This window comes from Gorilla gorilla, chromosome 16 (genome assembly GCF_029281585.2).
Source record: "Gorilla gorilla gorilla isolate KB3781 chromosome 16, NHGRI_mGorGor1-v2.1_pri, whole genome shotgun sequence".
NCBI lineage: Eukaryota > Metazoa > Chordata > Mammalia > Primates > Hominidae > Gorilla > Gorilla gorilla.
Window position 1 is genome coordinate 41,619,652 of NC_073240.2, and position 274,088 is coordinate 41,893,739.

Below are 274,088 nucleotides of genomic sequence, written 5' to 3' on the forward strand. Positions count from 1 at the left end.
CAGAAGACAAATTGGTAACTAACAGGAGGCTCCATCCTGGATCCTGCCCCGTCCGTGAGATTCAGCCTTGATTAACGGTGTTCCCATGCTGGTTGTGAGCAGGGCACCATCCTAGGTCCTTCTTTATACTCGTTTTCCATCTCCAGCCAAAATGGGTTGAACCGAGGAACAAGGACATACTCTGTAAAGAGCAAGTGCAAGTCTCTGCTCTGCCATTACCAGCATCAGGCTAATCAAGCCCTTAGAAACTCAATTTCTTCTCCTGTAAAATGTGAATAACTGTTACAGACCTGGAAAGGCTCTTGTGAGGCTGAAATGAGAGCGGTGCCGCCCATCTGTCAAGGTAGCCCAGGGCCTGGCGCCCAAGCAGCCCCGGGCACTTGCCCCTCTTCCCTTTTACTCTGCACCTCCTTTCTGTAGGCGTAGGACCCTGAGACCTGTCCCAGCTCATCCCTCACAAGGCCCTCTGACTTCTTCAGATATCAGAGTGGAATTGGAAGAAAGAAGCTTGCTTGAGTAGGTTTTTCTGGTTTCTTGAACAATGGCAATTCTAAGGAAAAGAGGTTCAGGATGAGAATGAGAGGAAGCCCACAGGCATGTAGAATATGGCCACAGGTGGGACAAGAGTGCTTCCTTGGGATGGGGGTCCTGGTTCCCTGAAGGAAAGGAGACAGGGCACTACTCCAGCTCCAGGAGTCTCATAGGACAGGCCAAGGGGGCTGGGCAGACACCATGCTGGCCGCTGATCAGGCATGACTCCTCTGCCAGCCTGCCCTCGCAGGCCAGCCCAGAACTTGCACAACAGTCGGCCTGGCTGGCACTCTCCCGGGAGCTTCAGGAAGTCCCCCTTGTCCTCCCCTTGACCTTTGACCCCTTGGGCTTGCTGCCGACCAGAATACCAGGCAGATGTTCTCTCTTTTACCTTTTGTTCCTGGTCTTTCCCTCTAAGGCTGGAACTCAGAGATACCCCAAACCCCCACCTTCCAGCTCATCCTTCCCCATGCTCTCAGTGCGGACCAGCTGAAGCCTCCACTGGGCCACTCTCCACGTGAGCCAGTGTGGATCCTTGGCCACAGCCGGCAGGACACTTGCAAGTGCCCCGACTCCAGACATCCTCCCAGGTGTCCTTCCCGACTAGCTCCGTGTCCCAGGCCCCAGCCGGTGAAGCAGGAACAGCAGACAGAGCCTCCTTCCCTCCCCGGCATCCTCTGAACAGTCAAAGTTGGAAGAACCCTAGATATTGTTCCACATTAAACTATGCACGCCTCGTGGCACTCAGTTTCACAATCAAATAACTCCCTCTGGTTTTCTAGTGGAATTTTTGCTTTTATTTTATAGGGTTTCTTGGCTTCTTTTTTTTTTTCTAAGCAATCAGTCTAAATTTGTCATCACACATCCGCCATTTCCGCCCCTAAGGGCCTCCTTTTCATCCCCTGGAATCTGGAAACCATATGTGTGGGCAGAAACCCCCCAGCATCCCCCACTGCACCCTGGCCCAGCCTGGCCTCCGCAGGGATAACCGTGTTAGCTGGGGAAGAGTCTACACTCCACACTGGGGCTAGAAAGGGAGTTTCTCTTTGGACCTTCCCAGCTGAAGCCATGGAGAAGCCGTGTGGTCTAGTGGTTAGGGCTAGAACAGATGGGTTCTGTTCCCGGCAATCTCTTTGACTAACACCAGAAGCCTGGGAAAGTCCCCTTAACACCTAAGGGACTCAGTTTCCCCACCATCTGAGGTGCTCAGAGTTTCACCAGCTAGCTCATCTCCTACCTGCCTTGGTGGAAAGAGTTTTTGATCCGGAATTTCTGCTATGTCACTTACAAGCTGTTTGACCTTGACAAATTGCTTAACCTTTCTGAACCTCAATTTCCTCATCTATAAATTAGAGACTATTATCGTACCTACCACCTGGCTATTGTTGGGATTAAATAAGAAAACATATTCTCAAGGGCCTCGCACCAGACGTACTGTGAGAACTCAAGAAGCAGGCGTTGTGATTGTTAATAATAAGTAGAAAGGCACAAAGAGGTGGGAGTGTGTTCTCAGCGAGTCTGCCCTGGGCCAGACCTGTCTGCTCCTGCCTCTCCTGCTCCGGCTGCCTTGTCCGGACCTTCCCTGGGCCTCCTCTGCTCTGGAAGGCAAGGATGCGTTACCAGTCATTGTGGATCAAGGCTGAGGCCTGTCTGCTCGTCCCTGTCTCCATGACGACCCCAGCCCCTCCCCTCCTTCCTTCCTCAAGAGCTTTCTGTTTACTGTAAACAGCTGCCCCAGCTCAGCCCTAGCTGATCCCCCCAACACCCAGGGCCAGCCAGACCCTCTCTGAACCCGGCCTGGCCTGGTGTGAAGGTCTGCTCACTGCTTCTCGGGCTCCACAAGGCCTCAAACAAACTCTGTGTTTCCACCTTGCCTGGCTGGGAGGGGAGAGGAGGAGGGGAAGGACCTGTTACCTCAGACCAGGGCAGCCAGGGCCTCAGAGACAAGGAACAGATGGGGCGTAATGGAGGAGGACCACACCAAGAGAGTTGGGTGGAGACATCTCTGGCTTGGCCTTAGACTGACCCGGGTTCAAATCCTGGCCTAGATTTGCTCACCGCATGACCTCAGGCTGGTCACTTAACTTCTCTAAGCTTCATTCAATTTATCGATTTATAAAATGGAGATAATAATACCTCCCTCAGAGGGTTGGCTGCTGGGCAGATTGGTAATAATGCACGTAAAACCCCTGGCTCAGGTCTTGACACATTGCTAGCCTACAATGATGGTGGCTGGACTATTATTTCACTTTTCAGGTCCTCTCCTTCTGCTCAGCAACCTTGCATAAATCCTTGCCTGTTCCTTGACCTGGCATGTCTCAATCACACAGGCCTGCACATACATGTGTACTCAGCAAACATATGAGCTGGGTAATGAAATGAAAAGTCACAAGCGTATCTGAGGCACAGGAGACTCAATAAGAGCAGAGGAAAAGTCTGTTTCCTAAGCCCTTCCACAGGCCTGAGCTGGGACGTCCATGTGTGCCACCATCACCAGGGCACTATGGCTTCTTCCCTCTTCCTCCATTTGGCCTCCAGGATTGCACCCACCCTCCCTGCCCAGCGGAGCGCAGTGCAGGGATACAGGGGATGCTGTATGGGATAGCTCCCCTTTCCTGTGGGCCAAGCTTTCAGGGCAAGATGGTCTGGGATGTGGGGCTCCTGGCTCCCAGCTCCTGATGGGTCCAAGTTGGCTCCCTTGACTCTCCAGCATCCTTGGAAGTGCTGGCTAATTAATGCTGCCTTGTGAGATGAGATTTAGACCTGCCATTTCGCTTACCACCAGGCCCGCCCAGCAGCCCTGGGGCAGAACCTGGGGTTAAGCAGGGGCATTCATCAATTTGAGTCATTCCCCACAAGCCCATGAGTAAGTATGGTGCTGGATTTCCAGACCCCTGTCCCCTCCCTGAGATGCCTGTTGGGGTCTTCCAGGGCTGGGTCTCTGTTGGTTGCAGGTACAGCCCTGGGGTTCTCTTGAGCAGGGCGTGGCAGCTGGAGGCTTTCAGGCCTAGCTAACTCCACTGCCCCCACATGCTCTTGCCCACAACCAGGTCTAACTCCAGCGTTTGTGTGCTCACCCCAGCCTGGCTGCATGAGAAAGGAGAGGAGCCCCCAGTACTGAAGTCAGCCCCACGGGTTGGGCTGGAAATCCCCCACTTCTTACCTTGGCTGCTTGAGGAAACAGCCTCCCGGCAGAGGGCCGCCTCCCGCCAGGGACTTTTCTCCTGGGGATGACATGGAATGCAGGGCAGCTACAAGGACCCTAGCCTCACTGAGCCACACATCAGCCAGCCTGAGGGGCAGGGGAGTGTGTCGGTCACCCAGGACCACTCTCTCCCTTGCAGGGAGCTTGGCAGCTAGGGTCCTAGAACCCCTCTGAGACTTACGCAGGCCTAAAGGGGGAACAGGGAGAAGGAGGCCGTGGGGACCAGTGGTGGCCAGGAATATCCAGACTGCTGCGTGGTCCTGTACCTGGAGCGCATCAGCCCCTCCTCCACACTCCCTTCCCCCACCCCAGCACCCAGCCTGAAACTGGCTTCCAATAGCATGTAAAGCCCTCACTGATCTTCCAGGATGGTGGTCTCCAGACTTTTTTTTTTTTTTTAAACAGATGGGGGTCTCACTATGTTGCCCAGGTTGGTCTTGAACTTGGGGCCTCAAGAGATTCTCCTGCCTTGGCCTGCCAAATTGCTGAGATTACAGGCGCGAGCCACTGTGTCTGGCCTCCCAAACTTTTTTGATTGTGAATATTTATGCATAGATTATACACTACAGTCAAAACACATATTAAATATTATTTATTTTTAAACATTATTTATTATTAAATATTTTATTTATTTATATATTTTTTGGAGATGGAATTTTGCTGTTGTTGCCCAGGCTGGAGTGCAGTGGGGCAGTCTCAGCTCACTGCAACCTCTGCCTCCCAGGTTCAAGCGTTTCTCCTGCCTCAGCCTCCCGAGTAGCTGAGATTACAGGCGCCCGCCACCACGCCCAGCTAATTTTTTGTATTTTTAGTAGAGACTGGGTTTCACCATGTTGGCCAGGCTGGGCAGGCTGGTCTCAAACTTCTGAACTCAGGTGTTCCACCTGCCTCAGCCTCCCAAATAGTTTTTTAACTAAAAAATAAATCAAAATAGAAATCATATTTCCTCCCATCCCCCCAACAAATGCCTCACTGGGCACATATAGGCCACTGTGGAGCCCACCGTGTAGATAGAGGAAGGCAGGAGAGCCTCTCGGAGCAGACCATCACCCTACAAGAGGATCCAGGGCATGAGGGGGCAAATGATTTTCTTAATCCATTGCCAACCACAATCAAGTAACCCACATCTGAAGCCGTTCTATTTGTTGTTGTTAACTTGAAAAGAAACTTGGTGATCTTAGGCAAGGCCCTGTCGCTGTGGTGGCTGCGCTGCCAGTTCCTACCCCAAAGGCCCAGGCAGCCTGTCCCGTCCTAGGACCGCAGCACCCAACGTAGAAAGTGAGAGTTTATCGAGGAAGAACACCCAGCCTGTGTGTGTGTGTGTGTGTGAGAGAGTGTGTGTGTGAGTGTGTGAGTGTGAGTGTGCGACTGTGTGTGTGACTGTGAGTGTGTGACTGTGTGTGTGTGAGTGTGTGACTGTGTGTGTGTGTGAGTGTGTGTGAGACAGAGTGTGTGTGCACATGTGTATGTGTGCATGCACGTGCTGGCCCAGAGTGTGTCATTCTAACAGAACCTGCCCAGTGATGGCCTCTGCTTTCTGGTCTGCTCGTCTTGGAGACCCCACCTGTGTCACATAGGTACTGAGACACCTGCATTAACCCTTCTGACGGAGTCATAAGAACCCCTGACATTGAATTAGAATCTTTCTCTCGTCTACATCCTCACCACATGGCTGTTCAGGTAGGTGAGGCAGGCATCAATTTGTCCATGGTGGCGGGCAGGGGGCGCCCACGGCACAGAGAGGTTCGGGGAATTGCCCAAAGTCACACCATCTAGTGGAGCTGGGTCTCGCGTGTGCTCCCACCCTTCCTAGGTGTCTTTACTCATGTTCTGCCATCCTGGTCCCACAGGGCTGCTTGACCGTTCAGAATTCTGGCCTGGGAAGAATCAGTTCCCAAGGGCCATGGGACCTCTCTCCTGCAGCTGGGGGGCAGCCTGCCCTTCCTGCCCCACTAGAGAGAAAGCAAGCCCAGGACCCTCTCCCTGTCCTTGGACATGTGGGCCCGTGGATAACAATCTTCGCAGGAGCAGGGTCCCTGACGGTAGAGGAGAGAGGCCTGACTTTCCTGCCAAGGCCAGAGTTGCCCCTGGCTCCAGCTCGCCTGGCTGGATCTGGGGCCAGGGCTTCCTCCTTCATTCAAAAGCTCGGCCCTCTGAGGGTGGCAGTGGGGGAGGGGGAAGGGCTCAACCTCCAGCCCCCTCCCCCCGTCACTGACAGCTGTAATCTGCTTGGGAAAATCTCTTTTTTTTTTCTGCACAGGAAAAAATATTAGTTGTCCCGATAACAAGGAAAACAAAATCTAGCGCAGGGCATCAGAGACTTCCTGAGGCGGGAAACAATGTCCAGTGGAGAGCTCAGTGGAGACGGCCCGAGCTGGGAGGCTGAGGGGGAGCTGAGAGAGGACACTGGTCCAGTCCTATCCGGCCAGGGGGGAGGGGGATGACAGATCGAGGAACTTGGAAAAAAGATTTCCCCCCAAAACCTTGAAGTCTGGGCTGTTGAGCTATATCCGGGAAATGATTCAGGACCAGAGCACGTCCCTGCCTGGGGCCAGGCCCCATTGGCTCAGGTGCTCTGGGTCTACCTTTTTTCCCTCCCAGTCCCCTGCCTGCTCTCCCAGGTGCTACCCCAGGCCTGGGGGCCTGGAGAGTGAGACAGTAGGGTCCCTTCGGAGGTGGTGAATGAGGCCACGGGTGCCCCATGGGCAACCCCCGCACTGCCCCCGGGGCATCTTGCCTTATCTGCCCACAGCTGCTTCCCTGAGGAACTTTCCACTAAGGGAGGGGGGTCAAGAAGAGGAGGACCTCTCCAAAGGCCCAGAGACTCTGGTCCCCTCCACCTCTACCAGGAGACTGTGGCAGTGGGCAGCGGCTCCAGGAGCTTGCCATAGGGGGGCTTATGATGGAGGGGCTCCAATCCCAGCTGCCTAGCCATGGGTGCCGGGACACTGGGCTGTTGGGTCCAGTGGGCGTGGCCTCTGAGCACTGTGGGCCTCAGCGACGGGACAGGAGGAGGGACAGGAGGAGGAACAGGAGGCCCTGTGCTTCCAGATAGCAGTATCCCTCAACCCTGGCGGCACACTGCATCACTGGGGAGCTTTTGGAAAATACCAGTGCCTCCAAGGCCTCATCTCAGAACCGTTCTATCAGGGTGCCCACAGGAGCTGCTCAGGTGATCCTTGTGCATGGCCAGGGCGGAGAACTCCTGCTCCATGGCCCTGTAACCCTTCAGTCACTTTCTGGCTGGCCCCCTCCACCTCTGCCAGCAGAACTGGCCCCTCCGTTTCAGATTGGAGCCCCTCAGAGATGCCCACCTAGCCGGTGGCTGCCCGAGGTGCCCACAGAGTTCCCTGCCCCAGCTGGAGGCCAGTTGCCCAACCCAATAGCAGGTTCTGGGTTACCCCCGCTCCCTCCCTCTGCTCCTTCTCTTTCCCCCTGGGCAGTGATGCTGGGGCCTTTGTTCTCGGCCAACAGGAGTGTGACCAGAAACCTACCCGCAGCTTAATTACAGTCCCACTCAGTGGCCATAGGCTGGCCACTGTCCTCACTCAGCCTGTAGCTAGGCCAGCCCAGCGCAGCTCCTCCCCACATCCCAGGGTCATGCCAGCTTTGTTCTCAGGAGGACCCAGTACTCCTTCCCTCACAGTGCCCTCAGCCCTTGCTCTGCCCAAGGCCCTTGGGGAGGTGCAGAGGGAGGCCTGGGCTCTGAACACAGAAGCTGGGACCTTCCCCAAGCACGGGGGACCCTGACAGGGTGCTGACGCTGTTGCTTGCTGAATCGTGGGCTGACACGGTAAAATCCTTGAAGTCAGAGAGGTGATTTCTGGTTCATTTTTGATTGGTTACAAGCATGTACCAGTCACCTACTAAGCACTGGGTCTGTGGGGGGATATGCAGAGAGAGAAAGTCATAGTTCCTGCTCTCCAAGGCCTTTTCAAGGCAGAGGGAAGGACAGTGCTTACAGTAATGGGCTACCACAAGGTAGTACCATTTATATTCCCCGCAACCTCTCCAGGAACTCCCCACTGCCATGGCGGGGGGAATATTGTTAAGTGAAATATGTTAAGTGAATATTTGTTACTTAAGTAGAGCATAGAATGTCCCTTCCCTGGCATTACAGATAGAGGGAGACATCTTAGGGGTCAGGGACAGAATGAGTTTAAATTGCATCAAATGTTGGAGAAGGCCAGGCGTGGTGGCTCACACCTGTAATCCAAGCACTTTGGAATGCCGAGGGGGGCAGATTGCGTGAGCCTGGGAGATCGAGACCAACCTGAGCAACATGGCAAAACCCCATCTCTACTAAAAATACAAAAAATTAGCTGGGTGTGGTGGTGGGCACCTGTAGTCCCAGCTACCTGGGAGGCTGAGGTGGGAAGATCACCTAAGCCTGGGAGGTGGAGGCTACAGTGAGCTACGATTGTGCCACTGCACTCTAGCATGGGTGACAGAATGAGAGCCTGTATAAAAAAAAAAAAAAGCCATGTTGGACGAGAGAGGGGATGGAATGAACCTGGACCTGCAAGCTGGCCATAGAGGAGAGCTCACTAAGATCCCTTTTGGTTCTTGGCCATGCTGTTACTAGCTGAGGGGGCTTGCAAGTCCCTAGGGTCTGTCTAGAGGGCCTGTGGGTTACCACCCCCTCTGCTCAAGTGATCTTGCCCACCTGGAGGTTCACCAAAGCCTGAGAAGCAGGACCACAGAGCAGGCTTTTTTCTCCTCTTGAGGGGGGCTTCTTGCCCTAGGATTCCCAGGGGTCTCCCCTTTCCCCCTAGAGGAGCCCAACACAGCCCTTTCGCCATCACAGTATTTTCCAAACAGGTGGAGGATGCTGTGGCCCAGTAGCCACCTGGCTGCGGAGCGGGGAAGCCCAGTGCACGTCCCTGGGGCTTCTCTCAAGCTGCGGCCGCTCCTTATGAGCTTAGGCTCTGACCCTTGGCCTGGGCAGTGGGCAACAGCTTCAGGAGCTTGGAGTGAGGGGGCTTATGAGGGAGGGGGTCCAGTCCCAGCTGCCTAGCTGTGGGTACTAACAGGCCACGCTGGGGCGGGGTCGGGGGGGCAAATAGATTGGGGGGGGCACCACCACCTGCTTTTCCTTGTTTTGTTTTCAGGGCACTAATTACTGTGCTGAGCTCCGAGCTGCCTAATGAGGCCGTTTGGATTTCCTGTTGTTCTGGCTTCCCAAGACCCTTAAAGGGCCAGCATGGAACTAAGAGTGTGATCTGGGTGGGACACCAACTGCTCTGGTGGGGGTAAGCACAGAGGGGCTATCCCCAGATTTGGCCTGAATGCCGGGGGCAGTGAGCGGATGAGGGGCTGGTCCAGTTCGCTGCTCCCACGCCCTCTATGAGTACCCGCTCAGAAGTGCCCATGCCGGAAGCAGGAGCTTCAGAGCTGCATAGCCTGGCCAGGGCATGGGGTGGGGAGGGGGAGGCAAGGAGGCCAGGGCTGAGGAGGAAAGGCTGGTGATGTCACCAGTGCCCAGACTGTGAGAACCGCTGCAGCACCAGGCAGGAGGGAAACGCTGTGATGTCCTGCCTCCTCACTGGAAAATAAACACTTGTTGTCTGAGCGGCCAGCACCACTTCCAGAGGGGCAGGCTGGCGAGCCTAGGGGCCCAGAAACAGGCTCGGGCCCAATGTTGGGCAGAGATCTTTGCCCAGGCTGGATGCAGGAGGGTCAGGCTGCCCCCAACCTAGCCTTGCTGTTGCACACCACCCAGCAAGGCTCATGGGCTGCGCCGGTCCCCTCTGCACCTTAGGGCTCTTCTGTGCATGCAGAGGAGCTGAGCATGGCTGGGGATGCCAGGAGCCCACTTCCTTAATGGACTGGCCGGGCAGGAGGGCACTCATCTGCCTGCCTGTGTCTGCCTCCTATTTGGGGCAAGCCTCCGCCCCAGGACCTATCCCAAGTGCCCCTCGGGCTGCCTCAGGCTGTGAGTCCCCTGGGCCCCTAGTATGCCTGGCCTGCAGCACCCTCCCCCCCAGACAGGGTGACGACATTGTTGTTCTTATACGGGGCCTTCCGCCTGAAGTTCCGGCTCTGCTAAATGGTGGGAATGAGGGTCCACGGGACAAAGCCAGCCTGGTTCCCGCAGCCACCTCAGAATGGACGGAATCCCCATTGTGTGCGGGCGCCTTGTGCCCACCCTCCCCTTACCCTCGCCGGACGTTGCCAACAAACAGCTCATTGAGCCCAGGGAGGGGCCCAGGAGACAACAATGTCCCCCAGCCGGCCAGAGCAGTGAACTCAGCTAGGGGTGGGAGCTGCCACGGAGGCTGGAGGGTGATGATCTCAGCCTGGGAGACCTGAGTCTGACCTGGGTCTGGTCTCCCTGGTGAGGGTGAGAAGGGCTGACCTGGCGGCCTCACCCTGGCTGCTCCACCCCCAGCTTGAGCTGGAAGGTTCTCGTGGCCCAGCCTAGGGGACCAAGCAGGTACAGCAGGCTGTCCACAGGACCCAGCAGAGCCATCCCAGGCCCAAGGGGCTAGTGGACCCTCCCTCTTGCAGTGCCATTCTGGAATTCCCTCCGCAAGGCCTAGACCAAAGCCCTCTCAAACCATCAGCCCAGTGCCAAGCATGTGTCAGGACTTTCAGATCCACAGGAGGCTGCACTTTCTATAACCAGAACCATCTAAAGAGCATGGGGCAGCCTGGAGAGGGGGTGAGAGTCCTGTCCCCAGAGGTATTCGAGTCATTAGTTATTGAATATGGTGTTGGTCCAAGTGCCCTTCAGAGCTCACCTCACCCTGAACTTCTAGACATAGGGCCCCAAGTCATTCCCCCAAGGTACCTCTGGACTCCCTTTTTGCTTTCCAGGCCCGATCCAACCTTTCTCCTCTTCCAGGCAAGTCTGGGCTGCCAGGAAGGGCCTCGGGCTTCTAAGGGGAAAGAAGGCAGGGGACAGGGCTGGCCAGGAGAGCAAGGAGGCAGGGGAGAGGGCTAGCCAGGAGAGCAAGGAGGCAGGGGAGAGGGCTGGCCAGGAGAGCAAGGAGGCAGGGGAGAGGGCTGGCCAGCACAGCAGCATGGCTGAAGCTGCCTCCACTTTCAGTATGGTTGCCAGGGAAGCCCTGATGCCAGTCTCATGTTTGCAGGGGACTATCTGGAAAGCAGAGGGTGAGAGGAGAGAGAAGCTGCTTTCAGGGAAAATGTGGAGTCTATCTCAGCCAGTCATCAGGCCTCTGGCATTCTCAGGTGCCCCACCATCTACGCATAGGAGCCGCCAACTCAGGGACAGGACTCAGAAATAAGTGCTCACCTGGTCACCAGCCACAGATATAGAAATGTTCCTAGCTGCCTCTGGCCTTCTTTCTGTACCTCCCTGCTCCAGACTACCCTGCATACCACTGCTAGAAAGCATGCAGAGGGCACTCTCCTCTGCTTAAGAACCCACAGGCTCCCTAGTACCTATCAATCAAATCCAAATTCATCTGCCTGGTGGGTTTCCATGCCATAGCTATGTAACTTCATGTCCACCCTCCACAGGTGAAGTCTCTGCCCCAGCCATACTTGGTTCATTTGCACCCAGATCCTTTGCCTCTCTTCATTCCCCCACCAGGAATGCCCTCTCTTGTCCCTTTTTTTTTTTGAGATGGAGTCTCGCTTTCTCACCCAGGCTGGAGTGCAATGGCACGATCTTGGCTCACTGTAACCTCTGCCTCCCAGGTTCAAGCAATTCTCATGCCTCAGCCTCCCAAGTAGCTGGGATTACAGGCGCCCGCCACCACGCCTGGCTAATTTTTGTAGTTTCAGTAAAGACAGGGTTTCACCATGTTGCCCAGGCTGGTCTCCTGAGCTCAGGCAATCGGCCCGCCTTGGCCTCCCAAAGTGCTAGGATTACAGGTGTGAGCCACCGCGCCCGCGCCCCCACCCCCTTCTCTTTATCTAAATTCTGTTCTTTTTCCAGGCCCAGTGTCATCCCTCCTCCCCTACAAAGCCTCCTGTGACCCTCGGGGCCCCAGTTGCTCTCTGAAGCCTGGTTCCACAGGTCATCACACTCCTTTTCATGTGCTTCTATCTAATTTCCAGCTGCTGTGAGCAACAAGGGCTGAATTTTATGTTCCTCTGTGGCCTTACTAACCTGAGCCCAGTGCTAGGCACATGGTAGACCTCATCCACAACTGAGTGGCTGATGGACCCAAACTCTGCACATGCGCACCACACACACACAAGGGTCCTGGGCACACTAACCATGGGGCCTATAGGGCCATGCCCCAGATAGAATGCACCTTTTGCATGCCTTCTCTTCTCTTGGTGATGGTTTTGATAGACTTGTCCCAGGTCTCCCCAGTTTCCTCCTCACCTGGAGAAAGACTATATAGTAAGGGGGTGGGGGTTAAGCCACAGGAGGAGAGGAGGGGAAGCAGGAGAAGCACTGGGAAGCACAGGGATCTCAGCAGCCACAATGGCTCCAACAATAGCAGTGTTCACGCTGCCCAAGCAGGACTCATGAGACTGGGGCAAGCGGGCCCAAGTGTGGATGCCTATTTCTTTTTTTTTCTTTTTGAGACAGAGTCTTGCTCTGTTGCCCAGGCTAGAATGAAATGACACGATCTCGGCTCACTGAAACCTCCGCCTCAATGGTTCAAGGGATTCTCCTGCCTCAGCCTCCCAAGTAGCTGGGATTATAGGTGCCCACCACCATACCCAGCTAAGTTTTTTTAACTATTATTTTTAGTAGACATGGGGTTTTGTCATGTTGGCTAGGCTGGTCTTCAAACCCCTGGGCTCAATGATTTGCCCACCTCGGCCTCCCAAAGTGCTGGGATTACAGGTATGAGCCACCATGCCTGGTTGATGCGTATTTATTTTTTTATTTTTATTTTTATTGTTATTGAGACAGAGTTTCGCTCTTGTCACCCAGGTTAGAGTGCAATGGCTTGATCTCGGCTCACTGCAACCTCTGCCTTCCGGGTTCAAGCGATTGTCCTGCCTCAGCCTCCGGAGCAGCTGGGATTACAGGCGCCTGCCACCACGCCCAGCTAATTTTTGTGTTTTTAGTAGAGATGAGGTTTCGCCATGTTGGCCAGGCTGGTCTTGAAGTCCTGACTTCAGGTGATCCATCTGCCTCGGCCTCCCAAAGTGCTGGGATTACAGGCGTGAGCCACTGCGCCTGATTGATGCCTGTCTATTTCTAAACATACAGAGTTGGTGGAGGCTGTTACTGAAACCCCTGGTGCTAAACACCCTAACTACATTGTCACTTGGGAAATTCTCTATGAGCTCCCAGATCTTAAATCCAGCCTGCCCCTTTGCTGCAGTTTGTGTGGCTGGACAGCCCCACTGGGCTTGATTTTCTGAGAGTGGCACCCAGAGGGGTGGGGGCAGGAGAAACAAAGTGAGCTTGGCTCACAGTGGTCTAAACATTGTCCAGAAAACTCCTTGGGTCTCCCAGGGAGCCTAGCTCCTGGTGCCTCCAGGTCTCTCTGGACTTCTTCCCTGGGGAAAGTCTAGACATGAGGAGAATTCTCTGGCCTGGGGTTTCTTTGCTAATCACAGGCAAGGCAGGTTACTCATTAGCAAGCATCAACGTGCAATTCTCATCAGTTCAGGGGAGAGTTCAACCTGGATTAACAGCTGGGATCCACTGTATAGACACTCAGTCACAGGAAGTTCTCCCATACGTCTAACCTAAATCCTTCCTGCCACAGTTGAAGCCTGTTTCCTCTCATTCTGACTGTGGTGGGAGAAGGAGACAGCCGGTCATCATCCTCTGCTTAAGACCCATCACCTACTTGACCATGGCAGTGGGATTCCTCCCCAGCCTTCTCCAGGGAACAGTGGCCTGCCTGCTCAGGCCGTTGTTCGCAGTTGGCACCTGTCCCCCGACTCTCCCCATTTCTTCCTCTGTGTCTGAGAGTATTTGAAACAGTACTTCCTGGTTCAGGATTGACCCTTCTTTCCAGGGAGTCTGCGGGGGAGCAGGGCCGATCTGAGTACAGCCCACTCCCAGGTTGCCCCAGCGGGAGAGAGTGAGGTGTGGCCCCATCCCGCCTCGTGCTTGCTTCAAGTCCTGGGTGGCAGCTGGGATCAGAGATCAGAGGCTATGTGGAGAAATGAGGAAAGGTCAGGGTTTCTTCCAGGAGATGAATTGTCACTCAGTAGGGGGAAGGCAGAGGACACGCAAGGACCTGGGGACACCAAGGGATTGGGGAAATCATGGGCCTGGATGCTAATGGAAGGCCAGAGCCAGAGGAGGGGTGTGAGGCTGAGGGGGAAGGTGGGGCTGGGAGAGCTTCCCAGCTGGCAAAGGTCACAGAGGAAGTAGGTTTCAGGGATGGGCAGCCAGTATCCTGAGAGGGGGCAAGAGGAGAGGACAGTGAGGTGAGCACGGCCAGGGTGGAGGATGAGCAGGTGAAGCTTTTACAGGGGAAACAAAACCTCAGGGTAGGGAGGCAGGTCCAAGAGGGTGGCTGAACCCCTGCTTTCAGCTCAGGCTCTGCCCCCCCCCCCACCTCACCATGTCCTTTAGTACAAGTTCTCTTTTGCCCCAGTGACTCCCAGCAATGCTTCGCCCTGTGCCCTCCATTCTCTGATCCTACAAGACCTCTTAGAGGCCTCTGAGCCCTATAGGATCCAGGTGCGGAGGCAAGGGCAGGCTCGGGCCAGGCCTCCCACCCGGGGGTCTTCATGAAGAGGCTGCCCTGAGCCTTCCCTCCCTTCCCCTGAGCCTCCCTGCTTGCTGGCTAGGGTAGGGACAGGAAGGAGCTAGGGAAGGGGAAGCCGGGGGCTCTGGGAAAGTTGCTGCGGAGGCTGCCCTAAACCCTGGCCTGCTCCGTGGCTGGAAATACCCACTGCGTGGCTCCTGGCCCTAGCTTTCCAGGCATTCCCTGGGTTTGGCAAATGAAGCTGGGGCAGCTGCCGGGTCACCATAACTCTAGCCCTTGCAGCCAGGCCTATCTAGGCTTCTCCAGCTGGCAGGTCTTCACTCTGCCCCCTCTTCTTTCTCTCCTGCTGACCAGCACCCAGAAGGCCTGGAGAGAATGTCTGCCGGCCACGAGTCATGGTTAGAAGATGCTTCTCATGTGGCGAACCCTCAGCTTCTCTTCTCTTGGGCCCATTGTCTCCGCAGACCCAAGCTGTTCTCCTCCAGAAGAAGAGGGCCCAGTCCATACCAGTTACCCCAGTGCCAGGCATCTCCTGCACTGGGGCTTCTGAGAAAGCAAGGGAGACAGTCTGCAACTAGCCTAGGCCCTCGGGCTCCTGGGGAACCTGGGAAGAGGAGAGGGGAGGCCCTCCTGGTCTTGTGAGAAGCAAGAGCAGGGACTCTGTCTCCTGCCAAGGTTCCCAACCACTTGGACATCCCTTCCTTGGCACATTTGGGTCATCAGTCATGAGCCATCAGCCAGAGGATGGTCCAGCCCGGTCAGTGTGCTGTCTTGGTGACGCAGAGAGGGCTGATCTGCCAGGAGCTTCAAGGACCAGGGCAGAAGATGCCCCTCTTTCCTGCCACAGGTCTCAGCTCTGAACTGCCACCATGAAGGAGGAGGGGTTCCAATTTGAAACCTACACTTGGCCCTGGCAGGAGTGCCGTCTTGGTTTCCGAAGGCCAAGACTGTGAGCAGTTAGTTCCTCCAAACCTTCATATCTTCCCCAAACCCATTCTCAAAGCTCCAGTCTTCTCTCTCCAGTCAAGAACTTTGTCACACCCTCTTGCCACAAAAAGGACCTCCAACAGTTGGCTTTTTCCACAGGGTCCGGGTCCCTTCCAAGCCCCACCTAGCTTTCCTCTCTTTTTTCCCCACCCTCTGCTCCTCATGCCTCATCCCTTATGAGCGTTTGTCTTCGGTTCTCCTTTTTCCTTCATTTCCTTCTGGAACTCATTTGCAGTCAGGGAGCTCCCCTCCACTCTAAGTCTGCCCCTGACTGTCTGGATGTCACCTGGGGGAAAGGAAATGACTGTTTATTGGGTCCCATGAATGCATAATCTGATACAGTCCCTCAGCCACTCTCCCAGGCTCCAAGGTTGTTATTATTATTATTATTATTAGAGACAGAGTCTCATTCTGTCGCCCAGGCTGGTGTGCAGTGGCATGATATCTGCCCACTGCAACCTCCGCCTCCCAGCTTCAAGCAATTCTCCTCCCTCAGCCTCTTGAGTAGCTGGGATTACAGGCAAACACCACCATGCCTGGCTAATTTTTGTATTTTTTTGGTAGAGACAGGGTTTCACCATGTTGGCCAGGCTGGTCTCTAACTCCTGACCTCAAGTGATCTGCCCTCCTCAGCCTCCCAAAATGCTGGGCTTATAGGCATGAGCCACCACACCGGCCATCCCTATTATTATTATCCCATTGCACAGATGAGAAAACTGAGTGTAGAGCTAGAGTTAGGTTACAAGCCCAAGACCACATGGTTAGGAAGTGCCAAGAAGTAGGTCCATGTCAGGCTTATTCACCAGATTCACCTGGAGGGTGGGGAGAGACTAGTTCCTCCTGCCTCCTCCCCATCTCTGCTCAGTCCCCCTGACCAAGATTCTTCAGAGTTCGGTGTCCCTCAGCGCCCATGCCCTACCCCTTCCTTCTCACCGGAGCCCTTCTTATCATCAGTCACTGCATCCTGTTCCTCCCTTGAAGCCCCCAGATGAGTTCTCAAGGCCACCACCAAGTCATCACCTTCCTCACTCCTCTCTCCAGTCTCAGGCCTGTTCTATGGGGAACCCACTCTGTCCCGCGGGAAAAACCCGCAGCAGGCGCTTCCTTGTGGGGGCTGCAGAGAGAGGTGAAGGAGGCCACGCGGGGCACCGCCTGCTGAGCGGGAATCCCGTCCCTAACCGCTGGCGCCCCTGGAGGGGAGGGGCGAGGGCGGAGGTGGTTCTGCTGCGGCATCTGTCCCAGGCGGGCGGGAAGCTGCTGCATTAAATTGTAAAATCGATTTATTGACCGGCAGGTGCGAGCAGCGGCAGATGGAGAGTAGCCCTGCCGGGGCGCATCTGCGGGGAGCGGCGGCATCGATCCCGGCCCCCCTCTGAAACCCGTCGGTCCTGGGCCTTTCTCGCCAGCTCACTCCCAATTGTAGGGCCAAGGTCCTTGAAACTGCGGCGCCTGAGTGGCTAGGGTAGCTTGACTCCCTCCCCCAACACCCTCCTGGCCTCAGGCCCCGGGCTGCGCCCCCACGGCTGCCAGGCTCTGCCAGTCCCACTGCCCCAGTTGGCACGCGGCGGGCCGGGCTGACGCGTGGCAGCGCCCTGCGGCAGATGAGGCACGCGCCGGCCTCATTTCAATGTGAATGGATCGAATGGAGCAGCCATGTGGCAGCAACAGTTTGCAAATCTCCACGCCTTCTGTGCAGCTCCCCGGCCGCCGCTCCCTGCACGTGGCCCCTTCTCCGCAGCGACCGCAGCGGAGCCCCTCAAGGCTTAAGCGCCCCGCCCAAGCCAGGCCTGCTTCCCCGCCCCTGGTCTGCCCAGCAGGCACGGTGGCCGGGCCCCCACCGCGCTCCTACCCGGGTGCAGTGTGCCCCGCGAAGAGTGCCGTCCCCTGGGAGGGGGTTGGGGAGAGGAGAGGCAAAACCGCGCTGAAGGTCTCGGAGCTGCGCCTGCGGCCCTGGGGAGGGCACAGAGGCTACGCTGCGGGGGAGGAGTCCCGAGGCTCTACGAGGCTCCTGTTGCACCCCTATAACCCGGGGTCAGTTTGGGGACACCGCTGGAAGGCGACCTTAGCGCTTCCCGGTCCTCAGTGCCGGTTCTTATGGCTGGAGGACTACGCGCAATGGCCAAGCGTAGGGGGACAGCAGAAGCAGAAGGCCTCTAGGGGCAGAGGTGGTGGGCCTTTCATGAAGCCAGGCCTCGACCCTGCGCCCGCTTCCGACGTTGGGGAGTGTTGAGGGTGCGGGTCGAATTGAGGAACCCTGGGCCTGCGGAGGGTCAGTGGTCTTTCGGACTCTGGGTCTATCTGTGCACCCTTTCCATGCTGTTGTGGAGGGTCTGCGTCGGGGGGGGGGGCAGCCGACTTCGATGGGGGTCCAGCCCCACGGTGATCAGTGGCCTCCCATCCCAGGACCACGCGTGTAGCGTTCTTCCGCCCGCAAGTCCGAAAGTCCCGAGTGGGAGAAGAAGGAAGGCGCAGCCCCAGTTTTGGGCTGACAGAAACACTTGCGGCCTTCGCACTGGGCTCCCTACCGTCAGCATGACCCTCTCCTGCTCAGCAAATGTGGGCAAAGCTCGACCGCAGCGTGTGGGAGCGCTCGTAGGTACCCAGGGCCAAGGGTGGCAGTGTCCTAGCCCGGGAATGAGCTTCTGGGACAGCGCCTCCGCAAATAGGTGTTTCATGAATGTCTTTTGATGCTGAGAATTTAACCCTTTCCTCTTCTGGTCAGAGCATTTCTAGATCTCTGGGATCTCCTGGGTGCTGCCTCTCTGAAGATAATAATCCCAACTTTTGTTTGGTCCTTGATAATTTGCAGAGTACATTTGGGCACATTAGTCTGGGCGTGTATGAGGTTAGAGAGTGTTCCAGATTTTCCAGTATTGGGAGAGATGCCTTGTGTGGGACTAGATGTCTCCCTTGAGGGTCAGGTAAGCAGGACCAGCGCCAGAAAAGGAGGATGTTTTTATTAACTCCTGGGCCAGGATTTGGAGTTGAGAGAGGACAGGGCTAGGTAGGGCTGGATGCCAGCTTGGAGGAGAGCAAGGGGCACCCGCTGGCATCTTAGACAGGCAAGTCCAGGGATCCATAGGGTATAGGCGGAGAGAAGATCTGGGAGCCCACTTGCCAGGATCGCCGGGAGGCACGCCCCGGACTCCCCCTCCCTCGGGCCTGGGACTCCGCCTGCCCATAACCTACATTAACTCCCGAGCGCAGCCTGGGCCCATCTGCCGCCCCGCCCCACCTCGGTTCCCCACGCCAACCCGCTCGCGCCAGATGGTGGCTGGGAGGGGTGGCCGTGCGTGGGGGACCCCGGAGCCCGTCTCCTCACCTCGCCCCTCCCCCAACCCACGCTCCCAACCTCTTGTTTCTCATCCTTCCCCCCGCCCCGCACACCCGTCACCCAGTCCTCCACCACCACCACCCAACTCAAAAAAAAAAATCAGACCATGCTCGGCATTGGCAGCTGTTGGGCTCCTCGCCTCTCCCCCACCCTTACCGCCTCCCCCGGGTTCGCGCCGCGTCCCGGCTCCCCCCCGCGCTGATCTTAACGCCCGACTACAGCCATCACCTCGCGGGCGGGCTGACAGCTGAAGCCACAGGGCCCCTGCTGCCCTCAGCGTCGCAAAGAGAGAGCTCCCCGGCACCCCTGAGACTGGGAGAAGCCGGCCCTCCCCGGTCTGCGGCCTCCGGGGATCACGCCGGGTTCCGAGAAAGCAGCTGCGCTGCTGCCGCTTGGAGGAGTGGGGCCACCCAGGGGACCCTCTCGGGCGAGACTTGTGAAGCCGCCTGAAACTCAAACAGCTCCGCAAGCCTCCAGTTCCACCCCACATCCCGCCTTATGAGGCGAGGACCCGGGCCGACCCGGCCTCAGTCCCTCACCTTGATTTCTCCAGTGGCCTGAGCCAACTCTGGAGTCAGGAGAGTTCCTCCTTGCCCCAGCGGAGCGACAGGGCGCGGCCGGGGGCTTGGGGCTGCTGGGGTGGGGGGCGGCAGTGGGCGCAGGAACTGAAGCTGGACTCAGGTGAGGGGACGCGCTGGAGGCGGGGCCAGAACCTCATTACCATACAGCTGAGGACGCGCCCCCCTCCTACCTCCGGGACCACGCCCCGCCCTCCCCCACCTCAGGGACCGCGCGTCTGGGTCTCTGGCACGCGCCAAGCCCTGGCAGGGGGCAGAAGGGAGAAGGCACGCGCTGGGCACGCCCCCCCTTAGCTAGAGAGGGAGACGCCCAACAGGTGCACAGAGAGGGCCCTGAGCCTTAGCCCCTTAGCCCCTAGCCTTGCTCAGAGTGGCCACAGAGAGGTTAACGCTTCTGCTGGCTTCCCTGCTGCGCTGGGGACGCGTGGTGGGTGGGCACTCATAGGTTGGGGGCCGTTGAGACAAGGGCTCCAGAAGCTCCAGGAAGGAAAAGGAGATCGGATTTCCCTAGCGCTGGTTTTCGCATTTCGGGCTTAAGTTCTTTTTACCTGCTTTGGAACACTAGGTAACTAGCGCCTGCTGCGGATGCACAGCCTACAGGGACTACCTAGTGTCTCCGCCCCCAAGACCATCCCCGAACCACCCAATCACCTCCTGCCCCATTACCGGGCAACCACTCTATCCTCCGGCGGCCAGGGTCTCAGCCCTTAACCCCGCCATCACGGAGGACTGGTCACCTCGGCACGCGCAGAGCTGGGGGACCTAGAGGTTGGGAGCGGCACGGAGGGGCGGGGACCTGCGCCCGACTGGCTGACGGGGAGGGGGGAGCGGCGGGGGCGGAGGCCCCCTCCGGGCGGCGCTGGGACTGTAGCAGCTAGAGGCCGGGAGGGGAGGGGAGAATGACCATGAGTCTGAGTGACAGGCGGCGAGGAGAGGAGCCAATATATATAAGGAAGGCTCCCAGCGCGCAGGTTTCAGTAGCGGCGCTGCGCGCAGGCCGGGAACACGAGGCCAAGAGCCGCAGCCGCAGCCGCAGCCGCCTTGGTGCAGCGTACACCGGCACTAGCCCGCTTGCAGCCCCAGGATTAGACAGAAGACGCGTCCTCGGCGCGGTCGCCGCCCAGCCGTAGTCACCTGGATTACTTACAGCGGCAGCTGCAGCGGAGCTAGCGAGAAGGCCAAAGGGGAGCAGCGTCCCGAGAGGAGCGCCTCTTTTCAAGGACCCCGCCGGCTGGCGGACGCGCGGGAAAGCGGCGTCGCGAACAGAGCCAGATTGAGGGCCCGCGGGTGGAGAGAGCGACGCCCCAGGGGATGGCGGCAGCGTCCCGGAGCGCCTCTGGCTGGGCGCTACTGCTGCTGGTGGCACTTTGGCAGCAGGTAACACGTCCCGCGCCCTCTCCGTCCCCTCTGCCGCGCTCTGGGCCTCAGCCCCGGGCACCAGCTGAGCTGACCGGTCCCCTCCCTCCTTCCCTCGGTCCCTGTGCAATAGCGCGCGGCCGGCTCCGGCGTCTTCCAGCTGCAGCTGCAGGAGTTCATCAACGAGCGCGGCGTACTGGCCAGTGGGCGGCCTTGCGAGCCCGGCTGCCGGACTTTCTTCCGCGTCTGCCTTAAGCACTTCCAGGCGGTCGTCTCGCCCGGACCCTGTACCTTCGGGAGCGTCTCCACGCCAGTATTGGGCACCAACTCCTTCGCTGTCCGGGACGACAGTAGCGGCGGGGGGCGCAACCCTCTCCAACTGCCCTTCAATTTCACCTGGCCGGTGAGCACAGCCTGGGAGCACTGGGAGGTCGCAGAAGCCGAGAGAGGAGGCGCCCTGGGACCAAAGCCCCCTCCCCAGATTTCCTTGTACACACACCCCCACCCCCCAAAAGCCCAGGATGCATTCTCTCCTGGCTCTTCCCGACTCTCTCCTGAGACTGACCCCAGAAAAGGCTCTCACCAGTCTCCGTCTTCCCAGTTTATGTCCTCCCGTCCCCAGCTCTTGGGACACGATTTTCATTACCTACCACTCTGGGGCGGTACCCTACCACCCCCTCCTCCAGTGGCTCTCCCTTACACTCTCCCGTCTCTCAACCCTCCCTCTACCGGGGGTTCTCCTCTCGCCTTCCCTGCTCAAGCGCTACCCTGTGCACAGCCCCGTTATGTTGACCCGGGCGCAGTAACTGAATCCTGCAATTAGATTAATTAAACAGGCTGCCGCAAGGCACCCCCACCTCTCCCCGCTTGCTCATCTCGCCATCTCTCCGTCCCCCCCACCCCCTTTCCCAGGGTACCTTCTCACTCATCATCGAAGCTTGGCACGCGCCAGGAGACGACCTGCGGCCAGGTGAGTAGCTCGCTCCGCCACCACAGGGGGGCGACACGGCGCAGCGCCGAAAGAGTTAATCTGTTCTAGGCGGGGGAAGTGCGGGCTTGGGGGTGGGAGGCAGGACGCTTAGCTTGGCCTGGAGCTGCGCCCCGCGCTGGACGCTCGGATTCCGCTCGCTGCCTGGACTCAGAGCACAATTGCGTTTCCTGCGGGTTATTTTTGGCGTGGGAACGCGGGGAGTACGGCGGTGAGAAAGGCTGAAGCTGCCAGCGCCGCTGACGGGCCCCTTCCTGTATTTTACACCTTTCGCGAATTCCGCTCCTTTGGAAAGGGAATAATGGCTTTGGGATGTTGTTCTGACACAGAGGAAAAGGATATTTCAGCAGCACAACAATTCTCACTTTGAAAAGGAAAAAAGAAAACCATTACCCACCTCTGGAGGCAGAACCCCTGAATGGGCACCAAAGGACCCCCTGCTCCCAGGGTCCTCTCTAGCCTGGGGAGCTTTTCTTTTTCTCTTTTTTCCATTTTGACCTCTTTTCCTCTTTCCCCTCCCTATCTGCCTCCAAGACCCTGGGATATCTTAACATCCTTCTATTGTCCCCCTTTTGAATACTATCAGGCCCCCTGCACATGCACACACATAGGGCAGCTACGTAGCGGGGCTTTGGGTCCCTCTGGCCTGTTCTTGCTGGCAGGCGGGGGTCATCTGGATAACTGGGCTGATTTGTTGGCTGATCACCATCATCACAGCCAAGAAGGACATTGGCCAGCCGTCACTGGCACCCTTGGGGACCGGCGACCCTTCCCTGACCCGACCCTCTGCCCCCTCAGAGGCCTTGCCACCAGATGCACTCATCAGCAAGATCGCCATCCAGGGCTCCCTAGCTGTGGGTCAGAACTGGTTATTGGATGAGCAAACCAGCACCCTCACAAGGCTGCGCTACTCTTACCGGGTCATCTGCAGTGACAACTACTATGGAGACAACTGCTCCCGCCTGTGCAAGAAGCGCAATGACCACTTCGGCCACTATGTGTGCCAGCCAGATGGCAACTTGTCCTGCCTGCCCGGTTGGACTGGGGAATATTGCCAACAGCGTAAGCAGTCAAGCTCCCACCTGTGTGGAAGGGGAGGGTCCCCTGAGGAAACACAGTGGAGCTTCTTGGTCACAGCTTGCCTCCCTTGAAGAGCGGGTCTGGGCCTCCTACTAGCTGGGCCTCAGGGATGCTGAGAGTGGGCTTGGCCTCAGACCTCCTCTCTCTTCCCAGTGCTCCTCCCATCATGCCAAAGCCCACAAGAACCCCATCATGACATTCCATCCAGTTCGGCTTCTCCTTCCCTGTGCCATTATTTCACTTTAAGACACTTGGGGCTCCTCTGGGAGGCTAGGAGTAGGAAGAGGGCCCAGGAGAGCCAGGGGATCCCCAGGGCCAGCAGGTGAGAATGGGGCTTAAGAGTCCTTGGTATCCCAGCCTCACCCAGCTCTGTGTTCTTCCCTTAGCTATCTGTCTTTCGGGCTGTCATGAACAGAATGGCTACTGCAGCAAGCCAGCAGAGTGCCTGTGAGTAGGGGACAGGAAGTGGTGAGTGGGAGCCCTCCCTTGGCCAAGGCCTCTCACCTCACTCTGCCTCTCTCTTGTTCCCCAGCTGCCGCCCAGGCTGGCAGGGCCGGCTGTGTAACGAATGCATCCCCCACAATGGCTGTCGCCACGGCACCTGCAGCACTCCCTGGCAATGTACTTGTGATGAGGGCTGGGGAGGCCTGTTTTGTGACCAAGGTGAGTCAGGGTGAAGAGAGGGTGCAGAGGGTGCGAGAGATATGGGGCTGGGGGGTGGAAATCCGATTCGTCACCTGGATCCTTCTTACTTGGTGACTGAAGACTTGGCTTTCCCATGATCTTCCAAGGATCTTGGGTGTTTTAAGGATCTTTACAACTGGCCCAGAATGAGGCGGTGGGTCCTTCTCCAGGTGCGGAGGCAGGGGGTGGTGGAGCCAGGGTGGCTGAAAAACCCAGGGGGGTGACAAGGTCGGCAGCCTGGAGGTTGCACTCATAAATCCTAGCAAAGCCAAAGAGAGAGGGATGGCAGGCTCAGTTCCTCTTTCTACCCCGTAGTTACCTATTAACCCCCTGAGTGTTTGCTTACCTTCCAGGGCTGTTTGAGCAGCTCTCCCCTAAACAGCTGTCTGGTGGGGTGTGCCCACCGGCCACCTGAGGCTGTGGGTGAGCTGGGCCTCTGGGCGGAGTGGCATCTAACCGACTTTTTGGTGCGGGCACAAACGGCCTCCCCTGCTCTTACCTAGTTACCACCTGCCTGAACCCATGCGGTCTCTACCTGGTGTTTAGGGGTAGTCACTCTCTGGCTATACATGGGCCTTTCAGCCCCAACCCTGGGGGAGGAGGAAGCCTTTTTTCTTGCATCCTGCTAGCCAGCTGCAGCCAGCTGCAGCTCCCATTTTCAGGATCAAATGGGTGCACCTGCTGCCCAGAGACACCGGCGCAGGCCTGGGTAGGGTGGGCGGAGAGCTTGCCAGGGTGGAAAGAAATTGCCTAGGCCCTGACTTGCTGTCAACAAGGGGCTTGGGATCCAGTCCCTGTGTTGTGTGTGTGTGTGTGTGTGTGTGTCTGTCCCTTTACTACCATCCCCGCCCCAACACTCACACACCTGGTTCCTGCTCATTCTCTTCCCTCTCCACCATATTTGCTCCCAGGTGACACAGTCATATACTCATCATATGCAAACACAGCACTTGCAGGCCATATATTTACTCTGTCTGGTTCTCCCTCCCTGTCCTTCCCAAATAAAAAAACAAATACTTATATTTCAAAATACCCTTGTAACACCTCTTCCTTTAAAAAATGCCCGATTACTGCCTATGGTGGCTCTCATCTCTCCTCTACCATTTCTACCTGTTGAAATTTTATCCCTCCTTCCAGGCTTATCTCAGCTGCCCCTCCTCCATGAAGCCTTTTCTGACTTCCTCCCCGACATGTGGCCTTGCCCTCTGCTCTTCTTCCTTATCTTCATCCTACTTGGGTTGGCAGTTTGTGAGTTTCCCTGGCAGGACGTCTTCCAGTTCCAGTTGTGTTGTTTCACTTTTGGTTGACTGCACTGGTCATATGTGATTCAAGGTGCTTTAAGAAACATGATTTTCATCCTGGCTAACACAGTGAAATCCTGTCTCTATTAAAAATACAAAAGTTAGCCGGGTGTGGTGGCAGGCACCTGTAGCCCCAGCTGCTGGGGAGGCTGAGGCAGGAGAATGGCATGAACCCGGGAGGTGGAGCTTGCAGTGAGCCGAGGTCGTGCCACTGCACTCCAGCCTGAGCAACAGAGCGAGACTCCGTCTCAAAAAAAAAAAAAAAAAAAAAAAAAAGGAACATGATTTTAGGCTGGGTGCGATGGCCTGTAATCCCAGCACTTTGGGGGCCGAGGTAGGTGGATCACTTGAAGTCAGGAGTTTGAGACCAGCCTGGCCATCCTGGTGAAACCCCTGTAAAAATACAAATATTAATCGGGCACAGTGGCGCATGCCTGTAATCCCAGCTACTTAGAAGGTTGAGGTATGAGAATCGCTTGAACCCGGAAGGCGAAGGTTGTAGTGAGCCTATATCACATCACTGCACTCCAGCCTGGGCGACAGAGTGAGACTCTGTTAAAAAAAAAAAAAAAGGAAAGAAAGAGAGAGAGAGAGAAAGAAAGAAAGAGAGAAAGAAAAAAGATTTTATTGGTGGGGGAGGAAGGATGTTTGGGCCTGGGAGGCTTTGAGTTGAGGTGTCTTTGAGCCAAACATGGGGGCAAACATGGACTGCAAGGAGCCTGGAGGTGAGTGCATTCCCTGGCCCTGCTCAGCTGCTTGGTTCCTGTTTCTGCAGATCTCAACTACTGCACCCACCACTCCCCATGCAAGAATGGGGCAACGTGCTCCAACAGTGGGCAGCGAAGCTACACCTGCACCTGTCGCCCAGGCTACACTGGTGTGGACTGTGAGCTGGAGCTCAGCGAGTGTGACAGCAACCCCTGTCGCAATGGAGGCAGCTGTAAGGTGAGGCCCAGACCAGCGCAGGAAGACAGAGGTGTCAGGTGGTGTCTGGGCATCCCTAACCTAGGCAGCTAGTGGATGTACAGCCATGGACAGGCATTGTGGGCAGGTGGAGCCCAGCCTTCAGTCACGCATCCCTGCCCCCCAGGGTCTGACTTTGGCCCCTTTATGGTCTCTCTCCAGGACCAGGAGGATGGCTACCACTGCCTGTGTCCTCCGGGCTACTATGGCCTGCATTGTGAACACAGCACCTTGAGCTGCGCCGACTCCCCCTGCTTCAATGGGGGCTCCTGCCGGGAGCGCAACCAGGGGGCCAACTATGCTTGTGAATGTCCCCCCAACTTCACCGGCTCCAACTGCGAGAAGAAAGTGGACAGGTGCACCAGCAACCCGTGTGCCAACGGTGCGTGCTGCTGCCCTGCTAACCTGGTGGACTGGCCCTGGGGCTGAGAGAGACTTCTGGTGAGGGAGGGTCAGGAGAGGAGCGAGGCATTGTCTGCCACTCTGGCCCCCCATCTGCTCTGGAGGGCGAAGAGCTTGCTTGATCAGCTGGGGGGCTGTGGAAGCAGAGCTGGTTAGTTGCACGCAGGCCTTAGGAGCAGGGGTGGTGTGCACCCTGCATAGCTTCCATTCCTATTCCCATGTCAGAACCCCATCCTGGCTGGGGTGGCCTCTGACCCTCCCCAGGAAGTCCTGAGCTGGAGAGAGGGATGTTGGAGGCTTCATGTTTCTCCTCAAAGGAGGCAGTGATTCAGTCAGAGCCCTGCTCCTGGAGGCCTCATCTTGCCTCGTGCCCAGGTAGAGCATGAGGTAGCATGAGGCATCTTGAATGTTTGCACCTTTTGAGGCACAAAGCCTGTTGGTAATCCTTATCTATCTGGCTCCCAGGTGACCCTCTGTGAGGCAGGCAGGCAGGCAGCGCTCAGGAGCTGGAGAGGGGTGGGAAGGGCTGAGAGGGAGTCTGCTCTCTCACTGAAGCCTCTGGCACTGCCATTTCTTCATCACTGAATGGGAAACTATAATACCTGTCCTCTGTCCTTCACGTGGTTGTGAAGATGAAGTAAAACAATCATGACTGTACTTATCCGAGCATTAACTATATACCAAACATGGGCTCTTGCCTTCATGTACCTTCCCTGCTATCCTATGAAGGGGCTAGCATTCTACTCCAGTCTAACAAATGGGGAAACTGAGGCTTAGAGACACGGTTAAGCAGCAAGTGCCAGATCTCAGGCCAGAGAGTGACAGCTGAGGTCCAAACTCAAGCCTATCTGTCTGATTCTACGTTAAAGTTCTATAAGATGCTAGTCATTTTTATACATGAGCCCACTGAGGCCGAGAGAATCAAGGTCATGCTAAACTCCAGGTCTCCTGACTCTGTGCAGTTCTCTTTGTAGTGGGCTCTGCAGGTGGAGGTAGAAGGGCCCGAACGTGTTCCTGGAATGGGGCTCCCACCCCCTGCCCCAGGGAGCTCCCAGGCTATCACTGACTTGTGTCTCGTGCGTCCTCATAGGGGGACAGTGCCTGAACCGAGGTCCAAGCCGCATGTGCCGCTGCCGTCCTGGATTCACGGGCACCTACTGTGAACGCCACGTCAGCGACTGTGCCCGTAACCCTTGCGCCCACGGTGGCACTTGCCATGACCTGGAGAATGGGCTCATGTGCACCTGCCCTGCCGGCTTCTCTGGCCGACGCTGTGAGGTGCGGACATCCATCGATGCCTGTGCCTCGAGTCCCTGCTTCAACAGGGCCACCTGCTACACTGACCTCTCCACAGACACCTTTGTGTGCAACTGCCCTTATGGCTTTGTGGGCAGCCGCTGCGAGTTCCCTGTGGGCTTGCCGCCCAGCTTCCCCTGGGTGGCCGTCTCGCTGGGTGTGGGGCTGGCAGTGCTGCTGGTACTGCTGGGCATGGTGGCAGTGGCTGTGCGGCAGCTGCGGCTTCGACGGCCAGACGACGGCAGCAGGGAGGCCATGAACAACTTGTCGGACTTCCAGAAGGACAACCTGATTCCTGCCGCCCAGCTTAAAAACACAAACCAGAAGAAGGAGCTGGAAGTGGACTGTGGCCTGGACAAGTCCAACTGTGGCAAACAGCAAAACCACACATTGGACTATAATCTGGCCCCAGGGCCCCTGGGGCGGGGGACCATGCCAGGAAAGTTTCCCCACAGTGACAAGAGCTTAGGGGAGAAGGCGCCACTGCGGTTACACAGGTGAGTGGCACCCAGAAGCCCAGGGCCTGGCCACCGGCCCCAACATGGTTCTGCCTAGGCTCCTCTTAGGCCAGGCAGGAAGCAGTTAAGCAGCTGAGGTTTTGTTACTGACAGGAAGATCCTCCAGTAGGATTTCTGTCAGGGGTCCTTTGTCCTTCCCTCCCAGTCATTCATTTGTTCATTCACACATGTCAAGTGTCCCTAGGGTGTCTCTTGTGACTTCCATCTTTCCACAGTGTGGCTTGCCTCTAGTGGCAGCACTGGCTTTATGCAGGGCTCAGACCCTTCTGGTGAGGTTGGGAGGCCTGTGACTCTCTTAGGGGCCTTTTCCTAAGTGCCCCCCTGCAGCAGCCCAGCATTGGGCACGTCCAGACCCTGTGTCTTCCCCAAGAACCACCCTGCAGGTGCCCTTTGGCTCTCCAGGGTCCTCCCTCCCCCCGAGCCTCTCCCCATCCCTCCCTTACACGCCTGTCTTGTGTTCCCTCAGTGAAAAGCCAGAGTGTCGGATATCAGCGATATGCTCCCCCAGGGACTCCATGTACCAGTCTGTGTGTTTGATATCAGAGGAGAGGAATGAATGTGTCATTGCCACGGAGGTGAGTGCTGGGCTCGCCTTTCCTTCTGCCTTTTGTGGGTGGGAAAGTGGCCTTGTCACTCTTGACCCGTGGGCCATTCCTGAAGGGTAGGTCAGAACCCTGCCTTGGCAGGCCAAGTTCAGTGGACTCTTGGGTCCCTGCTGGCCTCATTGCCACTAAGGGTATGAAACAGGAACCATGGCGGCAAGCCTGGTCTGGTCCTTTCCTGCTGTATTGGTGCTGGGTTGGGCAGCCACGGCACTGCTTGCCAGCCTCTGATGGGTGAGGGGGCCCCTCACCCCTTGTGCCCTTCCTGCCCCTTCCCACTGGCTTCCTCCATTGACCTCATGAGCACAAGCTCCCAGGCCCGTGTGTGTGTTGGGCCGAAGACTGGGGAGGACTGCCCCACCTGCCCTTAGCCCCTGCCTGCCCCATCGCTTTCTCCCAGGGAGGCCCAGGGAGGGCCTGGAGGGAGTGTGCATGCCCAGGGTAACCTGTTTCCCTGCCTTCCGCTTGCTCCCAGGTATAAGGCAGGAGCCTACCTGGACATCCCTGCTCAGCCCCACGGCTGGACCTTCCTTCTGCATTGTTTACATTGCATCCTGGATGGGACGTTTTTCATATGCAACGTGCTGCTCTCAGGAGGAGGAGGGAATGGCAGGAACCGGACAGACTGTGAACTTGCCAAGAGATGCAATACCCTTCCACACCTTTGGGTGTCTGTCTGGCATCAGATTGGCAGCTGCACCAGCCAGGGGAACAGAAGAGAAGAGAGATGCCACTGGGCACTGCCCTGCCAGTAGTGGCCTTCAGGGGGCTCCTTCCGGGGCTCTGGCCTGTTTTCCAGAGAGAGTGGCAGTAGCCCCATGGGGCCCGGAGCTGCTGTGGCCTCCACTGGCATCCGTGTTTCCAAAAGTGCCTTTGGCCGAGGCTCCATGGCGACAGTTGGGCCCAAATCAGAAAGGAGAGAGGGGGCCAATGAGGGCAGGGCCTCCTGTGGGCTGGAAAACCACTGGGTGCGTCTCTTGGCGGGGTTTGCCCTGGAGGTGAGGTGAGTGCTCGAGGGAGGGGAGTGCTTTCTGCCCCATGCCTCCAACTACTGTATGCAGGCCTGGCTCTCTGGTCTAGGCCGTTTGGGTAAGAATGTCCGTCTCCCCGGCTTCCACCACCCTCTGGCCCTGGGCTTCTGTAAGCAGACAGGCAGAGGGCCTGCCCCTCCCACCAGCCAAGGGTGCCAGGCCTAACTGGGGCACTCAGGGCAGTATGTTGGAAATTCCACTGAGGGGGAAATCAGGTGCTGCGGCCGCCTGGGCCCTTTCCTCCCTCAAGCCCATCTCCACGACCTCGAGCCTGGGCTCTGGTCCACTACTGCCCCAGACCACCCTCAAAGCTGGTCTTCAGAAATCAATAATATGAGTTTTTATTTTGTTTGTTTTTTTTTTGTAGTTTATTTTGGAGTCTAGTATTTCAATAATTTAAGAATCAGAAGCACTGACCTTTCTACATTTTATAACATTATTTTGTATATAATGTGTATTTATAATATGAAACAGATGTGTACAGGAGTTTATTACTTATTGGGTCCTGTCTTTGTGATGGTACCCCTGCCCTCTCACCCAAAAAACTCTAAACTCCCTTCTACTGCTGCCATGTGCCCCGCTGGAACCCCTGGGACCTGTGCAGACACTTGGATTTGGCATGTCGTACCCCAGGCCCTTGTCTTCTTCCATTCGTTGAGGAGCCGAGCCTCACCCATCTAGTCCCCAGCCTCAGCCAGCCTTCCTTGCCTGCTGACTTTGAGTTGGTACAGTGCCCCCTTCCCTCTTTATGCCGTCACCATTCCTGGGGCATGTTCCTCCTGACCTGAATCACTTCTTCCTTCCTCTCTTCAAGCCTGAAAAAGCTTATGGGGCTCCCTAGTTCTGCCTGTTTTTCTCATATTCAAAACGATTCTCTTGGCCGGGCGTGGTGGCTCACGCCTGTAATCCCAGCACTTTGGGAGGCCGAGGCAGGCAGATCACGAGGTCAAGAGATCGAGACCATCCTGGCTAATAGGGTGAAACCCCGTCTCTACTAAAAATACAAAAAATTAGCCCAGTGTGGTGGCGGGCGCCTGTAGTCCCAGCTACTCGGGAGGCTGAGGCAGGAGAATGGCATGAACCCAGGAGGTGGAGCTTGCAGTGGGCCGAGATAGCGCAACTGCACTCCAGCCTGGGCGACAGAGCGAGACTCCATCTCAAAAAAAAAAAAAAAAAAAAGCATTCTCTTGTCGGTGGATGGGATAGGGCCTCTGCACCCTGGTGACATCTGAGTCCTTCCTCCTGCTGTTGCAGGGTGCCTGGCTCTTAGCCCCAGCAGGGTACAGGTCTCAGGAGACAGGGCAGGAGGGAGGTTTGCCTTGTTTTATCCTCTTTGTAGCAGACAAGAGCGCTGAGAGTCTGAGCACCTTGTCTGCCCAGGGCTGCTAGAATTTATTGAAGACTGCAAAGACAGGGAGAAAGGGGAGGAGGAGGTAGCCTTCCCTGAGTCCAGGTTTCTCTTGCTGAGGCACTAATGAGGGAGTTTCCAGTCTCACTAGGAGTTTCATGCCTAGCTTCCTCTAAGGCACAGGATAGTCCCTAGGGTGCCACAGCCCTCTCTATAGCCGAAAATATGCTCCATGGAGAGCAAATTATGAAAAAATGAGCCACTGACAAAAAGCTGAGCAGATGCTCCCAGCTCTCAGCCTGTCCACAGTAAAGCAAAATAGACCCATTAGATGCCCTGCTCCTAATGGAGTCCAAGGGTTTGGAGTGCTACTTGTCCTCCCTTTTTTCCTCTCTCCTTGACACAGACACACCATGCCCACCCCAGACCTGGGTGCTTAGCGAGAGACACAGGAGCACGCACACGCTCCACGCCTCACTCATCGCTCCCTGTTCCCTTCACTGTACACACAGGGTATCAAACAGGAAAGCATTCAGGGAACCGTTCCCACAGCCTGAGCCGGCAGCAGGGGGAAGAACAACACGACCTCACTCTTCCTGCCCAAAATGAAACAGGAAAGCAGCTCCCAGGCCCTAGGGGGGTACGGGAGGGGGGGGGACTGGGCTGGGACACGAAGGCAAGATGACGAGGCTCCCATGTGGGGGACAGGTAGGACACCCGCAGGCCTGCACGTCCACAACACCAGGCTGTGACGGGCTGCACAGGCTGCCAGACTTGCAGAGAAGAGCCCGGGAGAGGAGTTGGCTGGCAAAGCTCACAGCTGCTCTGATGCACTAGATGGGGAGCTGGAGAGCCCACCAAAAAAGCTGGCTTTCTGGGGAAAGTGGGGACCCGTGGGGAACTTGGTCTGGGCAGCTCCGACCTGCAGCTCATGCCAGGCTCCACCTTTAACAACATCCCACAAGCTGGGCAGGCACTTGGGGTGTAAACAGGCCACAGCGGAGGAAGCCCCTTCTCCCCAGGATTTCCTGAAAGTCCAGCCCCTTCTGATAGGTAAGGCACCCAAGACCCTCATGATCACTTGAGTGTCCTGGGGTACAGGAGATCTCCTAGGCTTGGCAGAAAGGAGGCCAGATAATGGTTCTAGACTCACTGTGAGGTGCCTTCCACAGGTTAGCAAATGCCCACCTTTAATTTGCATGGGTATTTCACCAGGGAATTCGGAGTTTAGTAGTTCCTTAACAGCCTGGAGCCAGTGCCCTGCCTGGAGAATCAATTTGACCCCACGGTGACCTGAGGACAGCTGCTTTTCCAGGGCCCCTCGGCTGGTAGAGTCAGGGAGGGGTTGTGCAGAAGGAGAAATGACTTTATTCTGCTTGCTCAGCCAGGGTTCCCTCTCCTGCCTCAGGGCCAGGGTCAGCCTGGTCAGGGGGTAGGGAAAAAAGGACAGTGGCTCCCACCTCCCCCATCCCAGGCTAGAAAAGGCCACCAGACTAAACCACGGTGGTGTGGATGCTCCATCTCTTGACTGGGACCCACAGAGCTCTCCGTAGCTTCCCTCGCTGCAGCTCTCCCAGCCTCTCCCTCTGGATCCACAGGATCAGCGGCCCCAGCCCTCCGCCCCACGTGGCTTGCTGCATTCCGGGAAGGGGGTGGAAATGATTCACTGGGGGAACTGTGACTGTCCCTTCCTCGGGCGGGGATGCGCCTGCGAGGTCCCAGTGGCCTTCCCTGGGCGGCTGCGCCCTCCCTCGCGCCCAGGGCGCCCTGAGGCCTCCGCGGCGGCGGAAGGGGCAGGTGCGCCTGCCCGCCCGGGTCAGCCCTCCACCTGCCGCCGCCATGCCCCGCAGCTCCCGCGGCTCCCCGCCCCCCGCGCTCTTTGTTACAGCCCGACTTCCTGTTTGCGGCAGCCGACCCGGCTCACTTCCCGGGCCGGGAAGCAGCCGAAGGCCGCGAGCTTCTCGAAGGCTCCCCCGCCCGCTCGGCTCCGCCTCCTGCCTCCCCAGTCTCGCTCCGGCCGCGGCCGCGGGAAGCGGAGCCGCGGGCGGGCAGGCGGGCTGGACCGCGAGGGCCCCGCTGCCCGGCACTAGAGGGCGCTGCGCGGCCGTCGGGGCTGCGCGCGGGAGGGGCCGCCGACCCCGGGAGGCTCTCTGGGGCCGCCCTTTCTCCGTCCGGGGCCGATGGGACGAAGGCGACAGGGGGCGGCCAGACGCCCGAGCTCCCTCCGGGCTCCGAGCCCCTAAGCCGAACGGGCAAAATGGGGAGAACCCAGTGCGGGGCTTTCCCCCAAATATCCTCACAGTGTCCTGGGGAACAGGCCCTTTCCCCTGCCCCCGCCGTCGCAGCAGCCAGTCCCCCTCGCCACCCAACAGGCCTCCGGCCATCCTGGTCCAGAGACATCCTCAAGGGAAGGGAATGGGGTCGAGGAGGGCCGGACACCGGTCTGAGTTATGGGGCTGGAGCTCCCTTCCAGCGCCACCCCTCATTGCCGGGTGCTCTGGGACAAGTCCATCTACTTCATTCCTTCAACACTGATTAGCATTGGAGGCAGGACTTGCCGTCTGCCCAGGGCCGCTAACTATCTAGCTGCTTATCCTTAACCTCTCTGCGGGTAATGCCTGTTAGGCGTTGCTAGGGGGGTTGAACTGAGGATGTATGGAAGCGTTTGTGAGCAGTGTTGTAACCTCTGCTGGTGGGTTAATCCTCCTCACGCATCTCTAAGTGAGCCACTTTCTGGAGCTCCCACTGCCCCGGCCCACATCAGCGGGGTGGGACCTAGGGAGGTTGGGGTCTAGCAGGATAGTCCCAGTGTTAGCAGCAGCCAGTCCGTGGGGGTCTGCGGCAACCTCAGTTCTTGCCTCCTCAGAAGAAAGAATTCCACCAAGGGGCATAAGGCAGAAGGAGAGACTGGGGCAATTTTTAGAGCAGGAGTGAAAGTTTATTACAACGTATTAGAGCAGGAACAAAAGGAAGTAAAGTACACTTGGAAGAGGGTCAAGTGGGCGACTTGAGAGATTCAAGTGCGCGTTTGAACTCTGACTTGGGGTTTTCTATGTTGGCGTGCATCCCCCCTCCCTGATTCTTCCCTGAGGATGGGCGGTCCGCATGCCTGAGGCCTGCCAGCTCTTGGGAGGGGTCGCGTGTGCAGTGTGCTTACTGGAGTTGTGCACATGCTCACCTGAGGCATTTTTCCCTCAATACTCGAGCATTCCTAGAGGAAGGTCAGATACCACTTGAGCTCTGCCATTTTGCCTCCTAGTGTACTCGCTTGAGCCCACTTGCCCACCTCCTGAGATCTTGTCGGGAAGCTGCTGATCAGTTTCAGGTGTTCCTCTCTATTCAGAGACTGCCTTTCCCTGGTGCGGGCTGCAACAATTGTTATTTTAGAGAGGCAGGGTAACAACCACCTGACCATCACCTGATGGTTGCCTGAGATTCCTGACGGGGGTCGAGGGCCCTCTCCTTTGCTGCTTATGCCTGTCTACTACCTACTGTGACACCAGCAGTAGCCCTAGGACCAAGCAAGGCAGCTGAGATCACAGGTTTCCGTCGCCATCACTTCCATGTGCTCGTGCCTTCCAGGAGCATCCCTAATCTACGTCAACCTCCTCTGATGTAGGCAGAGGTAGAAGGGAGGCCCTTGCTGTGGGAAGGGGCAGCAGGACCCCCAAGTCCTTAAGAGTCACCTTCCCTTTGGAGATCTGCCACAAGTGACTTTTTACCACCTTTCTCTGGCCTCTGGGGCATGGTACCCCTTAACACTCTGGTCAGGAGTGGGCTCAGCTTATTTCCTTCATCCCCAAAGTTTCTCTGAGGCCAGGACGCAGGGCCCAAGAAGCCAAGTGAGTCTACAGCCAGACCCTCATGATGGTAACCAGCATCACAGGAATCCGGATTTAGCAACAGGTCGGCTCTGGCCCAGAAGTGCCCTGTGTCATGGCACCCCCTGCAGGGTAGAGCCACAGCCCTGCCAGGCATGGCTAGCCTGCCTGTCTCTAGTGACCCCTCCTCCTGGTGAGGCTTGGGGTTTTGCACACCGGCACTGGCCATTTGACTTGTTGGAGGATTGCTGTCCTTTTCCCACAGTGGCAGGTGTTGGGGCAAGGCTCATGGTACTAAGCCCAGTCTGTTCCATTTCATTCCTATACCAGCAACTGCCTTCCTCAGCACTTCCTCTTCTGTCTCTCTGGTAGAGGAGATCTGAAAGGCCCTGGACATTCTCCATTCTATTAGCAGTGGGCCCTAGGGAAGAAGGGATCCCAGCTGCTCTCATTCATTTAAAGGGCTTCACTGCCTTGGCTCCCTGTGGGCCGCAGAATCTACACCACCACCCAGGCCCCTTGTGAGCACCCTGACTTCTCCACAATGCTGGTTTTCTGAGGCTTCTCTTCTAGAGCCAGGTCCCACCACACCATAGCATTTCCATGAGATCTGAGGCTCACCCCAACCCTGTGGATCTCCTCTCTTTACAGCCCTGTCGCCCCACTGAAATGCTCCCCACTACAGCTTCTCCTCAGCCCTGCAACAGGTTGCTTCCTGTCCCCACAAATTGTACTTTTCTGTCTCCTTGGAATTGGGAGCACCACCCACCAGTCCTCTGTTGGAACCCCAGCTTCTTTCCTTCCAGGTAGACGAGGACTGAGCTCTGGATAACTGGAATACCGGCCACCCCAGAGGTGCCTGGTCAGCCTGACCTCTCCACCTCCTTGGAGGCTAGAAAATGGGCAGAAAGCCAGGTTTTTCCGCCATCCCAGGCACCCTTTTGCTAGGATATGAGTGAATCTTTACAGTCCCTGCTTTCGTGGACCAATGGCCAAGCAGCCTTCCCCCCTTGGCCCTGGGTTTGGCTGGTATGCCCTACAGAACAGCTGCCTGGGACTGTCTCTCCCTCTTCTGAGGTGGACTGTATGCAGGGATCCACTACTCCATCTGCCCCTCCTTTGGCCAGAATGTTGGTGGGACCTAGGTCCTCTTCGCACAAGACCTGAAGACCTGCGGACACACTTACCTCTCAGAGGTCCGTGGGAGGTATGGTTCCTCATAGATGGTGGATTATTTACTAATTTATTTATTTTAGCACCTTCACCCCATGCATACACAGAAAATCTCTCTTGGCTCAAGCAACTGTTTGTTCTGTCAATAGGATGTTTGTTCTGCTAATAGTGTGCTTGGGTAAGACCATTACCCATTCTGTCTCTTAGAAACATGCCTTGGCTGGGCACGATGGCTCACACCTATAATCCCAGCACTTTGGGAGGCCAAGGCAGGTGGATCGCTTGAGCCCAGGAGTTCAAGACCAGCCTGGGCAACATGGGGAGACCCCATCTCTACAAAAATACAAAACAATTAGCCGGGTGTTGTGGGATGCACCTGTAGTCCCAGCTAATCAGCAGGCTGAGGTGAGAGGATTGCTTGAGCCTGGGAGACAGAGGCTGCAGTGAGCTGAGATTGTGCCATTGCACTCCAGCCTGGGTGACAGAGCTAGATCCTGTCTCAAAAACAAACAAAAACAATTAACTGGGCATGGTGGTGCATACCTGCAGGTCTCAGCCACTTGGGAGGCTGAAGTGAGAGGATCGCTTGAACCCAGGAGGTCAAGGCTGCAGTAAGCCATGATCGCGCCACTACACTCCTGCCTGGGGGACAGAGTGAGACCCTGTGTCAAACAAACAAAAAACACAGCCGGATGCAGTAGCTCACACCTGTAATCCCATCACTTTGGAAGGCCAAGGTGGACGGATCACTTGAGCTCAGAAGTTTGAGGCCAGCCTGGGAAACATGACAAAACCCAGTCTCTAACAACAACAACAACAAAAATTAGCTGGATGGTGGCACATGCCTGTAGTCCCAGCTACTCAGGAGGCTGAGATGGGAGAATCACTTGAGCCCGGGAGGTCGAGGCTGCAGTGAGCTGAGATTGAGACACTTCAGTTGCCTGGATGACAGAGCAAGACCCTGTCTCAAAACACTCCACATTTCTTTGGCACCCTACTTGCTAGAACAATCTGAATTGCATGGTGAGGATGGAGAGTGAAATAGCTGGAGATTTCCTCTACTGATCCTAAAATGCTTACCTTGATCACTCCCTCCTGACTTTGTTCTTCTGAGCTATTTCAGAATGAGAGGTTCACTTATGGCTCTGCCCTGAATGAAACGGAAAGTGAAATTGTCTGAAGTAAAGACAATTTAAGAAGTCAACATTTGTTGAGTGTTCCTATGTGACAGGTACTGCCTACGGTATTATTTCTTTCGATCCTTTTCAGACCCTGCAAGGTCAATGCTATTACTTATTCCCTCTTTACAGTTGAGAAAACCAAGAACTAAAGACACCGTGCCTAGGGTCACTCAGCTGGTACGTGGTGGAGCTGAGCTCAAATCTGAGCAAGGTGAACTTAGAGGCAATGTCTGGGAAGGCTTTTCTTTTCTTCTTTTTTTTTATGATCACAGAGAGACCACATTTTTAAAATTGACAACTGAATCTCTACGTATGTACAGTTTTGCCCAAATTATAAGTGGCTCAACAATTATATTAATGATGCAAACTCATGAATGTTTACATAAAACTGCTGCTTTAGGTTTTGGTGCATTTTTTTTCCTCTGGTTTTTTGTTGTTGTTGTTGTTGTTTTTTTGAGATTGAGTCTCGCTCTCTCACCCAGGCTGGAGTGCAATGGCACGATCTTGGCTCACTGCAACCTCTGCCTCCCAGGTTCAAGTGATTCTCCTGCCTCAGCCTCCTGAGTAGCTAGCTGGGATTACAGGCATGTGCAACCATGCCCAGCTAATTTTTGTGTTTTTAGTAGAGATGGGATTTCAACATCTTGGCCAGGCTGGTCTTGAACTCCTGACCTCAGGTGATCCGCCTGCCTCGGCCTCCCAAAGTGCTGAGATTACAGGTGTGAGCCACCATACCCGGCAGTTTTGGTGCATTTTTGTGCCAGCTACTTTAGTAGGTAAAACAAAAATAATGGAACTCAGCTACTTGAATCCATGAGAACCAGCTTTCAAAAAAAGCACGCAGAAAGTGTATGCATAGTAGCGTTTTAAGAAAAGATCCCCATGTTCTCCCTCACAATTAGGACCACATTCCAAAAGCATAATTCTAGGTTGCTACAATGTCTTCTCTGCTACAAACCATTGTTTCAAAGGTTAAAGAAACAAGAAAGTAACTCACATAAAAGGGTTTTAAAATATTTTTCCTCTTCAAAATAAAATAAAAATATATGATCTCCATAAAATTTTATTTATGTGTATATATACATATGTATATGTGTGTACATATATATATATACACACACACACGTATATGTATATATTATTTATTTATTTATTTTGGGATGGAGTCTCACTCTGTTGCCCAGGCTGGAGTACAGTAGAGTGATCTCAGCTCATTGCAACCTCCACCACCATGCCTGGCTAATTTTTGTTTTTTGTATTTTTTAGTAGAGACAGGGTTTCACCATGTTGGCTAGGCTGGTCTCAAACTCCTGGCCTCAAGTGATCCACCCAGAGTGCTGGGATGACAGGCGTGAGCCACTGCACCCAGCTGATCTCCATAAAATTGTAAAGAAATTATATCAAAATGTTGACCAGACAAGCCAGACCATTTGCCTTCAGTGATTGCCTTGGAGGGCAGAGCACATGTGTCATCTACAAGGAAGGGGAGTTGGGGGTAGAGTTCCTGCTCTCCCCGAGCCTGTGGAGTGGGAGCGGACAGGAGCTCTTTGCCTTCCCTGGGGTTTTGCTTCCTTGTGTACAGAATTGAGAGAGGTGGGCTAGGTGGCTTTTAAGAGACCCCTCAACTAAAAGTCAGCTTGAGATCCCATCTTTGAGCAGACATATAGGGTGGCAAAAGAAATGGATTAAAAAACAGATGGATGAAGTCTTTCTCACCTTTTGATACTATCACTCAGAACTATTCTGTACTATAGTTCAAAGAAATCTTTGCCTGGTACTATTAAAGGGTATGCAGTGAGGCATCTGACAATGAAATTTTTGATAAAAAAGAAAAAACAACAACAAAAAGAAAGTTTTGGTAAAAATGTAAACAGACTATGTTAAGTTTGGGTGGAAAAACAAGGCACCACCATGTTACTACCAGCAGTCAGGACGTCCTGTCACTGAATTGTAGGAGTCCCCAATCTGGTTGGGAGAAATGTCGAGAGAGATGCACGTTCAGGCCATCCAACAGAGACCTAATGAGTGCACACTGCTCAGGACATGAACTTTAATGAAACTGGTTCTAAAACAAAGGATGCAAGAGAGTTAAATGGTCCAAAGAGAGTGATGGCTTCTCATTTTCTGTCCCTTACAGAGATTACAAATATCATTTCTTCTGGAATCTAACACATTTCCAAAATGCATCACTTATATTTTCCTCACAAGGCAGGCACACATTAAGCATGTGACAATCATATGATTTATTTGTGAGCCCCAGGGCTTCCAGGAGCTTTCCCAGAGCTTATGGTCAGAGGCGTCCTGAGATGTCAAATAGTAAAGCTTTCTCCACGGCCACATGTTCCTTTGATGTTTGGGTTATTGAACACAAACTCACTGGATAATTTGTCTTCAGCATGGTCTATTTCTGTTCCTAAAAGTGTTAGTTGTGCTTTCTTTTCGATGAACACTCTGACTCCATCTTGAATGACTTCTTCATCAAAATCTCCCTTGTCTTCGTTTATTCTAGACTATAAGAAAGGTCATTACAGGCCCTGGTTCGGACACCAACTTTTACACCTAATACTCAGGCTTATCTTGAAGAAGTTATTTTATCTTGTTTACTGCTGAAGGTGTCAGGCTGCGGGTGGCCCTCGTGGGCTGTAGCTTCCTCTTGCTCACAGTCCAGACAGTCCTCCGGACTAAGGAAGCCGACCTCTTTGTCATCTGGTCCAGGTGCTTCAGGCCGGAGCTCGGCTGCCTCAGCCTCTTTCTTTGGACACAGCAGGCCCATTGATGCCACAAGCTCCGGCACACAGCGCACTCAGGCCTCTGGGAAGGTTTTTCATCCTTCAGAAATCAGCAGCTTTATAAGGCAACTTCATCCTTTAGCATATGAATTAGCATCATTCCCTAGCTCCTAAAACAGCCTTCCACTGTTTCAGATAAACATGCTGACTAACCCCAGGAGGTGATGCCAATCTCTGGTAAGAGAAGAGAGAAGGAACAGATCCTCAGGAGGTGAGAGGTAGCCACCCAGAGGGGAACAACAAGGAAACGTTAATTTGGGAAAGATCTAAAAAAGGAAACCACCACGTGCACATCACGTGCAACTCTGCAAGGTGGAGGTGATGCCTGGGCCCATCGCTGCTCATAAACTGGCACCTCTGTGGGCATGACATCGGCGGCCCCCTCCTGCGGGGCGTTAGAAGGAAAGACGGGAAGGGTTTGCCGTTGAAGTTACAGAGAGGAACCAGCTAAGTGAGTGGTTTGCTGCCTGGGAGTGTCCTGCTGGGAGGAAAAGAGACAGATGTTGTTGGCAAGAATAAGCAAGGAATGGGAACAGGAAAGACATTTTCCCAGGAAGACATTGCAGATCTCCTGGGCCAGCTTCTGTGGAGATTCCTATTTTGAGGGTCGAGGTTGAACTTGTGTTACACAGGACATGGGATATAGCCCTGGCCTTTTCCAAGCAACAGCCTCACGTATTCTACCTATATTTATGGAGGATCTTCCATGTGCCTGGCTTGTGTTGGTTCTCTTGGGCCTTCAACCATGAACCATACTCTCGGGAAATGCTCAGGTGAGTGACAGACAGGACGCAAATGATTCCCAGCAAGGAGGCTCTGGAGCTGACCCAGCTGCCTTCAGATCCAGGCTCCACTACTTTCTGCTACATCACCAACAGGGTTTACCTAGCTTTCCTGCATGCTTATCTGTGAAATGATATTTACCTCACAAAGTAGTGAAGAAATGTATAATTAGAATGGATGATGTAAAGGCGTTTAGTAAATTGCCTGGCACATGTTATACACGTAATAAATGAGTGTTTCTGTTGGAAGGGACAGATACGTAAACTGCAGTGGCGTAAAGTGTTGTGGGAGCGTAGAGGAGGGAGTGTCTGACTCTGCCAGGAGCAAGATCAGGTTATTGAGGACATTGCCAAAAGAGCTATGAAACACTGGGACTTTGGTCAGGGTGGGAGGAGGTCTGAGAACGGGCATCATGAAAATGTTCCCTAAATGTTTCAGGTATGCTATCCATCCCTCCCCCCGCCAGGAAACCACTAATGACTCTTTAAAAGTAACTTTTTTTTTTTTTTTTAAGACAGGATCTTGCTCTGTTGCCCAGGTTAGAGAGCAGTGGCACAATCATGGCTCACTACAGCCTCGACCTCCTGGGCTCAAGCAACCCTCCTGCCTCGGTCTCCTGAGTAGCTGGGACTAGAGGTGCATGTTGCTAAGCCCGGCTAATTTTTAAAAATTTTTTTGTAGAGATGAGGTTTCATTATGTTTCCCAGGCTGGTCTCAAACTCCTGAGCTCAAGTGATCCTCCTGCTTGGCCTCCCAAAGTGCTGAGATTACAGGTGTGAACCACCACGCCCAGCAAAAAAAAACTTATTATTATTTAAAAATTACTTTTCATAAAACTTGGAAAATAGAGGAAAGAATTGCTCACAATCCCAACACACTAGTATTTGCTGCCTCCCTATCTTTATTGTTACTGTTTTTAAGTTTTAATCATAGTACATGTGAAAATTTATATTTTGCATTTTTGCCTTAATATGCAATCATACACATTTTTACTACATTTTTTTTTGTTTGTTTTGTTTGTTTGTTTCCCGAGACAAAGTCGTGCTCTGTTGCCCAGGCTGGACTGCAGTGGTGGGATCTTGGCTCACTGCAACCTCTGCCTCCTGGGTTGAAGCAATTCTCCTGCCTCAGCCTCCCGAGTAACTGGGATTTCAGGCACCTGCCACCATGCCCAGCTAATTTTTTTTGTATTTTTAGAAGGGACGGGGTTTCACCATGTTGCCCAGGCTGGTCTCGAACTCCTGAGCTCAGGTAGTCTGCCCACCTTGGCCTCCCATAGTGCTAAGATTACTGGCGTGAGCCACTGCACCCGGCCCAACATACATATTGTTTCTAATGTCTGCACAAATTTAATGGACTATATCATATTTATGTAACTAATTATCTATTGCTGGGTATTTAGGTTGTTTTCTTTGTGTGTGTGTGTGTGCGCGCGCGCATTTTTCTGTCATGTGAATGATACATTGACGTAATTTCCTTAAACATTTAGCTAATTTTGGATATTTAAGTAGTTTTTCTTCTTTTGTTTTTGCTATAATATGTAATGGTCGGGCGTGGTGGCTCATGCCTGTAATCTCAGCACTTTGGGAGGCCGAGATGGGCGGATCACAAAATCAGGAGTTTGAGATCAGCCTGGCCAATATGGCGAAACCTCATGTCTACTAAAAATACAAAAATTATCCGGGCGTGGTGGCAGGTGCCTGTAGTCCCAGCTACTCGGGAGGCTGAGGCAGGAGAATCGCTTGAAGCTGGGAGGCGGAGGTTGCAGTGAGCCGAGATTGTGCCACTGCACTCCAGCCTGGGCAACAGAGCGAGACTCCACCTCAGAAAAAAAAAAAAAAAAAAAAAAAAAAAAAGTAACAATGCATTGAAAATCTTCAGGCATATGGCTTTTCCCGTATTTTGAATAATTTCCTGAAGGAGTATTGGGTCAAAGGGCAGGGATATTTTATGATTCTTGATTTGTATCACCAAGCTGCTTTCTCAAAGGGTTGTTTGTGCCAATTCAGATACTTCAGCAATATGTGGATACCAGTTTCCCACTTCCCGGACTACAACCCACAGCTGGTGAGTGGAAAAGAGGACATTCTTCTAAGAAGCTACCAACAAAGGAGGTGCTCATATGAACGAAAGGGGACAGGAAAGAAGAGAAGAGGGAGAGTGAATGTGGGAAATGGAGAGAAAGCGAAAAAGAAAGGAATAACCAGAAAGGACCATTTGCTGGTAATTTTTTTTTTTCCTGATTGGAAAAGTAATTCATGCTCCTTGTAAAAATCCAGACTTTTTCATTATTGTTTAAGTTTGATACTGAAAGTCCTCCTCTGGTGCCAGCCTCTGCTGTTTAGGTATATTCTTCCAGATTATTTATTACACGAATACTTTTTGTTTTTAAAGAAATAGCTTTGTACTATACACACTGTTGTGCAACTTTCCCACTTATATCTGCGACACCTTCGGAATGAATATGTGAAGTGTGAAGATCACGTTTACTTTAAATATTGAATTAGAATCGAATGAGAAGCCATGTTGCACATTTCCCCTGCCAGCCATCTCCTGGCCAGTTTAGAGAGAAGGCCTTCAGCTGCCTCTGTTTCCCTTTTACAGTCAGTGACATCCCCTGACGGCAGTCCCTTGCTGAGTATGGGGTCAACCCCCGGCGACCTGTGGACTCGGCTGGGAGGCCAGAAGCCGAGGGAGAAGACCAGTAGCTGGCCATAGTCTTGTGGGGGCCTCACTGGGCCCTCCTTGCCCGCTGCTCCCGGAACCTTGTGCCTATGGATTAATCATTGCTGCAAAATCTCACGTCCAGGAATAACTAAACCCATCGCCTTGGGGGCAAGACTAGCCTGGCTTTTGCATCTTTATAGCCTTTCTCCGCAGGTGCAGCCACCACCTCCAAAGTGACTGCCGGTCGGTCCAAGCGCTCTAACAGGCTCTTCCCCGAGCCTACCTGGGCTCGAGGGGTCCCACACCTGGTCCGGGGCGTAGCCCATGTCAGGCCTGCAAGCTCCGGGCGCCTGGCCTACCTAACTCAGCCCCGCAGTCTCTGCAGAACCCCCTGCAGCCCCCATGGCCCAGTTTCTCCATTTGCTCGCAATGGCCAACGGCGTGAGGCACTTGAGCGGAATGCGGACGGTGCCTCCGACAGCTTTCCCGCAGTGCATGATCTCAGGAGGGGCCCCAGAGACGGAAGTTTACGACGCCCAGAGCGCTCCTTCTGGTCCTGCCCTGGACTCGACTTGGGACTGAGTCTGTGCCGCCTAGGCTGGCAGGGACTCGGCCAGATGCACTAGCGGCAAGGCTGGGCAGACACCTCCTGGGACTCGCTCGCCGTACCTCCAAGGGGCCCAGGCCATGAGGGGGCGGCTGGGGAGACGCCCGCCCGGTGCCCGCCCTGGGCCCGGTGGGTGCCCCCTGCCCGCCGCCTGACGCAATCCGAGGCGCCCTTGCTGCATGCCGGCGCTGGAGAAACCTCCCCTGCCGTTGCATCACTCCTGCCAGGTTTGCCACAGAGGTGGAGCTGAACCAATCAGCGGGCGCGCTGGGCCCGCGGCGCGGTTAAGTGAGAAGCAGAATTCTAAGTTGATTGGCCAAAAGGGGATTTGCCCCACCCCAATCACCGCGGCAGCTGGCCGCGGTGGGCGTGGCCTCCCGGCAAGAGGGTTTAAAGGGCGCCTCCATGGGGGGCGCTCAGCTGGAGCTACCGAGCGGTGCCAGGCCAGGCGTGTGCGTCCGTCGGTCTTTCCGTGCCCACGCCGGAGACCAGCCCCGGAGGCCGCCTGGGCCTATCCCTGTGCCAGGCACCATGAAGCAGGAGTCTGCAGCCCCGAACAGCCCGCCGCCCTCGCAGTCCCCTACGCCGTCCGCTCAGTTCCCCCGAAAGGACGGCGACCCTCAAGCGCTGTGGATTTTCGGGTACGGCTCCCTGGTGTGGAGGCCCGACTTCGCCTACAGCGACAGCCGTGTGGGCTTCGTGCGCGGCTACAGCCGCCGTTTCTGGCAGGGAGACACGTTCCATCGGGGCAGCGACAAGATGGTGAGCATCCAACCGTGCCCAGGGGAGTGAGGGGGTTGGGGGCGGGATACTGGGCGCCAGTGCCCTGGAATGTCCGGGGCTCTCTGGGCCAATAGAAAGAAATGTGTAAACCTATGTCTGGGGTTTGTGGCTTATTTAAATGTATGTGCCCAGTGCATCACTGTGATGGCTGGAGTCTGTGAACCTGTGGATCCCTGTGTTGATCACCAACTGGGACCACTGACATCTGTCAGTGTTTCTGGATGTTTCTCCTACATCCGTGCATCGCTCCCCCACCTTCCCCTGCATGAAATCAGCATGCAGAGCGGGGCACTTGGAGGCCCGGGTCAGCGGGATTGATAAAGGTTTCCTTGCTGATGGCAGAGCTGATTTCTAACTTGTCTATTTCAAAATATTTCTTCCCTTCCTAGCCTGGCCGTGTGGTGACGCTCCTTGAAGATCATGATGTAAGTGCCTGAATCATGAAGGGGAACCCTGGCCCAGTGTGAAGGGGGACCGGCAGATAGAGTTCATAGGCTCTTGGCTGCAGGCTAGCTCTGTCTGATGCTTCTCTGGCAGAGTAGAAAGGTGTTCTAGCTCAGTGCTTCTCACCAAATCACATGAGGATCTTGTTAGAATGCAGATTTTAGTTCAGTAGCATGAGAGTGGGCCCTGAGACACAGCATTCCTAACTAGCTTACAGGTGATGCCACCACATCCTGGACCACACTTTGAGGAGGAATCCTGTCTTCCCTGGTACTAGACCACTTTGTCAACTGTTTTTTGTTGTTGTTGTTGTTGTTGTTGTTGTTTTGTTTGTTTGTTTTTGAGACAGAGTCTTGCTCTGTTGCCCAGGCTGGAGTGCAGTGATGCAATCTTGGCTCACTGCAACCTCTGCCTTCCAGGTTCAAGCGATTCTCCCACCTCAGCCTCCCGAGTAGCTGGGATTACAGGCATGCGCTACCACACTACCACACTCAGCTAATTTTTGTATTTTTAGTAGAGACGGAGTTTCACCATATTGGCCAGGCTGGTCTGGAACTCCTGATCTCAAGTGATCTGCCCATCCTCAGCCTCCCAAAGTGCTGGGATTACAGGCATGAGCTACTGCACCTGGCCTCAACTATTCCTTTTTTTTTTTTTTAAGACGGAGTCTTGCCCTTTTCACCCAGGCTGAAGTCACTGCAACCTCCACCTCCTGGGTTCAAACGATTCTACTGCCTCACCCTCCCGAGTAGCTGGGTTACAGGCGTACGCCACCATGCCTGGCTAATTTTTGTATTTTTAGTAGAGATGGGGTTTCACCATTTTGGCCAGGCCGGTCTCGAACACCTGACCTGAAGTGATCCACCTGCCTTGGCCTCCCAAAGTGTTGGGATTACAAGCATGAGCCACCACACCTGGCCTTTCAACTGTTCTTAACAAAGAGAGTACAAGGGCTTGAGGTACTGCCACCAGATGGCTTATCAGCCGACCACAGCCTCCCCTTATAGAGCACAGTCCTGGGTGGGGGTGGCATGTTAGGATAGGAGAGGGAGCAGCAAGGAGCTGTCATGACTGACCCCGGGTGTCCCTATTTCTTCCCAGGGCTGCACTTGGGGCGTGGCATACCAAGTGCAAGGGGAGCAGGTAAGCAAGGCCCTGAAGTACCTGAATGTGCGAGAGGCAGTGCTTGGTGGCTACGATACCAAGGAGGTCACCTTCTATCCCCAAGATGCTCCTGACCAACCACTGAAGGCATTGGCCTATGTGGCCACCCCACAGAACCCTGGTTACCTGGGCCCTGCGCCTGAAGAGGCCATTGCCACGCAGATCCTGGCCTGCCGGGGCTTCTCCGGCCACAACCTTGAATACTTGCTGCGTCTGGCAGACTTCATGCAGCTCTGTGGGCCTCAGGCGCAGGACGAGCACCTGGCAGCCATCGTGGACGCTGTGGGCACCATGTTGCCCTGCTTCTGCCCCACCGAGCAGGCTCTGGCGCTGGTGTGAGGGGCTGAGACCCTGCGGGGAGTGCTCATGTGGACATCAGGGCCAGACACCCACTCCAGTGCACAAGACAGACTTGCGACCGCCTGAGCCCACTGAGCAGATATGGTGGGTGGCTGGAGGCTTCTCTTTCTCAGTCCCTGCCTGTCTGCCAGCCTGCAGCTCTCCTGCTTGACACTGACTTACTACTTGAAACTTTATTTATTGCACCATGTTGGTGTGGTGGGCAGGCGGAGGGCCTGCCCTGGACACAGGGGCCCTGCTGAGCAGTGGCCTCATCCTGGAACTTGACCAGATTCCCCCCAGTGCTGCTGCTAACCCCACACCACCCAGGCCTCCACCTCCCCAGGGAGTCTCCAAGAGCCTCGATCCTCTGCTCACTCAGCCCAGCCATCCATAGCCCTGAGAATTCCACCTGCCAAGGATCCCAGCAGGCTGGATGAGGGATAGTAGGGCATGAGGAGAAGGAGCCCTGTAAGGACTGAGGCCCCGGCCAGCCCTTCTCCTCCACCAGTTCCCCAGAGCAGAGCTGGAGCTGATGCCTGGACACAGCTGCTGAGCCTGGCCTGGGCCTCTTACCCACTTGGTTGTTTTCTTGTCCCTCTGTCTGTCTGTCTATCTACTTGTCTGTCTGGGCCACTCCTGCCTGTGTGTTGGTCTATTCCTGGGAAGCTCATCACTACAGGCCTTGGCAACCTTCCCAGTCTGTCCCATACTGTTATCCATAAAACTATCTCTTTATCTGTGCTGTGCTGGAATGTGGTTCTTTCTCAGATGGGGGTTTGGGGCAAGCGAGGTGGTGATGCCCTGGAAGGCTTCTAAGAGGGGAAGGGGCTCCCTCTTCCTCTCTTTCCCTCTCTCCCCAGGAGGGGCAACTGGGCAGGCAGAATTAGCAGGTGACATCACTCTCATGGGTACAGTTCATGCCTTACGCATGCAAGTAGTGCCCCCTGAGTTGTGCAGAATTCAGCTCATGCTCTACTTGGCAGCCCTGTGAGCAGCGTCCTTGCCACCAACCTGGACTCTGTCTCATCCTGCCCAGCTGCCCCAAGGAGGCTGGCAGGCTTGGAGCTCAGATCAGCTCTTCCTCCAGCTGCAGGGCCAGCGGCTGCCTCTTCCTAACAGCTAGGCCAGAACCCTGGTGTCCTGCTAAAGGAGCATGTGGGCTAGGGTAGGGTGATGACAACTTCTAAGGCAAGGCTAACGGCAGGGACCTGTAGCCTGGAGGACCTGGTGTCCCTTTTACTTTCAGAGTCTGAGTGCTCACTGTTGCCTCCGGGAGTGTGGTGTTGCCTGTGCCTTCCCCATTGCCATCACCTGCCCTGGTTTACCCACACTGGAATGCGGGCCCCAAGTTTACCCCCTGCCTGTCCCCAGATGTTCTTGTCTAGCCCTTGGGGACAGATCACAGCTCCAGGATCTCAGCCTGGGCCTGAGCTCCTTATCAGGAGTGGCCTCTTAGTGCTACTCAATCCCTGGACTTGCAGAATGGGGCAGAGCCAAAATGACAGGCTCTAGCAGCAGAAGAGCTTGAGGCCAAGGGCTGGGTGTGGTGGCTCACGCCTGTAATCCCAGTACTTTGGGAGGCCAAGGTGGGAGAATCACTTGAGCCCAGGAATTCGAGACCAGCCTGGACAACACAGTGAGACCCCATCTCTATAAAAGATACAAAGGAAATTAAAAAAAAAAAAGTGCCTTGAGAGTCCAACCCAGCCTCCTCCTCATTGCCCAGTCACCTCGGAAAAAGCCTTCAGCCCTCTGGGTACAAGTTCACTGTGAGGGGACGATGCCGTGGGATGATGTATGGGGCAGGCTGGGTGGTATGTGTTGCTGCTGTTCTTGCGGCTGGTGTCCTGGATTGGTCTGGGTGTCTCCAGCAGGGTCAACTCCGATCAGGTTGGGCAGCCGTTGTGGCTGGGGAGGGTGCCATGCCTGGGTCGTGTGCTCATGTCTTGGTGGCCTTGTGTCTTGGCCATTGATGGGAAGAGTGTGGAGTCCAGCCAGCTTCTTCTGGGTGCCTGGTGAGGGCAACACAAAAGGAGGAGGCAGCAGGTGGCAGGGAGCCCTGGGCAGCTGCCTCCTGCGTTTCCTGGGCCTCTTGCCAGACAGCCAGAGCACAGCCCTGCTCCATCCTGGGAGCTGATGGTGGGGAGGGCTGCTTGCCAGCTGCACGTAGGGGGCTTTCACCCATCAAGCCATTCGATCAGCAAGTATTTCCTTAAGCTCCCACTGTGTGCCATGCACCATTGCAGGCACGGGGATACAGCGGTAAAGAACTCCTCCTCCTCAAGGAACTTGGAGTCTAGAAACTGATGGTGACCATTCAGCGTGGAATGGGAGAAGAGGGCCTTTAGCACCCAGAAAGGGCTTCTGACTTGAGCAGGGCAGTCAGGGAAGGCCTTCTTGGCTTTCTTGGAGAGGGAACCTGAGAAGGGGCCTCTGAGGAACAGAGAGTAAGGGAACAACACGTGCCTGAGGGGAGGCAAGCTCAGACCAGCTGGAACAGAGTGGCCTGGACAGGAGACACGAGCCAGACAGGTGGCAGGACTGCTGGCCTGGTGAATTGCGCTGTGCCATGCTGCGGGGTGGCATTCCTCCTGGGTCAGTGGGGGCCTCTGGTGGATTCTGAGAAGGGCAGAGATGTGCTTAAGAGAGAACACTGGCTGAAGTCAGATTGGAGGAGAGAGGCCAGAGGGAGCTGTAGGGTGCCCAAGCCAAGGTGTGCCAGTGGGAATGGACAGTGGAGGGATTGCAGAATCGTTTAGGGGTGAGGTTGACAGCATTTGGTGGCTGGTTTGATGAGCAGAGTGAAAGGAGGGTAGAGACAGTAGGGCTGGGGCTCCTGGGACAGTGGCAGATCTGGAAAGAGTCGGGGGTAGATAGCCTTGCGTTTAAGTTAGGGGTGCCTGTGAGGGGAGGAGTGACTTCCACGGGGGTGTTCAGGGAAGCTGGATATGTCGGTGTGGGAGTCAGGAGAGAAAGCTGGGCTGGAGTTAGAGACTTGGGAACCATACATGTGGAGACAGGGCTTAAAGCCCTTGTAGGGGAGGAGAGGAGAACAGGGCCGGGCCAGGCCCTGAGGACCCCAGCCGCAGTGGTCTGAGCAAAGCAAGAAGAGGTGTTGGGAACAAGCGCTGGAGAGGTAGGCGGAGAACGAGGAGAGGGCAGGGTGAGGAGAGCCAGGGTGGAAGGTGTCTCCAGGAGGTGCACAACATGGTCATGTTGCCAAGATGGCCAAGATGTCAAGAGAAACGAGGACGGAAGAGTGTCCACTGGATGAAATGCCAGGGGGGTCCCTTGTGGCTTCAGTGAGAGCAATTTCAGGAACAGTATGGGAAGCCACAAGGCAGGGCTGAGGAGCTAGTGGGAGGGGAAGCAGCTTTCAGGAAACATGGTTGCTAAGAAGAGAGAGAAACAGGGATAACTGAGGGCACAGGAGTTGCAGGGGTCTCAGGACCCCTTCACAAATGAAAAATTGTGGAGAACCCCAAGAGCTTTTGTTTATGTCGGATATAGTTATTAACATTTACTGTAGTAGTGCGGTGGCTCATGCCTGTAATCCCAGCACTTTGGGAGGCGAAAGGTGGGCAGATCACTTGAGGTCAGGAGTTCAAGATCAGCCTGGACAACATGGTGAAACCCAGTCTCTACTAAAAAATACAAAAATTAGCCAGGCATGGTGGTGGGCACCCGTAGTACCAACTACTTGGGAGGCTGAGGCAGGAGAATCACTTGAACCCAGGAGGTGGAGGTTGCAGTGAGCCAAGATCGCGCCACTGCAGTCCAGCCTAGGTGACAGAGCAAGACTCTGTCTCAAAAAACAAACAAACAAAAAGTTTTCTGATTGTTTCTTTTCCTTTTTAGTTGGGAAAGACTTGAGCAGGGTGATGTTTGGGTTTCCAGCCTTAGGCCGCAGCATTAGGGAATTTCAGAGTTAGCAGGGGCTGCAGAATCATCCTATCTGTGCCTCTAGGGCATGCTCCTGGAGAGCCAGGAGTCGGTGGGAAGGATCAGCCGATTCATTGCTTTTTATTGAATCTACAACAGCCCAGGCCCCTTGGCCTCCCACTGCCGTGGGCAGCAGACAAACACAACCACCCCCGCACCTGGCCTGGGAAGGGTAACGGGAGCTCAGGGGTGGGCAAGGCTGGCTGGCTCTGGGGGCCTTAGAGAAGCGGTAGAAATCCAGTGGGTAGAAGGGGCATTCCGGCAAAGGAGAAAGGGCCACGCTGAGTGGCTGACGCTCTGGGGCGCTGGGGAGGAGGCAGGAAGCTGCTCTGGGGTCCGATGGTGGAGGAAATATTAGACATTCTCTTTTAGAGAAGTTGACTTCTGTAGTGATGCTTGTGTTTTTTTCACGTTTTCCTTCCCACCGCAGGGTCTCTTGTTTGTTTTGTTCTTTTTCTTTGTTTTGTCTGCTTTAAGGTAGACTAGTGTCTTGTTCAGGCTCAGAGGCTTGTGCTTGTAGCCAGAGAAAGATGGGTTGCTGGCGCAAGACGTGGTGGGAGTCTGCTGAGATGTTCCGGGCAGGTGTTGGCGACGCCTGGAGGAAAGGCAGGAGCTGGGACGGTGGTGGATCTGCCTCCTGGCAGCCCACTGGAAATAGAGGCAAGCAGGAGGGAGGAGACGGGGATCCCAGGATTTTGCCAAGAGGGTGGGGTCTCTCATCAGCAGGGGACAGGGACTGTGCAGGAGGATGTGGCTTTCGTGTACCTTTCTAGAGCTGGTGGGGGTCTCTCCAGGTTGTCCCCCACTGGGCTACAGGAAGGACCCCATTCCTCTGGGGGCTGTCATGCCCTTGAAGAGGGAAATGTCAGTTGGAGAAGCAGAAGGTGTGGGAAGAAGGACCACAAATGGGGGAGACCCCCCCGTTCCCCAGGCCTGGATCTGAAGAGGGATCGGATGCTCCAGGGCTGAGGCCAGGAGAGGGGAGGCAATGATCACGGGGCGTGTCCCAGATGGCGGGAGTGTGAGCAGAGGGCCCTGCCGCTCCCTGAGGGTAGGGCGACCGTGGACCCCAGCATGGCCAGGTCAGCCCTAGTTTACTCTGTTGTTCCGGAGTAATTATGACTTTGACTCTCAAAAGTGTCTCAGTTTGGACACTAAATTACATGGTGGCTGTAGAGAACTGGGACACAGCAGGGTCACTTCATTAGTGGAGCTGGTGGCTGTCAGACGGGCTTGGCCAGAGCCTGCAGGAGCCTGTCCTCTACCCTTCACCACCAGCCCAGCGGCTGGGGCCCGGCTTAGGTCACAAAGCCCGGGGTGGCAGCCAGGGAGGGCCACTGTCCTCTATCCTTCCTCTTGCTGCCTGTGGAGAGCCCCTTGCAGGCCTGTCCTTCCTCCTCAGCCTGCCCTGGCCTCACCCTTGCCTCAGGCATTTCCTTGGGCGTGAGGAGAGCTGGACATGCCCTGAAGACTCAGCCAGGTCCTCAGCCCTTCCTGGTGGCACCATCTTTACCCCAGGGAACTCCTGGGGTATTTTCCGCGCCCCTGCCCCGCCCCGCCCCACCGCCCTAGCTGATCCTTCCTGCCTCTCCTCCTTCGCCTGGGACTCTGTGCTGCGCACTCCTGGCTCTAACCCCCTGTGCCTCTGTTCCTCCGCCTGGAACTGCCGTCCCCATTTTGGCTCCATCCTGGGTCCTGCCCCTTGCTAGGCCTCTGCCTGTGAGAGGTGACAGCGTGCTGGCAGTCCTCAGAGCCTTCGCTTGCTCTCGGCACCTCCTCTGCCTGGGCTCCCACTTTGGCAGCATTTGAGGAGCCCTTCAGCCCACCACTGCACTGTGGGAGCCCCTTTCTGGGCTGGCCAAGGCTGGAGCCCACTCCCTCAGCTTGCAGGGAGGTGTGGAGGGAGAGGCGCGAGCGGGAACCGGGGCTGCGTGCGGCGCTTGCGGGCCAGCTGGAGTTCCGGGTGGGCGTGGGCTTGGCAGGCCCTGCACTCGGAGCAGTCGGCCAGCCCTGCTGGCCCCGGGCAATGAGGTACTTAGCACCCGGGCCAGCAGCTGCGGAGGGTGTACTGGGTCCCCCAGCAGTGCCAGCCCACTGGCGCTGTGCTCTATTTCTCACCGAGCCTTAGCTGCCTTCCCGCGAGGCAGGACTCGGGACCTGCAGCCCGCCATGCCTGAGCCTCCCACCGTGGGTTCCTGTGCAACCCGAGCCTCCCCGACGAGCGCCGCCCCCTGCTCCACGGCGCCCAGTCCCATCGACCACCCAAGGGCTGAGGAGTGCAGGCGCACAGCACCGGGACTGGCAGGCAGCTCCACCTGCAGCCCCTGTGCGGGATCCACTAGATGAAGCCAGCTGGGCTGCTGAGTCGTGGGGACGTGGAGAGTCTTTATATCTAGCTCAGGGATTGTAAATACACCAATCAGCACCCTGTGTTTAGCTCAAGGTTTGTGAGTGCACCAATCGACACTTTGTATCTAGCTGCTCTGGTGGGGCCTTGGAGAACCTGTGTGTCAAAACTCTGTATCTAACCAATCTGATGGGGACGTGGAGAACCTTTGTATCTAGCTCAGGGATTGTAAACGCACCAATCAGCTCCCTGACAAAACAGGCCACTCGGCTCTACCAATCAGCAGGATGTGGGTGGGGCCAGATAAGATAATAAAAGCAGGCTGCCCGGGCTAGCATTCGCAATCTGCTTGTGTACCCCTTCCACAGTGTGGGAGGTTTGTGCTTTTGCTCTTTGCAATAAGTGTTGTTGCTGGTCAGTCTTTGGGTCCATGCTGCTTATATGAGCTGTGACATTCACCAGGAAAATCTGCAGCTTCACTCCTGAGCCCAGTAAGCCTACAGCCCACCGGGAGGAAGGAACAACTCCCGACATGCTGCCTTAAGAGCTGTAACACTCACCGTGAAGGTCTGCAGCTTCACTCCTGAGCTAGCGAGACCACGAACTCACCAGAAGGAAGAAACTCTGAACACATCTGAACATCAGAAGGGACAGACTCCAGACGCGCCGCCTTAAGAGCTGTAACACTCGGTGAGGTTCCGCGGCTTCATTGTTGAACTCAGTGAGACCGAGAACCCACTAATTCCGGACACACGTGGACCATCCGTTTCCCAGGAAGCTTCAGCCCTGGGGTGCTCATGCCACAAGCCCACCCCAGCCCTGACACTCGCTTCCCAGCTGAGCCAGGAAGGTGGGGCTGAGCTCCTTCCTCAATCTTCAAAATTTCTGCCAATCTCACCTGCCCCGAGGATTTGCGGTACCTGCCCTACTTCTACCACCCTCATCCCACTCTTTCCTTGGGCTAGCGTCATGATGTCCAAACGCATCTACTATCCCATTCTGTGCCCTGTATATTCGTTTTCCACATAATTTAAAATGCAGGTCTGGTCAGGCCTCCTCCACGTGGACAACCTGGGCCCTGCTCTCCACAGACTCCAGCCACCTGTGACCCCTTGTACCTCATGCTACCTGTGACCACTCAGCCTTTTCTTGTGCCGCTGTCCCGACCGAGATGCCCCTCCAACCAGCTTCTCCACCCTTTCACACTCCTCAGCACCCGCCCTGGCTTCATGCGGCTGCCTGGTACTCTCCCTGCCGCCCCTGCTGCCTCTGCCCAGATCTGTTCTGTGCCCAGCACGTGTTATTGGTTTGATCTACTTGCAGGTCTGTCCTCACTAACTCGAACACTCCCGAGGGCAGGAACGGTTTACCCCAGCATGGAGCACAGTTCCGGGGCCCCAGGAGGAGCTCGGAGGACCTGTGGGAAATGTGGTTCCCATGGGCAATGACTCCCTGAATGCAACGTCGCATGTCACCTTGGAGGGAAAGACCCCATAAAAACCTAATCATATTCAAGGGCAAGTGCCAGCTTGCCTCCCCAGGCTATTATTCATTCTGAAGGTTTATGTGCAAAGCGCAGGAATGTGGGGCTGGAAGCCACATGGGTAAGGGCAGACCAGCCAGGCATGGCGCCCCTGGCGGGTGCCTGATTGCGGCAGCGCAGACCACGCTGCTGGCCCCCACCTCCATTTTGGATGGGTTCTTTTCTTTCTCCGTTGATCTGTCTGTGAGAGGCCAGGGCCCTAAATGCATACTAGGGGAAGGGGCTGCCTCTTGCTAGTTCCCCCACCTGCGGTGCTAAGCTAGAGGGGCGTTTGTGCATCTTTCATGGAGTGGCGCCCCCACATCCACCATCTCTCTCCCTGACCCCACAGGAAAGGAGCTTGGCTTTCTTGGGCACGGCCTAATGGTGTTGGTGACTGGGGTAGGAAGGGGACTCAGGTAAGTAATGTACTCATCTGCAGTTTCCCTCCAGCCAGGCACAGCCCCTCATGGGGCCCAGTCATGTCCTATGCTAGGCATAGAGGGTGGCAGGAGGAGGGAAGGGGCTCTGGCAGGAAGGACGGGGAGCCCGTGGGTGGTGAAAGCTGATGACAAGCTGCCCACGTGGGATGCCTTCCATAGGAGCAGGCTCTCGCCTATGGGCGTTTCCAGAGGGAGACCCAGTTCCTGCTCACAGGCCAGCTGTAGCCCGAGCAACGTGATGTGCACTGACAGGAGCTGGTGGGGCAGAAACCTGGGACCCCCCTGCCACAGGCAGGGACCTTCTCACCTTGGAGCTCGAACCCTCATCCATTCCCTCATCCTAAAATCTCATCCCTACCAGCTCTAGTTTAGCTAATTTGTCACTCAGGCTTCAGGGCTCAGCTGAGATGTCACTTCCTCTGAGAAGCCTTCCCTGAAGCTTCCCTACCCCTGACCACCTAGGTCTGCCTTTGGGGCCCTGCCATGCATCTCTGCCACCCGTGCTGTTTCTCTTGCAGCTTCTATTGCACCATGTCCTCGTCGATTCCTCCTCATTCTGACTGTGAGCCCAAGAGGGCAGGGACCAAGGTCCTAATGTACCCCAGCGGAGCGTACACACAGTAGGTACCTACGCCGTGTTGGTTGATTGAAAGCCCTCTCACCCAGCAAGAGGCAGGCAGTGATGAGAGGACCTCAGAGGGGTGCTCTGGACTGTTACCTCAGAAGAGGAACTATGCAGAGCGGGGCGGGCTAGCTGGGGATGCAGCCGAGGGAGGAGACTGACCTACCATGACCACCCCACACCTCCGCAGGTACCAGGGCTCGCTCCCTGGGTCAGGGCATCGGACTGCTGTTGAGATGCAAAGAAAGAGTCCTGGGCTGGGAGTCTGGAGCTTCCAGTCTCTGTTTTCAGCGGTGTGTTTTAGTCAAGGCATTTTTACTTTCTCTGGACCTCTGTCTCCTCAAATGCAAAATGAAGAGCTGGACCGGAAATTTCTTCTCATCCAGTTCCAATAGCTCCTCTTTTGCACGAAGGACATGGGCTCGGAGTCGGAGGAACTGGGTTCAAGAGCTGGGGCTCCACTTACCAGGTGTAAGTCCTTGGCCAGGTTACTTAATCTCCCAAAGCTGCCATTTTCTCACCTGTAGAGCAGGACTGACAATCATTAGCTACCTCTCAGATTCTTGGGATTAGATATGCTTTCAGGTGAAAACACTCTATACGCTAAGGTACTATGTGAATGTTGGTTGTTGTGTTATTGTTATTTTTTTCTTTTTATTTATTTACTTAATTACTTGGCGACAGGGTCTCCATAGGTTGCCTAGGCTGGTCTCAAAACCCCGGGCTCAAATGATCCTCCCATCTTGGCCTTCTAAAATGCTGGATTTATAGGCAGGAGCCACCCACCCAGCCTGGTTATTATTGCTCTTGATAGCATTATTTTTCACCAGTAGTCAATTAGTTATTGGATGATTTCTCATCTCACTAGAGTTAAGCTCCAGTAAGGCAGGAGCTGGCATGTTCCTGTTTTTTGTTCTTTGTTTTTTGTTTTTTGAGATGGAGTCTCTCTCTGTTGCCCAGGCAGGCTGGAGTGCAGTGACACAATCTCAGCTCACTGCAACCTCCGCCTCCCAGGTTCAAGCGATCCTGCCTCGGCCTCCCAAGTAGCTGGGATTACAGGTGCACACCACCATGCCTAGGTGTTTTGTATTTTTAGTAGGGAGGGGGTTTCACCATGTTGGCCAGGCTGATATCAAACTCCCGGCCTCAGGTGATCCGCCTGTCTCAGCCTCCCAAAGTGTTGGGATTACAGGCGTGAACTATTGCACCTGGCCTAGTGTCGTATTCTTGGTGGCCAGCTCAAAGCCTGGCTTATCTTAGGCCCTTGAAAGATTTATTTGCTCAATAAATAAATGCTAAATGAGTTGAATGGAATGAATGAATGAACTCCACTTACTTAGCAGGGCAAATAAGGTAGACTGGGTTGGAGGGAGAGAGGGAAGTGTGGGAGGAGGCAGGGAGCAGAAATGCCTCCCGGGCTGCCCGGGCTGTGCTGCGTTGGGAGAGGCAGGAGGGAAATAGGGAAAAAAATAACTAAAGGCAGTGAGACAAGGCCACTTCCCAATCCTTCCTGGGTGAGATGCCTTGCAGGGGCCCCTGCATCTGAGCCCTCTTCCTGGTCATGCTCTCCTCCACTTCTCACACCCCCTGCCAGGTCAGCAAGCTGAGGAGAGGGCGGAGGAAAGAGGGCTGGCTGCAGCCAGCCCATTCTGGCTTGTTTACCAACAGCACAATCCTCCTGGGTCATGACACAGTCAGCAGCATCTGACCCAGTTAAATATATCTCCTCTACTGGCCTGGACCACACAGCCAGCCCCTGCAGGCCATGTAGACCAGGGACCACCCACTTATCCTTCTGGCTTGGCGCTGGGCCGCCTCCTGACCCCAGAGCCCTGTGTCCCCAGGGAGCAAATGGCTGATCTGGGTCTGAACTAAACTGCAGTCTCTAGTTGAACTCATGTAGATAGTTTCATCTTAGACAGAATCGGAGAATTTAAGAGGAGAAAACTATTTGTCCAGCAGTAAACAATAAAATGGCTCATCTCCCTTGGACGGCATATTTGAAGTCATTGTGAATGTTTATGAAGAGTATTTGCTAATGTTAAGAAACATTTTAGTCTCTTTACATAACTATTAATGTTATTACTGTAGTGTTAAGTGGGACAAAAAGCATACAAAATTAGATATATAACGTGAGTGTAATCCTGTTTTTTAAAAAGCATATAAATGTGTCTGGAAGGAATCGTAAGAAACTGTCAACATAATTTGCCTCCCAGGAGGGGAACCGGGCTCCAGGGGATGGGATGGGGGAGAGAGACTTTTTCTTCTTATGCCCTTTTGTATGTTTTCAATTTTGAACTGTGCAAGTTTGTTATGTATTCATAAGTAGAGAAGTAAAACAGATCTGACAAAAAGCTTTTATGCACAAAAAGAGAAGGTCCACAAATAACACTCAGAGGTAAAGAGTGCTCATTTTGGTGATGGGCGGCGAAGAGGGGCTCCCTTCTCTACCGAGAGAAAAGCTGGTCCTATGCCTAGATAAACCAAAACATCAGCCTTACAAACCGGTGCAAGTGATTATCAAAGCTCAGCATCTGAGGCATAACAAAGACATACCTGCCTTAAAATACTCCCCCATGGCGCCTGAAATTGCAGCCTTTGGAGTCATTCCTTAGTCTGAAGTACAGCTTCTCCAAAGTCTCCTTGCAAACATTCAGGGGTAGTGGGGGTTACCATGTTATTTTTATGTTTAGTGTTACATTATTTTTTGAGATGGAGTCTTGCTCTCTGGCCCAGGCTGGAGTGCAGTGGCACGATCTCAGCTTACTGCAACCTCTGCCTCCCAGGTTCAAGCTATTCTCCTGCCTCAGCCTCCTGAGTACCTGGGATTACAGGTGCTGCCGCTACGCCCAGCTAACTTTTTGTATTTTTAGTAGAGACGGGATTTCACCATGTTGGGCAGGCTGTTCTGGAACTCCTCACCTCAAGTGATCAGCCTACCTCGGCCTACCAAAGTGTTGGGGTTACAGGCGTGAGCCGCCGTGCCTGGCCATGTTATTTTATCACATGAACTGAATTGAAATAGGGAGACTATAAGAAAGTGTTAACTGGTGTCTCAGTCCTGTAATCCCAGCACTTTGGGAGGCCAAGGTAGGAGGATCACTTGAGCCCGTGAGTTTGAGATCAATTTGAGCAATACAGTGAGACCTTAGCTTTACAAAAAATTTTAAAAAGTTTTGATTGAAGTCATTTCTTGTTTTTGAGTTTATTCTTAATTTTCCGTAAAAATATAAACTTTCTCCTAATAGCACTGATTATAAAATAGCACATGATCAAGTAGCAAATTTGGAAAATACAGAATGTTATAAAGAATATAAAAAATCAGGCATGGTGGCTCATGCCTATAATTCACGTACTTTGGGAGGCAGAGGTAGGAGGATCACATGAGGAGTTCAAGACCAGCCTGGGCAACATGGCAAAACCCTGTCTCTAAAAAAAAAATTAAACTCAGCTGGGCATGGTGGAATGCACCTATAGTCTCAGTTACTCAGAAGTCTGAGGTGGGAGGATCACTTGAGCCTGGGAGGTTGAGGCTGCAGTGAGCCAAGATCACACCACTGTACTCCAGCCTAGGCGACAGAGTGAAACCCTGTCTCAAAAAAAAAAAAAAAAAAAAAAATAGAATTTAAAAACTGAACCATGTGAATCACATCCCTGAGGGAGCACTGAGACTGGCACATTCCAAGAAAAAAAAAAATGAGTTAGATAGCAGTGTCGCAGGCTAAAGTTGCAAGGCCTGAGGATCCCATTAGTTCTGCAGCCTTTGTTGAGCCCAGCAGGAAACCACTAAGGACTTGGAAGCAGAACAGTGACAGAAGTGTTTTTTGTTTGTTTATATGCGGGGTCTTGCTATTGTTGTCCAGGCTCGTCCTGAACTCCTGGCCTCAAGCAATGCTTCCACCTCAGCCCCCCAAGTATCTGAGATTACAGGGAAGAGCCACTGTGCCTGGCTCAGTGACAGGTTTTTAAAAGAACAATTGAGCTGGGCCGGGCACAGTGGCTCACACCTGTAGTTCCAGCACTTTGAGAGGCTGAGGCAGGATGATGGCTTGAGCTCACAAGTTCAAGATCAGCCTCGGCAACACAGTGAGATCCCATCTCTACAGTTTTTTTTTAAAATTAGCCAGGTATGATGGCGCACCCTTGTAGTTCCAGCTACTCAAGAGGCTAAGGTAAGGAGGATCTCTTGAGCCTGGGAGGTCAAGGTTATAGTGAGTGGTGATCATGTCACTGCACTTCAGCCTGGGTGACAGAGTGACACCCCTGTCTCAAAAGACAACACTTGAGCTGTAGATTGTATCACAATAAGAGGTATCCATTATGCTTGGAGAAATTTAAAAATGAGATAAAGGGTATTCTGGAATAGGCTGTTCATATGTACGAGAAATAGGAATATGAGAAGGTAGGATATGCTAGAAATACAGAAATAAAATGACGTAAAAAAAAAGAACTTAGAAATCATTCATAATTCCACCATCCAGGAAAGCTGACTTCCTTCTAGTGCTCCCTCTTTGTGCCCTACTTTTCTCCTAAGTATATTCTGAGCATTTTCCCATGATATCAAATATTCTTGAGAATATGATTTTTAATGACCACCTAATCATTCTATCATATAGATATGCAAGCATTTATTTGACCAGTCCTATGTTGTGAGGCATTTGGGTTGTCTCAATTTTTTGCTAGGTTCAATTATGCTGTCACGGACTTTTCGTCCAAGTTGCATGTAACGGAAAACCGAGTTCAAACAAGCATGAAGCAAACAGGAGTCAGTGGTGAAACCCAACAGTTAAGAGGAAGGGAGCTTTGGGCAAGGCTCAGTCAGGGATCCTGCTCCATTTCCCTGGAGTTTGCCCTTCTCTGTTGGCAGTGGTGCCCTCAGGCTGGCTCCTCTGCAGCCCTTGGGTGATAAACTTTTCTGTTCATGACCATGGGAGTGGCCTGTTTTGCTCTGACTGGGCCACCTGATGAAAGGCTAGGGATGAGGGAGTGAAGCTAGCCCTGACTGCCTTGGGTCTGGGTTCCCTGTCTGTCCTTGAGCGGGCAACTGTGGCAAGACATGTGAGGGTGGCTGTTGCATGATGTCGGGGTGGGGGGAAATTTTGAGGAGATAACCAAAGAACATCCTCCAGCTACTCAAAGAGGGCCTGTAGACAGACCAGCAGCCTCCACATCACCTAGAAACTTACTGGACATGACTCCCAGACCTAGCACATCAGTCTGCATTTTTAATAAGAGTCCCAGGAGACAGTTCTCACATTGAAGTTGAGAGGCCCTGCCCTCTGGCACCCTTGTGTAGGGATCCCTGAAAATAGAATGGCTGGAACAACAGCATGGATGTTTTAAAAATTTTTTTTTTTTGAGATGGAGTTTCTCTCTTGTTGCCCAGGCTGGAGTGCAATGGCGCGATCTCGGCTCACTGCAACCTCCGCCTCCCAGGTTCAAGCGATTCTCCTGCCTCAGCCTCTTGAGTAGCTGGGATTACAGGCATGTGTCACCACACCTGGCTAATTTTGTATTCTTAGTAGAGATGGGGTTTCTCCATGTTGGTCAGGCTGGTCTTAACTCTCGACCTCCCAAAGTGCTGGGATTACAGGCGTGAGCTGCTGCGCCCGGCATAAATTTTTTTTTTTTTTTTTTTGAGATGGAGTCTCGCTCTGATGCCCAGGCTGGAGTGCAGTGGACCAATATCGGCTCACTGCGACCTCCGCCTTCCAGTTCAAGCAATTCTCCTGCCTCAGCCTCCCGAGTAGCTGGGGCTACAGGCACACGCTGCCACGCCCTGCTAATTTTTTGTATTTTTAGTAGAGACGGGGTTTCACCGTGTTAGCCAGGATGGTCTCTATCTCCTGACCTTGTGATCCGCCCGCCTCGGCCTCCCAAAGTGCTGGGATTACCAGCGTGAGCCACTGCGCCTGGCCGGCCTAAAAATTCTTAATACACGTTGTGAAATTGTCCTATAAAAGGTTCTATCTCTTCACATTCCCACCCTGGGATCTGGGTGTTTGAGGCCTAAAACTCATGCAATTTGCGGAAGCCTTTAAGAAAAAGAACAAAGAAATTAAATACAAAAGTACAAAAGTGAATTAAGTACAAAAGTGAATATTTAGAATAATAGAAAATTTAAAGATACCTTGGCCAGGCATGGTGGCTCATGCCTGTAATCTCAGCACTTTCGGAGGGCGAGGTGGGATGATTGCTTGAGCTCAGGAGTTAAGACCAGCCTGGACAACATAGTGAGACCCTGTCTCTACCAAAGTTTAAAAAAAAAAAAATTAACTGTGCATAGTGGTGCACACCTGTAGTCCCAGCTGCTTGAGGGGCTGAGGTAGGAGGATCACTTGAACCCTGAAAGTCAAGGGTGCAGTGAGCCCTGATCACACCACTGCACTACAGCCTGGGTGACACAGCAAGACCCTGTCTCCAGGAAAAAAAAAAAAAAAAGCTTAAAAAATCTTAAAATAACATCATTGGTTTTAATTATCAATAGGTTGAAACATTTGAAACTGCCACATTTGTAAGTAAAAATAGTCATATGGTTAGAGCAATTCCATGTTGTTCAACCTACTTTTTCACTACATTTCTGGCTGCATTTTCTTTTTCTTAGCAACTTTATTGAAATGAAATTACCCTACCATACAAATTACCCATTAAAGTGTACAATTCAACGGCTTTTACTGTATATTCACAGAACTATGCAGCTTTCATCACTATCATTTTTAGGACATTTTCTTTCATCAGACCAAAAAGAAACCCTATTCCCCTTAGCTGATACCACTCAGTCCCCTCATCCCTAGGTAACCATGAATATATTTTCCATTTCTATAGATTTTCCTGTTCTGGACATTTCATAATCATACAATTGTTTATTTCTGAATTCTTTCATTTTTTTTCTGAGATATGGCAGAAATTGTTTTCAAGCTTCATTCATGTCGTAGCATATATCAAGTTCATTCCTTTCTATTGCTAAATAATATTGCATTGTATGGACATATCACATTTTATCCATTCATCAGTTAATAGATATTCAGTTTCTATTTTTTAACTATTGTGAATAATTCTGCTCCGAACATTTGTGTACAGGTTTCTTTTTCTTTTTTTTTTTTTTTTGATACAGAGTCTTGCTCTGTCGCCCAGGCTGGTGTGCAGTGGTGCGATCTCAGCTCAGTGCACTCTCTGCTTCCTGGGTTCAAGCGATTCTCCTGCCTCAGCCTCCCGAGTAGTTGGGATTATAGGTATCTACCACCATGCCTGGCTAGTTTTTGCGTTTTTAGTGCAGACGGGGTTTCACCATGTTGACCAGGCTGGTCTCAAACTCCTGACCTCAGATGATCCACCCGCCTCAGCCTCCCAAAGTGCTGGGATTACAGGCATGAGCCACCGTGCCCGGCCTGTGTACGGGTTTATGTGTGGATGTTTTTTCATTTCTGTTTCTCCTGGGTATGTACCTAGGAATGGAATTCGTGGGTCACATGACAAACTATCTTAATAAAAGTTCTCCAGAGAAACAAAACCAATAGGATGTAGATATGAAGCAGAGATTTCTTATAATGAGCAAGCTGGAGATCCAGGAGAGCTTGATGGTGCGGTTCTAGGCCAGACGCCAGCAGGCTTGAAATCCAGAAAGAGCCAATGTTTCAGTGCAAGTCTGAAGGCGGGAAGAAGCCATCATCTCAGTCATGTAGGAGGAGTTCTCTCTCACTAGGGGAGGGAGGGGCAGGCTTTTTGTTCTATTCAGGCCTTCAACTGATTGGATGAGGCCTGCCCACATTAGGGAGGGCAATCCACTTTACTCGGCCCACAGATGTAAATGTTAATCTTGTCCAAGAACATGCTCACAGACACACCCAGAATGTTTGACCAAATATCTGCACATTGTGTGGCTCAGCCAAGTAGACAAAATCTTAATAACTATATGTTTAACTTTTTGAGGAATTGCAAAACTGTTTCCAAAGTACCTGCACTCTTTTATGTCCCCGCCAGCAATGAATGACTCCAATTTCTCTATATCCTCATCACTTGTTATTTTTTTGTGAAGAGCTATACACATTCTTTGCCTTTTTGAGTGATAATGATATTGCAATATCACTTTCTATAAAAATAATAGGAAGAAAATGTAGTCCTGTGTTTTAGTACATGGATATAAAATGTTTATTGATAGTTTTGGAACGTTTTCCATAGCCATCTCGGTAACTTGCTTGCAGATGTTTGTCCAGGCTGGGCCTCACTCATTGATCTCTGCAGGTGTGGTCCAGCCAGCCAGGTGCTCATTGCTCCTGGCCCTCAGCCCCCATCGTGCCGATTATTGAGGGGTTCATTGGCAATAAAGCTGGGGTTGTGGTGGTCCAGATCATTCTCCTTGAGGTCAACTTTGAGGTCTGGATGTTGGATGAGGCCCACCAGGGGCAGGTGTCACTGGAGGTAAAGGGACAGCCCTAGGACCACCTCTTCCAAGGCGCACAGGGGGTCCCCCAGGCTAGAGCCATGCTTCATGCCACATATGCAGAGGGCGCACACACACACACACAGACTCTTGAAGATTAAGCTACAATGTTTCATTTATTATAGCTTAGCCAACTTTAGCAATTATGTGAAAACAAATTTCACCTAGTGTGACAGGAAATGCTAGGAATCTCCTGGTTTTATTTTGCATTTATTAATGAGGTTGATGTGGTGGTTAATTTTAGGTGTAAACTTCACTGGATTATGGTATGGGGCCCACGTAGAACAAAAAGGCAGAGGAAAGGCAAATTCCCTCTTTTCTAAAGTGGGGACACCCTTCTTCTCCTGCCCCTGGACATCAGGGCTCCGGGTTCTCTGGGATTTGGACTCTGGGACTTGCACCAGAGGCTCCCTAGGCTTTCAGGTCTTCAGGTTCAGACTGAGAGTTAGAGCACTGGCTTCCCTGGTTCTAAGGCTTTCAGACTTAGATGAACCATGCTGCCAGCTTCCCTGGTTCTCCACCTTGCAGACCACCTATCGTGGGACTTTCCAGTCTCTATAATCATGTGAGCCTATTCCCCCAATATATCCCCTCTCATATATCTATATCCTATTGGTTGTCTTTCTGTAGAGCCCTAATATGGCTGAACATTTCCCATAGCTATTACCCATTTGCATGTGTGTATATTTTCTATTTATGTACAGTGCTCGGCACAAAGAAAGTGCTTTAAAAAATAAATCTTTAGTGTTTTAGCCCACTTTCCATTGGAGCGTTGTGTCCGGACTATTAGCTGTCCATTCAAATCTGTTCTCTTCTTCCGTAATTACATGGCAGCCTCCTTTGGAGTTAGATAGGTCCTTAGGTCTAAAGTTCTCTCTGATAGTGTGTGAGCCACTTGAGGGTCTAAAGTCTTAAGACAGTACAGTAGGTGGATCCCCTCCCCAGTCTTCCCCTCCCATAGAACATTTCTTTTTCTTTTTTTTTTTTTTTTTTTGAGATTGAGTCTTGCTGTGTTGCCCAGGCTGGAGTACAGTGGCACAATCTTGGCTCACTGCAACCTCCGCTTTCTGCATTCAACTGATTCTCCTGCCTCAGCCTCCTGAGTAGGTGGGATTACAGGTGCCCGCAACCGCGCCCAGCTAATTTTTGTATTTTTAGTAGAGACGGGGTTTCACCATGTTGGCAAGGCTGGTCTCGAACTCCTGACCTCAAGTGATCCACCTGCCTCAGCCTCCCAAAGTGCTGGGATTACAGGTGTGAGCCACTGTGTCCGGCCCCTTAGGACATTTCTATAAACCAGCAATGACCATGCCGATGAGGACAAAAGCATCAAAATAGCAGAGAAACAAGATGGAAAGAATTTGGGACCTTCAGTGATCGTGTAGAGCAGATCCAAATTCAAACTCTTACGTGCGAGAGATAAGAATTTATATTTTATCTAAGCCATTGCATTTTGGGGTCTGTTACAGCATCATGTGTTACCCTAACCAACATGAACAATGACATTAACTGGTCAGAGGGCTTATGGCCCAACCAGTGGACAGACACTGCAATTACTCCCTAGGGATGACCAGCCTAGTCCAATAAAGATGAGGCATGGGTAGTGGAGATGAATGAAGTGCAAAGACACTGGCTTTTGAGCTTGCCCATTTCATTTTCACGGCTCCTACTAAAATCCGGTGATGGACTATACTGACTTACACTGCCTGCAGATGGAGTCCGAGAGGGAGCATGCACCAGTCTACTACCTAGACCCCTTGGCAGAACTTTTCCTAGATGTGCAAGGTGATCTATACTTTTTTTCTTTTTTCCAAAGAATGAAAAAAGAGTAAAAATCAACAAACTTTATTGAACTGGTTCAAACCGGAACACCCTTATCTAGAACGTTACTTTACTTAACCAGAACTGTGGTACTGCGGCCCAGCAGAGGGCCACAGGCATCCGTGGAAAGCACGCACTGAAGCTCAGTTACTTAATTCCTAGGACATCCTACAATCCTCCTTTGAAGTTCTTTTTGTTAGCTCAGAAGTTCTGATGTTAGTTAAATGATTTCCAAGCCCCCAACAATTTAGAAAAGGTACATTAGAAGAAGGGGTGTTAATATCAGTGTTTGGGGGAAAAGAAAAGATTTTATTTTTATTTTTTTGAGACGGACTCTTGCTCTGTCGCCCAGGCTGGAGTGCAGTGGTGCAATCTCAGCTCACTGCAAGCTCTGCCTCCTGGGTTCATGCCATTCTCCTGCCTCAGCCTCCTGAGTAGCTGGGATTATAGGCGCCCACCACCACGCCTGGCTAATTTTTTATATTTTTAGTAGAGACAGGGTTTTACCATGTTAGCCAGGATGGTCTCAATCTCCTGACCTTGTGATCCACCCGCCTTGGCGTCCCAAAGTGCTGGGATTACAGGTGTGAGCCACCGCGCCCAGCCCAGATTTTTTTATTTTTTAAGAGGAGAAGCTATCTCATCATATAAATACAAAAACACTGAGGCAGCTGGCACTGGTACTATTCAGAACTTAAGAACTGTGGCTGGAACCCCAACACTATGGTAGAGGCTGATTAGGGAGGATTGCTTGAACCTGGGAGGTCGAGGCTGCAGTGAGCTGTCATTGCACCATTGCACTCCAGCCTGGGTGACAGAGCAAAATCCTGTCACACACAATTTGTAGCAGTGTAGCTGTTGGCATGATTTAATCTGGGGGAAACAGTAGTATGTCCCAGTGGGCCTGAGAGCAGCAGATGCCCACATGACCCCAAGCCCTTAGGAAAGGTTAAGGTATGTTCGGTATGTTCTGTTTAGCCATGCAGTGACACAGTATCCTTAAAAGAGAGTTCTAACCAAGCCAAATTCTGGTGCTTAAAATACCGGGTTAAAATGTTAGCCCTCTGAAAGACTTAGCTATTCAGAAAAATTCTAGGTAAGAATTTATGCTGCTCTTCCCAATTCCACCGGGCTGAAGGCAAACTAAGACTGCTGAAGCTGAACTGCACTGACAATCCATTGGACCTGAACTCTCCCCACCGCTCTGCTCAGACATCCCCAGGTAACTGGCACCATCTCTTCAAGGGTAGAAGGCATGGAGCAGCATAGGTCTTCTGGGACCTCTCACCTGGGAAATGGGAGGGGAGCTCCTTTCTTCTTCTCTGGCAGCCAGGAACAGCTTGGGAGGTGGGCCTCTAGTTCAGGGTGGGGTTTGTGGTGATGTGCTGGGGGTGGTAGGAGGGTGGAACATTCTGAGCTGAGGCCGGGCATTCTCTCCCAGAGCTGCTTTAGGGGGGCATCAGCTGAGCAAACTTAGAAAACTCCCCACCTCCTCCAACTTTGAACCTTTGTGCCCCCTTCCTTCTTCCCCTGAGGCTGTTGCCAAGTCAGACCCAGAGGGGCCTCCCCAATCCTTGGGCCACATATTTATCTTTGAGATTTGTGTGCCAGAACAATGAAATCCCAAGTGGCAGGAGAGCAGAGGCCTTGTGGGCACTCACAGATGCACATTCCATATGCCTTTCTGGAAGAAAGAACTCAGCTCTCTAGGAAGGAGGTAAGAGTCCGGGAGCCTCTCCCTCAGGAATCCTTGTTTCTCACCGAAGGTGCCAGGAACTGTAGGCAGGGATTCTGTGAGGACTGTGAAGTATTAAGCTTTGTAATTCTCTGTATACAGTATTGTTTTTGTCTGGTGTCCTTGTTTTGATGAGCAAGAAAATCCTTAATTTAAAAAAAAGAAAAGGCCGGGCGCGGTGGCTCACGCCTGTAATCCCAGCACTTTGGGAGGCCGAGGCGGGCGGATAACGAGGTCAGGAGATCGAGACCATCCTGGCTAACACGGTGAAACCCCGTCTCTACTAAAAATACAAAAAATTAGCCGGGCGTGGTAGTGGGCGCCTGTAGTCCCAGCTACTCGGGAGGCTGAGGCAGGAGAATGGCGTGAACCCGGGAGGTGGAGCTTGCAGTGAGCCGAGATCGCGCCACTGCACTCCAGCCTGGGCGACAAAGCAAGACTCCGTCTCAAAAAAAAAAAAAAAAAAAAAGAAAAGCACGATGCTCACTTCTGGCAGCAGCTAGGAGAGAACCAGGAGTCCATCCCCCAGCAGCTTGCCACGGGGGTGGGGGTGGGGGTTGGGGGAGAAACTGGAGCGAGAGAGTGGGTGGTGGCAGTTTTGAAGAGGAAAGGGAAGCCAGCTAAGTCCCAGGACCTGAAGCAAGAAAGAAATGAGGGCGCAGGAAGAGGCCAGAGGCCAGATAAGGGAGGCACCCAGCTTCCTCAGGGTCCTTTGATGAGGCAGTGGGCCGCCTTAGTACTTGGACACACAATTTCGTGACAACCGGACATCTCTGCTTTCTCTAGAACACAACCTGCCTTCTCCTCCCTACCCCACCATCTAAGTGGTCTGAATGTGCACCATGAGGCTGGCTGAACTGGGCACCCATGGTCAACATGCTGCCTCCCCAGTTGGGGGTTTCGCGACTCTCTGGCAGTCTCAGAGAAGCGTGGGAGAGCAGCCAAACGGTCTCCATGCCCCCTGAGAGGAGCTTAGGAATTAGCTGAGAAAGATGACTGATCCAGGAGTCTGGTGGTCACAATAAAAGGACACAGGCACAGGAAACACTGAGTCCAGGGGTCACAGACTCTTCATGACATATTGCATCTTGGTGGAGGCCACACAGGAGAGGGACAGTAGCAAATCTGAGGCCTTCTCTCATACCTAACATGCCCAACAGAGGTGCTACCCAGGAAGTGATGGAGAAAATTATGAACAGACAGTTTAAAAATGAAAAAACAAAACAAAAATGGAGAAAACATAAGGGATTGAATTTCTCTAGAAATGCTAGGATTTCATTTTCTGTCATCAGGTGTATTAAGCTGGGTAAGAGGAAAAATAAAGTAGTATTTCCTGCACAGGGCTTCCTGGCTGGGGTGCGGGCATATAAGCAAAGAGCAGAGATTTTTCTGCTTGGCAGGGCTGGAAGGCACCCCTAGGGCCTTGTTACTCCAGGGGTAGTCCAAGGACTAGCAAGCAGCATGGCCATCACCTGGGATCTTGTCAAGAAACTCGTCTCAAGCCTCAACCTAGACCTTCAGAAACAGAACTTGCATGTTATGATCTCAAGGTGATGTGTATGCACATTAACACTGGAGAAGCGTTGCCTTAAGGGACAATTCAGGTTTCAAATTTCTTTTCTTATGAAAAATCTTTACATAGCATGTAAAGGTAGAGCTGCTTGGTTCTGATGTTGGTTTATTTTGTGTGAGGCCTTGGTCAAGTTCACCAGCAAGATCAGATCCAGAGTATCTAGTAATGTACTTGATGTCAATGAAGAAAGGCTGATCCCTGTGACTGTGGTGGGCATCAGCTGCCCAGGAGCCAGCCCACCCTGACCAACAGCGTGCAGGGTGAGCAAGGCTAGGGAGGCCACACAGCCAGCATACTTGGGAACCACATGAGCCCTACCCAAAAGTGATACAAGAGCTTATCAGTGTTTCACCCAGTCAGAGAAACGCTGGCTGCCAGGCCAGGCTGGGAACTAGGGCTCTTTTCCCAACTATCGCCAAGCTAAGTCTTCACAGCCTGGATGTCTCTGGCATCCTTAGGAATGTATTTCACCATTTTCTTTCATGATTCTTAAGAGTGCAGCTAACTTTGAGAACACTGTCACTATTAAGATGACCACTACGTAGCTCTGCTTAATGGCGCCCAGGCCAAGCCGCCCACACCTCAGTCCTGGGGTCTAAGTCCTGAGTCATAAAGAGCCCACCATGGAGACAAGGGCCTTGACCACTGCATGTCAGACAGTTGGTCAAGCCTCCTTTCTGATGGCCAGAGGCAAATTCATAAGCCCAATCAATTCTGCTACTGAGGAAACACCCACAGTCACTCCTTGTCCCACCAACCCCTGTCCTCTCTGATCACAGGCGAGGGCTCTGCTTTCCCTGTATCCTGCCACATCAACCAAGGGCTCTAGTTTGCCTCCAAGGAGAGGCAGCTGCAAAGACCACAGACACCTCAATTTACATAAAATTATCTCACTCCATTTTATTTAAGATTTTTTTATCCAGTTAGTAAAAGGAAGATGTGTCTCTCTCTATACATATGTACAAGTTCAGTTATAAAAATAGACAGCACATTCAAAGAGAAAAGGCTTGGCATTTTTCTGATTCCCTCTAAATAGCATCTGTACACAGGAGTCTGGGTTTGAGCAGGGGAATCTTAATGATTTAAATTAAATGATTCCCCTATTCCCCCTACTCCAAAAAAAAAGTTTTAAAAATCAATCTATCGAAACTCAATTCCGCGATTTTCAGGTGTGCAAATCAGAGGCTTGCCCGCCCGGAGGTACCTGCTCCACCAGGGACATCAGGCAGGGGCAGGCAGAAACACCTCCCATGCAAACACTGCCCCTCTGTCTCTACTGGAGGGCAGCAAGCTCAGGCTGGCCGGACTGGGAGGGCTGGTGCCGAGCCTGCCCTCTCTCTGCCCTCTTCACCTCACTCCTGCTGTCCCTTCCTCTCTCAGTGCAATATAGACAGTGCATACAGCCAAGCAGGGGACTGAAGGGCATGAGCGGGGAAACTGTGCATTCAGGATGGGCAAAGGGGACTCTGCAAGAGGGGCAGTGAGGCTGTCCTGCTGATTGAGGTGGCTCCTGGTCTCTTTACTGGCTTCTGGGAGTCCCCTGGGTGGAAGGTGCTACTGTTGCTGGTAGGATCTGAAGGTTCTCTTGGTGTGAACCATGCAGGATGGGAGGAACTGCTGGGAACACAACTGCCTGTGGATAGACTTCCTCTAGCCTCTGCCATGCTTAGCAGCCTCCACCATCTCTCGCAGTCACTGCTCTCTTCAATGATGACACTCTGGCAAATGGGGTTCAGAGACCTGGGGAGCTGCCTGAAGACTGTGGACAACAGGTACACAATCTCCTCCCTTACTAGCCCTATGAGAAATCACAATCTTAAGAGAAATCTCTGCCATGGAAGGCTCTTCACAGCACCTGCAGAGACTTTGCAAGGGACGTGTCAGAGCCGAAGAGTGGAATGGGGATGGAAACAGTATGCCTGAGCATCTAAAGGGGGTCTGTGTCAGGCTTGCCCCGTGAGAGGTTTAAGACTTGGCTATGCAGTTCACTTGAGATGCAGTGGGGCTGATCCCTGCCCTGTGCCTTCCTCCTACAGGCACCCCAGATGCTCCTGATGAGACACAGATGATAAAAGTGCTCACACCATCCACCTGCCTGTCCTTCCCCTGCTGGACATTTCCACTTCTGACTCAGGATGCAAGATGCTGCACGGGGCAAGCCATCCAAAGACCACGGGCAGGTCAGGACTCTAGCCCTGGTTTGGTTGAAGGAAGTCGGAGGGCCCAGATGGTTACCGTCCTCCAGAGGGGTTGGTGCCTTTGCCCTGTTTCCGGACCAGAGAGTCTGGGGCTAGGCTGCTGGTCATGTGGAGGTTCTTGGGATTCCCAGGAACATTATTTCCCTTGCTCAAAGGGGAACTCAAAGGAGAAGAGGCGCTTGAAGGTCCAAAGTCAGCAAGGCCAGCAGGCCGAACAAGGGATGTCTGCAGAGGACTGCTGGCGGAGATTCCTGTGGGGACGGAGAGAGACAAGAACGTAAGCACCAGTCCCGCGTGAGCTTCCTTGGAGCCTGTGGCCTTGGTTACCAGAGTCTGAGCTGGAGAAGAAGTGGTGGGCAATTCCTCCCTGCCACTCCTTGCTAACAACTTCTTGGCATGTTTGCTTGCTCTTCCTGTCAACTGTCTTTTCAGTAAGAGGGATAGATTTTTAAGAGAAAATGATACCTACCCAACCCTCTCTATACTACTTCATCCACAGATGGTAAAATGTTCATCTTGACACTCTAGATAGAGCACACATTTTACAATCTGAGACACCAAAGTTACAGGATGAGAGCTGTAACTTACTAGGCACAAACAGGTTTTTCTTTTCTTCTTTCTTGGGACATCAAGTGTGATAAGATGTTTCCTTTTCAATTTCATGCTCCTGCTACTCTCCAGTAAGTCGGGCCAGAGGGTACAAGGCTGCCCACTCTCTATCCTGTGTCTATATTCATACAGTTCTCCTTGCGCTGGCAATGGCCACCCCTGCTCTCCAAGGCCTGTGTCACTTGAAGGGCATAGCTCAAATCCCCCATCTTCAGTGATGACTCCCTGGGCAACAATGAACTTCCCTTTTTCCTACATGAGCCAAATCCACTTACATGTGATAAACACATTGATTCTTCAATTGTTTCATGTGTACTGGTTTTACTTTCCAAAAAAGAATTCTAAGTGCTTGATGGGCAGACATGTCTCTCTCCTCATCCACAGTGGAACCGCAGGTACTCTCTGAACCACTCCTTTCCCTTGATTTCCATTTCCAGTTGCCAAGTACTGTTGGTTTTTCTTGTGCTGCTCTACCCCCTCTATCTCCCTCACCCTTTCTTCCCTCTGCTCAGTGCAGGTTCTGAGGAGAAGCCCTGATGAGTATATGCAATGCCCCAGCCATGGGTGAGACCCTGCCACGGCAGCCTGGACTACTGGCATGACTGTTGTTTTCCAAGGATGTGATAAGTTGGCAAAGGGCTAAGAAACACTGGGCGAGGCTATTATACTTCATATTTCCTCTATCATACTTCATATTTCCTGGAAGAACCAATAAATGAAAGCTGAGATTCCTGCAGTAGGAGAAAAGGCAAGTAAACTAACAATTACTGAGCAATTACTACACTCCAAGCACTTTCTATACTAGTATGCCTTTACTTGCTACAACTATGAGCTAATACTAAGCCCACGTATTGAATGGGAAGAAAGGTCTGTAAGTGGCTCTCTCTTACCACACTCAAATGTCCTGTACTTTATAGCTACAATCATCCTTCACATATCATGGTCACAACAGCCACTTTTTTCCTCAAACTGTCTGCAGCCCCTTGTCACAAATCTGCTAAGCTCCTGCCCAGCAGGCCTCGCCATGTGTTTCCAACCTTGACTCTACTGCTCCTCTTCAGTGGAACCTAAGCTGCTCAGTGACCCCCAGTATGCCTTGGCCACTGCCAGCTCTCTGTCACCAGTCCAAATCCTTCCTCATTCTTCTCCTCCCTTTTGAATACAGACTGGCAACTTATCAGCAGGTCCATGGTTCCCTCTCCTCCTGACCTACAACCGCCGTGGCTGCCTTTTCATTCCCCTGTATTTTGCCGTGGATTGCTGTTAAGCGTACTGCATGCTTGGCTTCCCCTTCTCATTGCTATTATACACTCAGGAGCAAGGTCCATGTGGAATACTCCTTTTTACATTTTTTAGTTTTTGAGAGAGTCTTGCTCTGTCACCCAGGCTGGAGTGCAGTGACCTGATCTCGGTGCACTGAAACCTGCACCTCCAGGGTCCAGTCAATTCTCGTGCCTCAGCCTCCCAAGTAGCTGGGACTACAGGCGTGCGCCACCACGCCCATCTAATTTTTTGTGTTTTTTGGTAGAGACAGGGTTTCATCATGTTGGCCAGGCTGGTCTCGAACTCCTGGCCTCAAGTGATCTGCCTGCCTCAGTCTCCCAAAGTGTTGGGATTACAGGTGTGAGCCACTGTGCCCAGCCCATGTGGTATACTCCTATGCATGCAGCAGGTGCCTCATATCTAGGTGATAAATCACACAGCTGAATGAATGTTAACTATGCTAATTTGGATTACTAAAATGTAGATCTCAGAAATAAAAGCCTAGGAAGAAAACAAATCCCCAAAGCAAGAAAAATTCAGAATGTTTAAAGTAGTACAGTTCACAATTCAGTTCTCCCTTTTTACAACTACTTCCAATCCACAGACAGCCCTGTACCGTCAGGAGGGCAAGGGGTGAGTCAACAGTGCTTATTACAAAGAAGAAGAACCCCAATTGGGGCTCTAGGAAGAAAGCTCCCGGCTTGAGGGTTTCCTACATGTTCTACCTGACTGACAGAATTTCTAGACTGTCTCTGACCAGAACAAAGTCTGCAGCCACCCTGGGCTTCTGTACCTTTAGACACGTTGTACCCGTATGCGGCATAGGCAGCTGCAGAGGCCGCTGCAGCCCCGGCTTTGGCTCCTGCCATTGCAGCAGCACTGCCTGCAGTGGACTTTCGGCTCCGACCCTTCCCTGCTCCTTTGGCTGTGCTTCCTGAACCTTTGGGGCGGCCTCGGCTTCGGGCTGAGTGACCACGTCCTGCAGCTGGCATTTCCTGAATGGAAATTCCTGTGGGAACAAATGGGCCAAAAGGGAAAGAAAAAAAAAAAAAAAGTCAATCTCTCCAAGATGTTAACATCACCTTCTCCTGACAGGGAAAGCGGGCTCTTAGGGCATTTGTTTTAGGACCCATGAGGAGGTCTATGTCTCCACTTAATAATGGCTAGACCACTGAGTCACACAGAATACTAAGAATTCTAAACAATGAAAACATCCTAACTCCTCAAGCTGCTTTTCATTCTGAAGAGCAGTTACATTACTCCTGAGTTTCCTCTTTAAATTTGTCCATTACAAAGGGAAGCGACTTGCTACCTGGGACTCATCTGCACACTCTAATGTGCTCTTGCCTTGGAGAGTCAAATTTTACCCTCGAGTTTTGAACCCAGAGCTCCCCAAGAAATGGCAGCAACACTAGACCCCACACAGCAAAGTGAGGAAAGGCCCAGAAAAGCTAACATTAATTAAAAATCAGCAAAAATAATGGTGAATCTGAAAGTCGAGGATGACTAGAAAAGTTTTAAATCTTTATAAAGTTCTTATTTTGCTTTCCCTAAACCTCGTTTCTTCATTTCACTTGACAAAGCTATTGAAAGAATAAAAATGCCATTATCCTACAAGGAATCAGGACCTTACCCACAACCAAACCAGTGCTGGGCAGCTGACCAGGCCCAAGCTGTACAAGACAGCAGCAATTACCATTCACGGTATCTGAGACGGAGCCTGTTATGGATGCAGGAGAATTGGTAGCTCGAGACTGAGGGGCTGAGGAGGCTGGGTCATCCACAATGACCAGCATGTCACTGCTGCTCTCGTCCAGGGGAATGGAGCCAGTGTGCAGCTCACTGCTGATGGAGATCTAGAAGAGGAAGGGTTAAGATCATTACGACTCCCTGTGCTCACTGCCCATGGCCTTGCACCCAGCTAGGAACATGCTTCACAGTTGAGGCTGCTTTGGCTTCTGAGAAACCAACCTGTCCTCATTTGTTTTTCTCCTTACAGACCTCATGTGCAACCTACTTCAACAAGGCTGGAGAACTCCAGAAGCAAAGACTGCCCAGCAGTGTGTCCCTGCTACACAGTCAGGACACTCCTTACGGCTGTGATGCAGGCATCTAAAAGGAGCCTCACCTCACTGAAAGGGCTTGGCATGGCCGAGTCCACGCTAATGAAGGAGTCATCTCCGTCAGCAGAGAGGTTGGAGTTATCAGCCGAGGGAACAAATGGGATCACCAGGTTCACACCCTCTTTTCTCCTTTTCCCATCCAATTCATCTTCTTTTTTCTTCTGGGAACACACGGATAAATATGGAAAACGTGTGAGGATGCACCCCAAAAGAAAAGCGGGATTTGGGAAGAAAAGGATAACAGAACTTTTATTCTTTAGTTTATAAACTTCTCAATTAGCATATTTTTAAGGAAGAAAAACTGCATAAGGAAGAAGGGATAGCTTAATAGGAGTTTATGTGTATTTCAGTCGAGTACTGTGGCACATGCCTGTAATTCCAACTACTTAGGAGGCTGAGGTGGGAGGATTGCTTGAGCCCAGAAATTGGACCCCAGCTCAAAAGAAAAAAAAAAAAAAGAGTTTATGAATATCTGCCACAATAATAGAGTTTAAAGTTGGGGCAGTCACACTGAACCAGAGCCACACCAACCCTGACCCTAATGGGCCGAAGAGCCTCACCAGCCGCTGGCACATCCAGCACTTATTGAGGCTGACTGAATGCAGTCCCACAAAAGAGAGGGCCAATGCTTTCAATATATTTTCTACATATCTGTTTTTCTTTTTAAGACAAATTTTTAAGACAGTTCAAATCCTTGGTGTGAACTAGAGAAAAAGAGATGAACAGACATTTAGAAATAAGCCGGGGGTTTATTTTTCTAGTGACAGATAACACTGAGTGGTACACTAGCAGAATTATGGTAGGTTTTGGATCTCATGACCTCTTAGGCCCTTTCTAAGATTCTACGGAGCCTTATAAGTAATGCCGATCTTAGTCACATTTTAGCCTTACACGCTTTGTAACAGCCCTGACAAATGGTTTCCATAATTAAACTGTGACCACTGTAAGGGTGAGTTTGTGTGGAGAGTACAGATCTACCAAGGCCACATTTCTCCTGAGCAAAGCATGAGTCAGCCCAGAAATGTAGCTGATCATACACAGCTGGAGCTTGATAGCAACCAGTAACCAAGGTGAGAAGCCATGTACCCCAAAGCCTTTTTGGTAAGTACCCCAGGCCCCATTAGCCCCTATCCACCATTCCAGGCTGGAGATACCTTCTCTGCATACTTTTCCCGCTTCCGCTTGCGCTCTTTCACTCGGTTGGTTTCCTCCTGTTGCCGTTTCTCTTCCTGCCGCAGCCTCACTATCAAGAAAATAAATTAAGACCTGATGAAGTACCTGTGGTAATCATAATCCTCACTCTCTTAATTAAGGTGGCCATATCCCCTGATGTTTATTTTCCAAGTATCACTTCTATCTGTTTAAGGCAGATAACCAGTGGTTTTCTAACTTGGATTCTCAACTTTGGGTTTAAATCACACTCTATTTAAGCATTATGGGCTGGCTGGGTGTGGTGACTCACGTCTGTAATCCCAGCACTTTGGGAGGCTGGGGCAGGCTGATGGCTCAAGCCCAGGAGCTTGAGACCAGCCGGGCCAACATAGTGAAACCCCATCTCTATAAAAATACAAAAATTAGCCAGGCACAGTGGTACACGCCTGAGTCCCAGCTACCCCAGAGGCTGAGTCAGGAGGACTGCCCGAGCCCAGGAAGTGGAGGTTGTGGTGAGCCAGGATTGTGACACTGCACTCCAGTCTGGGCAACACAGCGAAACTCTGTCTCAAAAAAAAAATTATTATAGGCCTTTCTTCCTCATGTTATTCTTTTTCCCTTTTTCATTTCAGCCTTTTAATCTCTGCTTTGCACACATTAAGCATGGCTGTAGAGTTCTGAAAGGTTTTAGAAGGTGCTGGCAAATGTGAACTTATTTTCTGCTGTAATGCTGTGGAAGGCTTCAGAGGCTCACAGGATGAATCTGAAACCCAATGCTCTCAAAAGCCAGAAAACACATGGGAGGAGGGTTTGTATGGTTACAGCTGCGTGCTTCTCCAACTTTTCCATAAAAACATTTTTCTGGGCAGAAGAGCAAATTCACTACTGCTAAGGAGTCAGGTGCCTGCCTTGTGCAAGCTACATTATTTGAAGCCACATTTACCTTTAAAATACACACAAATTTTGCCTTCTACTCCACAATGCTTTTTTTTTTTTTGAGATGGAGTCTTGCTCTTGTTGTCCAGGCTGGAGTGCAATGGCACGATCTTGGCTCACTGCAACCTCTGCCTCCCAGCTTCAAGGGATTCTCCTGCCTCAGCCTCCCGAGTAGCTGGGATTACACGTGCCCACCACCACACCCGACTAATGTTTGTATTTTTAGTAGAGACGGGGCTTCACCAGGTTGGCCAGGCTAGTCTTGGAACTCCTGACCTCGTGATCCACCTGCCTCGGCCTCCCAAAGTGCTGGGATTACAGGTGTGAGCCGTCTTGCGTTTTTTGTGTGTTTGTTTGTTTGTTTGTTTGTTTTTAAAGATGGAGTTTCACTCTTATTGCCCAGGCTGGAGTGCAATGGCACGATCTCGGCTCACTGCAATCTCCACCTCCTGGGTTCAAGCAATTCTTCTGCCTTGGCTTCCCAAAGTGCTGGAATTACAGGTGCCCGCTACCATGCCCAACTAATTTTTTGTATTTTTAGTAGAGGTGGGGTTTCACAATGTTGGCCAGGCTGGTCTCAAACTCAAACTCCTGACCTCAGGTGATCTGCCCATTTTGGCCTCCCAAAGTGCTGGGATTAGAGGCGTGAGCCACCATGCCTGGCCTACAAACACATTCTTGTTTGGGTTTTTATATAAAATATGAGCACAAAAATACTTTCCCTAAATACAGCCTTTGGCTTTGCCTACCCTTGGCACACAGCCAAGTACCTCTTCCATTCTCAGATACGTGAGGGGAGTGTATAGAGGTTTAGAGTACATACGTTTTTTCTCCAACTCTTCGTCGTCTAGAAGAAGACTAACCACCTCTTTGGGTTTCAAGGTATCTGGTTTGAAGTTCCCACCTGAAATCACCATCCGCTGAATCTACACCAAAGCAGATCAAAATGTCACCTCCAGGCATCCATTCCCTTATGGCAAATATCCAGAAAAAGATACACATTGTTCTCAACCCACTCCTCAGGGGAGGCCTCTGGTTTCCTATTTCTTCTTTTCTCCCTTTTCATTTCAGTTCATCTGATTGGCTCATCCAGATTATTTGTCCGACAGAAGGAAAATGATAACTTCTTTGCTTGGAACTGCTAACTAGAAAATCTAAGGCTACTGAATCAGGATGGAAAAAAACAAAAAATAACTAACAAATTTGGCATACAATTCAGAGGCAGATAAGCTGAGAGTACTAGGATAGGAACTAAAAAATGTCCATCCTTCTTCCACTGAATGCGAGAGGCCATTACTGGTGTCAGTCTCCACATGAACAACAGCTGGATCCAGGCTATGGAAAATCCAGGCTATGGAAACCATTCTAGGGGAAAGAGAATGAGGCATGGCCAGGGAAGTCAAAATTGCTATTGCATGGGACCTGATGTTATTTTCTATTCAGAAGAAATTGTAGTTTCGTCAGGACCAATGAAAGGCAAGAGAGTTTTAAATAGTCTCAATGCAGTCAATGTGGCTGGACTTTCTGATTGCTCCACCAGTGTAGGAATTTCTTTCCCTTGTGCTTACCTCACTCTTCTCCTTGGCTCTTTGCAGAATGCGTTCTTCAATGGTGCCTTTACAGATGAGCCGGTACACGGTAACCTGCTTTGTCTGCCCTAAGCGGTGGGCCCTGTCCATGGCCTGCTGGTCCACAGTGGGGTTCCAGTCGCTATCATAGAAAATCACCTGCACAGAATATAGCAAAAACTGAAGCACTCTTAGGGAAGGACCAGAAATTCTGAGAGCAACCCAGCCAATTGTCTGTTTGCGAGTTTGGCGTCAGTAGGGTCTGATTCGTTTCTATGATATTGAGCTAAGTAAGAGACATCTTAGAAGATACAAAGCCGTTCCTTCACATGCCCTGAGCAAAAGATACATGCTCCTGTTTTATTTTTTTCAGTTTTCACTTAAAAAGAGTGGCAATAATATTAATAGTTAAAATGTAGTGTTTAGTACATTAATAACATTAACGGTTAACACTTATAGTGCATTGTTCTAAGTGCATTAACTCATTTAAATCCCAGAATTATCACTGTTATTTGTGCTGAGAAAAAAAATCCCATAATAGTCATTATTTAAATACTGTTAAGACTCACATATTTTGTAGTTTAGGAGAATGAGGCACAAATGAGCTAGACAATTCATCCAAAATCACATTGCCTAACTAAGCACCACTGCTCCCAACTATTCACAAGGCTGAGGTGGGAGGATTGCTTGAGCCTGGGAGATAGAAGTTGCGGTGAGCTGAGATTGTACCACTGCACTCCAGCCTGGGTGACAGAGCAATACCCTGTCTCAAAAACAAAACAGGTCAGCTGTGGTGGGTCACACCTGTAATCCCAGCACTTTGGGAAGCTGAGGTAGGTGGATCACCTGAGGTCAGGAGTTAGAGACCAGCCTGGCCAACATGGTGAAACCCCATCTCTACTAAAAATACAAAAACTAACCAGGCTTGGTGGCTCACGCCTGTAATCCCATCACTTTGGGAGGCCATCACTTTGGGATTACTTGAGGTCAGGAGTTTGAGACCAGCCTGGCTAACATGGTGAAACCCCATCTCTACTAAAAATACAAAAATTAGCTGGGCGTGGCAGTGCGTGCCTGCAATCCCAGCTATCTGGGAGGCTAAGGCAGGGGAATTGTTTGAACCTGGGAGGCAGAGGTTGCAGTGAGCCGACACTGTACCACTGCAATCCAGCCTGGGCAACACAGTGAGCCTCCGTCTCAAAAAAAAAAAAAAAAAATAGCCAGGTGTGGTGGCAGGCACCTGTGATCCCAGCTACTCAGGAGGCTGAGGCAGGAGAATTGCTTGAACCCAGGAGGCGGAGAGTACAGTGAGCTGAGATCATGCCATTGCACTCCAGCCTGGGCGACGAGAGAAACTCTGTCACAAAACAAAACACTGGGGCTATGTTGGAAACAGGCATGGCTTTCCCTAGAATTCTCAGGCTCTCATCAACAGTCATTTACTAGCCCATGAATTCCCAGGATGGAATGTTTAAAGGGTTCTCTGGAAGTGACTTCTAGTTTGCTGAGCAACAAACAAATTAACAACAAAATGTATCACCACTAAGTGATCCTAAAACTCCTCAGTCCTCAACCCTTGAGGCTACCATCCAACATGGCGGACCAGTTCAAAATGGCCCTCATATCTCACGTGTTGTCCTTTATATCCAATCAAAAGTCACCAAATCCAGCCACTGCTTCAAAAATGAACCTGTCCTTTCTACTGTAACAGTCCCACTGTTACCATTCTAGACTAGGCCCTCACAACCTACATCTGGATTAGCACTCTTACATCAGCAGGACTCTTAGATCTCAGTCTCTTTCCTCTTCAGTCTACCGTGGCTACCACTGTGGGCCACTCCAGCTCTCTGCCAGTTACACACCTGCCTCAGCCTCCTGAGTAGCTGGGATCACAGGTGCCTGCCACCTTGTCCAAACTCTCCTAAATAATCAGGCCCTGCTATAGACAGCCAACTTTTCTATTCTTTCCTAACACAAATATGCCCTTTCCCTTTAGTCAGATGGGTCTCTTCAGTGGTCCTGGCTTATACATTTGTGTACACCTCTTTTTGCTCAAGCTGTTTATCTGAACTAGAATCCCAAAACTCTTCTTTATTGGTCCTTTCAGGTTTAGTTCAAGCTTCTAGGAAGCTCTCCCTGTTTTCTCTTGCCCATAATAATGTCTCCTTTTCTTTTCTTATCCCTATTCCCCCTGGATTCCTATTAGAAATAATAATGGCTAAAATTTGTTGGGTACTTATGAGCCCGGGACTAGTATGCATATATATCTCACTGAATTCTCAAAAAAAAAAAAAAAAAAATCCTATGTCTACCCTCCATCTTACAAGCAAGGAAGAGACTGGTCTGAGATCACAGCAAGGGGCTAGGGTGGGGAGTGACCTAACAGTCTCCCTCCACAACCTACAGTAGTAACAAAACTTGGCATTGCCTACCTACCTTGGTCCAAGTCCCCACTTAATCACTAACTTCTATGGTGTCAATTATTTCATGTGTACTATTTGAAAGAGTGAGTCATCTTTCTTGAAACTGTTTCTCTCTGTCTCTCATTTTCTTTTCTGAGACAGGGTCTTGCTCTGTCATCCAGGCTGAAGTACAGTGGCATGATCTTGGCTCACTGCAGCCCCAAACTCCTGGGCTCAAGCAATCCTACCATCTCAGCTTCCCAAAGTGTTGGAATTACAGGTATGAGCCACTGCACCTGGCCAAAATGGTTTCCCTCCATTTTTAGCACAGGTTAGAATCCTTGGGAAGAACAATGTAAACTGCTGGCGAAAGAAAGTCACCATGAATGCTTATTGTTAATATAGTGTCCTGCAAACCTAAGATTTAGAAGTGCACAATGCTTGTTGCCTCTAGAGGAACTTAACAAACCTGACCACACGACATTTTGGAGTTTCAAAGAGGACATACGAACTTCCAGAAGACCAAGTTTGAACTTTCAGGGAGAACAGAGCTAACAAAAGTGAAGACCTTCAGTTGGACTAGAGGATAACATTACTTGCCCAGTGTACTTTTTTCATCTTTTTTTCTGGTTCATGTTGTCCCATGATGCCCAATGTATTTAAAATGACCACAAATGTGGAATTTGAGGGCTGATGTCACACCCAAAAGACAGTATCTTGAGCTGTCTAAGCTTGAGGCTATGGTTCAGCATGAATTCATAATGTGGGGATGTGGGTGGTGGAGGTGGGTGGAGGGAGAGCCATATTATGAATTGTTTCATAAGTACTGTCTTAACATTCACATTTTTTCCTAGAAGACCCATTGGCAACCAAACCTGATTCAACTTGTGTTCTTTTGAGCTCATGAACAGTAAGATTAATGCCTAAGGAGATGGGTTTACAATCTTAAATTCAAAAATCTCAAAATATGGAAGATACTTATAAAAATCTCAAAATATGGAAGATACTTATCCTTTAAATGGATTCCAAGAGGTGGGGAATTTGGGAGGGAAAGAAAAAAAAATAGGATTGTTTAGAAAAATACTTGTGCAGCGGAAAATATGAAATACGTACAAACTAATAGGTTAAGAACAAGAGTGAGAGAACTAAAAACCAAGACAGATGTATGGTTACCATCTAATCTAACAGTGAATTAACCATGATGTGAACTGGAGGGAGTGGTGAGGGAGACAATGCACCACAGTGGGACAGGGATGATGCCTATATTTGGCAGTTGGGTTTATGGAGCTCAGTGAGACATTCCAGAAAAAAACAAGTAACAATTAAAGGATTAGAACAACTGATTTAACTAGGAAAGATTAAGGCAAGTCAATCCACAAAGCGTGGCCCAGCAATGACTAAGGAGAAATAATAGTCAATGCCTTCATGACACTGTAAACACCAAGCAGGGCAGGCACAAGGGAAGAGAGGTGAGAGTTACCATGCGGTAGAGGGGCCTGGCTGTATAGGTCAATGAGAAGGAGTTTCAGGGGATGAGAGAATGAGATTTAAAACAGGAAAATTTCTTTCTTTTTTTTTTTTTTTTTTGAGATGGAGTCTTGCTAGGTCACCCAGGCTGGAGTGCAGTGGCAAGATCTTGGCTCACTGCAAGCTCCACCTCCCGGGTTCACGCCATTCTCCTGCCTCAGCCTCCCGAGTAGCTGGGAGGGACTACAGGTGCCCGCCACCATGCCCGGCTCATTTTTTGCATTTTTAGAGAGACGGGGTTTCACTGTGTTAGCCAGGATGGTCTCGATCTCCTGACCTCGTGATCCGCCAGCCTCGGCTTCCCAAAGTGCTGCGATTACAGGCGTGAGCCACCGTGCCCTGCTGAAACAGGAAAATTTCTAGAAGAACAAGTGGGAAAAGTTGGACCAACACTTGGAGGGTGGAGCTTTTTCTCCCAAGAGAATAAGCGGAGGTTCGGCCTCTGCAGAGGGCTAAAAGCTGTCCTGTGAGACAGGACTTCTTGAATCTCTGCAAAGGGAGAAAAGCTCTTCATTCTCACTACACATAAGCATTTAAAACAGGTCTGACACAGAAACACAAACAGTGCAGTTTATAACAACCCCTTACTAAACAGAGTCAAATGCAAAGACAACCCTACTTCAGGAAGCATATACAATGACACAGTAAAAGGCAGCTGCCATACATCATTTGCTAAAACCATGTTTTTACTAACCGAGTAGGCCAGATAGAGTCCCACTATTTATAAATACATTTTTACATATGCATTCTCAATCATAAGACATTAGGTTTTTCCTGACATTTTTAGGTTGATTAATCTCTTCCTTGTCCATAAATGGTTCTGGGGAAATCCCAAAGCTAAATAAATCTCAGGGCAAAGGAAAAATGCCAGACAAGCAACTAACCCTACTGTTTTTCTAGCAACACACACACAGTATATCCTCGGAATTAATTTCAATCTTGCTGTCTCATTTTTCTAAGAACTATTCCAGGAGCTTCTGATTTACAAGTGAATCCCCAAGCCCTTCCCCCAAAATTAAAATGAAAATTACTTCAGAATTCAGAAATCAGAGTATTCAGAGCCTTTCTCTTTTTTTCTTGAGGCAGGAGCTCTCTGTGTTGCCCATGTTGGAGTGCAGCGGCACAATCACAGCTCACTGCAGTCTTGACCTTCTGGGCCCAAGCAAACGTCCCACCTCAGCCTCCCGAGTATCTGGGATCACAGGCATGTGCCACCATGCCTGACTAATTTAAAAAACTTTTTTGTACAGATGGGGTCTTGCTGTGTTGCCCAGGCTGGTTTCAAACATCTGCCCTCAAGCAATCCACCCACATCGGCCTTCCAAACTGCAGGGATTACAGGCATGAGCCACCATGCCCAGCCTAGAGCCCCTTTCTGGCCTTCAGGATGAAAAAAATTCCTACTCTTGTTCCTCTACTTATGGATCAGAGGCCTAGGCCTACTTTGCTTCTTTGTGGCTGGCAGGACGCTCTTTACTCCTACAGGGCAAACTGTGAACCTTGGAAGCAAGGTGCAGATCTCTCTTTAAATCTGCTTAGTTTTTTTTTGTTTTTTTTTTTTAAACCATTTAAATGAACAACCAGAGAAACTATTCCTTAAGAAACCATAGACTAAACCTGACATAGGCAAGCTGAGAAGAGAAACATACTTTAATAAAATGAAATTGTGCTAGACCTTCCCAGGTGACCTCATACAGCCTCTTAAATATCATCTACAACCTGATGATTTGAAAATACAGCTTTAAGGCCAGGAGTGGTGGCTCACGCCTGTAATCCCAGCACTTTGGGAGGCGGAGGCAGGCAGATCACCTGAGGTCAGGAGTTTTGAGACCAGCCTGGCCAACGTGGTAAAACCTCGTCTCTACTAAAAATATAAAAATTAACTGGGAATGGTGGTGCCCGCCTGTAGTCCCAGCTACTCGGGAGGCTGAGGTGGGAGAATCACTTGAACCTGAGAGGTGGAGGTTGAAGTGAGCCGAGATCAAGCCACTGCACTCCAGCCTGAATGACAGAGCAAGACTCTGTCTCAAAAAATAAATAAATAAATAAAAATAAAAAGAAAATACAGCTTTAACCCCAATCTTTCCCCTGAACTTCAGACTCTGCTGCCTGGGTGATATTGCCACTTAACCTCTGATACTCCTAACTGATCTTCCTGTTTATGTCTCCTTGTAGCATTTCATTTTTTTCTCCCACTCTAAACAAGCTAGAAGGATGCATTTAAAACTCAAACCAGATCATGTTACTCCTCTGTTCAAATTCTTGCAATTGCTCCCCATCTCAAAGTCCTTACCATGGCTACTAAGCCCTATATGATCTGCTTCTGCAATAGCCATCTCATACTACTCTCCCCATAGTTGATTCTGTTCTACCTGCTCTGGGCTGCCTCCTTTTGCTTGATTATGCCAAGCATGTTCTCACCTTAGGGCTTTGCACTTATCTCCTCTGCCTGGAATGCTCTTCTTTCTGCCAGGTATATGCTTAGGTTGCCGCCTTACTTTCCTCAGATCTTGGCTCAAATGTCACCTTATCAGAGATGCCTTACCAATCCATATAAAACAGCAACCCCTGATCATTCTCATGCTACCACTCCTTACCTGATGAATTTTTCTTCATAGCATTCATATTATCAGTTGTTTGTTTGTTTTTGAGATGGAGTCTCGCTGTGTCACCCAGGCTGGAGTACAGTGGCACAATCTTGGCGCACTGCAACCTCTGCCTCCCGGGTTCAAGCAATTCTCCTGCCTCAGCCTCCCGAGTAGCTGGGACTACAGGCGCCCACCACCAAGCTCAGCTAAATTTTTTTGTATTTTTATTAGAGACACGGTTTCACCATATTGGCCAGGCTGGTGTCGAACTCCTGACCTTGTGATCCGCCCGCCTCTGCCTCCCAAAGTGTTGGGATTACAGGCGTGAGCCACTGCGCCTGGCCCCATATTATCAGTATTTTTTCCATTTCTTTATGCTTTGTCTCCTCTCCTGCCACTGGAAATGTAATTTATAGTAACTATGAAGATAGAAATGGAACTTTGTTTTGTTGCATGCTGAATTCCTAGTGCCTAAAACAACGCTGGGCCCTTGGTGGATGCTCATTAAACATTTGTTGAATGAATCAATGAAGGAATGAACAAATGAACAAACTGTTCCAGGTACTAGAAATAGACTTTTTTTTTTTTTTTAAATGGAGTCTCACTCTATTGCCCAGGCTGGAGTGCAGTGGTACAATCTTAGCTCACTGCAACCTCCGCCTCCTGGGTTCAAGTGATTCTCCTGCCTCAGCCTCCCGAGTAGCTGGGACCACAGGCATGCGCCAGCACATACGGCTAATTTTTGTATATTTAGCAGAGATATGGTTTCACCATGCAGGCCAGGCTGGTCTTGAACTCCTGACTTCAAGCCATCTGCCCACCTCAGCCTCCCAAAGTGCTGGGATTACAAGCGTGAGCCACCGCGTTCAGCCTAGAAATGCAGACTTTTGACTTCCTTCCATTGTTGAGGCCAAAGTCTAGTATGTAAAATAATTACTTACAATGTATTTTGATTAACTTGAATAAAGGGAGGGGCTGGGAAAGGAATATTGACACCTGAATGGGGTTTTAAAGAACAAACAGAAGTTCATCAGGTGGAAGAGGAGACTCATGGGAGGATGACTTAGGCTGAGGGAACAGTTTATCCAACAATGTGATATGCCATGGTGTGTTCAGGGAACTAGAAGTCAATCATTATTTCTGGAATATAAAATTTGGAAGGGAAAGTGGTCTGATAATTAGGCTGTAAAGGTAGATAAAGGACACAAATGAAGAGCCTTATACTTTATTTTATAATTGATGGAGAATTCCTGAAGAGTTTTAATCAAAGGAGTGGCATGATTAATAAAGGGCAGAGAGAAACTAACAGAGTACCAGCATAGCAAAGAATGGATTTGGATCAACAGGTATGAAGCCGGGAACTGAGAGTGGAGTCCAAAAGAGCAGCTGGGACAAAGTGATGAATCTTGTACTCACATTGAGAGTATGACTATGCTGAAATTCTTAAAAGATACAGAGAGCAGGGAACCAAGAGATAACAAGGAGAAAGGCAAGTTTCTACTATCTGATACGGTAGAAACTATGTGATATGGCTCAAGTGAGCCACCACATCAGAGAACCCACAGGAACAACACATGCCACACTGACAGCCCTCCCATAGTATGACAGATGCTGATGATGTACAGCTACCCAGCAATGCCTCCAGTGGCCCTCAGGCGCTGACGTCTTGCCATACCTGGTTAACTGAAAGTTTAGATGCCAAGGAAGGTGCATCCTATAGTTGCTATTACAGAATGTGTAGTATCAGATTAGTGAGAGAGAGAGAGAGAGAGATATTTCCCCCTGCTGCTGTGAATCTACTCAAGCCTCTACACTCTTGCACCTCATTTCTCCACTACCCTCATGAGTTTGCTTTCTCCTCACAGTTGTGGGGATTTTGATGTTCTATATGTCAGAGAGGCACCACGATAGTTACATTAAGTGCCATTTTTAGAGTCATGCCTTTTATAAAATAATTTCCCATTTACGTATTTTTAAATCTCAAAGTTACTAAAATTCTTATTAAATATATTTGAATCTTAGCAATAATTTTGAGATTCAAAAAGAATCCTCTTTTCTTTTTGAGACAGTCTCACTCTGTCACCCAGAGTGGAGTGCAGTGGCATGATCTTGGCTCACTGCAGCCTCTGCCTCCCGGGTTCAAGCGACTCTCCTGCCTCACCTCCCGAGTAGCTGGGACTACAGGCACGTGCCACCACGCCCGGCTATTTTTTTTTTTTTTTTTTTTTTTTTGGTAGAGACGTGGTTTCACCATGTTGGCCAGGATGGTCTTGATCTTCTGACCTGGTGATCCACCCGCCTTGGCCTCCCAAAGTGCTGGGATTACAGGCGTGAGCCACCACGCCCAGCCAGGAATCCTCTTTTCTTCACCCTTTCAAACACAAGCATTCCTGCAAGAAGACTGGGTAGGAAAGAGTGGATAATTTGTTGGAATATTTTTTCTACTTTATTTTTGAAATTAACCTTTTCATTGCTCTCCAACCACCTTTTGAAGGTCAGGATACAAAAAGTGGGTTTTTCCATTAATGGAATAATGCATAAGAGTAACAAAACAATCCTTTCTGATGTGTTCAATTATGGCTCCTAAAACAAATCTGGATGGACTGATTGTTTTTCCAGTCTGTTTTCCCTGATGTACCCTAAATGTCTCGAACAGTATCAGACACATAATAGGCATTAGTGAAACATTTGTCGAATGAATGTGTAAGACACTTATTCAGGCGAGGCGCAGTGGCTCACACCTGTAATCCCAGTACTTTGGGAGGCTGAGGCAGGTGGATCACTTGGGCCTCAGAGTTCAAGACCACCTGGGCAACATGGCGAAACCCCATCTCTACAAAAAATACAAAAATTAGCTGGGCATGGTGGCGCATGCCTATAGTCCCAGCTACTTGGGAGGGTGAGGTGGGAGGATCACCTGAGATTGGGGAGGTTGAAGCTACAGTGACCCATGATCATGCCACTGCACTCCAGCCTGGGCGACAGAGTGAGGCCCCATCTCAAAAAACAAAAACAAAAAAACTTGTTCAAAGAAAATGAATAGCAAAGTCCATAAGGAAAGCTAAAATACTCTAGTTCCAGTCAAAGAGCAACTAGAGTCTTTTAACACAAGAGGCAAAGAAATAAAAAGTTTGCAAGTTTGTGACACAAAAGCAAAGGGTAAAACAAACAATGCCATAGTAGAAAAACCTGCATAGTAGGTTTCATAGTAGAAAACCTGCATATCTAGTTGATTGTGCTCTCATTACTTACTGTGTCTGCAGCAGTGAGATTGATACCCAGTCCTCCAGCTCGTGTGCTTAACAGGAACACAAAGATGTCATTCCTGCAGAAAAGAGATATGTTAAAGGAAAAACTGAAAAGAAAAAATGGCATGTATCAATAGAGAGAGATCTCTGAATACAGAACATAAAGTCTAGGACTAAAAAGAGTTTTGGTGGTTACCTAGGCCTGATTGTATTTCTGTAAAGCATTATACAATGTTGCTCTGTTGTTACAACCAAACATGGAGGTCATCTTCCAATTTGCAGATAAACTTTTGCTGCCCACTAATAGATGACTGATAGGCAACACAAGTATAAACATGTAGCAAATATAACAGAAAAATATTACCATAGATGTACAGACCTCTCTCACTGTCACATTTTTAAATCAAACCATTCCTAGCTTTCTGGTTTTCTCTAAGAATCATGACTTATAATAGTCTGGGGACTAATGTTATTATTCCAAAGCACTATTTTTTTTTTTTTTTAAGACGTGGTCTCGTTCTGTCGCCCAGGCTGGAGTGTAGAGGCACGATCTCAGCTCACTGCAACCTCTGCCTCCTGGGTTCAAGCAATTCTCCTGCCTCAGCCTCCCAAGTAGCTGGGACTACAGGTGCTCGCCACCACACCTGCCTAATTTTTAATATTTTTAGTAGAGACGGGGTTTCACCATATTGGCCAGGCTGGTCTCGAACTCCTGACCTCGTGATCCGCCCGCCTTGGCCTCCCAAAGTGCTGGGATTATAGACGCGAGCCACCATGCGGGACCCCAAAGCATTCATTTTAAGATGAAGAAAGGTGAGTCCCAGAAAAATGACTCAAATAACTAAGACCCAGGCTGTGACTTTTGTGTGCTAACTTGAATTTAGGATCAGTCCATGAAGACAGGCTGGAATTAAATACTTTTGGATGAATGCCAATACACCCCTTACATACAAATGATTAAATGTGGTTTTCTCAGTTTCCTTCTACTTCCTATGTTCTTTCAAAGAAACACTGAATTACAAATAAACCAATAGGTACCACTGTCACTCACTCGAGCAACAAATATTTACGGAATGTCTTCTGGGAACAAGCCCATACCAGATCACAAAGGACAAGTTTTGTTTTTTTTTTTTGGAGATGGAGTCTAGCTCTGTCACTCAGGCTGGAGTGCAGTGGCACGATCTCGGCTCACTGCGACCTCCACCTCCTTGGTTCAAGCAATTCTCCTGCCTCAGCCTCCCGAGTAGCTGGGATTACGGGATTACAGGTGCCCGCCACCATGCCTGGCTAATTTTTGTATTTTTAGTAGAGATGGGATTTCACCATGTTGACCAGGCTGGTCTCCTACCTCAGGTGATGCACGTTTCTCAGCCTCCCAAAGTGCTGGGATTCCAGGCGTGAGCCACTGTGCCCGGCAGAACAGGCTTTTGACTCTAAGATTTATCTACACACACACACACACACACACACACACAAGGGCTCAGTTTGGTGCTTTAGATGGCATTAAGAAATTAATTAAAGAAAGAAAAGAGATTAGAAAATATTCTAATGCATTACAAGTCATAAGGGTAATGTTTTGTGAAGTTTCAAATATAGAATAAAGGTACTAAAATCACAGTGTAAAATTAATTTTATTTTGTGGATTCCAGTAAGGAAAACAAAAAACAAAAAACATCAGAAACAAACATACTGACATCAGGATGCTCGCATCCCTTCAGGCTATTCTTCTTTGGTAAAGTCACTTGACTGCTGACAGTCTGTTTCCTGGACTATAAAATGAAGATGCTATGAATACTGCTGAAGTGACTAACTGATGACGTATCAATGTCAAACATAAGTATCGGTGAAAGAACTATTTTGAAATAAACATCCTGGTTAATCACTATGGTAGGTATGTCCTGTACAATTCTGCCCATTATTTACATTGAATTAAACACAACTTTCCTACAGAGGCATGTATAACAGACCACGGGTGGCGGTCTCTCAGTTAGTGATTCCAAATGCTTCGTGCTCCCATGCAAGTTCTACTAGCTTATCCTTAAATTTTATCACAAAGGTTAATATTTTGTAATTTTATTTATTTAATTCATAAAACGCCATCTTTATGATTAAATTGTGTAGTGTAAACCAAAAAGCTGAAGGGCATCTGCCAGTTTTTAAACACATTTTCCCACAGATATGGGATGATGTAAATAAATGGAAGGAGGCAGGGTATCTCACAGGCCCAAAGAAGAGTATTTAACCACAATAAGGCTTCAAATAAAAACTGATTGAGCTTTTTGGGGCCGTACTAATCTCTGGAAGGCTGAGGTGTGAGGATCACTTGAGCCTAGGAGTTCGAGATCAGCTTGGGCAATACAGAAAGACCCTGCATCTACATAAAATTTTTTTTTAAAAAAATTAGCCAGGCATGGTGGCACACACCTGTAGACCCAGCTACCTGGGAGGCTGAGGCAGGAGGATCATTTGAGCCCGAGTCCAAGGATACAGTGAGCTATATATCATACCAATGCACTCCAGCCTAAGTAACAAAGTGAGATCCCATCTCTTAAAAAGGATAAGTAATCCTTCCCACTTCCGCACTGAGAAGACTGCTCTTGCTCCATACATCTTCCTCTCCTGCTTTGGTGGGTACAAAGGCAAGGAATCAAAGGCTCCTCTCTGATACCTGCGTGAGAGTTGATGGAGTCATCCAATGGCTAGGACTTTTTTTTGTTAATTCTTGAGGAGACCCAAAATATGAGCATGGGGTAGGCGTCAGGGAATGGGTACAGGGTGGGAGTATGGGGGACTGGTGGGAAAAGACAAGGCACTTGAGAAGTACAACAAAATAAAGTATTAGAAGCAAAAAGATAAGAAATTTCTGGCCAGGTGCGGTGGCTCATGCCTGTAATCCCAACACTTTGAGAGGCTGAGGTGGGTAGATCACTTGAGGTCAGGAGTTCAAGACCAGCCTTGGCAACAGGGCGAAACCCTGTCTCTACAAAAATCCAAAAATTAGCTGGGTGTGGTGGTACGAGCCTGTAGTCTCAGCTACTTGGGAGGCTGAGGTAGGAGAGTCACTAGAGCCTGGGAGGTCAAGGATGCAGTGAGTTCTAATTGCTCTACTGTGTTCTACTGCACTCCAGAGCCTGGGTGACAGAGTGACACCCTGTCTCAAAAAAAAAGAGAAAGAAAAAGATGGGTAATTTCCATAGTCTGTACAGCCAGAGATTAGTTCAGATGTAATCACTTACAAATAGGGGCTATATACAAAAGAACACTAGTGAAAGAAATGTAGGTAAAAATAAATTAGTAGAAAAACTTAGAAATACAATGGTTTCTTTTGGATATCAATTATGTATTGAAAAGATGCCTTGTGATGATGAGGTAGATGAATTCAATGTAATTTTATCATATTGTAATAAAAAATAAGAATTGCAGAAACCTTGGGTTCTTATAATCAAAGAAATTAGTTCTTACCGTGGACTACACTGCTGTAAAAAACAAAAGTATCTAAATCAAACTACTAAGAAGTTCCTTTCTACTGAATAACGCTATAATAGTATTGATAATGTGAATTAACGTTTTAGGGGCTCTGACTAAACAGGAGAAAACAAAATCCCAGAAGGCAACATGGTGGTCTGGGTGCCCTCTCTAGGAGGCTGAAAAGGCATCTCAACTCAGGGTCTCTTGGAACAGACCTTAAAGACTAGGCATCTGGCTGGTCTGTAAAGGGGCCTATAAAACCACACAGCAAAGACATGTGTAGGTCTCGCTCTCACTCTTCTTTAATAACCCACTGAGGTGACTTTGCACCAACATACCCAAATAGTGCTAGGCACATAGCTGACTGCGGTAAAGGCTTGTTGAATGACTGAAAAACCACAATGAAAGACAACTGTGAATCTCTACAACACTCACAAAGGAAAAATCCATGCTACAGTCACTTTTTCCTCATGTTTTCCAAAGAGTCACACTGAGTGGTCAGATAATGGGGAGAGGATCCATTTGGTAAAGGTCATGGGTTAGGAGGAAGGGAAGCAAAGGCCAAAGCACCACAGAGCAAAGACCTTGTGAATGGCTTCCAGGATCACGCACTGGTCACATGCCCTGAATGCTGCCCCGTCAGGACATCCTGGCCAAACAGTCTTTAGTCTCAGTCAGACTTTTTCCTGGAAGGATCCTTCATAAATAAATCTTGTATGAAGGGAATGTAAATGGCTTTTTATAGGCGTTGTTGTTTACTCTGGCTGACCTTTGACCACAGGGCTTTCCAGTTGAAACTGCAATTTTTTCTTTTGATGTCCTTCATTAACAGTAATTAAAATATTTGGCAAGGAGTGCTTGTGTCCAAAAACACCTGTCTTTTTCTCTATATCAGGCGACTGCAGTCACTCAAATTTATAAGTTGAGCATTTTCCGCCCTTTGGAGGGGTCAGCATATGCATAGTCCAGATTCTACACATGAGAAATAGATTACTTCTTTGCCATAATCCCAACTCTAAGCAACCAGTTTGTAATGTAGGCAGGGATCAGAAGGAGACTTCAGTCTCTTTTTCCATTTTGCCTAATATTAGACAGAGGGTGTTAAAATGATGGTTACCCAAATGTTGACTCTAAATAACATTCACTGTTACCTAAGTAATTCTAAGTTGTAGAGTCTGAAGGCTCAAGCAAGATTTCCTTAAAAAATCTGTGAAAAATTAACATTTTTACTAAGTAGAGCCAAGTAAAATTTAATGGTGAAAATGCCACTCTTTTAGAGCTAAACTTTTCAAAATCATTGTGCACTACTACTGGGACTGCCCAAGTAATTCTGCTTCCCAAGTTAAGTAAGATATTTCAGAGGTAATAAATTATACACCTCCTGATTTTTTTCCACCACAAAGATACTGCAAAATATACTGAGCCCTGGGTCTCACAGCCCAGTTTTCTAATAATTGGGTAAGCCAGGAGAACGACTGCGGCTCTAAAACTCAGAAGCCCAAATCACTAGAAGTCAACATACTACAGCTCTGGTTGGGGTCTATATTAGCAGAATTTTCTACAAAGAAATACACATAGTCTTAAATGTTCTTATCCTTTCACTCAGTAATTTCCCATGTTTGAATCTATGCTAAGACAGTAATCTAAAATAGTGACAAAGCTTTATACACAAAAATATTCACTCAACATTTCTAGTAGATATTTCTATTCAATAGTAGAAAAGTGGTATATACACCCAGTGTTAACAGAATTGTGATCATTAAAAATGTTGTCGGCAAGGCTGGATGCGGTGGCTCACGCCTGTAATCCCAGCATTCTGGGAGGCTGAGGCGGGTGGATCATGAGGTCAGGAGATTGAGACCATCCTGGCTAACATAGTGAAACCTTGTCTCTACTAAAAATACAAAAAATTAGCCAGGCGTGGTGGCGGGCGCCTGTAGTCCCAGCTACTCGGGAGGCTGAGGCAGGAGAATCGCTTGAACCCGGGGGGTGGAGGTTGCAGTGAGCCAAGATCACGCCACTGCACTCCAGCCTGGGTGACAGAGCGAGACTCTGTCTCAGAAAAAACAAAAACAAAAAGTTGTTGGCAAAGGCTTTTTAATGATATATGAAAATGGTTATGACAGAATATTAAGTAGAAGAAATCAGGATACAAAATCCCACCTATAATATAACAGTATAAATATAACCCTATACATACATTAAAGACTAGAGGATATACCAAAATGTTAAAAGTAGTGGGATTGTGGGTGATTTTTCTTTTCTTTTTTTTTTTTTTTTTTGAGACGGAGTCTCGCTCTGTCACCCAGGCTGGAGTGGAGTGGTGGATCTCTGCTCACTCTAACCTCCAACTCCCGAATTCAAGTGATTCTCCTACCTCAGCCTCCCGAGTAGCTGGGATTACAGGCGCCTACCACCACGCCCGGCTAATTTTTGTATTTTTAGTAGAGACGGGGTTTCACCATGTTGGCTGGGCTGGTCTCGAACTCCTGACCTCAGATGACCCGCCCACCTTGGCCTCCCAAAGTGCTGGGATTACAGGCGTGAGCCACTGTGCCTGGACTTTATTTTCATCTTTAAATATTTTTCAAATTTTTCTCAATAGGCATTTCATTATAATCTATAAAGTCCGCAACTGTTACTGAAGAAAAACAAAACATTACTGCTAAAAAGATCCTTAAATGTACAGTATCAAATATACTAGTGGAAAATAAACAAAAACAGTATCAGGTGAAATACCTATTACTTAATGTCTTTTCTCATAATTCACAAAGCATGCCACCCCACACCAGTAGGCCCACATCACAGATATACTGGCATGACTGGAGAAAATACAGGCAAACTGAGGAAACATATAGTCTATAGCTCGCACATAAGATTCTTGTCAAGTTGCAGCTCTGAGGCTGGAGTAGGTAAGGACATGACATGATAAAATATGTATCACTGATTTCAGAATTAAGAAAAGATGAAGATCACCCAGTAATTTTTTTTCCTCTTTTTGCCAAAACAATGTGGTGGAATAAGGAGGCACAATGCTTATGTTTCAAATAATTGGTTTTAGAATCTAGTGGTAGCTTCCGCTAGGTGAGAAGCTAGGTTAGGCTATCCACACAGCTGCACCAGGGTAACAAATGGAAACGGGTTTGAAGCAGATCTTCTCCTTATTGTTGGTCAAACAGGCACCTGGAATTCTGGTGTGTAGTTTTAACTAAACAGAGGACATTCTATGTTGAATTGTGGATGTGTTTTATGCCAAATTATTTTATGTCTGAATTAAACTATGCTTTAGAACTGAATGGAATTAAAAATTGTAATCTAAATAAAATGGCTATGTGCTTTATCTTCTTCATAATAATTCAGAAGTGAAATATTAAGAGGCCATGCAATTAAAAGCCAAAGTCAAAGCTGTTCTGATTTACTGACATGAAGATCTGCTTTATTCCTTGGGTCTCCAGGTCTAAGGAGGAAAACTGAAGACAAAGTTCAACAGACCCGTCACTAGTGGAGCCTGGCTTTCTCCTTGGAGAAAGCAGTAACCAGACTCTACCTATTACAATGAGAAGCTGCACTCAGGATAATTATGGCTCTGTAAACCATCAGCATTCAGCAGGCAGTAGTTGAAATTTCATAGGCTCATTAGCAGGTGGGAGAGGTACTGTGGCTAAGAGCTGCCAGCTGAGTAGATTGTACAGTATTGCAATTTGTCATAGGGCACTGTACTGCTACTATGTTAAAAGGAAAGCAGGAAAATAAAAGGTACTTTTTCTTATACAAAATGAAACACAGAAACAAACTAATAACTTTAAGTCAATACTCAGAAATTGCTACTGTTAGTGGCTGGGATCACTGGTTCATCCCTATAATCCTAGCACTTTGGGAGGTGGAGGTGGGTGGATCACTTGAGCCCAGGATTTCAAGACCAGTCTGGCCAACATGGTGAAATCCCGTCCCTACTAAAAATACAAAAATTAGCTGGATGTGGTGGCGCATGTCTGTAATCCCAGCTACTTGGGAGGCCGAGGCACAAGAATTGTTTGAACCAGGGAGGCGGAGGCTGCAGTGAGCCGAGATCATGCCACTGCACTCCAGCCTGGGTGACAGGGAGAGACTGTCTCACAAAAAAAAAAAAAAAAAAAAAAAAAAAAGAAATGGCTACTATAAGCAATGAGGAATACAGGCTGGTGGATTTTTTTCTACATACCTATTATCCATTGAGGAGGATCTTGGTTCATACTTAGAAATGATTTCTTTTATTATCCAAAGAAATAGGCACTGGTGTCATAAGAAAGCATACTTCAAACATACAAACTATCAGGTATATTCTCTTTTTCTTTCCCAGACACATAGATCTGAATTATGATAAGCAGATTTAGTAACTTCTTAAAATGGCAGGAATTACATCTTGATTCCTTAACAATCTCAGATGTCCTGGCATTTAAAAAAAAAAAACAACTTACCATTTCAAGCACTAGAGGGAAATTAAAAAGATAATTTTTGTAATTCCCATGAACATTACCTGTTCTGAAAATCAGCAACCATGTCTCGCCTCTCCGAGATCTTGGATGAGCCATCAAGCCTCATGTAGGTATGCTTCCTGTAAACCATGTATTCCTGCCAACCAGGATAAAAGGACACAGTAAATCTGATGCAAATTACTATATTCTGATTTCCACAGGCATCTACCCATCTTCTACCTTGTCCACACTGGAGGCAAGCCATTATAACCAGAATCGGGAGAGAGTAACCCCAAGAGTACAAGAAGTTAATCTGTAAATGAGTTACTGCCAATGTGTGAAAATCCAGGGCAATCTGAAGATTATAATCACTCTCAATTTCAGTTTGGAACCTAATCTTATTCCTGTAAATTCCTGTAGGTTTCATTAAAAAAAAAAAAAATTCCACAAACCAAAATAGTTTTTCAGTCATCAACCAGATATCTTTCACAGCTACGAAAATACCTACTTTTTTTTTCAGTGAATAACATTCATTGAAACGAATGTGTTTCCCCAGAGCAAACCTTTACTGATTAAAATGCTTAAATTTATAGCCTAAGCTTCCTTCTCCCAACAGAGCATGCATCACTGTTATGGGAGGCCTAAGCATCAGAGTAAAACAAAAGACAAGGTAATCTTCTATGGCAGAGAATGTTCTTGACATCATCAAGAGGAATTACAACTTTTAAGAATGAAGAGACGTCAAAAGATACAATAGAGAGACTGCCTCTCCATTCTTAGAAATTGCAATTCTTCTTATAGTTATGTCCAAATGAACATTTATTTCCTCTTTTGTTATTTCTGATTACGCTACAAAAAGTCCACTTGTAGAAGAACTAGTTAGTATCAAAAACTCAACACAGCTGCCTATTTATAAGAAACAGCATAAAATAGTTGTTTCGGTTCTAAAATAACTTCTCTATTGAAAAAGACTAATCATTTCTACATTTGGGAAATGTTTGTGTTAATTAGTTTTCTGTGGTCAAATGTTCTTATACTGCAATATTTTCATATGTAACTCTTATACTTGGTGGGGCATTTTAGCACATCAGGTTGCTGTAGTTTGGAATATCTGGTGCAGCGTATGTGACAGCCTATTCTTAGATGGAGTGAGTGCCAAGAACTTGGCAGAGGTCTCTGGCTAGGGTACATGTGAAGCGAAGCTGGTCAACAAAGTAGACAAGCTCATTGACATATGCAACTTCATTGTGTTTTATATTTGGTTTAATTTTGATTTTTTAATTTTTTACCATTTCTTTCTGTCTTGAAGTGGTTCCTTAAGAGCTCTGATAATCAAAGAGGAGCATAAAATAAAGTGAGCTTCAAGTTCATACTTAGTGGTATTGCTATATTGTAGGACTGAACTAATGGCAGAAGGGTAGGGGGCGTTTTGGATAAAAAGGACTTCAAGAAAGAAGGTATAAAATGATAGCAAGATGATGGTCCTTAGAGGCTTGCTATACCTTTTGCAGCTAATCCAATCACAGAACGTTGCAATCAGAACAACAAAGTAACTAGACAATACCAAGATAGTTTACAGAGACACTCAAAACACAGATTATAATTTTAGCAAAAAGGTAGGCTTCCTGCACAGGCACTCTTTTTTTTTTTTTTTAAAGACACTGTCTTGCTCGTCACCCAAGCTAGAGTGCAGTGGCACAATCGTGGTTCACTGCAACCTCCTCCTCCCAGGTTCAAGAGATTCTCCTGCCTCAGCCTCCCTAGCAGCTGGGATTACAGGCAACTGCCACCACAACCGGCTAATTTTTCTATTTTTAGTAGAGATGGGGTTTCACCATGTTGGCCAGGCTGGTCTTGAACTCCTGACCTCAGGTGATCTGCCCGCCTCAGCCTCCCAAAGTGTTGGGATTACAGGTGTGAGCCACTGAGCCAAGCCTGATTTGCCTTTTAAACTGAACTTCTAGCCTCATAAAAGCATTGATGAATGAATCTTCTAGTAAATTTTGCTGTTTATATATTTATATATCAAGGCCAGCACAACCCCGGGGATATTAATCCTAGACCATAATCAAACCAACCCTGATTATAGAGAGCCTGTTACTGAGGCAACAGAAGTGAATTATTCCCTTCCACTGCTTCAAGTCTTAGCTCTTGAACTAAGACGAGCAGTGGGATTTCAGGCTTTAGTAAATTTAGAGTCTATTTCAGTAAATAGCTTCAAAAAAAAAACAAAAAACAAAAAACAAGAAAATGGACATGGAAAGATCTGTTAAAAGGCTGAATAGAGCAACATCTACATCCTCACACTATAGGAAAACACCTAAAAGACAAAGGTTGGGGCCAGGTGTGGTGGTTGGCTGGACGAAGTGGCTCACGCCTGTAATCCCAGCACTTTGGAAGGTCGAGGTGGGTGGATCACTTGAGGTCAAGAGTTCGAGACCAGCCTGGCCAACATGGCGAAACCCCATCTCTACTGAAAATACAAAAATTAGCTGGGTGTGCTGGTATGTGCCTGTAGTCCCAGCTACTCAGGAGGCTGAGGTGGGAAGATCATCTGAGCCCAGGGAGTTTGAGGCTGCAGTGAGCCAAGATCATGCCACAGCACTGCAGCCTGGGCAACAGGGTGATTGTTTCAAAACAAACAAACAAAACAGGTGAATGGATAAAGAAAATGTGATACACACACACACGAATATTATTCAGCCTTAAAAAGAAGGAAATCAACATGAATAAACCTGATTACGTTAAGTGAAATACGCCAGACATGGAAAGACGAATACTGCATGGTTCAACTTATATGTGCAAGCTTAAAAAGTTAAAACTCATAAAAGTAGAGAGTAGAAGGGTGGTTGCCAGGGGGTAGGGGAAATGGGGAGATGTTGGTCAAGGGGTACAAAGGTTCAGTTATGCAAAATGAAAAAATCCTGGAGATCTAATGTACATCTTGGTGACTAGAGCTAATAATATTGTATCGTATATGTGAACTCTTCTAAGAGAGACAATATCACATGGTCGACCTTAAATATATACAATTTTTATTTATCAAGCATACATCAATAAAGCTGTAGCTGGAAAAAGCTTCAAAGATTATTCTGATAGCCTATATCAGCAGCTGAGAACAACCACTAGAAAGGGAAGGCAAGGCAGTTTCCCTTTGAACCTTGCCATTCAGCATGGCCCTCAGATGGGCAGCACTTGTACCACCTGAGGTCTGTTAGAAATGCAGAACTGAGGGACACATCCCTTACCTAGTAAATCATAATCTGCATTTTATTTTTATTTTTTTGAGATGGAGTCTCACTCTGTTGCCCAGGCTGGAGCGCAATGGTGAGATCTTGGCTCACAGCAACTTCCACTTCCGGGGTTCAAGCGATTCTCCTGCCTCAGTCTCCCAGGTAGCTGGATTATAGGCATGCGCCACCATGCCTGGCTAAGTTTGTATTTTTAGTGGAGATGGGGTTTCACCACGTTGGTTGGGCTGATCTCAAACTCCTGACCTCAGGTGATACATCCGCCTTGGCTTCCCAAAGTGCTGGGACTGCAGGCGTCAGCCACCACACTTGGCGTAACGTGCGTTTTAATAACATTTGATTCGAAAACATTACTTTTGAGAAACACTATTGTAGAACATATGCGGTTTTTGTTTTTAAGTTCCTTATACTGTTCTTTTTTTTTTTTTTAATTATACTTTAAGTTTTAGGGTACATGTGCACAATGTGCAGGTTAGTTACATATGTATACATGTGCCATGCTGGTGCGCTGCACCCACTAACTCGTCATCTAGCATTAGGTATATCTCCCAATGCTATCCCTCCCCCCTCCCCCCACCCCACAACAGTCCCCAGAGTGTGATGTTCCCCTTCCTGTGTCCATGTGTTCTCACTGTTCAATTCCCACCTATGAGTGAGAATATGCGGTGTTTGGTTTTTTGTTCTTGCGATAGTTTACTGAGAATGATCATTTCCAATTTCATCCATGTCCCTACAAAGGACATGAACTCATCATTTTTTATGGCTGACATATGCGTTTTGGTTTTGTTTTTTGAGGCAGGGTCTTGCTCTATTGCACAGGATGAAGTATAGTTTTCTTGGATCACTGCAGCCTCGACCTCCTGGGCTCAAGTGATCCTCTCACCTCAGCCTCCCAAGTAGCTGGAACTATAGGCATGCACTACTATGCCCAGCTAATTTTTAAATTTAAATTTAAATTTTTATAGAGATGGGGGTCTTGCTATGTTGTCCAGGCTGGTCTTGAACTCCTGGGCTCAAGTGATTCTCCTCCCTTGGCCTTCCAAAGTGCTAGGATTACAGGTTTAAGCCACTGTGCCCAGCCAAACATATCTGTTTTAAAAGCATTGGAACACTTTCTTCAAGCAAATTCTTACACAGAACCCCTCTAATATGTAAAATAGATAAAAGCATCGCTATCCTGACTGATAAAGAGTGGCCATCTCCGCTTACTATCTACTGGTCCTCTAACACATCCCATCAGTCTGAAAACCACTGTTTTACTATACAAGTTGAGAAGACAATGCTCTGCTTGCATGCCACTGATTAAAAAGTAGGACTTACAGATCACATCCACACACCACATCAGTGGCATGCAAACAGAGCTGCCAGCATAACTCAAGATAGTTTTACTGAGCATTCACTAACTGCCAGTCACTGTTCTATTTTACCTGGTTATGTTTATCCAATCATTATGGCAACCTTTAAGGTAGGTGCTATTAAATATTTTTTTAATTTCTCTTTTAATTTTTTTCCCCCAGGATCAGAGATCACAATCAAAATCTTCACGATCTGTTCTGTTACAGCTTCCAATCACCTCCTTTAAAAATTTTTTTTTTTTAGATTTTTAATTTTCATGGGTATATAGTAAGGGTAGGTGTTATTATTGTCCCTCCTATCTTACAGATGTTAAGGTCCCTAAAGTGACACAGGCAGTAGGTGGCAGACCTAGGATTGAAACTCAAGCAGATTGGTTCCAGAGTCCTTGGCTTAACCCTCCTACTGTTTCCCAGATGGAAGGGATGATCAGTACTACTAAGATGAAAATAAAAAGGGAGCCCCATTTAACCCTAAGGTTCTTAATATATCCTGTCCATAACCTGATCTACCATCATCATAAAGGATAATTGGACACTTGAAAAAATAAAGGCAAATGTTTATATATCCTATTACCAATCTTTCATTCTGAAACTTCTATTCCAAAGCTGGCTCTGACTTTCATTTTAACCACATTTCATTTTGATAAAACAATTTAGGGGAAGGACTCAATATGGTCCACAAACCTGCAGATCTGATGTAATTTTATTTTCTTGGACATGCTGTTTTCCATCTTTTGGGGTATATCATTAGCAAAGGCTACTCTATTACAATTTTTCTGCAGTCCAAGCAAATTGAACCAAGAGTTAAATATGACAACCGTAATTCCCTTATCTAATACAGAGCCCTTTGGAGCAAGAATAGCAAAAGGCAATCATGGGCCCAAAATAATCTGACTTCAACCTACTCCTGTTATTTCCCTTTCTTCTATGCCATATGTTCCAGTCACAATGGACTACTCTTGTACCTTTCTATCTCTCTTTTTACATCTGGCTTCCTTAGTCTCAAATTCCTTTCTCCCTGATGGTTGAAATTCTATTTGTTCTTAAGTTCAGATGCCACTGTCTTTGTGATGCTTTCCTCAAGAGTGACTCAGTTAGAAATAAACATATCCTTCCTGCTATCCTCAGCTCTGTTCACGCTTCATTTTGACATCAGGGTACCCTGACAGGTATTTGTGTATGTATTTGTCTCCTCCACTAAATAGATTCCTTAAAGTCAAACATCACGTCTAATATTTGCATCTGCCTAGCATTAATGCCTTGCTCAAAGGTAGCATGGAAGGAAAAAGAATTTAAAAAAGATTATACACAGCATGGTTGTAAGCTGACAAATTTCCTTCTACAATTCCTAAGACCTAATAAGAACTCTAGTTAACAGTGGCCCCAATTTTCTTTCTTTTTTTTTTTTTGAAAGGAAGTAAAGTACACTTGGAAGAAGGCCAAGAAGGCAACTTAAGATATCAAGTGTGCCAATCCAATTTGCTTTTCATTCCATGGGGCATTTTCAGAATACCCAGCTTCCCAGTATCTTCAGAATCACAGTTTCCAAAGGTAACCTGCATTTCTAAGAGAGGCCAACTCATAAACGACAGAATGTCTGCTCAGGATAAATCTTCCCCCAGTGAGGCACTGCACTTGGATAGATGACTGAGCAAGTTACACAACCCAGGGTCTCAAATGTCATTATGTATGGATTACCTGGATTTAATTCTATATTGCACTATTATCATATATTGGTACAGTTCAAGATTTGTCTGGATTTCAGTATTTAACAATTACATCACATATAGCATAAGCTGATTAACTCTTTCCAAGTACTCTTTATTGTATAGGAAAGTATCAAGTGGCTTATTTCCTTAAACTACAAACTCAGTTGCTAGATGCAATAGGAATGAAACTCAAAAGAGAAGACTCAGAGATAAGTCATCTGTAATAAGTTAAAAGCTCTTTGCTACTAGAATACGGAGAAGAGTCCCTAACCATGGTAAAACTGGTGGTAGCAGGAAAAGTTCTGCCTGACATCCAGCTGGATACCACCATCCCAAATGCACAGGGATTATGTGTTCCCCTAGTATGCCCAACAGCCAAGATCCTATAGGTGGCCAGGCGTGGTGGCTCACGTCTGTAATCCCAACACTTTGGGAGGCCAAGATGGGAGGATTACTTGAGGTCAGGAGCTTGAGACCAGCCTGGCCAACACGGTGAAACCCCATCTCTACAAAAATACAAAAATTAGCCAGGCGTGGTGATGCGTGCCTGAAATCCCAGCTGCTCTGGAGGCTGAGGAAGAATTGCTTGAACCCGGCAGGTGGAGGTTGCAGTGAGCCGAGATCCCGCCACTGCACTCCAGCCTGGGTGACAGAGCGAGACTCTGTCTTTAAAAAAAAAAAAAAAAAAAGATCCTATAGGCAATTCAGTAAATATAAAATAAACTCATAATGACATTTATTGATCTATGATTTCCTCACCTATTTATGTCCTTGACTTCTGCCCATGGCAAACTAAAAACTCCTGGCTTGGAAATTAAGCAGTCTCCTCTTCACTATTTTTGTTTTTCTTAGTGCCCATTTGTTACAGCAAAAGCACTCTCCTTTTAAAAATCCCCTATCTAGAAATACTACTATTTGGATGCCATGTGAAAGAATACAACATTTCTGAATATAGTCTATTTGGAAGAAGATCTGATATATACACAAGAAATTTAAAGTCAGATTTTTACCCAAGGGAAAAAGGAAGCGATCAATGACTTTAAAAAATACTGTGCAAATAGTAATGTCCAAAACTAGTATTTCTCACAGAATGGAAACCTGGCCATAGAGAAGTATCTGAATTCTTAATGTCTTCTAGTTCTGCCAAGTCTCAGAAACAGACAGCCAGCCATGGCTAAGGCACATAACAACAACAACAACAACAACAACAAAAAAAACCCAAAAAGGCTGTTGGATGAAAGAGAGTTGCTCACATACTCTACAGCAACACAGAGCTTTGATACCCGCAATGTGAGTTTCTAACTCTTACTCTATTGGAAGCATTTCTTTCTCTCTTTGAAGAGGGTATACGATTTCAAGAGAAAAAGGAAAATCCTGAAATAAAAACAAAACAACCAACATTTTGAGACTTAAGTTTGTGTTTTTTCTTAAGATCAAGTATACTCAATGGACAGGATCTATTCAGAAGGTCCCACTGCAAGATCATGTACCAGGTCATGCTTTAATGCTGAAACATGGCTTTAATGAATGTTAATACTCAGAGTTTCTATTATGAAAGTGACTGAAAAACACTCTTTCAAAGATAAAAAAACACAGACCTAGTGCTGCACCATCTCAAGACGTACAATATGTTTATATTTCAATCAATGATTAGATATATGGTGAACACTGTGGGCATTGTAATTCCATGCTCATAAATTAAATTCTATTTCAGTACTAATCTCCTGGAATACAGAATGTGGTTCATTTGAGTGGGTAATATTAAAACAAATTAAAAATGAATAAACTTTAAGAAATTAAAGGAAGAACCATTAGTGTAGTATTAAGGAAACCAGAGAAGAATTTCATTTTAGTTTTTAAAACATACAAATAGTTGCAACATTTTCTGGTTTCAGCATCCAAGATGCATGTTATACATATGGCTAAGCAATGTCAGCAGTTGTGAAATTCAGGCTTTGAATTTGCATTTCCCTAATTTGGAATTCCCCTTAGAAATACATCTATGTTTAGAGAGGTTCTCAAGCTGCTTGTTTGCAAAACCTACCCACTAGGTCCATAACCCAAAAATAACTGTTGGATTATAGATAGAGAGGAAGTGATCCTGGTGGGTAGAGTTTACAGCACTTATCCTGAACAAAGCTTATCATACTCTGAATTACTTATTTTAGTAATATTTAATGAGAACCTAGAAGTGTGCGATACACTGAGGGAAGGACTATAATAAAGGCTGTATCAAACTTAAACCACCTACACTCACCTTCACCTACCGAAGCTAGTTTATTTTTGGATTGCTCATTCACATTCCCTTGGAACTTTCCTTTCATATGAATCAACATGTAAGACTACAGTCTTGGAAAAGAAATACCATTATGTCCCTTACCAGTATCCTTAGCATACTGCTTTTTCTTTAATTGTTAGCAGCTGAAGATCACTACTTTAGCTATACTTTCCCTGTCTCTTGAGGACAAGGAAAGTGCACTTTACCTAAAAAGAGCCCCACTGCAGGAAAAGTTACTCATGTTGTTTTGGCTGTTGGGATCATTTGTTTGAACAGAACACTAGACATGCAGGCAGTCCTTTTATTTTGGATTACTACTGTTAGGATATTTAACATAGTTAATATATACATCAAACACAACAGCTTAATCACCTCTCTTATGGTGACTTACATTCACTCATAAGCACTTCCATCATTTAGGAATAAGTGGCCTACTCATAATACAAACCAGAGAGTTTAGTCTGTCAACAGCATTCAAGGGGCTATGAAACCTAAGACTTGGTGCTGAAACCGACCCCAAAAATCATTTATGTCTCTTGCTAAAAGAAGTTGCCAGATTATTAAAAGAAACCTCCCACTGAATTCAGATAAATTCATTGCAAAATTCAACAAGCCAATCTTGGCTTCCAAAAAGCCTGAAAACCCTCCTTAATGCTAGCCTTCATTCCTTCTGTACTGATATGGTCCCTATTGCTTTATTCCTAGATAAGGATAATAACAGTACAATTTCCACTTACTTATTATGATTCCCTGGTGTAGCAGGGTGAGGGTATGAAGCCTTACACATGTAAAAACATGAGAATATTTATGTACTTCTGACAACCAGGTGCTTCTGCCTCTCAAACTTTATTTATATAAAGACTTATTGTACTAGTTTGTGATTATCTGTTCTCATTTTCACTCTCCTGCTTCTAGGTCTGTGACCTCCTGTCCCTTAAAAAATAAGTCACCACTCAGACAAGAAAAAGAAAAACTTCAACAAAGAAGCAATTAAACAAAAGCTGCCTTGCACAGTTATATCTTTTCCACTAACTTAGTAGCTGTCAAGCCTGGTTGCATATTAGAATCACCCCAGGACCTTTTAAATATCCTGATGCCCAGGCCTCATTTCAAATGTAATAAATAAGAATCTCTGGAAATAGGACTAGAAATCCATATTTTTTTAAAGCTTCTCAGGTGACTGCAATATGTAGTCAAGTTGAGAATCACTATATTAACTCAGGTTGAATAGCTGTTCTCTGCTTTTTTACGCAGAGAACTAATCCTAAATCTTGTTTTCCATACATAATTTTAGATTCCTAGGCTGTGACCTACTTTAAAATTAAGAAATGTCTTCCCTAGTAAAAGGATGTAAGCGGTGTTCTATTTCACTGGTGTAGGGCGGGGGGCAGAAGTCCTTCACATACTCCCCATGCCAGGAGCTAACTCTGCTCCCTTTATAGATTGTAAAATCAAAAAAAGGAGTTTTGGGGGCTGCGTGTGGTGGCTCACGCCTGTAATCCCAACTCTTTGAGAGGCTGAGGTGGGTGGATCACTTGAGGCCAGGAGTTCAAGACCAGCCTGGCTAACATGGGGAAACCCCATCTCCACTTAAAAAAAAAAAAAAAAAAAAAAAAAAAAAAGAGCTGAGTGTGGTGGTGCATGCCTGTAATCCCAGCTACTCGGGAGACTGGAGCAGAAGAATTTCTTGAACCTGGAAGGCAGAGGTTGCAGAGCCGAGATCGCATCACTGCACTCCAGCCTGGGTGATAGAGTGAGACTCTGTCTCAAAAAAAAAAAAAAAAGAAAAAGAAAAAAGAAAAAAGGGAGTTTTGGGGCTCCCATTAAGCAGGACTAACATTAGTCATGGACATCTGATTCCTACAAATTAAATGTCAAGGTATCCTAGGTCCCCAAGATTCCCTCTCCTACCTCCAGCAGGTCTATCATCCTGGTCATCTGGGAGTAGATAAGGACCCTATGCCCTTGAGACTTGAGCCGAGTCAGCAGGACATCAAGGGCATACAGCTTTCCACTGTCAGTGATGAGGCTCTCCTTGCCTGGGGAGAAGAAAAGGGGGTGAGGGGGAACTGTATTTAATTGAAGCGACAAAATCACTCAATGCAAAGCTGTATGCAACCACAATCACTAAAACCAAGATGCTTGTCATCATGAGATCAGAAAAGTGCTCTAAAGGGAGAATGCAATGCCCTGAAAATATCACGACTCCAGGAGTGCCCTGGGAAAAAACATCCCCAAAGGGGGAAGTGCAGATTCCCTGATCACTCCCAATCAGACATGTGCTCTTAAGGCACTTAAAAGCATCCCTGCTCCACATCCTTACTCAGAGGACACCAGGTATACATGGACATCTATGGGTGACATCTGTGTCAATCTGCTGTTAAGTGACCTGAAAATTTTGTTTTTTCTTTGTTCATCCTATCTCTAGATATCTGTTTCTGCTAGTTCTGAAAGCACTGAGAACGTATCCTACCTGCCTTTGGAGAAAAGTAAACAAAGAGATTTATAACCTCTCTCTTTTTTTTCCCTTTTTCAAGACAGGGTTCCACTCTGTCACCCAGGCTGGAATGCAGCAGCACAATGACAGCTCATGGCAGCCTCAACCTCCTGGGCTCAAGTGATCCTCCCATCTCAGCCTCCTGAGTAGCTTGGACTACAAGTGAGCTATCACACCCAGTTAATTTTGTTTCTGTTTTTTTGTAGAAACAGGGTATTGCCATATTGCCTAGGCTGGTCTTGAACTCCTGGGCTCAAGGGATCCTCCCAGCTCAGCCTCCTAAAGTGCTGAGCCATGGTACCCAGCCCCCCTACCCCTTTTTTTTTTAAACCCAAAACTAGCTCTCTTGGAGGACTGCAAATAGGTTGACTGGTAAATGTCGTTAACCCTAGTTGTATGTTAATTCAATAAAGACAGCAGGGCTTTTCAGAAAGACTGACTTTGAGTTTCTCTGCAGTGAAGCTCCTCTCACTCACTAACTTGTGCTTTCTCTTTCCTCTTCTCACAAGAAAAGCATTTCAGCAAAAGATCTTTAAAGAACACTTAACTCACAATTTTTCATCTTATCCAGTTAGTATCATTTAACTCCCATCATATTCAGGAAGTAGAGTTTCCTGTTTGCAGACTGGTCCATAAACATGCCCTGAACAATTGCTGTCATTAAGAGGGGAAGAGTTTAGGTTTAAGGGGTTGGGTAAGAGTATATGTGGAAGTGGCCATAGGACACAAAAAGGGAGAGAGAAAGAATGGAGATATTATATAGACAACTAACAACTAAAAGAGAAAAACTGTTAAGAAAAACACAATGTTCCTCCTCAGTTTCTGGGTTTGAACCTATGGCTTTTCTTCAGAACCACAGTCTGACTGTTGACAGCAATCCAAAAGTTCTCAACAGTCATTCTCTGTTCTTGCCACAATTTGTCAAATGCACGATTATTGTATACAAGGAACAAGAACGGATGTGCTGACAGCACCATAACAAATCATCGGCCATTCTGTTTTTGCTACAAAGCCACAGGTCCTGGCTGTTTACTCCCTCTGCACTGCAGCCTGCCATTTCCCACCTTCAGAATGCTGCCAGGCCATGTCTCCTTCCACCACCTGCTCCCTGAAGCTGTGGCACACACCTTTGTTCAGTCTCTTTGTTTGGTCCTGTTTAGATTATTGAAATGCTCTTCTTTTTGTTGGTCTCCTTACCAACACAATCAAATGACTGCAGCTGGGACAGAATTGACTGCTAAGCCCTCTCCCTGGCACCAGACAAGGAGTACTGTATAAATTCCAAGTCTGAGCAGGCAGCAAAGCTTTCATAACAACTTTTAAGGTTTTATTCTTACCACAATTACCCTTCTCCAGTAATTGAATTCCCTAAGGTCTCTCAATTTTGATAGCTCCTAAACATTCACCACAGAGCTACCAACCAGCTTTAGACATACTTCTTTCTGTTCTCATTAAAAGCACAAGGTGAAAAAAAAAAAAGACCATATATTTTTCAGCCCTTGAGTGAGGGTGGGCAAGCTAAGTTCGTAAGATTTCTGTAGCCTGCTTATCTTCTTTCTCCATTTAGATATACTCTCTTAGCACAAATGTTAATGCATATAAAAATTTGTTTTATGTCTGAATTTTGAGAAACTTCAATTATTTCAAAATCATTATTCAATGGTTTTCAAACAGTCCTGCCTCCCACATCTACTTTACTTTGCTAATCAGAATGAACTGTTCCTAGGATTAGAAAAGCTCAGAAATAAAGATGTGCATATACTTATAAAGACAGAACTCTAACATGACTAAAGGAGGCGAGAAGTGGTACCTGCTGTCAGCTTGTTATCTTGTTATTGTGTAGGTGGGGAAGGGAGAAGTGGATGGACTGGACTTCTTTGTAATGCCCTGAAGGAAAATGACTAAGAAGAAACACTTCAGCAACAGCCTTAAAACACTTCAGCAAAATGAACACTACCTCTGATTTGCTGGTGAGCATGGAGAAAATCAGTCTCTAGTATTTGTCCTTAGTAAGATATGCCGGAAAAACAGGTTTCTTTCTCTGAACACACTAGAGTGACTTCTGGGGCTGGTATTTGTTAGCCAAGTTTTTAGCAGTCACTTAAGTTGCACTGGACAAGAGCTCCACCTGTCGCTAAGCAGGATACAGAGACACAAGGAACACACTTCTCTGGAAATCCAGCTGATTCTGCTAAGTCAAACCTGTGCCCAGACCCTTCTTTAAAACAGGAGCTTTCTGGATCATTGGGTGTTAAAAATAAATAAAATAAAACAGGAACTTAAAAAATGTTTAAATGAACAAACCTATCCTACTCTCTTACAAACTTTCCTACAATCCTATAGTACTTTCATTAGACACAGGTTTTTACCATCCACGGTGTAAGATCCTGTTCAGAGATAAAAAGAATGTAGCCTATGGCAGTAAAATTAGGGCAAAAGATTAAATAATATCTCATTTTTCCAAGGGAAGGGGACTTTTGAAGGGATTGTACATCTTTCTGGTGAAACATGGAGAAGAAAAGGTGTGAAACCCAGAAGATTTTGGTCAGTCTCTCAAGGAATATGGAAGCAACCCTTCTCAGGGAAAGAGAAAATGTAAAAGTATAAAGGAAAGAGAGATGATAAAGGGTTCCAGTGAGACACCCCCAACCCCCGCCCTGTCCCAGCTAGTCTACAGAGCACAATGGGGTGAGGAGCTGGTTGGTTCTCACAGTAAACAGCCAGTGAGGCTGGTGCTTTTTATCGATGCAAAAAGAACTCAGACGCTTCCTGCTATTTAAACAAGGTCCATTTTTCTTTCAAAGAACAGGAAAAGCCACAAGAGATTCCCACAACGCCAGCAATAAGCCATCTACTCCTGTAATGGGAACTTAGGAGCCAGAACCAAGAAGGGAGAAAAAAGAAGTAAGGTGCTATCTTGCTTCTTTCAATAACGGTGCTCATCTCTTGCCTGGGATTCTGCAGTTTCCTTACCAGCCTGCTTTACACTTAGGTTCCCCCCCTGATTTTCAAACAATATATTTCCACTCACTGCATGTGCTTTAAGTCAGCTACAAGGCCATGTGTAATACTGCCTTCAGATACACAGAAAGACGTCTTGGAGTTCTCAAAGCACTAACAGGCTGGGGCAAACCCCTTGACACTTGACAAAGTTAAAATAAAGTGGAAAAACCAGGCCTTACACACTGGAATCCAGTTATCTCTTAGAGACAGAAGAAGACCTCTGTTGAATGCTTAGCTCTAGTTTATTTCCATTACATGCCAGTAAAAGGGATATAGTTGGCCGGGCACGGTGGCTCACGCCTGTAATCCCAGCACTTTGGGAGGCTGAGGCAGGCAGATCACGAGGTCAGGAGATCGAGACCATCCTGGCTAACATAGTGAAACCCCATGTCTACTAAAAATACAAAAAATTAGCCAGGCGTGGTGGTGGGCGCCTGTAGTCCCAGCTACTTGGAAAGCTGAGGCAGGAGAATGGCTTGAACCCAGGAGGCGGGGCTTGCAGTGAGCCGAGATCACGCCACTGCACTCCAGCCTGGGCAACAGAGCGGGACTCCATCTCAAAAAAAAAAAAAAAAAAAAGGAATGTAGTCAAAATGTCAGAGATTTTGGACAACCAAAACTAACACTATAGCTCCAAGCTACCATTCCAGTTTGCCTGCAGGTGTAAGCAAAGAACGTGAGCCTATGAATTATCTGTGTTCAGTTTCCTTAAAAGTAGTCTCACTAAGGCAAAGATGAAAACCTAGTTTCCTTTCAACCCCCGACTTTGACCCTAGGGGATCTGGGAATCTGCTAGTATTTTGGCATAGAATGCACTGTTTTTCCTCTTGTTATCATTCAGATCTCTAGTGCTTCATGTAGGACACTGTTTATGCTATTTAAATGAGACTTTCTGTGAGTGACGACATTCTCATTCATTCCACTGGCAATGGCACAAGACAACAGTGCTCATTCAACCTAGAGCCTTTCTACTAATTTATTTCTACCTTTTTTTAAGAGTGGCATTTCTTTCTCAGCTGTAAGCATGTCAAAGGAGTGTAAGCACAAATCTAAAAACATTTCTCTCTCCACTCATCATAAATTACTAATATTCTTACCTATGAATTACTAAGGCCAAAAAAGGAAGTAGAAACCTCAAGAACAGTAAATTCCAAATATGTGAAAGGACCACATGGAGATAACCCTGGTTCTCCCCTTGCCAAAGTGAGGAACACATTCCAAGAGGATTGAGAACTCACCTGGAATCCTGATGAAAGACCAGCCATTCTGAGGTCTGATGCTCCACAGACCTCCAGCTGGCTCTGGGAAGAACTGTGATCGTCTATTTAGCCAGTCTGCAGCCAGTTCAGGGGCCCCATTCAACAAACACTGCTTGGCTGCCAGACTCCCTCCTTCCTTCACAATGCGCCTTTCATATTCTGCACTTCGGTCATTGCAGTAAGAATCCAATGGCACTGCGGTAACCTGCAGTTAAAGATTCACATGAGATGGCTCTTTCACGTTGTCCATACACACTATGCCTTTTGGGAACCTCAACTTTGAAATCAGACTAATGTGGATAGTTCTTAGACTAGTGGTTTTAAATATCTGTTCTGGCACACTAAGCTGCCCCTAATGAATGACTTAGTGAGCTTTTCCAGATAAAAAGCCAACCTCTTATAAAATGAAACCTGCAAACAAACTAAAGATCCAAAGAGAGCTGGAGTTTGCAGATAAATGAGGATACCAGGTCAGCAATAACTCTATTATATGCATATATATCTGATCATTTTGCCACCTCCCTTCACTGCTAGATATTGTTCTTGGCAAAGTTCTCTTAACCATATGCGTGATGGTGATGCCAGAAAGGGAGCTGCAGCTAGTCAGACTTCATTTAAAAACTAAAGAATATTGGCCTGGCATATTTGAAGTCATCTTTAATGCTTTTGTGGCAAAGCTCCCAAATTTATCAACAGCTTTCTCCTCTTCCCCGACCAGGTTGCTGACAAACCTAATGGAAGAGAAACTTTCTTTCAGGCCATAAACTGGGGAAGGGGGAGTGGGGAGGCAGGGGAGGGTAGGGAAGCAATTGCCAGAGAGTAGCAGATTCGTTTCCTGGCTTGGCCAAAGGCTATATACAAATTCTTATCTCAATACAAGGTATAACCAAACAACACTCAGCTGCTGCTCACTCAATGGAGTAGAGGGGCTCCTGCCAATTCAGAAACACAGATTTTATCCTTCTTTGGCTATCTGGGTTTATTCCTACTCTAATAGGCAGTATTCAGATACCTGTGAAGTCAAGTGGTAAGGAACTTGAAGATGACAAGGCTAGCTTTTGTTAAAATGTGGAGGCTGTGATTATCTGTCAAGCCCAAGCTGACAAATATGCTGAAAGCCCATTTCAGGTTGAATATCCCTAATCTGAAAATCTAAAACTTTGAGTGCCTACATGATGCACTAAGGAAATGCTCATTGGAGCATTTTGAGTTTGGGATTTTTGGATAGGAGATACTCAATCTGCATACGCAGAATTGCTCAGAAGAACCCTAAAGCTAGACTAAGACATGGGGAGAAACAGCGTATGAGAAGCAAAGGCCACAGCACAGGAGAGATCAGAACATAAAACACCGGCTGTATCTAGTTAGGTAGTTCTATCATTTCGTGGAAGTTAGGCACCGAGGGAACTTGATCTTGCTATTAACTTTTCTCTTTTTGTGTTGATCAAGCTTTAGGGAAATGGCTGTCAAGTTTTGGTATGCATAAGGACCTCCTTTGAAGCGGGCCAAAAGTGTAGATTTTGAACCAGAAGAACTGAGGGAGGGGCCAATAGACCTATGTTTTTGACAAGCACCCCAGCGTCCCAAGTTGAACCTTGAGAAATACTGCCTTGAGGCATATAAACAGCTGACCATGGGCTGTAGGTGGCTCTGGAGGGTACCAACGTGACAGAAAGAGGATCATTTACCAATAACCAGAGAATACTCTGGCTTGCAGATGAAGCTGAACTGAGTTTGCTAGGGAGCAGTGCCATCTATGGTCCAGATGCAAAACTACAGAGGGTCACAGCAAACTGCGCCTGGAGTTCCAAAACCAGTTCATAACAAAAATAGTTTATCCAAACAATACTAGAATCTCATATCACCTTTATCCTCTCCAAAAGGAACTTGTTTTCGGCTGAGCATGGTGGCTCACACCTGTAATCCCAGCACTTTGGAAGGCTGAGGTGGCAGATCGCCTAAGGTCAGGAGTTCAAGACTAGCCTGGCCAAGATGGCAAAACCCCATCTCTACAAAAAATACAAAAATTAGCCTGGCATGGTGGCGTTCACCTCTAATCCCAGATAGTTGGGAGGCTGAGGCACAAGAATGGCTTGAACCTAGGAGGCAGATGTTGCAATGAGCCAAAACTGTGCCACCGCACTCCAGCCTGGGCGACAGGGTGACAGACTGTCTCAAAAAAAAAAAAAAAAAAAAGTTGAAAAAAGAAGGAACTTGTTTTCTTGCTTCCAACTTATTCATTTTTCCCACTAATACATGAGCATGGGCAAATAAATATGGACCCAAAGAAAGCAAATAAATACAGGAATACAAAGCAGGTGGATGAAAATTGGGTCTCTCTCCCTCCTATGACTTGACATGGCAGTATCCCAGCAGATCGTGGGTCAGAGCAAACATCTCCCATGTAGGATGTGTGTCGCAGACCTGCAAAATTAATAGCAGCTATACTTCTATAAAAAGTTTAAAAAGTAATAGTCTAGACTATAGAAATATGACCAGTTCTATATGTCTTGAACAGCATGCATACTCTTAGATAAGTAAAGCATATTTAGTCTTCTCTAGTAAGACTAAAGCGCGGTGGCTCACACCTGTAATCCCAGCAGTTTGGGAGGCCGAGGTGGGTGAATCACCTGAGGTCAGGAGTTTGAGACTGGCCTGGCCAACATGGTGAAACCCCGTCTCTACTAAAAATACAAAAATTAGCTGGGCATGGTGGTGCCTGCCTGTAATCTCTGCTACTCTGGAGGCTGAGGTGGGAGAATCACTTGAATCCAAGAGGTGGAGGTTACAGTGAGCTGAGATTGCACCACTGCACTCCAGCCTGGGTGACAGAGTGAGACTCTGTCTCAAAAAAAAAAAAAAAAAAAAAAAAAAAAAGAAAAAACGAAACAAAAAAAAAAAAACAACAAAAAAACCCTCATACAGACCAATTTTTATACTCACAGATAACCGTTTTGATTTAAAAAATTTTATTTATTTATTTATTTTGTAAAAAAGCAGAACTTATATTGGAATTATACATAAAGACTCTGGGCTCATATTCTCGAGATGAAAAGCCAAAAGCTAGAATCTCAGCATGAAAGAACAGAGAAACAGGAAGAATGGTTTTTCTGCCTGGGATTCATTTCTAGGCACTCCTATAGTTTAAAAACAAAACAACTTTTTCCAGTTATAAACTTTCATCTATTTTTCAATTTTCATTTTGATGATACCCTTCCAGGTCTAGGATTGAATGCTTAAGAGGTTTGCAAGACACTGTTCTTAGTGAAATATTTTTCAGTGTTTTGAGAGGCTTCTTTGGCCAGGAGCCCGGGATCAAGATATTAATATATTCAGAATCATACAATGTCATGTTGTAAGTATGTAAGCAATGTACTTATGAGGTCCAAAAGAGGGCAAAAATGTCCAATATACTTAGAGTAAATCCTGCTTTCTAAGTCAGCTGTATCCCAGACAGCCTCCCCCTATTCTGCTAACCCCAAGTGACCTCCTGATTTGATCAGAAGCAGGAGAGATGAAGCATGATGTACCGTTCTTCCCTCCCCACAAAACATGCATACTCTCTCTCGTCCTACAGGAGCTAACCCCTTTCTTGCTTCATTAACCTCTGAAACTACAGTACCTTCAGGGGCTGCCCCCTTAAGCGTTCAGCGCGTCCTTCCTGAGGACATGTATGTTCCTGCTGTAGCTGAAGGAAGCGTAACCGCTCCAAGCGCTGCAGTATTTTGGTAAGAATTCCTAAGGCCTTAATTTATTAACCCTGCAGAATTATTTCCTCAGCTAATGATAAAACAGCTCCTATAATTCCTTCCATAGTGGCACAGTTCTTCCTGAACTGACCCTCAAGTTTTCATAGCATGTGTCAGAGAAATTAATTTGCCTAATTCAAGGCCAGGGTTGGCTTCAAAGGACATCAGTTTCTCTCTCCCCAATACAGACGGGTTAGAAGTCAATATAAGATATAATTAGGGTATCTCATGAAATTTTGCCTTATTCACTGATCTGAATCCCTAGGACTGATCTGAAAGGTAAAAGTTGTAGATCTGTGTATGAAATAGAGATATCTAAACTCTTCTTCCTGTCCTCCTAATCATCACGGTGTAATTACTCCCATTTTCAGGTTTAGCACATACTATGTAAAGAAACTCTACAAACATGGGAGGGGCCAAGTGGGAAAGGAGCACCCTTTCAGCCAAACGATAAAAGCTTTCTCCTGCTCCCTGCTTGCCAACACATGTTCACAGCAATTAGAGTTTTCCTCAAGCTACATTTACTTTTCTTGAGAGAAACAGCAGCAGCAGGCATGGTAGCTGGGATTTCTGGCCCCTCTAAAAACAATACTGAAGTAGTATAGATGGGGCATGCATGTGTGAGAGTGGGACTGTTCTTGAGAGTGGTGGGTTATAGATATTTGGGGAGCTCCAAGTGGTAAAAAATGAAGAACTTTCAGGTCAACAAATAAATACAATTACAGGCCAAGAGAGCTCATCTTTATTGGCTCTTTAAACACTGGGAACAGGCTGGGCACAGTGGCTCAGGCCTGTAATCCCAGCACTTTGGGAGGCTTAGGCAGGAGGATCACATGAGGTCAGGAGTTCGAGCCCAGCCTGGCTAACATGGTGAAACCCTGTCTCTACTAAAAATACAAAAATGAGCTGGGCGTGATGGCATGCACCTGTAATCCCAGCTACTTGGGGGGCTGAGGCACGATAATTGCTTGAACCTGGGAGGCGAAGGCTGCATTCAACCAAGGTTGTGTCACTGCACTCCAGCCTGGGTGAGAGAGCAAGGCTCCATCTCAAAAACAAAAACAAAAACAAAAAAACCCAACAACCAAAAAACAAAACACTGGGAACAGGAGAAGTTAAAAAGACTTGATGTGCCTCTCTCAGAAATCTAAACTTCCTTTTATTAGGTCTCTTGGTATACACCTATCATACTAAGAGAACAAAACCAACCACACAACCATGAAAGACTGAAGCCTGCCTTCTATGGAAGCTCTTGGCTTTAAATGCTTCCTAGAAAAAGTGCATTTCCCTGCATTAACTTAAGCTTCTGAGACCAAGAATACTTTGGAAGAACAGGATATGTACAAAATCCAAATACTTTCTGGATAGCCAGTATAAACCAAACAAAGTTGATAGTGACAAGGGAATTAAACTCATATAGCACAGGAGCAGCAGACAGAAATCTAGGCAGGCAGGAGTCAACAGGATTCATCATCTTTCTAGGGGTCCCCTGTCAGATTCTGTCTTTTCATAAACTGAATAAAGAACGCAAGCTGATAAAAAATAATGGTAGAAAAATATTAACAAGGGAGACAGAAAAGGCTCCTTCTTCTTTGAATAGAACTGTGAAAACAGGCTGGGCACGGTGGCTCACATCTGTGATCCCAGCACTTTGGGAGGCCAAGATAGGCAGATAGCTTGAACTCAGGAGTTGGAGAACAGCCTGGGCGACATGACAAAACCTTGTCTTTACAAAAAATTTAAAAAGTAGCCAGGAGTGGTGGTGCGCACCTGTAGTCCCAGCTACTTGGGAGGCTGAGGTGGGAGGATCACTTGAGCCCAGGAGGTTGAGGTTGCAGTGAGCTGAAATCATGCCACTGCACTCCAGGCTGGGTGACAGAGTGAAACCCTGTCTCAAAAACATTAAAAAAAACAAAAACAAAAAAAACCAACAAACCTGTAAAAACAGTACACTTGCTAAGATGAGTGGAGAAACAAGAGAAAAACATAGAAAGGTAAGAAATGTCAACCTCTTAGAGCTTCCTGGCTAACGGAAAGTTGCCTCTTGGAGTAAAAAGAAACGAACTGGGAAGACAGAAATTCATTCTTGGCTCTAACCACAGAACCTGGCCACAGTTCGATTATTTCCCTTCTTCGTAGATCTTTTCTCTGGCTCTGATCAACATGGATAAAAAAGAGGATGGAAGATGTAGGCAAAGTAAATAACCCCAGTGTGCCAATTAAAGCCTTTCCAGCAATGCTTGTCAGCAATGGCAAGAGGGCTCTATTTTGATAAACAGGATATTAGGAAGGATGCAGACAACTGCTAAAGTTGAAACCACAATAGAAACTAAGCCCAATCTGCAAACAACAGTGGACAAATGGTGAATCGCAAAGAAGATACAACAGTCACTTTTCAGATGGAACAGACATGTGAATGACAGTCCAAGTGAGGCTGCTTTGGAAAGCAAGAAAACACAACACTGAGAAGGTTCTTGATGCTGGAGTGTTATGTTTCCTTTTGTTATTTGGAGACTGTACTGAGGTGATATGACCGGATCAAATCTCCCCCAATCCTTACCAATCTGACGCCCTCTCATGAAAACCCTCAAAAACCTGAACACAGGTGACTAATGGTTCCCTCGCCCCGACCCTGCTATTGGGTGATATATATTCTACCTGACAGATGGTTTACTCCCACTATAGTTTAGAGCCCCTGACTAAATAAAAAGAAGCTATCTACCATACAACTATTCTTAAATCAACAAATGAAGGTGAATATAAGTGTCGTCTGGGGCAGACCAGAATCACAAATGCCCACATTTTAAAATACTAGAATTTATATGTTTCTTAAAGTCCAAATAGTTTAAAACAATTCTGTTTAAGAAATAAATCCCTTAAAAATTGGTTTATTTCTCCTATTGCCATCTATTTCATCTCTTCCCTCCTGGAGCACTTACTCGTGGACTGACCACACACAAAAAAGATGGCAGCTCAGTGAGCAGGCAGCGACGCAGCGAGGAGGTAGCTGATCTCCGCTGATGGACAACCTGGTCTGAGTAGCCACTCACTGCTTTACAGTGGCTGCTGAAAACAAGAGACTGCAAAATAAAAATGCAAATGAATGCCAACTATAATTATGTTTAATGTAAGCAAAATGAAAAAAAAGCCACATATTAAACATCTAACTTTAAGAGTTTCTTCCCTGTAAATACTATTAATTCTAATAAACAACCACTAATTAGAACCAAGTATATAATACAGTTGAAGCCCATGTTAATTTCAAAATGTGGTTTTATTAATATACCTTAAACAACTGTCATTTATAATTCTACCTTTTTCTGGAAGAGATATTGTTAATCAAAAACAGGCACAGCAAAACTTCATTAGACAAATCACTTGTATGGGAATGTCAGGGGAAGTCTGGTTCATCTGTTGCACTGTGGATGCAAACTCATGTCTTGTGTTGAAAACAATGATGACCAACACAATTTCCTTCTAAATTTTTTTTTTTTTTGAGACACAGTCTTGCTCTGTCACCTAGGCTGGAGTACAGTGGCATGACCTTAGCTCACTGCAACCTCCACCTCCCAGATTCAAGCTATTCTCATGCCTCATCCTCCCGAGTAGTTGCGACTACAGGCGTGCACCACCACACCTGGCAAATTGTCGCATTTTTGGTAGAGACAGGGTTTCACCATGTTGGCCAGGCTGGTCTCGAACTCCTGACCTCAGGTGATCCGCCCGCCTTGGCCTCCCAAAGTGCTGGGATTACAGGCATGAGCCACTGCACCTGGCAATTTCCTTCTAAATTTTTCTTTAAGGCAGTTTAGCACCATTTGTTTTCTTATTAATTTATTCAGAGTAATCAATACAAGGGGTCAGTAACAGGAAATTCTATCTCTTTAGTGCCTCTGACAACCATTTAAAATATATTTATTGTTCACTTATGTTGCTGTATCAAAAATGTATTTTAGGCCGGGATCACCTTTAGGTGATCACCTGAGGTCAGGGGTTTGAGACTAGCCTGGCCAACATGGTGAAACTCTGTCTCTACTAAAAATACAGAAATTAGCCAGCATGGTGGCGGGTGCCTGTAATCCCAGCTACTCAGGAGGCTGAGGCAGGGGAATCGTTTGAACCCAGGAGGCGGAGGTTGCAGTGAGCTGAGATCGCGCCATTGCACTCCAGCTGGGTGAAAGAGTGAAATTCCGTACCAAAAAAAAAACCTATTTTAACAGACTTCATAACTCATGCTACAGCTTCAGGTCACAGCCAGTCATATGAAAGATTTTAAGTATGAAATGTTCACATACAAATCACTCCTCAGTGGGACATGGTGTTCTATATAAGAAATGCAGAAGCTCCTTCTTCAGTATGTTATTTGTTTTATCTTTGGATCTGCATTCTTATTTGTTTTACTGACATCTCAATAACGCAGGTTGATGACCAAAATAACCATGTAGATGAAGATAACATACAAGGCAGTCTAATTTACACATTGTTGTAAGGTCAAGAATACAAACTGCAAGATCAGAACAGCAACCTGGATCCTCTGTAAGAGAATAATAGTTATAATACCAGTACCAAATCACTCTGAGGATAATTTGTTCAGCTCATATCCTGCTCTTCCACTTATACAGCTTTATTTTCCATAGGGCTTACATCTCTGTAAGGAAATGGGTTCTTAAGGCTCATAGTTTGAAAGCAGTGATCTCAAGTTGTCTAGTAGGACATACGCATTGTTATCTGTTTCCCTGAACCAATCAGCATCTTCTAAATAACTGTCATCAACAATTTGAAGACTACAGCTATTTTCCAGGATAGCTGGGCTGTCTTTACGTGGTTTCTGACTACAGACTACAGAAGTGTTTACAACATTTGATATACTGCTAGGCCCATGTAGCTATGATATGTTTGGCATTTTCTCTAAATGTTGAGGTCCCTGTCATTACCCAAAGAAGAATTTTAACATTCTGACAGCTTTTCAATAACATCTGTGTTCCCATCTTGATTTTGGGTAGCATCTCCGTTGAAGTTCATTATCTCTCTACATGTTTATGCCCATTATCACTTGAATGTCTAACATGAGGATCGTTACAAAGATTAGCAGGCTAGGTGTCAGACTGTTCTTCCAATACTGAATAATTAGGAGGAAAAAGGTAAAAAGATGTAGCCACGTTTTTTGTTTGTTTCCTGAAAGTGCATTTCTGACATCAGCAGTAGCCCATCTTGCCCCCTCACTGGGGGGGAGAGATGACTAGTCTAGCAACTTCTGCTCATCACGGCCAGCTAAGTAGTAGTTCAGGGCTGCCAGCTGGGACATCCACTGTCAATCAGACCATTCCTGGGCAGATGGCTGAGGCAGCAGCAGTAGCTGACCTAAAGACTTCTGAATTCTTACTAACTTCTACAGACCAGTCACTAAATAATGTCTCTGTCAGGTATCGCATTAATTCATCTTCATTTTGAGTATTCTAAAATTCAAAATTCAACAGAAACCTGTTTCTTACTTTGTTCCAATAATATAAAGGTAGAAAATAAAAGAATGAACATTTCCTCCAATTATCTTCTCTTCAGCACTGCAGTTATTACTAAGAAAAGAATACAACTCACCATAGGGAGTTCTTTTAACGAAGCACATTATTTGTTATTACCTTTCTGTAAAAGTCTGACTAGCAATAATTCTATTCCCAGGGGTGGTCATTCCCAAATTAGAACACATTCATTTATTTTTCTTTTTGGGACAGAGTCTCTCTCTGTCACCCAGGCTGGAGTGCAGTGGTGCAATCTCGGCTCACTGTACCTCTGCCTTCCCAGGTTCAAGCGATTCTCCCACCTCAGCCTCCTGAGTAGGTGGGCCTACAGGTGCGCACCACCACGCCTTTAATTTTTGTATTTTTAGTAGTGATGAGGTTTCACCACATTGGCCAGGCTGGTCTCGAACTCCTGGCCACAAGTGATCCCCTCTCCTCAGCCTCCCAAAGTGCTGGGATTATAGGCATGAGCCACCACACCTGGCCAACATTCACTTATTTTATTTTATTTTTTTTGGAGACAGAGTCTCGCTCTGTAGCCCAGGCTGGAGTACAGTGGTGTGATCTTATCTCACTGCAGCCTCTGCCTCCAGGGTTCAAGCAATTCTCCTGCCTCAGCCTCCTGAGTAGCTGGGATTACAGGTGTGCGCCACCACACCTGGCTAATTTTTGTATTTTCAGTAGAGACGGGGTTTCACCATATTGGCCTGGCTGGTCTCAAACTCCTGACCTCATGATCCGTCCACCTTGGCCTCCCAAAGTGCTGGGATTACAGGCGTGAGCCACCGTGCCTGGCTCATTCACTTATTTTTTATGAGCTGGGTTAAAATAGTATTCTCATTGAAGTTGCTAAGTCAAGGTGATGTATAGCTTTCTGATTCCAGGTTTTAAAAAATAATAACTATGTTCAAAATGCTCAACATATAGCCTCAACTTTAGAGAAACCCTGACTACCCCTAGAATGTTTTACCCAGTATATACTTTTCTAGATTCTTTTCTCTTAACATTAGTTCCATCAAATCTGGTTTAGTATATGTGAACCTTGGTACCACCACACTATCCAATTTCCCTTCATGTAGCAACATGAACTGTTAGACATTGCTAGATGTAGAAAAATGTATGCCTGACATGGAAGAATACAAAGAATACCTTAAGCAATATTGTAGATAGAAAAGAAAGTTTGTTCACTACTTCTTTAGTCTAACTTGGTCATGAAAGAAAGAAAGAAGAAAAGTGAAAGAGAAGGGAAGAGGGAGAAAGAAAGAAGGAAAGGAGAGGAAGGAAAAGAGAGGGATGGAGGGAGAGAAGGAGAGAGGGAGGGGAGGAAGGAGAAGGAAGGAAGGGGAAGGGAGGAAGGAGAAGGGAGGAAGGGAGGAAGGGAGGAAGGGAGGGAGGGAGGGAGGGAATGAGGAAGGGAGGAAGGGAGGGAGAATGCCATACTATGGGGAATTTGACTTGGTTTTCACGTGGTCACAGCTTTTGCTATTCTTCTGTCCCTTTCTCATGCTCTTGAATGTCTCATTACCCTGGAAGCACTGGCAGATGTGTGCGTCTTGCCACCAGGACTATAATATGCACACAGTAGTGAAGTCAGGCTTTTCTAAAGACTCTTTTCGCACCATACAAAAGTCTCAAGTGAAAATAAGTAGGCCAGGATGACAGGCTCCATAGCTGCATACTCCTTGCCACAGCACAGCATAGCACAGCACACCACAGCACAGCACAGCACAGCACAGGACAGCACAGCACAGCACAGCACAGCACAGAAAACACACCAATGTTTTTCCCTCAGACCTAGACTTACTCATTTAATAAGAGGTCATGCTTTGCACTACATGTTTTATTTAAAATTAAAAATGCTTATGTTAAAAATTTAGGTCTCCATTACTCAAAATTAGCTTTCTACATCTTTTCTTAAAGAGCATGTCAAATTTAGATACAGAGGAAAAAGTTTCACTTTAAATGAAACAGCACAGTGTTGATAAATCAGCTCTTAGATTACATGGATTCTATTTCCATGGATATTTTAAGCATCCAAACAAAAAGAGGGAAAATTAATGCAGAGAAACACAATAGTTTCCCAGAGCTTTCCATAAGGGGCATTTGCAGCACTCACGATCTCAGGAAATGATGATATAGATACAGGTACTGTAGCTGAAAACTAACATTTAGTGGAAGAGTTTTTGAAAACTTCCTGTTTGGGGGGTGAAATCTTCAATCAACAGCCCGTCAAAAAACTCTAAGGATTTAATACAGAATAGTGTTTAAAACTTCAATATATGCCACTCTTTTCAAAACAACTCTACGTTTAGAACCTTTGTGTATTTTAAATTGCAAAATCTGAAATGCCCCCAATTTTTAGGAGTTGCTTGACTCACTAGAACTGTAGAGTATATAAAATGTTCAGGCCAGGCGTGGTGGCTCATGCCTGTAATCCCAGCACTCTGGGCGGCTGAGGAGGGCGGATCACGAGGTCAGGAGTTCGAAACCAGCCTGGCCAACATAATGAAACCCCGTCTCTACTACAAACACAAAAATTAGCCAGGGGTGGTGGCATGCGCCTATAGTCCCAGCTACTCAGGAGGCTGAGGCAGGAGAATCACTTGAACCCGGGAGGCGGAGGTTGCAGTGAGCCAAGACCACACCATCGCACTCCAGCCTGGGTGACAGAGAGAGACTCCGTCTCAACAAAAAAAAAAAAAAGAAAGAAAGAAAAAAAAAAAACTTTCAGCACATACTATGCATAAGTAGACCATTACCATGACAACAGTTTCAGTGAGACAGACAGGAGACAGAATCAATACTGGTACTATACTCTGTGTCTGCCAACCATCATTTTTAATTTTTAACATGACATTTAATTGGAATACTCAAATCTGTTCTGCCCCAAGAAAGATAACTAAATGGTATATTTACGACAGGCTCTCTTTTTTGTCTTTATTCTTCTAAGCAAAATAAAATTTTATTTTTCTATCTCTGCTGCCTGAATCAGATTTTTTTTTTTTTTTGAGACACAATCTCGTTACCCAGGCTGGGGTGCAGTCGTGTGATCATAGCTCACTGTAATCTCAAACTCCTGGACTCAAGTGATCCTCCCACCTCAGCCTCCTTGAGTAGAGAGACGGAGTGAGACCCTGTCTCAAAACAAACAAACAAACAAACAAACAAAATCACACTCTTTATCCACTGCAAAACAGTGTAAGAAAATAACTCTGGCCAGAGGTACCACAGTGTGCAGGGAAGGTGTGCGAAGTTCTGACCCAAATCTATTCCTTCCTGAAATTCTTAATAGCAATGCAGGGTAGAACACAAGAAAATTAAGTAGAATACAGGGAGCCATGCTAGTTTTTGTTCTACAAACATAAGAGAAGGAAATCTCTGAAAAGTATTCACATCAATTAAGAGATTTTTTTAAAACCCCAAACTTAGGCCGGGCGCAGTGGCTCACGCCTGTAATCCCAGTACTCTGGGAGGCTGAGGCGGGAGGATCACGAGGTCAGGAGATCGAGACCATCCTGGCTAACGCAGTGAAACCCTATCTCTACTAAAAAAAAAAATACAAAAAAATTAGCTGGACGTGGTGGCAGGCGCCTGTAGTCCCAGCTTCTCGGGAGGCTGAGGCAGGAGAATGGCGTGAACCTGGGAGGCAGAGCTTGCAGTGAGCTGAGATGGTGCCACTGCACTCCAGTCTGGGTGACAGAGCGAGACTCTGTCTCAAAAAACAAACAAACAAACAAACAAAAAAAACCCAAAACTTCATCCAAAACACCCCTAAGTATCAACTGATCTGTGTTCTTAGCCTAGTTCTTAGCTTCTTGATGTTTATGTGTATCATCCTGAAGCTAATAATACAAGAATGGTACTTCTTTGGATTCTGTAACAAAAAATTCATATTTTATCTTCACCATAGGGTGGGTGAGTGCAAGGGTTTTATAGGCACATTATGGGGTTGGGGGAGGTAAGGAGAAGAGAGCTTCTCACTGTTTGGATTCATTCCTTTCCCTGGGGAGTAAGAGAAGAAGGGGAGGACTGGGTTAGACTGCTGAATATGGCTCAGGTAGTATGTGACCTCACACAGCTTACCAAGACCAATATGACAACATGTAGCTAAGTGAACACTGATCTGTCTCCACAGAGGAAGAAAAACAAAGTCTTTACCTTGATCTGATGATAGGAAGTTGTATTTAGGAGACAGGCTACAGGAACAATAACAACAACAAATGAAGGCATAGAAGGAAACAGAATGAAAAATTTTCTGCCTTAAGATGACAAAGCTGAATATGGGGAAATTAACTCAAAACTAACTTGTTAGCTCCAAAGGAGCTTTAGTCTAAAATATTATTTGAATTTCATAAGAGAAAGAATGATGAGACCCCTTCCAACTTTTACATTTCCCCATGTCTCTTCTCAGGTTTGTTGGCCGAAGAATAACCCCAAACTTTTTAAGACTGATCTGGAACATGGAATCTGGGCTCAACTTGCATACTCTTCCATTAAAACCTTGAAACATAATTTGTCTTCACTGGAGAACTGCTTCTCTTCTGCATTATGTTTCCAAATAATTAAAGTTACATAATCAGAACTAATGTGGCAAATTAAATGAAAATACAGAGCTTGCAATGAAAAGAAAAAAAATGCTCACAAGGAGTTAAGAGTTTATGAGTAAAGAATCCCTGCTGAAAATGAAACCTCGTTATTATACTATAGTTACTATCTTTCCCAGCTAACATTTGCTGTGAAGAAACACGGGTAACAGAGCACAAGGATAGAGTCCAAAATCCTTTCTAGTTGAAAAACTAGTTAAGAACTAGTACTACAGTCAGAATCATCTACAGTCTAAGCCAGAATCTCAGAACAGGAAATCCAAAACAAATTTCATAATGAAATATCTGATATAATGGGATCAGCATGGAAATAAGGGGCTGTGGTAGTTTTATATGGCCACAAATTCCTTGGCCAGGTGCGATGGCTCACACCTAATCCTAGCACTCTGGGAGGCTGAGGCAGGGGAATCCCTTGAGGCCAAAATCCAAAAATTAGCTGGGTGTAGTGGCACCTGCCTGTAATCCCAGCTACTTGAGAGGCTGAGGTGGGAGGACTGCTTGAGCCCCAAAGGTGGGGGTTGTAGTGAGCCATGACTATACCACTACGCTCTTGCCTGGGTGACAAAGCAAGACTACATCTCTAAAAAAAAAAAAAAAAAGACCGGGCGCGGTGGCTCACGCCTGTAATCCCAGCACTTTGAGAGGCCGAGGCAGATGGATCACGAGGTCGGGAGATCAAGACCATCCTGGCCAACATGGTGAAACCCCGTTTCTATTAAAAAATACAAAAAATTAGCTGGGCGTGGTGGCGGGCACCTGTAGTCCCAGCTACTCTGGAGGCTGACGCAGGAGAATGGCGTGAAACTGGGAGGCGGAGGTTGCAGTGAGCCGAGATCACACCACTGCACTCCAATCTGGGGGACAGAGTGAGACTCTGTCTCAAAAAAAAAAAAAAAAAAAAAAAAGTCTGGTGCCTTAGCTTACACCTGTAATCGGAGCACTCAGGGAGGCCGAGGTGGGCAGATCACTTGAGGCCAGGAGTTTGAGACCAGTCTGGTCAACATGGTGAAACCCCATCTCTGCTTTTAAAAAAAAAAAAAACCCCATAAAATTAGCTGGGCATGATGGCCCACACCTGTAATCCCAGCTACTCAAGGAGGCTGAGGCAGGAGAATCACCGGAACCCAGGAGGCGGAAGTTGCAGTGAGCCGAGATCGCACCACTGCACTCCAGCCTGGGCAACAGAGTGCAACTCTCTCTCTCGGAAAAAAAAAAAAAACCAAAGAAACCACATAGCTAAGCTGCTCCCAAGTTCCCAGCCAACAGAAACAGTGTGAGATATCAAGTGTTTATTGTTTTAATCTCTAGGTTTTAAGATAATATGTTATATAACTACTACTACAGGGGCTAAAATCCATAGTTGAGCTCATTAGCAACCTCTATTGCAAGTTTCTATAGATTCACTTCTCTCTGGTGTTCCTTACTACCCAAGGAACGTGTCACCTCTAGTTCTCAGATCAAATGCAGGGCAAAAATAACTAAGTGCAATAAGATCAATGAATGATCAAACAGATCACCTATCCTGCCCACTTTCCCTAAACCCCTAGAAGTTAGTGCTCTTCACAAAATTCTATTTAAAATATTAAGAGTAAAACTGTACTTTTAATTTTAGACTAGAAGACATTCCCTCAGATTAATACATACCATGTTCCAAAGATTAGTACCAATGCACCAATATTGTTATTAATATTAATATTGGTGCATTAATATAATGTGCCATTATTCACTAGGTCATTCAGCAAACACTTATTTAACCTTAAAAGTGCCCAAAATAACCAGACCACAAAGGGAAGATGAATTATATAAAATGTCCAAACATTTAAATTGGTTTTAGCCAGGCACGGTGGCTCACGACTGTAATCCCAGAACTTTGGGAGGCCGAGGCAGGCCAGTTACTTGAGGTCAGGCCGGTTACTTGAGATCAGGAGTTTGAGATCAGTCTAGCCAACATGGCAAAACCCCGTCTCTCTACTAAAAATATAAAAATTAGCCAGGTGTGGTGGCAGATGCCTATAATCCCAGCTACACGGGAGGCTGAGGCAAGAGAATCGCTCAAACCCGGGAGGTGGAGGTTACAGTGAGCCGAGGTCACTCCACTGCACTCCAGCCTGGGTGACAGAGCAAGACTCTATCTCAAAAAACAAAACAAAACAAAAACTAAAAATAGATTTCTCACTTGAAGAAAAAAGAACAAAAAAGAGAGAGAAAGAAAACCACTTAATAGGACTTTTTTTTTTTTTTAATGTTAAGCTTAAGGCCGGGCACGATGGCTCAAGCCTATAATTCCAGCACTCTGGGAAGCTGAGGTGGGCAAACTACCTGAGGTCAGGAGTTCGAGACCAGCCTGGCTAACATGGTGAAACCCCATCTCTACTAAAAATACAAAAATTAGCCGGGCATATTGGCACATGTCTGCAGTCCTACTTGGGAGGCTGAGGCAGGAGACTACTTTGAACCCAGGAGGCAGAGGTTGCAGTGAGCCAATATTGTGCCACTGCACTCGAGCCTGGGCAACAGAGCAAGACTCCATCTCAAAAAAAATTAATTAATTAAATAAAATAATGTTAAGCTTAGTGTTAGTTGTTCTGGACATTTTAAAACATTCTTTGTGGCAGAGAAATATCTTTCTGTTAATTATACAGCCTGCCAGTATTCACAAGAGTTTTTCATCCTATTAAAAAGTATAGTTGGGCTGGGTGTGGTGGCTCACGCCTGTAATCCCAGCACTTTGAAAGGCCGAGGCGAGAGGATCACTTGAGACCAGGAGTTCGAGACCAGCCTGGCCCACATGGCGAAACCCCACCTCTACTAAAAATACAAAAATTAGCTTGGAGTGGTGGCGCACGCCTGTAGTCCCAGCTACTCAGGAGGCTGAGGCAGGAGAATCACTTGAACCCGGGAGGCAGAGGTTGCAGTGAGCCAAGATTGTGCCACTGCACTTTAGCCTGGGCGACAGAGTAAGACTCTGTCTCAAAAAAAAAAAAGTATAGTTAACCAACTTGCACACCCCCACCAAATGCCTCTCTTGCCCCTCTTCCCTTTTCTTTTTTTTTTTTTTTTTTGAGATGGAGTCTTGCTTTGTCGCCCAGGCTGGAGTGCAGAGGCATGATCTCAGCTCACTGCAACCTTCATCTCCCGTTTTCAAGTGATTCTCCTGCCTCAGCCTCCCTAGTAGCTGGGATTACAGCCACAGGTCACCATGCCTGGCTAGTTTTTTTTATTTTTAGTAGAGACAGGGTTTTGCCATGTTTGCCAGGCTGGTCTCCTGACCCCAGGTGATCCGCCCACCTCAGCCTCCCAAAGTGCTGGGATTACAGGCATGAGCTACTGCACCCGACATCTTCCCTTTTCATTGTGAAATCTGCAAGACTCTTTTCTCTTAAAAAAGTCAACTTTCACTTAAACCAAACTCCCCTCCTGAAATACCTTACTTTTTCTTTTTAACTGTCACACTTCAATACTCATTCTCTACACCTCCTAACCAGGATCTTTCTCCCTAAAAATCCTTACAACTGGGCTTCTTCTGCCTTCTCTTTTTAATCTGTACTCACAATCAAAGAGTTCTTAATCTCACTCTTTAGTTTTTGCTTTAAACTTGATATGGAACTTAAGATTCCCTCTGGATCCTCTCTTGAACTCTGGCTTTTTGAAGTAATTTTTCCATCTCCAATGCCCATCCATATCCAAACGGATCAAAGTCCCTTGATCCCTTTTCTATAATCTTTCTGTTACAACCATTGCTATCGGGTCTTTAGTACCCGACACTTGAAACTTTTGCTTAACATCTGCCTTAACATGGATTGCTGCCTCCATTCTTCCTGATATCACACTCTGAGGTTAATCTTCATAAAATACAAATAACAAAGATCCCAACTAGTTTGATATAATGACTCTGGTAATTTAGCAGCCTTACTGAACCTGCTACCAGAATACTCCTTCTCATGGCTTCACATTGGCTACCAACACTTGACCCCGAGGAATACAACTTTAAGCATCTGTTGAAGAAAGTAAGACAAATAGGGCTGGGACAACAAGCTTATTATCTAAACCCACACAGGGTGGCATTCAAAGACTTTCCAAACTTACCCTTCTAGACTTTTCTGTCATTACTGTCCTTTATTTTGGCTCAAATCCTTAACTTGGAATTATGTTCCTCCTATTCAAATCTCTACCACTCAAAATCCAACTTTTTCAAAATTAGAGACACAGTCTCACTATGTTGCCCAGGCTGGTCTTGCCTCCTGGCTCCAAGCAATCCTCCCACCTCAGCCTCCTAAAGTACTGAGGTTAAAGGCATGAGCCAACACTACACCTGGCCTAGATCCAATTTAACAATACTATTTCTATAAAGTGATCTTCTCCCATTCTGAACTCTACCATTCATTATCTACCATCACTCAGGCAGTTAATTGTGTAGTATTTAAAGTCTTATCTTGAACCACATTCAGTGTGTGTGTGTGTTTTTAAGCATGAGTGTATATTTTCAATATGTGCATGAGTGACTCTTCCAAATACAGCACAGGGATAATGATTGTTAACACACTTTGCCTACTGTGGTATGCAGTAATATGTTTGTAAACAACATTAATTACGTATGTTTCTCCTTGCTGGACTGGACTAACATTGGGAAAAGGATGTTCTGAAGGTAGCCTAGAGCAATGAAAAAAGAAGCACCAGACAATTCCCAAAGATCACAGTCTACACTGGAGATTCATTCAATCGATAAGCACTTACGATATACAAATCCATGCCCTCCACGGACCTTTGAGGTCAAATAATTTAAAATAGTTTGAAAAACAATGTACAGCATATAAAACACAGGAATATCTTCTGTAGTAAACATTGAGTCTCCCCTCTACCACCATTCCCTACTCAAATAAACTGCTCACATCAGTGGTTTCCAAGGTAGGCACACGTAAACTTCACAATGTAAATATTAATATGTGAATACATGTATATAATTTAAAACAAAATAGCATACAGACATTGGAGAAATACAGTACGAATGTTGTTATTACAGAGGAACATAATCAAAACATTTGGGGACTACTGATCTATACTACCTAGACTGCTAAAAAGAGGTGAGATTAAAATAAGATTTAGCCGAGCACACGGGCTCACAACTGTGATCCCAGCACTTTGGGAGACCAAGGTGGGAGAACTGCTTAAGCCTAGGAGTTCAAGACCAGCCTGGACACAACATAGTGAGACCCTGCTGCTACCAAAAAAAAAAAAAGAAAGAAAATATGATAAAATAAAATTTATATGCCAATTCTAAAATTTACATGAATACACGAAGGGCTAAGAACAGCCAAAACAATACAGAAGAAATGCAAAGTCAGAGGATCTGTGCACCAGTTATCAAGACTTACCGTGAAGCTGTACTTATTAAGATAGAGTAGCACTGGTTCAAGGATAGTCAAATGGGTTCATGGAAGAGAACAGAGTTCAGAAACTGACCAACACATATATAGACACCTGCTTGACAAGTGATGCTACAGTCCAGTAAGAATGGTCTTTTTAATAAACGGGATATGGAGAGAAATAGAATTATCTTCGCGAATTTGTTGGGGCAAAGAATTCTTCAACAGGACACAAAAATTATTCACTATTCATCAGAAGACAACACTGAGGCTGGGTGCAGTGGGTCATGCCTAAGTCCCAGCACTTTGGGAGGCTGAGGCCGGAGGATTGTTTGAGGCCAGAGTTCGAGGCCGGCCTGAACAACACAGCAAACCTAACCCTAACCTAACCCTAATCCTGAGCTACGACTGCATCAGTGCATTCCAGCCTGGGCAACAGAACAATTCAGATCCTGTTTCAAAAAAAAAGGGTGGGCAGGGGAGGGTACCACTGAAAATGAGAAAGTTACAGAGTAGAAGATATTTGTAATATACAAAGAACTACAAATCATAAGAAAAATACAGTCAGCCCAATAGAAAAATAAACAAGAATTCTGAACAAACATTTCATAAAGGCAATTATCCAAATGGCCAATAAACACCAGAAAAGGTATTCAATATCATTTTCACAAGAGAAATTTAACTAAAGACATAATAAGACACCACTACCCAACAAAGTTTAAATGAAGAGACAGACAATGCCACATTCTTGCAAAGACGTAGAGGGTCTCACTTTGTCACCCTCCGAGGCTCAGAGTGCAGTGGTGGGATCACCGTTTATTGTAGCCTCAACCTCCTGGGCTCAGGCGATCCTTCCACCTCAGCCTCCCAATCCTCCCACCTCAGCCTCCCAAGTAGCTGGAACTACAGGTACACGGCATCATGCTTGGCTAATTTTTGTATTTTTTTGGTAGAGACGGGGTTTTGTCATGTTGGCCAGGCTGGTCTCTAACTCCTGGGCTCAAGCGATCATCCCGCCTCAGCCTCCCAAAGTGCTGGAATTACGGGAATGAGCCACCATGCCTAGCCTCTACATTGTTGTTAATTGTTACACCTGGAGCTTCTAGTTCTTTTTTTTTTTCTTTTTTTGGGACGGAGTTTTGCTCCTGTTCCCCAGGCTGGAGTGTAATGGCACGATCTTGGCTCATTGCAACCTCCACCTCCCGGGTTCAAGCAATTCTCCTGCCTCAGCCTCCCTAGTAGTTGGGATTACAGGCGCCCACCACCACGCCCAGCTAATTTTTGTATTTTTTTAGTAGAGACGGGGTTTCACTACATTGGCCAGGCTGGTCTTGAACTCCTGACCTCAGGTGATCCGCCCGCCTTGGCCTCCCAAAGTACTGGGATTAACAGGCATGAGCCACTGCACCCAGCCAGCTTCTAGTTCTTTATTCAGAACCTAGGCTAACCTTTAAGAGTGGATAGTATCTAACGATCATTTTGCTTGGCTGAAAGGAAAGATTTCCTTTTTTTTTTTTTTTTTTTGAGGCAGGGTCTCACTCTGTCACTGAGGCTGGAGTACAGTGGTGCACTCAGGGTTCACTGCAGCCTTGACATCCTGGGTTCAAGGGATTCTCCTGCCTCAGACTACTGAGTAGCTGGGACTACAGGCACCCACCACCATGCTTGGCAAATTTTTAATTTCTAATTTTTTTTTTTTTTTTGAGACAGAATCTTGCTCTGTTGCCCAGGCTGGAGTGCAGGTGCATGATCTCAGCTCACTGCAACTTCTGCCTCCAGGTTCAAGAGATTCTCCTGCCTCAGGCTCCTGAGTAGCTGAGATTACAGGCATGTGCCACCACACCTGGCTAATCGTTTTTGTATTTTTAATAGAGACAGGGTTTCACCATTGGCCAAGCTGGTCTTGAATTCCTAACCTCAAGGGATCCGCCCACCTCGTCCTCCCCAAGTGCTGGGATTACAAGGGTAAGCCACCACGCCCCACCTAATTTTTAAAATTTTTTAGTAGATATGGGGTCTCACTATATTGCCTAGGCTGGTCTTGAACTCCTGGGCTCAAATGATACTCTCACCTTGGCCTTCCGAAGTGCTAGGATTACAGGCCCAAGCCAACACTCCTGGCCCTGAAAGCAGAGATCTTTTAAAACTGACAGTCTTTCTTCTGAGACGGAGTCTCGCTCTGTCACCCAGGATGGAGTGCAGTGGTGCGATCTCCACTCACTGTAACCTCAGCCTCCCGTGTTCAAGCGTTTCTCATGCCTCAGCCTCCCGAGTAGCTGGGATTACAGGCGTGTGCCACCACACCCAGCTAATTTTTGTATTTTCAGTAGATGTGGGGTTTCACTACGTTGGCCAGGCTGGTCTTGAACTCCTGACCTCAAGGGATCCGCCTGCCTTGGACTCAAAAGTGCTGGGATTACAGGTGTGAGCCACCACGTCCGGCTGACAGTCTTATCATTAATTATGAGAACCATAAGCTCTAGCAAAATACACTACTTGGTTGGTATTTCAATATACATACATATGTTGGAGATAAGGATGATGAGATTGAAAGCAGAACAGTGTCTCCACACATATATAAGCTTTCAGCTCCCCGTGGCCCAATAGCTCATTAATTCAGTGTATACTCTAAACCACTACAAGAGCAAATTAAAATGAGTAAATATAAGTGAATCTTTCAACTGGGTAAACATATTTTATGACCAGTTTCCCATAAAGCATACTACCCACATCTGCATTTCTCAGACAATTCTAACTGATATAAGGACCTCACTAAGCAGACGCTCTGGAACATACTACAATATTTTCAGAAAACAGAGAAGAATACAAATGAGTGATGCATATCTCTAGCGTTAAGAAAAATGCAGGTGTCCATATAACAGGGAACAACAATGTCTTGGAAGAATGGTGCTTTTTGTATAAAAAGCAGAACTGATAAAAATGTATTACAGTAGTAACATATATTACCAAATTTAGGGGTTGAGAGAAGGAATTAATCTTTACAGAAGATTAAGCAACTCTTCAGACATACCAATGTTCCCAGTAGACGCACTAGGAATATTTCACCAGCAGGAAATCACCCTGCCACCACGGACAGCATTATTCCAAACAGGCTGGAATCCAATTACATTAATTTGCATTACTGATTCCCTCTCCAAAGTCCAAAAATTACATGGAGCAATGCTTAAGAAACCAACTGGGAAAATAGAAGAGAAGGAAATCATGTGAGCTTTTCAGTGTACAGGGGGCAAATACTGAATGAGCTAGCCAAAGAATGTCCTTCATTCTACAACAGTAACTGTCAAACTACCCCATAACATTTTCTATAGGATACAAGGAAAATGACCTAGTTTCTAAACTTCAATCTAGCTGAAGGACTATAACAAAGAACTGTCACTCCTCTTCTCAAAACTCTCTAGTATTACTCATTTCACTCAGAATAAATTCCAAACCCTCAGCAATTCTTATGAGGTTCCATATGACCTGGACCTACATCTATAACTTCAGTTCCTGTCACTTTCTTTCACTTTCTTTGTCACCTACTATTCTGTAAGGGCCAAGAATTGTATGAAACTGTACACAACATCATTACTTTTCATGGAAACACAATTCAAGATCACGAGATGCCACTACACATTCACAAAAATAATTAAAACTGTAAGGAATGATTATTCATAAGGAGTCACACAACAAAACAAAACAAAACAGACTGCCATTCCCAGGTGTAGTGGAGGATGCTGAATAATAGCAAATCTCACATACCGTAGGTGCAAATTTAAAAACTATTTTAGAAAAACGTTTGGCAAAAGCTACTAAATCTAAACAGGGTTATACTTGACAGTGTAGCAGTTCCATTCCTGGATATAAACACCAAAGAAAGGAGTGTTTGCATTCATCAAATAACATGTAGACAAATGTGCATAGGGGTTTTATTCATAATAGCCTAGAACTGGAAACAACCAAAATATCTACCACAGTAGAACAGATTAATAAATTGTGGTCCATTCAGACAATGTAATACTTCATAGCCATAAAAAAAGAATGCTATATACGACATGGACAAATCTCATAAATAATACTGAGTGAAAAATCCCAGTTACAAAAGAGTACATACAAGATAATTCCATTTATATAGTTCACAAACAGGCAAAAATAATCTAAGGTGACAGAAGTAGAATACGGCAATTACCTTTAATTGTTGGTTTGTCTTTTTCTAAACTAGAGCTACTAAACGGAAAGGAGCATGAGGGAGCTGGAAGTGTTCTATATATTGATCTAGGTGGTTGTTATACAAGTGTATACACATATATAAATTCACAGAGCTGTACACTTAAGATCTGTGTACTTCACAGTATTGTAAAAAAATAAACATTTTGAAAATATAAATACACTCAAAAATATATATAAAAGTGTAAATTAAGTTAGAACTCAATACGCTGCACCGCCCACTCCTCTGGGAACTTTTTGGTTCTCTCAGGCCTTCGTTTACTTTACTATTATTTTTACTGATTCAAGGAAAAGGAAAGAAGATACTAAGTAGGTAATTTATGCTCAAATAATTGCTTACCTTTAACAAAGGGCAGCTGCAAAGGTTTGGAAAGGAGAGTGGAAAATTAACCCCAAGAAGGAAATCCTTGTTCCTCAGATATCTCTGGTGGCTCTCCCCTTCTGGCGCTCCCCAGGAGCGTAGCTGATGGAGCCTGTAGGAGGCTTTCAGAGACAGGAAAAGAGCTAACCATCTGAAACAAACCACAGCAGACACGCTTATTCAGTGCTCCATGGAGGTTTGAGGGTCGTTCATAGCAGCAAGGAATGATCCAAGGATTGTCTCTCATTAACATAACTCTTTTGTAAATCTTTATCATTTTAGAAACAGTTCTTTCCTACTTTCCTACTTTCAGATAAATTATTTTGCATTACATGGTTTGCTACTATGAAAACTAAAATCCTCCGCAAAGCTCCTATCAGTATTTAAAAAAAATTGCCAGGCGCAGTGGCTCACGCCTGTAATTTCAACACTTTGGGAGGCCGAGGTAGGTGGAACATCTGAGGTCAGGAGTTTGAGACCAGGCTGACCTAGATGGCAAAATATAGTCTCTACTAAAACTACAAAAGGGCGTGGTGTCAGGCACCTGTAATCCCAGCTACTTGGGAGGCTGAGGCATGAGAATCGCTTGAACCCGGGAGAAGGAGATTGCAGTGAGCCGAGATTGCCCCATTGTACTCCAGCCTGGGCGACAGAGCGAGACTCTGTCTCAAAAAAAAAAAAAAAAAAATTTCACCTTGGCCGGGCACAGTGGCTCACACCTTTAATCCCAGCACTTTGGGAGAATGAGACAGGCAGATCAATTGAGGCCAGGAGTTCGGGAACAGCCTGGCCAACATGGTGAAACCTCACCTCTACAAAAAAAAAAATACAAAAAATTAGCCAGGCGTGGTTGTGCACACCTGTAATCCCAGCTACTTGGGAGGCTGAGGCAGGAGAATAACTTGAACCCAGGAAGCGGAGGTTGCAGTGAGCCAAAATCGAGCCACTGCACTCCAACCTAGGCGACCGAGTGAGACTTCATCTCGGGAAAAAAAAAATTCCTTCATATTAAGGAGATAACCATTTCTAATTACATAAATCAAAAGTAATAAAATCAGTGAGAACCATTATACCAAAGAACAGAGAATTAAACTTCCCAGAACACTTGAGGCAGGCTATGCTGCAATCACTAATTAAATGAATCACCAGCCTCCGTTTGCCCTGTAGAAACAAGTAAAACAAGACTTACTAGAAATTATGGGAGAAAAGCCTAGACAGTTTATATTTAAGGAGTGTGTGTGTGTCTGTGTGTGTGTGTGTGTGTGTGTATACAAATATATATATATATATATTTGTATATATATATATTCTTGTTCTGTTGCCCGGGCTGGGGTACAATGGCATGATCTAGGCTCACTGCAACCTCCACCTCCTGGGTTCCAGCGATTCTCCCACCTCGGCCTCCTGAGTAGCTGAAACAGGCGCATGGCACCATGCCCGGCTAATTTTTGTGTTTTTATTACAGACGGGGTTTCAGCATGTTGGCCAGGCTGCTCTCAAACTCCTGACCTCAGGTGACCCACCTGCCTCGGCCTCCCAAAGTGCTGGATTACAGGCATGAGCCACTGTGCCTGGCCTATTTAAGATATATTATGAAGCATCATACAATTACTAAATGAGCAAAAGAAAGGTACAATTCACTTATGAATAACAAATTACAGTCTTTTTGTTTGTTTTGTTCTGTTTTGAGACTGAGTCTCGTTCTGCTGTCCAGGTGGGAGTGCAGTGGAGCGATCTTGACTCACTGCAACCTCCGCCTCCTGGGTTCAAGCAATTCTCCTGCCTCGGCCTCCCGAGTAGCTGGGACTACAGTGGTGTACCACCACACCCAGCTAATTTTTGTATTTTTGGTAGAAATGGGGTTTCACCATGTTAGCCAGGCTGGTCTTGAACTCCTGACCTTAAGTGATCCACCCACCTTGGCCTCCCAAAGTGCTGGGATTACAAGTGTGAGCCACTGCGCCTGGGCCTGGTCAACAAACTGTACTATTTTTTTTTTTTTCTTGAGACGGAGTTTTGAACTTGTTGCCTCAATTGATCCAGGCTGGCCTCAACTGATCCAGGCTGGAGTGCAATGGCATGATCTCAGCTCACGGCAACCTCCACTTCCCAGGTTCAAGCAATTCTCCTGCCTCAGCCTCCCGAGTAGCTGGAATTACAGGCATGCACCACCATGTCCGGCTACTTTTGTATTTTTTAGAGATGGGGTTTCTCCATGTTGGTCAGGCTGGTCTTGAACTGCCGACCTCAGCTGATCCACCCGCCTCGGCCTCCCAAAGTGTTGGGATTACAGGCATGAGTCACCGTGCCCAGCCTACAAACTTTATTCTTAACGAAAGAAAATTAACGACAAGTTCTCTAAGATGATATCATATTAAATATTTAATTCCACAGTATTCAATATCTATCCCATTTATTCCTAACTGGCCTCTTATCAAGCAATAAGCAAACCTCTCACCTGGCCAAAAGTCCCTGAAGCATAAGGTTTGCCATTTCTGCTGGAGATATATCAATAAAGCGAAGGAAAGAGAAACAGCTTTCTTCATTAATACCTGAAATATAAAAGACAATTTGAAACCCAACAGCAAACCAAGAGACGATGCTCAGTTAAAGCCTGCTCAACTGCTGAGTTTTGACTTAAGAACAAAACACTATTCTAAAGGTTCTGATCTAGCCACTTTGGTGCAAGTTAGGGTGCCACACCTTTATACTACAATTACAGATAAGAGAGGCAGGCCTATGAGATATGGCACATATATATGGACCAGACTAGAGACGGCTCCTACGTTACCTTTGGGATTTTTGGATGCTTGCCTAAATGCCTTCTCTTTGTCCAATGCTAGGAAAAAGAAAAGGACAGGACAGAGGTGAAAGGTTCTGAACCTTGGCCTTAATATTTTGGACAATGAGCAAAGTTGAGTAGCTTCTTTTCCTTAGGCTAAGACGGAAGGAAGTCTCATTAATGAGAGAGTCCAGCACCGACTTTGTCAAGTTTCAAGGGCAAGAAATTCTTGAAAGGCAGGTATAAAATAAAGATGGAAAGTCAATAATACTATTTTCTACTTTTTCCTCTCATAGCTACAAATCACAGAGCCTATAAAGATAACTAATTTCCTTAATTAAATCTTATCAAGATTTTATAAATAAAGGCCTACCATATAGGCAAAACTAATATTCGTTCTAAATCAGTCTCTCAGCAAAACAAAGAGCATCCTGGTAAAACCCTGACAAACCTACTTTCCCAAAGATCAAAACACCTACCTTTTCTGTGAAAGAGAGACTGTTGGATATAGTCTGGTGCAAATGGAGAAAGAACCCTTAACCACCTGCAAAGTAAGTAAATAAAATAAAGCCAAACCCAAACATAAATAATGGAAAGTTAACTAGACTAGAGGTTCCATACCAAGTAAAACCTTTTAGTTTTGAAACTGTTGCACTTTTAAGAAGTTTCTTGCCATATTACCAGGCAAAAATCATAGCATACATTTAAAAAAATACAAAATATTTAGTGAAAGTGTAAGAAGATAATACAAATTAAAAGTAGTCTCATTTTATTTCAGAGAATCACAGTTCTAGTGCCCTAAGGTATCATATACCATATTAAACAAAAGGCAATACAGCTCTGGCCTGTTCCTCCCAGCTCAAGTTAAATATTAACCTGGAGCTACAAATAACTCATGAAGTAAAATCCAAGAAATGTGTTTCAATTTCAGTTTCATTAAACTAAATATTGGTGATGAGTTTCTCTATAAAACAGCTTTCTAAATCCATGGTTCTCAAATGTTGATATGCAGAAAAAACCTCTGGGAACTTGTTTAAAAATTCAGAAGCCAGGGCCATACTAACTCACAGGTGTGGAATGGACCACACATCTATTTTCTGAATGGAAGTCGTCTCTAGTGTACTACCTTAACAACCACTTCAAACTTTACTAAATTTATCATTGCTGACTCTGAGAAAAAGGTAAATTTGATTAACTTACAATACAATCAGTTCACCCACAAGTGCAATTCCAAATGTAAAGTAAGCCACCACAAACCAATTTCAGCAATGGGGCATAGATATGCATACTTGCTGCAAGTACATATTTACAAATCGGTGCACATTCCTGATTCAAAGAAGAACCAGAAGTGACTAGGGCCTTTAAGGCCACCTAGCTGAAGTTTTAACAGTGCTCAAATTCCTTCCATAAGATCCCTCAACAAATAGTTGTCCACCCTTTGCTTAAATGCCTCATTGCTGGGAACTCATATTCTCTCCACTAAATTTATCTACTAAGCCATAAAACTGTAAATTATAAAACACTAATAGTGAACAGATAGTAATACTTCCCTACCTGTCTCGTGAATGATTGAAGACCCTGATCTGTCCATGACGGTAGATAAACTTTGAAATGTGGTATGGCTTTAGGGAAATATGAAATGGAGACCAAGTTTCTTGTCGTTCAAATAACTCCGGGTGATTACACACCTAAAAGGAAGGGAAATGGTAAGACAATATTACCACATGCAGACATCATACGTAATGACAGGGGATCCCAAATCCCAAATGTTTACCTTTGGGAATGGATACTTTCCCATTTTCATCTCATTAACAGCCTTTGTTTATCTGGCATCAAGGATAGACTGTTTTTCTTGAAAAAGGTTAATAAAGACAACTTCAAGGCCAGGCGCAGTGGCTCACCCAGCACTTTGGGAGGCCGAGGCGGGTAGATCCCTTGAGGCCAAGAGTTTGAGAGCAGCCTGACCAACATGGGGAAGCCTCGTCTCTACTAAAAATACAAAAATTAGCCAGGCGTGGTGGCAGGCTCCTGTAGTCTCAGCTCCTTGGGAGGCTGAGGCAGAATTGCCTGAACCTGGGAGCCAGAGGTTGCAGTGAGCCGAAATCACGCCATTGCACTCCAGCCTGGGCAACAGAGCAAGACAATTCTATCTCAAAAAACAAAAAACAAAACTTCAAGGCAACTGACGTAAGCTCTTACCTTCCTAAACTGCATGACCAGATTCATGAGGCTGCTGGTGGTGTTCTGTGCTTGTTGGGTAGAGCCCATAGAAGACTGCAGTAAATCCTCAATGGAAATTTTGTTCTTTAGTGCCTGATATAGCAGCTTCTGTCGGCTGGTCAGTTGGCAATACATTAGAATCTCAATCTAAAAATCAATAAGAACATTTATATTTGGAAAAGTAGTTTTTAAGAAAATTCTGCATCAGCTTAAAGTTGAAAACACACACAAACCATATTATGATTGAGAATAAACATATGTGAACTCAGTATCTCTATAAACCTGTGAATGTGGACAATCATTCAGAAAAAAATGTATATTCCTTGGCCCTCTTCTCTTCATCACTCATTCCATTTGCTTTCCCTGGGCAATTTCTTCCATTTCTAACTGTGCCAACTAACACTCATCACAGTAACATACAAAAGTACATTCCCAAACATAACCCAGGCCAGTACCTGCAACTACTAACTCTAAGAGTACCACTCAGTCTGCAGCAATTGCATATGTGATGTGTCAGAAAAACAGTTCTCTTTTCCACAATTTACTAAATTGGTTAACAGCATTACCATTCCTTCAGTTGGGAAAGACGAACTTAACTCACCTCTGAATGCTCTCTCACACCTCATGTTCTAGTATTTCCTAAATCCTTCAATTCAGCTTGGAAATCTACCACCTTTTCTAACCATACCCATTGCCCTACTGCTGGCCCTCATCGGATATACTACAGACTGATAATATTTTGTGGTCTTCCTGCCTCCAGTTTCTTCTGGTTGTGATATACTTTCCACATATAGCTTATAAAGGAATTCAACTGCTGAAAAATCTTCAATGTGCATTTTTGCCTAAAGTAAAATGTTGAAACTACTCATCTCAGCAAAGAAAGCCTCCAATAATCAGGCCGGACGCAGTGGCTCACGCCTGTAATCCCAGCACTTTGGGAGGCCGAGGCAGGCAGATCACAGGTCAGGAGTTCAAGACCAGCCTGGCCAACATAGTGAAACCCCATCTCTACTAAATACAAAAATTAGCAGGGTGTGGTACCATGTGCCTCTAATCCCAGCTACTCAGGAGGCTGAGGCAGGAGAATCACTTGAACCCGGGAGGCAGAGGTTGCAGTGAGCCGAGATTGCACCATTGCACTCCAGCCTGGGTGACAGAACGAGACTCCATCTCAAAAAAAAAAAAAAAAGAAAGTTCTCCCATAATCAAACCTACCTTACTGTCTGAGTTTCTCATCATCATAACCTCCTCACATACCACTTAGCCACAATGATCTGAAAATTAGCCAAAACAGGCTGCATATTTCAATGTTACTCTATCTTTGCTCATGCTGCCCTTGTTGCCTAGCCCCCCATTCCCACCATATTTTCCTAGTAAATGCCAACTCATCATTTGAAACCTAGCTCACGTCATCTTTGCTTTAATGCCTTCTCTAACTTTCCCTAGCAAAACTATAGTAAGATAGGAAACACTAAATGATGTTTAAGAAACACATACTATACACAGTGGTTAGGAACCATACTAGATCTTCAGATCACCTCCCTATGTAGCACTAAACAACAATTATGAACTAGCTGGGTGCACTGACTCACACCTGCAATCCCAGCACTTTGGGAGGCCAAGGCAGGAGAATCGCTTGAGCCCAGGAGTTCTGAGACCAGCCTGGGCAACATAGTGAGACCCTGACTCTATAAAAATTAAAAAATAAAAAATTAGGGCTGGGCATAGTGGCTCACGCCTATAATCCCAGCACTTTGGGAGGCCGAGGTGGGTGGATCATGAAGTCAAGAGATCGAGACCATCCTGGCCAACCAACATGGTGAAACCTCATCTCTACTAAAAATACAAAAATTAGCTGGGCGTTAGTGGTACACACCTGTAGTCCCAGCTCACTAGGGAGGCTGAGGCAGGCGAGTCACTTGAACCCGGCAGGCGGAGGTTGCAGTGAGCTGAGATCGCGCCACTGCACTCCAGCCCGGTCGACAGAGCAAGACTCAGTCTCAAAAAAATAAAAAATAAATAAAAAATAAAAAATTAGCCGGGCATGGTGGTGTGCACCTATAGTACCATCTACTAGGGAGGCTGAGGTGGGGGGATCCCATGAACCCTAGAGTATGAGACTGCAGTTAGCCATGATCATGCTACTGCATTCCAGCCTGGGTGACAGAGTAAAAAATCCAGTCTCAAAAAAAAAAAAATTTTAAACAATGAACTGCTATTGTTTACATGACCCTTTAAATATAAATGCATTAGGGATTCATTTTTTAAATAAAATGTTTTCCTTCTCTCAGTTGTATCTATGTGACATTGCTATTTATTAGCTAAAATCAGCCAATTTCAAAAAACTGCCCATCAAGATTTTGAGAAAAAAAGACTAAATAAAGGTACAGTTCTACTCCTCTCTTTGAAGAGGATATACATACAATCCCTGATTTTTTAAGTCCAGCACGGTGGCTCATGCTTATAGTCCTAGCACTCTGGCAGGTTGAGGTGGGAGGATTGCTGGAGTCCAGGAGTTCAAGACTAGTCTGGGCAACATAGCAAGATCCTGTCTCTAGAAAAAAATGAAAAATTAGCCAGGTGTGGTGGTGTACACCTGTAGACCCAGCTACTAGGGAGGCTGAGGTGGGAGGACTGCTTGAGCCAAGGAGGTCAAAGCTGAAGTGAGCTGTGATTGCACCACTGCATTCCACCATGGGTGACAGAGCGAGCCCTTGTCTTACCAAAAAAAAAAAAAAAAAAGAATACAAGGGGAAAAAACGGAGGGAGAGATTAAAAGATACTAAGAGGTCGGGCACAGTGGCTCACACCTGTAATCCTAGCACTTTCAGAGGCCCAGACGGGTGAATCCCTTGAACTCAGTTTGAGACCAGCATGGGCAACATGGCAAAACTGGTCGCTACAAAAAAAAAAAAAAAAATACAAAAATTAGCCAGGTGTTGTGGCACACACCTGTAGTCCCAGCTACTTGGGAGGCTGACGGGGGAGGATCACTGGAGCCCAGGTGGTCAAGGCAACAGTAAGCCAAGATTGTGTCACTGCACTCCAGTGTGGGTGAAGGAGTAAGAACCTGCCTCAAAAGAAAAAACAAACCAGATACTGAGAGACAGACCATCCAAATGCTATGTATGGACCTTGCTTGTATTCTTATTCTGAACTTTTTTTTTTTTTTTTTTTTTTGAGACAGACATTCGCTTTGTCGCCCAGGCTGGAGTGCAGTGGCACAATTTTGGCTCACTGCAAGCTCCGCCTCCCAGATTCATGCCATTCTCCTGCCTCAGCCTCCCGAGTAACTGGGACTACAGGCGCCTGCTGCCATGCCTGGCTAATTTTTTGTATTTTTAGTAGAGACGGGGTTTCACTTTGTTAGCCAGGATGGTCTCGATTTCCTGACCTCATGATCCGCCCACCTCAGCCTCCCAAAGTGCTGGGATTACAGGCGTGAGACACCATGCCCGGCTACAAATTAATTCTTTGAAGAAGAGAGACAGACACACAAAGACAACTGGAGATATCTGAACACTGACTAGATACGTGATGCTATCATGGAACTGGTCTTTTTAAATAGGTGTGATAATGGCATGTGGTTAGGCAGTGTTTAAAAAAACCAAATCTTTTAGAAATATACATGAAAATACTTTATAAACAAATATTCATTTATAAAACATCTGGGATTTGCTTTTGAATAAGAGAGAGGTAGAGTTAATGATTATTGTCACGGAACAATGGGTCAAGGGGATTCATTATACTATCTTTCTATTTTTGTAATGTTTCAAATTCTCCAGTAAAAAGCATTTCAAAAAAAGAAAAAAAGATGTTATTTTCCTCAATTATTTGCCTCATTTTAAGTCCTCTTTGATCCATGCAAGTTTAAACGTCTTCCTTCAAGCAAACTTCAACTAAACATATATCAATAAATTTCTCCCCCTGGAATCTTAAGTTGGTGCCTATTGAGGCTTAAACACATGAGGTCTTTTTTACTTACCTTGTCAGATAATTCATTTTCCACATCTTTCTTGATTCTCCTCAGCATAAATGGCTTCAAAATCATGTGTAAGCGAGAAAGTTGATCTGAAATGCCAGGAGGCCCCCAAATAATACATTATAGTGATTTCACAAAAACAACAGAAACAAATACCACATTCACCTCTCACCAAACTCTTCAAAACTCCTTTGGCTCAACGATTCTCTAAAAGCAGACTGAAACTTTTTCCCAAGTAGGAAAGCAAGGAATTTTAACTTTTTATACCATCTTGCTATAGTCAACAGGATAAATATACTAGGCTCTATTTTCATTAGAATTCATTTTTAGGTTTCAGGGACATTTTATCACTAATAGGGTTGTAAGTATAATAAAAATTATCTGAGACTGTCAGTGTTCCCCAAAAATTACCTTCCAAAGGAAGTCAGCAAATTAACAACTCATAGTGTAAAATCACATAAGGACTTTTCTAATAGTGAGCAAGCTCATGTCTGTGTAATAAACACTTCAGAATGCTCTTAAAATCAGAGAGATATTATTCAACGAGATCAAAAGTATTGATAAGGTTAAAAATGCTCACAATGAAAACAAATTCTAATACATAGAGAAAAATAACAAAAATGGCCCTTCTAATATTTGCTGTTTTTATCACAGGAAAAAAGTTTTGACCCATTAGACCCACAGCATTTGACCCATTTGACCCACAAAGAATTAAATATGAATTTTCTTTTGAGATGGAGTCTGGCTCTATCACCCAGGCTGGAGTGCAATGATGCAATCTCGGCTCACCGCAAACTCCATCTCCTGGGTTCAGGCGATTCACCCGCCTCAGCCTCCCGTGTAGCGGGATTACAGGTACCCGCCATCACGCCCGGCTAATTTTTGTATTTTTGTAGAGACAGGGTTTCACCATGTTGGCCAGGCTGGTCTTGAACTCCTGACCTAACATGATCCGCCCACCTTAGCCTCCCAAAGTGCTGGGATTACAGATGTGAGCCACCATGCCTGGCCAATATGAATTTTTCAAGATCTAAATGGGAAATGTGAATTCTGCAAGCTAAAATATAATACTTTATGAATCAAGCCTGATCTGCCTTGATTAGACAAGACTATAGTAGTAATCATCTAAATTAGTTCTTTTTTGACTGTTAAATATGTACAAAAAACATAATTATTTTATAAGCAAAAAATGTGGTTTTCTTCCCCACTGATTTGTCTATGTATACTGGAAGAAAAATTATTCAAATAAAAGAAATATGCAATTATGTGGTTGCCTACACTGATAGGTAGATAGAAAGCCAGCTCATAACAGTACTCACTCTCATCAATAGCAGATTTGTTTTCGGCATGGCTCTCAATGTCCTTGGAAAACCATTCATTAAATTCCTCATGTGAATCAAATAATGTTGGCATAATGAAATGAAGCAGAGCCCAAAGCTGTAAACAAAGACAAAAATGAAATAGCTATAGAGCAATAAAATGACAGCGTGTAAGGATGTATTAGATAGAGTAGAGAGAGAGAGAAAATTGCAGGTGTATTAGTGTGTAAGTGCCTAGATGCATGCGTATGTGTGAATGAAAGACAGAAAATGAATGAATTCAACTACATTCTTGCCTCATCAACCAACCCTAATTTTATTAGGTGCTGTAGCAAAATGTGATTCTTTTACAACTAATTTCAAACTAAAAGTTTCAAAGCGCAAGTCATGCTCAGATTTTGCAATGGGATAGTTTTAACCATCTTCTTATAAAAATCTATTCCATAATTGAACACAATCTAAGGTATGATAACTTGCTACTAATAATCCTAGATTAGGGGTTAGAAAAATATGGCCTGTTGGGCCAAGTCTGGTCTACCACTATTTTAAATCAAGTTTTATTGAAACATAGCCATGGCCATTCACTTATGTATTGCCTATGGCTACTTTATTAGACAAGCAAAGTTGAGTAGCTGCAACCATGATTGCATGGCCTCCAAACTCTATAAAATATATACTATCTGTCAGTTTCTATAAAGTTTTCTTCTTTTGGTTTTTTTTTTTTTTTTTTTTTGAGATGGAGTCTCACTCTGTTGCCCAGGCTGGCATACGGTGGCACGATCTCGGCTCATTGCAACTTCGACCTCAGGATTCAAGCAATCATCCCAACTCTGCCTCCTAAGTAGCTGAGACTACAGGCATGCACCACTATGCCTGGCTAATTTTTTGATTTTTTTTGTAGCGTCCGGGTTTCACCACGTTGCCCAGGCTGGTCTTAAACTGCTGGGTTCAAGGCATCCTCCCACTTCGACCTCCCAAGTTGTTGGGATTACAGGCATGAGCAGCTGCACGCAGCCTCTATAAGGATTTCTGACCCTTATTCTAGATGATCAATTAACTCCCCCCAAAAATTTTAGCTCCCCTCTGTGTTAACAAATATTACATTTCAACTCTAGCAAAAACATGTCTCTGCATTAAATGTTTACATTTTCTAATGTGGTCAGTATTCCTTAAACACAAAAGAATACAGTAATTCATTGGCCTTATGCCAGAGAATAAGAAAACAGGAATGATGCCTATGCCTAAAAGATGACTTGGGGCAAGTCTTTTATGTGGGGGACTATAATTTATACAAAGCAGTAGCACTGCAAGGGAATGGGTAAAGAATTCTATGCTCTGCTGGAATCCTTCTGTTTTATGAAGATATAAACCTGTGACCTGGACTAGTGCCTACCTCTGCCATGGTGTTCTGAATTGGGGTCCCGGTTAGCAAAAGACGATTCCGACACTGGAACTGTAAGAGGATCTTCCAACGAACACTGTTTGATAAAATAAGTTACAAATTCATGTTAGCAATAAATTGTTCTTTAATTATCCTACTGAGACCCCATATTGACAAAAATGCCTTCCAAAAAACTAACATTCAGAATCAAGTACTCCATCATGTATTCAACTGAAAAACATTATTCAACAAAGCTGAAAACAGGACACTTCCAAGGGAAATGACTCCTCTCTACTGAAAACATGGTATTTGGATTTAGAAAAAAATAGCCTCAAATAGGCAGAGTTGTATCATTTCTGGCTTTATAAACTCTTCTATTATCTTTAGTCATTTTTGCTGACATAAGTCATTTAATTAGAAAGTACATATCTGTGGTATAAAGTGTCAAAATTATTAATCTGTGCACTTCCAGTATGAGTTTGGAGAGAGCAGTTATGAGGAGTGTTGGTGAGAAGAAAATGTAAAATGAATCTTCATTGCTCCTGGCCAAAGGCATATGCTCCTTCGAACAACTGCAGTATGCCAAGCATGGTGGCTCATGTCTGTACTCCCAGCACTTTGGGAGGCTTGAATGCAGGAGTTCAAGACCAACCTGTGCAGCATGGAGAAATCCCGTGTCTACTATAAACACAAAAAATTAGCACAGCATGGTGGCACACGCCTATAGTCCCAGCTCTCAGACTGAGATGGGAGGATCGTTTGAGACAGGGAGGTCGAGGCTGCAGTGAGCCCCAACTGCGCCACTGCACCACTCCATCCTGGGCAACAGAGCAAGACCCTATCCCGTCTCAAAAAAAAAAAAAAAAAAAGATTGCTGTAGGAAGTAAGACCTTTCTGAGGATAGAAACTTCCACAAAAGGGCTCACGCCTGTAATCCCAGCACTTTGGGAGGCAGAGGCAGGTGGATAACCTGAGGTCAGGAGTTCGAGACAAGCCTGGCCACCATGGCAAAACCCCGTCTCTACTAAAAATACAAAAATTAGCCGGGCATGGTGGTGAGCACTTGTAATCCCAGCTACTCAGGAGGCTGAGGCAGGAGAACTGCTTGAATCTGGGAGGTGGAGGTTGCAGTGAGCCGAGACTGCGCCACTGCACTCCAGCCTGGGCAACAAGAGCGAAACTACATCTCAAAAAAAAAAAAAAAAAAAAAGAAAGAAAGAAAGAAAAGAATAGAAAAAAGAAAGTTCTACAGAAAATATCATCTAGCCAGTTAACATGGACCTCTAATAAATTTCTAAGGACTCACCATGAGTTAATAAAAAAATATCAAACCTGAGGTTTAATATCACCAAATAACACTTTTTATTTACTTTGGGACCTCAAAGGTATTGGAATATTTTAAACACATAACTTAGAATAAAAGGATTCTTGGAGATCTGAAAACCATCCAGGGTCTCAGATAATCAACATAAAACAAACAGAGCATCCAATCCACATAACCTAACATTCTACCTCCTACTTAGAACTCCTGTCTAAAATAATACCTTAAAGCAAGGGCAGAGACTCCTTCCTCTATAGAAATTTTCCCTGAAGAGATGACCTGTAAAAATGTCACCTTCTTGAACAGGGAGATAAAAGTTGAGAAAAGTCTTGGTATTCTTGGCATTAACATTTGTGTTCCATGAAAAAATAAAAAGGGAATTTTTGCCTTCTGATCAGGTACACGACTGATGCAGAGATCATGTCACGTCATATTTAAAACCTCTCATATATTGGACGGGTGGCTCATCCCTGTAATCCCAACACCTGGGGAGGCCAATGCGAGACGATCGCTTGAAGCCAGGAGTTCAAGACTAGCCTGGGCAGCAAAGCGAGACCTTGTCTCTATTAAAAAAATAAAATAAAACTTCTCATATCTTGATTTTATTCATATATACAAGTCTGTGTGTGTGTGTGTGCGTGTGTGTGTGTGTGTGTACTTAACCCAATGCATTGAGTTTGGTTTCTACTACTCATGTTACCTGGAACTACTCTTGAGCGCCTGAGCCTCATCCAGTACCATGTATTGCCACTTGACCCGCTGGAAATACTTTACATCCTGCACCACCAGCTGATAGCTGGTAATAACCACATGGAAGGGGGCATCCTGAGTGTAGAGGGTCTTCTGTAAATATAAAAGGGGAAGGGTGAAAAGAGAAACCTAATAATTCATAATAAGGAACTGATGTATGGACTGTTTTTCTAGGGCCAAAATGTTTAAGACAGCCCTGAAGATGTGTTTCTCCCATATGGTAGGGAGATGTGCAGTGAAGTGAACCATACTGTGGGGTTTTGTTTGTTGTTTTGCTGTTGTTGAGAGGGTCTCACTCCGTTACCCAGACTAGAGTCCAGCAGCGTGAACATGGCTCACTGCAAACACAACCTCCTGGGCTCAGGTGATCCTCCTGCCTTAGTCTCCCAAACAGCTGGGACTACAGGCATATACCACCATGCCCGGCTAATTATTTTATTTTATTTTATTTTATGTAGAGATGGGGTCTCACTATGTTACCCAGGCTGGTCTCGAACTCCTGGACTCAAGTGATCCTCCTGCCTCAGCCTCCCAAAATGCTGGGATTATAGGCATGAGCCACCATGCCCGGCCACTATAACTGTTTTTAAAGCAGTCACATTTACCACTAACTAGGCTGAAACTAGTCTTCAGCTTATTAAAGAAAAAAGTTCTGGCCAGGTGTGGTGGCTCACACCTGTAATCCCAGCACTTTGGGAGGCCGAGGCAGGAGGATCACTTAAGCCTAGGAGTTTGAGACCACCCCGGGCAACAGGTTGAAACCACATCTCTACAAAAAATACAAAAATTAGCCGGGCATGGTGTAGCGAGCCTATAGTCCCAAAAATTAGCTGGGTGTGCTGTCTCCTGCTTGTAGTTTGGGTGGCTGAGGTGGGAGGATTGCTTGAGCCAGGAGGTCAAGGTTACAGTGACATGTGATCATGCCACTGCACTCCAGCCTGGGCAACAGAGCAAGACCTTGTCTCAAAAAAAAAGATTCTTAATTAATCCTGGAAATCAAGTCCAGCTGATTGCCTAAAACGGGAAAAGTATTGTATCAGAAAAATGGAAACTTGATCAGTGTCCAGAAATATATAATAGATAAGAAGATTTTTGTCTAAAAGAAATTATCCACATCAATTAGAGAAATAATGACTGCATGTACGGTACGTATGTATGCAGTTTCAGTAGAATGTTACCTGACTCCAGAACCTTCTGATGACTTTTCTATCATGAGGATTTCCCCAATATGGTAGCACCTAGAAAAAGGGCCAATATATACATTACTTTCTATAGATGATCTTAAAAGTATTATAACTAATATATAATTCGGAACAATTTAAAAAGAAACTAATAAAATGAGCATAGGAATTCCTCTCCTGCCAATGGTGGAATAAGTGGTTTAACCAACCCTGTTGTCCAAATAGAAACACACACACACAATTCATTTGTCTGAAGGCATAAAACAGCTACTGAGACAGTGGGCAATTACAGAGGCCCAAATCAGAAAACAACGGAAGCCCAGAGAGGTAAGCCTAGTATGTGGTATACTTTATCACTGATGGTACCATGGCATTACAAAAGTTCTAGTTGAGAGGATAAGAAACTGAGGACACTTTTTCTTAAGAGATGTAAGATAGGCTGGGCATGGTGGCTCACGCCTATAATCCCAGCACTTTGGGAGGTCGAGGCAGGTGGATCACCTGAGGTCAGGAGTTGGAGACCAGCCTGGCCAACATGGTGAAACATCTCTACTAAAAATATAAAAATTAGCTGCGTGTGGTGGCACGCGCCTGTAATCCCAGCTACTAGGGAGGCAGAGGTTGCAGTGAGCAGAGATGGCTCCACTGCACTCCAGCCTGGGGGACAAGAGCAAGACTTTGTCTCAGGAAAAAAAAAAAAAAAAAAAAAAGATGTAAGACATAGAGAACAAAAATTGTAGTTCAAGGAAAAAGACTCTTGTAACCAGCCACATCCCTGGCTTTAAGTTGGAACTCAAAGGCTACAAGGTAGTAGTAACAGTAAATCATACATAGACTTGCCTAGACTTGCCTGAATAGGCACCGACTCCCCGCCTCAAAACATCTGAATTCCAGATTAAAAAGGCTTTGAATAATTTGCATCCCCACCAACCCCCAAATAATTACTAGTGGCAAAAAAACACATAAATCCTCTCTAGAAGAAAACAGTAGTGAGAGCCCACACTTATCTCTATAGTTTTTCCTATACAATGTCTGGCATAGCATTAAAAAATAACCAGACATATAGAAAGACCATATCACATGACTGAAAGCCTACATGAAAGAAAGATAACGTACACAGAGGAGATTAAAATAATAAAAATATTAAAAACAGACTTTTGGCCAGGAGTAGTGGCTCATGCCTGTAATCCCAGCATTTTGGGAGACTGAGGCTGGCAGATCACCTGAGCATGGGAGTTTCAGACCAGCCTGGGCAACATGGTGAAACCCTGTCTCTACAAAAAATACAAAAGTTAGCTAGGTGTGGTGACACGCGCCTGCAGTCCCAGGAACTCACGAGTCTAAGGCAGAATTGCTTGAGCCTGGGAGAGGTTGCAGTGAGCCAAGATTGTGCCACTGCACTCCAGCCTGGGCAACAGAGCAAGACTTTGTCTCAAAAAAATAAATAAATAAAAGTTTAGGCCGGGCACAGTGGCTCACACCTGGAATCCTAGCACTTTGCAAGGCCGAAGCAGGTGGATCACGAGCTCAGGAGATAGAGACCACCCTGGCCAACATGGTGAAACACCATCTCTACCAAAAATACAAAAAAAAAAAAAAAAAAAAAAAAAAAATAGCCAGGAGTGGTGGCACACACCTGTAGTCCCAACTACTCGGGAGGCTGAGGCAGGAAAATCGCTTGAACCCGGGAAGCGGAAGTTGCAGTGAGCCGAGATCATGTCACTGCATTCCAGCCTGGGTGACAGAGTGAGACTGTGTTTCAAAAAAATAAATAAAATAAATTTAAAAATAAAAATGAAAAATACTTTAAAAAATGCTAATTTGTTAATGAAAAACAAGATAGAGAATTTCAATGGTATGCTATAAATTATAAAAGAATCAAAGTGAATTTTTAGAACTGAAAAATATAGTAACTAAAATCAAGAAATTAATGGATGGATCTAATGACAGATTAGATGCAGCTAAAGAGAAAATTAGTGAACTAGATGACAAGTCAGAAGAAAATATCCAGATTAAAGCACAAAGAAACAACAGAATGCAAGATTCAGCACTTTTTCTGTGATGTTTCTAGATGTGGTTTTCTTTCTCCTTATCCCTGCACCTCACAGGGCTTCTTGAATCTACAGACCACTATCTTTTGTTGTTCTGAAAAATTTCAGCCAAATGGAAGCAGAAATATGCAGGAAGAAATGAAGATTAATAAAAATCGAATATATAATATGAAAAAATCTAAACATAAAATATATAAGCAATAATAAAATGTCTCATGGGGTTTAAAATATAAAAAGTATACAAAACCTACAGCATATAAGTCTAGACAAAAGGGATGTAGTCCAAGTATACCGAAGTCTTTATATTATCCAGAAAGTAGTAACTCTTAATTTATATTATTATTATTTTTTAAGTCAAGAAGGCAAGTTTTTCCCCCAGATTATCTACTAGAGAATAAAATAGGCCAAGTATGGTGGCTCATGCCTATAATCTCAGCACTCTGGGAGGCTGAGGTGGATGGATCACCTGAGGCCAGGAGTTCAAGACCAGCCTGGCCAACATGGCAAAACCCTGTCTCTACTAAAAATACAAAAATTAGCTGGGCGCAGAGGTTGCAGTGAGTGGAGATCACACCACTGCACTGAAGCGTGGGTGACAGAGCGAGACTCTGTCTCCAAAAAAAACCAAAAAGAATAAAATAAATACATGACTAGTGCTATGGGTTGAACATCTCTCTCGAGGTTTATGTGTTGGAAACTTAATCTCCAATGCAACAGTACTGAGAGGTGGGAGCTTTCAGGGGTGAGAAGGTCATGGGGGCTTTGCCCTCATGAATGAATTAATGCCATTATCACAGGAGTCCCCCTCACCCTGGGCTCTTCTGCTCCTCTGCCTTCCAATCTGGAGTGATGCAACAAGAAGGCCCTTGTGAGATGAGGACGCCTCACTTTTTGACTTCTCAGGCCCTCTGGAACTATAACAAATAAATCTCTTTTCTTTATAAATTACTCAGTTTTCTGTGTTTTGTTATAGCAGCGCAAAACAAACTAAGACAAATAATAAGCTAAGAGAGGGAGGGAGAGCAATAACATTTAATCAGTCCAAAAGGACATAAGAAAGGAGAGAACCAAAACACTGGGACACATTTCTCAGGATCTCCTGAGCGCTGTCATGGGCCAAAAAATGTTTTTAAAATAGGGTGGGCGCAGTGACTCATGCCTGTAATCCCAGCACTTTGGGAAGCTAAGGTGGGCAGATCACCTGAGGTCAGGAGTCCAAGACCAGCCTGGCCAACATGGTGAAACCCCGTCTGTACTAAAAATACAAAAAATTAGTTGGGTGTGGTGGTAGGTGCCTGTTATTCTAGCTACTCAGGATGCTGAGGCAGGAGAATTGCTTGAACCTGGGACGCAGAGGTTGCAATAAGCTGAGATCACATCACTGCACTCCAGCCTGGGCCACAGAGCCAGACTCCATCTCAAAACAAATTTAAATTTAAAAATAAGGAAAAGAGAAAAATTAAACAGGTGCCACAAGTAGAAAAACAATTAGTAAGACAGACTTAAAACTCAATATATCAGCATTTACATTAAAAGCACAAATATTCCCAATAAGAGGCAAGAAATACACCTTAAGGTCGGGCACAGTGGCTCACACCTATAATCCCAGCACTTTGGGAAGCTGAGGCAGGCGGATCACTTGAGGTCAGGAGTTAGAGACCAGCCTGGCTAACATCGTGAAACCCCGTCTCTACTAAAAATACAAAAATTAGCCGGGCGTGGTGGCATGCGTCTGTAATCCCAGCTACTAGGAAGGCTGAGACAGAATTGCTTGAACCCTGGAGACGGAGGTTGCAGTGAGCTGAGATTGCGCCACTGCACTCCAGCCTGGCGACAGACTCCGTCTCAAAAAGAGAAATGCACCATAAATGATGTAAAATGATTACAAATAAAAGGAAGAAAAAAAGCCATGTAAAAATTAAGCAAAGACGCTCTCACATTCTGTATTCAGAAAAAAATTAAAGAAAAACAATATATATCAGAAAATACAGACTTTTAGTCAAAAAGTCTTTAAAAGGAAAATTTCATAATAATAAAAGGTTCAGTTCACCAGGAAGAGTATAAATCTTACAGCCTCAAAATATATAAAACAAAAATGGACAGAAGAGAAATGGACAAATCCATAATCATGGTATGTTTTAATATACCACTCTCAGTCAGTGACAGAATAGGCAGACGAATCAGTAAAGACATGAAAGAGCTGAACAACTTAACAAACTTTGACCTAAATCAACATATATGCAACACTGCAATGAATAAGGGCAGAATACCTATAATTTTCCAATACACAGAGGACATATAAAAACTGACAATATGCTGAGACATAAAAATGAGTGTTCAACAAATTTCAAAGTATTAAAGTCATAAAAAGTTTCTTTTACCAATGTGAATGTAAGGTATCAATTAATAACAAACAAGACATCTAGACAATCCTCCACTGTTTGAAAATTATGAATTAAACTTTTTATTTTTTAAAAGAGATAGGGTCTCGCCCTGTTGCCTAGGCTGGAGTACAGTGATGTGATCATAGCTCACTGTAGCCTTGAACTCCAGGGCTCAAGTGATCATCCCACCTAGAAATACACTTTTAAATAACCCATGGATCAAAAATGAACTTGCAATGGAAGTCAGAGATTATGATGAAGTGAAAGATAATGTATATATGACACATCAAGCCTTTGGATGGCTAAAGTCATGCTCAGAAAGCAATGAGTATCCTTAAATGTACATCTATTAGAAGCTGAAAATCAATACTCTAAGCTCCATCTCAAGACATCAGATAAAGAAAAAAGCTGGCTGGGCATGGTGGCTAACGTCTGTAATCCCAGCAGTTTGAGAAGCCAAGGTAGAAGGATCGCTTGAGCTCAGGAATTTGAGACCAGCCTGGCCAACGTGGGGAAACTCAGCCTCTACTAAAAATAAAGAAATTCACCGGGCATGGTGGCAGGCTCCTGTAGTCCCAGTTACACGGGAGCTTGAGGCAGAAGAACTGCTTGAACCCGGAGGAGGCAGAGGTTGCAGTGAGCCAAGATCATGTCACTGCACTCCAGCCTGGGAAACAGAGCGAGACACTGTCTCAAAAAAAAGGTAGAAAAAGAGTGCAGTGTGGGGCTGTGTTCCAATACGTATGACTTTCAACTTTGTATGTCACATTCTATGAAAGTTTATTTTTTTATCAATAATTTTAAAAAGTAAAAACTATGCTTAGTTTACAGCCATTCAAAAACAGGTAGCAGGCCGGGCTCGGTGATTCACACCTGTAATCCTAGCACCTTGGGAGGCAGAGGCGGGCAGATCACCTGAGGTCAGGAGTTCAAGACCAGCCTGGCTAACATGGTGAAACTCCGTCTCTACCAAAAATACAAAAATTAGCTGGGTGTGGTGGTACACCCCTGTAGTCCCAGCTACTCGGGAGGCTGAGGCAAAATTGCTTGAACCTGGGAGGCGGAGGTTGCAGCGAGCCAAGATCGCGCCACTGCACTCCAGCCTGGGTGACAGAGCAAGACTCTGTGTCATAAAATGAAAAACAAAAAACAAAAAAAACAGGTGGCAGATTCCTTAATAAGTAGAATTACCATATGACCTAGCAATTCTACTCATAGGTATATACCCAAAAGAAGTGAAAACAGTATAAGTGTTCAAACAAAAACGTGCACAGGAATGTTCATAGCAGTACTACTCACAACAGCCAAAAGGTGGAAACAACCCAAATATTCATCAACAGATGAATGAACAAAATGTGATATATATATATATATATACACAATGGAATATTACTCAGCCATATAAAGGAATAAAGCACTGACACATGCTATAATATGGATGAAGCTTGAAAACTTTATACTCAGTAAAAGAAGCCAGACAGAAACGGCATTCACAAAGTGTTCCGAATAAGCAAATCCAGCCACATCAGTCAAATTTGTGGTTGCCAGAGGCTACAGCACAAGGTGAATAGAACGTGATTGCTTAGTGGGTAAAGGCCTTCTGTTTGGGCTGATGAAAAAGTTATGAAACTAGACAGCAGTTATGGTTACACAAGATTGTGAATGAACCTAACGCTACTACATTGTACTTTTTTTTTTTTTTTTTTTTTGAGACAGAGTTGTGCTCTTGTTGCCCAGGCTGGAGTGCAATGGCACAATCTCGGCTCACCACAACCTCTGCCTCCTGGGTTCAAGCGATTCTCCTGCCTCAGCCTCCCGAGTAGCTGGGATTACAGGCATGTGCCACCATGCCCAGCTAATTTTGTATTTTTAGTAGAGATGGGGTTTCTCCACATTGGTTAGGCTGGTTTAGAACTCCCGACCTCAGGTGACCCCCCTGCCTCAGCCTCTGGTAGTGCTGGGATTACAGGCGTGAGCCACCGCAGCCGGCCCATTTTTTTTTATAAGCTTGGTCTGCAGGCATGCACTACCATGTCCAACTAACTTTTATTTTTTTTGTAGAGACAAGGTCTATGTTGGCAAGGCTGTTCTTGAACTTCTGGACTCAAGTGATCTTCCCACCTTGGCCTCCCAAAGTACTGGGATTACAGGCATGACCCACCAGGCCCAGCCCATTTTTAAATAGTTAAAATGGTAAATACTATGTTCTATGTATTTTGTCACAATAAAAAATATATTGGGGCACTAGGAAAAAAAAAAAATCAAGCCAACTGCAGTGGCTCGTGCCTATAATCCCAGCACTTTAAGAGGCCAAGGTGGGATGATTGTGTGAGGCCAGGAGTTAGAGACCAGCCTTGGCAACATAGCAAGACGACACCACAAAATTAAAAAAAAAAAAATTAGCAGGGTGTGGCGCTGCATGCCGGTAGTCCTAGCTACTTGGGAGGCTGATGTGGGAGAATGGCTTGAGGTGGAGTTCAGGGCTGCAGTGAGCTATGATCACGTCTCGGCACTCCACCTTGGGAGACAGAAGGAGAAAATGTCTCTAAGAAAAAAAAAAAGCAAAAAAAAAAAAATCAAAAGAGGTGGCAATACCCACAGGGTATATAATCCTAAATTAGGATATCGAAAGAAAGTTCAACATGCAAATGATAGCTGTTTCAGGCATACTTATAAAGTCAAAGGAAAGGTATCAATGACATTAGTAATATCACATTGCCATCTATCAGCCAGTGGAAGAGCTACTGAAAACTTAAGTGGTTTGGTGAAAAAATTTTAAGACCTTTTATTTTTCTTTTTGAGACGGATTCTCACTCTGTCGCCCAGGCTGGAGTGCAGTGGCATGATCTCGGCTCACTGCAAACTCTGCCCCCCGGGTTCAAGCAATTCTCCTGCCTCAGCCTCCCGAGTAGCTGGGATTACAGGCGCCCGCCACAACACCTGGCTAATTTTTGTATTTTTAGTAGAGACAGGGTTTCACCATCTTGGCCAGGCTGGTCTTGAACTCCTGACCTTGTGATCCACCCGCCTCGGCCTCCTAAAGTGCTGAGATTACAGGCATGAGCCACCATGCCCGGCCAAGATCTTTTATTTTTCAATATCTGCATTGTTCAATATATACTGAACATCATATGAAAATAAAAGCAGAAAAAGATGGTGATCACCATTCCACAAGACAAACAATTTAAGAGAAAACAGTCAACAAACCGCGTTAGAATGATCTCATCATCATCTCAGCAAGATGAAAATGAGTCAAATTAAAAGCTATATATCCTAATACTCCTTATACAGTTTCTATATCTACAATTTAGCCACAAAATGGGACCACAGCCATAAAGCTGCCTCAAAGTGGGAAATCCCAGACAATTTCCTATTCCATACAAAGCATAAGCCAGAAAAATACCTGCCTCACATTTCTACCCTATCCCAAGCTCCTCAAACTACATGAAACCCATCACTATTACAGAGACCCAAAATCACAGAGATCATGTCAACATATTTTGATATATAATCTCCAAAATACTATCCTAACTGTGCAACTTCATCATCATATTCCTTTAGGGACAGAACACATATTTAACTCATTTTCAATTCTTTTAAATTGCAAACAATAAATCCTATTCATTCTTTCTTAAATTCCTCCAACTTTTCATAACTAAGCAGCTGTTTAAATCTAATCAATGTCTTGCCCAATGGATGCCAAATACTTCCCTGATCACCCCCTACCTCAACCTGAATTCTTTTCCTCTGAATTAATTAAATCGATGTTCACATTATCTACCTTAGACATTATAAGCTGGACTAAGACTAGAGATCAGACTTTAGAGTATTAAGAAAATGAACTGGCTGGGTTTGGTGGCTCATGCCTGTAATCCCAGGACTCTGGGAGGCTGACGCAGAAGGATGACTAGAGGCCAGGAGTTCAACACCAGCCTGGGCAACATAGTGAGACCTGCCTCTACTAAAAAAGCAAAATGGGCTGGATGGAGTGGTTCACGCCTGTAATCCCAGCACTTCAGGAGGCTGACATGGGTGGATCACCTGAGGTCGGGAGTTTGAGACCAGCCTGACCAACATGGTCAGTAGAGAAACCCCGTCTCTACTAAAAATACAAAATTAGCCGGGCATGGTGGCACATGCCTGTAATCCCAGCTACTCGGGAGGCTGAGGCAGAAGAATCACTTCAACCCTGGAGGCAAAGGTTGCGGTGAGCAGAGTTTGCACCATTACACTCTAGCCTGGGCAACAAGAGTGAAACTCTGATTAAAAAAAAAAAAAAAACGGCTGTGTGCGGTGGCTCATGCCTGTAATCGCTGCGTTTTCGGAGGCCCAGGCATGTGGATCACCTGAGGTCAAGAGTTTGAGACCAGCCTGGACAACATGGTGAAACCCCGTCTCTATTAAAAATACAAAACAATTAGCTGGGCATGGTGGCAGACACCTGTAATCCCAGTTACTCAGGAGACTGAGGCACGAGGATTGCTTGAACCTGGGAGATGGAGGTTGCAGTGAGTCGAGATTGTGCCACTGCACTCTAGCCTCGGCAACAGAGTGAGACTCCATCTCAAAACAAAAACAAAAACAAAACATGTATTAAAAAAAAGAAATGAATTATTTACAATAGATTTGAATGAAAAGAGAAATGCCGTAAATGATAGGATGTGTACTGATGGTATGATTTGTCAAAATCTATGTTAAACCAAATAAGGTAGATGTTTTCTATTATGGCAGTTTGACCACGAGTATCCATTTATCAGGCTAAATGCAATATGCACTCATTGTTCCCAGCAGTAAGTTTTATAGTGATTATATGCAAGTTATTTTGGAACAATGTATGAGATATTTTTGTTTTTGTGACGGAAGGAGTCTTGCTCTGTCGCCCTGGATGGAGTGCAGCGGCGCATTCTCGGCTTGCTACAACCTCCCCTCACTGCAACCTCCCCTCGCCCCCTCACGCCCCTGGCCCTGCCCCGTTCAAGCAATTCTCCTGCCTCAGCCTCCTGAGCAGCTGGGACTACAGACACATGGCACCATGCCCGGCTAATTTTTTTTTTTGTATTTTTAGTAGAGACGGGGTTTCACCATGTTAGCCAGGATGATCTCGACTTCCTGACCTCGTGATCCACCCACCTCAACCTCCCAAAGTGCTGAGATTACAAGTGTGAGCCCCCAAGTCCGGCCAAAATTTAAAACTGTTATGAGTAATTAGTAGCGCAAGAAAAGGAGAGTCAAAAAGTTTATTTTAAAGAGCAATAGATGTTTTGGTTGGACTGATATTTACCTTAAATTTAGGAACAAATCTAGTAAACTCCTGGTGCCAATTGTTAAGTGTAGACGCAGGTGAAATTATTAAGAAAGGTCCCCAAATGTTCTCTCTCTGCAACAGAAAAACCCAGTCAGCCAACTACAGGAAAAGGGAAGGTATTTAATTCAAAATTATAATTAATGAGAAGAACAATCTAAGAATAGGAAACAAATAACAAGAGAAACAGTGAGTAAATCCCAAATCTGCACATTCAATAGTAATATCCTATGTTAATAATAAGAACATAAAGACACACCTTGAGAAAAAAATGGCAAGCAACTATTCCCTCTTCTGACCTCTTACAGGTCTTATCCACAAAGCATTTATGACACACTGACTTGTATGTATTGTTTTCTACTATACCAGTTATCCGACAATCTTGTAGTTATTTAATAGGTATAGAGCTTTTGCTTTTTTTTCAGTTTTACGCATTTTTAAAATTTAATTCTTATAAAATTCCTATAAAGTAGATAATGTCTCCATAGAAGAGGAAGAGGAAGAGGAAACTAAGCCTCAGAGAGTTAAGTTGAAAAAGAGGCTAAATTGCCCAAGTTTACACTGGTAATAAGAGTAGAGCTGAAATGTTAGGCAAGGTGTTCTGATCTAACTACATGGCCCTTGCCACTACACTGGTGGTAATCAATGCAGAGCGGAAAGGAGTGTCTCAAAATCACATGCTCAAAAATTGTCCTAGCCCTCTTAAAAACCAAAAAGTTATAAAACACTGTCCCCTTATAAAGCTCTGAGGCGAGAATCCAGTCCCACTATCTTGGAATGCTACATAGCTTAACATAGTGCTTTTAAGTGGCTGATTTTCAACAGAAATTACCCTAAATTCTAGAGAAATGAAGATAGAAAGATTGCATCTACCCACCTCAGCCAGATGGGCCAGAAGGGCAATGCTCTGTACTGTTTTACCAAGGCCCATTTCATCAGCAAGAATGCCATTAATACCCTGGGGAAAAAAAATACATGGTCAACACCTCATGCATTTCATCAAATAAAGTTCAACCTGTTACCAAAAAGAACGACCAAGATAACAGGCTTGTTTAAAGAGAAGTGACTAGAGATACTCAGCCTCAGCACTTTTACCCACTGCTATAGTAATTGCTTTTGCCAATGCTACAGCTACAACTATGAACCATGATACATGAGACAGGGCAAGGCCAGTCTGTTAGCTAATACAACCCAGACACAAAAGCAATTAGATTTACCAAGTCCATATAAGACAAACCATAAGAAATACACAAATATTCTCCAGTAGGATCTCCAGGTTAGAAAAAAACAAAAAGACATCAGCTGGGTGCAGTGGCTCATGCCTGTCCCGGCACTTTGGGAGACCGAGGCAGGCATATCGCATGAGCCCAGGAGTTTGAGACCAGTCTGGGCAACATGGAGACAGCCCGTTTCTACAAAAAATACAAAAATTAGCCAGGCGTGGTGGCATGTGTCTGCAGTCCCAGCTACTCTGGGGGCTGAGGCAGGAGGATCACTTGAGCTCAGGAGTTTAAGGCTACAGTAAGCCATAAACACACCACTCCACTTCAGCCTGGGTGACAGAGTAAGATCCTGTCTCAAAAAGAAAGAGAAACAGAGACATCCTTCTGCCTCTTGTCAAAGGATATAGCTTTTTATTTTTTAATACATCTAAATTATTTTTAATTATACTTTAAGTTCTAGGGTACATGTGCACAACGTGCAGGTTTGTTACACGTGTATACATGTGCCATGTTGGTGTGCTGCACCCATTAACTCGTCATTTACATTAGGTATTTCTCCTACTGCTATCCCTCCCCAGGATATAGCTTTTTAAAAGGGTGAAATCTAAAACATGATCTTGTATTCATTTCCTTTTTTTTTTTTTTTTTTTTGAGATGGAGTTTTGCTCTTGTTGCCCAGGCTACAGTGCAATGGCGCCATCGTGGCTCACCGCAATCTCCGCCTCCCAGATTCAAATGATTCTCCTGCCTCAGCCTCCCAAGTAGCTGGGATCACAGGCATGCACCACCATGCCAGGCTAATTTTGTATTTTTTTTTTTTTTAGTAGAGATGGGGTTTCACCATGTTGGTCAGGCTGGTCTCGAACTCCCAACCTCAGTTGATCCACCTGCCTTGGCCTCCCAAAGTGCTGGAATTGCAGGCATGAGCCACCGCGCTCAGCCAGATCTTGTACTCACTTCACAATCACATTGAACAAATGACTTTAGGAAAAGAGATAATAAAAGAGAATGACACGGTTCTAAAATTCACCTGTTCATATAGATTGGCCAACCAATTCATGCCTTTCAGTTGATAACCTTTCAATTTGCCATTAAAAATTGTGGGCTGTGGAATATCCTCACCAGCCCGGATAGATGGGTTAGCCAGGCTATAACTCTCCCCAAACCCAGTGCCAGACTTGTTTGCTGCCCGTAGGGCAGCTGCTCGACTTTCTTTTGCATCTTCATCAAATGACCTTGTCTGGAAAGTAAAAAAAAAAAAATTAGAAAAAAAAAAAAGAGGAAAAATATTACATGAAAATAAAACTCAAGATAACAATATATCTACCCTGTGCTAAGAAAAATAATTGGAACAAAATTTCTCATAATCTGATAATATAATGTAGTATCATATGACATCATTTCTATAAAACATATTACTAATATTATTTAATGTAACAATTATATTAGAAATTGGGGAAGGTCACATTCATCCATCTTTGACTTACACTCTGTCAATGTTAAATAGGGGCTCCTATGCAGTATATTAAAAACAGCAAATTTTTTACTTAATTCAACCTGATTGTAGTTTCTTTCTGATTTTGTTAAACATCACTATATCATACATAACAAAGAGCTTGGGCCAGGCGCAGTGGCTCACACCTGTAATCCCAGCACTTTGGGAGGCCGAGGCGGGTGGATCACGAGGTCAGGAGATCGAGACCATCCTGGCCGACATGGTGAAACCCTGTCTCTACTAAAATAAAAAAAATTAGCTGGGTGTGGTGGTGCGCACCTGTAGTCCCAGCTACTCAGGAGGGTGACAAAGCAAGACTCCCGCCTCAAAAAAAAAAAAAAAAAAAAAAAAGAATAAATAAATAAATAAATAAATAACAAAGAGCAAGTTATTACTTAAGTGAAAGAAGGCATTAAATAATGTAGCAGTTTTTTGAAACCATGATATGGCTCTCTTAACAAGCCAAGAGTGTGGTCTTTTTCTTTTTTTTTTTGAGATGGAGTCTCAATCTGTCACCCAGGCTGGAGTGCAGTGGCACAATCTTGGCTCACAGCAAGCTCCGCCTACCGGGTTCACGTCATTCTCCTGCCTCAGCCTCCCGAGTAGCTGGGACTACAGGCACCCTCCACCACGCCCAGCTAATTTTTTGTATTTTAGTAGAGATGGGGTTTCACCGTGTTAGCCTGGATGGTCTCGATCTCCTGACCTCGTGATCCACCCACCTCAGCCTCCCAAAGTGCTAGGATTACAGGAGTGAGCCACCACGCCCGGTGAGTACGGTCTTTTTCATTAAACATCTATGATACATTTCATACTGTATTGCCCATGATTACTCAAGAGAAAGAAAAAAAAATACAAACTGTTCTAACTTGAAATTAACACATTGCTAAAGCTAGAAAACTGAATATTCGTTTTTCTGCCTTTCTTCTAGTATCCCTACTAATCTAAAGTGAAAGAGACCCAGCTCCACCCCCTACACACAGTTACTCACACACATATACACAAGCTAGTCTATGCTTTTAATTGCAAATGTGATTAAGACTAAAGGAAGACCACCTAAGTAAAGGCTTGTGGGGTATTTCCAGGGCCAATTACAGTAAACCTTTCTATCTGAAGACTCACCCGAGCTTGGTGAATATGGTAAGCATTTTCAGCATTCTTCAGGGCCTGGGCTTTAAAATGGTTACTATCTGAAAAGGAAAATTTATGGATTATCACACTTTATCAACTGATCTTGTTCTAAGATACAATTAACACCAATGTATGTGGATCCCTGATTCCCTCATTCTACTTATCCCTGGGTTCACGGAGGGTGGGGGAAGAAAAAGGCTAAATTCTCAGAGGTAAGAAGCTGGAAATGCAATGGAGGTGGAGGACTGCCATGGTCTCCAGCAGCCAAAGCAAGCTCACAAAAAACATCACGGCACTGCCTCTCAGTATTGGGGTTTCTTCTACCAAATAATACCAAGCTACAACAATCAAGACAATCAGGATTCAAAATTTTAATATATTTATGATAGGTGAAACTATTTTAACAGGAGAAATACAGACATATTTAAACCCCAAGATACTATAAAGCAGTTACAATCTCTACTATTTATAGCTCAACACAATCTTAATCAGCATTCTCCGTGAAATTCCTCTCAAACTTCATCCCAATTCCTCCCTCTCCTTGTGATCACATAAAGACAACTCAACAGCTGCTTTCTCGTGCTTAAATAAACAAGAATCGTATTATGTGAGAGATGTTTTCCTCTGCTGAAACACAGTTCAGTTCTACTGAACTCTGATTACAATACCTGTTATTTCTACTAACAAAGCACAACAAAAATATTCCCAAACTTGCAAGATCATATAACCACAACCCTTCCTATTCAAATTCTTTAATAAATGGTCTTATACTTCTGTTACAGAAACACACTTTCCCTACTCCAGTACAATAAATCTCTCTTTTCTGGTAAATTACCTACGAATCAATAAAAAATTTGCAAAAATTAATGTATATAACCTTTAGATATAAAAAAAATAAGAGGTAGCCTTCCTCTAAGTCCTGACTGAGGACTCACCATAATCCTCCTGTGTGATGTTAACTACCACTCCTCCACCTATATCGATTTGTCTCTGGGTAGAACTGTCTTCCAGTTTCCTTAGGATTTCTTCCTGGATACCATCATGACCCATATCTCGTTTGCGACTCATGAAATGGGCATACAACTCTGTCTGGGTAATTAAGAAGTTGAGTTTTCGCTGTTGCCTCTTGGCCTAAAGAGGGAAAAAAGTGAAAACAGAGCCAAATTATCAATGATATCCAAGAAATAGTCCAGAATTCACCATTTATATTTGCATACAATTCCTTTACCAATTGTTTACTTTTAAAAATGTAAACATCACTGATAAACAATTTTAATTTAGCCAAGTCAGTGGCACTAAAAGCAATGAATAAATTTCTTTTCCTTTTTCAGACAGAGTCTCAGCTGGTCGCATGGGCTGGAGTATAGTGGCATGATCTTGGCTCACTGCGACCTCCGCCTCCCGGGTTCAAGCTAGTCTCGTACCTCAGCCTCCAGAGTAGCTGGGATTACAGGTGAGCACCACTAAACTCGGCTAATTTGTATATTACTAGTAAAGACAGGGTTTCACCATGTTGGCCAGGCTGGTCTTGAACTCAGGTGATCCACTGGCCTCAGCATCCCAAAGTGCTGGGATTACAGGCATGAGCCACCACACCTGGTGCAATGAATAACTTTCATTCATAATCTGCTAGTAACAAGTGTTTTGCTCTCCTTTATACTGTGAATCTTTTCTCTATTAGGCTTCTGACTAAAATGTTTCTTACATTACTTTTCTATGGTGGCACAGAGACAACAACTAAATTCAAACAGTATATTCCACTTTATAACCTGGATGGTGGATACATGTCTATATAGCTTTATTATTTTTGAAAATGTACACGTCAGAAACTTTTTTTTTTTTTGAGACGAGTCTAACTGTGTGGGCCAGGCTGGAGTGCAATGGCACAATCTGAGCCTCACCGTAACCTCTGCCTCCCAGGTTCAAGTGATTCTCCTGCCTCGCTCTCCCAAGTAGCTGGGACTACAGGCATCCACCACAATGACTGACTAATTTTTCTATTTTTTTTTTGGCGGCGGGGGGCAGAGTCTCCCTCTGTGGCCCAGGCTGGAGTGCAGTGGCGTGATCTTGGCTAACTTCAAGCACTGCCTCCTGGGTTCATGCCATTCTCCTGTCTCAGCCTCCTGAGTAGCTGGGACTACAGGCGCCTGCCAACATGCCCGGCTAATTTTTTGTATTTTTAGTAGAGACAGGGTTTCACTGCATTAGCCAGGATGGTCTCAATCTCCCGACCTCATGATCCGCCCGCCTCGGCCTCCCAAAGTGCTGGGATTAAAGGTGTGAGCCACCACGCCCAGCCCGTATTGTTGTATTTTTTTAGTAGAGACGGGTTTCACCGTATTGACCAGGCTGGTCTCGAACTCCTGACCTCATGTGATCGGCCCACATTCAGCCTCACAAAGTGCTGGGATTATAGATGTGAGCCACTGCACCCGGCCAGCCACCACACCGGCCCTAAAACTCTTACCACCAAAAGTCAAAATAACTGACAAAGAGCTATAAATTATTCTGAAAGCCAATACAATAGGTATATGAAATTAACAGGTTAATGGAAGGAAGAAAATACTCCCCAAAACAATCTACAGGAAGGAACAAAATACTCCCCAACACAATCTGTATTTTTTGGCCAGGGATGGTAGCTCATGCCTATAATCCCGGCACTTTGGGAGACCAAGGCTGGCGGATCACCTGAGGTCAGGAGTTCGAGATCAGCCTGGTCAACATGGAGAAACCTCGTCTCTGATAAAAATACAAAAATTAGCCAGGTGTGGTGGCAGGCGCCTGTAATCCCAGCTACTTAGGAGGCTGAGGCAGGAGAATCGCTTGAACCCAGGAGGAAAGGTTGCAGTGAGCCGAGGTCACACCACTGCACTTCAGACTGGGTGACAGAGCAAGACTCTGTCTCAAAACAAAACAAAACAAAACCCAACAACCTATATTTCATCTGTGATAATAATAGCTACAAAAAACGAATATAGACTGAATACATATACATGTGCAAACTTTTTTTTTTAATGTGAGAAGGCTAAATTAAAAGTGCCTTTCAGGTGGACTGCTTGATCTCAGGAGTTTGAGACCAGACTGGGCAACATGGCAAAACCTTGTTTCTACAAAAAACAAAAAAATTTGCCAGGCATGGTAGCATGTACCTGCAGTCCCAGCTACACTGGAGGCTGAGGCGGGAGGACTGCTTGAGCCCAACAGATTGATGCTGCACTGAGCCAAGATCATGCCACTGCACTCCAGCCTGGGTGACAGAGTAAGATATCACTTTTTTTCTAAGTGCCTCTACTCTAAAATAACCTAAGAAAAATAATCATTGTGTCAATAAATAAAATCATTCCTAAGATAAACAATAAAATGAAAACATAATCCAAAATACCAAATTATATGGAACACAGAACACAGTATAAGTAGCATATTAAAGAGTCATTATTTTGTTTTCTTTTTCTTTTTTTGAGATGGAGTCTTGCTCTCTCACCCTGGCTGGAGTGCAGTGGTGTAATCTCGGCCCACTGCAACCTCCATCTCCCCGGTTCAAGCGATTCTGCTGTCTCAGCCTCCCGAATAGCTAGGACTACAGGTGTATGTCACCACACCCAGCTAATTTTTTGTATTTTTAGTAAAGACGGGGTTTCACCGTGTTAGCCAGGACGGTCTCGATCTCCCGATCTCTTGATCCGCCCACCTCGGCCTCCCAAAGTGCTGGGATTACAAGCGTGAGCCACCGCGCCCAGCCTTGTTTGCTTTCTTTTTTTTCAAAAAAGAGCATTATTGGTCCAAGAGTCATTATTTTGAATTATTTCATAACAAAATTCATAAAATATACTTGATTTATCCTTGATCCACTCTCCCAAAAGAAAAACAATACAATAGGGAATACAGCAAAAAAAAAAAACAAACCCAAAAGGCTGAAAGTATATTTTATAAAGCAGTAATCTACGTAGAATTATCCTGTCTCTTTAAAGCTTTATAGCACTTGAGCCAGATCCAAAATAGAAGAAAACTTGAGAAAGAGAGTGACAGAAAATTAAGTTTTTGTCTTCATGAATGTTCATGTTTCAAACCTAAAGTGCTATCAAGAAAATCTTTGTTTTTTTCTGAAGAGATGGTATCTTACTCTGTCACCCAGGCTGGAGGCAGTAACAAGAACACAGCTCACTGCAGCCTCAACATCCCAGGCTCAAGCAATACTCCCACCTCAGCCTCCAAAGTAACTGGGACTATAGGCATGTGCCACTACACCTGTCTAATTTTTCTACTGTTTATAGATATGAAGTATCACTATGTTGCCCACACTGGTCTTGAACTCCTGGATTCCAGCGATCCTCCCGTCTCTGCCTTTCTGCTAGGATTATGGGCATGAGCCAATACACTCAGCCTAAGGAAAACTTTCTAAAGTAAAACAATTAAGAAAAAGAATAACACCTTTTTTTTTTTTTTTTGAGATGGATTCTTCCTCTGTCGCCCAGGCTGGAGTGTAGTGGCACGATCTCGGCTCACTGCAACCTCCACCTCCCGGGTTCAAGCAATTCTCTGCCTCAGCCTCCCAAGTAGCTGAGATTACAGGCGGCCGCCACCATGCCCGGCTAACTTTTGTATTTTTAGTAGAGACAGGGTTTCACCATGTTGGCCAAGCTGGTCTTGAACTCCTGACCTTGTGATTCACCCACCTCGGCCTCCCAAAGTGCTGAGATTACAGACGTGAGCCACCGCGCCCGGCCAAGAATAATATCTTTAACCCTAAAGAAGTTAACTACCATATGATTAAATGAACGAAGTAGATTAAGAAAACAGAAAGGATATGTCAAAATTTAATTCAAAAGTTCAAAGAAAAAGATGCATAAGTCAGCATAACCATCAGTTAGCTATCAACATAACTAAGAATCTAGGTCTCAGAAATCTAGAATATAGGCCAAGTTGCCTGCAAAACTTCAAGATCTGTGGCTAACTCTCAAATGACTTTAAATTCTCTGAGTTAAGAATTCCCAAAAGCATCAAATGTTTACTAACTTGATAATATGATTACCTTGCATGCAAATATACAAATTAACCAGGAGACTTAAGAGAACTGAGCAAAATCCATCTTCATTCTCGAAGTCATGACAAAATAAGGGAAGATCAAGAGCTCAGAAGAGGCTCCAAAGCTCCACTTTGACATGAGTTACTACATATACCTGAAAGAAAACATCATCCAATCCACTAATTCCCTTCTTTCTTCAAATCTCAACTCTCCTTCCATTCATCTCAGCTGGTTTATCAATGGCAATACAATGACTTTGCCTTCTTATTCTCTCCTCTTGCTTCCCTCAGCAATATACATAGCCTACATCAGCTGGCATGAGGTTTACCAACAGTACTGGCTGCAAGTTAAAAAAGTAAAGTAGGCTGGGCACGGTGGCTCACGCCTGTAATCTCAGCACTTTGGGAGGCCAAGGCAGGCGTATCATCTGAGCTCAGGAATTCAAAACCAGCCTGGCCAACATAGTGAAACCCTGTCTCTACTAAAAATACAAAAAATTAGCCGGGCATGGTGGTGGGTGCCTATAGTCCCAGCTACTCGGGAAGCTGAGGCAGAATTGCTTGAATGTGGGAGGCAAAGGTTGCAATGAGCCGAGATTACGCCACTGCACTCCAGCCTGGGCGACAAGAGTGAAACTTCATCTCAAAACAAAAAAATAAATAAAACAGTACAGTAGGTGAAGGGTAAGTCTTAGAAAACTGGGCTCATTGTCCACTGTCCCTATCTGGCCCTGAATCTGGCATCTATTTCTTACTGTCCAAAAAAAGCAAAACTGCAGTCAGCACCTACAAACAAACCAAGATGAATTAAAAGCTACTTTCTTTCTCTTTTGCTCATTCCTTTTTCTTGAGGAATAAGAGCCCAGAATAGAGGAAGACAGCTTAGAAGAAAAGAGGAAAAGGCCTGAGGAGGGCCTTACCAAAAGACTAAAAGCAGAATTGGTTTACTAGTGTAAAATCACCGTCCTCAAAATTAAGTCTTTAAAAAAATTTCTGACGGTAGGAGATCAAGGCAGGCAGATCACTCGAAGCTCAGGAGTTTGAGACCAGCCTGGGCAACGTGGCGAAACCGCATCTCTACCAAAAAAAAAAACCAAAAAATTGACAGTGTCATTGGTTAGATGTACAATTTTCAAAATGCAAACGAATCTCTTCAAATGGCTGTAGTAATTAGGGTTTTCAAAATGTTATGCTTTTGCCCTACCTCCCGCATTTCCTCATCCAACTTCCGCTGCTCCAAAGCTTCCTTCTCTGCTCTCTTGCGGTGCTCCTTCTCTACTTTCTCATATTTCTTCCAGTACAGAAGCATCTCCTTGGTGAGGCGGCGGGCACGAGGCAAGGTTTCCTTACAGTTCTTCTGGGCCTGCAAGGCAGCTCGACGCACCTCCTTCATGCACTGGTGAGCAAGCTGAAAACAACAACAGCATTACAGCGGAAAGGACCCCATACCAGAGGCTGGTTTTTCCTGGACTCTAAACCACATCATTCCTCAATCTGTTCAGCCAAACTGTCATCCTTGACCACATCTTTCTCCTGCAACTTGATTAATGTCCTTGTACAGTACTGTGACATAGGCCCAGACCCTGTGGTATTATCAGGGATAAGAAATCTATCCAATTTCTATCACCTTAGAAGATGAAAAGTTATAATGATGAAGAAGGACCTGGGATGTGCTTGGAAGTTACAAAATGTTATTGTACACATTAATAACAGCTATCACTGCTTATTACATCTTTAGCACCACTGAAAAATATATTAAACCAATTTACTCTTCACAAAAACCCTATGAAATTGGCATTACCATCACCCTCATTTATAAATGAGGAAACACAGAAGTTGAATGACTACCCCAGAGAAACACAACTAATAACATGGCCTAATCTGATCCTCACAATTCCTAAAGGAAGTTGTTTTAGTCTCCTCTAAGGGAAGGTATTCACATCATTATTTCTTAGACGAGACTGAAGACAGGAAGATTCCATGATCTGCTCAAGAAATCAGGGTGGGCTATGGTCTTATCCAAAAAGGTTCAAATACCAGAAATGTGAGGAAGAACAATTTTATTTAATAAACAGATTGAGGCCGGGCGCAGTGGCTCATGCCTGTAATCCTAGCACTTTGGGAGGCCGAGGCAGGCAGATCACCTGAGGTCAGGAGTTCAAGACCAGCCTGGCCAACACGGTGAAACCCTGTCTCTACTAAAATACAAAAATTATAGGGCATGATGGCAGTTGCCTGTAATCCCAGCTACTCGGGAGGCTGAGATGGGAGAATCGCTTGAACCTGGGAGACGGTGGTTGCAGTGAGCCAAGATCACTGCCACTGCACTCCAGCCTGGGCGGCTGAGACTCTGTCTCGAAAAATAAAAATAAAAAATAAACAGCTTGAGAACATTCAGAAACTCTCTTACGAACTATTAGATTCATGATCAACAGGTTACAACGGACAAGAGCAGCAAGATGGACCCCAAAGAAGAAGAATATATTCCAGCAAAACATGAAATGGAAAATACAAAACTACAATTTTACCTTTCGGCTATTGGTGAGAAACAGGTTACGAGCTGAAGCTTTCTGCTTATTTGCCTAAAATATTTAAAAAACAATATTTCATTTAGGATTCATTTTTGAACTAAGACTATGTAGAATGAACAGTCTTTTATTCAATTCCTAGAGGGTTAGAAAATGTCAAGCCAAGCAAGATACATTACTTCTATAAGTCATCCAGATGTATTGTCTCAACACCATACATAAAACGATTAAAGAAGCATTCAAGAAGAATAAGTCAGCATTGTGGATGCCTTAAATAGTCTTCTGTATACTTTTGGGAAGATGTTAAGTTACATGTAAGGCTTGAAGTGGACTAGAAAAATGTTACAATACCTAAACCTTAGCGCTATCCTGATTAAAAACATGTTGCTTACCAGGGCCAATCTGCAAGGCTGAGAGAACAGGGCACCCAGATACAGGAATCATTAGGAGAAAGATAAACTAGTCTCCTAAGTGTGATTCTAGCCCCACCTCCAGCCTAGGCAAACCTGATGTCACTATTACTCAGTTTCTGCCACCACATAAGCCTAATCTTCTCCAAAACTAAACTCCAAGGAAGACCTAACACAAAATGACCCAGCAGCCCACAACCCAGCTATTTGTGTTTTCCACTCTAGCTAAGGGAAAAAACAAAAGTCAGTACAGAAACCTGACTCCCCATGATGTCTATTTGACATGGAAGAAGATGCTGAAGAGGCAGAGCTGGGTGGCTCTTTCAGTACTGAAGAGCACTCTCCTTGATGCTAGAGAAACAATGGGTTCAAAGTGACAAAGAAGGTCTGAAAGCCATTTCTCTAATGTTTGCACGTAAGACAGCAAATTTAAGGGAATATATGAGCCTTTTATTAAAAAAAAAACTCTTACTAATTAAAGAGCTATTGTCACTCTGAAGCCAGGAACCTCAAATATTCCCACTAAAAAGTCATTTCCTGGCCAGGAATGGTGGTTCACGCCTGTAATCCCAGCACTTTGGGAGGCCGAGGCGGGTGGATCACTTGAGGTAATGAGTTTGAGACCAGACTGGCCAACGTAGTGAAACCCCATTTCTACTAAAAATAGAAAACTTAGCCAGGCATGGTGGCACATGCCTGTAATCCTAGCTACTCGGGAGGCTGAAGCAGGAGAATCACTTGAACTCAGGAGGCGGAGGCTGCAGTGAGCCGAGATCGCACCACTGCACTCCAGCCTGGGTGACAAGAGCAAAACTCCATCTCAAAAAAAAAAAAAAAAAGTCATTTCTTGGCCAGGCGCAGTGGCTTACACCTGCAACCCCGGCACTTTGGGAGGTTGAGGCAGGAGGATCACTTGAGTCCAGGAGTTCGAGACTAGCCTGGGCAACATAGTGAGACCTCGTCTCTATAAAAAATAAACAGAATTGGGCCGGGCGTGGTGGCTCACGCCTGTAATCCCAGCACTTTGGGAGGCCAAGGTGGTTGGATCACCTGAGGTCACGACTTCAACACCAGCCTGGTCAACATGGTGAAACCCCGTCTCTACTAAAAATACAAAAATTAGCTGAGTGTGGTGGCAGGCGCCTGTAATACCAGCTACCCAGGAGGGAGCTACCTCAGGAGAATTGCTTGAACCCGGGAGGTGGAGGTTGCAGTGAGTCGAGATCATGCCATTGTACTCCAACCTGGGTGACAAGAGCGAAACTCCGTCTCAAAAAACAAAAAAAAATTAAATAAACAGAATTAGCTCAGTGTGGTGGCACACACTTATAGCCCCAGGTACTCAGGAGGCTGAGGTGCGAGGACTGCTTGAGCCTGGGAGATCAACGCTGAAGTGAACCAAGATGAGTCCGCTGCACTCCAGCGTGGGCAACAGAACAAGACCCTATCTCAAAAAGAAATGAAAACTCATTTCTTTCATTGAAAGGACACCATCTGAGGCCTCTTCATCAGGTACTAAGTTATGGGAAAGTTTCCCATAACTTTCCCATCAAGAATGCTCAAGCACAGGCCGGGTGCAGTGGCTCACGTCTGCAACCCCAGCACTTTGGGAGGCCGAGGCACACAGATCATGAGGTCAGAAGATCGAGACCAGTCTGGCTAATAGGGTGAAACCCTGTCTCTACTAAAAATACAAAAAAAAATTAGCCGGATGTCGTGGCGGGTGCCTGTAGTCCCAGCTACTCCAGAGGCTGAAGGAGGAGAATGGCATGAACCCAGGAGGCGGAGCTTGCAGTGAGCCAAGATTGCACTCCAGCCTGGGCAACAAAGCGAGACTCCGTCTCAAAAAAAAAAAAAAAAAAAGAATGCGCAAGCATAAACTATGTCTCCAGAAATACTTATTAACTGCTATGGAAAAAAAATTTTAATTTTACAGTAGCAAAACACCACCATACCAAGGGATCAAAGGTAATATCCTCAAAACATTAAAACAGGTTGGGCATGGTGGCTCACACCTATAATTCCAGCACTTTGGAAAGCTGAGGTGAGCAGCTCACTTGAGGTCAGGAGTTCAAGACCAGCCTGGCCAACACGGCGAACCCTCGTCTCTTCTAAAAATACAAAAATTAGCTGGGCGTGATGGCGCACACCTGTAGTCCCAGCTACTCAGCTACTTGGGAGGCAGAAGTGAGAGAATCGCTTAAACCCAGGAGGCGGAGGTTGCAGTGAGCCAAGATCGCACACCTGTACTCCAGCCACCGCAAGAGACGAGACTGTCACAAAAAAAAAAAAAAAAAATTAAAACACACTATAACCTCCATAGTTTAAAAAGTGTCGTACTAACCTATATGAAGTATGTGTAAGATGCAGATCTAGTTTTATCTAAATTGCTACCCAGTTGTCTCGGCACTACTAATTTATAAGTCCACCGGCTTATTCTACTCATCTATTTGCCTATTCATGTGCCAGTACCACACTTTTTTAACTGTAGAGTTTTTGTAGTGTGTTCTAATGTTTAGTGGGGATTTTCCAATTCTTCCCCACCTACTCTACATTCTGACTTCATCACATGGACTTTAGTATCAACTTTTCTCAATTCATAAAATATCCTGTTTCTAAAAAAAATCCAATTTATAATGAGATATCCTGTTCCTATCAGGACTGCACTCAATTCATCCTTAAGAGTAATATGTAAACAACTGGTGAATCTCACTTAAGGGTAAACAGACATTCCTTGGACTATAATTGCAACTTCTTAAAAAAAAAAAAAACAACGCTGCATATGGCATCTGGTTTGCAACTATTAATTTTGAAATTATATCAAAATAACATGTTATTGGCTGCGCGTGGTGGCGCACACCTGTAATCCCAACACTTTATGAGGCGGAGCCAGGCAGATCACCTGGGGTCAAGAGTTCGAGACCAGCCTGGCCAACATGGTGAAACCCCATCTCTACCAAAATACAAAAATTAGCTGGGCATGGTGGCATCTGCCTGTAGCCCCAGGTACTTGGAAGGCTGAGAAAGGAGAATTGTTTGAACCTGGGAAGCGGAGGTTGCAGTGAGCCGAGATGATGACACTGCAATCCAGCCCAGGCGACAGAGCAAGACTCCATCTCAAAAATAATAATAATAAAGTAAAATGTTATCAAAACCAAATGAATTAAGAGGAAAAATGCTTATACATGTTTAACTCGTTCACATTTTATTCTAGTGCCTGTGATTATCCAGCAACATTCAAACATTTGTAAATTCTCTAAGAAACATATCAACTCCTTTTTATTTTATTTAATTTTTGAGATAAATAAATATTTATTATGTTACACATTCTGTTACACAAGCTAGAGTGCAGTGGTGCGATCTCAGCTCGCTGCAGCCTCAACCTCCTGGGCTCTATCTATCCTGCCTCAGCCACTTGCATAGGGAGGGCTACAAACATGTGCCGCTACGCCGAGTTCATTTTTGTAGTTTTTGTAGAGATGGGGTTTCACCATGCTGTCCAGACTGGTCTCAAACTCCTGGGCTCAAGTGATCTACCCACCTCAGCCTCCCAAAGTGCTGGGATTACAGGTGTGACCTGCCATGCCTGGCCTCTTTTTAATTTTTTCTAATATCACCTATAAATTGGCTGTCAAGTATCTATTGCTATATTTAGGAAAACTGCATTCTTTTCTTGAAGAAGTTGTCCTCCAATTTTTTGACCAAGGAGCAACACACAATAACTAATTGTCTTGTGAATTCTGACCACATTCTAGAAGAAACTGTTAACTGAAAGAGTACTACTCAGCATTTTCTTGATTCCAACAGATTAGTTTCTTCGCAGAATTCCTATCTGTGAAAGTATCTAGCTCTCAGAGTTCCTCTTTAGTGGGTGGGGAGAGAAAACACTCTCCTAATCTCCATCTCCTGGAGGTATTCACTTACCTTTGGTAGTTCCTTTTTCACAATGCTGAGCCATACTTTCCTGCGACGAGCATTCAGCTGCTCAATGGATAAGTGCTTTTTCTTAGTGCCAGGGGGAGGTGCATCGTGAGAAAACTTGGCAAAGACTTTGGTCTGGTGGTGATGGCGACGAGGGGATTCTTCAGAGGAAAGTTCTTCATCTCTTCGTCTTTTTTTCTTCACTTTTTTCAACTTAGCTGCAAAAGAAACAGATGCAACAGGTTGCACCTCCACAGGAGATAGTCACAAAGCAACCTCATGACTTAAAACATGCAAGGTTCTTTCCTTATTCCACCTGACACTGACAACACATATCCCTTTATCTACTCAGACCCATGAATATTCCTTGAGGAAGAAAAGTAACAGAGAAGAAGAAACATACTGACTGATACCTCACTAACCTGGAAAAGAACACTGGATACTCACTCTGTTTATATGAAAGTGAAATACGGAATAAAACCCGAGAACCAAATTTCTTTTATTTTTTTTCCAAGACGGAGTCTCGCCCTGTCGCCCAGGTTGGAGTGCAATGGTGCAATCTCGGCTCACTGCAACCTCCACCTCCCAGGTTCAAGCGATTCTCCCGCCTCAGCCTCCCGAGTAGCTGGGACTACAGGCGCGTGGCAAGAACCAAATTTCTTTTGAACCTAGTAGCTAAGGAAGTGTCTGAGGTATCACAGACTCAAGTAATAGTCAAAGGAAGGAAACTTATTTCTACTTGGTGGCAATATAAGGTGGCTATACATCTATGCAGTGTGGGGAAAATAAGAAAAAAGTATACCTATAAGGTGGATAAAGAAAAATAAAAGAGAAGAAAAAGACATATTGATATGTCACTAAGACTTGCAAGACAAAAATACATGAAACAAAACCCTAATTCAGGTTGGAGAAAGTGTGTGGAGGGTGAGAAAACACTAATAAAGATAATACAGAAAGAAGGGGAGGCTAAAAGGAGCCTTTTTGAGTACAATTCATACCTTTAAGCCAGGTGCGATGGCTCACGCCAGTAATCCCAGCACTTTGAGAGGCCAAGGCAGGCGGATCACCTGAGGTCAGGAGTTCAAGACCAGCCTGGCCAACATGGTGAAACCCCATCTCTACTAAAAATACAAAAATTAGCCAGGTATAGTGGCATGCACCTGTAATCCCAACTACTCGGGAGGCTGAGGCATGAGAATTGCTTGAACTCAGGAGGTAGAGGTTGCAGTGAGCTGAGATCACACCACTGCACTCCAGCCTGGGTGACAGAGCGAGACTCCATCTCAAAAAAAAGAAAAAAGAAATTAATACTTTCAGGGGAATAAAATTTGCCTCACAAAGATAGTTTAAAACTTTCTCTTTCAGTTTCCTTCCTGATATCCAGCTGCTGAGAGCTCAGTAAGAGAGGAAAGGACATTTCCTGGCAAACATGCAAACAAACACTACAGAAGATCATCAGGAGGTGATCTATTTTAAATCACCTCAGACAGCAACAATGATAACTTATTCCAAACACCTCAGGTTACTTTTCTTACTTCTCTGTGCATAACCAACTTCCTATCCCAAAACATTTGCAATATTTGCAGAGTGTGTATAAGAAAAATGGAATAAACTAATTTTGCCTAAACCTTTAGCTAGGAATCTGTCTTTCCAATTCTAGAACTAAAGACTATAAGCCAAATATGAATTAAGGTTAATAATATAGTCTACCCTTCCTATCTGTGGGTTCCACATCATAGATTCAACCAACTGAGGATCAAAAATATTCAGGAAAAAAAAAAAGGAATGGTTGCAGCAGCTGTACTGAATATGTACAAACATTTTTTGCTCATTATTCTCTAAACAATATAGGATAACAAGTATTTACATAGCATTTACATCATATTAGGTATTATAAGTAATCCAGAGATGACTTAAAGTATACGAGAGGATGTGCACAGCTCAGATGCAAATACTATACCATTTTATATAATGAATTTGAGCATCTCTGGATTTTGGTACCTGCCAGGGGTCCAGAATCCAATCACCCATGGATACCAAAGGGAAAACTGTACTTGCTACTAATTAGAAAGGAGAGTTTTTCAGATAAAGCAAATTTCTACCATATGGACTATATATAAAGTCCAAATGCACCAGTAGGCCACATGCAATTCTGAAACTAAGAATGAATATACGTGGAAGGCAGTTCAACATGCTCACCTTTAAGTTTCTTTTCCTCCTTAAATTTCTTTTTCTTGGGTCCAAGTAGGTGCCGTTGTTGCTCATAGAAAGGGTCATATGTGGAGAGCAGGCCTGCACTGTAGTACTGATATTGCTGCAACTGAAGCAGGCAAAGACCATGATGGGCCTGTTTTCTATAGTACAGCTTTCAAATTACCTTTACTACAGAAAACTAAGCCAGAGGAAATCATAGCTCCTAAATACAGTATTCTTCCCACAAAGAGATCAGTAACATCTAGTATATCAAAGAGAATCACTTACTTAACTTCAAACAAAATGAGTTCAACTCCTATACACGTAACAGGTCACTGAAAATAATTTAAGAAAGCAAAACTCTTCATGCTTCTGAATTTCTACATACTTACTTAAACCTGACATATACTAAGACATGAAATTAATTCCTTGCAGAAATGTCTCCCCTTGGAAATTCACCAAGAAATAAACCATATTTCTATTACCAACAGTTCCTCAGATTTACTAAGGCTCCTCATGCTTGCTTTTCTTTTTTTTTTTTTGAGACAGTCTTGCTCTGTCGCCAGGCTGGAGTGCAGCGGCATGATCTGGGCTCACTGCAACCTCCGCCCCTTGGTTCAAGCGATTCTCGTGTCTCAGCCTCCCAAGTAGCTGGGATTACAAGCACACGCCACCACACCCAGCTGATTTTTGTATTTTCAGCAGACACGGGGTTTCACCACGTTGGCCAGGATGGTCTTGATCTCCTGACCTCGTGGTCAGCCCATCTCAGTGTCAGCCCACCTCAGCCTCCCAAAGTGCTGGGATTAACAAGTGTGAGCCACTTCAACTGGCCCTTCATGCTTGCTTTTCTATTAGTCATATGTCTGCTTCAAATAGTCACCAGTCATCCCAATTCTTGAATCTTTCAAGTCTTTCCTCTCTTCATCTTCCACTAAGACAGTCTGCTATTATTATAAATAGTGCCTACATTGCCAGAATTCTAACATATGAATAACGTAACTCTTTCCATCCTGGAAGTGGTAAGTAAATGCTTTCAAATATTTCACTTACTCCCCAAATCTCATATTAATTTTGTCTCACATATTACTAATGCATAAATATAAATTAAAATTAGGTAGCCCACTATTAAATCTCTTTCCTGGATTATAGCCAAACAAATTGTCTGAGGACTGAAATAAGACTGAAAGATTAACATGGGGAACTATTACAATGTCCTCTGATAAAAATCAAAATTAAATTAGCATGCACTGAGCTGTACACTTAAAGTCTGATAACTTTCCTATATGTATGTTTTATCTGAATTTAAAAAACAAGCGCCAGGCATGGTGGCTCAGCTGGGCGCCATGGCTCATGCCTGTAATACCAGCACTTTGGAAGGCTAAGGTGGGCAAATTATTTGAGGTCAGGAAGTCAAGACCAGCCTGGCCAACATGATGAAACCACATCTCTACTAAAAATAAAAAAAATTAGCCAGGCATGGTGGCGGGCTTCTGTAGTCCCAGCTACTTGGGAGACTAAGACAGGAGAACTGCCTGAACCCAGGAGGCAGAGGTTGCAGTGAGCCAAGATCATGCCACTGCATTTCAGTCTGGGTGACAGAGCCTCCATCTCAAAAAATAAAACAAAAATAAATTAAAAATAAACATAAAAAACAAGCAAATACTTGGAGCGCCAAGTACCTTAGTGCTGGAGTTTAAGAAGGAACTTTTTACATCAAAAGGGTCAGATACTCCGTTTACCACTTCTACAGGTTTATAAGGTTCAGAATATTATTCCAATCTCTCTGAACTAACTTTGGACCTTAACTAATTGCTAGAAAATTCTTAGGTCTTCAAATATACTATTGCTCATTATGTACAATGTTCCACACTTGTAGAAATAGTCAGAAGGCGGCTGGGCGGGGTGCCTCACCCCTATAATCCCAGCACTTTGGGAGGCCGAGGCGGGTGGATCACCTCAGTCTGAGACCAGCCTGACGAACATTGAAAAACCGTATCTCTACTAAAAATACAAAAATAGCCAGGCGTGGTGGCGCATGCCTGTAATCCCAGCTACTCGGGAGACTGAGGCGGGAGTATTGCTTGAACTCAGAAGGCGGAGGTGGCAGTGAGCCAAGATCACGCCACTGCACTCGAGCCTGGGCAACAAGAGTGAAACTCAATCTCAAAAAAAAAAAAAAAAAGAAAGACAGAGACAGAAGGCTTTGGTAACGGCATTCAAATAGTTGTCACTCAAAACTATCATCATTTTAATGTTAGTGTATGAAGAGCTTTCTAAGAGAGAAACACTACACCCAAAGAGCAACTGCATGAATAAGCAACACTAGAATGTAAGCATTCTGGCAATTCCTCAAAAGGCTAAGCAACGTGTTTCCATATGACCCAGCAATTTCTCTGTTAAGTATATAATGAAGAGAAATGAAAACACACCAACACAAAACCTGTACACAAATCTTCACACCATCATTATTCAAAATAGCCAAAAAGTAGAAATATGCTAATCATAGTTCATGAACTGGACAATGCATATATAAAATAAGGTATAAATACAACGAATATTTGCAATAAAAAGAAATGAAATGCTGATACATGCTACAACATTAATCAATCTTGAAAATATGACATTAAGTGAGAGAAGCTGGACACAGCCACATGTTGCATGACTCCATTTGTATGAAATGTCTAGAATGGGCACATTTATAGAAACAGAGCAGATTGGGCTGGGGATGGTGGCTCACGCCTGTAATCCCAGCACTTTGGTAGGCTAAGGAGGGAGGATCACCTGAGGTCAGGAGTTCGAGACCAACCTGGCCAACATGGTGAAAACCCGTCTTTACTAAAAACGCAAAAAAAAAGCCGGCTGTGGTGGCACATGCCTGTAATCCCAGCTACTCAGCAGGCTGAGCAGGAGAATCGCTTGACCCTGGGAAGCAGAGGCTGCAGTAAGCCAAGATCGCGCCACTGCACTCCAGCCTGGGCAACAGAGCGAGACTCTGTCCAAAAAAAAGAAAAAAGGAACAGAGTGGATTGGTGGTTGTCTGGACTGAGGGAAAGAAAGAATGAGGGGCAACAGCTAAGAGGCATGCAGTTTCTTTATGAGGTGATGCAAATGTTCTGGAATTAGGCAGTAATGATAGTAACACAACTATGAATATATTAAAAAAACACTGAATTGCACACTATATAAGGCTGAAGTTTTGTTATGTGAATTACATCTCAATAAAGCTGCTCCACTGCTACCTAAAGTTAAAATGATGTATCTCTTTTTTTGAAGAACATATCTTTTAGTCTAGTACATCCGAAGTATTAGTAGTTTAATTTCATTGATTCCAGAGAATTTTAGAAATTCTTTTTTTTTTTTTTTTTTTTGAGATGAAGTCTTGCTCTGTCACCCAGGCAGGGGTGCAGTGGCGCAATCTTGGCTCACTGCAACCTCCACCTCCCGGGTTCAAGCGATTCTCCTGCCTCAGCCTCCTGAGTACCTGGGATTACAGGCATGCACCACCACGCCCAGCTAATTTTGTATTTTTAGTAGAGACACAGTTTCCTTATGTTGGTCAGGCTGGTCTCGAACTCCTGACCTCAGGTGATTCACCCGCCTGGGCCTCCCAAAGTGCTGGGATTACAGGCATGAGTCACTGCGCCCGGCCAACATTTTGTATTTTTAGTAGAGATGGAGTTTCACCAAGTTGGCTGGGCTGGGCTCGAACTCCTGACCTCAAGTGATCTGCCCACTTCAGCCTCCCAAAGTGCTGGGATTACAGGCGTGAGCCACCGCACCCAGTCAGGAATTTTCTTTTTTTTTAAGTTCCAGGGTACATGTGCAAGATGTGCAGGTTTGCTACACGGGTAAACATGTGCCATGTGGTTTGCTGCACCTATCAACCCATCACCTAAGTATTAAGCCCAGCAAGCATTAGCTATTTTTCCTGATGCTCTCCCTCCTCCTGCACCCACCTGCCCAGGCCCCAGTGTGTCTTGTTCCCCTCCCTGTGTCCATGTGTTCTCATTGTTCAGCTCCCACTTACACTCACTGCTGAGGATAATGATTTCCAGCTCCAGAAAATGATGTATCTCTCTCTTTTTTTTTGAGACAGAGTCTCGCTCTGTCGCCAGGCTGGAGTGCAGTGGCTTGATCTCAGCTCACTGCAAACTCCGCCTCTGGGTTCAAGCAATTCTCCTGCCTCAGCCTCCTGAGTAGCTGGGACTACAGGCGCACGCCACCACACCCAGCTAAATTTTGTATTTTTAGTAGACAGGGGGTTTCACCATGTTGGCCGGGATGGTTTCAATTTCTTGACCTCATGATCCGCCCGCCTCGTCCTCCCAAAGTGCTGGGATTATAGGTGTGAGCCACCACGCCCAGCCAAAATGATGTATCTTTAATGACTATAAAGCAGAGGGTGAATATTCAGTTTGAAGTGTTTCTCCTGAAACTCTTACCTCCTTGTCTTTACTATACTTATTTTGGTGAAGTTTCTTATATTTGTGTAGTCGAAGCATGTTGTGAAGTTCTTCTCTGCTGAGATTGAGTTCTTCTTCATCATCGTCTTCACTCTGAGAATCAGCCTCGCTGGATTCATCACTTAGCAGCATGCTCTGAAAAGGGTGAAAATAGAAATCTATCTTTTGCTGTGAAGCAATCCCATTTATAATCCAAGCATTTTTTCCTAGATCCAAAACAATGACAAAAACAGCAGGAAGATAGTCACTCCAGTTCCCCTTATGATATGCTTTATAAATTCAACTGAAAAACATTAAGAATACTAATTAAACTTAGGGAATACAAACTAAAATGCAATAAAACATGGGACATGTTATCAGCAACAAGGCTAAAAATTCCTCTGAATACTTACAAAAGTATAAACAATACATAAATATCATATACATACAAACTATACATACATGCCAAACAGGAAGGCAAAAAAACCAACTACCTATAGGGTATAAAAAAATATAGAAAGCAAGCTGTAACGGCCCAAAAGGAGAAATATCCCAAATATCCATTTATTGATAAATGGATAAATAAAATGTGGAATATCCAGATAATGAGATGTAATTCAGCCATGAAAAGGAATAACACATTAGTAGGGGCTACAATATGAAGAATCTTGAAAATATTATGCTAAATTAAAGAAGTCAATCATAAAAGGTCACGTTATCATAGGATTCAATTTATACGAAATGTCTAGGCTGGGAGTGGTGGCTCACACCTGTAATCCCAACACTTTGGCAGGCCCAGGCATGAGGACTGCTTGAGGCCGGGAGTTCAAGACTAGCTTGGGCAACCTAATAAGATCTCTTCTCTACAAAAAAAGGCATGTGCCTATAGTCCCAGCTACTTGGGAGACAGAGGAGGAAGGATTGCTTGACCCCAGGAGTTCGAGGGTGCAGTGAGCTATGGCTGCACCACTGCACTCCAACCTAGGAAACAGAGCAAGAGCCTGTCTCCTAAAAAGAAAACAAAAACAAAAATTCCAGAAGAGGCACATCAATACAGACAAAAAGCAGATTAGTCGCTGCCAAAGGACAGAGGAAATAGAAAATGGAGAGTGACTACCGGCCGGGCTCAGTGGCTCATGTCTGTAATCCCAGCACTTCGGGAGGCCAAGGCGGGGGGATCACAAGGTCAGGAGTCTGAGAACAGCCTGGCTAACATGGTGAAACCCTGTCTCTACTAAAAATACAAAAATTAGCCAGGCGTGGTGGCAAGCGCCTGTAGTTTCAGCTACTCAGGAGGCTGAGACAGGAGAATCGCTTGAACCCAGGAGGGAGAGGTTGCAGTGAGCTGAGATCACGCCACTGCACTACAGCCTGGGCGACAGAGCAAGACTCCGTCTCAAAAAAAAGAAAAAAGAAAACGGAGAGTGACTGCTAATGGGTACGGGGTTCATTTCAGAATGTTAAAAATTTTCTGAGATTACATTGTAATCATGGGTATAGAACTTTGTAAATACACGAAAAACTACTAAATTTTAACCTGTAAAAGGGTGAATTTGGCCAGGCACGGTGGCTCACACCTGTAATCCCAGCACTTTGAGAGGCTGAGGCAGGCAGATTGCTTGAGCTCAGGAGTTCGACACCAGCCTGGGCAACATGGCGAAACCCCCAAAAATTAGTTGAACGTGGTGATGCGGGCCTGTAGTCCTACTTCACCGGGGTGAGGCTGGAGGATCACTAGAACCCGGGAGGTCGAAGCTGCACTAAGCTGAGATTGTGCCACCGCACTCCAGCCAGGGTGAAAAAGTGAGACCCTGTCTCAAAAATAAATAAATAAAAATAAAATAAAATGAAAAGGTGAATTTTATGACAATGAATTATAACTCAATTTTTCAAAATATGACGGCTAAGCATAACAATTTCTGCATTTCCAACAGCCTAAAGTGCAACTGATATTGACCAAATCGGACCTTTTACACATGAGCCTTTTGAAGGACCTAGTGATAATAACAAAGGGTTTTAATTGCTTTTGAGTACTTCATAGGAAAAGTATAAAAGAAAAATAATTAGTTTCAATAAAAGAAATACTATCCTTAATTCAGTTTGGCCACTGACAGTAATCTTGTAAGAGTGTAAATGAGATTAACAACCTCTCTGCTTGTAAACACTGCAACGGCTTATGCCTACAATGACAGTAAAACACAAACTCCTTAACATAGACAAAGCCTGTGTGATCACAGTCTTGTAACTTCATCTTCCACCATCCTCCTCATTCACTGTGCTCTAGCCATATTAGACTTCTTTTTCCACCAAACATACTAAGTTGTTTCTTTTCTCAGGACTTTTGCAGTTGTTCCTTCTGACCGAAATGCCATTACCCTAGATATAAGATGGTTCTCTGTGATCATTCAGAATCAGTTGAAATGTTACGTCTTTAAAGAAGCCATGTTTATTTACTTGTTTACAGGCTTACTAACTGCCTGCCTCCTTTAGAATGTAAGCACCACTGGGCAGGAAACTTGCCCAACCATAATCGTACCTGGCACATGCACATGGATGCACTAAATCAACATCTGTTAAATGAATAAACTACTCAGGAACTTATGGAAGTTATGGAATTAATATAAATTATGGAACTTATGGAATTAATATTCCTGATTATGTGACCCAATGAGTGCAAGGACTTCATCTGATAAATTTTTGTACTTCCTGTTTCCCCTCAGTACGTTATAACAGGTTGAGCATCCCTATTCCAAAAACCCAAAATACTCCAAAATCTCAAAGGTTTTGAGCACCAATAAGATGCCACAAGTGGAAAATTCCACACCTGACCTCACGTGACAGGTCACAATCAAAACACAGGTATACAAAACAGAGTTTATTCACCATCCCCAAGGGAAAAATATAATTACCTTCAGGCTATGTGTATAAGGTGTACATAAAAGATAAATGAATTTGGTGTTTATTAACTTGGGTCCCATCTCCAAGATATCTCATTTTGTATTGCAAATATTCAAAAAAAAAAAAATCTGAGGCTGGGTGCGGTGGCTCACGCCTATAATCCCAGCACTTTGGGAGGCTGAGGCAGGCGGATCACCTGAGGTCAGGAGTTCGTGACCAACCTAGCTAACATGGTGAAACCCCATTTCTACTAAAAATACAAAAAAATTAGCTGGGCGTGGTGGCGCATGCCTGTAATCCCAGCTACTCAGGAGGCTGAGGCAGGAGAATTGCTTGAGCCTAGGAGGCGGAGGTTGCAGTGAGCTGAGATCATGCCACTGCACTCCACCTTGGGCAACAAGAGCGAAACGTCGTCTCAAAAACAAAATCTGAAACACGTCTGGTCTCAAGCATTTCAGATTAGCGATACTCAACCTGTACTCAATTCATGTTTGCTAAATGACTTCACTGAATCCTCCAGATTTTCTCAATAATCTCTTCAAAAAAACCACATCCAGTATAAAAGAATCATATTTGAAAAACTCTGTCAATCTGCCAAAATGAGTTGATAACTTTCCCATCTATTAGTAACTTTAGTAGACTATCTGCATTGTAAACACCCTGCTTTATCTCTTACCTTTAGCCACTTTCTGCTTTTCTTCAGCTTAGAGAAATTATATAAATTCCCCTTATCACATTTTGATTCTGTATAAAGAAACACAAAGAATAAAAAAATTAAAGGATGACTGCCCCAAGATAACGATAGTCCAAAGGGGGATGTCACACCACACTGACCTGACTGTAGAACTCCATTCAGAGAATATGTGTTTAACATTCCAGAACTGCCTGCTCCAGAAGTTTCACCAAGCAATGAATTTGGAGGTTCTTCCTTAACTTGTATTAAGGGATCCCCAGACTGGGGCAATAACGGATTACTGTCATCCAGTCCATCTTCACTGTCATCACTATAAATTGAAGAATGAGTCCACAATTACAGCTGACCCAATAAAATATAATTTAAAGTTAGAACTGGACACTTTACAGAAGAAACTGTTCCTCTGAAATAAATTGACTTTTTTATTTGAAAGAGGCAAAAGAAAATATCAAACATAAAAATCATAAGATACTTTAATCCTATAAAATCTGTAAGGATGATGGAAATCAGGAATTTGGTAAAACATATTGCAAAGATACAATAACATACCTAGAAATATTCCTATTGAAGATAGCTGACGTTTGTCGCAGAAAATGGTCCAACCGGAGGGCCCTCTCCAAGTACTGAAGATAGAGGGGCTTTGCCAGCTCTGTGCAGCCTCCATCATCCCTGGCACCCAACTCCGAGGCCATAGAACAAATCTGTCTTCATGCACAAGGACCTCCGACTGCACGGCTGCAGAACAGAGATAAGAAGTGAAAGATGAAATTACTATCCATTCTCCCTTTCTCTTGCCTGCTTGTTCCCAATGTGAAGAGAAATCAGACCTTCTAGAACACAAGACACTGAAAAGACAGGAGTCTGCAGAAAGATCATGATAAAGCTCTTGTTAGACACTGCCTCCTAAAGCAAAGGCAGAAGTTAAAAGGATATAAAGAATATAAAAACACAGCAACACAGTTACATTTCACAATGAAAATTCATACTATACTTTTTCAAAACAGTATCTTAAAATGTATACCCACCTCCTTTACCCCTTTCAATAAAAAATTACCCCAAACTATGAATAAACAACTATCCAAATCTACACCCCAAGCTCACTGTTGTGCACCTCAGAAAGGAAAGTACTAGAGGAGCACTCGTTCTCAGCATCACCTTCAAAATAGGTGCTGCCCTCTTCATTTTGAATTCATATTCATACATATATGTAAGGTATCTTATTTATAAGGGAATAGATGTATTGGCAGAGTATTTTACTATCCTTTGTAAAAATGCCATAATGAGTAAAATTTAAATTTAGAAAATTGGAGCTAGAAGAGTAAAAGTGAGGGTGAGAAACACAGGTATAGCCTAAGCATTCTCTTTGCTACCTTACATTGTTAAAGACATTAGGGTCAGAACATCTTCACTAGAGACACAATCACACTATCAGTATAACAACGCTTCTCCCACCACTTTCTTGTTTGTTTTTGTTTTTTGAGACGGAGTCTCACTCTGTCACCCAGGCTGGAGTTCAAGCAATTCTCCTGCCTCAGCCTCCTGAGTAGCTGGGATTACAGGCGCCCACCACCATGCCCAGCTGATTTCTGTATTTTTAGTGGAGACGGGGTTTCACCATGTTGGTCAGGCTGGTCTTGAACTCCTGACCTCAAGCAATCCACCCGCCTTGGCCTCCCAAAGTGCTGGGATTACAGGCTTGAGCCACCGTGCCCAGCCTTCTCCCACCACTTTCAAACAGTAACATCTGCCTTATACCTGGTTATCTCTAAATACTTAAAGGGTTACAGGAAGACTAAATAATGACATAATTTAGACTAATAAGCCCACCAAATGACGTAAATACTCAATAAACCATAAATTATTGTTACGATTTTTTTCAGAGGGAGTTTCGCTCTTGCAGTAGGGTGATCTCAGCTCACTGCAACCTCTGCCTCACAGGTTCAAGTGATTCTCCTGCCTCAGGCTCCCAAGTAGCTGGGATTACAGGCGTCCGCCACCACGCCTAGCTAATTTGTTGTATTTTTAGTAGAGATGGGGTTTCACCATGTTGGTCAGGCTGGTCTGGAACTCCTGACCTCAGGTGATCCACCAGTCCCAACCTCCCAAAGTGCTACGATTACAGGCGTGAGCCACTGTACCCAGCCTAAAATACAAAAATACTAAAAATACAAAAATTAGCTGGGCATGGTGGCAGGTGTCTGTAATCCCACCTACTCAGGAGACTGAGGCAGGAGAATCACTTGAACCTGGGAGGCAGAAGTTGCAGTGAGCCGAGACTGTGCCACTGCACTCCAGGCTGGACAACGAGAGCAAAACCCCATCTCAAAAAACAACAACAACAACAACTAAATGATAAGTTTTTTTGTTTATTTGTGGGGTTTTTTTTGTATTTTTAGTAGAGACAGGGTTTCACCGTGTTGGCCAGAATGGTCTTGATCTCCTGACCTTGTGATCCGCCTGTCTCAGCCTCCCAAAGTGCAGGGATTACAGGCATGAGCCACCACGCCCGGCCAACTAAGTGATAAGCTTTAAAGGCAATCATACATCTTTGAGTTGTCTTCTCTTTTTTTTACAGTTTTCTAACATAACTTTCCTATCTAAAACAGTGTAACTTCTAGAAAAACCAGGAGAAAATCTTCATGACTGACCATAAAAAATTCTAGATATGCAATCAAAAGCACAAAAGATCAAAAATTAGACCATGCGAATTAAAAATGTTTACACTTTAAAATATATCATTAAGAAAATGAAGACAAACTAGGCACAGTGGCTCATGCCTGTAATCCCAGCACTCTGGGAGACTGAAGTGGGAGGATCACTTGAGCCCAGGAAAACAAGATCAACCTGGGCAACACAGTGAGATCTCATCTCTTCAAAAGAATTTAAAATTAGCTGGGCATGGTGGCACAGGCCTCTGGACAAACTATTCAGGAGGCTGAAGTGGGAGAATCACTTACAGCCCAGGAGGTTGAGGCTACAGTGAGCCATGATCTTGCAACTGTACTCCAGCCTGGGTGACAAAAAAAAGAAAAAGAAAATGAAGACAAGCCACAGACTAGAAGATACTTGCAAATCATCTATCTGATAAAGGTCTTGTATCCACATAAACAACTTTTTTTTTACACAGTTGTTTGTCAGTGTGTACACATAAAACCTACAACTCTATAAGATAAATAACCCAATTTAAAAATGGGCAAAAGATTTTGAACAGACATTTTACCAACAAAGATGTATGACTAGCTAATAGACACACGAAAAAATGCTAAATATCAATAAATTAAAATTAAAGCAACATACTACTTCATACCCACTAGAATAATAAAAAAGATAGGCTAGACACAGTGGCTCTCACCTATAATCTCAACATTTAGGAGGCTGAAGTGGATGGATCCCTTGAGCCCAGGAGTTTGAGACCAGCCTGGGCAACATAGCAGGACCGTGTCCCTACAAAAAATTAAAAAATTAGCCAAGTATGGTGATGCGTGCCTGTAGTGCCAGCTACTCAAGAGGCTGAGGCGAGAGGATTGCTTAAGCCCAGGAAGTCAAGGCTGCAGTGAGCTATCATTGTGCCACTGTGCTCCAGCCTGGAGTAAGACCCTGTCTCAAAAAAAAAAAAAACCACACACACACACACGCACACATACAACAAGAGAGTGAGAGAGAGGGAAAGAAAAAGGGAAAAAAAAGAAAAATGTTCCAAACTCCAATTGTGGCGATAGTTCCACAATTCTGTAAATCTACCAAAAATATATTCAAAATATACTGAACTGTATATTTTATTTAAATTATGTGAATTTCATAGTTTGTAAATTGTCGGTCTTGGTAATATAAAGAAAAAAGAATGCTAAAAAATACTTTTGGCCAGGAGCAGTGGCTGAAGCTTGTAATCCCAGCACTTTGGGAGGTGAGGCAGGAGGAGAGCTTGACCCCAAGAGTTCAAGACCAGCCTGAGTAACATGGCGAGACCTTGTCTCTACAAAAAAATTTTAAAATTAGCTGAGTGTAGTGGCATGCACCTGTAAACCCAGCTACTTGGGAGGCTGAGGAGGAAGGATGGTTTGAGCCCAGGAGGTTGAGACCTCAGTAAGTCATGAACGCACCACTGTACTCCAGCCTGCATAACAGAGTGAGACTATCCAAAAAAAAAAACTTTAAATTTCACCTTTTCAAAGTGAGACCTAACGTGTACCCACCCACTCCACAAGATTTCAAAGAAATTGGTTTTTAAAATACAACAAAACTCCCTTAAGAGAACAGCAAATAATTCATCTTGATACATGTATAAATGTAAAAGTACTCTGCTTGGCTCCATCCCAAGCTTTTATTACAGAACAATTAATCCATGCTCTAGTTATTTTACCTGATAACGAAAATGACACTAATTAAGAAGGTATGACTACCAAGTAATACAGAGTGATTCGAAATGAATGGAATATTTTCTTTTCTTTTTTTTTTTAAGACAAAGTCTTGTAGCCCAGGCTGGAATGCTGTGGCCCAATCTCGGCTCACTGCAAGCTCTGCCTCCCGGGTTCACGCCATTCTCCTGCCTCAGCCTCCCGAGTAGCTGGGACTACAGGCGCCCGCCACCACGCCAAGCTAACTTTTTGTATTTTTAGTAGAGACGGGGTTTCACCGTGTTAGCCAGGATGGTCTCGATCTCCTGACCTCGTGATTCGCCCGCCTCGGCCTCCCAAAGTGCTGGGATTACAGGTGTGAGCCACTGCGCCCGGCCAATGAATGGAATATTTTCAAAACTTATTCCTCAGTACCTATGTGAGTATGAAATCAAAAACAATTTGTTGAAGAAAGATCACAGTTAACTTCTAGTCTTACAATGCTCAATATATGCTCCCTTTTGACACCCAGTATACATCAGTCCTGTCAACTGATTCATCCCAGAAATCATCTTTGCAGCATATCACCACTGATGGCTGAAATGACAGCTGCAATGCATTCCCTTATGTCCACAATACCACCAAAAAAAGGTGCTGTAAGCACAAAATTCTCCACAAGAAGTCTTATGATGACATCTGGAGAACCAAGTTATATTTTTTAAGTGTTCAATTTTTTTCTTTATGGTGGCAAAATATACACAACATAAAACTTACCATTTTAACCATTTTTAAGTGTACACTTCAGTGGCATTATATACATTCACATTGTTGTACAACCATTACTACCATTCACAATTTTTTCTTTTTTTTTTTTTTTTGAGACAGAGGCTCCCTCTGTCGCCCAGGCTGGAGCACAATGGGGTGATCTCCGCTCACTACAATCTCCGCCTCCTGGGTTCAAGTGATTCTCTCACCTCCAGCCTCCCAAGTAGCTGGGACTACAGGCACACCCCACCATGCACAGCTAATTTTTGTATTTTTAGTAGAGATGGAGTTTTACCATGTTGGCCAGGCTGGTCTCAAACGCCTGGCATCAAGTGATCCACCCACCTCAGCCTCCCAAAGTAGTGGGATTATAGGCATGAGCCACCCACCGGGTTGACAATCATTTCTTAATCACCTTTTAAGATTGCTGGCCTCTCAATTCAGCCTAGTCTTGATTAGCATGTTAAAAGTTGCTGCTGCAATAACCACTTTCATCTCCTCATTTGTCTCTTATTCCCTACAAGGAAACTGCATGGCCATCAACCTGACCCATCTGTTATCGTCCAACTTCAGCAAAACACTTGATAATTCTCAATAACCCTTTTACCCACCTTCTACCAATTGTTTCTCATTCTCTACCAAGATTACTTCAAATCTTTTTTCCCTCCTCCTCAAAATTCTGAAGTCATTCCCCACTCATCTTGGAAGAGCCTGAAGAGCAAATCATTCCATCCTCTTTTATTTCACCTTAGCTCAATAGCTTCCTCTTACTTGCTGTGATATTTGAGTCACCAACACAAATAGACTTTATTTGTAACTCTTTTTTTTTTTTTTTTTGAGACAGAGTCTTGCTCTGTCACCCAGGCTGGAGTGCAGTGGCGAGATCTCTGCTCACTGCAAGCTCCGCCTCCCAGGTTCACGCCATTCTCCTGCCTCAGCCTCCCAAGTAGCTGGGACTGCAGGCGCCCGCCACAACGCCTGGCTAAGTTTTTTTGTATTTTAGTAGAGACAGGGTTTCACTGTGTTAGCCAGGATGGTCTCGATCTCCTGACCTCGTGATCCACCCAACTTGGCCTCCCAAAGTGCTGGGATTACAGGCGTGAGCCACCGTTCCCGGCCTATTTGTAACTCTTAGTCAAGGTGATTCTCCATACTAGTACAAAAGATATGACTATTTCTTGCCGGGCATGGTGGCTCATGCCTGTAATCCCAGCACTTTGGGAGGCTGAGACAAGCAGATCACAAGGTCAGGAATTCAAGACCAACCTGGCTAACACAGTGAAATCCCGCCTTTACTAAAAATACAAAAAAGTAGCTGGGCTTGGTGGCACGCACCTGTAGTCCCAGCTACTCAGGAGGCTGAGGCAGGAGAATCGCTTGAACCTGGGAGGTGGAGGTTGCAGTGAGCCAAGATTGTGCCACTGAACTCCAGCCTGGGCAACAAAGCAAGACTCCATCTCAAAAAAAGAAGATATGACTATGTCTTATGTCACTTATTATGGGTTCATGCCCATGCATTTGCATTTTAAAATACACACTGTGTAAGTTACTTTATTTATGTTTCCCCAATATATTACAATTAGGCATCATACTGCTTTTTTAAATTATATATTACCTATAGATTTCATTTCAGGATTTTAAAAAGGGCATATTAGGCCAGGCGCAGTGGCTCACGCCTGTAATCCTAGCACTTTGGGAGGCCGAGGCGGGCAATCACCTGAGATCAGGAGTTCGAGACCAGCCTGACCAATATGGTGAAACCCCATCTTTACTAAAAATACAAAAATTAGCCAGGTGTGGTGGCGGGTTTGCCTGTAGTCCCAGCAACTTGGGAGCCTGAGGCAGGAGAATCGCTTGAACCTGGGAGGCGGAGGTTACAGTGAGCCAACATCGTGCACACTGCACTACAGCCTGGGCAACAGAGCAAGACTGTCTCAAAGGAAAAAAAAAAAAGGGTGTATTATAAAATATTTGTAATAAAAAAGGAGAGTTGGGTCTGATACAGTTGAGAACCATGCTCTCTGATAACCACTGTTTATCAGAATGAATGAAGTTGATATTGCTGAGTGACTCTTGCTTTTGGATACTCTATTTAATAATCTTTGAAAACTTGGACTATTCCTTAACTCCTTGACTGAAACTTTATTCTAAATGTGGAGTACACCAAAGTTCTGTCATCTATTCCTACGCCTTAGAAAATCTCATCTTCTACCAGGAATTCAATTAACACTGCTGTATGACTGACCCTCTGGCTCTCAACTTGCACAGCATACAATCCACATTTCTAGATGCTTCTAGAAAGGCTTTCTAGATGCTTTCTAGCCCCTACAAACCCAAATTTCTCATATGCCTCCACAGCAGCTAGTTCATCTGTCTTTCCTATTTATATAACAATTATTCAGACTCAAAATCTATGAATCATTTTTTACACCCCCTTCTACTTCTCTCCTGGCATGCAGTGAGTCCCAATGTGTAGTTAATTCTTCTTTGGGAATAATGTCTGGAATATGTCAGTTTCTTCCTATTATCAGTGTTTTCATTTAGCTTCTTTGCCTCACACCTAGACTACTGCTTCCTAATTGACTTTCCCATCTCCAGGTTCTTCTCACTCTAATTCATCTATGCAGATACTTCCAGATCAGTATTCCCAAATCATCATTCTTGTTTTATATTTTTTTGAGACAGAGTCTCGCTTTGTCACCCAGGGTGGAGTCCAGTGGCGCGATCTCAGCTCACCGCGACCTCCGCCTCCCTGGCTCAAGCAATTTTCCTGCCTCAGCCTCCCAGGTAGCTGGGATTAGAGGCGCCCGCCACCACGCCCGGCTAATTTTTCCTATTTTCAGTAGAGATGGGATTTTATCATGTTGGCCAGGCTAGTCTCAAACTCCTGAACTCAAGTGATCCACCTGCCTCGGCCTCCCAAAGCGCTGGGATTACAGGTGTGGGCCACTGTGCCCAGCCCAAATTCATCATTCTGATTATGCCATTAGTTCCTCAATAGTTTTCCAAAACTCAATAAAATCTAAATTCTTCAGCCTGAAATTTAAAGACCTTTATCATCTGGTTTTGAGTTACTTTTTACAATTTAATCTTTTACTACTTCCCCACATTCCAGGCAAATTAAGAGTTCCTTTAAAATGTCTCTTAACTTCCTATCAGACCTGTCTCACTTCGCGCAAAGAGGCTCTTTAAAATTCATCTGACTGCCAGGCGCAGTGGCTCACGCCTGTAATCCCAGCACCTTGGGAGGCCAAGCAAGGCTGATCACCTGAGGTCAGGAGTTCGAGACCAGCCGTCTGACCAACATGGAGAAACCCCGTCTCTACTAAAAATACAACAAAATTAGTCAGGTGTGGTGGCGCATGCCTGTAATCCCAGCTACTTGGGAGGCTGAGGCAGCATCATCACTTGAACCCAGGAGGCAGAGGTTGCGGTCACTGCACTCCAGCCTGGGCAATGAGAGCAAAACCCCAAAAAAAAAAAAAGTAATAAAATAAAATAAAATTCATCTGACCACAGGCTCATACTGTATTGCTAAGGATGAAAGAACTATTCAATATGTTTTTGGAACAATTCTTCATTGAATAGCCTGTTCCACACCCTGAACTCTGGCTCATTATCCTGAATCCGAACTCTGATCCTATTTCAGCTGCCCTGCCAACAGCTTCATGTTAATGGTAAATGTATGCTTCAGAATCATACTCACATATATCAGACTTCCTGAGCTGTGTTCATGAGTAATCCTGGGCTGATTGCTTTGTACTCTCTAGTTACTGCCAGGCCCTTATTTCTTTTCTTTTCTTTTTTTTAAAGGGGAGTCTTGCTCTTTCTCCCAGGCTGGAGTGCAGTGGTCCAATCTTGGCTCACTGCAACCTCCGCCTCCCAGATTCAAGGGATTCTCCTGCCTCAGTCTTCCGAGTAGCTGGGATTACAAGCATGAGCCACCACGCCTGGCTAATGTTTTTTGTATTTTAGTAGAGACAAGGTTTCACCATGTTGGCCAGGCTGGTCTCAAACTCCTGACCTCAAGTGGTTTGTCTGCCTCAGCCTCCCAAAGTGCTGGAATTACAGGTGTGAGCCACCACACCCGACCAACTTCTTATCAGTATTTATATTGTACAGAATTATGTATTCTGTACAAAATTCACTTTTATATTTAATTTTACTATACTAAAAGTCAGTTTTCATTATGGGAGTGGATACACTTAACCAGTGTGGGTAGTAACAGACTTAGAACTGTGCTCCTCAAAGAAGACTGAAAATCAAAGTTCAGGTAATTCATCCCAAAGACAAACCATCTGCAAATAAGCGTGAGTTGAACTGTACACCAACTGGATCCTGCTTTTCAAACTGTAGATATTTAAGTCAGTCATATCTGTGACATTTATATAAAGAGCAAATGTAATTACTTTCACTCTATTAACTATGTGGTCTAACAATCAACAAGGAGATACGTTTACATCAAACCAGGTGGTTGATAAACACTTCTTTAAATGTTAAACACTATCCTTTATGCAAAAAGCTTGGGGGTTGGGGGGGCACCTCCATTATAAAGAATTTCAAGTGGGGATCCAAATGTCTCTATTTTCTCAAATACTTAGTAAGGAGGCTACATACTCACCCATTCTACTGAGATTTATGTGCCAAATGTTTCATATGTGTTTGCATTTTCATTTAAACCTTATATGATGCAGATACTGTTACAACCACCATTTTACATACAAAGAAACTGAGCTTAACTAACTCGCCCAAGATCATACAAACAGAAGTGCGCCAAGATTGGAATCCAAGAAGTGTGACTTCAAAGCCCCACAAGATTAAGTACTCCAAGCGTGAAGTACTTCCAGCAAATCAGAGGCTCCTACGACATAAAACTATGCCACTGGAGTACTTCAAGGAAAATTTTAATTCATTCAATCATTTGTTTATATCAATATAAAACTTTATTTTATACTATGGGTCATAATCCAATTCTGCTTTAATTTTGCTACTCAAATTGTTCCAGCTTTGGCCACTGGAAACTTTCAATTGGTTCCTTTGCTCCTTCGACATAACCCCATTAATGTGAAATGTTGCTGTTTTTAGAGCACTTCCTTATTTTTTGGCACAAGATACTTAAGGTTCATCTTATATATATTTCCTGCCCCAATCACAGAATCAACCATTTCTCCAAGGAGCACTGGTTTCTTTTATTGGAGAATAATATTAGAAACTAAGATCCGGGGCCAGGTGTGTTGGCTCACACCTGTAATCCCAACACTTTGGGAGGCTGAGGCAGGAGGACTGCTTGAGCCCAGGAGTTCAACACCAGCCTGGGTAACATAGGGAGATCCACCTCTCTATAAAAATAGAAAACTTTGGCCAATCGCAGTGACTCACGCCTGTAATGCCAGCACTTTGGGAAGCTAATCACTTGAGCTCTGGAGTTTGAGACCAGCCTGGGCAACATAGCGAAATCCTGTCTGCATGAAAAATACAAAAATTAGCCACACGTGGTGGCAAGCACCTATAGTCCCAGCTACCTGGGAGGCTGGGGTGCGAGGATGGCTTAAGCCCGAGAGACAGAGGTTGCTGCGGGCTGAGATCATGCCACCACACTCCAGCCTGGGTGACACGGCCAGACCCTGTCTCAAAAAAAAAAAAAAAGAAAGAAAGAAAAAAATTAGATTAGCTGTGCATAGTGGCATACAGTTAAACTCTGTAAACTCATATAGTGAGCATACAGTAAACTCATATAGTGGCATACCTGTAGTCCCAGCCCCAGCTATTTGGGAGGCTGAGGTGGAAGGATAGCTTGAGTCCAGAAGGTCATGGCTGCAGTGAGCATGCCATTGCACTCCAGCCTGGGTGACAGGGCAAGACCCCTGTCTCAACAAAAAAAAAGAAACCAAGATCTGGGCACTAGGTGCACTCCTAGGTGTTGTTTCTTTCAACTCTCAGCTGACAAAGAATGGAAATATATTTGTGTATATTAACTCAAGTATGTACATATATCTATAAATATTTCTACATATAAACATGGAACTATTTTGTACTGGTATCTCCAACCTGAATCCATTACCACAAAGATTATTCTAGCATCCTGCCTTGCTTATCTGTAAATTCCACTCCAACAGTGAAAAGCCTGCCTCCTGCCATCCATTTACTTAATTGTTCAATTGTAGTTACCTATGTAATCAGTACTGATTCCTTTAAACCAGTATCAGAATTGTTAACCTCTACCCCTTTGGCATGTAACTTTATCAATTAAAGTATAACGCTTACGTACAGTCCCTTTTGTCTTACAGATTCCACTCATTTCCAAAGTTACTTAAATCAGCACCTTCCTCCCATTTAGCAAGGTTGTTTCACACATTTGTGATACAGTTAGTTTCTCCTGTCAAGATTTGCATGCCTGAAAGGCCTTGACCTCTAAAAAACATTTTTTTAATTTGCATACATTAAAGTTTACTCTTAGGCCCAGAACAGCAGATCACACCCAGCACTTCAGGAGACCAAGGCAGGCGATCACTTGAGGCCAGGAGTTAAAGACCAGGAGTTCGAGACCAGCCTGGCCAACAAGGTGAAACCCCATCTCTACTAAAAATACAAAAATTAGCCAGGCATTGTGGCACACACCTGTAATCCCGGCTACTTCGGAGGCTGAGGCAGGAGAATTGCTTGCACCCAGGAGATGAAGGTTGCAGTGAGCCATGATGGTGCCACTGCACTCCAGCCCAGGTGACAGAACAAGACTCTGTCGTTAAAAAATAACTAACTAGGCCAGGTGTGGTGGCTCATGCCTATAATCCCAGCACTTTGGGAGGCCAAGGAGGGTGGATCATTTGAGGTCAGGAGTTCGAGGCCAGCCTGGCCAACATGGTGAAACCCTGTCTCTACTAAAAATATAAAAATTAGCTGGGTGTCCTGGTGGGCACCTGTAATCCCAGCTACTCAGGAGGCTAAGACAGGAGAATTGCTTGAGCCTGGGAAACAGAGGTGGCAGTGAGCTGAGATCATGCCACTGCACTTCAGCCTGGGCAACAGAGCGAGACTATGTCTCAATAAATAAATAAATAAATAGGCCGGGCATGGTGGCTCATGCCTGTAATGCCAGCACTTTGGGAGGCCAAGGAGGGTGGATCACGAGGTCAGAAGTTTGAGACCAGCCTGACCAACACAGTGAAACCCCATCTCTACTAAAAATACAAAAATTAGCCGGGCATGGTGGTGCATGCCTGTAATCCCAGCTACTAGGGAGACTGAGGCAGGAGAATCGCTTGAACTCGGGAGGCAGAGGTTGTGGTGGGCCGAGATCGCGCCACTGCACTCCAGCCTTGGCAACAGAGCAATACTATGTCTCAAAAAATAAACAAACTTTACTCTTCGTGTGTAAAGTTCTATGGGTTTTGACATGTCATGTGTCCACCATTACAGTATCAAACAGAATACTTTTATCAAGCAGTAACTTTAACTGAATTAAATGATAACAACTTTCAGTGGAAACAGCATGGTAAGAAAGAAAGAAGATGAAGTCAAGAGCTGTGAGCTGAATCCATTGAAAAGCCACAAATAGGCTGAGCGCGGTGGCTCACGCCTGTAATCCCAGCACTTTGGGAGGCTGAGGCGGGTGGATCACAAGGTCAGGAGATAGAGACCATTCTGGCTAACATAGTGAAACCCTGTCTCTACTAAAAAATACAAAAAATTAGCCGGGCATGGTGGTGGGCGCCTGTAGTCCCAGCTACTTGGGAGGCTGAGGCAGGAGAATGGCGTGAACTCGGGAGGCGGAGCTTGCAGTGAGCCGAGATCTCGCCACTGCATTCCAGCCTGGGGGACACAGCGAGACTCTGTCTCAAAAAAAAAAAAAAAGAAAAAAAAGAAAAGCCACAAATAGACTAGGACAGGCAGCTACCCACTCTGGGTCTCACTAGTTCCACTGTAAAATGGGGGTTCAATTCGACTAATCATATATAGCATTTATTAAACATTATGTATCAGGAATGGTACTAAGTACGTCACATGGATTGCCTCATTTATATCTAACAACACTATAAAGTAGACACTGATAGAGCAGGATGTCCACCCTCAGAACCGGAACCTTTGTACAAAACAGATAATTAAATAAGGGTGATGTTGAAAAACAAGAATATGTGTGCTCAGAAGCATGCCCAGTGCCACACCATGGAAAAGGGAGGCCAGCAAAAGACTGGGCCAAATCTCCACGGTCTCTTTGGAATGAAGACAGGTCAGGCTGTTGGATTCACTTACACAGATGCCAATAAGAAAAAAAGCATTGCCTGGGGAGAGGATACACTGATACAGTATTTGGAGAATCCCAAGAAGTCTATTCCTGGAACAAATATGATCTTTGCCAGCATTAATAAGGTAGAAAGGGCAGATTTGATAGCTTACCTCAAAAAAGCTACTAATGGCTGGGCACAGTGGCTCATACCTGTAATCCCAGCACTTTGGGAGGCTGAGGCAGGCGGATCACTTGAGGTCAAGAGCTCGAGACCAGCCTGGCCAACATGGTGAAACCCCATCTCTACTAAAAATACAAAAATTAGCCAGGCATGGTGGCGGGCACCTGTAATTCCAGCTACTGGGGAGGCTGAGGCAGAACTGCCTGAACCCGGGAGGCGGAGGTTGCACTGAGCTGAGATTGCCCCACTGCACTACAGCCTGGGCAACAGAGTAAGGCACTTCAAAAAAAAGTACTAATGAGTAATTGACCACTGCCGTATTTATCACAAAATAGAAACGTCTGGCCAGGCACCGTGGCTCATGGCTGTAACCCCAGCACTTTGGGAGGTTGGGAGGCTGGGGCGGGTGGATCACCTGAGGTCAGGAGTTCAAGATCAGCCTGGCTAACATGGTGAAACCCTGTCTTACTAAAAATATAAAAGTTATGCCAGGTGCGGTGGCTCACACCTGTAATCCCAGCACTTTGGGAGGCCGAGGCAGATGGATCACCTGAGGTCAGGAGTTTGAGACCAGCCTGGTCAACATGGTGAAACCCCATCTCCACTAAAAATATGAAAATTAGCCAGGCATGGTGGCACGCACCTGTAGTCCTAGCTACTCAGGAGGATGAGGCAGGAGAATCAATTGAACCTGGGAGGTGGAGGTTGCAGTGAACCGAGATAGTACCACTGCACTCCAGCCTGGACGACAGAGCGAGACTCCATCTCAAAAAAAAAAAAAAAAAAAAAAAAAAAACTGTCCAGGCATGGTGGTGGGTGGCTGTAATCCCAGCTGCTGGGGAGGCTGAGGCAGGAGAATTGCTTGAGCCTGGGAGGCAGAGGTTGCAGTGAGCTGAGATTGTGCTACTGCACACCAACCTGGGCAACAAGCAAAACTCCGTCTCAAAAAAAAAAAAAAGAAAACTGGCTGTGGTTAAATGAATATATTTGGCTTTCTGGATTTTATTTTTATTTTGAGATGGAGTTCCCCTCTGTCGCCAGGCTGGAGTGCAGTGGCATGATCTCGGCTCACTGCAACCTCCACCTCCAGGGTTCAAGCGATTCTACTGCCTCAGCCTCCCAAGTAGCTGGTACTACAGGCGCGTGCCAGCACACTCGCCCAATTTTTGTGTTTTCAGTAGAGACGGGGTTTCACCATGTTGGTCAGGATGGTCTTGATCTCTTGACCTCATGATCCACCCGCCTCAGCCTCCCAAAGTGCTGGGATTACAGATTTAAGAAGCCACAGCACCCGGCCTCTTTTATTTTTTAGACAGGGTCTCGCTTGTCACCCAGGCTGGAGTGCAGTGGCAGGATCACAGCACACTATAGCCTTGACCTGCTGAGCTCAGGTGATCCTCCCATTTCGGCCTCCAGAGTAGCTGGGACTACAGGCATGCACCACAACGCCCGGCTAATTTTTTGTAGAGATGGGGTTTTGGCATATTGCCCAGGCTGGTCTCAAACTCCTAGACTCAAGTGATTTGCCTGCCTTGGTCTCCCCAAGTGCTGAGATTACAGGTGTGAGCTACCATGAAGGTCTTGGTTTTTTTTTTATTTTAATAGTAATTCCAATTAAGTAAATGATATCAGTTTTCCCCTTCTAAAAACATGATTGAACTTCATTAGTAATGTTCAACTTTTCATCAAGATGGTGAATGCCATCTTAAAATCTACTGGAGATTGATTTTACATTTAGATTTATATAACTGGTTATGTGAGCATATTTAAATACTGGCAAAATTCCTTCATTATCTCAGAACCAAGCACAATTCACCTGTGTTTTGTGTTTATTTGCCTCTTAAAGGCAAGGGCTGAAGATAAGGCAGCAATGTCTACATTTTTGGCCTTAACTATGCCAAGCTAATTAGAATTCCTTGTAACTAAAATGGTTCCTTTTACTTACTGAAAAGCACTTTAGGGTGTGGCTTATGTGTAATATCAAATAAAGAATAGTTAACGCTTAAAAAATAAAATAGGCCAGCCGTGGTGGTTCACGCCTATAATCCTAGCACTTTGTGAGGTAGAGGCAGGCAAATCACCTGAGGTCAGGAGTTCCAGATCAGCCTGGTCAACATGGTGAAACCCCATCTCTACTAAAGATACAAAAATTAGCTGGGTGTGGTGGCACGTGCCTGTAGTCCCGGTTTCTCAGGAGGCTGAGGCAGGAGAATTGCTTGAACCCGGGAGGTGGAGGTTGCAGTGAGCCAAGATGGCGCCACTGCACTCCAGCCTGGTGAGAGAGTGAGACTCCGTCTCAAAAAAAAGAATTTTTTTTTTAATGGTCTGGTCTGTTCTTAAGCCTTAACCATCTTATTCACTAAGAAGTTTCAAAAACAGGCCAGACACAGTGGCTCACACCTGTAATCCCAGCACTTTGGGAGGCTAAGGTGGGCGGATCATGAGGTCAGGAGTTTGAGACCAGCCTAGCTAACATGGTGAAATCCTGTCTCTACCAAAAATACAAAAATTAGCCGAGCGTGGTGGCGCACGCCTGTAATACTAGCTACTCGGGAGGCTGAGGCAGGAGAATCACTTGAACCCGGGAGGTGGAGGTTGCAGTGAGCTGAGATCGCGCCACTGTACTCCAGCCTGGGCTATAAGAGCAAAACTCTGTCTCAAGAAAAAAAAAAAAAAAACGTTTTTGCGGGGAGGAGGAAAAAAAAAACCTCTTGCCCAACAGAATAGGTGTCTTCAGACTACAAAGCTGTCCAAGATACATTAAAAAATGTTAAGAACCTTGCTCTGGAGGGAAAGCTCTGTTGCCCAGGCTGGAGTGCAGTGGCACAATCAGGGTTCACTGTAGCCTCAACCTCCCAGGCTCAACCAAACCTCCCATCTCAGCTTTCCAAGTAGCTGAACTATAGGCACACACCACCGTAGTCCAAAAATTTTATTTTCTGTAGAGATGAGGTCTCCCTATATTGACCAGGCTGGTCTCAAGCTCCTCAAGCTCACGCGATCCTCCCTCCTCTGCCTCCCAAAGTGCTGGGATTACAGGTGGAAACCACTACGCCTGGCCAAAAATACTCTTCAAAATATTTTTGGGGAAGGCAGAAGGACTATAACAAAAATAGAATAGTGATTCTGTCATTTACTGGCTATGTGATTTAACTTGGTTTCAATTTTCTCATCTGTAAAATGAGAATTACTACCAGGAAGTTTCATGAAAATTAAAATGATAATATATAAAGTATCTATCATACTGACTGACTCACAAGAGTTGTCTGATATTAGTGCCTATGCCCTTCTCATTCTCTATATGCTATAGCCTATCATATCAAGATTTTGATACTTTAGATCCAACTTTAAAACTTTTCAACTGTTAGCTGGACACAGTGGCTCACGCCTGTAATCCCAGCACTTTGGGATGCCAAGGCAGGCAGATCACAAGGTCAAGAGATCGAGACCATCCTGGCCAAACATGGTGAAACCCCATCTCTACTAAAAATACAAAAATTAGCCAGGCGTGGTGGCATGCGCCTGTAGTCCCAGCTACTTGGGAGAATGAAGCAGGAGAATTTCTTGAACCCGGGAGGCAGAGGGTGCAGTGAGCCTAGATCGTGCCACCGCATTCCAGCCTGGCGACAGGGCAAGACTCCATCTCAAAAAAAAAAAAAAAAACAACTTTTCAACTGTTTTCCTACAAAAACTTAGTCTATTAACCCCAACCCACTTTGTCCACTCTAAAATCCACTGCATCCTAGCGTTTATATTTCATGTGTATTTTGTTGTTGTTGTTGAGCCAGCTCGGGCTCTGCCGCCCAGGCTGGAGTGCAGTGGCTCGATCTCGGCTCACTGCAATCTCTGCCTCCTGGGCTCAAGCCATCCTCTCACCTCAGCATCCCAAGTAGCTGGGACTACAGGTGCACATCACCATGCTTAGCTAATTTTTGTATTTTCTGTAGAGACAGGGTTTTGCCATGTTGCCCATGCTGATTTCAAACTCCTGAGCTCAAACGATCCGCCTGCCTCAGCCTCCCAAAGTGCTGGGATTACAGGTGTGAGCCACCAAGCCTAACCTATTTAATGTGAATTTGTATGTTGGCATATAAAATCCCCTAGCCAGTTCTGTTTTGTTTTGTTTTTTTTTGAGACAGAGTTTTGCTCTCGTTGCATTCCACTGGAGTGCAGTGGCTCAATCTCGGCTCACTGCAACCTCCGCCTCCCGGGTTCAAGAGATTCTCCTGCCTCAGCCTCCTGAGTAGCTGGGATTACAGGTGCACGCCACCACGCCCAGCTAATTTTTTTGTATTTTTGGTAGAGTCAGAGTTTCACCATGTTGGCCAGGCTGGTTTCGAACTCCTGACCTCAGGTGATCCACCCGCCTCAGTCTCCCAAAGTGCAGGGATTACAGGTATGAGCCACCGCACCCGGCCAACAAACTTTCATTAAGTGAACCTCTAACACCACAGCTTATAATTAGTTTCGTTTTGTTTTGTTTTTAGAGACAGGGTCTCACTCTCCACCCAGGCTTGAGTGCGCTGGCACAATCATAGCTCACTAGCGACTCAAGTGATCCTCTTGCCTCCTGAGTAACTGGGACTACAGGCTTGAGACACCATGCCCAGCAGAACAGCTCTCGATTTGTTGCTTTGGCTTAATCACATTTCCACCTTGATGTACTCAAAATGTTTTTATTAGTCATAAACTTTTCTAATCACATTTGTGCTCACTACAATTATTTCCTATCACAATTTACAGACTTTCAAAAATTGATTTGGTTTCTACTGAAATAAAACGTAGAGGAAAAGAACACAGTAAGCTAAAATGATGGAATTCAATCCCTTAAAAACAAAATTCAGCTGGGCACGGTGGCTCACGCCTGTAATCTCAGCACTTTGGGAGGCAGAGGTGGGTGGATCACGAGGTCAGGGGCTCGAGACCAGCCTGACCAACACGGTGAAACCCCGTCTCTACTAAAAATACAAAAATTAGCTGGGCGTGGTGGCGGGCACCTGTAATACCACCTACTCAGGAGGCTGAGGCAGGAGAATTGCTTGAACCCGGGAGGCGGAAGCTGCAGTGAGCCGAGATCACGCCACTATACTCCAGCTTGGGCGGCAGAGCCAGACTCCGTCTCAAAAAACAAAACAAAAAAAAAAACATTCATTTTAAAGTCTAGAAGGTATGCAACTTTTATCACACATAATGATCTCAAATTGTTTTATAGGAGGAGGAGCTTGGAAATTTCAAACATAAAATGCAACTAGAACAGAATATTATTTGGCATTAAAAGCAAATGAGGCCATGTGCGGTGGCTCATGCCTGTAATCCCAGCACTCTGGGAGGCTAAGGCAGGCGGATCACTTGAGGTCAGGAGTTCGAGACCGGCCTAGCCAACATGGTGAAACCCCGTTTCTACTAAAAATACAAAAATTAGCCGGGTGTGGTGGCAGCCGCCTGTAATCCCAGCTACTCAGGAGGCTGAGGCACGAGAAGTGCTTGTACCTGGGAGGCGGAGGTTGCAATGAGTCGGGACCCCGCCACTGCACTCCAGCCTGGGCGACAGAGCGAGACTCAGTCTCAAAAAAAAAAAAAAAGGAATTAAGTACTGATACATGCTACAACACGGATGAACCTTGACAACACCATGTTAAGTGAAACAAACCAGGCAAAGAAAGATACATATGTTTCTTTTTTTAGGTAAATTTAGGCAAAAAATATATTAATAGTTACCTGAGGCTGGAGGGAGGGGGAATGGGGAGTGACTGCTAAATGGCTTCTAGATATTCTTTTTTAGGGTGATGAATTAAATAGTGGTTGATGGCTACAGAATTTAACAAATATAGTTTTAGAAAATTACTTAATTATACGCTTTAGAAAGCGGAATTTTTTGGTATTTGAATCATATTTCAATAAAGCTATTATTTAATTTAAGTTGCCACTGAAAAGCCACAATAATTTTGTTGTGGAGGAAATAATGAAAGTCACTGACTGGAAAAGTAACCTGTGACGTTAGCCAGGTCAACCTCCAAATTCCTTCCCCCATTTCTAACAAGTACATCAAACTAGAGACAGTGTGTGAATCAAAGAATTCCAGGCACAGTTGGCTGTTAACTAGAATAGTAAGTGGCTTCCTAGGCTCTGTCATTCCTAAACTGTAGGGGGCTTCTAGCCTCGGAGATTACGGAAGTAGTACTTTTCATTAGCGAGCTCAAGAAGGAATGTCAAAATAGGATGACACTTTCCTAATCGCTATGTAAAAACCTAAAAAACCAGAAAAGGTGTCATCTAGACACTCCCAAGTCTATGCAGGTGTCAGCCTGCCCCCACCCAACACCAGCCAGCAGCGTGCACCATTCAACCGTATCTCAACTTGCCCCTTACAAAATGACACACTAACAAGCCCTTAGATCTCATTTGTTTAAAATGACAGATATACAACCTTCACGGGGTTCCCACTCAAGGCCTTCCAGCCTCCGCCCTGCCCCTGCCCACCCCCAAACCTACACACGTGTTAGCCCGACACCGCCCCACCGGGTCCCACGTGCACCTGATCTAACACACTCCCCACGTGTGGGCGCCCCACGGGCTTCCTCAGGTAGCTGAGGTCACCGCATGACCCCGGGTCTCCAGAGATATGAAACGGGAAGGACAAGGCCCTAGTCCCTGAGGTCCCAACCCTGCGGGGAGTGTCCACACCCATCCTCCATACTAACCCCAACAAATCCAAAGGCCGGGGGCGACGGCCCCTTTAAGACGCGGCCCAGCTGTCGCCCGCAGAGAGGGGCGCAACAAGACCTACACAACCCCCACTCCGTTCGCCCGCCCACGTCTAGTTGCCTCACCTCGGGCCGCCTGGCCCCGCCGCCGCGACGGCGGCGGAGGGGGGGCGGGGTGCGGGCGGGGTCCGGAGGGGGGGGTCGCCCCGCCGACGGTGGAGCCGCGGTTCGCTCTCTGAGGCCGTGGAACGGTGACTGCGTTGGGCGTGGACGCTCCTAGCTCGCTCCCTCCGCGGCTCCTGGGACCCCAAGATGGCGGCGGCGCTGAGGCGGCTGCGGGCGCTAGGCCGGCGGCGGCGGCGGCCACTTTCACTCACTGAGAGGAGCGGAGCAGGGACACGGGGAGCCATGGCGGGGGGGAGGAGAGGCGCCATAGCCAGGCCAGAACAATCGAGCCGCTACACGGGTGGCTTACCCCCACCCCGCCCACACTCACTGCTCGTCGCCTGCCCGTGGCCACCCGTAGTGCCGCTGCCGTCGGCCTCGCGCAGCTCGCACCCCGCCGCTGCCACCTGACGCCCCGTGCGAACCGGGGTTCGAGGGGAGACCCTGATCCATGCCATCTGAGTACAGATTGGTAGGGACTGGGACTGGCGAAGATTGCCGAAAGGCGGCGGGGAGGAGGAGGAGGATGTCATCGCTACAGTGAGCAAGCAGATCTCGCAGGAGGAAATGTCGCGAGAGCTTTCCAGGCCCGCAACGGCCGATGCAAGGTTACTTTTCCCGGAAGTAACGTCAATCGAAACCGCCCGGGATCCTGGGATATTTGTTCCCGCAGGCTAGAGGTGGGAAGGTGCAGCCAAGTTGATAAGATCTCTTTAGGGGAAGGAGAGGCTCGCAGCTGGTATTTTGTTACCAGTTGCTGACCCCTTTGGATGGGGTTGTAGATTGTCGGGGAAGTCCCTGGTGTGTAGTTCGACTACTATACAGTAATTAGTTTGGGGCTCCCATTTAGAATCTGGGAGCAAGAGCGCTATAGGTTAGGTAGGACAGCATAGTTAGATAAGATGTCTATGTGAAGGTTGTAGGATACAAGGACTTGGGAACACGCAGACCTGTTATCGGAAATGCCAGCCTGTTCTCACATCCATACAGTGTGCCTCTGAAAAGCGAATAATTGCTTTTACCTGTGCCAATTCTACAATTTGAGTCCACTGCTACCCACATTTACTAAACTTGGGGTCTCGCTATGTTGCCCAGTCTAGTGGGCTGGTCCCAGTCTCCTGGCCTGAAGTGATCCTCCTGCCTGGAAGGATCACCTCAGGCCAAACGTCTCAGAGCAGTCCATTAGACTGGTCAACATAGGGAGACCCCGTCTCTATAAAAAAGAAAATATAATAAATGTAATCGACCCAACTACCAGGATGTGTGGTGAGAATTGCCTAGGGTAAGGCTAGGTGTAGATAAGAATTAGAACTTACTGAAAGTTAAATATGCTGTTAATTCAGTTCCTTTGGGTCTCATTATTTAATCCGTTTTAACCTGGCCCTTAGCATTTAACTAAAAAGTACTTTATTAAGGTCATCAAGTAGCCTTCTTGTGCTGAGTTAACTGACCTTTAAAAAGTTAAATTTGTGGCAGGGTGCAGTGCCACACGCCTGTAATCCCAGCACTTTGGGAGGTCAGGTGGGCGAATCACCTGAGGTCAGGAGTTCGAGACCAGCCTGACCAATATGGTGAAACCCCATCTCTACTAAAAATACAAAAATTAGCCGGGCGTGGTGGCGGGTGCCTGTAATCCAGCTACTTGGGAGCCTGAGGCAGGAGAATCGCTTGAACCTGGGAGGCGGAGGTTACAGTGAGCCGAGATCGCACCATTGCACTCCAGCCTGGGCAGCAAGAGCGAAATTCCGTATCAAAAAGAAAAAAAAAAAATCCATCTCAAAAAGAAAAAAAAAAAAGTTACATTTGCAAGCCAGGCGCGGTAGCTCACGCGTGTAATCCCGGCACTTTGGGAGGCTGAGGCGGGTGGATCACTTGAGGTCGGGAGTTTGAGACCAGCCTGGCCAACATGGTGAAACCTCGTCTCTACTGAAAAAATAAAAAAATAAAAAAAGATTAGCCGGGCGTGGTGGCGGGCACCTGTAATCCCAGCTACTCGGGAGTCTGAGGCAGGAGAATCTCTTGAACTTGGGAGGCAGGGGTTGCAGTGAGCCGAGACTGAGCCACTGTACTCCAACCTGGGACAGAGCGAGACTCTGCCTCAAGAAAAAAAAACAAAAGTTAAATTTGCTTGAGTGCATGGCCAGGCACGGTGGCTCACGCCTGTAATCCCAAGACTTTGGGAGGCCTAGGCAGGCAGATCACGAGGTCAGGAGTTTGAGACCAGCCTGACCAACCTTGAAACCCTGTCTCTACTAAAAATACAAAAATTAGCTGGGCATGATGGCGCGCGCCTGTAATCCCCCCAGCTACTCAGGAGGCTGAGGCAGGGGAATCGCTTGAACCCCGGAGGCGGAGGTTGCAGTGAGCGGAGATCTAGCCGTTGCACTCCAGCCTGGGCGAGAGAGTAAGACTGTCTTTAAAAAAAAAATGCTTAAAGGCAAAAGTATGATATATAATTGGCCCTTATATCTGCGGGTTCAATATCCATGGATTCAACCAACAGCAAATCAAAAATACTCAAAAAATAGGCTGGGCTCAGTGGCATACACCTGTAATCCCCAGCACTTTGAGAGGCTGAGCCAAAGTGTCACTTGAAGCCAGGAGTTACAGATTGGCTTGGGCAACAAAAGAAGACCCCATTTCTACCAAATGTTCAAAAAATAAATAATAACTCATTTCAAAATACACTATATTTGCATAACATTTGCATTGTATTGGGTATTATAAGTAATCTAGAGATGATTTAAAGTATATGGGAGGATGTGTAGGTGATATGCAAATGCTACACCATTTTGTCACACACGCCTGTAATCCCAGCACTTTGGGAGGCTGAGGCTGGCAGATCACGAGGTCAGGAGATCGAGACCATCCTGTCTATCGCGGTGAAACCCCGTCTCTACTAAAAAAAATACAAAAAAAAATTAGCCGGGCTTGGTGGCAGACGCCTGTAGTCCCAGCTACTCAGGTGGCTGAGGCAGGAGAATGGCGTGAACCTGGGAGGCAGAGCTTGCAGTGAGCCGAGATCACACCACTGAACTCCAGCCTGGGCGACAGAGCGAGACTCCATCTCAAACAAAATTTTTTTAAAAAGTTTTAACCAGGAACTAATGTGATTGATTTCTTACATGAGGAGAATGGAAGAAGGGAAGGAATGGGAATTATGTAGCAGGATTGAGGCAGAAATGGCAAAGTTTCCAGCATGGGTGACAAGAGCAAACTCTGTTTCAAAAAAAAAAAAAACTCTGTTTCAACCTGAAAGAACTCCTAATGGCCAAGGCAACAAAGTAAATCATAATAGCATTGGATCATGAACCATAGATGACCCATATATATTAATTTTAATATTCATGCTGATATAAGTAAATATCTGATATAAATACTAATATAAATAAATGAGAAGAGAAGAAAGAAGAAAAGAATGCTTTCTTAGAGTAGGATTTTAGTAAATGTGGAAGGAATGAGGGATAACAAAACTCACCATTAGACAAACATTTCAGCAATCACTGCTGCAGACAAGATCCACTAAGGAATGCTAAATTAGTGGTTAAAAATTTGCTGTGAAACAGAATTCGCACAGATTCAAAGTGTCTCACCCAAGATACATTTTAGCACAAAGGGAAAGACAGTAACTTTATAGTGGTGAAACTCAGCAGAAACCACCTTAACCAACCAATTAAGGTAAACAAGTAATAAGACATGTTTACGTCCCGAACCCCTTGATATTTTGCATTGAGAAAGACCCAACATAATTTCTGTGGTATTCTTACCAAAATTCATAACCACATTCCATTCATGAAAAAACACCACACTATTTCAAATTCAGGGACTTACCACAAAATAATTGATCAATACTCTTCAAAACCATCAAGGTCATGAAAGACAAGGAAAGACCCAAGGACCCTTACAGACCTACAGACCAAGGAGAAATAACAAGTAAATGCAATGTGGAGTCCTAGGAGGGAATCTGGAACAGAAACTGAACATCTGTGGAAAAACTTATGACACTTGTATAAGTTTTTTAATGTAGTTCGTAGTATTGTATCAATGCTGACTTCCTCGTCTTAGAAATTGTACTATTGGCCAGGCGCAGTGGCTCACACCTGTAATCCTAGCACTTTGGGAGGCCGAGGTGGGCAGATCACCTGAGGTTGGGAGTTCAAGACCAGCCTGACCAACATGGAGAAACCCTGTCTCTACTAAAAATACAAAATTAGCTCGGCATGGTGGCGCATGCCTGTAATCCCAGCTACTCGAGAGGCTGAGGCAGGAGAATCGCTTGAACCCGGGAGGCAGAGGTTGCAGTGAGCTGAGATCGTGCCACTGCGTTCCAGCCTGGGCTTAAAGAGTGAAACTCCATGTCAAAAAAAAAAAGAAAAGAAAGAAAGAAATTGTACTGTTGTGGCCAGGCACGGTGGCTCATGCTTATAATCCTAGCACTTTGGGTGGCCATGGTCGGTGGATCACCTGAGATCAGGAGTTCAAGACCAGCCGGGCCAACATGATGAAATCCCGTCTCTACTAAAAATACAAAAAATGAGCCAGGCGTGGTGGCACATGCCTGTAATCCCAGATACTCGGGAGGCTGAGGCAGGAGAATCACTTGAACCCAGGAGGTGGAGGTTGCAGTGAGCTGAGATCGCACCAGTGCACACCAACCTGGGTGGCAGAGCAAGACTCTGTCTCAAAAAAAAAAAAAAAAAGAAAGAAAAAGCTTAAACTATAAAACTGAGAATTTCAATCATTTTTCAAGCATACAGTGAATATTAACAATGAGGGTCTCAAAAAAAAAAAAAAAAAAAAGGGCCAGGGCCAGGCGCGGTGGCTCACACCTGTCAGTAATTCCAGCACTTTGGGAGGCCGAGGTGGGTGGATCACCTGAGGTCAGGAGTTCAAGACCAGCCTGGCCAAGATGGTGAAACCCCGTCTCTACTAAAAATACAAAAATTAGCTGGGCGCGATGGCTGGCACCTGTAATCCCAGCTGCTTGGGAGGCTGAAGCAGGAGAATCCCTTGAACCCAGGAGGCGGAGGTTGTAATGAGCTGAGACCACGCCATTGCGCTCCAGCCTGCGTGACAGAGGGAGACTCCATTTCAAAAAAAAAAAAAAAAAGTTTCTCAGATGTAGCAGAGATGGCAACAATATGAATAATAATAACCATAAGGCTGTGCCCACCAACCACCAATTCCACTGAGGAAATAGTTACCACCACCCTCATTGTTATCTGAGATTCCAGGGAAAACAGGCAGGTAAAGAACAAGTGCATTCAGCTGGGGATAAACGGGATGCACATGCATTTTAAGCATTAAAGCAAGGGACAGAAACTGGTCTCTGTCCATAACCAGCCTTCAGGTGTGTGATTTTGTTTTGAGTTTTTTTTCTTGAAAACTAGGACAATCTAGCAACGCTTATGCAACAGTGAAATGGAAGTGAACCACAGCTTCACCCTTTAGGCACAGTATACCTGCCCACATCTTTCCTGCTCACCTGAGTCCCTGTCACTACCAGTTACTTAAACCCAATCCACTGATACTGTTTCAAACTTCTGCAGAATTTCAGTTTGCAGTTACTACAATAAAAGGTTCATTTTGAGCCGGGCACAGTGGCTCACGCCTGTAATCCCAGACCTTTTGGAGGCCAAGGCGGGCGGATAACCTGAGGTCGGGAGTTCAAGACCAGCCTGACCAACATGGAGAAACCCCATCTCTACTAAAAATACAAAATTAGTCGAGCATGGTGGCGCATGCCTAATCCCAATTACTCGGGAGGGTGAGGCAGAAGAATTGCTTGAACCAAGAGGCGGAGATTGTGGCGAGCCAAGATCGTGCCATTGCAATCCAGCCTGGGCAATAGGGTGAGACTGTCTCAAAAAAAAAAAAAAAAAGAATTGGTTTAGGCCAGGTGCAGTGGCTCACGCCTATAATCCCAGCAATTTGGCAGGGTAATGTGGGCAAATGGCTTCTGTTCAGAAGTTTGAGAGCAGTAAGGGCAACATGGCAAAACCCCACCTCTAAAAAAAAACCAAAAATTAGCCAGGAGTGTAACACATACCTGTAGTTCCAACTATTCAAGAAGCTGAGGTAGGAGCATTACTTGAGCCCAGGAGACGGAGGCTCCTATGAGCTGAGATTGCACCACTGCTCTCCAGCCTGGGCAACAGAGCAAGACCCTCCTCAAAAAATAAAAAAATAAAAATAAAAATAAAAAAGCGGCAGGCACAATGGCTCATGCCTGTAATCCCAGCACTTTGGGAGGCTGAGGCAGGCAGATCACCTGAGGTCCAGAGTTCGAGACCAGCCTGGCCAACATGATGAAACCTGGTCTGTACTAAAAATACAAAAATTAGCCGGGCATGGTGGTGCACACCTGTAGTCCCAGCTACTCGGACATCTGGGGCAGGAGAATCACTTGAACGTGGGCAGCAGAGGTTGCAGTGAGTCAAGATTGCACCACTGCATTCCAGCCTGGGTAAGAGCGAGACTCCAACTCAAAAAAAAAAAAAAAAAAAAAAAGGAAGGAGGGAGGGAGGGGCAGGGAAGGGAAGGAAAAAAAGAAAGTTTTATTCAAATCTTTTGCCCATTTTTACAATGGATTTTTCTTTTTAAGTTGTAATTGTTCTCTACATGTTCAAGATGCAAATTCTTTTTCAGATCTCTGATTGCTAAATATTTTCTCTCATCTATAGGTTGTTTTTTTACTTTCTTGATGGGATCCTCTGAAGTAGAAAAGGTAAATTTTTTTGTTATTTTTAAGATGGATTTTCGTCCTCGGCACCCAGGCTGGAGTGTAATGGCGCAATCTTGGCTCACTGCAACCTCCGCCTCCCGGGTTCAAGTGATTCTCCTGTCTCAGCCTCCCAAGTAGCTGCTGGGATTACAGGCATGAGCCACAGTGCCTGGCCAGAAAAGTTAATTTTGATGTTTACTTTGTCTACTTTAGCTTTGATCACTGATGCTTTTGATGTCATATATAAGAATTAATGGCCGTCCAGGTGCAGTGGCTGATGCCTGTAATCCCACCACTTTGGGAGGCCAACGCAAGAGGATCACTTGAGCCCAGGAATTTGAGAGCAACCTGGGCAACATAGTGAGAGATCCCTTCTCTACAAAAAAATAGAAATATTAGTTGGGCATGGTGGCATGCACCTGTAGTCTCAGCTCCTTGGGAGGCCGGAACTAAAAATACAATTTTGTTTTACAAGTAAAAATAAAAATAAAAATGTGAGCCTGGGAGGTCAAGGCTGCAGTGAGCCTTGACCACACCCCTGCACTCCAGACTCGGTGACTGAGTGAAAACCCGTCTCAAAGAAAAAAAATAATTTATTGCCTAATCTGTGATCATAAAGATTTACTTGTCTTTTTCTAAGAATTTTGTGGATTTTGCTCTTACATCTATGTCTATGCCCAATTTTTAGTTAATCTCTGTATATGGAGTGAGGTAAGACTCCAACTTCATTCTTTTGCATGTGAATATCCAGCACCATTTGTTTAAAAAATGGTTCTTTTATAGAAGACATTTACAACCACATTAAATGGTCTTGCCACCCTTATTAAAAATCAGCCAAACAGGCCGGGCAAGATGGCTCACGCCTGTAATCCCAGCACTTTGGGAGGCCGAGGCAGGCGGATCACGAGGTCAGGAGATAGAGACCATCCTGGCTAACACAGTGAAAATCCGTCTGTACTAAAAATACAAAAATTAGCTGGGCGTGGTGGCGGGCGCCTGTAGTCCCAGCTACTTGGGAGGCTGAGGCAGGAGAATGGCATGAACCCAGGAGGTGGAGCTTGCAGTGAGCCGAGATTGGGCCACTGCACTCCAGCCTGGGCGACAGAGTGAGACTCCGTCTCAAAAAAAAAAAAAAAAATCAGTCAAACGTAGACACATGATTTTTTTCCCTCCTTTGAGTACTTTTCCTTCTTTTGAGTACTCCCATTATGTACTTTTTTGTATGCTCAATGGTGTCCAATGAGTCTCTGAGGCTCTGTTCATTTTTCTGCATTCACTTTTCTGTCTGTTCCCCGGATTGCGTAAAACCTGTCAATCTATTTTCATGTCCGCTAATTTGTTCTTCTGATAATTCAGATCAAAAATTGAGTCCTACTAGTGACTTTTTCATTTCAGTTACTGTATTTTTCAACATTAGAATTCCTTTTTTCTGTTTTTTGTTTGTTTGTTTGTTTTTGAAACAGGGTCTAACTCTGTCATCCAAGCTGGAGTACAGTGGTGCAATCACAGCTCACTGCATCCTTGACCTTCTGGACTCAAGCAATCCTCCCACCTCAGCCTCCCAAGTAGCTGGGACAAGGGACATACACCACCACGCCCAGCTAGTTTTTGTATTTATGTTTTACCATGTTGTCCAGGCTGGTCTCAAACTCCTGGGCTCAAGACATCCGCCCGCCTCAGCCTCCCAAGTGCTGGGATTATAGGTGTGAGCCACTGAGCCCAGCCAACATCAGAATTTCTATGTAGTTCTTTTTTAGAATTTCTGTGTCTTCGACCTGGTGCGGTGGCTCACGCCTGTAATCCCAGCACTTTGGGAGGCTGAGGCAGGCATATCACCTGAGGTCAGGAGTTCGAGACCAGCCTGGCCAACATGGCGAAATCCCGTCTCCACCAAAAATACTAAACTTAGCCGGGCATGGTGGCAGACGCCTATAATACCAGCTACTCAGGAAGCTGAAGCGGGAGAATCACTTGAACCCAGGAGGCAGAGGTTGCAGTGATCGGAGATCAAGCCACTACACTTCAGCCTGGGCAACAGAGCGAGACTCTGTCTCAAAAAAAAAAAAAGAATTTTTATGTCTTCATTGATAATAATCTCTATTTCATAAGGCATTGTTATCATACCTTCCTTCATAAACCATGTTTTCCTTTAGTTCTTTGAAAGTATTATAATGGGTACTATGAAGCCTTTTAAATGGAACATCTGTTTGCAATTGCAGGCAGTGTATGTTTCCTGCTTTTTTCCAGTGTATGGATCATAGTTCCCTGTTTTTTCATAAGTCTTATAATTTGTTTATGGGAAACTGGCATATTTAAAATAATATATTAGGCCAGGTACAGTGGCACACACTTGTAATCCCAGAACTTTGGGAGGCTGAGGCAAGCAAATTGCTTGAGCTCTGGAGTTCAAGACCAGTTTGGGCAACATGGTGAAATCCCATCTCTACAAAAAATATAAAAATTAGCCGGGCATGGTGGTGCATGCCTGTAGTCTCAGCTTATTGGGAGGCTGAGGCGGGAGGATTGCTTGAGCCCAGGAGATCAAGGATACAGTGAGCCATGATCATGCCTTTGCACTCCAGCCTGGTCCACAGAGTGAGACCTTGTCAAAATAAATAAATAATAAATAAGTAATCTAGTAACTCTGGGTACTGATCTGCTATTAAAGGGCTGGTCCTGCTATTTGCTTGTTTGTTTAGTGACTAGGTGGAATGCTTTAGTGCAACCTATTCCCTACTCCCAACAGTTCTTTTTTTTTTTTTTGAGACAGAGTCTCACTCTGTTGCCCAGGCTGGGGTGCAGTGCCGCCATCTTGCCTCACTGCAACCTCTGCCTCCTGGTTCAAGCGATTCTCCTGCCTGGGCCTCCCAAATTGCTGGGATTACAGGCACACACAACCATGCCCAGCTAATTTTTGTATTTTTAGTAGAGACGGGGTTCGCCATGTTGGCCAGGCTGGACTTGAACTCCTGACCTCAGGTGTTCTGCCCGCCTCAGCCTCCCAAAGTGCTGGGATTATAGGCATGAGCCACTGCACCCGGCTTCCTACTCCCAACAGTTCTAAGCCTCTGATGTTGGCTGCTCAGGACCATCCCACAATCTGGGATGACAGATTTTGGCAGGGATCTCTTCAACAGTGTCTCTTCCCTGAACGCACCTAGTTATTAAATTCCATTCACTACTGATTGCTCTATTCCTTTCAATAATGCCCTTGGTCACAAATTGCTTCACAGAATAATCCAGTCAAATTCAGGCTCCTTTAAGGAGGTGGTTGTCAAGGTCAATTTTTAAGATTTGAGATTTGTTCAGTCCCAAGGCAGGTTTCTCACAAATGTCTACCTTCCTGGTTCTCTTGGGCACATTAGCTAACCTACATTTTAGTCTGTATATCCAATGACTCCTCCCAATTGCCTCATCACAACCTCCACTATTTTTGAGAGAACCCTTAGGCTCAAATTTTCCCACACTCTGTTGCAAATTAAGTCAGTTCTTCTGGGAAGAGATTAGGAGCTACTTGCTTTTTTTTTTTTTTTTCTTTCATTTCTTTTAGGAGCTACTTGCTTTAAAACCCGCTTCTCCTGCCAGGCAAAATCTCTAGGCCAAGTCTCTGGAGTGTGGGAGAGACAATGACATCATTCCCTCCAAACGGTCTTTCTGCCTAGGAGCTGAGAGCTCAGCGGATGCGGTGTAGAAGCCACAGGTGTTGGTTTGCCTCGGTGTGGAACCACCACCTTCAGAGCCACTGCTAGAGCAATGAATGGCTCAGTGTTCTCAGCACAGCCACACCCAAGGTACAGCTTCTGTCCCACAGCAGGAGCTAGGCAGAAGAAAGGATCCCTGCACATTTGCCCAGAATTTGGTGTCAGCAACAGGTAGCTGGGAGCTGGATGAGAACTGCTGACATCCTGCCCTTACCAGGAAGCTGGCTCTCCAACTGGAAGCTGGGGAGAGAGGAAGCCCTGTGCTCTTGGCTGCACCACCCTGTAGTGGTCTCCACTTGGCTGAACTGGAAGGGGAGAGGAGGGAAATGAATCCTGGTTCAAACACCACACTGTTCATTAAGTGGAAGTGGAGCATCATAAAGGTCTTCATCCTCGTTGCCTTCACACTGAGTAGGCTGAGGAGGAGGAGGAAGAGAAGGGTCTTAACTGTCTCAGGGGTGGCAGACTTGAAGAAAATTCATAGATATGTGGATCTGTGCAGATCAAACCCGTGTTGGTCTCCATTGTATACAAAAATTAATTATATTTTCATATAATAGAAACAGACAATTGAAAGTTAAAATATTGAAAATACAATTTATAATAACAAAAAAGCCATGAAATACTTTGGTTTGGATGTTTTTCCCTACCAAATCTCATGTTGAAATGTGACTCCTGGGGCCGGGCACGGTGGCTCATGCCTGTAATCCCAGTGCTTTGGGAGGCCAAGGAAGACGGATCACGAGGTCAGGAGTTCGAGACCAGCTTGGCCAAGATGGTGAAACCCCATCTCTACTAAAAATACAAAAATTAGCTGGTTGTGGTGGCGGGCACCTGTAATCCCAGCTACTTGGAAAGCTGAGGCAGGAGAATTGTTTGAACCCAGGAGTCAGAGGTTAGTCGGAGGTTGCAGTGAGCCAAGATCACGCCACTGCACTCCAGCCTGGCAACAGCGCAAGATTCCATCTCAAAAAAAAAAAAAAAGAAAAAGAAAAAAAGAAATTTGAGTCCCAATGTTGGAGGTAGGGCCTGATGAGAGGTGATTCGATCATGGGGGTGGATCCCTCACACATGGCATAGCACCATCCCCTCGGTGATAAGTGAGTTCCCCCTCTGAGTTCATATGAGATCTGGTTGTTTAAAACTGTATGGCACAGGCCAGGCACGGTGGCTCATGGCTGTAATCCCAGCACTTTGGGAGGCCGAGGTGGGCGGATCACTAGGTCAAGAGACCAAGACCATCCCAGCCAACATGGTGAAATCCCATCTCTACTAAAAATACAAAAAATTAGCTGGGCGTGGTGGCAGGCGCCTGTAGTCCCAGCTACACAGGAGGCTGAGGCAGGAGGATGACTTGAACCTGGGAGGTGGAGGTTGCAGCAAGCCGAGATCGTGCCACCACACTCCAGCCTGGCCACAGAGCAAGACTCCGTCTTAAAAAAAAAAAAAAAATAGCCGGGCGCGGTGGCTCATGCCTGTAATCCCAGCACTTTTGGAGGCCAAGGCGGGCAGATCACCTGAGGTCAGGAGTTCAAGACCAGCCTGACCAACATAAAGAAACCCAGTCTCTACTAAAAATACAAAATTAGCCACGCATGGTGGCACGTGCCTGTAATCCCAGCTACTTGGGAGGCTGAGGCAGGAGAATCACTTGAACCCAGGTGGCAGAGGATGCTGTGAGCCAAGATTCTGCCATTGCACTCCAGCCTGAGCAACAAGAGCAAAACCCCATCTCAAAAAAAAAAACAACAACAAATTAATGAATAATGAATGAATGAATGTTGGAGAAGATAAATTCCTTTTTTGTTTTTTTTTGAGACAGAATCTAGCTCTGTCATCCAGGCTGGAGGGCAGTGGAGCAATCTCAGCTCGCTACAACCTCCACAGGTTCAAGCGATTCTCCTGCCTCAGCCTCCCGTGTAGCTGGGATTAAAGGCATGTACCACCACGCCTAGCTATTTTTTTTGTATTTTTAGTAGAGATAAGGTTTCTCCTTGTTGATCAGTCTGGTCTTGAACTCCTGACCTCAAGTGATTGGCCTGCCTCGGCCTCCCAAAGTGCTGGGATTAAAGGCATGAGCCACTGCTCCTGGTCAGAAAGTTCTTTCAGGATAATGCAAAATAGTAAGTGAAGAAGGAATAATGGAATTGGAAAATCACCATTTGATAACCATCATAATAATTGATTCAGTTATCAATGCATCACTGTACACTGTACAATGCTAAAACTAGTGAGTAAAAGTTTAAGGAGCAAGAGGATGTTTACACAATCTCAACTATCTCCCTACAAGATACTTATTAACTATAAAAGGTAAAATAGTAACTTCACAGTGGAGAAGCCTGGCAAACATCACCTTTACCAAGTGATCAAAGCTAACAAAGTTAACATCACTGATAATGATATTAATTGATAACATGTGCTTTCTGATATGATGCACTGAAAAGAACTCGGCATCACTTCTGCGGAATTACTGCTAAATTAATCTAAACCAAATCTAATCACCAGGGAATATCAGAGAAACAAATTGAGATTCATTAACTTGCAAAATAACAGGGTTTTGAGGAGGACACAGTAGACAAACTTTTCCCTAGTCCTCCCACTAAATACAACTAAAACTCCTAGACATTATATTTAAATTCAACATAAGACTCTGAAAAGTAGAAAACAAAGAGACCAGCAAGGACCCTCAGGGCTCAAGGAGCAACACTGTGGTGATCTCCTTGTGTTTCCTTTTTTTTTTCTTTTTCTTTTTTTTTTTTTGAGACAGAGTTTCACTCTTGTTGCCCAGGCTGGAGTACAATGGTGCAATCTTGGCTCACTGCAACCTCTGCCTCCCGGGTTCAAGTGATTCTCCTGCCTCAGCCTCCCGAGTAGCTGGGATTACAGACGCCCACCACCATGCCCAGCTAATTTTTGAATTTTTTGTAGAGACGGGTTTTCTCCATGTTGGTCAGGCTGGTCTCGATCTCTGGACCTCAGTTGATCCACCCACCTCGGCCTCCCAAAGTGCTGGGATTACAGGCGTGAGTCACCACGCCTGGACTTCCCTGTGTTTTCTTTTTGTTTCGTATCTCAGACTCGGATCTAAAGAAGGTAGCAACTATGGGCCAGGCGCCATGGCTCACACCTGTAATCCCAGCACTTTGGGAGGCTGAGGGTGGCGGATCACCTGAGGTCAGGAGTTCAAGACCAGCCTAGCTAACATGGTGAAACCCCATCTCTACTAAAAATACAAAAACTAGCCCACTGAAATCAATGCATATAACAAGAAGTCCCCAATGAAAGTCGGATGTCTTGCCAAACAACCAGGAAAGGTGCAGCCTAGTAAGAAAGAACATTTTTACACAGTAACTACTTTACTCTAAATACCACAGTAAAAAGTGGCCCAGCCAATATTCTTGTCATCAAGGGCTGAGTGAGGAGCCTAGGCTTCTACTATTGAAGACTATACCAAGGTGTCCAACACCCCTCCTAAGCAGGGAAAGGCCGAGGGAGCCAGGACTTTCATTAACATCTGGGTATAACAAGGGCCCCTACCCCATAGCATCAGTGAAGACCATGTGGTTATCTGGAACTCCAACCCTCATGTCAATGTAGAGCAAGTGAGGGATCTGGACTTCTCCCTCTACATGGCAGTAATGAGATTGTATCCTCCCCTTCCCTGGCTGGAATAGTGTCAGAGAAAGTCAACTAAAATAGATTTAGGATGGGCACGGTGGCTTACGCCTGTAATCCCAGCACGTTGGGAGGCCGACGCAGGCGGATTATGAGGTCAGGAGTTCAAGACCAGCCTGGTCAATATGGTGAAACCCCATCTCTACTAAAAAATACCAAAATTAGCCCGGTGTGGTGGTGGGCGCCTATAGTCCAGCTACTCGGGAGGCTGAGGCAGAAGAATCTCTGGAACCCAGGAGGTGGAGGTTGCAGAGAGCCAAGATCATGCCACTGCACTCCAGCCTGGGTGACAGAGCGAGACTCCATCTCAAAAAAAAAAAAAAAAAAAAAAATTTAAATAAGACTAGAGTCTTATTTTAAGATATAATGTGAAAATGTTCAAGTTTCCATGCAGAATCACCAAGAACCAGGAAAATCTTAAACTAAATGAAAAAAGAAAATCGTTAGAAGTTAACACCAAGAAGACAGATATAATACATTACTTATAGAAGAAAAACAATTCAAATGACAGTGAATTTCTTATCAGAAACCATGGAAGTCAGAAAAAAGTAGCAAAATATTTTTCTAGTGATGGAAGAACTGACAACTCAGAATCTTATACCCAGTGAAAATGTCCTTCAAGGGTAAATGGAAAATCAAGATATTGTCAGATGAAGGAACACACTGTCTGATGAAGAGAGTTCATAGTCATCAAACCTATCTTGAAAGAACAGGCCAGGCACTGTGGCTTATGCCAGTAATCCCAGCACTTTGGGAGGCTGAGGCAGGTGAATCACCTGAGGTCAGAAGTTCAAGACCAACCTGGCCAACATGGTGAAACCCCGTCTCTACTAAAAATACAAAAATTAGCTGGGCATGGTGGCAGGCACCTGTAATCTCAGCTACTTGGGAGGCTGAGGTGGGAGAATTCCTTGAACCCGGGAGGCGGAGGTTGCAGTGAGCTGAGATTACACCATTGCACTCCAGCCTGGGCAACTGAGTGAGACTCCCTCACAAAACAAAACAAAACAAAATCCCAGCACTTTGGCAGGCCAAGGTGGGTGGATAACGTGAGGTCAGGAGTTTGAGACAAGCCTGGCCAACGTGGTAAAACCCAATCTCTACTAAATATACAAAAATTAGCTGGGCATGGTGGTGCACACCTGTAACTACAGCTACTCAGGAGGGTGAGGCAGGAGAATTGCTTGAACCTGGGGGACGGAGGTTGCAGTTGTCAGGCCTCTGAGCCCAAGCTAAGCTATCGTATCCCCTGTGACCTGCACGTATACATCCAGATGGCCTGAAGCAACTAAAGATCCACAAAAGAAGAAAAAATAGCCAGTTCCTGCCTTAACTGATGATATTCCAACATTGTGATTTGTTCCTGCCCCACCCTAACTGATCAGTTGACTTTGTGACAATATACCCTCCCTGCCCTTGCGATAATGTACTTTGTGATATTCCCCTGCCCTTGTGAATGTACTTTGTATGATACATTCTCCCCACCCTTAAGAAGGTACATCGTAATATTCTCCCCTGCCCTTAAGAAGGTACTTTGTAATATTCTCCCCGCCCTTGAGAATGTACTTTGTAAGATCCACCCCCTGCCCACAAAAAATTGCTCCAACCTCTACCGCCTATCCCAAACCTATAAGAACTAATGATAATCCCACCCCCCTTTGCTGACTCTCTTTTCAGACTCAGCCCACCTGCACTCATTTGATTAAACAGCTTTATTCCTCACACAAAGCCTGTTTGGTCGTCTCTTCACACGGACTTATGTGACATTTGGCGCTGAAGACCCGGGACAGGGGGAGTCCTTCAGGAGACTGGTCCCCTGTCCTCGCCCTCACTCCATGAGGAGCTCCACCTATGCTCTCGGGTCCTCAGACCAACCAGCCCAAGGAACATTTAACATCTCACCAATTTCAAATCGGGTAAGCGGTCTTTTCGGTCTCTTCTCCAACCTCTCTCATTATCCCTTCACCCTTCAATCTCTCCCTTCCTTAATTTCGGTTCCTTTCCCTTTCTGGTAGAGACAGAAGAGACACATTTTATCCATGAACTCAAAACTCTGGCGCCAGTCACAGACTCAGGAAGATAGTCTTCCCTTGGTGTTTAATCACTGCAGGGACGCCTGCCTGATTATTAACCCATATTTCAGAAGTTTCTGATCACCACAGGACGCCTGCCTTGATCCTTCACCTTGGTGGCAAGCCCCACCTCCCCTGGGTGGTAAGCCCCACCTCCCCTGGGTGGCAAGTACCACCCCCTGCCCCTGGTGTCCCTACCCTCTCTTTCCTCTGGGCTTGCCTCCCTCACTATGGGCAACCTTCCACCCTCCATTCCTCCTTCTTCTCCTTTAGCCTGTGTTCTCAAGAACTTAAAACCTCTTCAACTCTCGCCTGACCTAAAACCTAAGCATCTTATTTTCTTCTGCAACACCACTTGGGCCCAGTACAAACTTGATAACGGCTCTAAATGGCCAGAAAATGGCACTTTCAATTTCTCCATCCTACAAGACCTAGATAATTTTTGTCGAAAAATGGGCAAATGATCTGAGGTGCCTTACATCCAGGCATTTTTCACATTTCTTTCCCTCCCTAGTCTCTGTTCCCAATGCGACTCGTCCCAAATCCTCCTTCTTTCCCTCCCGCCTGTCCCTTCAGTCCCAACCCCAAGCGTCTCTGAGTCTTTTGAATCTTCCTTTTCAACTGATCCATCTGACCTCTCCCCTCCTCCCCAGACTACTCCTCCTCAGGTCGCTCCCCACCAGGCTGGATCGGGCTCCAACTCTTCTTCAGCCTCCACTCCCCAACCCTATAACCCTCCTGTTACCTCCCCTCCTCACACCCGGTCTGGCTTACAGTTTTGTTCCGCAACTAGCTCTCCCCAACTTGCCCAACAATTTCCTCTAAGAGAGGTGGCTGGAGCTGAAGGCATAGTCAGGGTACATGTGCCTTTTTCTCTATTAGACCTTTCCCAAATCAGCCAGAGTTTAGGCTCTTTCTCGTCAGACCCCACTAAATATACACAGGAATTCCAATATCTAACTCTGTCCTACAATTTAACCTGGAGAGACTTAAATGTCATCCTAACTTCTACCCTCTCCCCAGATGAACGGGAGAGAGTTTTTTCTCTAGCCCAATCTCATGTGGACAACTACCGGCTTCATGAGCCAGGCCTCCAGGAAGGCATTAGAGCAGTTCCCTGAGAGGATCCCCAGTGGAACTATCAGGCAGATTCCCCAGGTATAGCTCAGCGAGATTACATGATTTCTTGCCTAGTTGAAGGGCTTTAAAAGGCAGCATAGAAATCTGTTAATTATGACAAACTTGAAGAAACCACCCAAGGAAAGTTTGAAAACCCAGCCAGTTCATGGCTCATTTAGCAGCAACCCTGAGACGCTTTACAGCCTTGGACCCAGAAGGGCCAGAAGGCTGTCTTATTCTCAATATGCATTTTATCACTCAGTCCACTCATTTGAAAGAAACTCCAAAAGCTAGACTCCGGCCCTCAAACCCCACAACAGGACTTAATTAACTTTGCCTTCAAGGTGTACAATAATAGAGAAGAGGCAGCCAAGCAGCAACGTATTTCTGAGTTGTGATTAGTTGCCTCCACTGTGAGAGAAACCCCAGTCACATCTCCAGCACACAAGAACTTCAAAACGCCTAAACTGCAGCAGCCAGGCATTCCTCCAGGGCCTCCTCCCCCAGGATCTTGTTTCAAGTGCCAGAAATCTGGCCACTGGGCCAAGGAATGCCCACAGCCCGGGATTCCTCCTAAGCTGTGTCCCATCTGTGCAGGAACTCACTGGAAATTGGACTGTCCAACTTGCCTGGCAGCCACTCCCAGAGCTCCCAGAGCACTGGCCCAAGGCTCTCTGACTGACTCCTTCCTAGATTTGCTCGGCTTAGCAGCTGAAGACTGATGCTGCCCGATCCCCTCAGAGGCCCCCTGGACCATCACAGACGCCGAGTTTCAGGTAACTCTCACAGTGGATGGTAAGTCCATCCTCTTTTTAATCAATACTGGGGCTACCCACTCCGCATTACCTTCTTTTCAAGGGCCTGTTTCCCTTGCCCCCATAACTGTTGTGGTTATTGACGGCCAGTCTTCTAAACCTCTTAAAACTCCCAAACTTTGGTGCCAACTTGGACAATATTCTTTTATGCATTCCTTTTTAGTTATCCCCACCTGCCCAGTTCCCTTATTAGGTCAAGACCTTTTAACAAAATTATCCGCTACCCTAACTATTCCTAGACTACAGTCACACCTCATTCCTGCCCTTTTCTCCAGTTCAAAGCCTCCTTTGAATCCTTCCCTTGTGTCTCCCTACCTTCATCCACAAGTATGGGACACCTCTACTCCCTCCTCAGCGACTGATCATGCACCCCTTATCATCCCATTAAAACCTAATCACCCTTACCCCCTTCAATGCCAATATCCCATCCCACAGCAGGCTTTAAAAAGGTTAAAGCCTGTTATCACCCGCCTGTTACAACATGGCCTCTTAAAGCCTACAAACTCTCCTTACAACTCTCCTATCCTACCTGTCCAAAAACTGGACAAGTCTTACAGGCTGATCTAAGATCTTCACCTTATCAACCAAATTGTCTTGTCTGTCCAGCCAAACCCATATACTCTCCTATCCTCAATACCTCCCTCCACAACCCATTATTCTGTTCTGGATCTCAAAAATGCTTTCTTTACTACTCCTTTACACCCTTCATTCCAGCCTCTCTTCGCTTTCACTTGGACTGACCCTGACACCCATCAGTCTCAGCAGCTTACCTGGGCTGTACTGCTGCAAGGCTTCAGGGACAGGCCCAATTACTTCAGTCAAGCCCTTTCTCATGATTTACTTTCTTTCCATCCATATGCTTCTCACCTTATTCAATATTTTGATGACCTTCTACTTTATAACCCCCCTTACAAATCTTCTCAACAGGACACCCTCCTGCTCCTGCAACATCTATTCTGAAAGGGATATCACGTATCCCCCTCCAAAGCCCAAATTTCTTCCTCATCCGTTACCTATCTCGGCATAATTCTTCATAAAAACACACATGCTCTTGGGCCAGGTGTGGTGGCTCACACCTGTAATTCCAGCACTTTGGGAGGCTGAGGCATGTGGATCATGAGGTCAGGAGATCAAGACCATCCTGGCTAACACGGTGAAACCTCATCTCTACTAAAAATACAACAACAACAAAAAATTAACCAGGCATGGTGGCATGCACCTGTAGTCCCAGCTACTCGGGAGGCTGAGGCAGGAGAGTCCCTTGAACCCAGGAGGCGGAGCTTGCAGTGAGCTGAGATCATGCCACTGCACTCCAGCCTGAGCAACAGAGCGAGACTCTGTGTCAAAACAAAACAAAACAACAATGAAAAACACATGTGCTTTCCCTGCTGATCATGTCCGGCTAATCTCCCAAATTCCAACCCCTTCTACAAAGCAACAACTCCTTTCCTTCCTAGGCATGATTGGGTACTTTCGTCTTTGGATACCTGGTTTTGCCATCCTGACTAAACCATCATATGTACTCACAAAAGCAAACCTAGCTGACCCCATAGATCCTAAATCCTTTCGCCACTTAGGATTCCATTCCTTAAAACAGCCCTAGAAGCTGCTCCCACACTAGCTCTCCCTAACTCATCCCAACACTTTTCATTACACACAGCCGGAGTACAGGGCTGTGCAGTCAGAATTCTTACACAAGAGCCGGGACCACGCCCTGTAGCCTTTCTGTTCAAACAACTTTACCTTACTGTTTTAGCCTAGCCCTCATGTCTGCACGCAGCAGCTGCCACTGGTTTAATATTTAGAGGCCCTGAAAATGACAAACTCTGTTCAACTCACGCTACAGTTCTCATAACTTCTAAAATCTATTTTCTTTCTCACACCTGACACATATACTTTCTGTCCCCCAGCTCCTTCAGCTATACTCACTCTTTGTTGAGTCTCCCACAATTACCACTGTTCCTGGCCCAGACTTCAATCTAGCCTCCCACATTATTCCTGATACCACACCTGACCCCCATGACTGTATCTCTGATCCACCTGACATTCACTCCATTTCCCCACCTTTCTTTTCTGTTCCTCACCCCAATCACACTTGGTTTATTGATGGCAGTTCCACCAGGCCTAATTGCCACTCACCAGCAAAGGCAGGCTATGCTATAGTAGCTTCCACATCTATCCTTGAGGCTACTGCTCTGCCCCCTCCACTACCTCTCAGCAAGCCGAACTCATTGCCTTAACTTAGCCCCTCACTCTTGCAAAGGGACTATGCATCAATATTTATACTGACTGTAAATATGCCTTCCATATCCTGCACCACCATGCTGTTACATAGGCAGAAAGAAATTTCCTCACTACACAAGGGTCCTCCATCATTAATGCCTCCTTAATAAAAAGGAGGCATTAAAGCTGCTCAACTTCCAAGGAAGCTAGGGTCATTCACTGCAAGGGCCATCAAAAGGCATCAGATCCCATCGCTCAAGGCAATGCTTATGCTAATAAGGTAACTAAAGAAGTAGCTAGCCTTCCAACTTCTGTCCCTCATGGACAGTTTTTCTCCTTCTCATCTTTTCCTTTTACATTTCCAGCTTTGCCTTACAAAAGGTCTCTTCTTCCCCTGTGGCTCCTCCACCTACCTGTGTTTACCTGCTAACTGGACAGGCACATGCACACTAGTTTTCCTTCCTCCCAAAATTCAATTTGCAAATAGGACTGAACAGCTTCCTCTTCCCCTCATGACACCAACACTTCACCACTGTTTTGTTTTATTTTTCTTATTCACATAAAAAGACAGGAATAGGCCTTGACTTACTGACTGCTGAAAAAGGAGGACTCTGTATATTTTTAAATGAGGAGTGTTGTTTTACCTAAATCAATCTGGCCTGGTATATGACAACATTAAAAAAAAAAAACAAAAAACTCAAGGATAGAGCCCAAAAACTTGCCAACCAAACAAGTATTACACTGAACCCCCTTGGGCACTCTCTAATTGAATGTCTTGGGTCCTCCCAATTCTTAGCCCTTTAATACCTGTTTTTCACCTCTCTTATTTGGACTTTGTGTCTTCCACTTAGTTTCTCAATTCATACAAAACCGCATCCAGGCCATCACCAATCATTCTATACGACAAATGCTCCTTCTAACAACCCCACAATATCACCCCCTACCCCAAAAGCTTTCCTCAGTTTAATCTCTCCCACTCTAGGTTCCCACGCCACCCCTAATATCACTCGAAGCAGCCCTGAGAAACATCGCCCATTATCTCTCCATATCACCCCCAAAAATTTTCACCACCCCAACACTTCACCACTATTTTATTTTATTTTTCTTATTAATATAAGAAGACAGGAATGTCAGGCCTCTGAGCCCAAGCTAAGCCATCATATCCTCTGTGACCTGCACATATACATCCAGATGGCCTGAAGCAACAGAAGATCCACAAAAGAAGTGAAAATAGCCAGTTCCTGCCTTAACTGATGACATTCCACCATTGTGATCTGTTCCTGCCCCACCCTAACTGATCAATTGGCTTTGTGACACTACAGGTGTGTGCCACCATGCCCAGGTAATTTTTGTATTTTTAGTAGAGATGGGGTTTGGCCAGGCAGGTCTTGAACTCCTTTCCTCAGGTGATCTGCCCGCCTCGGCCTCCCAAAGTGCTGGGATTACAAGCGTGAGCAAACTCGCCCAGCCTATACCATTTAAATTGTTTAAAAAACACATATATAAATCTAGCACATAGGAGTTATTTGCTTAAAACCATAAAATATTGGTGAAGAAAATCAAAGAAGTTCTAAGAGAGAGATATCCCATGATTATGGACTAGAAGATGCAACATAGTATAGCTGTTAATTCTCCCCAAACTGCTACATACATTTAATTTTTTTTTTAATATTTTTATTTTTTGAGACTGAGTATCACTCTGTTGCCCAGGCTGGAGTGCAGTGGCTCAATCTTAGCTCACTGCAACCTCCACCTCCTGGTTTCAATTGATTCTCGTGCCTCAGCCTCCTGAGTAGCTAGGACTACAGGTGCTTGCCACTACACCTGGCTAATTTTTGTATTTTTAGTAGAGATGGGGTTTCACCATGTTGGCCAGGCTGGTCTCGAACTCCTGACCTCAGGTGATCGACCCACCTCGGCCTCCCAAAGTGCTGGGATTACAGGCGTGAGCCACCATGCCTAGCCTATTTTTTATTATTTATTTATTTATTTATTTTTGAGATGAAGTTTCACTCTTGTTCCCCAGGCTGGCATGCAATGGCAAGATCTCAGCTCACTGCAACCTCCGCCTTCCAGGTTCAAGCGATTCTCCTGCTTTGGCTTCCCGAGTAGCTGGAATTACAGGCATGTGCCACCATGCCTGGCTAATTTTTTTGTAGAGACGGGATTTCTCCATGTTGGTCAGGCTGATCTTGAACTCCTGGCCTTAAGTGATCCACCTGCGTGGTTAGAATTTTGAGACCAAGCTGGCCAACATGGTAAAACCCTGTCTCTACCAAAAATATAAAAATTAGCCTGGGATGGTGGCACGCACCTGTACTCCCAGCTACTTGAGAGTCTGAGGCAGGAGAATTGCTTGAACCTGGGAGGTGGAGGTTGGGGTGAGCCGAAGTTGTACCACTGCACTCCAGCCTGGGTGACAGGGCAAGACTCTGTCTCAAAAGAAAAATAAAATAAAATAAAATTAAAATTAAAATTAAAATTAAAAAACCAGCAAGATTTATATGATGATACAGGGAAACTTTTTCTAAAAGAAAAGCAAGGCAGGGCGCAGTGGCTCATGCCTGTAATCCCAGCACTTTGGGAAGTCAAGGCCAGCAGATCACTTGAGGTTAGGAATTTGAGACCAGCCTGGCCAAAATGGTGAAATCCCATCTCTACTAAAAGTACAAAAATTAGCCGGGCATGGTGGTGGGCGCCTGTAGTCTCAGCTACTCAGGAGGCTGAGGCAGGAGAATATCTTGAACCCAGGAGGCAGAGGTTGAAGTGAGCTGAGATCATACCACTGCACTCCAGCCTGGGAGACAAAACAAGACTCTGTTTCAAAATAAATAAATAAATAAATAAATAAATAAATAAATAAATAAATAAATAAATAAAAGAAAAGCAAAGAAATTGTCAGAGGCATTTGAACAAGAGCGACTCCATCTTGAATACGGCCTGGATAAATAAGGCTGAGACCTGCTGGACTGCATTCCCGGGAGCTTAGGTGTTCTTAGTCACAGGACGAGATAGGAGGTTGGCACAAGATACAGGTCACAAAGAGTCTGCTGATAAAACAAGATGCGGTAAAGAAGCCAGCCAAAACCTGCCAAAACCAAGAGGGCTATGAAAGTAACGTTTGGGGGCCGGGCGCAGTGGCTCATGCCTGTACTCCCAGCACTTTGGGAGGCCGAGGTGGGCGGATTACCTGAGGTCAGGAGTTCAAGGCCAGACTGGCCAAAATGGTGAAACCTCGTCTCTACTAAAAGTACAAAAATTAGCTGGGCTTGGTGGCAGTCGCCTGTAATCCCAGCTACTTGGGAGGCTGAGGCAGGAGAAATGCTTGAACCTGGGAGGTGGAGGTTGCAGTGAGCCGAGATCGCGCCATTGCACTCCAGCCTGGGAAACGAGCAAAACTCCATCTCAAAAAAAAAAAAAAAAAAAAAGAAAGTGACCTTTGGTTGTCCTCACTGCTCATTAAATACTAATTGTAACACATTAGCATACTAAAGAACACTCCCACCAGCACCATGACAGTTTACAAATGCCATGGAAACACCCAGAAATTACCCTATATGGTCTAAAAAGGGGAGGAATCCCCAGTTGTGATTTCTGGGAAATCTCCACCTGTTTTCCAGAAAACTCATGAATAATCCACACCTTGTTTAGCATATAATCCAGAAATAACTATAAGTATACTCAGTTGAGCAGCCTATACATTGCTCCGCCTATGGAGTATACTCTTTATTTACTTTTTTTTTTCACTTCGTAATATTTTAATTTTTAACTTTTGTTGGCACATGGTAGGTGTATTATATATTTATAGGGTACATGAGATTTTTTATTTTCACATTTAAGATATTACAAATTGGAAGGACACAGTGGCTCATGCCTGTAATCCCAACACTTTGGGAGGCCAAGGTGGGTGGATCACCTAAAGTCATGAGTTTGAGACCAGCTCGGCCCACATGGTGAAACCCTGTTTCTACTAAAAATACAAAAATAAATGGGGCATGGTGGCGGGCGCCTGTAATCCCAGCTACTAGGGATGCTGAGGCAGGAGAATTGCTTGAACCCAGGAGGCAGAGGTTGCAGTGAGCCAAGTTTGCACCATTGCACTCCAGCCTGGGCAACAAGAGCAAAACTCCATTTCAAAAAAAAAAAAAAAGATTTTACAAATTGATTTTGTGCTAAGAAAGATGAGCTTTAATTCTCTTGCCCTAATGTTTTTTTCTCCTTTTTTTTTAAAAAAAAAAATTATTTCCATAGATTTTGGGGGAAAAGTTGGTTACATGAGTAAGTTCTTTAGCGGAGATCTGTGAGATTTTGGTGCACCCGTCACCCGAACAGTATATGCCGAACCCAATTTGTAGTCTTTTATCCCTCAGCCCTTCCCATACTTTTTTTTTTTTTTGAGATGGGATCTCTTGTGCAGTGACACAATCTTGGCTCATTGAAACCTCCACCTCCCAGGATCAAGTGATTCTCCTGCCTCAGCCTCCCAAGTAGCTGAGATTACAAGCACGCACCACCACACTCAGCTAATTTTTATATTTTTAGTAGAGATGGGGTTTTGCCAAGTTGACCAGGTTGTTCTCGAACTCCTGACCTCAGGTGATCTGCTTGCCTCAGCCTCCCAAAATGCTGGGATTATAGGAGTGAACCACCACTCCCAGCCTCATACTTTCTAATAAAATTGCTTTTGCTTTTCTCTGTTGCCTTACCCCAAATTCTTTCTTGTGAGAGGTCCAAGAACTATCTCTTGGGGTCTGGATTGGGAACCGTTTCAGTAATAGAACGAGAATAGCTGAAACAATTTTGAAGATGCAGTATAAAGGGAGAGGAATCAGTTTATCTAATTTCAAAACTTACTAGATAGCTAAATGAATTAATGCTGTATAGTATTGGTGGAGAGATAGACATGCAGATCTTGAAACTGCCTTTCCAAATATTATAACAGTGAGAAAATGACCGGGGCTGGGCGTGGTGGCTCACACCGGTAATCCCAGCAGTTTTGGAGGCCGAGGTGGGTGGATCACCTGAGGTCAGGAGTTCAAGACCAGCCTGACAAATACGGTGAAACCCCTTCTCTACTAAAAATACAAAAATCAGCCAGCTGCGGTGGTGTGCGTCTGTAGTGCCAGCTACTGGGGAGGCTGAGACAGGAGAATTGCTTGAACCTGGTAGGCAGAGGTTGCAGTGAGCCGAGATCATGCCACTGCATGCCAGCCTGTGTGAGCCAGACTCTGTCTCAAAAAAAAAAAAAAAAGAAAGAAAGAAAGAAAGAAAGAAAATAATGACCCTGTAAGAGGTACGAACTAACCAACCCCCATCTTGCCTCTAAAGTCCAAACTGGGGGTTCTCTCTCTTGGCTTTGGAGTGCCCCCTCCCTCTGTCTCTGTACAGGGGAGTTTCTTCCTTCTTTCTTCCCCCTTCTATCTTGCCTATTAAATTCTCTGCTTCTTAAAAACACAAATAAATAAATAAATAAATAAAGTCCAAAATGTGGCCAGGTGCGGTGCCTCCCCCGGGCAGATAATGAGGTCAGGAGATGGAGAACATCCTGGCCAACATGGTGAAACCCCATCTCTACTAAAAATACAAAAATTAGCCAGGCATGGTGGCGGGCGCCTGTAATCCCAGCTGCTCGGAAGGCTGACGCAGGAGAATCCCTTGAACCTGGGAGGCGGAGGTTGCAGTGAACCGAGATCATGCCACTGCATTCCAGCCTGAGCAACAGAGCGAGACTCCATCTCAAAAACAAAGCAAAAAAACCCACCAGGTTAGGAGGATGAGGTGAATTTTACTAAGGTGTACAGATAAGTGATTACCAGCCATTATTCTGGAGATCACAAAATTTACAAGTTCCCCAATTACTCTTGCAGATAACATCACTATTACAGAACCTAAGATTGGCCTTTTGGGATATTTCTTTTAGGCTTTTGCATTTCTGAGGACCCATAGCCCCACCCGGATCTGTGACTCTTAACTTCTCCTGTGGCCCCACCCAGAAGCTGACTCACCACACAAGGACCGTTTTCCACACCCCTATGAATGCATCCACAACCAATCAGTAGTACCCATTCCCTTGCCTCCCAAACTATCCTTTAAAAACCCTAGCCTCGGCCAGGCACAGTGGCTCATGCCTGTAATCCCAGCACTTTGGGAGGCCGAGGTGGGTGGAAGGCTTGAGGTCTGGAGTTCCAGACCAGCCATGGCCAACATGGTGAAACCCCATCTCTACTAAAAATACAAAAATTAGCCAGGCCGTGGTGGCGCATGGCTGTAGTCCCATCTACTCAGGAGGCTGAGGATTGCTTGAACCCAGGAGGCAGAGGTTGCAGTGAGCCGGGATTGCGCAACTGCAATCCAGCCTGGGCAACAGAGCAAGATTCTGTCACAAAACAAAACAGAACACAACACAACAAAAACCCCTAGCCTCTGAATTTTCAGAGACTGATTTGATTAAGAATAAAGCTCTGGTCCCCCATTTAGCCAACTCTACGTGTATTAAACACTTTACTCCAATTCCACTGCCTTGATAAATATACCTATGCAAATATCTTGACTCTTAATCAGTTTTATTGACATTTAATTCACCTAACAAAATCACCTTTTAGTGGTTTTTAGTAGATTCACAATTTTAGAACATTTCATCACTCCAAAAAGACCACCCATAAAACAACAGCAAAATTCCATCTCAAAAAAAAAAAAGAAAGAAAGAAACATCTAGGCCAGGCATAGTGGCTCACACCTGTGTTCCTAGCACATTGGGAGGCTAAGGTGGGCAGATCACCTGAGGTCAGGATGTTACCAGTAGAAGGTGTCCAGGTTCTTGGCATCTCAAACAAAGAATTGGACGAAACGCACAAACAAAGCAAGGAAAGAATGAAGGGATTTATTGAAAATGAAAGTAGCTAGGCAAGGTGACTTGAGCCTGTAATCCCAACACTTTAGGAGGCCAAGGCGCAGGGAACACTTGAGGCCAGGAGTTCAAGACCAGTCTGGCCAACAGGCTGAAACCCCATCTCTGCTAAAAATACAAAAATTAGCCAGATGTGGTGGGCGTGCCTGAATCCCAGCTACTCGGGAGGCTGAAGCAGGAGAATGGCTTGAACCCAGGAGGTGGAGGTTGCAGTCAGTCGAGATCATGTCACTGCACTCCAGCCTGGATGACAAAGGAAGACTCTTTCTCAAAAAAAAAAAAAAAAAAAGGAAAATGAAAATACATTCTACAGTGTGGGAGGGGGCCTGAGCATAGGGGTTCAAAGGCTCTGCTACAGAATTTTTGGAAGTTTAAATACCCCCTAGAGGATTCCATTGGTTACTTCGGGTACACTCTGTGTAAATGGAGAGGATGAAGTAAAGTTACAAAGTCATGTACAGCATAGGCCCTATGGAGAGGATATTTCCTGTTGTAGCTGAAGTGTGAATCGGCCTTATGTTCTCTGCCTCCAGACCCTATTTTCCTGCCTCATCTCCCCGCTGAGAGATGTGATCCCCATAAATCTTTATGGGAGGCAGAGGGATTAATGGTTTTTTGTTTGTTTGTTTGTTTTCCTCTAACTGCTTCATGCTGGCTTGGGGCATAGTCCTTACCTATTGGGATCACAGAACTTTTACCCTGTTCTTTCTAGTGAAGGCAAGGTAACTTCTTTTTTTTTTTGAGACGGAGTCTCGCTCTGTCGCCCAGGCTGGAGTGCAGTGGTGCAATCTCTGCTCACCACAACCTCTGCCTCCCGGGTTCAAGTGATTCTCCTGTCTCAGCCTCCCAAGTAGCCGGGATTACAGGCACGTGACCCCATGCCCAGCTAATTTTTCTATTGTTAGTACATATGGGGTTTCACTGTGTTGGTCAGGCTGGTCTTGAACTCCTGACCTCGTGATCCACCTGCCTCAGCCTTCCAAAGTGCTGGGATTACAGGCATGAGCCACCGCTCCTGGTCCAGCAGGGTAACTTCTTTATGGCCAGGGGTGGTGTCTTCACCTGGAACTGGCTGGAACTTTTGTTGCATGATCATCTGAAACTTGATGGTCTCTAGGCAAGAGGAAATGAATTTGGTTAAAAGATTTAATGGAAACTTCAAGGAGTGGATATCTATGCTGTCAGAAATGTTTGTTATAGAGATTTGCAGTAAAAAAAAAAAAAAAAAACCTGGGCCAGTGCGGTGGCTCATGCCTGTAATCCTAGCACTTTTGGGAGGCTGCGGCGGGTGGATTGCCTGAGCTCTGGAGTTCGAGACCAGCCTGGGCAACACAGTGAAACCCCGTCTCTATTAAAATACAAAAAAAATTAGCCAGGTGTGGTGGCATGCACCTGTAGTCCCAGCTACTTGGGAGGCTGAGGCAGGAGAATGGCTTAAACCCAGGAGGCGGAGGTTGCAGTGGGCGGGGATCACACCACTGCACTCCAGCCTGGGCGACAGAGTGAGACTCCGTCTCCAAAAAAAAAAAAAAAAAAAAAAAAACACACAAAACCTGATCTGTTCTAGAACCCCGGTGTGTTTCCTTAAAGTCTTAGCAGGAGGGATTCCATTTTAGTTTGGTTTGGTCTCTTGGTGCCTAGTGCATGCACTCAGTCCATAACAATGACCTGCCAGAATTTTGTTTACTATTAGGAGGATAGTACCAAGAGTTCAGAGTATGATCCTTATCCAAGGTCCCCATAAACCAAACCTTCTAAAATCAAATAGATAAAAGAATGAACTAGATAAAGAGTTTACTCAGTTGACTAGGCAATTTCTTCATCAGTCCCCTACCACTGAATCTCTATAATCTTCATTTGATGTATTTCTCCACAGGCCACAAGTGCCAGCAGCTGCACAGATACTTCTCTGTTTAGCCAATTATATCATAACTTTTATAAGAGAATTTAGTGTCTGTTGTGTAACTGTGGCCTTTACAGTAGAATTTGCTATAGAACTTAACATGAGGGAAACATTTCTTTTTTTTTTTTTCCCTAGATGGAGTCTTGCTCTGTCTTCCAGAGCTGGAGTGCAGTAGTGCAATCTCTGCTCACTGCAACCTCCACCTCCGAGGTTCAAGCAATTCTCCTACTTCAGCCTCCCAAGTAGCTGGGATTACAGGCACGTGCCACCACGCCCGGCTAATTTTTGTATTTTTAGTAGAGACGGGGTTACATCATGTTGGACAGGCTGGTCTAGAACTCCTGACCTTGTGATCTGCCCACCTCAGCCTCCCAAAGTGCTGGGATTACAGGCGTGAGCCACTGTGCCCAGCCAAGGGATCCATTTCTAATCATTGCTTCTTTTACATTAAACCATGGAAAAAGGACCTAACAAATGATGTCCTTTCTTTTAGAAGAGTGAAGGACTCCTGGCAATGTTCTCTTTAACCCATGATGTGGGTTAAGAGGAGTGAACGAGGGCTGGGTGCAGTGGCTCACACCTGTAATACCAGCACTTTGGGAGGCCGACGAGAGCAGATCACCTGAGGTCAGGAGTTTATGAGACCAGCCTGACCAACATGGAGAAACCCTGTCTCTACTAAAAATTAAAAACTAGCCAGGCTCGGCCAGGCATGGTGGCTCACGACTGTCATCCCAGCACTTTGGGAGGCCGAGGCAGGCGGATCACGAGGTCAGGAGATCGAGACCACCCTGGCTAACATGGTGAAATCCCGTCTCTACTAAAAACACACACACACACACACACACACACACACACACACACACACACACAAATTAGTGGTAGCGGGCGCCTGTAGTCCCAGCTACTCGGGAGGCTGAGGCACGAGAATGGCTTGAACCTGGGAGGCGGAGCTTGCAGTGAGCTGAGATCGCGCCACTGCACTCCAGCCTGGGCGACAGAGTGAGACTCTGTCTCAAAAATAAATAAATGAATAAATACTAGCCAGGCTTGGTGGCGGGCGCCTGTAACCCCAGGTACTTGGGAGGCAGATGTTACGGTGAGCCGAGATTGTGCCATTGCACTCCAGCCTGGGTGAGAAGAGGGAAACTCTGGCTGGGCATGGTGGCTCACAGCCTGTAATCCCAGCACTTTGGGAGGCTGAGGCGGGTGGATCACCTGAGGTCAGGAGTTCGAGACCAGCCTGACCAACATGGAGAAACCCCCCCCTCTCTACTAAAAATACAAAACAATTTAGCAGGGTGTGGTGGCGCATCCCTGTAACCCCAGCTACTCAGAAACTGAGTCAGGAGAGTCGCTTGAACTCTGGAGGCGGAGGTTGCGATGAGCCGAGATGGTGCCGTTGCACTTCAGCCTGGGCTATAAGAGCGAAACTCTGTCTCAAAAAAAAAAGAGGAGTGAACCAATGTTTTGTTTTTGACTTATTATGAGGCAACGTATGAACGTATGTACCATTAAAGTTTCTTACCCACATTGGGCCTTCATTTTTTTTTTTTTTTTTTTTGAGATAGAGTCTCACTCTGTTGCCCAGGCTGGAGTGCAGTGGTGCGATCTTGGCTTACTGCAACCTCCGCCTCCCGGGTTCAAGTGATTCTCCTGCCTCAGCCTCCTGAGTAGCTGGGATTACAGGCGTGGGCCACCATGCCTGGCTAATTTTTGTATTTTTAGTAGAGACGGGGTTACTCCATGTTGGTCAGGCTGGTCTCGAACTCCTGACCTCATGATCCACCCACCTCGGCCTCCCAAGGGCCTTCATTTTTTTATCTATCAACGTATAAGGTTATCCACGTATAAGGCTGGCTGCAAACTCCTTTACAAATAAAAGTATACCCCATTAGTGCACATAACAGACCCCTTTTTCACTTCTATTGTTTATAGAGGCATAAGCAAGAAAAAAATATTCAAAGATAAAACGTTCATGATAGTAGAAGTCTTCACCTGTGAACTTGGGAAAAGCTGTTCACATCAAGGATGACATCCTCTTCTTGGGAGAATTTTCCCTGGTTAGTTTTATCTTAAGGGATCCAATGGGTGCACAGCTCTAAGAGCACGGAGGGACCCTTCTCAGCTGTGAGATTATGAACCCATTCAAGGTCCCGAAGTTTTCTTGTGGTGTGGAAAGGACAATTATTCTCTGATGTTTCCAGAAGATTCAAACTATAAAAAGCTTTCTTTACCTGGTGAAAATACACTGTACCGTAATAATCTACTGTTATAACATCTGCCCTCTTGCATGAGAAAGCTTTCATACAAGAAGAAAACATACATTGAAAATAAAAATCAGCTGGGCGCGAAGGCTCACCCCTTTAATCCTAGCAGTTTGGGAGGCCAAGGCGGGTGGATCACTTGAGGTCAGGAGTTTGGGACCAGCCTGGCCAACATGGTGAAACCCTATCTCTACTAAATATACAAAAATTAGCCAGGCATTATGGTGGGTGCCTGTAATCCCAGCTATTCCAGAGGTTGAGGCAGGAGAATCACTTGAACCCGGGAGGCGGAATTTGCAGTGATCTGAGATCGCACCCCTGCACTCCAGCCTGGGTGACAGAGCAAGACTCTGTCTCCAAACAAACAAAAACAATTTCAGTGTTAGCTGGTTTAACATGAAAGTATTTTCTTGATATTTGATTTTTTGTTGTTGTTGTTCTACTTGGGTTAGTAGCTTCATACAAGGAAATTTGGTTATTTCTGTAGTTTACAATAACTTAACATAATAACTATAATTGTGATTGGTACCATATACTTAGACATTAGAATTTTAGAAATCCCATAAAATTTTGGGATATATATTAGTATTATTCACACAAATACAACCTAAAGAAGATTGAACATCATTTTGGCAATTCCATGTACCTAAACAGGTCAAATAATCCTGTTTACCTCTTTTCTGGATGTTTTCAGGGGCCCTCTGATCCATCCAGAAAGCCAAGCATTAGGAAAGATAATTTTGAAACGGAAGTTTGATTTTGGAATTCCAGATTACCATAAATTATTTATTTTGCCAAAGTGATGACTCAGAAATTTTAAAGAAGCAAAAGCCTTTTATAACCTTTAACAACAAAACAAAATACATTGTATTCTATTGTTTTTACACACCTTGCATGAACAACCATTTCTAGTAGTCTTTTTTTCTTTTTTTTTGAGACAGAGTCTTGCTCTGTTGCCCAGACTGGAGTGCAGTGGCACCACCTGGGCTCACTGCAACCTCCGCCTCCCAAGTTCAAGTGATTCTCCCTCCTCAGCCTCCCGAGTAGCTGGGACTACACGTGCACACTACTGTGCCCAACCAATTTTTGTATTTTCAGTACAGATAGGTTTTCACCATGTTGGCCAGGCTGGTATCGAACTCCTGACCTCAGGTAATCCACTCACCTTAGCCTCCTAAAGTGATGGGATTTCAGGCATAAGCCACCACTCCTGGAGTCTAGTTGTATTTGTTTGTTTGTTTTTGAGACGGAGTTTTGCTCTTGTTGCCCAGGCTGGAGTGCAATGGCATGATCTTGGCTCACTGCAACCTCCGCCTCCTGGGCTCAAGCGAGTCTCCTGCCTCGGCCTCCTGAGTGGCTAGGATTACAGGCATGCACCACCATGCCTGGCTATTTTTTGTATTTTTAGTAGAGACGGGGTTTCACCATGTTGACCAGTCTGGTTTCAAACTCCTGACCTCAGGTGATCTGCCCACCTTGGCCTCCTAAAGTGCTGGGATTATAGGCACGAGCCACCGCGCCGGCCTCTAGTAGTCTTTTTTTTTTTTTTTTTTTTTGAGACAGTTTCACTCTTGTTGCCCAGGCTAGACTGCAATGGCATGATCTCGGCGCACCACTCACCACCACCTCCGCCTCCCAGGTTCAAGTGATTCTCTTGCCTCAGCCTCCGGAATAGCTGGGATTACAGGCATGCGCCACCACGCCTGGCTAATTTTGTATTTTTAATAAAATGGGGTTTCTCCATGTTGGTCAGGCTGGTCTCTCAAACTCCTGACCTCAGGTGATCTGCCCGCCTTGGCCTCCCAAAGTGCTGGGATTACAGGCATGAGCCACCAAGCCTGGCCGCCTCTAGTAGTCTTAATTGCATATTATAATGGTGAATTTTAATGTAAAACCTAATAAGTTATTTTCTGATAAGGTTTGACTATTTCCAGCACAGCTAGGGGCGTGGCCAACTCCACATGTCCTCAGGCCTTACCTAGCTGGAAAGCAGGCAAGTTAAACAGTTTTCAAAAGCCAAAGAAGCAGTCTGTGACCTTAAAGCATTTAGCAAACCTAATATTTGAACATAATTTAGACCACGTTTACATTTAGAAGACAATTGTATTTGACCAATAATCTTTAAAACTGTCTTTATTTCCCAAAGATTGCTAAAGTCACATGAACTAAAGGGCATTACACGTTCTACTTTTCCGGCAAAATGTTTGATTTAAGCTCTTATTATTATTAAACCAATTAATTTAAAACTTTACAGAGGAGATTAATCACTTTGCACAGACAGAAAGAAGTCAGAGACTGAGTGGTACGAAATTATTACCCTTTTGCTGACATGCCAGCTTTCTGGGTTCTCTCTCCCTGAGCGGCCCTGGCGACCCATGCTTGACTGTATGCAGATAAACATATTGCCATGAATTAAGAATATTCACAAATTGTTTACAAATTTTGGAGAATCTAGGCAGAGAGAGAAATATGACTCAAATTCTATTTGTGAGAGTATACTCAATATGCTTAAAGTATCAGGAAGCCCAAAATCCAAAAAGTTAGTTTAAGGATAAAAAGTTGGCATGCGCCATTAATTCCTGCAGGCCTGACAAAGGTAGCTCAGGAATTCCAGATATATGGAATGTATGATGACTTGCTAGAAATGCATAGAAACACAGAACTAAATAAAAGCCTTCCACTAGGAACTAAAAACAAACCATGGTTTTATATATATGCATACACAAGTAAAGCCAGAGGAGAATAAACAGTAAACAAATGAAAACCAGAAGCAAAAACAAACAGGAAATCAACCATAAATTTTCCTGCTCAATTTACTCTGGAGGCCACAGTGTTACCCAGGGCCCCAAAAAACCCATATAATGAATATTTTATTCCTGATACACAATTCAATATCCTTAAGTTCACCAATATCATTATACATTCTGTGCAATCAAGAAATCCACTGGAGGCACACGACCAATAAGTAATCTAGCACTATCCAGGCAAAACAGTAAACACAGTGTGAAGCAATGCAGGCAACTTTACGCTAAATCCAGGTTCATGCTTGTGAAAGTGCCTTTGCAGAATTATGACCAAGACAGTGAAAGAGATCTAACTTAACTGGCTCCATCTTGCTTCTAACCCCCAAGCTGTCCTAGTTCATTCCTGGGCATAGACTGAACTAACTTTGGAAGAAACTTAGTTTGTTGTTTATAGTTTAAACAAAGATGGTAAAGGCCCTTTCTTAAAGCAGTCCTCCTTCTTGCCTGGGGACTAGACTGCCTTAGTAGGACTAATTAAGCCACAAGATGAGAAATTATGGTTTAGGAGTCATGCAGCTGGAGGCTACAAGATTCTGACCCTGCCTAAACTGCTCCTAAGATCAGTGCTTTAGACATTTTGCAGATCCTGCACTTGCTGGATCAGCTGGCACCACCCAGATCAATACACTGGCTCATCTGATCTTGTGGCCTCCATCCAGGAACTGACTCAGAACAGAAGAAGAAGACAGCTCAGACGCTCTATGATTTTATCTCTGACCAATCAGCACTCCTGGCTCACTGACTTCCCTCCACCCACCAAGTTATCCTTAGAAACTCTGCTCCCCAAATGCTTGGAAAGAGTAATTTAAGTAATAATACAACTCGGGTGGGACGCCGTGGCTCACGCCTTGTAATCCCAGCACTTTGGGAGGCCAAGGCAGGTGGATCACGAGGTCAGGAGTTTAAGACCAGCCTAGCCAATATGGTGAAACCCCGTCTCTACTAAAAATACAAAAATTAACCAGGTGTGGTGGTGTGCGCCTGTAGTCCCAGCGGCTTGGGAGGCTGAGGCAGGAGAATCGCTTGAACCTGGAGGCAGAGGTTGCAGTGAGCAGAGATCGCTCCACTGCACTCCAGCCTGGGTGACAGAGCAAGACTCCTTCTCAAAAAAAAAGAAACAAAAAAACTCTGGTCTTCCACACAGCGAGCTCTGCGTGAATTACTGTTTCTCTATTGCAATTCCCGTCTTGATGAATCGGGTCTTTCTAGGCATTGGGCAAGGTGAATCCCTTGAGCCATTGAAAGGTGACATCGTGCTGGCAGTCCTCACAGCCCTTACTCGCTCTCTGTGCCTCCTCCGCCTTGGCGCCCACTCTGGCCGCGCTTGAGGAGCCCTTCAGCCTCCCGCTGCACTGTGGGAGCCCCTTTCTGGGCTGGCCAAGGCCGAAGCCGGCTCCCTCAGCTTGCCCGGAGGTGTAGAGGGAGAGGCGCCTACGGGAACCGGAACCGGGGCTGTGCGCGGTGCTTCCTGGCCAGCCTGAATTCTGGGTGGGCATGGGCTCGCCGGCCCCGCCGCCTCGGGCAGTGAGGTGCTTAGCATCTGGGCCAGCAGCTGCAGTGCTCAATTTCTCACCAGGCCTTAGCTGCCTCCCCGCGGGGCAGGGGTTGGGACCTGCAGCCTGCTACGCCTGAGCCTCCCTGCCACTCCGTGGGCTCCTGTGCCGCGGGAGCCTCCGGGAGGAGCGCCGCCCCCTGCTCCACGGCGCCCAATCCCATCAACCACCCAAGGGCTGAGGAGTGGGGGGCGAACGGCGCGGGACTGGCAAGCAGCTCCACCTGCGCCCCGGCGGGGGCTCCACTGAGTGAAGCCAGCTGGGCTCCTGAGTCTGTTGGGGACTTGGAGAACCTTTATGTCTAGCTAACGGATTGTAAATACACCAATCAGCACTCTGTATCTAGTTCAAGGTTTGTAAACACACCAATCAGCACCTTGTGTCTAGCTCAGGGTTTGTGAATGCACCAATCAACACTGTATCTAGCTAATCTAGTGGGGATGTGGAGAACTTTTGTGTCTAGCTCAGGGATTGTAAATGCACCAATCAGCACCCTGTCAAAATGGACCAATCAGCAGGATGTGGGTGGGGCCAGATAAGAGAATAAAAGCAGGCTGACTGAACCAGCAATGGCAACCCGCTCGGATCGCGTGACGTGTGGTGTGAGGTTTGTTCTTTGCGATATGTCTTGCTGTTGCTCACTCTCAGTCTTTGGGTCCACGCTGCCTTTATGAGCTGTAATACTCACTGCGAAGGTGTGCAGCTTTGCTCCTGAAGCTAGCGAGACCACGAACCCCCCCAGGAGGAATAAACAACTCCAGACGTGCCGCCTTAAGAGCTGTAACACTCACCGGGAAAGTTTGCAGCTTCACTTCTGAGCCAGCGAGACTACGAACCCACGAGAAGGAAGAAACTTGGAACACATCCAAACATCAGAAGGAACAAACTCTGGCCATGCGGGGTTTAAGAGCTGTAACACTCACTGTGAGAGTCCGCAGCTTCATTCTTGAAGTCTGTGAGACCAAGAACCCACCAATTCCGGACGCACCACTACACTTAACTATATAAAAAGAATTGCCAAACTGCTGATGCATTTTTACAATACTTCCTATTTTAATCAAGATGAAGAGCTTTAACTATGAAAATGTTAATTACCCAAATGTTTCTAATTAATTCTTTATCAGGTTTAAAAGAACTATTAATCTTTTTTCACTAATAATATAATCCTTTCTGGCACATTTTGCATACAGAATTACGTGATATCTAGAAACCAAAAACTTTAGTGAAACCCTAAAAAGAAATCCTGAACTATCAGATATGGATGTTTATACATTAAAAATATTCCATAATTAATTAACTTATTTATATTTGAGACGCAGTTTCACTCTGTCGCCCAGGCTGGAGTGCAGTAGCACGATCTTGGCTCACTGCAACTTCCGCCTCCTGGGTTAAAGCGATTCTCCTGTCTTAGCCTCCCAAGTAGCTGGGATTACAGGCGCATGCCACTAATCTCAAGCCCTTTCAAATTCTTACTCCCTCATGAAACATTCCCTGATTCCGCTTCTCTCTTGCTAAACCTCTGTCAAACCAGACATGTACCTTTCTTTTGCAAAAATCACATTCCTTCTTTCTCTTTGTTAAGGCAGGGTCTTGCTGTCTCGTCCAGCAGGCTGAAATGCACTGACAAGATTATAGCTTACTGCATCCTCCAACTCCTGGGCTCAAGCAATTCTCTTGCCCCAGCACCCCCGCCCACCTCCAATAGTAGGGATTATAGGCACGTGCCACCACGCCTGAATAATTTTTGTTGTTGTTGAGGCAGGGTCTCACTATGTTGTCTAGGCTAAAAATCACATTCTGATGTGAACTGATTCCTGCATATTCCATGGACCCACATTTCTGAGCACTGACGGTTTGCTACCTACAGAGGTCGGCCCCACTAGCACCAAAGCAGTGAGGACTTTGCCTGCCACAATTTCTACCATTTCTCTCTCTCTTTCTTGGAGACAGGGTCTCATTCTGTTGCCCAGGCTGGAGTGCAGTCTGGACTTCCTGGGGCTCAAGCGATCCTCCCACCTCAGCCTCCCAAGTAGCTGTAACCACAGGTGTACACCACCACACCCTGCTAATTTTTGTAGAGACGGGGTCTCTCCGTGTTGCCCAAGTTGTTCTCAAACTCCTGGACTCAAGTGGTCTGCCCATGTCAGCCTCCCAAAGTACTGGGATTACAGGCGTTAGGCACCATGCCTGGCTGCCTGGCGTAAGTTCTGTTCTTTTCCCTTTAGTGAGGATGTAGTCAGCTGCCTTGGCCTGGAGTATACAGTGTTGGATGTCTGAAGAAACACTGAATTGAGGGCCAGGTGCGGTGGCTCACGCCAGTAATCCCAGCACTTTGAGAGGCCGAGGCGGGCAGATCACCTGAGGTCAGGAATTCAAGACCAGCCTGAACAACATGGTGAAACCCCGTCTTTATTAAAAATACAAAAAATTAGCTGGGCGTGGTGGCGGGCGCCTGTAATCCCAGCAACTCGGGAGGCTGAGGCAGGAGAATCGCTTGAACGCAGGAGGCAGAGGTTGCAGTGAGCTGAGATTGTGCCACTGCACTCCAGCCTGGGCAACAAGAGCGAAACTCCATCTCGAAAACAAAAAACAAACAAAACAAAAAAACACTGAATTGACTCTTCCTGTTTGCCTCTGCAATAAACACAGTCAGTCTGAACAACAGACTTCCAGCTTGGGTCCCTGGCTGTCATTCCAGTTTCCTTTCAGGGCAACAGCCTGGCCCTGGAACCTTTTCAGCGGAAGCTCTTACCCCTTACACAGTTTCTAACCGACTCTTTCTGCAGTATCCTTTACACTGACTCACATGACCGTTCTTGTTCTACTTTGTGGCCAGCATCTTTGCTGATGACAAATCCTGCACCCATATCCTGACCCCTCTCTTTGGGGCCCTCAAAGACTGACCCCAAAATTATGTTCTTAGGACCCCATTATGGGGCTTCCTCCCAGATCCCCTGATTTATCCTAGACTTCCACATTCTTTTTTTTTTTTTTTTGACAGTCTTGCTCTGTCGCCAGGCTGGAGTGCAGTGGTGCAATCCCAGCTCACTGCACCTCCGCTTCCCCGGTTCAAGTGATTCTCCTGCCTCAGCCTCCCGAGTAGCTGGGACTACAGGCACGCGCCACCACACCCAGCTAATTTATGTATTTTTAGTAGATACGGTGTTTCACCATGTTGGCCAGGATGATCTCCATCTCTTGGCCTCGTGTTCCACCTGCCTCGGTCTCTCAAAGTGCTGGGGTTACAGGCATAAGCCACCATGCCCCACCTGTCTCCCCCATTCTAAGGTCCTTACTAGGAGCTCCCGGCATGTGAATCCAAGAGCTATTCCATTAAAATACTTATTTTTACATATCTTGTTTTTGAGATTATAAGGCCTTAAATATAAAAACTGTCTAATTGGCTGGGCACGGTGGCTCACCCAAGATTGTGCCACTGTACTCCAGACTGAGTGACAAACCAACCAACCAATAAACAAAAATAAGGAGATAAATGCTTGAACTAAGACAAGAAAAAAGTACTTTGGAAAAGAGAAATAATTTATGAGAAAGAACTGATAAAAACTAGGAGCAGAGAATATGTACAAAGAAGACAGACTCTGAGTACTGGTTAATTTCAGATACAGTGAGAATTACCTGCTCTGGCTCCCGACATGATAAATCTGATATGTCTTTTACACAGTATATTCATTTTTACCAGATTAGTATATATTGTAAAAGAATAGTCCTAATCCTAGCCTCATAATCGTTTAAAATTTAATTTTAAAAAATTGAAAGTATATATATATATATATATATATATATATATATATATATTTTGAGATGGAGTCTCACTCTGTCACCCAGGCTGGAGTGCAGTGGCATGATCTTGGCTCACTGCAATCTCCATATCCTGGATTCAAGCAATTCTCCTGCCTCAGCCTCCCGAGGAAAACAATATTTTTGTGAGAGAGGGTCTCATTCTGTATCCCGGGCTGAGTGCACTGGCACGATCACAGCTCACTGCCACCTCAACTTCCTGGGCTCAAGTGATCCTCCCACTTTAGCCCCCTGAGTAGCTGGGACTACAGGGGTGTGCTACCATGACTGGCTAATTTTTTATGTATTTTTAGTTGCACAGTCTCGCTATGTTGCCCAGGCTGGTCTCAAACTCCCGGGCTCGAGTGATCCTCCTGTCTTGGCCTCTGACAGTACTGGGATTACAGGCGGGAACTACCATCCTCAGCCAATATTATTGTATATGTAGAAAATACTAATGAATCTACAGAGTAATTAGAATTACTAGAAAGTTCTGTGGGATTTTTTTTGTTTTCTTTTGTTTTGTTTTTGTTTTTGTTTTTTGAGATGGAGTCTCTCTCTGTCGCCCAGGCTGGAGGGCAGTGGTGCAATCTGGGCTCACCGCAACCTCCGCCTCCCAGGTTCAAGTGATTCTCCTGCCTCAGTCTCCCGAGTAGCTGGGATTACAGGCACGTGCCACCATGCCCAGGTAATTTTTTATATTTTTAGTAGAGACAGAGTTACACCATATTGGCCAGGCTGGACTCAAACTCCTGACCTCAGGTGATCTACCTGCCATGGCCTCCCAAAGTGCTGGGATTACAGGCGTAAGCCACCGTGCCCGGCCAAAAATGAAGTTTTATAAAATACGCTATTAAGAGTAGCTAACAATGTATTATCTTGGACTTGATATTGGAGCGGAAAAAGGTTGTTAGTGGAAAAATTGTAGAATCCAAATATAGCCTGTAATTTAATCTTATTTTACCAATATCTATGTCTTAGTTTTTACAGATGTATCATGGTTTCTAATATAGTAACATTAGCAGATGGGCATGGTGGCTCATGCCTGTAATTTCAGCAATTTGGGAGGCCGAGGGAGGTGGATCACCCAAGGTCAGGAGTTCGAGACCAGCCTGACCAACATGGTGAAACCCCTTCTCTACTAAAAATAGAGGAAGATGGTGAAACCCCGTCTCTACTAAAAATGCAAAAATTAGCTGGGCCTGGTGGTACACACCTGTAGTCCTAGCTACTTGGGAGGCCGAGGCAGGAGAATCGCTTGAACCTGGTAGGCGGAGATTGCAGTGAGCTGAGATCGCATCACTGCACTACAGCCTGGACGACAGATCGAGACTCCATCTCAAAGAAAAAAAAAGATATTAACATTAGAACAATCTAGGTGATGACCTGATACATTATATGTGTGGAACGTCATTATGTAACCCATGAATATGAACAATTATTATTTATCAATTAAAAATATAGAAAATAGGCCAAGCACGGTGGCACACACATGTAATCCCAGCACTTTGGGAGGCCAAGGAGGGCAGATTACTTGAGGCCAAGTTCGATATGATTCGGTTGTGGATTCGCTCATAGTTTGAATTTTCTAGGCAGAATAGTAAGGACGAAGTAAGTCCATGGGCAATTATGAGGATAATTGCACCAGTAAAGCTTCAGGGGATTTGAATGAGGATAGGCACAATAACAACTGCCATATGGCTTACAGAGGAATGACTATAGTAGCAGAGGTTCAAGAAAAGCCTGGCCAACATGGTGAAACCCCATCTCTACTAAAAAAAACAAAAATTAGATGGGCAACATGGTATGTGCCTGTAATCCCAGCTATGTGGGAGGCTGAGGCATGAGAATCACTTGAACCCAGGAGGTGGAGGTTGCAGTGAGCTGAGATCGCACCACCGCACTCCAGCCTGGGCGACAGGGCAAGACTCTGTCTCAAAAAAGGAAAGAAAGACCAGGCGCGGTGGCTCACGCCTATAATCCCAGCACTTTGGAAGGCCGAGGCAGGCGGACCACAATGTCAGGAGTTTGAAACCAGCCTGACCAACATGGTGAAACCCCACTTCTACTAAAAATAAAAAAATTAGCTGGGCATGATGGCGCACACCTGTAGTCCCAGCTACTCAGGAGGCTGAGGCAGGAGAATCGCTTGAACCCGGGAGGCGGAGCTTGCAGTGAGCGGAGATCGCGCCATTGCACTCCAGCCTGGGTGACAGAGTGAGACTCCATCTCAAAAAAAAAAAAGAAAAGAAAAAATAAAAATAAGAACAAAGCAAAACAAAAAAGAACCTGGTTGAAGAGCATGTGGGCATTTCTTGTGCTGTCTTTGCAGCTCTTCTGTAAATCTAAAATTATTTCAAAATAAAAAATTACTGGCCAGGTGTAGTGGCTCACGCCTGTTATCCTAGCACTTTGGAAAGCCAAGGTGGGTTCTTGAGCTGAGGAGTTCAAGACCAGCCTGGGCAACCCCAGGCTGAAACTCCATCTCTAAAAAGACAAAAAAAAAAAAAAAAAAAAAGCCAGGAGCAGTGGCTCACGCTTGTAATCCCAGCACTTTGGGAGGCTGAGGCAGACGGATCACTTGATGTCAGGAGTTCAAGACCAGCCTGACTAACATGGTTGAATGGCATCTTTCCTAAAAATACAAAAATTAGCTGGGCATAATGGCATATGCCTGTAATCCCAGCTACTCGGGAGGCTGAGGCAGGAGAATTGCTTGAACCCGGAAGGCGGAGGTTGTGGTGAGCAGAGATTGTGCCACTGCACTCCAGCCTGGGCGACAGAATGTGACTCCATCTCAAAAAATAAAAAATAAAATAAAATAAAGCTACAGTAGGCCGGGCGCGGTGGCTCATGCCTGTAATCCCAGCACTGTGGGAAGCCAAGGTCAGCAGATTACCTGAGGTCAGGAGTTTGAGACTAGCCTGGCCAACATGGTGAAACCCTATCTTTACTAAAAATATACAAATTAGCCAGGCATGGTGGCACATGGCCTGTAATCCCAGCCATTCAGGAGGTTGAGGCAGGAGAATTGCTTGAACCCGAGAGGCAGAGGTTGCAATGAGCCGAGATCACACAACTGCCCTCCAGCCTGGGTGACAGGGTGAGACTCTGTCTCAACAATAAATAAATAAATAAAAATAAAATAAAATAGCTATAATAATTAAGACAGTGTGTTATCAGCGTAAAATAAATAAATAACCAATAGTACAGAGCAGAGAACCCAGCAAAGACCCATAATGCATTGACACTGGATAATTTATGGTGGGAGCACTGCAGTTTTTCAATAAATGATGCCACACAATTAGGTGTCCATATACAGAAATATGTTAAATTTATCCCTACCTCACAGTTTATTAAAAAATCAATCCCAGGTAAATTAGACATTTAAACATAAATGGCAAAACCAAAAAACATAACAAAGGAAAGATCCTTAGAATGGTGGAGTAAGACAATAATTTTTCTGGCAGGGTGTGGTGGCTCCCACCTGTAATCCCAGAACTCTGGGAGGCTGAGGCGGGTGGATCGCTTGAGGTCAGGCGTTCAAGGCCAGCCTGACCAATATGGTGAAACCCTGTCTCTACTAAAAATACAAAAATTAGCCAGGCGTGGTGGTGTGCACCTGTAGTCCCAGCTACTCGGGAAGCTGAGGCAGGAGAATTGTTTGAACCCTGGAGGTGGAGGTTACAGTGAGCTGAGATCGCGCCACTGCACTCCAGCCTGTGCAACAGAGTGACACTCTGTCTCAAAAAAAAAAAAAGAAAAGAAAAGAAAAGAAAAATAAAATAATTTTTCTTTCTGAGACAAGATCTTCGTCTGTTGCCCAGGCTGGAGGGCAGTGGCACAGTCATGGCTCACAGCAGTCTCAAATTGCTGGGTTCAAGCGATCCTCTCACCTCAGTCTCCCAAAGTGCTAGGATTACAGGCATGAGCCATTGTGTCAGGCCAGAAAATAATTTTTGTTTTTTTTTTTGAGATCGAGTCTTGCCCTGTTGCCCAAGCTGGGTTGCAGTGGTGCAATTATAGCTCATTGCAGCCTCCATCCCCCCAGCTCAAGCAGTCCTCCCACCTTAGCCTCCCTAGGAGGTGGGACTTCAGGTGGATGCCACCACATCAGGCTAATTTTTTTAATTAAAATTTAAAATTTTAATTTTAGGCTGGGCGCGGTGGCTCACGCCTGTTATCTCAGCACTTTGAAAGGCTGAGGCTCCATCTCAAAAAAAATTATTTTATAATATTTAATTTTGTTTACAAAGTAATTGTATTTGCTATTCTGTTTATTTTCCTTATTATTAATTTATTTCTACTTAGACTGTATCCTCAAAAGTGATTTTGACCCATACAAATTAAGTTATTTCTCTCTTCTGGCTGGGTGTGGTGCCTCGCGCCTGTAATCATAGTACTTTCAGAGGCCAAGATGGGTGGATCACCTGAGGTCAGGAGTTCAAGACTAGCCTGGCCACTATGGTGAAACCCTGTCTCTACTAAAAATACAAAAATTAGCTGGGCGTGGTGGCGCATGCCTGTAATCCCAGCTACTCAGGAGGCTGAGGCAGGAGAATCGCTTGAACCTGGGAGGCGGAGGTTGCAGTGAGCCGAGATTGCACCACTGCACTCCAGCCTGGGCAACAGAGCAAGACTCCGTCTGAAAAAATAAGATAAAATAAAATAAAAAACAGTACGCCTAATATTAGTGAGAATGTGGCATATTAGGAACTCTCATACACTGCTGTTGGGTATGTAAATCAGTAAACAGTTTGGCAGAAGGCAGCAAAGTTAAATATATACATATGTAACAAATCCACTCCTGGAGAAATTCATGCATGTTTACACCAGGATACATATATAAGAAACCTCATAGCAACACTGTTTGCAATAACTAAACAAAGGGAACATCAATAGTGGTGGTAAGTGGTGGTAAAATGCACCCCCTTTCCTTTTTTTTTTTTTGAGATGGAGTCTCACTGTGTCACTCAGGCTGGAGTGCAGTGGTGCGAAATCAGCTCACTGCAACCTCTGCCTCCAGGGTTCTAGTGATTCTCCTGCCTCAGCCCCCTGAGTACGTGGGATTACAGGCATGTGTCACCACGGCTGGCTAATTTTTGTATTTTTAGTGGAGACGGGTTTCCCCATGTTCGCCAGGCTGACCTCGAACTCCTGACCTCGGGATCCACCCATCTCAGCCTCCCAAAGTGCTGGGATTACAAGCGTGAGCCACCCTGCCTGGCCGCGTAATGTTTTATTTCTTGAACTGGATGTTCACTCTGGATTTTTCCGTAAACAGTACATTTTCATTTAGTTAACTTCTAAGTATATTTCACAATAAAAAAGTTTTTAAAATTTCCTGGCATTCCTCTCTTGTTCCTCTAAGTCTTCCTTGAAAGTTTCCAGTTACCACTCTCACCTGGAAATCACTACAAATTAGTTTCGTAATTGAGATTTCACAAGATGCTAGATCAAAATGCTTTACCGATAGCCCAATTTTGAATATCTAACACTTCTCTTCTTCTCTCATTCCTGGAATTCTTAATCCAAAAATCCCCCAGAAAACCACTCATACCAATCTGACAAGGTCAACTATTTATAATTCATCACTGCTGTTGATTAGTCAGAATTCCTTCATCCTTTAGAGGCGTACACATTTTTTCTTTTTAAATATTTATTTCTTTATTTTATTTAATTTTGAGATTAGAATCGCACTGTGGTGATTTCCAGAAACATTTTCTGAAATTAATGTATTCTTTCCTCATTCTTCCTGATTTCCTATTATTTGTTCAGCACCTACAACATAAATCAGGGGGGCGGGGGGCGTAGGAATATCACAATGACACATCGTTGATATTTACAAAAATAACAGCAAATGAAAGATTTAATCTATGTCATACAATGAGAAACACAACTGATGGATGATACTTTGATTTCCCTGTTGTTTTTTAAACGTTAGCAACGAGTCATACAATATTACTGGTATTTGCATTTCATCATCACTAGGCCTAATTTTTTCTAACCGAAGGGAGATTTTCAACATACAGTCAGCTTTTCGTTCATCTGCCTGACCAAAATCTAATCCTCTGACATCTAAATCTTTCTTGGTTGTCAAGTTTCTTCTAATCTCATTTATAGGATATCACTCCAAACACCACTTCCTTTCCTACACTTATAACTCACTACTATACCATGTTCCAAAATATTATTGTGAGTTTTTTACTTCTAATTACAATGCACCTCTGAAAAGAGGGCTTTTCTCATTCCTCCAGGCATTATGTGGACAGCAGGGCACAGATAAGACAACATAAATTCATGCAACATGATTTCCTGTCTCTGGGAGAAATCCCAGATGATTGTGGTAAGCACTACAGGTGTCCTCTTATGACATATATCTTCCTCAAAAATTATGTGGTATACCCCTGTATTTGTCAGACTCTAACCAGGAAAATAGGAAGCATTCTAAATATTGGAAACAGGAAATTTAGTACAGGAAATAAATTGCATGGCTGATGGAGGAGATGAGAAGGTGAGGCAGTCTAGAGATTATCAACAGCGGGAAGACACTACTATACCTTAGCTGAAGGAACGAAGCAAAGAAGTGGTATTACTAGGGCCTAGGAGCCAGAATGACCTTGTAGAAGCTGAAACCATGGCAGGCCTGTCAGGCCGGTAATGCTGCCATAGAGGAGATGTAGCCAATGCTGGAAATACTACCCAGGGCAGAATGAGGCAGGTACAATATCCTGGTGTCCACCCGCTTCCCTCCTAGATTCCACCAGTGCTTTCCTTTAGCCAAATCCAGCTAAAAACCAACAGCAGCAGGAGAACAGGGCAAGGGCAAAAAATGAAGGGTTTGGGAAGAAAAGGAGATTTGGAGAAGTCGTGACCCTCATCTCCAGCAGTCAAAGGACTATCACTTGGGAGAGGGAATGGATTTATTCTCCATGGCACATCAAGAGATGGAAAAGCCAGCTGGGCATGGTGACTCACACTTGTAATCCCAGCACTTTGGGAGGCCGACGCAGGTGGATCACGAGGTCAGGAGTTTGAGACCAGCCTGGCCAACATGGTAAAACCCCGTCTTCACTAAAAATACAAAAATTAGCCAGGTGTGGTGGTGGGCACCTGTAATCCCAGCTACTCGGGAGGCTGAGCAGGAGAATCACTTGAACCCGGGAGGTGGAAGTTGCAGTGAGCCGACACCATGCCATTGCATTCCAGCCTGGGCGACAGAGCGAGACTCCGTCTCAAAAAAAAAAGCCACAGAAAGATGTGAGTGGTAGAATCTAGGTAGTGGGTATGTGGGTGCTCACTGTGTAATCTTTTGACTTTACTGTATATTTTAAATGTCCAAAAAAAAAAAAGTTAGAAAAACACCATCAAAGGCAGCAAGACATCCAGGACCACAAGGTGGGATTATCTGTTCACAGGTGCATTCGTTATCTATCACTGGGTAACAAATTACCCCAAATTTAGCAGCTTAAAGCAGCAAATACAGGGCCCCCGCAAGGTCCCCTGCCGAGCGCGAAGCAGCATGATGAGGCGCACCCTGGAAAATCGGAACGCTCAAACGAAACAACTGCAAACAGCTGTCTCAAATGTGGAGAAGCATTTTGGAGAACTGTGCCAAATCTTCGCTGCCTATGTGTGGAAAACTGCCAGGCTGAGAGACAAAGCAGACCACCTGGTGAATGAAATCAATGCGTATGCTGCTTGCTACAGAGACCCCACATTTAAAGCTGGGCCTGATGAACTTTGCTGATGAGTTTGCCAAACTTCAGGATTATCGACAAGCAGAGGTTGAAAGACTTGAAGCCAAAGTAGTTGAACCCCTGGGCCGGGCGCGGTGGCTCACGCCTGTAATCCCAGCACTTTAGGAGGCCAAGGCGGGCGGATCACGAGGTCAGGAGATCGAGGCCATCCTGGCTAACACGGTGAAACCCCGTCTCTACTAAAAATACAAAAAATTAGCCGGGCGAGGTGGCAGGCGCCTGTAGTCCCAGCTACTTGGGAGGCTGAGGCAGGAGAATGGCGTGAACCCAGGCGAGCGGAGCCTGCAGTGAGCCGAGATCGCGCCACTGCACTCCAACCTGGGTGACAGAGCGAGACTCCGTCTCAAAAAAAAAAAAACAAAGTAGTTGAACCCTTGAAAGCTTATGGGACCATTGTGAAAATGAAACGGGATGACCTCAAAGCAACATTCACAGCAAGGAATCGAGAAGCTAAGCAATTACCTCAGTTAGAAAGCGACATGTTATTTCACAGGCAGAAACGGAATTACAGAGAACTGCAATGGATGCTAGCCGAACAAGTCGTCATCTGGAGGAAACTATGAACAACTTTGAAAGGCAGAAAATGAAGGATATAAAGACTATATTTTCTGAATTTATCACAATCGAAATGTTATTTCACGGCTAAGCTTTAGAGGTCTACATTGCTGCCTACCGGAATATACAAAACATTGATGAAGATGAAGATTTAGAGGTTTTCCGAAATTCTCTGTATGCACCAGATTATTCATCTTGTTTAGATACTGTAAGAGCGAATTCAAAGTCACCTCTTCAGAGATCACTGTCAGCTAAGTGTGTATCTGGAACAAGACAGGTATCCACTTGTCGACTAAGAAAGGATCAACAAGCAGAAGATGATGAGGATGAAGAGTTAGATGTTACAGAAGAAGAAAATTTTCTTAACTACACATTTCCATTTTCATCATAAATGACATAAAATCCACAATGACTAAATTGTAGAACTTTATACTCGCTTTGATATGTTAAGCCTCAAAGTGAAGTCCAATTGGAAACAGAAAAATATTTAAAGAAAACTTATGCTGACCAAAAATGAAGGCTTTAAAAAATATTGCATACCAGTCATTTCAACATCCTACCTAGTGTTACATGATCTTTGTGTAAGTGCCTTTTTTTAAAAGATGGTGTATTTCAAAGTATTTCATATTATTGTACTATATCTACTTGAAGTTCCAATAGTGCATTATGACAGAAACCAAAAGATCTAACAATTCTGCTTAGCTTTTTGGTTAAGACTCCATGCTTTCATTACCAGAAAAGGGTCTTACGTAGTCATTCTGATTACATGTAATTCTATTCCATGAAGCCTTTTTTTTTTTTTTTTTTTTGAGACAGAGTCTCGCTCTGTCGCCCAGGCTGGAGTGCAGTGGCGGGATCTTGGCTCACTGCAAGCTCCGCCTTCCGGGTTCACGTCATTCTCCTGCCTCAGCCTCCCGAGTAGCTGGGACTACAGGCGCCCGCCACTGTGCCCAGCTAATTTTTTGTATTTTTAGTAGAGACGGGGTTTCACCGTGGTCTCCATCTCCTGACCTCGTGATCCGCCCGCCTCTGCCACCCAAAGTGCTGGGATTACAGGTGTGAGCTGCCGTGCCCGGCCTTCCATGAAGCCTTAAGAAAAAAAATTTTTTTAACTTTCCCTAAAACTTTATCATTTGATAAGTAAATTTACTTTTCAAGAAGAGTATAATCAAAGAGTAAAGATAATGTGACACTAAGATATCAGTGTTTTATGAATACACATAAGGCATAAATTTCAGCTGTAAAAAAGCCACATTCAGTCTGACTCTGGTTTTAAAACAAAACTTCTGTCATAATTATAGATGATACTGCAACTTTTGGAAGGCTAATTTGGTGGAATGTTGCCTCATCATAGAACACCATAGATCATTAAAAATTCTATAAAAATTTTACCAAGCTACCATATAGTTAATAAAAGGGTATACAGTCACTTTTATTTTTGAAAATATAAAACGTGGAGACTTTCAGTGTATATGATGCTTCTCTTTTGGTAAGGAATTATACTTTTATTTCATGGATCCCAGGCAGGCATATAAAACTTATGGAATTTATAAAATCATTTGGGATAATTAGAAAATTCAATTATTCATAACAGAAAAATAAAGACTTTCTCAAAAGCAAAAAAAAAAAAAAAAAAAGCAGCAAATACTTATTATCTCCCAGTTTCTGGGGGGTCAGGAATCCAGGATCAGCTGAGCTGGATGATTCTGGTTCACGGTCTCTTATAAGTTTGTGGTCAAGCTATAGGCTGGACTGTAGTCACCTGAAGGCTTGACTGGGGAGGATCTACTGGAGAGGAATGACCACTGTTTGGTTGTGGGAGATGAAGACATAGTCCCTCACAGACTGTTGGCTGGAGTCCTTGGTTCTCTGTCGGGCCGAATCCTCCCAAGAGTATTCTCCCAACATGGCAACCAGAGCAAGTGATCTGACAGAAAGAGTGCACCCAAGATGGAAGCCATAGTATTAGGCCTTTTAGAAGCAAGGAAAGTATATACCAAGATTCTGGGAAGATGGCAGGGTGGTAACGGTGGCATACTTTCTAGATCTTCTCAAATCCCCAAGTAAAAACAGAATAATTAGAGGACGAAACTCCAAACCCATGAACAATATTTACAACATACTGGGTGATGAAGTAACTCATAAACCTGAAATTGCAAAAAGGTGGGGACAACCCAAGAGATATTGACATCCATGTGGGAAAAACAGTAGAGGGAAGCAATGGGGTATCTGACAGACCTAAGAAGAAAATTGGTATTCACTAGAGAGTGTTAAGGGCCAATTTGAGAACAACAGCTGAAACCAAAAGGGGTTTTTTCACTCCAATAGCAATTGCATGTAAGGATCCCACAGCCTGAAGGTATACCCAGGCTTGAACAGTCTAGACCCTATAAGCTCTGTATAATAACCAACCATGGATCCCTTCCAGGACAAGTTCACACACTGGGGAGAAACTTCTAGAAATGGAACAAAAACTGAGCAGGGTAGGGAAAACAGAAAGGAAAGAGAGATAAAAGTACTAGGGAAGAAGACAAAGCCAAGAAATCTCAGAAAGCAAACAACTGTGATTTTAACACTACACAAAAACAACAAAATAGGAAGCTCTGTGAAGTTAAAAAATTAATTGAGCCTAGCCTGATGTGGTGGCTCACACCTGTAATGCCAGCACTTTGAGGAGCCAAGGCAGGAAAACTGATTGAAGCCAGGAGTTCTAGACCGCCTGGATAACATAGTGGGAACCTGTCTGCTCCCCCCAAAAAAATTTTTTTTTTGAGACGAAGTCTAATTCTTTCACCCAGGCTGGAGTGCAGTGGCGTGATCTCAGCTCACTGCAACCTCCACCTCCAGGTTCAAGTGATTCTCCTGCCTCACCTCCCCAGTAGCTGGGATTACAGGCATGTGTCACCACGCCTGGCCCCAAAAAAACCTTTTTTTTTTTTTTTGAGATGGAGTCTTGCTCTATCACCCAGGCTGCAATGGAATGGCGTGATCTTGGCTCACTGCAACCTCTGCCTCCCGAGTTCAAGCGATTCTTCTGCCTCAGCCTCCTGAGTAGCTGGGACTACAGGTGCATGCCACAGTGCCTGGCTAATTTTTGTATTTTTAGTAGAGATAAAGTTTCACCATATTGGCCAGGCTGGTCTCGAACTCCTGACCTTGTGATCCGCCTGCCTCGGCCTCCCAAAGTGCTGGGATTACAGGTGTGAGACACTGCACCCAGTCCCAAATTTTTTTTGAAAACTAGCTGGGCATGGTGGCACATGCCTCTAGTCCTAGCTACTTGGGAGGCTCAGGTGGGAGGATTGCTTGAGCCCAGGAAGTCAAGACTGCAGTGAGCAGTGATTATGTCACTGCACTCCAGCCTGGGTGACAGAGTGAGAGTGTCTCAAAATAAAAAAAATAAAAAATAAATAGATTAACACTCTAATATATTGGTGCATAAAAAGCTAAAATGCATTAAGAATATTATGTAAGATGGCCGGGCAGGGCGTCTCATGCCTGTAATCCCAGCACTTTGGGAGGATCACTTGAGGCCAGGAGTTGGAGTCTAGCCTTGGCAATATAATAAGAACCCCATCTCTAAAAAACAAACAAAAAACTATACAGCATATTTTAAAAATCACACTGTATCTGAAAATGCTGATCCAGAATGACCAACACCAAAACATAGTCTAACAAAATCATTTGACTTGAAAGAAAAAGAGGCCAAGGTGGGCAGTTCGCTTGGGTCCAAGAGTTCGAGACCAGCCTGGGCAACATGGCGAGACTCTGTCTCTACTAAAAATACAAAAAAATAGCTGGGTGTGGTGATGCACGCCTGTGGTCCCAGCTACTGAAGTGGGAGGATCACTTAACCCCAGAGGGTGGAGGTTGCAGTGAGCTAAGATTTCGCCACTGCACTCTATCCTGGGTGATAGAGTGAAACACTGTCTCAAAAAAAAAAAAAAAAAAAAATACCAGTCGGGCGCGGTGGCTCACGCCTGTAATCCCAGCACTTTGGGAGGCCAAGGCAGGTGGATCACCTGAGGTCGGGAGTTCAAGACCAACCTGACCAAGATGGTGAAACCCTGGCTCTACTAAAAATACAAAATTAGCCAGGCGGGGTGGTGCATGCCTGTAATCCCAGCTACTTGGGAGGCTGAGTCAGGAGAATCGCTTGAACCCAGAAGGCGGAGGTTGTAGTGATCTGAGATCAAGCCATTGCACTCCAGGCTAGGCAACAAGAGCGAAACTCTGTCTCAAAAAAAAAAAATTATATCTTAGTAAAACTGTTAAAAATAATTTGTGGTTGATATAATTTACAATGAGAGTTCATCAAACTACAAATGAGGTTTCTGGTTTACATAATACTATTCTGATTTTCTTCCTATTTGTCTTCTCCTTCTTGGTCTCTGTGTGTATCTCTTCCTGTTTACTTTTTTTTTTTTTTCTTTTTTTTTTGAGAGGGAGTCTCGCTCGTCGCCCAGGCTGGAGTGTGCAGTGGCGCAATCTCGGCTCACTGCAAGCTCCGCCACCTGGGTTCACGCCATTCTCCTTCCTCAGCCTCCCAAGTAGCTGGGACTACAGGTGCCCACCACCACACCCGGCTAACTTTTTGTATTTTTAGTAGAGATGGGGTTTCACTGTGTTCGTCAGGATGGTCTTGATCTCCTGATCTCGTAATCCGCCCACCTCGGCCTCCTAAAGTGCTGAGATTACAGGCATGAGCCACTACGCCCGGGTTTTACCTTTTTTTTTTTTTTTTTTTGAAAAGGAGTTTTACTCTTGTTGCCCAGGCTGGAGTGCAATGGCGAGATCTCAGCTCACCACAACCTCCGCCTCCTGAGTTCAAGTGATTCTCCTGCCTCAGCCTCCTGAGTAGCTGGGATTACAGGCATGCACCACCACACCCAGCTAATTTTGTATTTTTAGTATAGAGACAGGGTTTCTTAGTGTTGGTCAGGCTGGTCTCAAACTCCAGACCTCAGGTGATCCACCCACCTCAGCCTCCCAAAGTGCTGGGATTACAGGCATCAGCCACAGCGCCCAGCCTTACCCTGTTTTAGGAGTGTGTTCTTTCTCATTCCTTTTCTCTTACTGTCTATACTCAAACCTGGAAAATACTGTATATGCTCATCACTTCAAGGGCCATTTACATCTCCCAATCTCTCTAGCTCAGATCTTTCTTCTTCTCTATATTCACATATATCTGACTGTCTCGTAGACACATCCATGTAGGAATTCCAAATGTATTCTAAATGAGAAACATGTAAAATTCAACTATCAAATCACAGGTCTTCAAACTATCCTCTCAATATATTCTCTCTGTAAATGGCACCAACTTCCAAACAGATGCCCAAGTCAGAAACCTGGGAAACAGCCAAGACTCCTTTCTACACTTTACCATCCATATTCAATTGGTCATTTGGTTCATTATGCTTCCTAGAATCCTGTATTTGTGTATTCCTCTCCATCCTACCAACTGTATCCCACTGTATCCCTCCCAAATTCAAGCATCCACATCTTCCACCTTAATCAGTGCAAGAGTTTTCATACAAGTCTTCCTCATATTATTCTTGCTCCTTTTCAATCCATCCTCCAGCTTAAACCAGGACGATCTATCATCTACATTTCTGGTTGCAATGAGCTGAGATCACATCACTGCACTCCAGTCTGGGCAAAAATAGCGAAACTGTTTCAGAAAAAATAATAATTATATATATATATATATATAAAATCTACATTTCTGATTATCTCACTTCCTTGTTCATAACTGGCACTCACTCTGCCAGTTGAGTTGTTCCTGCTAACTAGAGTTCTGCCATAGCCCTCGATCCTATTTCCAAGCTTAGTTTTTTAGCCTTCTAGTCAGTTCTGTGAGCCACTCATCTTTCCAGTAAATTCCCTTCTTGTTTATATTACCCAAGTGATATAGTTTGGCCCTGTGTCCCCACTCAGGGGTTGGAGGTGGGGCCTGGTGGGAGGTGATTGGATCATGGGGTGGTTTCTAATGGTTTAGCACCATCCCCCTAGTGCTGTCTTGTGATAGAGTTCTCCCAAGATCTGTTTTTTTGAAAGTGTGTAGCACTTCCCCTTTTGCTCTCTTCCTCCTGCTCCAGCAACGTAAGACGTGCTTGCTTCCCCTTTGCTTTCCACCAGGATTGTAAGTTTCCTGAGGCCTCCCAAGATACAGAAGTCTGTACAGCCTGTACAATCCCGTACAGTCTTGGCTGGCTCCTGGGTTTCCGACTTGGGCATCTGTTTGGAAGTTGGTGCCATTTACAGAGAGAATACATTTAGTTTGAAGCATTATGATTTGATAATGATAATTTATAAAGAAAAGAGATTTAATTGGCTTCAGGCAGCCAATTACTTAGTCTCAGGTATGTCTTTTTTTTTTTTTGGAGAGGGAGTCTTGCTCCTTCACCCAGGCTGGAGTGCCGTCGTGTGATCTCAGTTCACTGCAACCTCCACCTCCTGGATTCAAGCAGTTCTTCTGCCTCAGCCTCCCGAGTAACTGTGACTACAGGTGCGTGCCACCATGCCTGGCTAATTTTTGTATTTTTAGTAAAGACAGGGTTTCACCATGTTGGCCAGGCTGGTCTCAAACTCCTTACCTCAGATGATCCGCCCACCTTGCCCTCCCAAAGTGCTGAGATTACAGGCGTGAGCCACCGCACCCAGCCCAGGTATGTCTTTATAGCAGTGTGAGAACAGTGTGAGAAGGGACTAACACACTGAGTCAGTTGTTTTGCTTATGACCAAAAACCTGTAGCAGATACATGGGCCTTGTCTATTTCCTAGCCTTATCTCTCACTATCATATCGTATTTTTTCCCCTCTTTCAATGGTGAAGTCCTTACAGTTCTCTTACTCAAAGTGCACCCTTTCCTCTGAACTTGACACGGATCTCAGTTCCAGGACAAGTGCTATCTCCTTTCCAGAGCTACTCTGCCTTTCCCAACATGCGTACAATGCACCAGTACACCTTGAACATAACTATTATTTTGGTTATAATTTTGTGTACATATCGCCCATTAGACTCGAAGTCCTTTGAGAGTAGGGATTGCGTGTTTTTTTCTCTGATTCCCCAATGTAGTCCAGTGCCTGGCTTCAAAATGGCCCTCCGAAATGTTTGCTAATGAATGCACAAAACAAATGAAGCCTGCGGGTGCGGTAGCTCACACCTGTAATCCCAGCACTTTGGGAAGGTAAGGTGGGTGCATCACTTGAGGTCAGGAGTTTGAGACCAGCCTGGCCAATATGGTGAAACCCCGTCTCTACTAAAAATATAAAAATTAGCTGGGCATGGTGGCGAGCGCCTGTAATCCCAGCTACTCAGGAGGCTGAGGCAGGAGAATCACCTGAACCTGGGAGGCAGAGGTTGCAGTGAGCCCAGATCGCACCACTGCACTCCAGCGTGGGTGACAGAGCAAGACTCCATCTCAAAAAACAAACAAACACACAAACAAAAAAACAAATGAAGCCTACCATGTGGGACACTGTATAAGGCAGCTTTACGGCCACAGCTCAGTGTTCTCTATTTTTGTTGTTGTTGTTGAGACGGAGTCTTGCTCAGTCGCCCAGGCTGGAGTGTAGTGGCGCGATCTCGGCTCACTGCAAGCTCCGCCTCCCGGGTTCACGCAATTCTCCTGCCTCAGCCTCCCGAGTAGCTGGGACTACAGGCGCCCGCCACCACGCTTGGCTAATTTTTTGTATTTTTAGTAGAGACGGGGTTTCACCATGTTAGCCAGGATGGTCTGGATCTCCTGACCTCGTGATCTGCCTGCCTCGGCCTCCCAAAGTGCTGGGATTACAGGCGTGAGCCACCGTGCCCGGCCCAGTGTTCTCTATTTTAAAGGCAAGTATGAACACCTACTAGACGTACATGTAATATTTTCATTTATATATTTTTTCATTTAAGTGGGCCTTCTCAGAAGGAAGTGCTGAGGAGGAATTTCCTTTTCTCCACATCAAGATTTTGCTATTTCAATGGCATCCCAACAAGTTACACAATAAAAAATTTCTTTCCCTTAATTCCCTCATTCCTGGAACTTGCCATTTTGGCTCTTCCTAAGGAATGTTTTCATTAGAATTTGTTTCCATTACAAAGTTCTTATTTAAAATACTCAGGGTTTAGCCATCAGGTGCCTTTCAAGTTATAAACAATAATGTACTTGGGGAATTGGAGAATTCCAGAATGTGGAAGTGTCTCATCCTAATCAGACAGGCTACTATTGCAATATGGAGAGATCGACAGCAAGAGGCTGAAGTTACTGGCCCTCTGGTTTCTCTGGCTTACGTTGCAATTAAATGCCTTCGATCAACTCTTCCAAATCTACTAGTTTACACTCTGGTTCATTTGGGAAAAAGAGGAACAAAAATTTCTTTTTTGTCCAGGTGCAGTGGCTCACGCCTGTAATCCCAGCACTTTGGGAGGCCAAGGCAGGCAGATCACCTGAGGTCAGAAGTTCAAGCCTGGCCAACACAGTGAAACACCGTCTCTTACTAAAAATACAAAAATTAGCCAGGCATGGTGGTGGATGCCTGTAATCCCAGTTACTTGGGAGACTGAGGCAGGAGAATCGCTTGAACCTGGGAGGCAGAGGTTGTAGTAAGACCAGATTGGGCCACTGCACTCCAGCCTGGGTGAAAGAAAAAAAAATTAATTTTTTAATTTTTATTTTTTAAATTTTATTTATTTATTTATTTATTTATTTATTTTTTAGACGGAGTCTCGCTCTGTCGCCCAGGCTGGAGTACAGTGGCGCGATCTCGACCCACTGCAAGCTCCACCTCCCGGATTCACGCCATTCTTCTGTCTCAACCTCCTGAGTAGCTGGGACTACAGGCGCCCGCCACCATGCCTGGCTAATTTTTTGTATTTTTAGTAGAGATGGGGTTTCACCGTGTTAGCCAGGATGGTCTCGATCTCCTGACCTCGTGATCTGCCCGCCTCGGACTTCCAAAGTGCTAGGATTACAGGCGTGAGCCACTGCACTGAGCCAATTTTTTAATTTTTAAATTTTGGATTCAGGGGGGTACATGTGTAGGTTTGTTACCTGTTATATTACATAATGGTGAGGTTTGGGCTTCTATTGTACCCAACAGGTAATTTTTTTAACCCTTCTTCCCCTACTTTCCCCTTTTGGAGGTCTCAGTGTCTATTATTTCCATCCTTATGTCCATGTGTACCTGCTGTTTAGCTCCTATTTTGAGTGAGAACATACGGTATTTGATTTTATGTATCTGGGTTATTTCACTTCGGACAATGGCCTCCAGCTCCATGCATGTTGCTCCAAAGGACATTATTTCATTCAGAAAAAGAGCAAAACAAAATTGTATGTATTAAAAGCGGATGGTTCTAGGGAACAGGACTGAGGTTAGGAAAGGAGGAGCCAAGGGAACATCTACTTTCATTAATAAACCCTTCTGTACCGTTTCTTTTTCTTTCTTTTTTTTTTTTTTTTTTTTTTTTTTGAGACGGAGTCTCGCTCTGTCGCCCAGGCTGGAGTGCAGTGGCACCATCTCGGCTCACTGCAAGCTCCGCCTCCCGGGTTCAAGCGATTGTCCTGCCTCAGCCTCCTGATTAGCTGGGACTACAGGCGCCCGCCACCACGCCCGGCTAATTTTTTGTATTTTTAGTAGAGATGGGGTTTCGCCATGTCGGTCAGGCTGGTCTTGATCTCCTGACCTCAGGTGATCCGTCCGCCTCGGCCTCCCAAAGTGCTGGGATTACAGGCATGAGCCATCGCACTCAGCCTCTGTTTCTTTTATAATCATATGAATGTATTACTGCTTCCTTTAAAATTATGTTTGAATTTTATCCAACTATAAGAGCAACACATATTTGCTCCTTCTGTTCATTGACATCATTTAACAAAAATATTGTAGCCCTAATGATTATTTTCCTGACACCCACTAGACCAGCAGCTTCCAAATGTTTTAAAATTAATTTTCTGAGGCATAATTTACATACAATAAAAAGCACCAATTAAAGTATATTGTTCAATGAGTTTCAACAAATGTATACATCAGTGTAACTACCAGCACAATCAAGACATAGAACATTCATATCACCTGAGAAGGTTCCCATGTCCCCTTGTTACGGGAAAGGGGTCCCAATACAGACACCAAGAAAGGGTTCTTGGACTTCGTGCAAAAAAGAATTTGGGGCGACTCCATACAGTAAAGTGAAAGCAGGTTTATTAAGAAAGTAAAGGAAGGCTGGGCGCGGTGGCTCACGCCTGTAATCCCAGCACTATGGGAGGCCGAGGCGGGCAGATCACGAGGTCAGGAGATCGAGACCATCCTGGCTAACAGGGTGAAACCCCGTCTCTACTAAAAATACAAAAAGTTAGCCGGGTGTGGTGGCGGGCGCCTGTAGTCCCAGCTACTTGGGAGGCTGAGGCAGGAGAATGGCGTGAACCCAGGAGGCGGAGCTTGCAGTGAGCCGAGATCGCACCATTACGCTGCAGCCTGGGCAAGAGAGCGAGACTCTGTCTCAAAAAAACAAAACAAAAAAGAAAGTAAAGGAATAAAAGAATGGCTACTCCATAGGCAGAGCAGCCCCGAGGGCTGCCAGCTACTTTTATAGTTATTTCTTAATTATATGTATTATCCTTTTTATATATTTCAAGATGTTATTTTAAAATATTTTGTTGATGAATTTGGAGCCGGGTGCGGTGGTTCATGCCTGTAATCCCAGCACTTAGGGAGGCTGAGGCAGTTGGATTACTTGAGCCCAGGAGTTTGAGACCACCCTGGGCAACATGGTGAAACCGTGTCTCCACAAAAAAAAATAGAAAAATTAGCTGGGCATGGTGGCGTGCACCCGTAGTCCCAGCTACTCAGGAGGATGATATGGGAGGATCACCTGAGCACAGGGAAGTTGAGACTGTAGTAAGCTGTGATCACACCACTGCACTCCATCGCGACAAACTGAGACCCTATCTCAAAAGAAAAAAAAATTGCATCTATGTTAATGAGGGATATTGGTCTATAGTTATCTTGCAATGTGGTTGCCTGGTTTTCATATCTGGGTAATGCTGGCATCATAAACTGAGTCAGGAAATGCATCCTCTTTGTTTATTTCCTGGAAGGATTGGTATTTTTTGGTAATTTTTTGTAAAAAAAAAATATTATTTCTTTTTGAAACGGGGTCTCGCTCTGTCTCCTAGGCTGCAGTGCAGTGGCGCCATCTCGGCTCACAGCAATCTCCGCTTCCTGGGCTCAAGTGATCCTCCTGCCTCAGCCTCTGGAGTAGCTGGGACCATAGGTGCGTGCCACCACACCCAGCTAATTTTTTTTATATTTTTGGTGGAGGTGGGGTTTTGCCATGTTGCCCAACTGGTGTTGAACTGCTGAGCTCAAGCAATCTGCCCGACTTGGCCTCCGAAAATGCTGGGATTATAGGCATGAGGCACCGTGCCTGGCCAGGATTGGTATTATTTGTCTTAAATGTGTGATAGAAATTCACTGGTGAAACTATCTGGGTACAAAGTTTTCTTTTTGGGAAGGTCTTACATGATGAATTCAATTTCTTTAATTGATTTAGGACCATTCAGGTTTTCTATTTCTTCATTAATTTTTATTGATGCATAATAGATGCATATAATTTTGGAGAACATGTGATAATTTAATATATTCATGTAATTTGTAAAGATCAAGTCGGTGTAGCTAGATATCCATCACTTTAAATATGTTTATTTTCTTTATGCTAGAACCATTTGAATTACTGTCTTCCAGCTATTTTGAAAGGTACAATAGAGTATTGCAAACTACAGTCACGCTACTGATCTAACACCGTCTTATTTCTCCTATCAATCGTATATTTATACCCATTTATTTTATTTTATTTTATTTATTTTTTGAGATGGAGTTTCACTCTTGTCATCCAGGCTGGAGTGCAATGGCATGATCTCCGCTCACTGTGACCGCCGCCTCTGGGTTCGAGCAATTATCCTCCCTCAACTTCCCGAGAAGCTGGGATTACAGGCATCTGCCACCACACCCAGCTAATTTTTGTATTTTTATTTATTTATTTATTTAAAAAAAATTTTTTTTTCAAGACGGAGTCTTGCTCTGTCGCCCAGGCTGCAGTGCAGTGGCGCAGTCTCAGCTCACTGCAACTTCCACCTCCTGGGTTCAAGCAATTTTCCTGCCTCAGTCTTCCGAGTAGCAGGGATTACAGGCACACAGCACCAGGCCCGGCTAATTTTTCGATTTTTAGTAGAGACGAGGTTTCACCATGTTGGCCAGGATGGTTTCGATCTCCTGCCCAGCCTGTATGCTTTTTTTTCTTTTTCCGAGATGGAGTCTCGCTCTGCCGCCCAGGCTGGAGTGCAGTGGCGCGATATCAGCTCACTGCAACCTCCACCTCCCGGGTTCAACCGATTCTCCTGCCTCAGCCTCCCGAGTGGCTGGTATTACAGGCATGCACCACCACGCCCAGCTAATTTTTGTATTTTTAGTAGAGACAGGGTTTCACCATGTTGGCCAGGCTGGTCTCAAACTCCTGACCTCAAGCAATCCACCCACCTTGGCCTCCCAAAGTGCTGGGATTACAGCCACCACGCCCAGCCATTTGTACCCATTAATTGACGTCCCTTTATCCTACCCTTTCCCTTTTTTTTTTTTTTTTTTTTTCCAACACAGAGTCTCCCTCTGTCAGCCAGGCTAAAGTGCAGTGGTGAGATCTTGGCTCACTGCAGCCTCTGCTTCCTGGGTTCAAGCGATTCTCCTGCCTCAGCCTCCCAAGTAGCTGGGATTACAGGCATGTGCCACCACGCCTGGCTAATTTTTGTATTTTTAGTAGAGATGGGGTTTCACCATATTGGCCAGGCTGGTCTCGAACTCCTAACCTCAAGTGATCCACCCACCTTGGTGTCCCAAAGTGCTAGGATTTACAGGTGTGAGCCACCACGCCTGGCCCCCTACCCTTTCTTCTTGAATCAGTTTTAGTAATTTGTGATTTTCGGTGAATTTGTCCATAAAACTAAGTTGATCAACTTGTGGGCATAGCATTGTCTGTAGTATTCCTTTATCCTTTAAATGTATGTAGAGTCTAAAATGATAGCCCCTCTTTCATTCTTTGTTGTTGTTGCTCTTTCATTCTTCTTTTTTTTTGAGACATAGTCTTGCTCTGTCACCCAGAGCTGGAGTGCAGTGGCACGATCTCAGCTTACATTGCATCCACTGCCTCCCCAGTTTAAGCAATTCTCCTGCTTTAGCCTCGTGAGTAGCTGGGATTACAGGTGTGGGCCACCATGCCTGGTTAATTTTTGTATTTTCAGTAGAGACAGGGTTTCACCACGTTGGCCAGGCTCGTCTCGAACTCCTGACCTCAAGCGATCCACCTGCCTTGGCCTCCCAAAGTGCTGGGATTACAGGCGTGACCCACCTCACCCTGCCCAGCTCTGAAGACATTTCAAAGTAACCTTTTATAATGAGTATGTTAACTTTTTTAGAGTTTGTATGATTAAGATATATTAGACAGCCGGGCACAGTGGCTCATGCCTATAATCCCAGCACTTTGGGAGGCTGAGGCGGGTGAATCACCCGAGGTCTGGAGTTCGAGACCCGCCTGACCAACATGAGAAACCCTGTCTCTACGAAAAATACAAAATTAGTCGGGTGGGGTGGTGCTTGCCTGTAATCCCAGCTACTCAGGAGGCTGGGAGAATCACTTGAACCCAGGAGGCAGAGGTTGTGGTGAGCTGAGATCGTATCATTGCACTCCAGCCTGGGCAACAAGAGCAAAACTCCATCTCAAAAATGAAATAAAATAAAATAAAGATATACATAATATTATCCTTAGAGATGAGGAACATTTATCAGAATTCACATGTTCCTAATACTTATGTTCTCATTAATTTTCACTGCATCCAATTCAGGTAATTTACCCAAAAAATGACAAGAAACTTTAAAGGTTTCTGGATAAAGAAGTTTGAATTTTTTTTTTTTTTTTTAAAGACAGAGTCTTGCTCTGTCGCCAGGCTGTATTACAGTGGTGCAATCTCGGCTCACTGCAACCTCCGACTCCCTGGTTCAAGCGATTCTCCTGCCTCAGCCTCCCAAGTAGTTGGGATTACAGGTATGCGCCACCACGCCCAGCGAATTTTTGTATTTTGAGTAGAGATGGGGTTTCACCATGTTGGCCAGACTGGTCTCAATCTCCTGACCTTGTGACCCACCCGCCTCAGCCTCCCAAAGTACTGGGATTACAGGCCTGAGCCACCGCACCAGCCAAGAAGTTTGAACTTTTAAAGTTAAAAGTATGCCATGCCTCTCAAGAAAAAAATCTCATGCTCTTGACTGGGTGTTGTGGCTCACGCCTGTAATCCCAGCACTTTGGGAGGCTGAGGCAAGTAGATTGCTTGAGGTCAGGAGTTTGAGACCAGACTGGCCAACATGGTGAAACCCTATCTCTACCAAAAATACAAAAACTATCTGGGCATGGTGGTGCATGCTTGTAATCCCAGCTACTCAGGAGGCTGAGGAGGGAGAATTGCTTCAACCCGGGAGGTGGAGGTTGCAATGAGCCAAGATCGGGTCACTGCACTCCAGCCTGGGTGACAGAGTGAGGCCCCGCCACAAAAAAAAAAAAAAGAAAAGAAAAGAAAAAAGTCTCACGCTCTCAATGGTGATTACTACAAAAATTAGAGGTGGCAATATAATTGGATAATGCTTTTAGAAAGCAACTTAGCAAGAGCTGTAAAAAACAATTGTTAAAAACAAACTTTGATTTGCAAGTTCTAATATTGGATTTTCATTCTAACAAAGTGATCCAAAATACGGAAAAAGCTTTATGCATGAAATCATTGGAAACAACCTGAACATACCCAAATAGTTAAATAAGCCATACTATATCTTCTTAGGACTATTATGCAGTCATTAAAAATCTTCAGTTTGTGTAGCAGCACAGGAAAGCATGCATGAGGCAGGAAAAATACACATGTATGGTTACAACTATGTAGTGGGAAAAAAGTCCTATCTGTAGAGGCTGGAATTAACAAAAATGTCAGCTGCTTTTTCCATTGGGTTAGAAAAATAAGTACATTTTTCTCTGTTTTTCTGTATTTTTCAAATTCTATTTTATTTTATTCGTTTTGTAGAGACAGGATCTTGCTCTGTTGCCCAGGTCGGAGTGCAGTGTTGCGATCCTAGCACACCAGGCTCAAGCAATCTTCCCACCTTGGCCTCCCAAAGAGCTAGGATTATAAGCGTGAGCCACCATGCGCAGCCATTTTCCAAATTCTATTTAATAGCATGTTAATTTTAAAATAAAATATCTAGGCCAGGTGCGGCAGCTCACGCCTGTAATCCTAGCACTTTGGGAGACAGAGGCAGGCAGATCACATGAGGTAAGGAGTTTGAGACCAGCCTGGCCAACATGGTAAAACCCTGTCTCTACTAAAAATACAAAAATTAGCCATGTGCGTTGGTGCACACCTGTAATCCCAGCTACTCAGGAGACTGTGGCAGAAAAATCGCTTGAACCTGGGAGGCAGAGGTTGCAGTGAGCCGAGATCACCCTACTGCACTCCGGCCCAGGGGACAGAGCAAGACTCTGTCGAAAGAAAGAAAGGAAGAAAGGAAGGAAGGAAGGAAGGAAGGAAGAAAGAAAGAAAGACAGGAAAGACAGGAAAGAAAGAAAGGAAAGAAAGGAAAGAAAGGAAGAAAGACAGGAAAGACAGGAAAGACAGGAAAGAAAGAAAGGAAAGAAAGACAGGAAAGACAGGAAAGAAAGAAAGGAAAGAAAGGAAAGGAAAGAAAGGAAAGAAAGGAAGAAAGATCTAATATATCTGGCCAGGTGCAGTGGCTCACGCCTGTAATCCCAGCACTTTGGAAGGCCGAAGCCAAGGCTGGTGGCTCTCCTGAGGTCAAGAGTTCAAGACCAGCCTGGCCAACATGGTGAAACCCCATTTCTACCAAAAATACAAAAATTAATCGGGTCTGGTGGTGCACATCTGTAGTCCCAGCTACTCAGAAGGCTGAGGTGGGAGGATCACTTGAGGCTGGGAGGCAGAGGTTGCAGCAAACCGAGATTGTGCCACTGCACTCCAGCCTAGGTGTCAGAGTGAGACCCTGTCTCAAAAAAAATACAAATAAAATAAATAAAAAATAAAATATCTAGTGAAATGTTGGCTGTTAGGATTTAAAATAAAAAAATACATAATATAAAAAGCATAATAGAAAAATACATAATATGAAATGATGAAACATCAAAACAGAAAAATACATCTCAAAAGCACAATGATTGTATTTACAGTATAATTGTAACTGTGTTTCAAGTGTGTGTGTGTGTATGGTGAGAGAGAGAGAAAATAGAAAGAAAAATATCAAAATGCCAGGAAGGATTGTATAAAGTAGGGTTGTAGTTACTTTTTCTCTTATTTTCTAAATTTTCTGTAAGTTATTTGTGTTACTTTTAAAATAAATACCCTTTTGACAAATTACCTGGCTGACTCACAGGGAGTCAATTGCACCTAGGCACCCTAGTTTACCCCAGGCCTCATCTCAGCTTGCTGCTGGGACATGCGTTGTCTCAAAACGATAAGATGCCTATAGGGAATTAAAGTTCTATTGCGCCATAATTTATCAAGCTCTTAGACAGATAGGGGCAAAGCCGCTGCAGTGACTTTTCGTACTATAGCTGAAAGAACGCTGAAGGGAACAAGAAGCCAAGAAACACTGGTTCTGTTTTCAGTGCTGTATTTTTGTCCAGGGTGGTCATTTAACCTCCTTTCCTTATTCCAATACTAAAAGGGTCAGATTACTTGTGAGTCGCTAATTATAGGTTATGTACAGAAAAGTCAGCCGAGTAGAGGAGATACAGAAAATTAGTGGTAGACTAGAGCAAGACTCCAAGAGTTTGGGAAGCATGGTTTATGACCTCTCAGACTAGGAAAATACAGAGTAAGTAAAGAACTCAACAATGGTTCGAGACAAAAATGCAGGATTTCCCAAAATGTAGACAAGAAATCTGGGCAATGGCGCACAGCACTAGCAACAGGTCTTGCGTTAACAGGAATTTTTTTGGACTTTATCTAGCAAAGAACAGAAATTCATCGTAAGGTGTAACCGCACACACAGAATTTAGGTAGGCACTCCAGGCTAGAATTAAGATGTAGAGAAAAGTGCTGTTTCAGGTATAGATGAGTGTTTCACTTGAGAGAATACTGTAATGAAGACCCAAAGGCTCATTTAGTTTGGGGAGTCTAGTAGTTATCAAACACACTGTCCAGTAGAACTTTTTTTTTCTGAGACATTATCTCGCTCTGTCGCCCAGGCTGGAGTCCAGTGGTACAATCTTGGCTCACTGCAACCTCCGCCTCCCGGGTTCAAGTGATTCTCCCGCCTCCGCCTCCTGAATAGCTGGGACTACAGGTGCGCGCCACCACGCCGGGCTAATTTTTTTTTTTTTTTAGATAGAGTTTCGCTCTTGTCACCCAGACTGGAGTGCAGTGGCATGATCTTGGCTCACTGCAACCTCTGCCTCCCTGGTTCAAATGATTCTCTCACCTCAGTTTCCCGAGTAGTTGGGATTACAGGCACCTGCCAGCATACCTGGCTAATTTTTGTATTTTTAGTAGACAGAGGGTTTCACCATGTTGGCCAGGCTGGTCTCAAAGTCCTGACCTCAACTGATCCACCTGCCTCGGCCTCCCAAAGTGCTGGGATTACAGACGTGAGCCCCTGTGCCTGGCTTTTTTTTTTTTTTTTTTTTTTTTTTTTTTTTTGCTACAGGGTCTCAGTCTGTTGCCCAGGCTGGAGTGCAGTGGTGCAATGTCAGCTCATTGCAACCTCCACCTCTCAGGTTCAAGTGATTCTCCTGCCTCAGCCTCCCAAGTAACTGGGATTACTCGTGCGCTATCACGCCTGACTAATTTTTGTATTTTTTGTAGAGACAGAGTTTCACCATGTTGGCCAGGCTGGTCTCCAACTCCTGACTTCAGGTGATTCGCCTGCCTCAGCCTCCCAAAGTGCTGGGATTACAGGCATTAGCCACCTTACCCGGCAGAAAAATCCTTTTTTTTTTTGAGACAGAGTCTCGCTCTGTCACCCAGGCTGGAGTGCAGTGGTGTGATCTCGGCTCACTGCAACCTCTGCCTCCCAGGTTCAAGCGATTCTCCTGCCTTAGCCTCCCAAGTAGCTGGAATTACAGGCAAGTGCCACCACGCCCAGCTAATTTTTGTATTTTTAGTAGAGACAGGGTTTCACCGTATTGGCCAGGCTGGTCTCAAACTCCTGACCTTGTGATCCACCTGCCTCGGCCTCCCAAAGTGCTGGGATTACACGCGTGAGCCACTGCGCCCAGCCTGAGGGGTACTACCTTGTACTTTTTTCTTTTTTTTTTTTTACATTGTACTTTATAGCATGTATGTAAATATGTTATGAGTAGTAACTGAATGGTCTTGTGGATCACCTGAGGTCAGGAGTTCAAGACCAGCAACTGAATTGTTCCATAAGAAGCTAAATGAAGTTCAAGAATTTTACAGGAATCCATGCCTTTTGCAGAATAAACCTAGATTGACCACATACCGGGCTCAATCTGAAGATGCATTCACCAAAGATGAACCAGTAACTACTTTGGCCCCAAGTGACTTTCTAAACTAAGTATAAGGTGAGACAAGGCAACTGCAGGGCTGAGCCAACTGCCCTCAGGCCTGCCTTAATCTTAACCTCAGACTAGATCTGGGCTCTGGAGTTTGGAAAGGCAAAAAAATTCTTTCAGTGGCAGTCAGAATCAACTAGTGCAGACAACGATGCTCCTGATCTTAGATTGTTCCTAAGAGCAAAAAGAATAACAGAGTCAAATCACAGATCTATAAACTGGACTCTGGACCTAGAAATCCACACATTTCTTTCCACCCTGACCCAATTAAGAAAAATGAGAGATTGTTTTTTTAAGTAGAGTATGACAAAACAGGTTTATTGGTTATTTTACACAAAAGAATGTTAGCAATTTGCAAGCATTCAATACTTTAAAAGGCTCAATACAAGCTGCCTTCCTTTCACCCTAAGAAAGTATACTAACTCCAGGCAAATAGAATGGAGTCAGACTTCAAGTTTATATAACAGATAGACTAAAAAGAAACCCAGGGTCCCTGCTTTGTTAGGAAAATGGACAAAACCAGCTAAAAATAAAGGAAATAAAAACAAATTAAAATAAAGATATTGGCTGGGCACGGTGGCTCACACCTGTAATCCCAGCACTTTGGAAGGCCAAGGCGGGTGGACCACAAGGTCAGTCAGGAGTTCGAGACCAGCCTGGCCAACATGGTGAAACCCCATCTCTACTAAAAATACAAAAATTAGCCGGGCGTGGTGGCATGCGCCTGTAATCCCAGCTACTCAGGAGGCTGAGGCAGGAGAATTGCTTGAACCCAGGAGGTGGAGGTTGCAGTGAGCAGAGATCACGCCACTGCACTCCAGCCTGGGTGACAGAGTGAGACTCCATCAAAAAACAAATAAAACAAAAATTAAATTATTGATTCCTATAACA

At 45.8% G+C, this 274,088-nt stretch overlaps 3 protein-coding genes and 2 pseudogenes across 3 annotated transcripts; 3 read left to right on the forward strand and 2 right to left on the reverse strand.

The window, feature by feature from the left end:
* Positions 1-20,118: 20,118 nt before the first annotated feature.
* DLL4 (delta like canonical Notch ligand 4) lies at positions 20,119-29,956 on the forward strand. The gene is made up of 11 exons (XM_004056007.5): positions 20,119-20,619; positions 20,732-21,001; positions 21,511-21,568; positions 22,385-22,648; positions 23,053-23,113; positions 23,199-23,329; positions 25,427-25,596; positions 25,777-25,996; positions 27,107-27,809; positions 28,297-28,405; positions 28,908-29,956. The coding sequence occupies exons 1-11, from the start codon at positions 20,554-20,556 to the stop codon at positions 28,911-28,913; spliced, it is 2,058 nt and encodes a 685-aa protein (XP_004056055.1). The 5' UTR covers positions 20,119-20,553; the 3' UTR covers positions 28,914-29,956.
* A 9,339-nt stretch (positions 29,957-39,295) lies between these two features.
* LOC101132762 (iron-sulfur cluster assembly 1 homolog, mitochondrial-like) lies at positions 39,296-43,551 on the reverse strand (annotated as a pseudogene).
* Positions 43,552-43,768: 217 nt separating this feature from the next.
* Positions 43,769-47,305, forward strand: CHAC1 (ChaC glutathione specific gamma-glutamylcyclotransferase 1). The gene is made up of 3 exons (XM_004056008.5): positions 43,769-44,594; positions 45,005-45,040; positions 46,161-47,305. The coding sequence occupies exons 1-3, from the start codon at positions 44,238-44,240 to the stop codon at positions 46,560-46,562; spliced, it is 795 nt and encodes a 264-aa protein (XP_004056056.1). The 5' UTR covers positions 43,769-44,237; the 3' UTR covers positions 46,563-47,305.
* Positions 47,306-69,884: 22,579 nt separating this feature from the next.
* Positions 69,885-206,824, reverse strand: INO80 (INO80 complex ATPase subunit). The gene is made up of 36 exons (XM_031002339.3): positions 206,686-206,824; positions 186,901-187,086; positions 186,492-186,661; positions 186,334-186,401; positions 182,760-182,915; positions 178,321-178,441; positions 176,125-176,339; positions 171,791-171,844; positions 170,467-170,670; positions 165,176-165,371; positions 164,232-164,299; positions 162,645-162,854; positions 161,269-161,349; positions 160,371-160,466; positions 150,652-150,711; positions 149,424-149,566; positions 147,415-147,499; positions 146,022-146,139; positions 144,706-144,791; positions 140,700-140,867; positions 140,055-140,188; positions 138,980-139,044; positions 138,177-138,270; positions 135,698-135,869; positions 118,587-118,727; positions 111,878-112,103; positions 107,051-107,178; positions 96,609-96,703; positions 88,629-88,701; positions 78,860-79,018; positions 78,115-78,217; positions 76,358-76,446; positions 75,209-75,364; positions 74,777-74,936; positions 73,874-74,089; positions 69,885-71,459 (listed from the first exon to the last, which is right to left on the reverse strand). The coding sequence occupies exons 2-36, from the start codon at positions 187,041-187,043 to the stop codon at positions 71,242-71,244; spliced, it is 4,671 nt and encodes a 1,556-aa protein (XP_030858199.2). The 5' UTR covers positions 187,044-187,086; positions 206,686-206,824; the 3' UTR covers positions 69,885-71,241.
* A 46,952-nt stretch (positions 206,825-253,776) lies between these two features.
* LOC101133507 (CBY1-interacting BAR domain-containing protein 1-like) lies at positions 253,777-255,169 on the forward strand (annotated as a pseudogene).
* Positions 255,170-274,088: the final 18,919 nt, after the last annotated feature.

Bases quoted from the DNA above. Each gene is read 5' to 3' on its own strand.
- DLL4 (XM_004056007.5), top strand. From the start codon at position 20,554: ATGGCGGCAGCGTCCCGGAGCGCCTCTGGCTGGGCGCTACTGCTGCTG. The intron at 21,002-21,510 runs GTGAGCACAGCC...CCCCTTTCCCAG, and splicing joins CCTTCAATTTCACCTGGCCG to GGTACCTTCTCACTCATCAT. The intron at 25,597-25,776 runs GTGAGGCCCAGA...GTCTCTCTCCAG, and splicing joins GCAATGGAGGCAGCTGTAAG to GACCAGGAGGATGGCTACCA.
- CHAC1 (XM_004056008.5), top strand. From the start codon at position 44,238: ATGGGGGGCGCTCAGCTGGAGCTACCGAGCGGTGCCAGGCCAGGCGTG. The intron at 44,595-45,004 runs GTGAGCATCCAA...TTCCCTTCCTAG, and splicing joins ATCGGGGCAGCGACAAGATG to CCTGGCCGTGTGGTGACGCT. The intron at 45,041-46,160 runs GTAAGTGCCTGA...ATTTCTTCCCAG, and splicing joins CGCTCCTTGAAGATCATGAT to GGCTGCACTTGGGGCGTGGC.
- INO80 (XM_031002339.3), bottom strand. From the start codon at position 187,043: ATGGCCTCGGAGTTGGGTGCCAGGGATGATGGAGGCTGCACAGAGCTG. The intron at 107,179-111,877 runs GTGAGTTCTCAA...TCTTCTCCCCAG, and splicing joins GTCTTTCATCAGGATTCCAG to GCAAGGAGAGCCTCATCACT. The intron at 75,365-76,357 runs GTATCTCCAGCC...GTGTGTTCCCAG, and splicing joins GGGAAAAGTATGCAGAGAAG to AAGAAAAAAGAAGATGAATT.